We start from the raw sequence: 288,358 nt of genomic DNA, 5'->3' as shown, positions 1-288,358 counted from the left end.
ACACCGGCGGTAGAAAGTGCCCTGAGGCAATTCCGTTCGCATAGGTAGCGCTATACAAGTCACTCATTCATTCATGCTGTAACCTCTAGCAATCAGTCAGTAAGTGGTAATGATATGCTGTAACCTCTGGCAACCAATCGCAATCACTGCCTGATCTGATACAGTAAACTGATTTTAAGTCTTGCTGATATTTATTGTATGCCTCAGAGCAGGTGGTGAGCAAAATTGCATGGGGGGGGCCCAAGAAAAATTTTGCCCAGGGTCCAATCAACATTAAAGACGGCCCTTTATATGGGCACACAAACTCCCTAGGATTTCATATGCAACGTTAGTGAAGGAAAAAAAGACAGGTGAGCTAGCAGCTCCCGACTTTAAAAAATATTATCAGGCAATTTCTATCTCTCGGATAGCAGAGTGGATGCACAATAAGGAAGGGAAAAGTTGGGTAAACTTAGAGATGTCACAAAGTAAAGTTGATTTAGGGAAGATGGTATGGATACCATGGCTATACCGAGATTTAGCTAGTAGCACAAACCCACTCACTAGGAACACTTTTAGGATATGGGACGGACTAGGCAGACAGTAACACTGGAAACACAATGCACCGTTAATTTCTATATTAGGCACACATTATGTTAAGCCAGGGAAAGAGGAACATGTATACTTTACTAGATGGGCAAAGAAGAGGAAATATTATTGGAGGATGTGATGAAAAAGAATAGAATATACACTTACACGGAAATTACACAAAAATGGGGAAATATGCCATTAGATAGATGGAGGTATACACAATTACAGCATTTTACACAATTACTGCCACAACCATTGCGGGGAAAAGGTAATATGAGGCTAACAGAGAAACTACTCTGCTCTCCTTTGTGTTTAAACCAAAGTATATCTAATGCCGCGTACACACGAGCGGACTTTTCAACATCAAAGGTCCGACGGAACAATTCCGGCAGACTATTCGATCGTGTGTGGGCTGCAGCGGACTTTTGATTTGCAAAAGTCTGATAGACTTTAGAAATGGAACATGTTTCAAATTTTTCCACCAGAACTCCGCCGGACCCAGTTCCTACCGAGTAATCCGCTCGTGTGTGTGCTAGTCCGACGGACAAAAACCGATGCGAGGGCAGCTATTGGCTACTGGCTATGAACTTCCTTATTCTAGTCTGGTCGTACGTCATCACATTAGAATCCGTCGGACTTTGGTGTGATTGTGTGTGGCCAAGTCCGTTCATTCGGAAAGTCCGTCAGAACTCTGTCAGAACTCTGTCAGAACTCCGTCGAAAGTCTGTCGGACCTAAGTCTGGTCGTGTGTACGCGGCATTAGATATATAAAATACTGGTAAAAAAAGTAGAGCCTGAATACCCAACTTATATGGGAAAATGGGAGGAAGATATAGGAACCCTCAGAGATGAGGAACACAGAAGGAAGATCTTAAGATTAGCCTGTTTTTCCTCAAGGGACATTAGGACATTGGAGATGTGGTATAAACCATTGGCAAGGGGGTACGTGACCCCACAGAGGGCAGATAGGATCGGAGCAGATGGCCCCCAAACATGTTGGAGGGGTTATGACCCTTCAGGGACCTTTGTGCACCTGTGGTGGGAATGCGTGAAGATACAGCCTTACTGGTAGGGAATTATAGGAACGATTTATCAAATAACAGGAGAATGCATTCAGCTGGACCCCTGGAAATGTCTCTTTCATTACACGAGAGAAATGTTCACTCAGTATAGGAATACCTTAGTCCCACACCTATTAAACGCAGCTAAAGGTCTTATCCCGAGATTATGGAGAACCCAAGGAGCCCCGAACATGAAAGAGTGGGTAGCAAAAGTGGCTTGGTTGAGATTTATTTATTTATTTTTTTTTGAGTTTAAAAGAGTTTTATTGAAAAATAGTTGGCATAACAGAGTTGAAGCTCCCACGCAGGGGAAAGCCATAAAAAAAAGAATAGATAACAAAACATGTTGTACACATGAACAATATGGAGTAAGTTTCTTACTCCGTCATCAGGTATAAAACTAAAGGGGTAACAGCAGGGAGAACCTAGTACCGGGGCGGGTCAGGAGTATAGTTTAACCTGCGCAACTAAAGTGAAAAATAAACTCCTGAAGAAAACCATGGTAGAGATGTGACAGGGAAAAGGAACTAGGAGTACTAGGCGTGCACAAAAGAAAAGACAAATTAAAAAAATAATAAGCATAAATGAACCCCCTCTCCCGGCGGCCTGGTGCCCCGACACCCCGACAGGGATCTCACTGTGTCGGAGCCCCATGGCTCACCTGGGACCGAGGATGAGCTAATGTCAGGTCACATCATACCCCGTTTAGTGTAAACTGAAAACATGACTAACATAAAGACTAATAGGAAGAACCTGGGGGAGTCCCCAAGGGGGTCCTGTTCAAAGGCATAGCTCCCAGCTGGACATGATGTCAGGCCCCAGGGAGAGCCAAGCAAACAAAGGATATTGTTATAAATACATGCCTAAATATAATTGTTAAGCCAGAGCATGTTCAGGAAAGCGTCCCCCACCCCCCCTCAGCCTGGCCTGACCAGGGGGAGGGGGAGGGGAGGGACAAGAAGGAGAAAGAAAGAGAGAGAAAAGGAGAGGGGAAGAGGGGGGGGGAACCACGTTAAACTGAAAGAGCCTGGGTCAAGGAGAGCCGGAGGCGAACAGAAGGGAGAGTAGCTCAAAATATAGAGCAATCACTAGAACAAAACACCGAGACCAAAAACTAAATAAGGATCCCAATGTGACTAGCCCAGGGCTCCCAAACCCTTTTAAATTTACTCGTTTTGTCCAGAATAGTGTAGGAAATTTTTTCTTGAAACATAATCCAGGTAATTTTTTGTTTCAGATTCGGGAAGGAAACCCTAGGGGATTTCCAGGACCTGGTTATAGTCAATTTAGCACCCAATAGGATGAAGTGAATCAAAGATTGAGTATGTTTGGAGATGTGGGGGATTCCTTCATTTAAGAGGGCGAATGTTGGGGATTGGGGAGCTGCTTGGCCGGTGACCTTGCGGATCAGTGCAAACGTCTTATTCCAAAAGTTTCTAATCCTGGGACACTCCCACAAAATGTGAATGAGCGATCCCAGGTGCCCACACCCTCTGAAACATAAGGGGGAGGATTGAGGGTAGAACTTAGCAAGGCGTGTGGGTACAAGGTACCAACGGGTAAGGACTTTGACGTCCGCCTCCACCAGAGATGTGTTGAGGATTCCCTTAAATGCAGTATTGAAATGGGTGTGCCAGGAGTCCAGGTCCCACTCGATTCCTAGGTCGCGTTCCCAGCTCAGCATGTACTGCGCTTTATCCGTTGGTTCGGCAAATGCCGAATAGATCAGCGAAATCCCTCCCCTCATGTCTATGGCTGAAGAACACCAGAGTTCGTAAGGCGAAACTGTGAGGGGAAGGGGGTATTGGGAAGTTAGTTTATGCAGAAAGTGGGATAATTGTTGGAACCGGAACCTTTCTGTAGGAGGCATCTCCAACTTAGAGATGCATTGTTTCAACTTAAGTGGTCCTGCCGGATTAAGATAATGTCCTATTCTATAAAGACCTTTGTCTATCCACCATTGGAATGCTTTGATATTCAGCCCCGGCTGAAATGAGGGGTTATTGAAGATATGTGCGAGAGGTTGCCACCTGGAGGTAAGCGTAGTGGACTTGTAAATCTTATCACAAAGAGCAAGGGAGTGAGAGAGGGTAGGAGACATGACTGGGGGTCTAGATTTTGGAGGGCGCCATAAGAGGTAATCGATAGTAAATTTAGGGATAGCCTGTCTTTCCATCTCTATCCATTCGGGTTTAGGCCCGCTTGAGTAAACATTAGATATCTGGCAGAGTTGAGCTGCTTGGTAATACCACCAAAGATTGGGCAGACCTAGACCGCCTTTTCTTCTGGGTCTAAATAATGTTTTCTTGGGGAGTCTGTGGTTGGATTTGCCCCAGGTAAATTTAATAATTGCCGATTGAAGGTTCTGTATAAGAGACTTAGGTACCGGAATGGGTAGAGAGCGAAAGAGGTATAGTAACCTAGGAAGAAGGGTCATTTTTACAGCGTTAATTTTCCCTATCCAGGATATCTTATGAAGGGACCATTGATCAAGATCATTTTTAAGTTTTTTGATCATGGGTGGGTAATTCTGGTGAAACAACTGGCCAAAGTTAGATGTAAGTTGAATCCCTAGGTATGGGATAGAGGGAGAGCTCCAGGCGAAAGGGAAGTGTTCTTTTAACCTATTCACTACTTCAGGGGTTAAGGAAACATTGAGGGCTGTTGACTTGGCCATATTAACTTGGAGTCCTGAAGCTTGTCCGAATTCTTGGAGGAGTTGAAGGACATGAGGGGTCGAGACTGTGGGGGAGGTAATAAAAAGGAGGACGTCGTCTGCGAACAGAGCGCATTTGTGAATCGTATCGCCACAACGTACTCCCTGAATGTCCGGATGATTCCTGATGGATATAGCTAACGTTTCAATACCAATGGCGAAGAGAAGGGGGGAGAGTGGGCATCCCTGTCTGGTTCCTTTACTGATTAGGAAGGGGTCTGAGAGGTGGCCCTGGAGTCTAACCTGTGCCCGAGGGTGAGAGTAGAGAGCCCCCAGGAGGTGAGTGAAGTGGGGACCAAAACCCCATTTTCGTAGAACGCCAAATAAGTAAGGCCATGTGATAGTGTCGAACGCTTTCTGCAAGTCTATAGAAAGAAGGAAGCCCTCCTGAGGAGGCCCTCCATCCCACCCTGAGTTGAGAAGGGAAATAATATCCACCGCTCTCCTTATCTGGTCCGGTCCCTGTCTTCCGGGAATAAATCCCACTTGGTCCTTATGGATATAGTTGCTAATGAAAGATCCCAGACGGTTGGAGAGAATTTTGGTCATTATTTTCAGATCGTTATTGATTAAGGAGATGGGCCTATAGTTACTAACTAGACTCTGGTCTTTCCCCGGTTTAGGGATAACCGAGATATATGCCAAATTTGTTGCGTGGTCTAGGGGTGAAGCTTGGGACAATGAGTTAAAAAATCGGGCCAGATAAGGAGATAATATGTCGGAAAAGGTCTTATAATAATGTGTTGAAAATCCATCAGGGCCCGGGGCAGACCCCTTCCTAAGGTCTTTAATGACTGCTCTAACTTCTGTTTCCGATATGGGGGCCTCCATGATTGAACGATGAGAATCCGATATCTTTGGGAGAGGGACGCTATCTAGGTAGTTTTCGGTGGACTGAGAGCTAATATGGTTCGGGCTAGAGTAAAGCTTAGCATAGAATTCGTGGAAGGCCTTCAGGATATGTTTGGGGTTTTGTGTAAGAGCACCAGATGGTGATTTGATTTTTGGGAGGGCCTGAGCTCTAAATTTGGGGGAGAGTTTCGCTGCGAGGAGTGGTCCGAATTTATCTGAATTAAGATAAAATCTGCCGCTCACCCATCGGGTATGGTTCTCGGCGCTGGATGTGAGGGCGGTGTTAAGAGCGATCTTGGCAGCATCGAGGCGAGCAAGGGAGGAAGCAGAGGGGTGTTTTTTGTGCTCTTTACATAGGATCTGGAAGTTTTTCTCCAAGTTGACAATGTCTGCTTGTTTTTCCCGTTTAAGGCGGGAGGAGAGCTGAATGAGCTTACCCCTCATAACTGCCTTATGTGCCCCCCACAAAACACTGGGGGAAATGTCCTCAGTGTCATTCGTACGGAAATATTCTTTTAGGTCAATTTCAAGGCTAGTGCGATGTGCCGGGTGAGAAAGCAAGGACTCTTTCAGCCGCCATTGCGGAGGAGTTGATCGAATCAGGCACCCGGAAATCTTCAAGGAGACTATTGCGTGATCAGACCAAGGGACATCAGCTATGGCGGCATGGGAGGTTAGAGGAATATCAGTGGAGTGAATGAAAATGTGGTCTATGCGGGCGTAGGTACTATGGGGCGCAGAAAAGTGCGTATAATCTTGGGCTGAGGGATTCAGCTCCCTCCAGGAGTCTATCATGCCCAAAGCGTGAAAGAGCCTCGCAATGCGAAGACTCTGCTTGGGAGGCCTCTTCAAGAGAGACCTCTTCGAGGAGGACTTGTCTAGCACGTGATCGAAGGCGACATTAGAGTCGCCACCCATAATCACCTTACCCTCCAGGTGAGGGGAAAGGGAGGTCAGCATCGAAGAAAAGAACCTAGTTTGGCCTTTATTAGGGGCGTAATAAGAAATGAGGGAGAAAAGAGACCCATTAACAAGTCCCTTGACAAGAATGTAACGTCCTTCTGTGTCCCTAATCGTATGAGATAGGGTAAAGGATGTGCGTTTAGAAATGAGGATAGCAACCCCTCTTTTCTTATCGTCAGCGTTGGCGAGGTAAAAGGTGGGATAATTATGGTGGAGGAAGGAGGGATTAAAACTTTTCGGGAAGTGTGTTTCCTGTAGAAGAACAATGTCAAAGTTCTTAGAATGGTAGCTATGTAGGGCCTTGCGTCTTTTGATGGGGGAGTTTAGACCTTGGGTGTTGTGGGATGCTACTTTAAGGGATTGTGTATGGGGTATATCATCAGCCATAGACATGAGGTGTAAGGTGCGAGCATGTGCTGGCTTTGGTTACCTGTCCCGAGCGGGTCCTGGTCTCAAGGTTGAGGGCAAGTTCAGTTCTCGTAAACCGGGGAGGTTCAAAACGTCCAGCTCTCCTTGAAGGCATCTGTGGGGGAGAAGACAAATGAGTAGAAAGAAGAAAGGGAAACCAGAAAGGGAAAGAAAAGAGTGAGGAGAAGGGGGGAAGGACCAGGAAGAAAGGAGACCTGGGTTCCCCATGGAAGGGAAAGGCAGGGTGGAGCCTGCTCCGGATCCCTTTGGATTGTAGGGATCGGTAGAAGGGCAACCTATTAGAAGGTTGCATTCCTGGTGCCACCATGGGAAAATAAATCCCCAGGGCTACAACAGGTGGAGTGGCAGGCATACCCGCTCCGGTCGAGCGGCGGTCTGCACCTTTTAAATAACAACATAACATTAACTTCAAAAAATGGTTAACCAAAACAGCAAAAAGTATTTGAAAACAAAAGAGTCCCTAGGGGGAGGCCCCCAGGATTCAGAACGTGACACGTTGAAAAACACACGGTTCTTGGCCGTGCATGCATGTCCCTGATAAATCAAAAAAAAAAAGGGGAAGGGGGGGGGGGGAGAGGGGAGTAGAAAACAGGGAATAAAGGGTTACTGGAAAAATGTCCCGGGTGGACTCAGTGGTTGAGTTGGGGAATCCTGCGCCCAGAGAGGGTCTGGCGAGGGTGGAGAGAAAGGGTCAGACCCCAAGGGGTCGGGAAGGGCGGGAGTTCATCTTGGTGGGACGGCGTCCCTCTGTCTCTTCGGTTGCTGTTTAACCCAGAGGGGGGTCAGAGGGCTGGTCGGCGATGGCCTCTTGAAGGAACTCGGACGGGTCTCCATGTGTTGGGGAGAAAGTTCCTGAGAGATGAGCCCCAAGTGTAGAAGTAAACGTTCGCCATTCTGGAAATTCGTGATGTTATACGATTTCTCCTTGAAGGTAAACTGCAGACGGAAAGGGAAGGCCCATCTATATTTGATCATCTTCTGCGAGAGAATATCCAATAGGGGTTTGAGGGCTCTTCGTTTCTGGATAGTAGTAGGTGATATGTCCGCAAAGATTTGAATTTTTGCGCCGTTGAGGGAGATGTCTCCCCTGTTTCTGGAGCTTTTCATTATTTCCTCTTTAACACTATAATAGTGCGGCTTGACCACAATGTCCCGAGGAAGGCCATCCTGGCGGGGGGGCTGTAAAACACGGTGGGCTCTGTCAAGCTCAAGTCTGCTGTCAGAGATGTCAGGGATGAGATCCTTAATTAGAGCTCGGACAATCGCCTGAGTATCTGTTTGCGATTCTGGAATGCCTCTGATGCGAAAGTTATAACGTCTACTTCTATTCTCTAAATCGTCAATTTTAGAGAGGGCTGTGTCAAGCTGATCTTGTAGGGTCTGAATACAGGCCGTGTTCTGGTCTGTGCGAGCAGCTGCATTATCAACGGTTTGTTCAATGGCATCCATTCTGGCTCCCAGGCTCTGGATGTCAGCTTTAATGGCAGAGGTGATTTGTGCAGCGTTTTGGGCAAGACCGACAGCTAGCATATCAGAGAAGCTGTTCAATAGCTGGGTCATGTCAGGGGGATGATCAGGTAGGATGGGGGAGGTTAGCAGGGAGTCCACAGCACTGTTAGGTGTGCCAGCCAGCGGGGAGAATGGATTCTCTGTTTGCAGTCTGCCCAGGAGTGATTCTGTGGAGGCTGGAGAGGGTAAGGGGTTCTGTTGGTGGATCACAGGCAAAGCTGCGATCGTAGCATAGGTAGCTGTGCTAGTCAGCGTCACGTTCTCACCGCATGTGGGAATGGCGGCCGCCATCTTGGGAGGCTGTGGGGCCTTCGGGCCAAAGTCCAGCTGACGGCTAACGTCCTTCTTGGAGACCTTTCCCGGCATAGGTGTAGGTGCCCGGGGTGTTCCGCTGTACGGGGGAGGTCTCCCCAGAGTTGGCTGCGTACAATAGCGCTCGTGAGGTGCCGCGAAAGACCGGAGCGGTGCGGAGCTCCCGGCTAGTGCGTCGTTCCGGAAGTCCCGCGCATGCGCACTCCTGGTTGAGATTTATAGAGGAAACAATACACACAGCAGATGACTCACTAGATGTATATCGTGCTATATGGGGGAAATGGTTGAAGTTTAAAAAATCTCTTGGATATATGACTATGTTGGATGCCTTATGGGACCAAAAAAAGGTGGGGGGGGGGGGGTGTTGGAAGGGAGAGAGAGGGGTGATTGGGGTGATCATTTATTTTTTTTATTTTGGTGAGGGTATAGGGGATACATGGAACACAAATCAAATGAAATGATTCAAGAATGTAACTGAAACATAGAAATGTGTTATTTACTGTGTATGTGTTTGTGTCTGTGTTTTTTTTTTAAATTACAATAATAAAAGAGAGAATATAAAAAAAAAAAAAAAAGATTTGGAATCATATAATCGATTATTTGTCTACAAGAAACCCATTACCAAATCTTTACCATGTGAGGTGTGCTGGAATTAAAAATGGACATGGAATATTAATAACAACAACCCAAAATTAGAGTACCAGAGTAATAAACAGGTTAACTACCTACCTAGATGTAACCATCATGAAACAAAATAACCAACTGAATACAAAGGTTTATTTTAAACCAATTGATCGCAATAGTTATCTCCTCATGAGCAGTGGCCACCATCCATTACGCTGAGGAATATCCCAAAGGGGCAGTTTATGCATATTAGGAGAAACTGCTTCTCGGATGTGGACTTTTGGTCCCAATCACAAATAATTAAAAATAGGTTTATTGAAAAGGGTCCCCAACAGCTAGATAAGGCGATCCAAGGAGTTAGTTTTAGTATTACAGGAAACTTGCTTAATGGAGAGAACAAAACCTAAGAATGAGAAACATGAATGGGGGTTCATTAGCAACTACCACTCCCAATATAGGGAGGTTGAGACAATAAAATAGACACTGTTGAACAATAAATCGTAATCACATTTATTGAAAAAAGTACAGATAGTAGATCATGCAGCAAAAAAGTTTTGGTGTTTATTGATTTGCATCAAGCTGCCATGATACCTGACCGGCAGGACTCATAAAGAAATCAGTAAATTTCTCATGGATGCTGGCCCCTCTGTAATTGCCCCTTGTATGTGTCCAATCTGCGCCTTCCATCTCATCCATTAAAGAGTCCTCGAAAAGGTATCCATCCCTTTCCGCGGAGACGGCTGCATTTATTTCTGCCAGAGTCCCTATCAAGGCTGCGGGCTGGGCTGCTCTTTGTGCCAGCGCCGCTCACCACAGCCATCTCCACGGCCACCTCCGAGGCCATCCGGCCAGCCTTTCACCTTAGGAGGAAATGAAGAGGTCATGTGACCGAAGGGGGAGGAGTTGGAGGAGACCTCATCTGCCTAGTGTCGTAAAAGGACCTGCAACTGCTAGAAAGGTAAGTGAACTATTACCCGCCTGTATATATGTATATTTTTTTTGTGCATGCCTGCCAATGTGATTTTTTTTTATCATGCCTGTGCCAATGTGTTTTTTTTTTCATGCCTGCCAATGTTGTTTTTTTTTTTATATCATGCCTGCCAATGTGTTTTTTGTATCTTGGCTGATAGTGTTTTTTTTTTCATGCCTGGCAATGCTTTAAACTGATCTTAATAAAAAATAAAAGTGGTCAGTCTCTCTTAGAGATCCCTTTCACACTGGTCATCTCCTGTATTAGATCCGCAGTCTCTGGTCATCTCCTGTATTAGATCCGCAGTCTCTGGTCATCTCCTGTATTAGATCTGCAGTCTCTGGTCATCTCCTGTATTAGATCTGCAGTCTCTGGTCATCTCCTGTATTAAATCCGCAGTCTCTGGTCATCTCCTGTATTAGATCTGCAGTCTCTGGTCATCTCCTGTATTAGATCTGCAGTCTCTGGTCATCTCCTGTATTAAATCCGCAGTCTCTGGTCATCTCCTGTATTAGATCCGCAGTCTCTGGTCATCTCCTGTATTAAATCCGCAGTCTCTGGTCATCTCCTGTAATAGATCCGCAGTCTCTGGTCATCTCCTGTAATAGATCCGCAGTCTCTGGTCATCTCCTGTATTAGATCTGTAGTCTCTGGTCATCTCCTGTATTAGATCCACAGTCTCTGGTCATCTCGTGTATTAGATCCGCAGTCTCTGCTCATCTCCTGTATTAAATCTGCAGTCTCTGGTCATCTCCTGTATTAGATCCGCAGTCTCTGGTCATCTCCTGTAATAGATCCGCAGTCTCTGGTCATCTCCTGTATTAGATCCGCAGTCTCTGGTCATCTCCTGTAATAGATCCACAGTCTCTGGTCATCTCTTATATTAGACTTGCAGTCTCTGATCAACTCTTGTATTAGATTTGCAGTCTCTGGTCATCTTCTGTATTAGATCCGCAGTCTCTGGTCATCTCCTGTAATAGATCCGCAGTCTCTGGTCATCTCCTGTAATAGATCCGCAGTCTCTGGTCATCTCCTGTAATAGATCCGCAGTCTCTGGTCATCTCCTGTAATAGATCCGCAGTCTCTGGTCATCTCCTGTAATAGATCACCAGTCTCTGGTCATCTCCTGTAATAGATCACCAGTCTCTGGTCATCTCTTGTATTAGATTTGCAGTCTGTGGTCATCTCCTGTATTAGATCCACAGTCTGTGGTCATCTCCTGTAATAGATCCGCAGTCTGTGGTCATCTCCTGTAATAGATCCTCAGTCTGTGGTCATCTCCTGTAATGGATCCGCAGTCTCTGGTCATCTCTTGTATTAGATTTGCAGTCTGTGGTCATCTCCTGTAATAGATCCGCAGTCTCTGGTCATCTCCTGTATTAGATCTGCAGTCTCTGGTCATCTCTTGTATATGATGACTGTGAAGGGGAGGAGCCAAAGCAGACACCTGCTGCTGAGTCCTGGCAGAACACCGGATAACAGAAAACGTGAGTTCCGCACCGTGCTCTGCGCTCACCCCCTTATAACCTGGATAGGAGGAGCGATGGGGGCGGCTGCATATAGAACAATCATTCTCTCCATCTTCCTCCTGCAGTATCAGAATGCCTGTGAGAGGTAGAGGAGAAGCAGGAGACTGCAGGAGGAAGATGGAGAGAACGATTGTTCTATATGCAGCCGTCCCCACCCCTCCTCCTTTCCTGCTTATTACTGCTGCCCCCCCCCCCCCGGGCTCTCTACACCACCCATACTCTTTGCCTTCTCGTGCTCTTTGCCACCCCCCCAGTGCAATCCACCTCAACCATGCCCGCTGCCACCCCCCAGTGCGATCCACCTCCCCCATGCCCTCTGCCACCCCCCCAGTGCAATCCACCTCACCCATGCCCTCTGCCACCCCCCAGTGCGCTCCACAACCCCCATGCCCTCTGCCACCACCCCAGTGCTCTCCACCTCCCCCATGCTCTCTGCCACCCCCCAGTGCAATCCACTTCACCCATGCCCTCTGCCACCCCCCCGTGCAATCCACCTCACCCATGCCCTCTGCCACCCCCCCAGTGTGCTCCACCTCCCCATGCCATCTGCCACCCACCCAGTGCAATCCACCTCACCCATGCCCTCTGCCACCCCCCCAGTGTGCTCCACCTCCCCATGCCCTGTGCCACTCCCCAGTGCAATCCACCTCCCCCATGCCCTCTGCCACCCCCCCAGTTTGCTCCACCTCCCCCATGCTCTCTGCCACCCCCCTGTGCAATCCACCTCAACCATGCCCTCGGCCACCCCCCCAGTGCGATCCACCTCCCCCATACCCTCTGCCACCTCCCCAGTGTGCTCCACCTCCCCATGCTCTCCACCGCCCCCACCCTATGTTCTCCACCACCCTCCCTGTGCTCTCCACCTACCCAATGCTCTCTGCCACCCTCCCTGTGCTCGCCACATCCCCCCATGCTCTCCACCACCCTCCCTGTGCCCTCCATCTCCCCCTATGCTCTTTGCTGCCTCCCTGCGCTCTCCACCTCCCCCCATGCTCTCCGCCGCCCTCCCTGCACTCTCCACCTCCCCCCATGCTCTCCACTGCCCCCCCTGTGCTCTCCACCACCCTTGCTGTGCTCTCCACCTCCCCCCATGCTCTCTGCTGCCCCCTTTCCTCTCCACCTCCCCCCATGCTCTCCGCTGCCCCTTGTGCTCTTCTCTTCCTCCCTGTGCTCTTGCCCCACCCCATGTTCTCAAGGTTCTTCCCTGTGCTCTCCATACCCCCATGCTCTTTCCTGGTCCCACCTCACTCCCCCCCCCCCCCACACCTTTGCTGGGTTCCCCCCTCCCCTCTCTCAGGGGATTTGTCAGAGTGGAGAGTGGGGAAGGGGCCAGTTACCATGTCATGGGCTGCTCAATCCAAAATGCCCGGGTCTATTTTTTGTCCCAGTCCGGGCCTGCCTACCCCTAACCTTTACCCCCCTATCAGCTTTATACTTTTTCATTCATAACACAGATTCAATATTTATTTTTTGTATTGCAGCACGGAAGCAAGTTGGGAGGAGGAGGAGCATGCTGCTAGTGTCGACGATGATGAAGGAGTATCATTTGCTTGCACATATCAGGAGGAGTCATCTATGGAGCTCCAGGGTGAGCAGATCGAGGTACAGGAGTCCTCTGCTCATGAGCCGGAAAATGAGGATACCGACGTTTCAACACCTTCCATCAGAAGGCCAAGGCAAACCTCTACTTCCCGCAGGAAGAAAAGCAGCAGGGCAGTAGAACAGGTTGAAGACCAAGACCAGACCAAAAAATGACTACACATAGTGTGAGGGATCACTGAACAAATCGATGCCTAGCGATGCCCTCACACTATGTTTGCCATTAGTTTGGTGCCTCTTCTCAAAGAGGTCTTGCCAAACCAGTACTTTAATATGAGGATTGCAGTGCAACATTGCATCCATTCATTCACTGTGCCACGCCATGTTTCTGTGCCAACACACGACTGTCCTAATACCCAAATAATTCCTCCCATTTCTTCTGCCTCAGACACCATGCCAAACCCTTATCCCTCTAGTTTTGCCGAACCCTCTAGTATGTATGAGACCCCCAGATCACGAATACCATATCCCATTCCTTCACCAGTTGCCTCTGTAATTGTACCCCCAAGTAGAACCACAGATATTAGCAGACAAATGGATATGAGACCACTTGACTCAACATCTTACCATGTCCTGACACAAAACAGACCACCACAGCGATACGAGCAAATAACGTCCCTGCCAAAACAATTCCCTCCTGCAGCAAAACCAATGGAACAGCACAAACCGATAATTCCAAATCATTATCCATATCACAATCGATCTCTTGAATTTCCCTCAAACATGCCTACACCCTATCGACACTATGGACCCCCAAGTGTACCATGGGATACCGAGATATCACCACCTGAGCCATGCAGGAAATATCCCTCAACACAAGGTGAAGCCTTGCAGCAAACACCACCGAGCTCTTTAACAGCGACACTACAACGGCATGATGTAACCAAGCCTAATAAAGCCAAGTTGTTTGAATTTGTAGATGACTATCTACCAATTCCACTACCAACTTCATGTTATGTTTTTGTTAAATTATTTTTTGTAATTTTGATAGTTTGTTCAAAAATGCTATATTTTTTCTAAAGGCTCAGGGAAATAGAGATGGAGAGAAAAAAAGATTAGGGGGAAAGTGGAGATGAAGATGCGAGGGAGGGAGGATGAGAGAGTGGGAGATGACAGGGAGGAGGAGGTGGAGAGATAGAGTTTCAGTTACTAAAGTTTTGAAAGTTAGAATTAAAGTTCAGTGCAGGTAAAGACAGACAGTCAGAAGAATTTAGAGAGTCATAGGAAGTTAGAGAGTCAGAGGAAGTTAGGGAGTTAGAGAGTCAGAGGAAGTTGGAGAGTCAGAGGGAGTTAGTGAGTGAGAGGGAGTTAGTGAGTCAGAGGAAGTTAGAGAGTCAGAGCAAGTAAGAGAGTCAGAGCAAGTTAGAGAGTCAGAGCAAGTTAGAGAGTCAGATTGGAGAGTCAGAGGAAGTTGGAGAGTCAGAGGAAGTTGGAGAGTCAGAGGGAGTTGGAGAGTCAGAGGGAGTTGGAGAGTCAGAGAGAGTAAAAGAGTCAGAGAGAGTAAGAGAGTCAGAGCGAGTAAGAGAGTCAAAGCGAGTAAGAGAGTCAGAGCGAGTAAGAGAGTCAGAGCAAGTAAGAGAGTCAGAGGAAGTTAGAGAGTTAGAGGAAGTTAGAAAGTCAGAGGAAGTTAGAGAGTCAGATTGGAGAGTCAGAGGGAGTTGGAGAGTCAGAGCAAGTTAGAGAGTCAGATTGGAGAGTGAGGGGGAGTTAGAGAGGGAGTTGGAGAGTCAGAGGAAGTTGGAGGAGTTAGATTTTTTTGACAATATTTCCTGCAAAATATGTAATTGCTAAATAATTACAAGTTTTTCTAAAAAAAATAAAAAAATACTTTTTTGGAAGACAATTTTGTTGTGATATCTGTCTACATTCTTTGCATTCTTTACTAGAGCTTACTATGGTGCATAGCATACATTTTCACAAAGTATATCTATGAAATTTACCTTAATGTAACAAGCAACCTTTCCGCTGGCTCCACACTATTCCGAAAGCTGGTGTTCCGATACTCCAAACGTGTACCAAGCAGCTGAAGCAATTCATCGAAACTAAGAATAAAACCACAATACCAATGTAGGTGACAGGATAAAGCACATACTCACAATCAAATTGAATGGTAAGAGGCAAGAGTTCTAGTAAAAGGTGAAAAGAGATAGCAAGTGGGATTGGTGGTGAGTGGGATTGGTGGTAAGTGGGATTGGTGGTCAGTGGGATGCATGCCCTTACATTGGTGGTGAGTGGGATTGATGGTCAGTGGGATGCATGCCCTTACATTGGTCGTCAGTGGAATTGGTGGTCTGTGGGATTGGTGGTGAGTGGGATTGGTGGTCAGTGGGATGCATGCCCTTACATTGGTGGTGAGTGGGATTGGTGGTCAGTGGGATGCATGCCCTTACATTGGTGGTCAGTGGGATTGGTGGTCAGTGGGATGCATGCCCTTACATTGGTGGTCAGTGGGATTGGTGGTCAGTGGGATGCATGCCCTTACATTGTTGGTGAGTGGGATTGGTGGTGAGTGGGATGCATGCCCTTACATTGGTGGTGAGTGGGATTGGTGGTCTTTGGGATTGGTGGTGAGTGGGATTGGTGGTGAGTGGGATGCATGCCCTTACATTGGTGGTGAGTGGGATTGGTGGTCAGTGGGATGCATGCCCTTACATTGGTGGTCAGTGGGATTGGTGGTCAGTGGGATGCATGCCCTTACATTGGTGGTCAGTGGGATTGGTGGTCAGTGGGATGCATGCCCTTACATTGGTGGTGAGTGGGATTGGTGGTCAGTGGGATGCATGCCCTTACATTGGTGGTCAGTGGGATTGGTGGTCAGTGGGATGCATGCCCTTACATTGGTGGTCAGTGGGATTGGTGGTCAGTGGGATGCATGCCCTTACATTGTTGGTGAGTGGGATTGGTGGTGAGTGGGATGCATGCCCTTACATTGGTGGTGAGTGGGATTGGTGGTCTTTGGGATTGGTGGTGAGTGGGATTGGTGGTGAGTGGGATGCATGCCCTTACATTGGTGGTCAGTGGGATGCATGTCAGTGATAGAAAGAAGGAGGGAGGAGGAGAAGGAAAAGAGGTACAGTTACTAACCTATTTGCTGACATCCGGGGAAAAGTTGAAGAACTTCTCCTCATGCTGCCTGAGATCATTATAGAGGATCCTGAACTGGCCTCTCTCTTCCCTATTTTGGATAATTGGATGGACCCAATATCTTCTTGTACTCATCAGTCACTTCCTCCTCCTGCTCCTTTTCCTCCTGGCTTTGTTCATCAGCACTGCAGCAGTAGCAGTAACAACTGCTGCCATGATTAACGGCATATGATGAAACATAATGGCCTAAAATCAAAATCCTCTCTCACCACACACAAAGAAACCACACGCCTCAACGACAATACTCTCCCCACAAAAGAAAACTGGGAGGAGCACAGGAAATTAACACACATTTTTTTCTTGCCTTTTCGATTGGCCTGAGCACAAAACGCACCTGTACCTCATTTACATTCTAAGCGAATTGAATTCGCATTAAATTCGCAATACAATCGCGCTGGTAATAACCAAAAACGCAATGAAAAAATTACCGTCACAATTGCATCGCACAACTGTGAACCGGCACTAATGCCACGGGTCTATTTTGTTGTGGGTGGTCCATTGTTAATGGTGGAATCTATTGTTGCTGGGGGAGGGGGGGGGGCTCTATTGTTGCTGGCTGCAGGGGATCCAATTTAGTGGTTTTCTTCTTATCATTACCAAATGCCATAAAAATTCCATACAGATTACAAAATGATACCTGGTTCTGTATTGTCTAAAAAAGGCAGTACTGGAAGATGAGTAGGAGGTGAAACCAAGGAATGGTGCTGGTAGGTGGGTAGGGGCAGAGAAAAGAGGTGACTCAGAAAGGGAGAGTTCTTGCACCTATTCTCTAAGAAAAAAAGGCCTAGATAAGATGTATCTCTCTGTTTTATTCAAGGGCTCTGGAAGATGGCAGCATTTCAAAATGATTGCATAGAAAAATTATGATTATTTCAAATAAGGTTTTCTGTTTACATTTATATTTATGTTATGGGTATTATAGGAAGAATTTGTACTTTACAGGATCTCTAATGCTGGGGTATTTGTATCTTACTGACCACTAACTCTGGGGCATCCCACTATAAATCTACAAAGGGATGATGGCGCTGTTCTAAAGGATAGTAGGTGCACTACATATGCACTAGGAAGTGTGTGTCCTATACACACCTCTGAGTAAAAGTGTATATGTGTAAACAACACTAAATATAAAGTGCAAAGTGCATGAAAATAATAATAATAATAAAGTGCATCAAATGTAAAGGTGCATCGGCATACAAGGTGAAAAAGTGCAAAGTACTCCTGTGTAAAATTACAAGGAAAAAATTCAATAATAAATTCTCAAAAAAATTAATTATATAAAAACTGATGTGTATATATAATAATAATAAAGTGCAAAAAGTGAAATAGATAAAGCATAAAAATTGATTGATTAGTTGATAAATATAATGTCCAAAATATAAATAAAATGTCCCAAATGTAAATATCCAAAGTGCAATAATGATCAAACAAAAAATGATTTAAAACCATAAGCCAAAAAAACACAGTCCATAAGTGAAAAGCTGTGCGAATGCAACAAGGAAAAAGGTGACTGTTCAGTGCTCCCCTCCCTTGTCCACTTCCCCCTCTTGTATGTGCACTCACCCGAGTGCCTCACCCCTGCTGGGGTAACAGGCGTATAAGCTCCTTATCCCGAAGATAGCATCCCTCTTGTCTGGATAACCCTGGGGTTCGGATGGTTGTAAAACTGTCAGTGGCTTTTCCTCTCCATGAAAAAATTAATCAGCAGTAGGTAATCCACATGTGTAATATAAGATCAGCAGCGGGCTGGATTTCTGTCTTTTTGTTTTTCCTAGGGATGATGTTTTGTGCACCTGGTCCCTCTCCTGCGGGCTCAATTCTTCATCCCACTGCCCACCAACTCTTGAAAAACCTTTGTCATACAGATAATCAACACTGGGGCATGATTCCTCCCACTGTGTTTTTACCTTACATGAACTCCTATGTCGGGGTATTTCATTCTCTCACTAACCGCCAACTTTGGAATATTCAAGTCAAGTCAAGCTTTACTGTCTTTCTACTACACGTGAGGACATATGGTAGAACAAAATTTTGTATCTCACGGGGCCAGGGCGCTACATACTAATTAAACAAAATTATAAGTATACAAAAGTAGAACACAGTGAAAAACTTAAAATAAAAAATGATAAACTATACACATCTGGGAACTGTACATATACTGTGTATTTCTTATGCCGCGTACACACAATCGAAATTTCTGACAACAAATGTTTAATATGAGCTTGTTGTTGGAAATTCCGACCATGTGTAGGCTCCATCAGACATTTGCTGTCCGAATTTCCGACAACAGATGTTTGAGAGCTGGATCTCAAATTTTGCGACAACAAAATCCGTTTTCGAAAATTCTGAACCTGTCTAGACAAATCCAACGCACAAAATTCCATGCATGCTCTGAATCAAGCAGAAGAGCCGCACTGGCTATTGAACTTAATTTTTCTCGGCTTGTCGTACATGTTGTACGTCAGCGCGTTCTTGGCGATCGGAATTTCCGAAAACATTTGTGCGACCGTGTGTATGCAAGACAAGTTTGAGCCAATATCTGTCGGAAAAAAATCTATGGTTTGTTTGTCGGAAATTATGATCTTCTGTACGCGGCATAAGAGTTTGTAAAAGTGTCTAGTGCATATCAAAGAGTAAAAAGGTGGTGAGATGTTCCTGGTCACTATATATAGGTTGTAAAGAAGGTTTCAAAGGGGATTGGAGTTGGGGGCCCTCACAGCCTGAGGGAAAATACTGTTGAGCAGTCTGACAGTATGGGTTTTGATCCTCCGGTACCTTCTACCTGATGGCAAGAGCTAGAAGAGACTGTGGGAGGGATGGGTAGGATCCTTCGTGATACTGGAAGCTTTGCTGGAGCATCGTGTATGGAAAATGTCCAGGATAGAGGAGAGGGACATCAAAAATCTTTTCAGCTGTCTTCACTAGCCGCTGCAGGGTCTTGTGGTCAACAGAACTGCAGTTCCCATACCAGACAATAATGCAGCTGGTCAGCACGCTCTCAATGGTTCACCGATAAGAATGTATTCTTCATCCCATTGACCACTAACTTTAGGACACCTTTGTTCCCACTGACTACTAATACTGGGGCATTCTCCCTTCCACTAATTATAAACATTGAGGCACCTTTCCTCCCACTGACCACCAACTTTGGGGCACCTTTCCTCCCACTGACTACCAACACTGGGAAATTCTCCCCCCCCCCCCACTGACCACTAACACAGGGGCATTTTTCCTCCAAATGACCATGAACTCTGGGGCAGTCTCCCACTGACCACCACTCTTGGACATTCTTTCTTCCACTGCCCAAATCTCTATGGCATTTTTCCTCCCACTGCCCATCAACTTCTTCTTTATACTGGCAATCAACTCTAGGCCACCTTTATTCCCACTGTGATATTGAGGGATGACTAGCTCATTGGTATCTGTTTTCAGTGAGTTCACAGCCAACAGGAACTTCAGTTTAAGGGTGTGGTCGCCCACTTTTATTGAAAGTAACAAAAATGAAAGTTCATACATGCATCAGTTGCCCACACAGGGGTTCTTCTCCCAAAAAATACAACACAAACAAAAATGCCAAGCCACCTGGCTCTCAAGGCTCAGACAGTCGCAGTACAAAGCTGTGCAGGCCCACTCCTGGCCTCTAGGAAGGGGTTCTCCTGACACTCCAGGCTTTCACACTCCTCCAAGACTCACAGCCCCCTCTGGTCCCCAGGACTCTCTCTTCCAGTTGTCTCAGCTATGGTAACCCGGAACCTCTCCCACATGGAGTGCCTTCTCAAGGCTATTGCCTGGGTTCTTAAATGGTAGCACACCTCCCTCCTGGCTGCAGCAACTCCTCGAGCATCAACTCTTCTGAGCTATGCTCAGATCTGCCTTATAATGAGTGTGTGCACCTGGACACACATACAACCTGCAGAACTTCTGGAAAGCCTGGACACAAGACTGAAGACTCCATACCTCCCAATGCTCTTTGAAGTCTTCAAGTTTCCAGCCCCAATCCAGACTTACAAAATCCAGAGAAGACTTAAAGCATAGTTTTCTCTGCTCAAAAATCTTCTGCTATAACTGACTATCATTTCTGGGGCACCTTACTTCCCACTGAATACCAACACTGGGGCATCCTTCCTCTCACTGACCACTTTGGGGCACACTTAACCCCACTGACTACCAACTCTGTGGCACCTTTCTTTCTACTGACTATCACCACTGGGGCACCTTCCTCCCACTGACCACCTACTCTGGGGCACACTTTCCTCCCACTAATGACTAACTCTGTGTCACCTTTCTTCCCTCTGACTACTAACACTGGGGCATTCTTCCTCCCACTATCAACACTGGGACACCTTTTTTTCAAGCACTGGTGTTTTATTCCTCCCACTGACCAATGATATCTACACTGAGGTATTTTTTTTTCTCTCACCATCCACCAACTCTGGGGCATAGTTCCTCCCACTGACTACAAGCACTGAGGCACTTTTCATTTCATTGACTATCAAAGGCTGGGGCCTCTTTCCTCTGACTGACCTGGGTGGCACAGTGGTGTAGTGGTTAGCACTCTCACCTAGCAGTAAGAAGGGTCACTGGTTCAAATCCCAACCACGACACTACCTGCCTGGAGTTTGCATGTTCTCTCTGTGCCTGCATGGGTTTCCTCCGGGTGCTCCGGTTTCCTCCCACACTCCAAAGACATGCAGGTAGGTTAATTGGCTTCTGTCCAAAATTGACCCTAGTATATGAATGGGGATCTTGGATTGTGGGCTCTTTGAGGGTAGGGACTGATGTGAGTGTGCAATGTACAGGGATAGGGAAAATTGTAGACACTCACTGAGGTTGAACTGGATGGACTGGTGTCTTTATTCAACTATGTAACTATGTAACTGTGTGGCATTATTTAAAAAAAGGCCAGCTTTATTAAAGTGGAGGGGGGGGGGACTAGAAGGCTGGAAAGTATTGTTTTTGAGTGAAGGCTGAGCACCTGCTGAGGAGATTGTCACCACTACATAGGGTGACCAGAAATCCAAAACATTACAGTTGTCACCAAAACAGAATGTGAGAAAAAATCTTCCAAAGAGGAAATCCAAGGTCGGAGCTCCTTTCACACACCCATCCTCTACCCCCTGTTGTGTTGTGTTGTTGAGCAGAAATGGATGTCATATTATTATTATTATGCAGGATTTATATTGCGCCAATAGTAGTTTTTTCAGCACTTTTCAACATGAGGGTAGACAGTACAGTTACAATGCAATTCCATACAGGAGGAATCAGAAGGTCCTGCTTGTTAGAGCTTACAATCTAGGAGGAATGGTCAAGTAATACAAAAGTTAATAACTGTGGGGAATGAACTGATGGAGAAAATCAAATTACAGTTGTTAGGTGGAGGCAGCATAGGCTTCTCTAAAGAAAGGGGTTTTCAGGGATCGCCTAAAAGTGAACAGAGTTTGAGCTAGTCGGACAGATTAGGGTAGGGCGTTCCAGACATAGCACCCTGGGGTTTATTCAGGGAGCTCCTCACAAATTTACTTGCCAGGAGCCATTATCTTGGTCGATTGATAGAGATCTATTGATTTCTCCCTAAGTTTGGCCTTATTGCACTTTTTTCTTCTACCACTAGGTGGTACTAGATACGAGATGGCAACCCAATGTCAGGTTATGGGTATATGGGGTATCTCAGCCAATCAGAAGGGGTTTTCTTGAATCCCTTGGCCTGCTGGGAGAACCTATATATTCAAGTGCGGTCAGATGATCTATGTTCTGTGCCACCTGGATGGCTGTCTGGGTGAATGTGTGTTGTAGTCCCCGGGCTGCTAGGCTGGAGATTGGGTTTATCCCGGGGTGGGGGGGGGGGGGGGAATCTGGCTGCCAGGCTGTGTGAGGTACCTATCCAAAGAGGGCAGTGGAGGGTTGGGACTGTGGCTTGCAATCCAACCAAAAGTGATGGTTCCATTGGCCAGTGAACCTGTCAGTTGTCAGAGGTAGAAGGGGAGCTGTCACCACAAAGGAACCAACCACCTTTAGAAGGGACCACAGTGAGTAACTGAAGCAAGTACCGGAACCATATTCTAATCAAAAGGGCATGGTGGAGTTTTGGGAAACTTCAGATGTTGAGTATGAGTCAAGCCAGGGACCTCGCCGGTTAGCAGTGGTAAAACTTGAGAAGTATCTGGAGTGCCAAGCTAAAGACCCAGCAGAGAAGCGCCGGTAACGCTTGAGGGGATACCACCGCAAATCTTGGAGGAGCTCAAGGGATTCAGAGTCAGGGAATCAGAGGATCTAGTGAGAGACCGGGAGCTCAGTGTTGAAGAACTACAAGAGGCAGTTGTGGAGCTGAAAGGACTGTTATGTTTGAGTTAGGAACTGTTAACCACTTCAATACCGGGCCATAGTCAAATGACACCCACAGATGGGATCTCCCATCCTAGGTGGGCGTCATTTGACGTCCTCAGTATTTCACCGCTCCTGCGGGTCCCCGGGGGCCCGCAGCGCGGCGATTGTGGATGAGGTGTGTCCCTCGGACACAGTCCATCCCCGAACTGTGTGATTGGCATCCCCATCCACCCCCCGATACACGTGACCAGCCTAGGGTGCGTACAGAGCGGCGATCGGGATTGCAGCTTGTCACCCTGACACAGCCCAACCCCGATCGCAGTAAATAGCCAATGAAATTGGCTCTTTACCACGTGACCAGCTGTGTCCAATCACAGCCGGTCACAGAATGTAAACAAACCGTGGTAACGAGGAGATTGTGGTAACATCTCGTTACCGCCTAGTGTACACCAACACACTCTGATTACCCCCCCCCCCCCAATAAAGAGGACCTGTCATCACCCATCAAAGTACCTGTCATCACCCATCACAGCCCATCTGAGTACCCGAGTACCTGTCACAGTCCATCTGAGTATTCGATTACCTGAGTACCTGTCAGCCCATCTGAGTACCCGAGTACCTATCAGCCCATCTGACTACCTGAGTACCTGTCACAGCCCATCTGAGTACCTGAGCACCTGTCAGCCCATCTGAGTACCCGTGTACCTGTCATGGCCCATCTGAGTACCCGAGTACCTGTCCCAGCCCATCTGAGTACCCGTCACAACCCATCTGAGTACCCGAGTACCTGTCACAGCCTATCTGAGTACCTGAGTACCTGTCCCAGCCCATCTGAGCCCCCGAATATCTGAGTACCTGTCACAAACCATCTGAGTACCTGTCACAGCCCATCTGAGTACCTGTCACAGCTCATCTGAGTACCTGTCACAGCTCATCTGAGTATCTGTCACAGTCTATATGAGTACCTGTCACAGTTCATCTGAGTACCTGAGTACCTGTCACAGTTCATCTGAGTACCCGAATACCTGTCACAGTCCATCAGAGTACCCGAGTACCTGTCACCAGCCCGTTGGAGTACCCGAGTACCTGTCACCAGCCCGTTGGAGTACCCGAGTACCTGTCACCAGCCCGTCGGAGTAAGGGAGTACCTGTCTCAAGCCCATCAGAGTACCCGAGTACCTATTTGCAGCCAATGCCTTATAGAATACACATTGAGGTGTTTGCTTTCCAAAATGGTGTCATATTGGGGGTAATTCCTTTGTCCTGGTGCTCCAGGACCTTCAAAAGTGTAATAGGTAGGAATGAAATGAGATGTGTAATTTATGCTCCTAGAACGCCTGAAGGTATTACTTCAATGTTGGACCTCTGTATATGGCCAGGCTGTGTAAAAGTCTCACACATGTGGTATCGCAATACTCAGGAGGAGTAGCAGAATGTGTTTTGGGGTGTAATTTTTGCTATATACATGCTATGTGTTATGTAATAGGTCGTTAGGAAATTAAAGGTGTCATTTATGCTCCTAGAACGCCTGACGGTGCTCCCTGCATGTTGGACCTCTCTGTGTGGCCAGCCTGTGTAAAAGTCCCACACATCGCCATACTCGGGAAGAGTTGCAGAATGTATTTTGGGGTGTAATTGGAAGTGCTGTGTATGAGAAATAACTTGTTATTATGACAATTTTGTAAAAAAACAAAACAAAAAAAACATTCTTCTTTTCCTGACAGACTCCATGGCAGCAACGTGTGGGTTAAGTCCCGCCTCCACTACCCTATAGGACACTACTCCCATAAATCTTTGCTCCCTGCCCATGGCCGTGTTCTTTTTTTGTCCTCCTCCGTAGGACCAGACGTTATGGTCTTTCTACCTGAAGATTGCTCCCACACGGTTCCATTGTTGGTTTGGCCGAATTGCGACTGGATGGAATTGTCGCATGACTCCGCTAAGCCCTAGCTACTAGCGGGGTATGGGGTGGGCATTGGATATAAGCGCTGGAGGAAGCCAGAAACCTAGCCACTGGCAGGCAGGCTGCACATTTGGTCGGATAGCCCAGCTAAATAGCAGGTGACCCATTTTGCCCTGAGAAGTCCGGTATGTATTGTGCTTACCTTCGGCCTGGAGACGATCGTGTGGGAGCGGTAAGATTGTTCCTCTTTTCCATGGCAGCAGTTTGTGTTTGTTTTTTGCCGTTTCTCCTTCATTTTCCGTTCGTTTTCTGTGTCTGTGTATGTGGGTATAGGCAGGACGGTCGGATTAGCCTGCGTTCCAGACCGGCGCTCACTTCCGGGTCTTCGTCGGGACGTTCGTTCTGCGCATGCGCGCGTACGGCACAGGATCGAGGCTTGGTTCGCGCGGGTGCGGTGGCGGCGGGATGACGCTATTCGCGCATGCGCTGTAGCGGTACACAGGACGCGGTGATGACGTCATTAAGGCGCCTTATTTAAACTTAGAAAATAGCCTGCAGGCTTTGGGAATGCTTGCAGGTTATTTCGTGACTTCCCCTTGTCCAGGTTTTCTGCTGTGGAGGTAGGTGGCCTTCTGGGAAGAAGGGGGTGGTGGGCGTGTGTGTGTTTGATGCCCTCAGCCTTACTTATATGTCTTTGCAGCATTTATGGAAACCCCTAGAGATATGGACTCACCTCCGCCGGTATGTGGCCAGCCCTCTCATAATAGGTACTGTCTGGGGAGGAAGTAAGGGGGGGGGGGAGTGGTCCGGTATTAGTCAGTGTGTTATCTTTCCTTATCTGTATGTCTCTTCTATCTCTGTCTTAGCCCATCTAGATCAGCACAGCAACGCAGCTCAACGCACAGAGGAAGCGATTCTTCTAAGTCTTACCACCGGCACTCATATTCTAAGTCTAAACATCACGGCTCACCCTCAAGATCTGGGCGCCGTAGCGAGGATCGATCTCGCTCCTCCAGGGCTCATTCCAGCCACTCTGTTATTAGTACTTGCTGGGGATGCAGATCGCAAGTTCCTATTGGGAAATCCCTGTGTGACCTCTGCTTTTCCAAGGCCTCTAGTGAGAGAGGGGGTACGGACCAGCAACTAAGATCCCTTGTGGAAAAAGTGGTGAAAGAATCCCTCAAGGGGATCGGGGCCAATCAGACCCCTGTGCCTCAGTCAGAATCACCTCAGTCACCAGTCAGGGATTCGCATGCTCAAGAGCTCTGGGAGTCCTCTTTAACAAGCCACCATTCAGCTGCTGCTTCAGACAGTGAATCTGAGGAAGATAGCCCCTGTGTGGGGTTTGACTTTGCCTTACTTTCTCCCTTGGTGAAGGCCATCAGAGAGGCTGTGAACTGGGAAGATGAGGTGGCTAATCCTTCCAAACAAAGGAAGTATTTCAAGCAACTTAATAGGGAGCGTCTTAACTTTCCATTCCTGCCTGAACTTGGTGAGGTCATCACGGATGAATGGGGTAAAGTTGAGAAAAAGAATAGTATGCTCTCAAAAGTCCTAAGGTTATATCCCTTTAAGGAGGATGAGGTCAAGTATCTGGAATCCGCTCCACTCGTGGATGCAGCGGTGATGAGATTGGTAAAACATGTGACCCTTCCATTGGAGGATACAGTTTCATTCAAGGATGCCTTAGATAGGCGGATTGATTCCGATTTAAAGAGAGTCTACCTCACTGCTGGTATGGCATGCAAGCCAGCATTGGCTTTAGCGGCAATGTCCAAAGCCATGGAAGTCTGGACGGACGGTGTGGATGATACTCTCAGAAACATTTCGGATGAAGTCGCTAAAAACTCTCCTATCCAGGAGTTGCGGCTTGCTTCGGCTTTTCTGGGGGAGGCTTCGATTGACATCATCCGCCTAGTGTCCCGGGTCATGCTTTCAGCTGTAACCGCCAAACGGGCCCTTTGGCTCCGTCCCTGGCTGGCTGATCCAGCATCTAAACAGGTGTGGTGCCGTATCCCCTTCGAGGGTTCTTCTCTTTTTGGGAATAAATTGGACAATGCCATAACCCGTGCCACTGGTGGTAAGTCGGGGTTTCTTCCCCAGGATAGACGCTTAAAAAGCCAGAGGAGATTTTTTCCCAAAAAGCAGTATCAAGAGCAGGCCAGGGAGGCCCGTAGCTATAAACCAGGTCGGGAATATTCCAGATCATGGAAATCAAGGCAGTCATCCTTCAAGAAATCCGCCAAGAGCAGTGCGTCAGGAGAGAGGGAACCAACCAAATCTTTTTGAGATTGGGCCAGCTCAGATAGGCCAGGTGGGGGCTCGTCTTCTACATTTTCGGCATGTCTGGGCGGCCTCAATCCAGGACCTCTGGACCGTCAGAACGGTCTCTTCAGGCCATTCTTGGACCTTCTGCAGGTCCCCAAGACTAAAGTATGTTCCCACTTCATTTCCAGCCACAGAAGAAAAAAGGCAGATCTTGTTGGCCTATGTGAAATCTTTATTGGCTCAAGGCACTGCCGGACCCGTGCCAGACGATCAACGAGGGAGAGGAATTTATTCCCCTCTTTTTATGGTCCAGAAGAAAAACGGTTCTTGGAGACCAGTTATAGACCTTACACATCTGAATCGATTTATCAAGAAGGAAAGGTTCAAGATGGAAACCTTGTCTACAATACAACAGTCAGTCCAGTCAGGAGACTGGATGATTTCAATAGACCTAAAGGACGCTTACTTTCATGTCCCTGTGGCAGAAGATTTTCAGCAGTTTCTGTGGTTTTCAGTAGGAAAACTACATCTCCAGTTCGTGTGTCTCCCGTTCGGACTTTCAACGTCCCCCCGAGTGTTCTCAAAGGTGTTGTTGGCCGTAGTGGCTCTATTGAGAACCAAGGGAATTCGTCTTTACCACTATTTGGACGATCTTCTGCTGCTGGCCCAGGACAGAGACCGTCTGTTACTGCACAAGGGTCAGGTTATCTCCACTCTTCAGGAGTTCGGTTGGATCCTGAATCTAGAAAAGAGTCAGTTAATTCCCTCCCAGTCTCTGGTGTTCCTAGGCGCACTCTTCAACACAATGAGGGGTACCATCTCTTTACCCGAAGAGAAAGTAGTGGTAATTCGAGACAGAATTCGTCCGGCCCTCTCAGCCTCCCATCTTCCGGCTCTTCAGTGCCTGAGGATTATTGGCACCATGGTGGCCATGATTCCAATGGTGAAGTGGGCCCAATGGAAGATGAGACCGTTCCAAAAGGGGTTTCTTCACCAATGGCTGGGCAACAAGATGCAACCTATCCGGATCACATCTTCAATGAGAACAAAGCTTACGCCTTTCCTCCAACTCCTATTATTCTACAGTTCCTGCGGAGACTCAAAACAGAAGCAGTAGAGGTGATAGCTGTAATACCTTATTGGCCCAACAGGCCATGGTTTCCGCTTCTAATGCTCCTCAGTGTCAGAGATCCGATTCCCTTACCTCTCAGACCCGATCTTCTATCCCAGGGCTCGAAGCTCCATCCCTGTCCAGCCCATCTATGTCTGAGGGTCTGGTTTTTGAGAGGGGAAGGTTAGAGGCTCTGGGTTGCCCAAAGGAGGCCATTCCTACTCTCATGAGTGCAAGGAGGAAAAGTACCAACCAGGTATATGAGAGGATTTGGTCTAGATTCACAAGTCACTTGTCTTCCAGGTCTTGCTCCAGTGGTGATTTGACGGTTCAGGATGTTCTCGGTTTCTTACAGTCCGGACTAGACATTCCCCTGTCTGTCAGCGCTCTTCGTGTGCAAGTCTCGGCAATCTCGGCCTTTTCTGGAGTATCCTGGGCTAAACATCCTTTGGTTCAGTATTAAATAAATTTTTTGTTCAGCATTTTTTGCCCACCCGAGTGTGTTTGGCGAGTTATTTCCCACACGTTGCTGCCATGGAGTCTGTCAGGAAAACGGAAAATTCCTATCAAAATACTTACCGTAATTTTCCTTTCCTGATGGACTCCATGGCAGCAGGAGTTCCCTCCCAAAATGGCTGGAGTAGGCTAGTTATCGAACACGGCCATGGGCAGGGAGCAAAGATTTATGGGAGTAGTGTCCTATAGGGTAGTGGAGGCGGGACTTAACCCACACATTGCTGCCATGGAGTCCATCAGGAAAGGAAAATTACGGTAAGTATTTTGATAGGAATTTTCAGTTTTTTCCCAAGAATTGTGGGAAAAAATTACAACTTCAAAAAACTCCCCATGCCTCTTACTAAATACCTTGGACTGTCTACTTTTCAAAAAGGGGTCATTTGGGGGGTATTTGTACTTTCCTGACATTTCAGAGCCTCAAGAAATTAGATAGGCCGTCAGTGCATCCGGTGTGATCAGATGTGATCAATTTTCAATGATTTGCACCATAGCTTGTAGACTCTATAACTTTCAAAGAGACTAAATAATATCCACTATTTTGGGCTATTTTTACCAAAGAGATGTAGCAGTATAAATTTTGGCCCAAATTTATGAACAAAAATTACTTATTTGCAAAATTTTATCATACAAACTAAAAAAAAGTGTTTTTTTTTTTCAAAAGTTTCGCTCTTTTTTCACTCATGTCACAAAAAATAAAAAACCCAGTGGCGATTAAATACCACCAAAAGAAAGCTCTATTTGTATGAAAAAAATTCTAAAAATTTTGTTTGGGTACAGTGTTGCATGACTGAATAATTGGCATTCAAAGTGTGAGAGCACTGAAAGCTAAAAATTGGTCTGGGAAGGAAGGGTATATAAATGCCCTGTATTGAAGTGGTTAAAGACTGTTGCCATAGGAGACAGAAATCCTGCAAGTGCAGATGTGGCTTCTTCTTCTAATGGTGTCCTGGCCCTAACCCTCTTTCCCCCAAAAATACAAAAGGACTGCCAAAAGAAATAAAAACTCTTTTACATCCAAGAAGTGTCTGGCGCCCAATGACTTTTGCACCCACTATGCCTCACAACCCACCACATACTGAATGATGTCAGCTAGCTTTGACCTGGAAAGTTCTCAGACTGGACAAGGCCAGAGACCTTGCTACACATAGGATGGAAGAGGCTTGAAAAAAATCCAGGAGGCGAGCATGGAAGGAGGCATCAAGGGAGATAGAGAGCAGGAGGTCTTGGGAGAAATGAAGAGAATGATTTGGTTGGTATTTTGAGACTAGGTTACTGATGTAGCTAGGGGCAGAGTTGTGGATGGGTTTGTAGCTGTTAGTGTTTTTAATTTAACTTTTTGGGCAATGGGAAGCCAGTGCAGGGATTGGCAGAGAGGGGTAGCAGACACTGAATGGTTGGTAAGGTGGATGAGTCTGGCAGCATTCATGATTAGACTCAATGGGGAATAGCCTGCACAGAGGTAAGTCTATGAGGAGGAAGTGCAATAGTCGAGTCGAAAGATAATAAGGAAGTGAAAGCTTTGTAGTGTTATTGGTTAGGAAGAGGTGTATTTTGGAGATGTTGCAGAGGTTGAAGCTTTAGACAGTGATTGGATGTGGGTCTGAAAGGAGAGTTCAGAGTCCAGGATTACACCTAGGACCTTTGCATGTGGGGACAGGTTAATAGTTGTGCCATCAATCCTAACAGAAGTCAGGGGAAGATATGCAAGATTTGTGTTCCTCCTGATTTTTCTTCTACATTGTGATGACGGAAAAAGAGACCCAATGTAACCCGTCCCATAGACTTTAATGCAAATATGCCCCCTAGTGACTTCAAATGCAAAGTGGCATCCCATAGACTTCAATGCAAAATCAAGTCCTGTAGACTGCTATGCAAAATAGCATGACATGGACTTCAATGGAAAAACACGTCCCATAGATTCCAATGCAAAACCGCACCCCACAGACTTCAATGCAAAAACACCCCCTAGTGACCGTTGCATCCCATAGACTTAATGCAAAGTCATGTCCTACAGACTTCAATGTAAAGGGGCATCCCATAGACTTCAATGCAAAACTAATTCCCCTGGGGTGACTCCAATTGTTCAGTTATCCCCCGGGGTGACTCCATGTGAAGAAACAGCACTAGCTACCCTGGTCTAACAAAAAAAATTGTCTTAAAGGGAGCAGTGCATATGAATAATATAGGTGAATAAGGATTACATTTACATACAATTGATGTGAACTAAAACAATTAAATAAATTGATGCAATACGCTCACTTAAAGCGGAGTTCCACCCATTTAAAAGTCCACAGCTACAAAAGGTGTAGTGCTGACTTTTAATAAACAGACACTCACCTGTCCCACAGTCTAGAGATGCGGCCGCCCGAAGCCTCGCTCTCTCCCCCTCCTCTCTGCGGCACCAGCATTGCAAGTGTGCTGCGTGTTATCTTCTGGGACCTGTGACGTGTCCCAAAAGATTGCAGGGAGGGAGGGGTGAACTTCTGCTCGGTGCGAGGAGAGGAAGTGAGAGCTGGGTACCTGTGAAAACTAGGTACCCGCTCCCCCCCACAAAAAAATGACATGCCAAATGTGGCATGTGAGGGGGTCACAAGTACGTAAAGCGGAAGTTCCACTTTTGGCTGGAACTCCGCTTTAACACTATACTTACTTATACGTGTTTGCTACAGCAGCTGCTACATAGCACTTTAGATTTAATTTAATTCCCTTTTTGGTGCAAGTGTATATACTTTGGTATATTTAGCATTCAAAATCAATTCCCTTATGCCCCATACACAGGACCAGAGTAGGTCTGACGGACGGGCTTCCCGATGGACTTTCGGCTGAGTTCCGACAGACTTTCCGAACAAACGGACGTGGCCACACACGAACGGACTAAGTCCGCTCGAAAGTCCGTTCATTTTGAATGCGATGATGTAAACAAGACTAAACAAGGAAGACCAGCACACAGACGAACGGTTTTCCCGATTTTAGTCTGTCGGAATTGAGTCCATTGGGTAGATTTGAAACATGTCTTATTTCTAGGTCCGTTGGATTTATTTTTCAAAAAATTATTGGAATAGCCCATACACGATTGGATTGTCCGACGGACTAATCCCTTCGGACCTAGTCTGCTGGAAAGCTTGCTCGTGTGTATGGGGCATTAGACTTCAAACGCCCCATAGTGACTTCAACGCAAAAACGCCAGCCACATCAAAGTAGAACTATAGGCAAAAATAGGATTTTTGTACTCACTGTAAAATCCTTTTCTCTGAAGTTCATTGATGGACACAGCAGTTCTTCTTGACCTCTGGGTTATATTGCCCCTTTAGTAGAGGACTAGGCAGAAAGTGTTAAAAACAGCAACACTTGCACAGTACCGCCCAGGGGTGGTCCTACTGGCTATAACCCCTCACACTGCATCCAGCAGCTCAGATCATCAAAAGCAGTACAAACATAAATAGGAGGGGTGGGTGCCATGTCCCTCAATGAACTTCAGAGAAAAGGATTTTATGGTGAGTACAAAATTCCTATTTTCTCTATCGTTCATTGACGGACACAGCAGCTCTTCTTGAGCTTAGGGACGTCCCCAAACAGTGTCAAAGAATCGAGGGGTGGTAACAGCAGACAATAACTTCACCCATAACAACCAGAGCTCAACGGAGGAGTTGTAACCTTAAACAGCCGCCTGCAAAACCTTGCGGCCGAAGTAAGCACCCAAAGATTGATGTTGGAAAGCCCAAGAGGCACCAATTGCCCTGGTAGAATGTGCCATGACAGGAAAGGGAGACTCCCGCTCCCTTATGGCATAAGCCTGAACCACAATCTGTCTCATCCACCGAGAAATGGTGGCCAGTGAGACTGTCAGTCCCTTCTTTGGACCAGCCACCAATACAAACAGCAAGTCGGACCTCCGAAAGGGAGCCGTAGCAGACAGATACACACGCAGAGCCTGGACCATGTCCAAGGAATGCAAACCAACCTCTTTGGGGTGTGACAGCTAAGGACATAAGGACGGAAGCAAGATGTCCTCATTTAAATGAAAGGCCAAAACCTTTGGAAGAAACAAAGGCTGCGGATGCAGCACCGCCTTATACTTGTGGAGGATCAAGTAGGGAGACTTGCAAGATAAGGCCGCCAACTCAGAAACCCTCCTGGCAGATGTAATGGCCACTAGAAAGACTACTTTCTGAGAGAGTGTCAATAAGGGAATCTCCCTAATGTTTTCAAACGGTGGTTTCTGAAGCACTGAGAGCACCGAATCGGAGGGGCCACATGTCGAACCCCCTGAACAAACGTACTCACCAATGAATAAGTCGCCAAGGGTCGATGAAAAAAGACAGCCAAAGCTTATATCTGCCCCTTAACCACTTTCAGACCGGACCAATTTGCTGGTCAAAGACCAGACCACTTTTTGCGATTCGGCACTGCGTCGCTTTAACTGACAATTGCGCGGTCGTGCGACGTGGCTCCCAAACAAAATTGACGTCCTTTTTTTCCCACAAATAGAGCTTTGGTATTTGATCACCCCTGCGTTTTTTATTTTTTGCACTATAAACAAAAATAGAGCGACAATTTTGAAAAAAACGCATTATTTTTTACTTTTTGTTATAATAAATATCCCCCAAAAATATATAAAAAAACTTTTTTTTCCCTCAATTTAGGCCGATACGTATTCTTCTACATATTTTTGGTAAAAAAAAATCGCAATAAGCGATTATTGATTGGTTTGCGCAAAAGTTATAGCGTTTACAAAATAGGGATAGTTTTATAGCATTTTTATTAATAATTTTTTATTATTTTTTTATTATTTTTTTTTTTACTAGTAATGGCGGCGATCTGCGATTTTTATTGGGACTGCGACATTGTCGGGGACCCATCGGACATTTTTGGGACCATTGTCATTTATACAGTAATCACTGCTATATAAATGCAGTGATTCCTGTGTAAATGACACTGGCAGTGAAAGGGTTAACCAGTGGGTGGCAGTGTAGGGGTTAAGTGTTCCTAGGGGTGTGTTACTAACTGTGGGGGGGTTGGGCTTTCATTTAGTGTACACTGATCTCTGCTCCAATCACATGGAGCAGAGATCAGCGTCACTAGTTGCTAGGCAGAATGGAAAAATGTTGTTTATACATCATTTCCTCCATTCGGCCGCTCCGTGAGACGATCGCGGGGATGCCCGCGGCGATCGAGTCCGCGGGTCCCGCGACCGGACTCACGGGGGTCCCGACCAGCGCGGGAGCGCGCCGCCGCCGGCGCGCTCCCGATGGCAGGGCGGCATCGAATATTGGACGTACATGTACGCCAATATGCCTGCCCGTGCCATTCTGTCGACGTACATCGTCGTGCGCTGGTCGGGAAGTGGTTAAAGAGGGATTTCACTGAAAAAAAAAATTATTAAAAGCCAGCAGCTATAAATACAACAGCTGCTGACTTTTAATAAATGGACACTCACCTGTCCCAGGGTCCAGCGATGTCGGCAGCCGAGGCCGATCAATCGCTCGGCTCTCGGCTGCTGCCGCCACCATTCTAGGTGAGGGAATCAGGAAGTGAAGCGTTGCGGCTTCACTTCCCTACTGTGCATGCGCGAGTCACGCAGCGCAATAGGAATGGTCTGCGCTGTCTCTGGGACCCGTGTGTGTCCCAGCAGATAGCGCGCTGGGGCAGGAAACAGCATAGACTCCCGTGGGAGTCTATGCCCGGAAGTGGGTGCAAATACATGTCTTAGACAGGTATCTGCACCCCCTCCCCCCTGAAAGGTGCCAACTGTGACAATGGAGGGGGGGAGGGTTCCGATGAGCGGAAGTTCCACTTTAGGGTGGAACACCGCTTTAATGATGCTTAATGCAAGTTTCTGATCCACTCCTCACTGCAAAAAACAGCAGGATCCTGGAAACTGAATATGTACGTGGACGCCACCCCATCTCCTCACACATGGAGATGTAGGCCTTCCACGTACGATGATAAATCTTCCGAGAAGATGACTTCCGTGCCCTCAATATAGTGGATATTACAAAATCCGCCAGACCTTGGTCCCTTAGCACCTGGCTTTCAACAGCCATGCCATTAAAGCCAGTGACGGTAAAGCAGGATGAAGTATTGGAATTTGTGACAGAAGGTCCTCTCGCATCGGCAGACGCCAAGGCACATCTGCCACGATTCGCACTATGTTGGCGTACCACGGATGCCGAGGCCAATCTGGGGCAATCGGAATTACCGGAATCCCCTCGGCCTCCACTCTGTGAAGCAGACGTGGTAGAAGTTTGAGTAGGGGAAAGGCATAAATCAGTGGATAATGCCCCCATGGAGCCACCAACGCTTCTGCCGTGTCCAGACCCTTTGACCTGGCCACTAACCTCTGTACCTTCCGATTAAGTCGAGAAGCCAGGAGATCTACATCTGGCATGCCCCACCTTACACAAAGGAGCCAAAATACATCTGGATGTAGCGACCAATTCCCCTTGGTCCAGTATCTGACAACTTAGGTAGTCCGCTTGCCAGTTTTTTTACGTCCGGAATGTACATGGCCAACAGAGCCAGCACGTGCCGCTCTGCCCACTGCAGGATGTGAGCGACCTCCAGTGCTGCAGCCAAGCTCCTTGTTCCTTCTTGATGGTTGACATACGCCACTGCTGTGGCATTGTCCGACTGGATCCTGACCAGACGCCCCTGCAGCCTCTGTGACCATGTGGAGAGGCACCGCCTGATTGCCCTAAGTTCCAGCTCGTTGATCGGGATGCGGGATTCTTCCTGGGTCCACTGACCCTGGACTAACTGTATGCCCCAAACTCCCCCCCAACTGGTCAGGCTGGCGTCCGTTGTGATCACCGTCCAATGAAGAGGAAGGAACGATTTTCCTGATCGAAGAGCCGGCAACCTCAGCCACCAGAGCAGGGAGTACCAGACTAGCTATAAAAAAAGAAAAAGTATATACTGCGCTGTGAGAAAATTATTTTACAACCTAGCAGCCAACACTGCTTTAGACAAAAAGCATCAGTGTAAATGAAAAGAAAAAAGTGCAGCGCTATGTTGCAATAAACAAATGCAGATACATATGAAACATAAATGCATAAAGGTGCTAAATATCAAACATAAGTGTTAAGTGAGTCCACCAAAAGAAGAAAAACAAAAAACAAAGGAAAAGTCTATTGTTAATATTCTGGTGACTATTCCACAAACACTCTCCAAATTGTGCAATTAAAATCAAGTCCAAGTGGAAACCAATCCAATAAACAAGTGTAGAGATCCAGCCACTGATATGACCCTTTAAAAATAGAAAGACAACACCACCACCGTGATTATGGAGGAGGCAAAATAGGCTTGTTGGTTAAATAAACCTAATAAGGATGGCAGGTCTTGTATCTCGTCTCCGGAATACCATCAGACCAGGCTCAAGCGAAGCTGCTGGGGTCCACACCCCAGATGACGACTGTGTAGTCTAAACACATTGGGTGGACCTTTGTGCAGATATTGCTTTTTGCATGTTTATACGCCGATCATGTTCTACTAAAATGTGAGTGTCCAATCTTTTTTATATTAAATATTAGCTTTTTAAATGGTATAACGCTATGCTAGTTTTCTATTTGCATGGTCTTCATGTGTGATACCAAGCTTCTCCCTCCCGTTTGATGTTTTGGAAACCATATGTCATTTGCCACTGATGGTCTGATGCTATTCCGGAGACGAGATACAGGACCTGCCATCCTTATTAGGTTTATTTAACCAGAAAGCCTATTTTGACTTGGATGGCATCAGCCTCGCCAAGTCAACATCATCTGGTAAGCCTCCTCCATAATCACGGTGGTGGTGTTGTCTTTCTATTCTTAAAGGGTCATACCAGTAGCTGGATCTCTACACTTGTTTATTGGATTACGTTTCCACTTGGACTTGATTTTAATTGCACACTTTGGTAGTCCCAGACTAGCTGGCTCACTCAAATTTGACAATCCAGGGACAACAAAGATTTGTCCCATCTTGACAGGATCTCCGTTTGCAAGACTGGAGTGTGGAATTGAGCATATGGTACCGCCTCGAAAGTGGCTACCATGAGACCCATGATTCGCATGCAAAAACACAGCGACGACCACCTGCGGGACACCAACAACTTCACCACAGCTTGAAGAGTCTGCAGCTTGTCTGAAGGAAAAAAACTCTCGCTTCCAAGGAGTCCAGAATCAGGCCCAGGTACTCCAGGCGTTGAGTCTGCACCAACACCGACTTCTGTAGGTTCAGTACCCAACCAAACCCCGAAGAGTTTGCATGGTGATTGCCACATGCTCTGTTAGGTACCTGGTGGTGAGCCTGGCTTGGCAGGAGAAGACCTCTCTTACGTCTATGGTTCAGGGCCCACTGGAATGGAGACAATGGTCCTGTGAGCACAGCGGGGTAGGAGTATCTGAGCAGCTTGGAGCGGCTGGTGCGGAGTGGAGTGAGGATCCTCAGGATAGCTGGAACTGCAGGAGATGGCAGAGATGACAGTGCAACCAGGGGTCGGCGGACACAGGGACAGTGGCAGCAGGACCTGGATGGAACACAGCACACTCGGAGCAGGCAGAGGGATGGTCAGGCAGGCCGGGTCACAATGGATTGGCAGACAAGCAGATACAGCAGACAAAAGTAAGGTCAATGGCAGGCAGAGGTTCAGCAGCAGGAATAAGCAAAGTCCATAAACAGGGTCAGGCAGGCCGGGATCAGGGTTGGAGAGGTCAGCGAGGTCAAAAAGAAGCCGGGTCAGGAATCGCAAGTCAAACAGGCAGGTATCAGGAATCTCAGGTACAGAGCAGCAGACAAAGTGCCACATGAGTGCAGCTGACATCCTTAAATAGGGCCACTGACGCCAAACAGCGCAAACGCGCACGCGTGTGTGCTCACATGCACCCGTCGCGCACGTGCTTGCACCTGAGGTGCGCACACACACTCCTACATCGGCCACCGCTGGATTAGACGGGGCATGTCGTGGCCGACCCAGCGCGTAGCTAGGGCCTGCTCAGAATCCAGCCTGTTACTCAGCCTGGCTGTTGATTGTAGATCAAAAATGCAGAAAAAAATTCCCAGGACCAATGGTCCCACCGGCAGCCAGGTCCTTCTCCTACACTAGGCAAAAAAAAAACAACAAAAAAAACTGAGCTGCTGAATGCAGTGTGAGGGGTTATAGCCAATAGGACCACCCCCTGGGCGGTACTGTGCAATTGTTGCTGTTTTTAACACTTTCTGCCTAGTCCTCTCTTAAAGGGGCGATATAATCCTAAGGTCAAGTGGAGCTGCTGTGTCCATCAAGGAATGTGTCCTACTGTGGAGATTTCCCTTCACTTCCTGTCCCATAGCCAACAGGAAGTGAGAAGAAATCCCTGCAAGTTAAAGGAATTCCTTGGGGACCCCCAGGCCACCAGAACTAGTATCCTCATTGGAAGAATTGCCTTCTATTACTTTTCTGGGGACAACCCAAAATTTGTGATTTTATTTTCAATGATAATGGTAAACAGGGCATATAGAGAATTGTGAATCTCCCTAGCAAGGTCACAGACAGCAATGAAACTAACAAGCATTCCAATTCCGCTTCTCTATATCCAATACTAAAAAATTTTTTAAAAAAGTATTGCCTTTAGTTATACATAAACTGTCCATTTCAGATTTTGGCCAAGTGCATTGTGAACTTTCGGTTTAGTTTTTGGCGTGCACCACAGAAATCCCAAGTCTCCTGCGAGGTGCCGCATTTCTGCGGCGGTTACCGCACACCCGCAAGCACCTCCCAATATCCCGGGAATGATTGGTGTGGTGGGGAACAGCTGTAAACACCGATCTCCCTGCATAGATTTTTAGCTGACAAGTGCTTTTCCTTCTCTTCCTCCTGTGATATCTTACCAAAGCCCCCAACAAATTTAAAATAAATAATAATTGTAAACAAAATTATTTCAATGGGCTGCTCTATGCGCTAGAAATGCAGAAGAAAGTCCGTAAGCCTTTTTCAAAATCACACGGTGCCAAGGCACATCAGCAGATGTATGATGGCGTCATTAACAATTAATGGCATTACTGTGTATTTACTAAAGGGCAGCATGTTTCTGTGGTGTCAAGAAAAGCAATTTTGCATACGTTCCCAACACACAAATGAGAACGCAGGCTAAATGTCTCAGTTACATTGGTGGTCAGTGTAATGGTGCGTACACACGACCGGACTTTTCGATGGACTAGGTCCGACAGACTTTCGACGGAGTTCTGACAGAGTTCTGACGGACTTTCCGAATGAACGGACTTGGCCACACACAATCACACCAAAGTCCGACGGATTCTAACGTGATGACATATGACTGGACTAGAATAAGGAAGTTCATAGCCAGTAGCCAATAGCTGCCCTCGCGTCGGTTTTTGTCCGTCGGACTAGCATACACAAGAGCGTATTTCTCGGTAGGAACTGGGTCCGGCGGAGTTCTGTCAGAAAAATTTGAAACATGTTCCATTTCTAAAGTCTGTCAGACTTTTGCAAATCAAAAGTCCGCTGCAGCCCACACACGATCGAATAGTCTGCCGGAATCATTCCGTCTGACTTTTGATGTTGAAAAGTCCGGTCGTGTGTACGCGGCATTAATCTTCTCATCACATTAGCATAGTTGCCAACATTGTAAAAAAAAAATCGGGCCACTTTTTTGGTAGTAGGCGGAGTTGTGTTATAATGAGGGGGCAGGCATGCGGTTATAGGTGTGGCATAGGAAAAGGATAATATGCGGCGCACGTAGCCCAAAATATAGGCGTGGTTTACGGGAAATAGTGGGCGTGGCTTACATGGGGCGTGGCTCAAAGGGGTGTGGTTAGTGTCTGAGATGAATGGACGGAGAGGGAGAGGGAGAGGGAGAGGGAAAGGGAAAGAGGGGGGAGGGAGGGATGGAGGGACAGCAGCCCCCCGATCCTACACCACAACAGAAATGTGTTTTTCAGAGTTTGACAATCAGCAGATAAAGATACTCCAAATACCTGGTGTTGGCGCTTCAATCATCCCGGCGCCATGATTGTTATGGTGTCAGGATGATTGAAGCGCATTATTTCTATTATTACATTGTAATATGAAATGAAATCATTCAACTCACCATAATGCCGAATCAGTGGGAGCCCTGAGCGCGTCACTAGCCACGTTGCCTTCCACCAGATGCCATCAGGTGCCCCATCAGAGCAGCCTTCCTCACATCTGGTGTCTATCAGAGCAGCCTTCCTCACATCTGGCGTCCATCAGCGGAGCCCCTCCTAACATCTGGTGTCCATCAGCGGAGCCCCTCCTAACATCTGGTGCCCCTCTGACATCCAGACTCACTGGCGCCCCCTCTGACATCCACAGACTGGCCCCCTCTGACATCTCATCCACAGACTGGCCCTCTCTGACATCCCATCCACAGACTGGCCCCCTCTGACATCCCATCCACAGACTGGCCCCCTCTGACATCCACAGACTGGCCCCCTCTGACATCCACAGACTGGCCCCCTCTGACATCCCATCCACAGACTGGCCCCATCTGACATCCCATCCACAGACTGGCCCCCTCTGACATCCCATCCACAGACTGGCCCCCTCTGACATGACATCCACAGACTGGCCCCCCTCTGACATGACATCCCATCCACAGACTGCCCCCCCTCTGACATGACATCCCATCCACAGACTGCCCCCCCTCTGACATGACATCCCATCCACAGACTGCCCCCCCTCTGACATGACATCCCATCCACAGACTGCCCCCCCCTCTGACATGACATCCCATCCACAGACTGCCCCCCGTCTGACATGTCATCCCATCCACAGACTGCCCCCCCCTCTGACATGACATCCCATCCACAGACTGCCCCTTCTCTGACATGACATCCCATCCACAGACTGCCCCCCCTCTGACATGACATCCCATCCACAGACTGCCCCCCCTCTGACATCCCATCCACAAACTGGCCCCCTCTGACATGACATCCCATCCACAGACTGCCCCCCCTCTGACATGACATCCCATTAACAGACTGCCCCCCCCCTGACATGACATCCCATCTACAGACTGGCCCCCCTCTGACATGACATCCCATCCACAGACTGCCCCCTCTGCCATCCCATCCACAGACTGCCCCCTCTGCCATCCCATCCACAGACTGGCCCCCGACATAACGTCCTTCATGTTGCCGCACCTCACGGAGACTAACTTTGAACTGTGGCGCCGCCCACTGCACATTACACACACACTGGCAGCGGGGGTGGGCGGCGCCACAGGTTCTCTATTGAAGACCAGCTTCTGGTCTTCTTAACCACTTTAAGACCGGACCATTTTGCTGGTAAATGACCAGAGGTCTTTTTACACTTTGGCACTGCGCTGCTTTAACTGGTAATTGCGCGGTCATGCAATGTTGTACCCAAACAAAATTTGCGTCCTTTTCTTCCCACAAATAGAGCTTTCTTTTGATGGTATTTGATTGCCTCTGCGATTTTTATTTTTTGCGATATAAACGTAAAAAGACCGCAAATTTTGAAAAAAAATGATATTTTCTACTTTTTGTTATTAGAAAAATCCAATAAACTCAATTTTAATCATACATTTAGGCCAAAATGTATTCAGCCACATGTCTTTGGTAAAAAAAAAGTCAATAATTGTATATTTATTGGTTTGCGCAAAAGTTGTCACATCTACAAACTAAGGTACGTTTTCTGGAATTTACGCAGCTTTTAGTTTACGACTGCCTATCTCAATTCTTGAGGTGCTAAAATGGCAGGGCAGTACAAAACCCCCCCAAATGACCCCATTTTGGAAAGTAGACCCCCTAAGGAAATTGATAAGAGGCATGTTGAGCCCATTGAATATTTTATTTTTTTGCCTCAAGCGATTGAATAATGACAAAAAAAAAATTTTTTTTTTTTTTTTACACAAAGTTGTCACTAAATGATATATTGCTCACACATGCTATGGGCGTATGTGAAATGACACCCCAAAATAAATTCTGCTGCTTCTCCTGAGTACGGGGATACCACATATGTGGGACTTTTTGGGAGCCTAGCCGCGTACGGGGCCCCGAAAACCAAGCACCGCCTTCAGGCTTTCTAAGGGCGTAAATTTTTGAGTTCACTTCTCACTACCTATTACAGTTTTGAAGGCCATAAAATGCCAAGATGGCACAAAACCCCCACAAATGACCCCATTTTAGAAAGTAGACACCCCAAGCTATTTGCTGAGAGGCATGTTGAGTTCATGGAATATTTTATATTTTGCCACAAGTTGCGGGAAAATTACAAACTTTTTTTTTTTTTTTTTTTTTTTCACAAAGTTGTCACTAAATGATATATTGCTCACACATGCCATGGGCATATGTGAAATGACACCCCAAAATAAATTCTGCTGCTTCTCCTGAGTACGGGGATACCACATATGTGGGACTTTTTGGGAGCCTAGCCGCGTACGGGGCCCCGAAAACCAAGCACCGCCTTCAGGCTTTCTAAGGGCGTAAATATTTGACTTCACTCCTCACTACCTATTACAGTTTTGAAGGCCATAAAATGCCAAGATGGCACAAAACCCCCACAAATGACCCCATTTTAGAAAGTAGACACCCCAAGCTATTTGCTGAGAGGCATGTTGAGTCCATGGAATATTTTATATTTTGCCACAAGTTGCGGGAAAATTACAAACTTTTTTTTTTTTTTTTTTTTTTTTCACAAAGTTGTCACTAAATGATATATTGCTCACGCATGCCATGGGCATATGTGAAATGACACCCCAAAATAAATTCTGCTGCTTCTCCTGAGTACGGGGATACCACATATGTGGGACTTTTTGGGAGCCTAGCCGCGTACGGGGCCCCGAAAACCAAGCACCGCCTTCAGGCTTTCTAAGGGCGTTACAGTTTTGAAGGCCATAAAATGCCAAGATGGCACAAACCCCCCCCAAATGACCCCATTTTGGAAAGTAGACACCCCTAAATTTAGGGGTACACTAGTGAGACTAGGTAATAAATGGCGGGTGCCCTGAAACTATAAAAAAATAACTAACCAACCAGCGTCACCTGTAACAGTTATATGGTGATCACTGGTGAAAGGGTTAACTAGGGGGCAATCAGGGGGCTTTATGCGGTAGTATATGGGGGTCCCTGGCGCTATAAAAAGCTGCGGCGAACCTAAATACCTACTTGCCTAACTAGCGTCACCTGTGACACTAATACAGCGATCAGAAAAACGATCGCTTATTAGGCTGGGTTCACACTGGAGCGATGCGGGAACGCCACGAATGCGCGGCGGGTTCCCGCATCGCATGCCTCCCGGCGGCAGTTCACACTGCCCTATGCGAACTGCTGGGAGTGTCAGTGAAATGTTACTGACACCCCCAGATCAGTTCGCATATCGCAGTGCGATCTGAAAACTCGGATCGCATGGTGTGAACACCCATGCGATCCGATTCTGCTGCGGGCCAAAAAAAGGGTCCCGTGCGAATTTGCGGCGGGTGCGGCGGGTGTGGCGGGTGCGGCGAATGGCTGAACTCGAATCGCACAGAGATCGGATGTGATTTGCACTGCAGTGCGGTGCGAATCACATCCGTTCTCAAACCGCTGCAATCTGAACCCAGCCTTAGTGACACTGGCGACGGGGGGTGATCACGGGGTTAAACCTTTATTGGGGGGGTTAGGGGGGTACCTTAGAACTAAAGGGGGCTAACCCTAACTGCCCTAACAGTTATTAGTCACAAATGACACCCGCCGGGTGATCAGGGGGTTAAACCTTTATTAGGTAATAAATGGCGGGTGCCCTGAAACTATAAAAAAATAACTAACCAACCAGCGTCACCTGTAACAGTTATATGGTGATCACTGGTGAAAGGGTTAACTAGGGGGCAATCAGGGGGCTTTATGCGGTAGTATATGGGGGTCCCTGGCGCTATAAAAAGCTGCGGCGAACCTAAATACCTACCTGCCTAACTAGCGTCACCTGTGACACTAATACGGCGATCAGAAAAATGATCGCTTATTAGGCTGGGTTCACACTGGAGCGATGCGGAAACGCCGCGAATCCGCGGCGGGTTCCCGCATCGCATGCCTCCCGGCGGCAGTTCACACTGCCCTATGCGAACTGCTGGGAGTGTCAGTGAAATGTTACTGACACCCCCAGATCAGTTCGCATATCGCAGTGCGATCTGCAAACTCGGATCGCATGGTGTGAACACCCATGCGATCCGATTCTGCTGCGGGCCAAAAAAAGGGTCCCGTGCGAATTTGCGGCGGGTGCGGCGGGTGTGGCGGGTGCGGCGGGTGCGGCGAATGGCTGAACTCGAATCGCACAGAGATCGGATGTGATTTGCACTGCAGTGCGGTGCGAATCACATTCGTTCTCATAAACCGCTGCAATGTGAACCCAGCCTTAGTGACACTGGCGACGGGGGGTGATCACGGGGTTAAACCTTTATTGGGGGGGTTAGGGGGGTACATTAGAACTAAAGGGGGCTAACTCTAACTGCCCTAACAGTTATTACAGTCACAAATGACACCAATGCAAAAAAAAAAAAAAAAATGACATTGGTGTCACTGTGACTGGGGGGCAGGGGTAATTGGGGGGGTGATCGGGGGGTAAAGGGGGGGTGTGAGTGTGCCTGGCATGTTCTACTGTGTGTGTAGAGTGTTGGTGCAACTCACCGATCCGCTCTCCTCCGTGTCGGAACGGAAAATACCGACACGGAGGAGAGAATACATCACTTCCTCTCCTGTGTTTACATTACAGGAGAGGAAGTGATGTCACGGGGGATTTCCATTCGTCGAGAGAGATCGCGAGGGGGTGGCCATGAATGAATGGCCGTCCCCTCATCCCTGATCTCTCCCGAACGAATGCCGACCGCCGCAGGCACCGGGGGGGGGCCCGATCGGGCCCCCCACCCGCGGGCAGGCATGGACTTATATATACGCCAATATGCCTGCCCGTGCCATTCTGCCGACGTATATCGTCGTGCGGCGGTCGGCAAGTGGTTAAAAATGGCGGCCGGCCTCTAGCGGACGGCGGCAAAAAAACTGGAAATTCAATTTCCCGGGACAAACCGAATTTCCCTGGACAAAATTAATTTGAGACAAATGTCCTAATCCCGGGAATGTCCCGGGAAATTCGGGACAGTTGGCAACTATGCATTAGTGATTGGTGTACAATACTTTCATTCACACTAGTGGCCAGTATGAATGTGCCCCTTACATTGGTGGTTGCTGTGAATGCTTCTATTTCATTAGTGGTCAGTGTAAACCCCTATTACATTGGTGGCCAGTGTTGAAACTTCTCTTTATATTGGTAGTTGGTAAAAAAAAAAAAAAAAAATCAGCATTGCCATTAATGACACCCTCCCCAGCAATGCCGGGGCCCCAATAAATATTTTGCCCAGGGCCCAATCAATATTAAAGACAGTCCTAACTGTCCATATTCACAGATATCATTCTACAACACACATTCCGGTCACTACACTGACTGTCCCGGGCACTAAGGCTACTTTCACACTGGGGCGCTTAGTGTGCTGGTGGTAAAGCGGTGCTATATTTAGCGGCGGAGTGGAGTGCTGCCCCATTTTTTTCAATGGGAAGAGGCGCTTTAGGGGTGGTAAGTACACCGCTCCTACAGCGCTAAAAAGATTTGGCTTGCAGGACTTTTTTGACCGTCCTGCAAGCGCACCGCTCCAGTGTGAAAGCCCTCAGGACTTTCACATTGGAGTGCACTGAGCTGTTCTTTCAGGGTGCTTGGCAGGCGCTATTTTTAGCACCTGCAAAGCACCCCAGTGTGAAAGGGGCCTTAAGGTCAAACTGTGTCTCTCCAGTTGCTTTGGAACCACAAGTCCCAGCATTCTCTAGCTGCACACAAGGGACCTGGAGCTCTACAACAACGTTAGAGCGCCACAGCGAGCCTCACAAACCAAACTACGCCGCTTTCCCGCCACGGTACGTCGGGGAAGCCCTGTGAGTGAATGGAACGCACAGTAGGCGGGGTTTCCCGACGTGCAGCCGACGTCCTCGGTGACGCACAGTTCCCGGAAGTGGAGTGCACTCAGTAAATGTGGCGATTGTTGTTGTGGTGAAGAGCCCCAGGTACACCCCTTACACCTCCCGTCTCTGTACCCCGCAGTACGGCCTTTGTGACATTGCAGGTAAGCGCTGTACAGCGAGGTGGGGGAGGGAGGTGTGTGTGTGAAGCCAATGCCGGGGGCTGGGACAGAGCAGGCCTCAGCATTGTGTGGAAACCACAGAACATGTGTAATTAATATGTGCCCCGAATTAAAGGGATGATGTGGCTACCCTACTCCTGGTACCATAGGCTGAGCCAGAGCAATGTGTCACCTGAGGAGGACTGCAAGTGTCAGCGTGTCTTGTTAAGTGAATGGGGTGCCCTGTTCGCACTGCGTGAAAAATGGGCACACCAACACGCGTTCTGACTACGCCGGGTGTGAATGGGGCCTGAAGCCGGGTGCAAATTATAGGTCCTTTTGTTTTCCGTGCCGCCCCGTGGGTTGCACCGAAAAAGAACTGCGCGCTCTGGTTAGTTTGGCGCTCTCCCCCGCTGAGCTGTTCTCACGGAGGGATGCCCCCGCCAGAACGCTCCAATTAGCGCTTTCTGCCATTGGCTGAGAGTGCTGATCCGGAGCCGGTTGGCTGCTGGTTTTCCAGCATGCTCATTCGACAGACGTCAGCCAAACGTCCGGCTTCTATCAGACAGACCGACATACACACGAGCAGACTGTCAGCTGTTATATATTTTATACCGACAAATGTCTCTCGACAGTCTGCCCGTGTGTATGGGGCTAGGTTCACACTATTGCGGGTGCCAGAATGTATGTAAATCGCATGTGTCCTTGCACCCACTGCCAGAACGCACAGCTCTTTTGCAGACGCTCAGGGGTGCTAGTGAATCCTAATGCCACCCAACACATGGGAAATCGTGTTACACCCTATGTTGCAAAAGCATCATGCGGTTCTGTGTGGTCACATTTAAAAAAAAAAAAAAAAAAAAGTCGGACTTTTCTCCCACCTGGAAACACTAGTACAACAACCCTTATTAAAAATGAAATGGGCCGCTGTGCCGGAGGAAACATGGCACACGCTGACCACATCAGTGTCAGCACTATTGTCTGCCATTGGTTTCATCTGCTGTGGTAACCGAAACAGGATTAAAGTCCTATTAAACCCTCTGTTTTTTTTTTTTTTTTAATGTAAACGGTCACCCATTTAGATAGGGATAGAAACAAAAGGAACATATTTTATTTATGTTTACATTAATAAAAAAAAAAAAAAAAAGCGTTATAAGTGATTACATTCCCTCTCTTTTCTGTGGCATAAGAGGGAGGGAGGAGAAACAGCAGTACACTGGTCTTCCCTGTAAATGGCTGTGCATGTCAGGACAAGCCTGATCATTGGAGGAAAGCAGGCTAAGTTTTCAGCACAGCTAGAGAACTGACCATGCTGTGCTCCCATGTCTGGTGTGGTGAGTTAATAGGAAAGCTGAGGGACTGGTAGGAACACCAGGGTTTTCACACAAAGGAAGCAATACAAAAAGAATAGGATACTTTCTCATACAAGTACATGTGGCAGGCTCATATCAGGAATATGAAGTGTTGGATTTACAAATTCTTTAAAGAGTAAGTTCACTTTTACAGAAAAATCCGTAAGGTAAACTTGCACAGGACCCCCTCCCCCTCCGTTTCGTTGACCTGCAGCATGGCGATCTCCCATTCTGAGCCCTTCTATAGCGTTTTTGGAGCATTCTCATTGGTTGGCGCTGACCAATCAGATCCCGCGTAGCCTGTCCTCTCAGTGGGGAAGAAGTTGAGAGAATACCGAGGGTATTTGTAAGGTCCGGGGAGGTGGTGATAGCAGGGATCAAAATGGGATATCACTGTGGTGCGGGGGGTGGGGGTGATGAGGGGGTTCACCTTACCGATTTTTCTGTAAAGGTGAACTTACACTTTAAAGCTGAACTTTACCCATAACAGCTTGATAAAAATAATGTTCTTTAGCCAGGAACATACATTCTACTGTAATATGCTACCAAAATGAGTGTGTACTGTAAATTGCTTCCAGCATTGCTACCATTTTGCTGAAGCCCAGGGCCCCTGAACAGCAGTAAATCATAAGGCGTAACTAAACCCATTGATTTTATAGTTTCACAAAACTGTTTTCTGTTCCTTCCTTCCTGGAATGTTGGGATTGCTAACTGTCATATTTGCTTGTGGCCTCAACCAAACTGTCAAACCATCAAATGGCTGGCGTCATAATTGATCACATGTGCAGCACCATGGCAGTTGCAGATCAAGCAGAAGCAACTTCCTTGGCTGTAAAGGATAGGAGGATTTAATTCCCTTTTAACCACTTCCCGCCCTCTGGCCATCATATGATGTCCTTGACTGTGCTGGTATATCCGAATGCTGCTTGCAGCTACAGGCCTCTTTCAGATATTGGCTTTTTCAGACAGCGATTTACACCATAAGAATGATTATAGCTTCTGTTCCACCGCTTGATAGTTCTTACGGGTGGTGAGAGGGAACTTCCCACACCCCCCTCCCACCGCCCTCTGGTGCTTCTACTGACCCACCGCTTCCATTGGTTAGTCGGAGACAGGATCCGCCGACTCCGGATGTTTACCATAGAGATTTCTGGTGGACCAGATGATATATTCCTATTAAAGGGGATGTTCACATTCCTTGTAATAGGAATAAAAGTGATCAAAACATTTTTTTGTTTAAAAAGTGTTAAACTAAAAGAAAAAAAGTTAAATGAAAAAAAAAATGAAAAATTTAAAGCGCCCCTGTACCTGTGTGCTCACATGCAGAAGTGAACTCGTACGTAAGTCCTGCCTGCATATAAAAATGGTGTTCAAACCACACATGTGAGTTATCGCCGCAAACGTTAGAACAAGATCAAAGATTTTAGACCTCCTTTGTAACTCAAAACATCTAACCAGTAAACATTTTTAAAGCATCGCCTATGGGGATTTTTATTATGTACCAAAGTTTGGCCCCATTCCACAAGTGTGTGCAGTTTTGAAGTGTGACATGTTCGGTATCTATTTGCTCAGCGTAACTTCATCTTTCATATTTTGCCAAACAATTGGGCTAACTTTACTGTTTTGTTTGTTTTTTTTAAAGCACAAAACTGTTATTTTCTTTGTAAAAAAACGCGTTTGAAAAATTGCTACGGAAATACCGTGCGAGATAAAAAGTTGCAACAACTGACATTGTATTCTCTAGGCTCCATGTCTTAATGGACACATGCGGCTCAGGTGCCCCTATAGCACGCTGCTTGCTGTGGTGGCCCTCGACAGGAGGGAGGGACCCGAGAAGAGGAGGATTTGGTTGTTCTTTGCAAAACCAACTGCACAGAGGCAGTATGACATGTTTGTTATTTTAAAACAAAAAAACGAGACTTAATTTCTTTAACTTAACCCTTTTATGTACATAGCAAGGAAAGCTATTAGCTGCATTCTTTTTTTCTGTGGATTTTATCCACGACACCTTTGGCAAGTTCTACAGCGGCTCGAACAGGCGCGATAACGGGTGGCGCTTGCGCATGCCCGGGGGTCCGATCGCATAATACAATGGCAGAATGGGGAACTGCCTTTGTTAACAAGGCGATTCCCCATTCTGACGGGACATGTCAGAGACCTACTGTTCCCAGTAGTGATCTCTGTCATGTCCCTGGCAGCCCATCCCCCTACAGTTAGAACACACTGAGGGAACACACTTAACCCCTTGATTGCCCCCTAGTTTTAACCCCTTCCCTGACAGTGACATTCACACAGTAATCAGTGGCTATATATAGCACTGATCGCTGTATAAATGTCAATGGTCCCAAAAAAAGCATCAAAAGTGTCTGATCTGTCCGCTGATCAGTACTGCTAAAAATTGCAGATCGCCACCATTACTAGTAAATAAAAAAATAAAATAAAAAATGCCATTAATCCCCTATTTTGTAGACGCTATAACTTTTGCGCAAACCAATCAATATACACCTATTTTGATTTATTTATTTTTACCAAAAATATGTAGAAAAATATATATTGGCCTAAACTGATGAATACTTTTTTTATATATTTATTTTGTATATGTATTATAGCAAAAAGTAAAGTTTTTTTTTTTTTTTCAAACTTTTCGCTCTTGGTTTATAGAGCAAAAAATAAAAACTGCAGAGGTGATCAAATACCACCAAAAGAAAGCTCTATTTGTGGGAAAAAAGGACATCAATTTTGGTTGGGTACACCATTGCATGACTGCGCAATTGTAAGTTAAAGCGATGCAGTACTTTATCGCAAAAAATGACCTGGTCATTAAGGGGGCAAATCCTTCCAGGGCTGAAGTGGTCAATTGTGAAGTGGAAGGAAAATTATAAATGAGTTTCAACATTTTTTTACAAATAAATATGTGAAAAGTGCGGTGTGCATTTGTAATCAGTCAATACTTTGTAGAACCACCTTTTGCTGCAATTACAGGTGCAAGTCTTTTTGGGTATGTCTCTAACACAGTGGTTCTCAACTCCTGTCCTCAGGACCCGCTAACAGGCCAGGTTCGCAAGATAACTGAAATAAATCACAGGTGATATAATTTGCTGCTCGGTGATTGCAGTATTCTAATCTGCAGCTCCCCAAGGTAATACTTAAAATCTGGCCTGTTAGTGGGTCCTGAGGACAGGAGATGAGAACCATTGTTCTGCCAGCTTTGCACATCTAGAGAGTTACATTTTCACCCATTCTTCTTTGCAAAATAGCTCAAGATCTATCAGATTGGATGGCGATTATCTGTGAACAGCAATTTTCAAGTCTTGCCACAGATTCTCAATTGAATTTAGGTCTGGACTTTGACTGGGCCATTCTAACGCATGAATATTCTTTGATTTAAACCATTTCATTGTATCTCTGGCTGTATGTTTAGGGTCATTGTCCTGCTGGAAGGTGAACCACTTCACAATTATGTGCCACTTTGTGTTGGGTTATCACAAAAAAAAATCCCAATAAAATAGATTTACGTTTTTGGTTGTAACAGGATAAAATGTGGAAAATTTCAAGGGGTTCGACGACTTTTTCAAGTACTGTACAGTACATCTGGAAAGTATTCAAAGCGCTTCACTTTTTCCATATTTTGCTATGTTACAGCCTTATTCCAAAATGGATTAAATTCATAATTTTCCTCAAAATTCTACAAACAATACCCCATAATGACAATGTGAAAGAAGTTTGTTTGAAATCACAAATTACCTTTTCTTGATGGTGGGAAATGAGCGGTGTGGCCGTAGGAATATACTATTACCAGAGCAGAGCGTTTCAAAGGATACACCCTCCATGCAGTCCAAACCCTGACTGGGTGACAAGTTATTGGCGATATCTGATCTCATATATGGGATCAAATTCGCTGGTAAGCGGCAGTATTGTTGTTGGTGGTGGAAGAACCTTTCTCTCCTTCTTTGTGACACCTTCTCGATGGTGCGGTGTGTCTTATCACCGTGGAGATCACAAGGAAAATTGTTCTCTTTTGAGATGGACTAATTGTTGGCACTAAGTGTTAGCCCCTGTACACACGGTCGGAGATTTCCACAACCAAATCCGTCGGATTTTGCCCGTCGGATTTTGCCCGTCGGATTTTGCCCGTCGGATTTTGCCCGTCGGATCTTGTCCGAAACTGTTGCATACACACGGTCGGACAAAGTTGGCGAAAAATCCGATCTTTCAGAACGTGATGACGTAATTTCGTTACGATGGGACTAGATTCAGGCTAGTAGCCAATAGCTTTGATGTAGGAATTTGATCTGAGCATGCGTCGCACTTGGTCTGATCAAAATTCTCTACACATGATCGGATTAGGTCCGACCGGCCCAGTTGGTCGGGAAATATTTCCAACATGTTGGAAAATTTGGTCCGACGGATATTCCGACGGAATCAGTCCGATGCATACCACACACAGTCGGGACACGGTCTGATAGGACACATTCCGACGGATTCTCCGACCGTGTGTACAAGGGCTTAGAATTTTGCATTTTAGTGGTGTATGAATTTATATTCACAATCAATTTTGCATGATTTGTATTTCACTTTATATATGTGGAAATGGTATTAATGGATTAATTTTTTGTATTCACACGTATTTAATTATATTGTTGTTGGTCATTATAGTGCAGCTTTTTTTTTTTTTATTGTTATTGTGGGTATCTCACATTTAAGTTGCAGCTCTTAAAATTTATTTTCAATATTTTTTTCATTTAGCACTTTGTCAGTATTTCTGTTCTTTAGACAGCGCTGTATCACTATACCCTTTTTCTTACTGTGATAGCCAGCTATAGATGGCGGCAAGTGGCGTACCCTTTATGTATCAGTGTTTGGCTGAGACACAGCAGCGGCTGTCAATCAAAGTCAGTTAGCCAATCAGGAGAGAGAGGGGACAGGGCTGAATGGAAGCTCCGTACCTGAATAGACACTCAGCCTGGGTACCCCCATAGCAAACTGCTTGCTGTGTGGGCACTCGTCAGGAGGGAGGGGCCAGGAGCAGCAAAGAGGGACCCGAGAAGAGGAGGATCTGGGCTGCCCTGTGCAAAACCAACTTCACAGAGGAGGTAAGTATGACATGTTTTTTTATATATACAAAAAAAAAAAAACAAGACTTTACAATCACTTTAAGAATTAGTATGAAGACGCCATGTTGAAGTCTAATTGGGGGGAGTGCAGTGTAGGTGTGAGATGAGAATGAGGAAATGCATCCCCCTGTCCAAAGCAGACCGATGACATCAACTCAGCCTGGGCAAAGTTCTTCTATCGTTTTCAGCCAAGGATGCTGCCTTCTTAGTCTGTTTGATCTTCATCTGCCACGATGACAGCTATGACACAAGTGGTTTGACTGTGTTAGTTGAGATCACAAACAATGTGAAAGTGGCACATGCTGGGAATGTAACTGATTTTTGGAACTGTTAAATCAATGGGTTTAAGTTTTGTATTTCCTCCATTTGAATTAATTTTGTGTCTGAAGCAAACTGCATATACATACCATGTATAATGTTTGTGTATTGTTTTAATAATTTTTCTATAAATCTCTCACAGAAGTCTTTTGTATGTTTATTTGATTTATGCTTTTTTTTGGCAGATTAAAAAAAATGTAAACTGCTTCAGCAACCCAATAGACCAAGAAACCTTGGCAGTTTAAGGTATTCATTTTTCTCTTCTTCTCTTTCTCTCTCTCTCTCTCTCTCGCTTTATTTCTTGCTCTCACTCATTTTGCTCACCTGTGCTCTCACTCTCATGTGCTTCCTTTCTTTCTCGTGTGCTCCCTCTCTCTCTTTCTTTTGTGTATGCATGGGCATTTAGAGGCAATTAAAAAAAAAATGCACGAAGCCCCTAACAGCAGCGTTAACTTCCGAGGTGCATGAGGCCTTCTGCGCTGAGCTTCTACAGAAAATGCTTTTCTTTATCGTACATCGTGGGACACAGAGCCTTAAGTAATTACTTAATGGATTATAGGGCACCTTTAGGTGATGGACACTGGTATACCCAATCCAGGAAGTTCACTCCATATATAACCCCTCCTCCTTCCAGGAGCACATACTTTTTTTGCCAGTGTCTGAGATGTTGGTCACCAGTGAAGATGTGCTCTGAGGAGCTCCAGGAGGGATCCATGCTGGATTTAAATAGCCTCCATAGACCAGATCCCACCAAAGTGCCACTGCGGCCAAAGTGGATGGTACCTGGGGCCTCGTAACCGAAGCACAAGGTTTTGCCTGTAACGCCTCTTTGTAGCACTGGACCCTGGGACCCAGGGCTTAGATCTTGCTACTTTACCTAAAACCTTTCCTGGTGGGGTGCTTTTTCAGGTCCAAGGGAGTGGAACCTCGATATCAAGGGACCCGGTCCTTGAAGACATCAGCAAGTGTAACCCCCCCCCCCCCACGTTAACCCCCCCGCCGGGGGACGAATGTCCCGTGTTATTGTTGCTATATATTGTACTGTTGTTTTTTGCCTACTGCTAACAGGGCTCTGCCTCTCCTCCCCCCTCCCCTGTAGACCTGAAAGCCGCCATGTACAAGTACATTTAAAAAAATGAAACAGGGACGGTTCTAGGGGGGGGGGGGGAGGGGCAGGGCCTAGACACAGCGCAGTGCAACATTTACGAGGATGCACAGCAGGCAATGGTAATAAAAACACAGCTGTGACAGTTTATTTTCAGCTGACGAGGAGGAAGCAAGCAGTCTGCACACAGGGACACAGGAGCTGTGGGGCATGTGAGGGTTGCAACCTGGCATTTCCTGATACAGGAAGGACACTTTTTTTTCCCAGCGCTAGGCTGAACTTTATAGCGACTTTACTGTCATGACCATATTCAGAGATTAAGTGCATTGTATAGTGCCTCTGTTTTTGTACTTAGGACTATGCCTGCCAAAAAAGACACCACAAAGACCAAAAAGGTACTAAAGGTTTCACGTTAGGATCTCGAGTCACATTTCCACAATGTTATCCTCGCCTGAATTACCAAATATGGCAAGCCAGGTTGAGCCATTGGAACAAATTAATGGTGCAACTGCTTCTCACATCTCAACCCCTGTATACGTGACTGAAGATGTCCTTTCCTCCACCCTGCAGGGAAGATTAGCGGCTTTAATAGCATCCTCCATTAAAATGGATAGGAAGTATTCTAGATCCCCCTACCCCACTTCAGACCCTTTGCAAGGGGAACAGTGGGCTCAGGATGAGATGTTGCCCTCAGTCGATCAGGAGGAAAAACAAACTGATAATTCCTCTGCGGAGGAAACAATGGTAGATGAACACTTTTCAGCCTCACAATCTGAGAAATTGCTGATACAATCTCTTACGGAGATGGTTCATTCCACTTTCATGCTACCCTTAACGGAGTCTCCTAAAAGCTTTGGTTTCTTCCTTGGTTTACTTAAAAACCTTCTCAGCCTTTGCATGCGTTTCCTGCACATGCGTTACTAGAGCAGCATATTTTTGCTGAATGGGATCACCCGGATAAGCAATTTCTCCCTCCTAAGAGATTTTTAGTTGTCTATCCCCTAGAGGAGAAATTCACCAAAAAATGGAATGTACCAGCAGTTGACGCTGCGATTTTCAGTGTGAATAAAAGCCTAACTTGTCCTGTAAACAAAGCACAAATGCTTAAGGATCCAACAGATAAAAGTTGGAATCCCTGTTAAAATCAACTGCAGTTGCTGCAATAGGCGTCTGTCAATCCCTAAAGGACCAATTTAGACAGAACCTCTAAAGAGGTTCCTGCACAACAAGCCCGAGAATTGGCTGAACTACCAAAAGCATTATGCTTTGCCATAGATGCCATTAAAGATTCTATTCACCAGGTGTCCCGCCTTACGCTTGTACATATGTGTAGAATCCTGTGGTTAAAAAATTGGTCAGCCGAAGCACCATGTAAAAACCTAACTGGGTTCCCTTTCATGGAGTGGCTATTTGGAGAAGATTTGGACAAATATATCCAAACAATTTCTAGTGGGAAAAGTACTCTTTTGCCAGTCAAAAGAAAGTATAAACTCCCTTCATTTAAACAGGCTCTTTCCCCTACGCCAGGGGCTTCCGCCTCTAGGCATGGACGATGGCCTCCGCTATCAGACTCTAGAGGAAAACCTCAGGGTCAGACCCAGGCTCAAAAGAACTCCTGGGGTCGGAAACCTGCAAAGCAGAATCCTAAAGTGTCATCATGAAGAGGCAATCCCCCTGACCAAGGTGGGGGGAAGACTTCTGCAGTTTTCAAAAGTCTGGCAAGAGGAAATTCAAGACAGATGGGTCATCTCCACGGTAACGCTGGGGTACAAGCTGGATTTTCGTGACTTTCCACCGTCTCGTTTCTTGAGGTCAAGCGTTCCCAAAGATCCAGAGAAAAGACAATCTCTGTTTCAGGCACTAGACCAATTAATATCTCAAGGGATGATCATACAGATCCACACAAAATAGCAAGGTTTGGGGTTTTATTCAAATCTTTTTATGGTTCCAAAACCAAATGGAGATGTTAGACCCATTCTAGAAAAATCTAAATCGGTTCTGAAAATCCTCTTTTGCATGGAGACGATTAGGTCAGTAGTTTCTATCTTTGTAGGAGGAGAACCTCTTGAATCTATCAACACCAGGGATGCATATCTGCATGTTCCTATATTTCCTGCTCACCAAAAGTTTCTGCGGTTCGAGTTAGAACAGCAGCATTTATAGTTTGTAGCCCTGCCCTTCGGGCTAGCCACAGCACCCCGGGTGTTCACAAAAGTGCTGGCCCCACCTCTAGCCAGGTTAAGGGCACAGGGCATAACAGTCGGATTCTAGAGAAATCTTCCTTAATGCCGCTAAAAAAACTGGAGTACTTGGGTCTGATCATAGACATAGCCCAGGAAAAGGTGTTCTTGCCTCGGGCAAAGATCAACTCCATAAGAGAGCTGGTGCGGATGGTCAGGTCATGTATGCAGAAATCATAAAGACTACAGCCAGATCTGCTCTCACAGGGACCAATATTCCATCCTACCTTACAGTCTCTAAACTGAATGGCTCGGCTATTGAAACTAACATTCTGAAGAAACATGGGCTTTCCGGGTCAGTTATCTCTACCCTGATTAATACAAGGAAGCCAGCTTTCAGAACTATATATTATAGGGTCTGGAGGGCTTATGTTTCCTGGTGTGAATCCAAGGGTGGGCACCTTCGGAGATATATCATAGGCAGAATTCTTGCCTTTCTACAATTAGGGGTAGAAATTAAATTTGCCTTGAGTACTATTAAAGACTAAGTCTCAGCTTTATTGGTCTTATTTCAAAGACCACTTGCTACTCCTTCTTTAGTCCGGGGTTTTATGCAAGGGGTGATGCGGCTTAATCTGCCAGTCAAACCTCCCTTGAATACAAACAAACCCAAGAACAAACCAAGCTTAACTTACCACCAGCCCACAGACAACCAAATAACCTGTCTAACAGTATGCGTTAAAAGAAGGGGTTTCGTCTGCACACATTTGCAAATGCATGGGTAAGCCACAGACCCCCATCAAGGCCCCCCGGTATCTGTTGTACCTAACACTAACTTATAAGTGTCCACACAGTGGAGGCACATGCATTCTGATGTATAGGTGAGAGCAGGTGGACTGAAGGGGAGCCATCCCTTAAAGGTGCAGGAGCACACTGAACATCCAGCACAATGGCAACAAAGGTGTCAGTGAGATGCCTGACCAAAAAAAATCTTGTTTTTTTTTCCTCGGTGTATCCTTGGGTTTGTTTGTATCTGTTGTTAGCCCTTAAAGCGTCTTACTGCGATAGCCAGCTATAGGTGTGAGCAAGTGGAATCTTTTTGTAAAACCTCCCTTGAGCCCTTGGGACTTGAACTTAGTTTTATCTGTTTTACAAAACAGCCATTTGAACCAATACAACATATTCCCTTAGTCCTTCTGACAAGGAGGTTGGTATTTTGGTTGCTATATCCTCAGCAAGGAGGGATTCGGAATTGGCTGCTCTTTCTTGTAAAGAGACATATTTGACTTTGCATGAGGAAAGAGTGGAGTTATGCCCTTGACCTGAACCAAGATATTGTCCTGCCATCGTTTTTTCCAAAACCAGGTTCCAGGGAAGAAAAGTCACTACATTGTTGATGTGTCGATTGATTTGGTGAGAGCCGTGAAAATCTATTTAAAGGCAACTGCTCAAATTCGTAAGACTGATGTCTTTATTCTGCCAGAGGGTCCTAAGAAAGGACAGGCAGCGTCGAAATCCACTGTCGCTAAGTGGATTCGGCAAGTGATAATTTAAACATATAATTTAAGGAGTAAGGTTCCCCCTTTTCTAGTTAAGGCACACTCTACCAGGGTGGTTAGTGCTTCTTGGGCTGTGTGCGTCATCAGGCCTCCATGGCTCAGATCTGTAAGGCCGCAACTTGGTCTTCAGTGCATACATTCACAAAATGTTATCAGGTGGATGTAAGGAGGTGTGAGGATATTGCCTTTGGGCGCAGTATGCTGCAGTCATCAGTATATGTCCTCAAGTCTCGGGTGACCCTCCAGGTTGTGTCTCCCTCCCCTCAAGTAGCATTGCTATGGGACGTCCCATCAAGTAATTACTTAACCGCTTGCGGACCAGCCGCCACAGTTTTACTGCGGCAGCTTGGCTCCGGTGCGTGAAATCATGTTATTGTACGTGATCTCGCAAGGTCCAGATAGCAGGTTCCTTCCCCCGCTGCAAGTTCCGTGAGTCCGACCGCGAGTCCTGTGGACTCAATGTCCGCGGGGATACCTGCGATCTTCTCGCGGAGAGGAAGAATGGTGAAATGCTGATGTAAACAAGCATTTCCCCCTTCTGCCTAGTAACACTGACACTGATCACCGCTTCATGTGATTGAGATCGGTGATCAGTGTCGTGTCACACACAGCCCCCCCCCCAGTTATAATCACTCCCTTGGACACACTTAACCCCTACAGCGCCCCTCCTGGTTAACCCCTTCCCCTCCAGTCACATTTACACAGTAATTAATGTATTTTTAATCACATCGATCGCTGTTTAACCACTTGCCGCCCGTCCTATAGGCAATTGACGGTGGCAAAGTGGTTTCATAATCCTGACCGGACGTCATATGACGTGATCAGGATTATGAGCCGCTGCGCGCCCCCGGGGGCGCGCATCGCGGCGATCGTTGTTGCGGGGTGTCAGTCTGACACCCGGCAACTACGATCTCGGTAAAGAGTCTCCGACGGAGACTCTTTACCATGTGATCAGCCGTGTCCAATCACGGCTGATCACAGTGTAAATGGGAAGAGCCGGTGATCGGCTTTCCCTCACTCGTGTCTGTCAGACGCGAATAGAGGAGAGCCGATCGGCTGCTCCTCTGACAGGGGGGGTCTGTGCTGATCGATTATCAGCACAGCCCCCCCGAGGATGCCCACACTGGACCACCAGGGACGCCACCAGACCACCAGGGAAAAGGTAATAAAGGTCATAATCCTCCCTAGACCACCAGGGATGCCAGTCAGCACAATGGGTGCCAATCAGTGCCCATAATGGATGCCAATCAGTGCCCACAATGGGCATCACTGATTGGCATGCATTATTGTTTGGCACTGATTGGCATCCATTACTATAGTATAACACCGATGCCGCCTATGAGTGCCCACCTGTGCCGCCTATGAGTGCCCACCTGTGCCGCCTATGAGTGCCCACCTGTGCCGCCTATGAGTGCCCACCTGTGCCGCCTATCCATGCCCACCTGTGCCGCCTATCCATGCCCACCTGTGCCCATCCGTGCCGCCCATCCATGCCGCCCATCCGTGCCAGCTATCAGTGTCCGTCCGTGTCGCCCATCCGTGCCAGCTATCAGTGTCCGTCCGTGTCGCCCATCCATGCCAGCTATCAGTGTCCGTCCGTGTCGCCGATCCGTGTCGCCCATCCGCGTCGCCCATCCGTTTCGCCCATCCGTGTCACCCATCCGTGCCGCCTATCAGTGCCACTTCATTGGTGCCACATTGGTGCCCATCAGTGCCGCCTTATCAGTGCCCATCAGTGTAGCCCCATCAGTGAAGGAGAAAACGTACTTATTTACAAAGTTTTGAAACTGAAACAAAAAAAACATTTTTTTTTTCAAAATTTTCGGTATTTTTTTATTTGTAGCGCAAAAAATAAAAACCGTAGAGGTGATCAAATACCACTAAAAGAAAGCTCTATTTGTGGGAAAAAAATGATAAAAATTTCATTTGGGTACAGTGTAGCATGACCGCGCAATTGTCATTCAAAGTGCGACAGCGCTGAAAGCTCAAAATTGGTCTGGGCAGGAAGGTGTTTAAGTGCCCTGTATTGAAGTGGTTAAATATGAATGGTCCCAAAATAGCACCAAAAGTGTCCGATGTGTCTGCCATAATGTTGCAGTCATGATAAAAATCGCTGATCGGCGCTATTACTAGTAAAAAAAATTATTAATAAAAATGCCATAAACTATTTCCTATTTTGTAGAAGCTATAACTTTTGTGCAAACCAATTGCGATTTTATTTATTTTTTTACCAAAAATATGTAGAAGAATACGTATTGGCCTAAATTGAGCAAAAAAAAAACATTTATATATATATTTTTGGGGACATTTATTATAGTAAAAGGTAAAAAATAATGTGTTTTTTTTTTTCCCCAAAATTTTCACTCACTTTTTTGTTTATAGCGTAAAAAATAAAAGCCGCATAGGTGATCAAATACCACCAAAAGAAAGCTCTATTTGTGGGGAAAAACGGACATCAATTTTGTTTGGGAGCCACTTCGCACGACTGCGCAATTGTCAGTTAAAACGACGCAGTGCCGAATCGCAAAAAGTGCTCTGGTCAGCCAAATGGTCCAGGCCTGAAGTGGGTAAAGCTGTGTGTCCCATGATGTACGATAAAGAAAATAGGATTTTTATAACTGCTTACTTGTAAAATCCTTTTCTTGGTGTACATCATGGGACACAGAGGTCCCTCCCCATCTTTTTTGGGATTTACGTATATTGTTTTGCTACAAAAACTGATGTGCTCCTGGAAGGAGGAGGGGTTATATAGGGAGTGAACTTCCCGGATTGGGTATATCAGTGTCCATCACCTGAAGGTGGCATATAACCCATTAAGTAATTACTTAAGGCTCCGTGTCCCATGATGTACTCCAAGAAAAGGATTTTACAGGTAAGCGGTTATAAAAATCCTATTTTTGCCTCCCTGTTATTACTTTAGCTCACTGACACAAAACATGTAGGGAAGTCAGAAGTCATAATAATGCCTTAAAGCCAGTTCGCATCATAAATATGCAGTCTGGATGAAAAAATAAGGATGTGTGTGTTCCTGTGCATTCCAGTGCATTTTTGATGCAATTTACAGCGTTCCAGTACAGTTCAGTGCAGGAAAAATGCAGCATATTCCTCTTTTTTTTTTTACTGGAACGTACTGGAACTGCAAGCACTGGTGTGAACTATGCCATTGAAAACCATATAACCTATTTTCCATATGTTTTGATGCAGAAAAAAAAACGCACTGGACTGCATGTGGCCCTTAATCCTTTTTCTGCGTCAGTGCTTCAGTTTTTTTTCAAAGCAAAAGATGTCGGAACTATGCAGTTAAAATTTTCAGAAGGAAACCTCAGCATTGGTAGCATCCACATTTCTGTTATGAATAAATCATTTTTACAGCTTGGTGTTCTTGATGAAAGTCATGGAAAGATGCTGAAATGTTACTTATTGAAGTACATGTTAAGCTAAGACTCATGTAACATTCTGGATCAGGTATAGAAAACTATTTTCTCAATGTTAGTGTGTGTGTGCGCGTGCGCGTGTGCGTGCAGTATACAGAATTTTATATATCGCCAGAGTCGTGTTAATGTGTAGTACAGTAATGTAATAATGACTTATTCTCCACTTGATTATCTTATCTAGTTTTTGGGATCAGTAATTTTCTATCCCATGTTAAAGGTCTCACGCTGGCAGTCGGCTGCCATTGAATTGTGCTAATCATGATCAGTTTCGTTATAACAAACTCCTATTGTGATAGTTGGATGCACCATGTTCTGTTAAACTGTATCTAAACCAATTTATTAAAAGTATATTTCTAGTGAGCACATATGAGGAGCTATTGCAGGATTTAGATTTTTCACTTTCATATTTCCAAAGGCTCTCTTTTCCATATTTTTGCTATCCTGTCCAGGGGTCATTTCACTAACAGTTATGGCATGCGATGTTTGTGTTTTTTTTTTTTTTTATATTGCATGTGATAAGTCAATTCTTTTTTTTATTTTTATTTTTTGATATTTGGTAATGTTTCAAAGAATGATATACATACAGTATTAGATGTACTAGTACCGTGGTTTTCAAACTGCAGCCCAGGGGCCGGTTGTGGCCCTTTATCTGGCCCTTGGGGCACTATTCCACCAACTGAAACCAATGATGGAGCATTCCCCCTACTGACAACATCATTGGACACTATTCTTCTCATTGATAGACAATGTGGCATTATTCCTCCCATTAAAAACAACCATGAGGTACTGATGCTGGGGCATTTTCTACTCGCACTGGCCACCGTCTGCCCCTCCTAAAGCCTGAAGGACAGTAAACCGTCCCTTTGCTTAGAAAGTTTGGAGAACCCTGTACTAGTAGATTTAGATACACAAATTGAAGCCAAATTCTAGCTAACACTTTATAAGCAGTTACAGCAAACTTTTTTTTTTTTTCCTTTTGGGATAAAGGTTTTTCATTAAAAAAGCTGATCATTGTAAGCATCCCTGTTAGTAGTAAATGGTTTGCTTCAACCCTCTAACTGCTACATCTGCAGGACAGCTTGTTCTTTTGAAAAACAGCAGACTTACTGGCCAGATCACCCGTGGAAAATAAAGGAAAGAATGGCTAAAAAAAAATCTAAGAACTGGTAAGCTGTTGTATAATGTTTGCTTTTGGGTTTAATAGCGCTTTAAAGTAAATTCTCAAATAAAAAACAAACAAACACCCCCCCCCCCCCCCCCCCCCCAAAAAAAAATCACATTTGTTATTTCTTCTGGTACAGGCAGTCAATATTTTAGGAATATACAAAATAGCAACGAGGGGAACTCTGCACTGGCCAGTAAGTTAAAAGAAAAAAATATATATCAGTTTCAAATTATAAAAAAAAAAAAATGAAATTCGCACAACAGTCAATAAATGCAAGGCTGCAAGCATCTAAAATAATAAATACTAATGCTATATTGAGATGCATTTATTGACTAGCACAAGGGTGAAACATATTAAAACTATAATTTTGCAGGCATACATGTGAACAATTTATACTTATCCCCTTATTTGGCTGTACTTAGTTTATTGAAGAGTAACTCTTGCAGCTAAAAGTCAGATGTGATAGGTCTTACAGTTGCTGTGCTGTCAATTACCTGAACTTATGCTGTTTTCTTTTTCCCAAGTTTAGCAGAAAGTTGCAAATGCGCTTTATTGTATTAATAACTTATACAAATCACAGCCCTAACAGTCTGTTATTTATCTTTATCTCTGTATTTATTCAAAGTATAAACAAGATGAATCGTCCAAAGGCAACCACTGTGCGTCGACCCAGCTCAGCTGCAAAATCATCAGGTAAGGTATCAATTTTAACCTAAAGAGTTTCTATTCATGTAGCTGTTAGATCTATGACTTGGTTCTGCTGGCTCTGATCTTGTTTATGATTGGGAAAGCTTATCATGGACATATCAGAATCCAGATTAACCGGTTCCCGACCAGCGCACGCCGATGTACGTCTGCAGAATGGCACGGGCAGGCATATTGGCGTACAGGTACGGCCAATCTTCAATGCCGCCCTGCCATCGCGAGCACGCCGGTGCCGGTCGGTACCCACGCGAGTCCGGTCGCAGGTCCCACGGACTCGATCGCTGTGGGCATACCCGCGATCGTTTCACGGAACGGCTAAACGGAGAGATGCCATTGTAAACAGCATTTCCCCATTCTGCCTAGCAACTAGTGACGCTGATCTCTGCTCCATGTGATTGGAGCAGAGATCAGTGTTCACTAAATGAAAGTCCAACCCTCCCCACAGTTAGTAACACACCCCTAGGAACACTTAATCCCTACACTGCCACCCACTGGTTAACCCCTTCACTGCCAGTGTCATTTACACAGGAATCACTGCATTTATATAGCAGTGATCGCTGTATAAATGACAATGGTCCCAAAAATGTGTCAAAAATGTCCGATGTGTCCGCCATAATGTCGCAGTCACAATAAAAAACGCTGATCGCCTCCATTACTAGTAAAAAAAAAAAAAAATAATAATAAAAAATTATTAATAAAAATGCCATAAAACTATCCCTATTTTGTAAACGCTATAACTTTTGTGCAAACCAATCAATAAGCGCTTATTGTGTTTTTTTTTTTACCAAAAATATGTAGAAGAATACGTATCGGCCTAAACTGAGGGAAATTTTTTTTATATATATTTTTGGGGGATATTTATTATAACAAAAAGTAAAAAATAATGTGTTTTTTTTAAATTGTCGCTCTATTTTTGTTTATAGCGCAAAAAATAAAAAACGCAGGGGTGATCAAATACCACCAAAAGAAAGCTCTATTTGTGGGAAAAAAAGGACGTCAATTTTGTTTGGGAGCCACGTCGCACGACTGCGCAATTGTCAGTTAAAGCGACGCAGTGCCGAATCGCAAAAAGTGGTCTGGTCTTTGACCAGCAAAATGGTCTGGTCTGTAAGTGGTTAAGCGCTTAAAGCTGATTACCATGTTTTCTTTAACTTAACCTCCTCCCGCCCACCCTATAGCCGAATGACGGCCTTAGAGCGGGCGGGTTCCTTCGCCTGGCCGTCCCTGGACGGCCTGGTGTTTACTTCCGCAATGCGCGCCACCGGGGGCGCGCATCGCGCAAGTATTGTATTCGCCGTGTCTCCCGGAGACAGGCAAATACAGATCGCCGTGAACGGCCAATCAAAGCGGCCGTTCACAGCGCGATCGCAGCTGCCAATGGGAGATGATCTCATATGTAAACATATGAGATCATCTCCCATTGCCGTGTCTCTCCCTCCTCACACAGAGACAGCGTGTGAGGAGGGAGAGCGATCTGTGTGTCAGCCCCAGTGCCAGTGTCAGCCCCAGTGCCATCTGTCAGCCCCAGTGCCAGTGCCATCTGTCAGCCCAGTGCCACCTGCCAGTGCCACCTGCCAGCGCCACCTGCCAGCGCCAGCCCCAGTGCCGTCCGTCAGCCCCAGTGCCGTCAGTGCCACCTGCCAGTGCCACCTGCCAGTGCCATCCGTCAGCCCCAGTGCCGTCAGTGCCGCCAGTGCCACCTGCCAGTGCCACCTGCCAGCGCCAGTGCCATCCGTCAGCCCCAGTGCCAGTGCCGCCAGTGCCACCTGCCAGTGCCACCTGCCACCACCAGTGCCGCAAGTGCCGCCAGTGCCACTTGCTAGTGCCACCTGCCAGTGCCACCTGCCAGCGCCAGTGCCACCTGCCAGCACCAGTGCCATCCGCCAGCCCCAGTGCCGCCAGCCCCAGTGCCACGTGCCAGTGCCACCTGCCAGCGCCAGTGCCATCCGTCAGCCCCAGTGCCGTCAGCGCCAGTGCCGTCAGCCCCAGTGCCGCCAGTGCCACCTGCCAGCGCCAGTGCCACCTGCCAGCGCCAGTGCCATCTGCCAGCCGCAGTGCCATCTGCCAGCCCCATTTGCCAGAGCAATTAGCCAGAGCAAATAGCCAGCACCATCTGCCAGTGCCAGCCCCAGCCCCATCTGCCAGCCCCATCTGCCAGCCCCATCTGCCAGCCCCATCTGCCAGCCCCATCTGCCAGCCCCATCTGCCAGCCCCATCTGCCAGCCCCATCTGCCTCCAGTGCCATCTGCCTCCAGTGCCATCTGTCAGTGCCACGTGTCGTCAATGCCACGTGGGGTCACTTTGTGGGCATTTCCATTGTCCTGGTGCTCCAGGGCCTTCAAAAATGTAATAGGTGGTTGAGAAATAAGATGTGTAATTTATGCTCCTAGAACGCCTGATGGTGCTATTTCAATATTGGGCCTCTGTATGTGACCAGGCTGTGTAAAAGTCTCACACATTTGGTATCGTTATACTCAGGAGTAGTAGAACGTATTTTGGGGTGTCATTTTTGCTATGTACATGCTATGTGTTGGAAATATCTTATAAATGGACAACTTTGCGTAAAAAAAAATGCGTTTTCATTTTTTTACACATTTTCCCAAAACTTCTGGGAAAAAAATGAACCATTCAAACGACTCATTATGCCTCATAGATTATACGTTGGGGTGTTAGCTTTCCAAAATGGGGTCACTTTGTGGGCATTTCCATTGTCCTGGTGCTCCAGGGCCTTCAAAAATGTAATAGGTGGTTGAGAAATGAAATGTGTAATTTATGCTCCTAGAACGCCTGATGGTGCTATTTCAATATTGGGCCTCTGTATGTGGTCAGGCTGTTTAAAAGTCTCACACATTTGGTATCGTAATACTCAGAAGGAGTAGCAGAACGTATTTTGGGGTGTCATTTGTGGTATACACATGCCATGTGAGAGAAATAACCTATTACATTGAAAATTTTGTGAGAAAAAAAAAAAATCTTCATTTTGCAAAGAATTGTGGGAAAAAGATGACAACATCAAAAACCTCACCATGCATCTTAGTAAATACCTTGGAATGTCTACTTTCAAAAAAGGGGTCATTTGGGGGGTATTTGTACTTTCCTGACTTGTTCGGGTCGCAAGAAATGAGATAGGCCACCAGTACATCATGTGTGATCAATTTTGTGCGATTCGCATCACAGCTTGTAGACTCTCTAACTTTCACAAAGACCAAATAATATCCACTAATTTGGGTTATTTTTACCAAAGATATGTAGCAGTATAAATTGTGGCCAAAATTTATGAAAAAAAAAATTATAATTTGCAAAATTTTATCACAGAAACAAAGAAATATGCGTTTTTTTCAAAATTTTCGGTCTTTTCATTTATAGCGCAAAAAATAAAAACCCCAGAGGTGATCAAATACCACCAAAAGAAAGCTCTATTTGTGGGAAAAAAAGGACACAAAATTCATTTGGGTACAGTGTTGCATGACTGAGTAATTGTCATTCAAAGTGTGAGAGCACCGAAAGCTGAAAATTGGTCTGGTCAGGAAGGGTGTTTAAGTACCCAGTAAGCAAGTGGTTAAAATAGTTCTTGTGGACCAAGCTGGTCCTGACTTCTTATTTCCTTAACCAAGTGCTGCAGCAGCTCTAAGCACTGTATGTACTGCATGTAGCTTTAGCTGTGTTTCGGCTGTGAGACAGAGACAGAGACCCAGAACAATATCGAGTGGGTCTGAGCGGCACTCAGCCATTCATAGGCAGCTATGTTCACATATGTATATATAAATAAGTTGGTTTATTATTACAATCCAAAATTCATACCAAACTCTTGAAAGGAGTGTACTTGTATCTTGGTATCTAGTAGCACTCAACGCATTTCATGGCATTACAGCCACTCATTAGTAGTGTAGTACGACAATATACTGTAAAGAAATATCATTTGTTAATAGTGCCCTCTAAAATAGGGGAGAAAAGTTATTTTCCCAAAAAGTGGCGACAGGTCAGTGACTTACAACTCTGCCTCAAGGCTGGGCCCAACCTCTGCACGGAAACTTGTGGGGATCTCAGGTAAGGTGTCTCCCCTGGGGTTGAGGCGGGAAGACCCTCTATACATATATGTACTTTTTCTATTTTTATTTTATATGTTGATCCTCATTTAAAGTCCCAATTTCCTCCTCTTCTTTCCTGTAAGCATTGCATACTGTGAATGAGTACAAAGCTTCCTCTGATTGGCTGAGGGAAAGAGGTGGGCTGATGACATTGTGACCTCTAAATCAACCAGTCAGAGAAAGCAGTGTATTCATTCACAGAATACAAACCTGCCTATGAATGGTTGAGTGCTGCTCAGACCGTCTCGGTATTGTTCCTGGTGTGAGTTGGGAGGTCTCTAACAGCCAGGACCTAGCGCTGTGTACTATATGTTAGCTGAAGCTACATGCAGTACATACAGTGCTTGGACCTGCTGCAGCACTTTAAGTGAAATAAATCATGGAATCAGCTTTAAGCTATCCATATACTTTGAGATTTCTCTTGTTCATCCTGAATAGCTGAATGAAAGGAAATAAGTAGACCCCTTTTACCCACGCTAAACTGCTAAAGAGGAAGGAGGTGATCAACTATTGACTATAGTATTCACACAGTTGCAGCACCTGCAGCTGCCCTAATACCAGAACAGTGACCACATCTTACAGATTGCAGTTACTGCTGAGCTGAACATTTTCTACCCAGCTCATTTGATCTTTACATTGACTTTGAACTGAGTGGTGACACTTGTGGCTTGAGATTTGGCTGATACAGAAAAAATTGGCCTGTATTTCAGCCATCTTTGACGTAACTCAAGCACACTTGTCTCTGGTCCTAAACAGATGAAGCACCACCCCTCAACTTCCAGCTGTTGCTTTGTGGGGCATTGTCAATATATAAAGCTTTTTATTTATTTATTTTTATTTAAAATAATGCTGCAAAAAAAATAGGAGATGTGCTGGGGTGAACAGTAACTACTGTGCTAGTGGCTGCTGTCAGCCTGTCGTACTCACGCCTTCACTTGGCAATTAGGGTCTGCATATGTTTTCTGCAGACCTGATATACAACCCATCAGCAAACTGAATGAGTGTGCATGGCTGACATACCTGCTGCTAATTGCAAGACAATGGTTTAAGCTGGCCATACACCAATTAAAACCTTGCTAAACTGTTCACATTTTAAGTCCCCGCTCAGCAGAAGAGACATACTAGAAATGGCCTCTCAATCAGTGGTTGCAAACAGTTATCAGTGTATTTTGACAGATGCTGGTGCCACTGTCAGAATATAGTATACACGCCGGAGTTATCCTCCATCCAACACGTTTTGGTGGATTGAAGAATGCAATGGCTAAATAAAAGATAACCGCTTCTGGTCAGCTCTAGTGTTGTCAGTCTGAAACTGGAAGTATAATGGTCGGTTTACACTGAGGCAGCACGACTTGCAGCGTGGCTGCCTCAGGCAACCCACATCCGACTTCAGCGGTGGCTTGCAAAATGACTTCTGTATAGAAGTCAATGCGTCGCCCCCAAAGTAGTACAGGAACCTTTTTCTAAGTCAGAGCGACTTGTGTAGCTCCTATTGGAACGGTTCCATTGTATAGAATGGAGCGCGACTTGCCAGGCGGCTAAGTCACCCGACAAGTCGTCCCTGTGTGAACCGAGTTTAAGTCACACTATACAAAGTCACGCAAGGTTGGTATACCTTCGCCTTTATACATACTGTATGTTAAGGCACAGGAAAATATTATTGCAGGAAGGATTATAAAGAAGAAAAAAACTTAATTCACTCATATTTTTTTTTTTTATGTGAATCCTTTTTTGTTTCTTTTTTTAAATCTAAAACGTAGAACAGAAAGTTTTGCAAAAATACTGTGCTAAAGAATGTAAGTATATGACACCATACATGTGTGCAATCATTAAGGTAATGAAAGCGCAAAAGGGACATATTCCAGCAAAGGTTGCATACAGGTAAAATACTGAAAAAAACAAAACACCACCCTAATTTAACTTTTTTAATTTTAAATTTCTCCTTTAAATAAACTGATCATAGTCATCTTTTTGCTTGCATGATTAGTTGACAGTTCAGTTACATCTTATTGTTGCTATATGTTTTCTTTAGTTTGTAATTTGTATGTATATTCTTTTTCTTTCACTTGCAGGTCATCCGCCTCCAGGAGATTTTATCGCTTTGGGCTCCAAGGGACAAACCAGTGACTCCAAAGCCCCCTCCAATCTTCTTAAGCCAGCTGCTTCTGGCCTGACCTCTGAACGGAAGCGAGAGGCCTCAGCTGCATTAGCCAGCACTTCAGGACTGCCTGGGCTCAGTAAACGGCCCAAACTTTCATCCACTACCCCTTTGACTGCCTTAGGGCGATTGGCTGAGGCAGCTGTAGCTGAGAAGAGAGCGATCTCTCCATCTATCAAAGAGCCATCTGTTGTCCCAATTGAAGGTGCCAATGCTTATTTACTCTAGAACATGTTCTGTATTTGCTTGGGATTGAATATGCAGTGCAGGTCAACAAGTAGTTTGTTAGATTGCACACACACACTGTTTATAAGTATCTTTTGCTCTTTTCATTCCTGGCTCTGAAGCTGTTTATTTTTCTTTTTATAATGTCATGACCTGCAGTATTACTAATAGTTTATGAATCTTCAAAGACATTTTTACCACTATAGTATATATGTGTGCCTTATTTTTTATTTTTTTTTGTCCATTCTTTCAGTTTTTTCAAAGTTTATTTCAATTACTTACTTTGCCTAGTTTTGTGACAGGTCTGCCAAAAGAGTTAAACTTACAGGCTTCTGAGTGATGGTCAGGCCAGGAAAAGTGCAGCCATGGGGCTCTGTCTTGCTGTGATGTGTGCCTTTTCTGACATCCAGGCATCTCTGGTGATGCATGCGCATTACATTGGGCAGGTTCAATAGTTCATGGGATTTCAGAGCAATGTACGTAACTGAAATATACATTCACTGCTCATAACCTTGAACATGAAGTGAGGGAAAGAACGCATAGGGTATTAAACAATTATTTACCTTATGGCCCCGCCTTTCCCTATCGTTGTGGATTTACATTCTAGTGTTGGAGTTGGAGAAATTGTTTCTGCCAGTGACTTGGGAGATTCCCATGATGGATGTCAAGTCGGTCAGGAGAGGGAGGAGTCTTTGGAATGTTGACAGTTCAGGGAACCTGGTTGGTGGAGGAATCCAAACTTCCAATAAATATTTTAGCGCTTAGGTTCATTTAATACTGGACATCTCAGCTTTGGGTGCTTCCATCTAAGGTTCTGTCAGACATTGCTGTGACTGTGGTCTCCATCAACCACCAAGGAGGCGCCAAAGGTTGAGCAGCTAAAAAGAAAGTAGAAACTATTATGACTGTCAGCGTCTGGATCAAGGAGCATGGCCCCTTCACCTGAAGGTTTTTCAGAACCCTTGTCACTGATACAGGATGTGGATCTGTTAGCATTTCAGTTCAAGAGAAAACTGAGCATGTCTGTTGCCAGGTCCAGCGATCCTCAAGATTTCTCTAGTGACCCTGTGGGATCAGTTTTGTCTGATCTATGCTTTTCTTTAACTGATACTACTTCTTCATTTGCTCTGCAGGATCCAATCAGATGGCATTCCATTGATTATTGTGACACCAAACTGGCCCAAGAGGGTTTGGTACCCGGATATACTTCAGTTTGACCTCTTCCGGATCCTGTAGATCTTCTGTTTCAAGATCCAATCTATCATCCTGCTTCTCAATAGCTGGCTTTGATGGCCTGGCTGTTGAAGCTCAGGTTGTGAGGGACAGAAGCTTTTTGGATTTCTTTACCCGGCATTGCTCCATGCTAGAAAATCGACTTCTTGCAAAATATAAAACTTCTAGAAGGCCTACTTTGCATTGTGCGAGCAGAGAAAATGTAGTCCTAGATGATACTCTGTGGAACACATCCTGTCTTCTCCAGTCAGGATTTAGCTCCTCTTAGCCCTTGTACACATGGTCGGACATTCCGACGGAAAATGTCCGATCGGACCGTGTTGTCGGATAATCCGACTGTGTGTGGGCTCCATCGGACTGTTTCCGTCTGAATATCTGACGGACCAAGTTTTAGAGCTGGGCTATAAAATTTTCCGACAACATGATCCGATCTGACTTTGTCCAATCGTTTGTAGAGAATTCCGATTGGACAAAGTGCCACGCATGCTCAGATCAAATTACGAGACCAAAGCTATTGGCTACTAGCCTGAACGTAGTCCCGTCGTAACTAAATTGCGTCAACACGTTCTGAACGATGGGATTTTCCGGCAACTTTGTCCGACCGTGTGTATGCAACACCAGTTTCGGACAAAATCCGTCGGATTTTGTTGTCGGAATGTCTGACCGTGTGTACAAGGGCTCAGACACACTCTGGTGATGCTGTGGGATCTCAGTCTGGTACTTAGGTTTCAAGGGAGGCTTTTAAAAAGCTTTATCTGGCACATTCTTTTAGCTGAGCTCAGTAGAAAGTTTTTTTTTCTTGTCACCATCACTTCCGCTAGACTAGTATATGAGCTGGCAGCATTATCTTGTAAGGAACCTTTCCTGATGTGGCAATAGGATAAGGCTGTCCTGAGTCCTAAAGGTTCCTTTCTGTCCAAGGTGGCCTTCTTTTACCTTAATCATAATGTCATCTGCCGTATTATACTCCAACACACTCTAGAGAGGTCTTTCTTCACTGTGTGGATGCGGTTCGTGCTGCATGAGTTTACCTGTTGGCTACAGACTTAGTGCTAGTTCACACAGGGGTGACCTGTCAGATGACATGTCAGCCTGTCAAGTGCACGCTCCATGCAGTGGAATGGAACCGTTCTAACAAGAGCGACTCAGAAAAAGGTTCCTGTACTACTTGCATTGACTTCAGTACAGAAGTCATTTTGCAAGCCGTGCTGAAGTCGCACTGTACGGGGTGGCTTCAGAGTCAGATGGGAGTCAGGCGACTTTGAAGCCGCTCCTGTGTGAACCGGCACTGACTTTGATTCTCTTTTTATTCTTCCTGAAGGCTCTTGAAAAGGACATCATGCTTCTTAGTCCACATTCACTAGATGGATGTGTCAGGTAATTGTTCAAGCCTGTTCCCTACAGGATAAGGTTCCTTCCTTTCCTGTTAAGGCCAACTCCCCTAGGTTAGTGGGGAGTTTCTTGGGCCATTCAGCATCAAGCATGTGTTCCACAGATTTGTAAGACTGCCACATGGTCCTCTGTTGTCACATTTGCTAAGTTAAAGCAGGTCGATGTTCGAGCCTCTGCTGATGTCAGCTTTGGCTGTAAGGTGCTACAAATAACTGTCTAGTTAGGCTCTTCTACCTTTTATTTGTTTTCTATTTGGGCTTGTTGGTAGTTTGTTTGTTTGCTGTGCTGCCTTCTTTCTCTCTTTTTTTTTTTTGCATTGCCTTTGGACGTCTTAATTCTCTAAGAATTTACCTGTGTCCTTTTATTATACAATCAAATCTTTTTCTTTATTTTTTGGTTTGTTTTACCTGTAAAATCAGCTTCTTTTAGCGTACAGGACACAAACCCTCCCCTCTGTCTATTCTTTTTGATAACGGTCAGTGGATGGGATTATATGGGGTCCTTACAGTTATGTTTGCCAGCATTCAGTAACCCGGAGGTAGCAACATATAACCCAGTCATTTAAGAATATGCTTCGGTCCTGTGCTCCAAGTAACTGATTTTACAGGTAAGTCAAAATCCTTTAATTCTGATTTTCAGTTTCTGTAATTTCATTTTAGGTCACAGTGATAATATGTGCAATCTCAGGGAGCACATGGCATCTCTGGACACATCACTCTTTATGTACAGTATACTCTTCTTACAAATCAGAATTTTCCTTTAGAGTATAATTTTCATACTAGTGCACCAGCAGAGTCGATACTTGCATCTTCAGATACTAGCTTATCCAATACTGGTGTAGATTCTGTATCACACAATGAAAGGGTGCATTGGGCTTACTGGTTCCAGAGCTTTAGCCAAGTTTTTTCATATTCAACCACTTATTGCAGGGCATATGCCCCAGAGGTCTCATTAATAACTGTGCAAACTCCTTGAGAAAAAGATAAATTGTTCCTTTGTCACCCTTAAATCACTTTAATGTACCTGGCCATCCAGATGCTCAAAATCTAGGAAACGCCTGGGATTATACAGGCCAGGGATTTCCAATTCAACCCTCTGAGGCCTCGTTTACACTTACGGTTAAGGGATGTAAAAATAGACAGCTAAACTGCAATTTTATCTCCCACCTTAAGCTAACAGTGTTTCAACGTGATGGTACATATGGCTTGGTAAAAAATACACCCAAACTCGACCCATGCAAGTGGACTGGTGCACCGTAGATATTTTTCAAAGGGCAGTGTAAGCCCTTGTACACACGGTCGGAGATTCCAACGGAATGTGTCCGATTGGACCGTATTGTCGGATAATCCGACTGTGTGTGGTCTCCATCGGGCTGTTTCCGTCGGAATATCCAACTTGTCTATAAAATTTTCCGACAACATGCTCTGATCGGACATACTCCGATCATGTGTAGCCTACTCCGACGGACAAAGTGGCACGCATGCTCAGATCAAATTCCTAGTCCAAAGCTATTGGCTACTAGCCTGAACGTAGTCCCGTCGTAAGGAAATAACGTCATCACGTTATGTACAATCAGATTTTCCGACAACTTTGTCCGACCGTGTGTATGCAACAGTTTTGGACAAAATCCGTCGGACAAAATCCAACGGATTTGGTTGTCAGAATGTCCGACCGTGTGTCCAAGGGCTTAGGGTAAATGATCCCTTTATCATTCACACATACTTGGTCAAAAAGAAATTATTCACATACCTGCTTTAGCCCTGGTTCACACCAGTACGATTTGTCCTGTGATTTGACAGTTCCATTTGCCAACAATGGAACCGTTCAAATCGCTACGTCTCTGAAAAAGGTTCCTGCGCTACTTTTTTCTCATTTCATTGAGACTTGCATAGACTTCTGTTAAATTAAGTTACAAGCCGCAATGAAATGAGATGTGCATATTGCATTGAACTGTAGCTTTGAAATCGTGGTGAAGTAGCACCACAGCCTGAAACATCCCCAGATCTAAACATATGCTGCATGTTTATAGAGACAGATTATGTAAGAGTCCACAACGGTGTATAAAAAAAACCCCCACTATATCAATCAAGAATAACATACAAAAGTCAAAACCACGCCATCATTGTGCTTGGTTCATGCTATCTGAGTTATATTGTAGATGCAGCGCTCAAAGAAAATGTCCATAAAACATTTGATCCTCAAATGTGATTGGAGACCGCACACATGATGGGGTATACTTTGAATGTGGACCCTTGTTACAGGGGTCAAATTAGCAATGGATTTGGTGAAATTCCTTGATCCCAGTACACCATGATCACAGGCAAAGCAGGATGGATACAGGTACCCTGGTCTCCACACTCCGCTCCCAGTATTCACACCGTTAGATCCACACAAGTATTAATCCCATAAAAAATAAAGGAATAAACCTCAGGGTGCAGTAATCCTTAATATGATTGTATTCATAAAAAAGATATTGCACTCACATAATCCAACTTTTAAAAATTGTTGCTGGATACAAACTCTCAGCTCACACTGCCAACAAGATGACTGCCGCCCCCGGCATACACTTGCGTTGCGTCACACAAGCTCCTTTCTGTGCGTTTTGTCATAAAGGGCATGGCTAGATCTGCATTGGAGTGTGCTATATAGGCATGCTTGCTAACAGTGGTAATGTGCTGTATTCCAACCAGAACAAGCCACAATAGGAAACAAAGCCAAGGAAACTAGCCGCAGGCTGGAATCCCGCGCCACAGCATTAATTACACTGCTACAGTGAGCAGAATATAATAAGGTTTAAACCAGCAGCCTGAGTGGCTTTGTTGAATTTGCATGGTTTGTCCACATGAAGCGTTACATGCTGATAGATGTACCCCTTAGGGCCCATTCAAACCTAGTTGGCCCTATGCTGTGTTTTTTAACTTTCGTTATGTCACACCTTAATGTTCAGTATGCTAAGGCAGCCTGTTTATTTTAAATGCACCAATACAGACCAAATCCTACACTGTTTGTTTTTCTTTTGTAATTCAGCACCCTGCATGGTAGTTACTTTGGGTACCAGGAGCATTGCGTTATTATGTTGAGATGCAGCTGAAATTGAGTGTAAACGCAACACGTTAACAGGTGTAATTTGTTTGTTGGATAATTTGTAGGGGTTGCTAATTAGCAAAAAAAAACATTCATCATCAACGTGAATAATAACCCTCTCATTAACAATAATTTACCACTTTTTAACAAATATCATATCTGCAACTACTCATAGTACATTCACCATAATATGTACCTGAAATGAATTTAAACAACAATTCACACATTCATGTGATAACACCCCAGTGACAGCAATTGCTGCAACAACTATAGTGTAAAAGTCCTTGAAACTTAAACTATTCCAAATAAAAGTTCCTCTATAACGTGATGTGATTGTCACACACAAAACGATGACCGATCTTTCGTGTAGAGAGATGTAGCCACAACCTTCCACGTGATCCTTCACCACAGCCTCGATCATCCACACCAAATAAGTGATTGTAATATGATTCAGCCTACCAGATTTTATTGACCACTTTATTGAAAAAGTTGGTCAATAATCGCTTCTGCAGGGTTGTGCCTGCTCACATGCTTTTAACCTGTAGACAATTTCAGCCTTCCTCCTCACAGACAAGTACGGGAAGTGCGGTATATAGAAAACAGATAGAAAGCCTCCATAGCGTAATTCAATTTTATTAAGAAAATTAAAAAAAATACACAGCCAAATGGCTCCTTACTTGAAAAAGTGCCTTTCTCCCGGCACTTTGTTTGTTACTGCAACTTTAAGGTGAGAATGGGCCCTTAGAACAGGGTATGGCCCGGGATGATTTGGGTATTAGCCCCTACCCAAAGGTGGTTTGAAAGCACTACTTGAGCTACCTACTGTACATGGAATCAAGGGAAATTTCAATTACTTTCAGTGGACTGCCTTACTCTTTGTCGGTTGCAGAGTTTCCGAGAATGCATTCGTAATTTTCCTACTATTTAGCTTAGCATCAGGAATTGTTGTTTTTTCAAAATTCATTTTCTGTAAAAGGCCTGATGATCCTTTCTTCCCCTTCTTTCAGTTCCTCCAGCATCTCTGCTAGATGATATTGAGGCTTCTGAGCAAGAAGGCAATGATGACCGGATCGAAGGAGTACTCTGTGGAGCAGTGAAGCAACTTAAAATAAACAGAGCAAAACCAGATCCTACATTGTACTTAAGTTTAATGTACCTTGCAAAAATGAAGCCCAATATATTTGCAACAGAGGGTGTCATAGAGGTGAGGCTTGTCTTTATGTACATGTATATGGATGTTTTTTGCATGTTTGCATATTAGGTACCATTCACACTATGTGCAGTTAGCTATGCCTTTCCTCGTGTATAAATGCAGGTAACTGCAGTGACTAGGGTTGCACCAATACCGGTATCTGTGCCGGTATTAAGCATTTGCACGAATACTTGTGCAAATGCTCCGAAACCTGAAACCGATACCTTTTGTAGTGTGATTTGAGCCCATACAAAATTAATAGCCTCAAATCGCATTTGTTTTAAATCTGCTCAAATTGTACTGCAAAGGTTTCGGTACGCGGCATTGGCGTACTCGCTGGTAAAAACCAGTATTGATGCAACTGTAGAAATGACACATAGAAAACAATAGTTTTTTGTGTGTCATGTTCACACCAGAACATTGTGTTTTTCTGCATTTCAAAGCTGTGCAATTTTGTGTAACACGTTTGCTTAATGTTGCATTGCAACACACAGACATACTTGTAAACGCTCACAAATGCAATGCACCTTTTCCGCACTGCAGTTAGGTGAGAGAAAACATGCCTTTGAAAAATAAAAGGACTTTGTAGAATAACATGTATAAAAATCCATAAACAGGTGGAAAATGCAATTAATTGCATGTGCGTTTTTATGTGCGTTGTAGTGAGAATGGTCCCTTACAGATTCTCTATGGTTTTTGTGAAAGTGTTATATTACCTGAACCTTATTCTGATCAGTGTCAACTTAGACCTGTACTATAGGCTAAAAAAACATTTAATCCAGTCATGTTTCCACAGAAAGAAAGAAAAGGTTTTCAATCTATATACTGTACATTTAGAAGAGATCAGCTTGGTATTATGTTATCTGGGATTATTAATGTTTGATCACCTAACATCCCAAAGTTACATGAATCGGTCATCCATCTTTTCTGCACAATTGCTTACTGATTAATATTTGCAGAGAAAACCTCTTTTTGAATTTGTTCTCTGTTAATATTATTGCATAGTATCTTTGCACTGTAACTGTCCATTTTTCTTATTGTTTTCAATAAAATGTGAAGGGTAACTCCACTTTCGTGGGGTAACAAAAAGGGCAAATAAATAAAATATAGCATATACTATTGCAGCTCAAGTCATAAAAATGACCTTTCCTTTTCAATCTGCAGCTCTGTCATTTTCTGTAAAATGCAATGTGATATGGCTACCTGGAGATGTTCTGTACACGTAATGTTTACAGAATGCTTCCCAGAAACATAATTTCCTGCTTGTGTGATTGGCTCACTGATTTTCCCATTCTATGATTTTCCACTTTCTATGGTACCATTTTTGTAAGTTAGTTCTTGTAATATGCCACTACCTAAAGGTTTTACTGTCAGAATTTTGTGTAATTTGAGGAGTATTCATTGTAAAACTTCGTACAAGCTAGTTTTATTTTTCAGATATAAGTTGAGCTCCAGGCAGAGAGCTTATTACAGGGGTGAAATACGTTTAAACTGTCTTATCTGCCAAAGCATTTTTAATTCTGCTTAGCTAGCCTTGTGATCCATGAATCCCTTCCAGATAGCATAGCTACTACCTTACCTCCTTTACGAGTGGCTTCACACAGCCCCGCTGCTCTTTTGCTAAAGTGCAGCTAGTCTGTGGTTTTTGTGCAGGTTAGCTGCTCTTTCCAATAGACTTCTATGTAGTCCTGCGGGTTTGGTTTTAGAAAACGCACCAAAACTTCTGCATGCTGCATCTTTGGTTCACTTTCTGACACCACACCAAAAGTTCGGGACATTATAGAAGTCTATGGGAAAGTGCAGCTAACCTGCACGAAACCCATTGGTTAGCTGGGCTTTGCCCAAAGTGCAGTGTGACCACACCGAGACAGTGTGACGCTACCCTAAAGGGTAAGCCTTATGGCTTGGCCAATGCTTCACTCCCAGCCTACTGATTGGTCAATGATGGAGTTGCAGCACACTGATAAGCTCTCCTTTTAGATGGTTTAGAGAGAGAGTGATAAACAGGTACTCTTAAATACAACTGCTCACACCTATAGATCTCAACCCCATGGATGAAAAGAACTGGGTAGTTTCTGTCCTGTGTCCCCACATTTCATTCTACGCATGTGCTGTGCAGAGACAGCCTTTTATTGCTTGATCATATATGGCAGTGATGGTGAACCTTGGCACTCCAGATGTTTTGGAACTACATTTCCCATGATGCTCTTGTACTCTGCAGTGTAGTGGAGCATCATGGGAAATGTAATTTCAAAACATCTGGAGTGCCAAGGTTCACCATCACTGATATATGGTATGACAGAGGCCATGATACAGTATCTCACAAAATGAGTACACCCCTCACATTTTTGTAAATATTGTATTATATCTTTTCATGTGACAACATTGAAGAAATTACACTTTGTAAAGTAGTGAGTGTACATCTTATATAACAGTGTAAATTTACTGTCCCCTCAAATACACTCAACACACAGCCATTAATGTCTAAATTGCTGGCAACAAAAGTGAATACACCTCTAAGTGAAAATGTCCAAATTTGGCCCAAAGTGTCAATATTTCTTTATTGTACATCAAGGGGACACAGAGCCACAGTAATTACTGTATGGGTTATATGGCACCTTCAGGTGATGGACATTGGCACACCCTAGACAGGAAGTATATATAACCCCTCCCCTTACCGGGAGTACCTCCGTTTTTTTGTCTTAGGTTTTGGTCACGAATAAAGATGTCCTGTGCTGAGCTTCACTGGAAAAATCGTTGGGGCAAGCCATGCAACCAGATCCATTCAAAGTGTCTTTTCAGGCCGAATTGAATGGTACCCAAGCCTCATGGCAGAAGAAACGAGGTCTTGCCTGTAACGCTTCTCTTTTTAGAACTGGACCAGTGCTTGATTTTTTTCAGCCATATTTCCTGGTGGGGTGCTTTACAGGTCCAGGGATGTGGATCCCCCGATAAAAAAGGGGCCCCGGTCCCTGAAGGTTAGTGAGTGGTGAAAATTGGATCTGTCAGGTTTTACCACATAACCCTGCAGCTGGGTAAGGTAAGGGAAATTGCTAAAGATTTTTTCTATTTCTTGTGGGTTTTCTCCTTTTAAATAAATGTTGTCATGCCTAAAGTCGCCACTGGGGGGCTGTCAAGAGCACGTATCTGATTCCATGCTTGTCAGTTCGTTCTGTGTCCATACAAGCTGCACGCTTCCTCCATCCCAAGTAAGATGTGGGAAGGGTTTTTTTTTTTTCTTTCAAATGTTCCCCACCTGGACAGAGGTACCTCTTCTCTCCAGGAGGCAGAAGGTGCATGGGCCAGTCAGCGATATGCCGAGCCACTCCCGTGTTGGAAAGTTGGACGGAGAGGGTGGGGCTTAGCGCAACGTTGACGTGTCTCAGATGTTCACAAATGCAGGGCTGTGTCTGCTATAAAGTGCACCTTTTTTCAGATGCATTCAGCTGACGGGGGACGACGACGACAGAACAGACGGGGGCATGTCAGTGTTGGTGACACAGGCATTCCCAGGCCACATTTATTTATTTTGCATCAGGCTAAGCATTAATAGCAGCAGCAGTTGCTGGACTATTTGCTCAGCAGTGTACCTCTACATTTTGTGCTGGGCAACATGACCAGAGGGAGAGATTCAAATACCTCAAAAGACAAGAGCACAAAGGGAGTCGCCCTCCGACTCTGAGGACCCTCCCTCTGCAACATCACCCCCCCCCCCCCAAAAAGCCTAGGGAGGCTGGTCAGAGTGAGCCATCGGGGTCATCAGGGGTTCCAATTGCTTCTGACAGTCAGCCCCTGTCTATATTACTGAGGAGCTTTTTTCCTTAGTAATATAGAGAGGAAATTGGAGGAAAGATTAACAGCTTTAATCACATCTTCACAGAGTGGAAGAAAACGCGTTAGGTCCCCTTCTACTACCCAGGATCCTCAAACAGAGGAACAGTCAGAGAGGGAAGATGAATCCCCCTCGGGACTGTGAAGAGAGTGATGACTCTTCTTCCGAGGAATGAAGTGGGGAAGGACCACCTTCAGCTTCACATTCTGAGAAATTGGTGGTGCATTCTCTTACTGAAATGGTCCGCTCTTCAATAAAAGTTTGACTTGTCCGGTTGACAATGCGCAAATGCTTAGGAATCCAATTGATTAAAAATTGTAATTCCTGTTAAAAAACATTTTCTCCTTGGCAGGTTCAGTGGCTCAACCTGTAGTGGCGGCAATTGGGGTATGTCAATCCTTAAGAGACCATTTGAAACAGGTGCTCAAGGTTTTCCCTGATGAGTAGACCCAGGATTTATCAAAGCTGGCAGCGGCTTCGTGTTTTGCAATTGATGCAATCAGAGATTCTATTCTATTCTTCAAACCTTTTGGCTTACGCTTGGGTAGGTAGATATGCGTAGAATCCTGCGGTTGAAAAGTTGGTCAGCTGAAGCGCCATGCAAAAAGCTCCTGGCTGGTTTTCCTTTCCGCTGTGAAAAAGCTGTTTGGGGATGATTTGGACAAATATATCTAAAAGATATCAAGTGGGGAAAGTACCCTCTAGGTTGGGTCCTCAACCTAGAGAAATCTTCTTTAAAGCCCATGAGAAGATTAGAGTACTTGAGTCTGGTTATAGAAACAGCCCAGAAGAGGGTGTTTTTACCCCAGGCAAAGATCAGCGCTATAAAGGAGCTGGTTCAGGTGGTCAGGGCAAAGAAGGGTCCTTCTATTCGCCTGTATGAGGTTGTTGGGGAAGATGGTGTCTTAATTCGAAGCAGTTCCCTATGCTTAGTTTCATTCGAGACTGCTGCAAAATAGTATCCTGTCTGCCTGGAACAGGAGGTCAAGCTCTAGATTTTCCAATGCGGTCGTCCCCAAAAGTGTGCCAGAGCCTCAGTTGGTGAAGGATATCCGAGAATCTGCAGAAGGGGAAATCCTCCTTAGCCATTTACCTGGAAGGTGATAATAACAGATGCCAGCCGTTCGGGTTGGGGAGCAGTCCTGGAAGAGGCATCTGTCCAAGGAAATGGTCCAGAACCGAAAGGACTTTGCCCATCAACATTGTAGGGATTTGGACAGCGCACCTAGCCCTAAAGGCCTGGGCATTCAGGTTGTGGAATTCTGCTGTCAGGATTCAATCTGACAATGCCGTGTCTTATATTAATCACCAAGGGGGCACCAGAAGTGGCCCAGGGAGAGATAAACCATATCCTAACCTGGGCAGAAAAGCATGTGCCGTGCATATCAGCAATCTTCTTTCCGAGGGTAGAGAACTGGCAGGATGACTACTTAAGTCGCCAGCAGTTGTTCCCAGGGGAATGGGGTATCCCGGACATAGATCTGTTTGCGTCCAGGTCCAACAACAAAGTCGACAAATTTATGTCAAGAACAAGGGATCCACTCTCACTGTTTTATACATTCACTCCTATTTTGCTGCTACCTTAACTTCTTCGCAGGATCAAGCAGGAAAGGAAGTCAGTAGTCCCTGTGGCCCAGAAGATCTTGGTATGCAGAAATAGTAAAGATGGCGGGTAGAGGCCCCATGGACCCTACCACCACGTCCAGACCTGCTAAAGCAGGGACCAGTGTTCCATTCTACTTTACAAACGCTAAATTTAACGGCTTGGCAATTGAAACCAACATTCTGAAGAATTGTGGGCTTTCAGGCTCATTGATATCTACCTTGATTAATGCAAGGAAACCAGCTTCCAGAGTCATTTATTATAGAATCTGGAAGGCATGTTTCCTGGTTTGAATCCAGGGGTTGGCATCCCAAAAAGTATGTCGTAGGTAGAATTCTTGCCTTTCTGCAAATGGGGTTAGAGATGAAGCTGGCCTTGAGTACTATCAAGAGCCAGGTCTCTGCCTTATTGGTATTATTTCAACGTCCGCTTGCTTCGCATTCCGAAGCTTTATACAGGGGGTAACGCAGCTTAATACACTGGTTAGAGCACCCCTGAACCCTTGGGACTTGAATTTAGTTCTGTCGACATTACAGAAACAGTCTTTTGAGACAATATGACATATTCTCTTGGTCCTATTGACAAGGAAGCTAGTCTTTCTGGTAGCCTTGTCTTCTGCAAGAAGGGTATCAGAATTAGCGGCTCTTTCTTGAAAAGAACCATATTTAATCATTCAGAAGGATAGAGTAGTATTGCATCCTCATCCTAATTTCTGCCAAAGGTGGTTTCAGGTTTTCATCTAAATCAGGATATTGTTCTACCTTAATTTTTTTCAGAACCTTGTTCAGACTCTTCAGATCCGGTATGGACTTTAAGGGGAACCCCGCGCCAAAATGAAAAAAAAAATGGTACGGTGGTCCCCACAAAAATCCATACCAGGCCCTTATCTGAGCACGCAACCTGACAGGCCACAGGAAAAGAGTGGGGAGGAGAGGCCCCCCCCCTGAACCGTACCAGGCCACATGCGCCCCCCAAAGCACTGTGTCCCCATGTTGATGGGGACAAGGGCCTCATCCCCACTACCCTTGCCCTGTGGTTGTGGTGGTCTGCGGGCGGGGGGCTTATCGGAATCTGGAACCCCTTTAACAAGGGGACCCCCAGATCTTGGCCTCACCCCCTGTGTGAAATGGTAACGGGGTACAAATGTACCCCTACCATTTCACAAAAAAAGTGTGAAAATCCCCTGTTATTAAAATCACTGCTCTCGAAAAACTTTTTTTTGCATTGATACATTTCCCCTGGGGCAGGACCCAGGGTCTCAAACACTTTTTATGACAATACCTTACATATAAGCCTTAAAGATTAGCATTTTTTATTTCTCCCATAGACTTTTAAAGGGTGTAACGCAAACTTTCGAATTTGGCGCGAGCACCCCAAATTGCTATTCGGCGAACATCGGGCTCATCCCTACTTTACATTGTAGAAAGTGTAATTTCTTCAGTGTTGTCACATGAAAAGATATAATAAAATATTTACAAAAATGTGAGGGGTGTGCTCACTTTTGTGAGATACTGTATATGCAGTATGTGTTTCTGCTTTAATGTGTGTAAGTATATTTTAGTGACGAAATTGAGTGGGATTTGGGATTCTGTGCTAAATTTCACCTATCCTTTTAAAAAATAAATTGGTTGTAAATCCTTACATGTACCCCATGTACCCCAGTGATGCACAGAGATGAAACAAATCCTCCTACATACATTGCACCTGTTTATCTGCAGTCTTTTCTCTTTACATATTCAAAGTCCAGAATTTATAAAGCTTGTTGGAGCTTTTAAAAAAGGGGGTGGAAAGCTATAATTACTCTCTGCAGAGCTCAGTGAGAACAGCTCTGACAGCTGATTGGAGAGAAGAAACACACCCCCTTTGCACAGCACACAGGAACAGAGCTGAGGCTGTCAATCAGCTGGAGCTCCCTCACCTGTTATCTTTTTTTCTTTTTTTTTTTTCAGGTGTTAGAAGTGATTCATGCTGATAGCAAGGAACAAAGCATCAAACAGAAATTACACTTATTATGCAGGCCATACACGGTCGAATTTCGAACGAATTTTCTTTTCAAAATCAGAAAATTCGTTTTTTTTGTGATCCGATGATGCCACCATTGATTTTCGAAATTCGGCCGACCAAGCCTTCAATTTCACCTCATGTTGCTACAGAAAAGAATTTTCTTGGCTGGGAATCTTCTTTTCTCTCCGTACATTTTCTTTTATCTCCGTACATTTTCTTTTATCTCCGTACATTTTCTTACGTTTCTCGCACGATTCTCCCATCATTGATTAGAAAATCGTTCGTTTTTCTAAAAATTTCCAACATGTCCGATTCCTCAAATTTTATTTCTGCACGAAAATCGGCTGTTGCTGCAGCCCACTAATGGTGCGAAATTCATACGAAAATTCTTAGATACGATTTTCGAAAGAAAATTCTTTCGAAATTCGAACCGTGTATGGCCGGCATTAGTGTTGTTAATTGAGACAAGTACACATTTTAGAAGAATATACTTTGTTCATATTTCATGTCTGAGATTTACAACCGCTTTAAGTGATTTTTTTTTTATCATTCATACAATACTGATTTTTCATTTTTGCTCTATTTGCCTAGAGCTCAGTTGGTTATCTCTAATATCCTTTTGTATGATCAGCTTCTTGATTTTGGTATTGATATATGCTTTTGTTTCAGGCTTTGTGCAGCTTGCTACGAAGAGATGCCACAATAAATTTCAAAGCCAAAGGCAACAGCTTGGTGTCCGTTCTGGCCTGCAATCTTCTAATGGCAGCCTACGAAGAAGATGAAAACTGGCCGGAAATATTTGTAAAGGTTGGAAAGATGCAAAATTAAAGATAGCCCTGAAATAGATGTTTATATTTTTGTTTTCTTCTATATTAATAGGTTTTAATGTAATGTCTGTGCAGTCTTTTCACAAATTCTTGAACTGTTTTTTTTTCTCAAGGTTTCCATCTTGGAATAGGAGACTGGCTTATCCAAATATCTTACCTATGGTTTTCTGTTAAGAGGAATGGTACTCAACCTCCTTAATGATGGAGGAGTAACGTAACAAGAAATACACTGAGGGGAAAGGTGGAAGGAGGTACAACCCTTCCGGAAGATGGGGGAGGTGGATAAATCCATTTCTCCGGAATCAGATCCTGAGGCAGGCCAGAGTCTGGTTTTATCTTAGACTCAAGGCTTTTGTGCGGTTCTTCAAAGAAGGGGTACAGACTAATCTGAAGTTACCACTTTCTGTATCCAATGTTCCAAAGGTTACATGACTGAAAACTTAGAATTCCCAGTCTTCCTCGGTACAGCCTCACTTGTGTTATATGTGGCCAGAGTTTCCCTGAAAAGCCGTTTGCTCCACTTAAATAATTTGATTAGCATTATCCCATGTTAAGTAAGTCTACCAAAAAATTTAATATTCCTGCGGTAGATAAGGCAGATTCCTATCTCAACAAGACCTTCTTGGGATCGGTGGACAAGGTACTTGTATTCAGGTATACTTTGGATAGGCGTCTGGAGACTCTAAAACCTTCTTTGCTCTAGTAGGGATGGCCTTACAACATGCTGTTGCAGCTGTAGTGTGAGTCAGGCCCTCAAGGTCTGGGCTTGTCAGATGATGAGTTATAGAGGCCACAGGGATACAGAGTCAAGCATATACCTGAAGGAATTTCCCTGTACCCTTAAAAGAGAAGTAATGTTTTTTTTAAATTTTAGATTCATACTTACCTAGGTGGATGCAGCATCAGACCGATGCTGCAGCTGTCGCCCGCCATCTCTGCACTGAGAACTGAGGCACCGAACACCACCAATGGGTCGGTTTTAACAGATCCAGAGAGGAGAGCTGCTGCCTGTCAGTCAGCGTCTCTCCTCTCTGATCCTCCACGCTTATTGGAGCAATGAGCTGTGGAGGGGCGGGGAGTGGCCGTTTTAGCGGCTCGCTGAGACTGCCATCAATCAAGGCACTTGGCGGATCCAGATGTGGGAAGTAGTGATGAGGCGCTGTTTTGACTGATGGCAGTGACGTCAGCGGAGAGTGGACTTCAACGGTCACAAAACTAATTGACCCAGAGGAGCCCAGCCTAAAAAGTTCAGACCGGACTTCTTTAATTTCTTGGTGTGATGTCATAAAAGACTTCATCCAACAACTTTCTCATCTGGGTGTCTGTACAGAGGCATATGATCTTATGGCAAAAGTGTTGGTCAGTGGTGCGGCTTTGGAAGAAGCAGGTTGAATGATTACCTATTCAAGGGAAGCATTTATTTGAACTGGCTTAGATGATTACATGCAAGGTATCTGTGCCCCTGGTTCAAAAACCTACCACCTTTTCTATTTTCAAAAGTGTTATTTTCGCCAATCAGAAGCCTCATGACCCAAGCCCCAATTTTAGTTCTGCAAGAAGACCTGAACTCAGAAACCACCTAAGCCAGGAGACAAGTCTTCCTTGCAATGAAGGGTACCCCACTTACTCAGTTAGAGGGTTGTTTTCTGGCATTCATGGACATTTGACAGGAGATTTCGGACACTTGGGTCCATGGTAAAGTGGCTCGGGGTTGGAATTTCAGAGCCTTCCCCATCTGTGTTTTATGCTTTAATTTTTTCTTTGAATCCACAAAGGATGACAGTCTTTTTCAAGCTCTGGATCACTTGCTGTCACAAGGAGTGATTGCTCCGGTCAAGGAAAATAAAAAGTTTCATGGTTTTTACTTGAAGCTCTTCACAGTTCAAAGCTGATTGATGATATTTGTCCGATTCTGGATCTGAAGGGACCCAAATGCAAAAGCTCATTCTGGAATCTGGTTGGTAATTGCCTCCCTTCAGAAGACATTTTTCTGGCATCAGTGGATAACAACGGTGCTTATCTGCATATCACGATTTTTAAATGTCACTAAAGTTTCTTCCAATTTGTGGTGTAGGGTAGACAATTTCAGTTTTTGGCACTGCTGTGAGGTCTGTCCACTCACCCAGAGTGTTCACGAGAGTACTCCGGTTTTGGGGCTCCTACAGGCTCAAGGCATTTCCATTATAGGTTATCTGGGTGATTGTTTCTGTGAGGGCAGTACACCCTGCTTCTGGAATTCATTGTGAATCAAATGGTGTGGACTCTGGTAAAGTTTGGATGGATCCTGAGATTTCAAAAGTCAGCCTTAGTCTCGACTCGGGGGTTGAAATATTTTTAGATATGAGTTTGAGCATAGTCTATTTGAGAGTGATCCTTTCTCAGGATAAATGTCTTACTCTGCAAACTCGGGTGGAGCTGCACACTCTGTGAGATGACTCAATCCATTTTTACGCAAGGGTTTCTTTTGCCCAGTTTTACTCCAGGCTCCTCCAGTTAAATACATAGGACAAAAGAATGTAGTTTCTGGACTCCCCAATGTATACCCCAAGATGAGACTGTATCTGGATTGGTGGAGTTCTTTGCGAATGCTTGAGATAGGAAAATTGTTCCTCCTTCTGAGCTGGAAGGTCCTCATGACGAATGCTAGCCTGGTGGGGTGGAGTCAAGTGTTGGACATCTTTCAGTTTAGGGAACTTGGTTGCCACAGGAGAGGTTGTTTAATTTCCAAAACCAGTGACTCCTGAATATTTGCTTTTGATGCTCTGGTGATGCCCAATTTATGCCTTTCAGCCTTTACAACTAATATTTCATCTACTTTTCTGGATTTGGGTGGAAGACATTCCTGTGATTCTGATCGCCCCAGTCTGGCCCAGGAGAACGTGGTACTCCAACATTGTAAACCTGTTGTTGGATGAACCATGGACCTCTCCAGATTAATCTAACCTCCTTTTTATAAGGTTTGATCTTCCATCCTCCTTTACAGTCATTGGCTTTAACAGCATGGCTGTTTAAGCCGGGATCTTAAGAGGCAGGGGGATATCTGGTTTGGTCAGTCCTACTCTGCTGAAAGCTAAAAAGGTGACTTTAGGGAGATTTACCACAAGGCAAGTCTTATTTTTGCCTTGTGCGCGGCTCCAACTTTTTAAATATGTCGTGGACCTTATCCTGATGTTTCTTTAATCTCGGATCGACCAGGGATCGGCCTTGAGTGCGAACAAAGGTCAGATTTCAGCTTTGGGGGTCCCTTTTTTGAAGACCCATTGCTTTGCATTCGTTGGTGTGCACCTGTGTACAAGGAGTCATGTGGTGTTCCACCGGCTAAGACTCTGTTGACTTGGTGGGACCTCAACGTAGTACTCCTATATTGCAGAAATCACAGTTTGAACCCATCCAGGGTATTCCCTTGGTCCTTGTAACATGGAAGGTTATTTTTCTGGTTGACATTCCTTTGTCTTGCAGAGTTTCAGAACTGGCTGCTCTTTCCTGTAAGGAATGGTTCCTGGTTCTCCACCGCGACATGGGGATTTTATGACCTCAGCCGTCCTTTTTTACCTAAGGTGGTCTCTTCGTTCTATCTTAGCCAGGAACCTGTGTTGCCTTCTTTCTGTCTTAAACCTCACTCCTCATGTGGTTCCTGCAGTCAAGAATTTACCTGATAACAGCTGCTGCAATTTGTCAGTCTGATTATTTTTTGTACTTCCCAAAGGAAGGGTCACATTGCTTCCAAATCTTCCATTTCTTGATAGATCCATCATCTTCTCTCTCAAACCTATAATCTAATGTGCAAAGTTCTTCCATTCTCAGTGATGGCTCATTTCTACCAGGCATGTTGATGCTTCCTGGGATATTTAACATCAGGCTCAGGTTTGTAAGGCTGCTAACTGGTCATCAGTTCAAAGTTTTACCAAGTGGACGTTCAGAGTTGAGCAGATGCCGCCTTTGTCGGAGGGTCCTGCAGGCAGCTGTGTGAGGCTATAACTTGTTCTAGTTGGGTTATTTTGGGCCTTTTGGCTTGTTGTCCTCCCCTCCTATTCATTGTTTTGGGACATTCCTATCGTAATGGATATGAAGATACCCAGTGTTCTTGGATGTCTGATAAAGAAATGGGATTTTTGGTTTACCTGTTAAATCCTTTTCTTGGAGTATATCCCAAAACACAAGGATCCCAGCCCTCTTCTTTTGTTGTTCCATGGCTTGTTCCAAAACTAGGCTGTGTGGCTGTGAGGGATTTTACATGAACAAGCATTCCTGTGTTTTTATGTTTGTTTTTTTAAAGGATTTTACATGTAAGCCATAATGCTGATTCTTTGATTTTAATGAAGGTGTTTATACATAGATGTGTGATTTACATGTACTGTTTTTCTTTAGGTGTACATAGAAGACTCTTTAGGAGAGAGGATATGGGTGGACAGCCCTCACTGCAAGACTTTTGTGGAGAACATCCAGACTGCATTCTGCACTAAAATGCCCCCCAAAAGCATGGCAGTGCTCGGAGAAGCTGGCCGAGTTGCTGGAGACCTCAGTGCTGGTATTGCTGCTTGTAACTATACTGTTAATACAAACTATAGCTTCACTTTTTGAAGTTGAAATTTTTAAGACTAGAACGTCACCTGTGCTTTATTTTACAGTGCATTAATGCACACTATGTTCAAGCTGATTTCCAGATTTCACTTAAAGAGGAGGTCTGCCCACCTCTGCAACAATTAAAAGCCAGCAGTTAAAAATATATTGCAGCTGCTGACTTTTAATAATAGGACACTTCCCTTTCCTGGAGTGCAGCGATGTCGGCACCGCAGCTGATGTTTCCATCAGCTGTCAGGTGCTGCCGTCACCATTGCTGATAAGGGAACCTGGCAGTGTAGCCTTACGGCTTCACGTTGGGTCCCTACTGTGCAGGCGCGATGCACTGCTGCACTCTCCTACTGGCAAAGAAGGAAGAGGGAGCCAAACTGTGGTGTAATTTGCCATGGCCCAGACTCCTGAAAGGTGCCAAATGTGGCACTGGAGGGGGGGAGGAGACAAATGAGCAAAAGTTCCACTTTTTGGTGGAACTCTGCTTTAACTTTAGTTTGTTTGGACCAAGCTGGTCCAAACTTACTATTTCCTTCACTTACAGTTGCAGTGGCTGGGAGCACTGTATAAACTGTATAGCCTCAGCCACACACAAAAGTATTCTATGAATTAATACAAGTCTTCCTCTGATTGGCTAAGGTGGAGTTTATGATGTCATCAGCCCTCCTCTCTGCCTCAGCCTATCAGAGGAAGCTTTTTATTAATTAGTAAAATACAAAGTTTTCACTGAATGGCCAAGCAGCGCTCAGCTCAACTATTTGTTCTGGGAGTGGGACGGGAAGGTCTTGTACCGTTTCCAGAACACAGTGCTGTGTACTGTAGCCACATTAAGTTTGTGCTACACTCCCAGCCACTGCAACTGAAGTAAATAGTTTGTTTGGACCAAGCTCGTTCAAACAAACTATTTAAAGTTAAAGCGTTTGTTACTCCAACATTTCATATTCTTGATATGTACCTGCTGTACTTCTATGAAAAAGTCTCCTGTTCACCTAGCCTCCTATTGCCTCCTATTCAAAACCGAGTACACTGTAGTCAATTCTCTAACTATGCTTCAAACTCAACCTGTTCTCCAATGATTAGACCCTGACACACCCCTCCTGCATAGCCTTTCACTCTGAAGATCAGTTTACGGCTGTTTCTCTTCCCCCAGGTCTTATACAGCTGAGAACATAGGGAATGTGATCATATGAAAGGGGGGGGGGAAAAATACATTTATCTTCTACTTTTTTTTATATCCATACACAGATATTTTGCCTTTCATTTCTATTTTAAACTGAATGTGTTTTTCTTACAAGGTGATGGTTTACAATCCCTTTAAATTAATCCTGAAGATCATTGTTAAGACAGCCCATTCATTTTTGCCAATGCACATCAACATACAAATAAAAAAAATGCACATGGCCCTTCTTACAGTGTACCACACAGTATGTGCTATGGCAGGTTGTGCAATAACTGTTACTGTACATTGAATGGCACTGCAATGCATTGCATTTGACCACGTTTCTTGCTGCAGTGTGAGTCTAAATGGCTCCTTGATGTCTTTTATTTTTATTCATACAATTCATAATCCAACAACTGAAATAAAAATGTTTATTGCATTGTTACACCAGGCAACAGTCCTCACCCATCCTTGACAGAGGAGGAGGATAGTCAAAGTGAGCTGCTTATCGCTGAGGAAAAGCTAAGCCCTGAGGAGGAGGGACAGTTAATGCCACGGTATTTTATCTGTTCCTTAGCAATTTTATTCTCCGTATATGTTAAAATTCAAGTGTTTATTAGGCTACTTTGTGCTTTTCATAGTTTAAGACTGCTCCTTTAAAGACCATATGCTGTATCCATTACAGTTCTTATTACTTAGCCAACTACTTCAGTGTCAAGCAAGTCAACTAATAAATTTGTTTCTTTTTAAAGGGTTAGTTCACCTTTACATTAAAAAATGCAGGTAAGGGGTGTTTGTAGATGAAAGGAAACCCTGCAGCTCCTGAATAAAGTTGAATCATGCCCTTGCTATAGGTGTTAGTCCATTTATTTACCTTTTGAAGCCTGACTGGAATACTCCCAGGACTTTGCTAAGTGAGGCCTAGTCATATCTGCTCACTTCCACTGTCAGTGAGCGCTTTCTCTGACTCAAACCCCCTCACATGTTGTTTTTTTCTCCCCTGATACTGATACATTAGGTCTGAGTTCATCTTTTGAGAGCTCACTCCTGTGATGGTGATGGTGAAGGTGAGCAGTAACATCTAGCCCTCACCTAGCAATATCTTAGGAGTATTCCATGCAGGCTTCAGCAGGTACGTAAATGTCCTAAACCTATAACAAGGGCATTATTCAATTTTAGTCACATCTGCCCAGTTTTGTTTTAATCTACATGCACCCGTTATCTGCATAGGCAGTTTTTTTGGTAAATGTGAACTAACCCTTTGACCCAGCCTTTCTCAACCTTTTAAACCCCAGAGGAAATTTTTGGGTCTCGAGGAACCCTTACCAAAACAAATTTATCAGGGGTCAATAGGAACAATGCCCTTTATGCAGGTGGCCAATAGGAAGAATGTCCCACTTAAAGTGGTGCTCAAAATGCCACTCTTAAAGCGATGTATAGTCTTTTTTATAAATTTATATAAGAAGGCTTACCTGTAGGTAAAAAAAAATCTCCTAAACCTTTACGGTTTAGGAGATATTACCCTGACTGCAGCGGCGCATGCGCACAAGGAATTCTCGGCTGAAAGTCGGGCAGACGCCGGACCCTGCCAGAAAGAAATCTGACGCGCGCATGCGTGGGAGTGACGATATCGCGGCTTCGGCCACTCACAGCGCCGTAGCCTCGATACTCAGAAGACACGCCGAGGGAACATGTCAGCTCCCTTGGCGTGGATCGGGCTCGATGTCGGGGCCTCGTTCTAAGGTAGGTATTTCATAATGAGCTAGTATGCCGTGCATACTAGCTCATTATGACTTTTCCCTTGCAGGTCAAAAAATAAACCATCAGCGGGTTTACTCCCGCTTTAAAGACAGCTAAAAAGGTATTTGGTGTCATGCTGCTGGTTTTGCTAGGTGATGCTGATCTTTGAACTCTGTAGGCACCATCAAAAAGGTGGCTCATCACTCATCAGCCACAGCTCAAGGAACCCCTAGCAACCTCTTTAGGAACCCCAGGGTTTCACAGAACCCTGGTTGAGAATGGCTGCTTTAACCTATTATAGTCCACTGTTTGCAAGTCTGTGTTCTGATAATTCACCAGGGTAGGCAGTTAAGGGAAAGTGTATATCCACCAGCATATACTGGATATGCATGCTAATATTAGTTATGTATTTGCTATCAGTAGGCAGTTATCAACAGCAATGGTAAGTGAAAGGGCCCAAAGAATGAACTTTGCCACTCTTGTAGAAGTGCTGCGTGTTACCGTCTGCTTTGATGCTTCTCAATATATCATGACATTCCTTAGAATATAAATGACACATCCAGCACAGGAGTGGGATGCACTCACAGTGCCTTAGCTGTGTGTAGACCTGCATTAAAAGTTCTGTAATCTCACCTCTGAAGTCCTTGAGGGCTACAGAAAAATAGTGATATAACCCTCTAGCACAAGGTTTTTGAACCTATTTACCTTAGAGAAACCCTTGGCAAAAAGTTTGAGATCTTGGGGAACTTCTGAAATAATGCTCAGATTCACAGCTCATGGCAATATGGTGCATATACCGTCCAAGTTTCTGAGATGGGAAAGAGGGACACATGTGAGCAAAAACTATGTAGGCAAAAGACAGACCCATGCCGCACCCCACTGCCAATTCAAAAAAATGGGATGAAGGATATGTTTACATTATTTACGTTTTTTTGGGGTGGAACATGTAATATGTTCTGGCATCTACACCTGCTCCCAATGATCCCCTCCTCCCAATGACTGTGGACGGGGGATGTTTTCCCTGCACCCTCTGTTATAAATTGAAAACGTCACAGCCTTGCAGGTTCCATCTGCATGGCCTCATCATTCATTTACAGTTTCCTGTGAATGAACATACTACAAGTACTGTTAGGTGAGGGATTTTGCTGTTCATTGATCATCCTGCTCTTAAGTAACTACCTGTATCAGAAGTATGAACAGGCAGCTATCCTGAGATTCTGGCATTGCACCAATGATCTACTAATTGTGGGTGCAATGTTCTGCAGACTCTTTTAGAAAAAAAATAGTAAATGTAACTAAAAAAGTTTTTTTTTGCAGCAGCAGCAATTTAAGAATTAGATGTAAAGTTTAGCACTGTAAAACACTTTTTGAAAGATAAGTAATGCATTTTTATTCAGGTATCATATATACAGTAATGGCCAAAAACATTGGCACCCCTGTGTTTCTGTCAGATAATGCACCACTTTTCCCAGAAAATAGTTGCAATTACAAATGTTTAGGCATTCTCATGTTTATTTATTTTCTCATGTTTATTTCTTTTGTTTGTATTGGTATGACCAAGGCTTTTTTCTTAGAGAATAGGTGCAGGAACTCCCCCTTTCTGAGTCACCTCTTTTCTCTGCCCCTACCCACCTATGAGCACCATTCCTTGGTTTCATCCCCTACTCCTCTCCCAGTACTGCCTTTTGTATAGAATACAGAACCAAGTATCATTTTGTAATTTGTATGGAATTTTTATGAAATTTGGTAATGACGACAAGAAAAGCAACAAAATTCCCCCCAAGCAACAATAGGCTCTTGGCATCAACAACAGATTGCTCACAGCCAGCATCAATAGACTTTATGGCAGTCAACAACAATAGACCCCTCCCTCAACAGTAGATCTCTCCGAGCAACAACTGACCCCGAGCAGTATAAGACCCCCCCACCAGAAACAATAGACCCCTAGTGCTGGAGGTGCCGGAACTGCGTTCCTCCGCGTTCCCGCTGAAAAAAAGCCCTGGGTATGAAAGTGGAGAAACAAAAAGCCAAACCTGACACAAAACTCCAGAAATGAACTGGACAAAATTATTTGCATCTTCTAAAACTTGTAAGAAATAATTGCATTCCAATTGTGGGATGCTCCTGTAGTTTGTAATTACAGGTGTTGATGATATAGAAATTACAACCAACTGGTAACCAAAATGGTTAAAATGGTTAAAATTGACTCAACCTTTCTGTTGTGTTCTGTGACACACAGAGTATGGAGAAGAGACAGAGCAGCAAAGAATTTTCTGAGGATTTGAGAACAAAATTGTGGAAAAGCATGGAAATCTTTAGGGCTGGTTCACACCAAAAAAGGCACTCCAGATCCGTTTTGGATGTGTTTCTGCATGCGCGTTTTTTGATGTGTTCTGGTGTGTATTTGATGCGTTTTCAGATGTTTTTTTTTTCACTGTATTGGGTCTGGTGCGTTTTGATGCATTCCAGTGCATTAATTTGCGTTTTGATGCGTTTTACTGCATTCCAGTGCAGTTTTACTTTTTTTTTTCCTGGAACTGGAATGCCCTGGAACTGACTGCACTGAGTGTGAACTATGCCATTGGAAACCATATAACCTACTTTCCATGCATTTTTGATGCAGAAAAAAATACAGTGTGTGCTGTGATCTCTCAGGAGATCTGAATGTTCCTGTGTCCACTGCGCAACATTTGCAAGAACTTTACAGCCCATGGCACTGTAGCTATGCTCCCGTGGACAAAAGAGAAAAATTGATCAATGATTGCAACGAAGAATTGTTTGAATGGTGGATAAAGAACTTCGATCAACTTCCAGACACATTCAAGCTGACCTTCAGGCACAGGGTAAAATTGTGTCTACTCGCACGATACGTTTCCATCTGAATGAAAAGGGATGCTATGGTAGGAGACCCCACTGCTGGGACAGAAACATAAATAAGCCGGATTGGAGTTTGCTAAAACTTACCTGAGGGAGCCAAAATGCTTTTGGGAGAATGTGCTGTGGACAGACGAAACAAGATTACAGCTTTTTGGAAAAGCCCATTCTACTGTTTTCAGGAAAAGAAATGAGGCCTTTAAAAGAAAAGTAAAGGAAATGTTTGTTTTTTCTGATTAATACTTACCTAGGTGGATGCAGCATTAGTCGGATGCTGTATCTGTCCCCTGACGCATCTTCACTGAGAACCGAGCGATCTAACACCGCCGGTCACTTGGTTTTCACAGCTCCTTAAGTAGAGAGCTGCAGACTATCAGCCACAGCTCTCTGCTCTTCTCCCTCCTCGCTCATTGGAGCGCTGAGCTGTCGGAGGGGACAGAGCAGCCGTCCCAGGCTCTCGGCAGCTTTCTGAGAGGCCGAGCTGGGTGTCAGTCCAGGCATCTGGCAGATCCAGACTCAGATCCAGACTCCCAGTCAGTTCAATGTTCTCAGTCTGTTCTCTGCTGAAAACAGGTCACAGGAGTGCAAAACTAATTGTGATCCATAGAAGTATAGCCAAACGAGCTTTGGCTATACTTCTCCTTCAAAGAAAATAATACAGGCCCTACAGTCAAACATGGTGGAGGTTCAATGATGTTTTGGGGTTGCTATGCTACTCCAGGCACTGGATGTCTTGACCATGTCCATGGCATTAATCTGAAGACTACCAAAGAATTCTGGGCTGCAATGTAGGGTCCAGTGTCAAAAAGTTGAGTCTCTTTCAGAGGTTGTGGGTCTAAAAGCAGGACAATGACCCAATTTTGAAGTTTTTTGTGGAATGTGTCAGATTTGGCTTTTTGTTTCTCCACTTTTTTTGTATCATACCAATACAAACAAAATAAATATGAGAATGCCTCCTCAATGTGAAACTTGTGCTTTCTTTTTCTGTGCAAATTTGAGATGAGCAGTGTACAAGGGTTTAGCAGGGCAGAGCACAGGGGGTCTGTAAGGCACATTACAGTAATGGGCTTCCTTTACACGCAGAACAGTGCAAGCTTCTGTGGGTTCTGTCCTGGCACACTGTTCTCCGATGGCCCTCCTCTAACATCCATACCAGTTACCTGGGATGGACAGGAGGGGCAGAAGGGGCCGGCAGGGAACAGCAGAGACAGTGGCTGCTTCCCTGCACTGCTTTGCATGCGGGGGGAATTTACCTAGTGTCAACTTAGTGGAGATGCAATCTGTCAGCTGACTGTGATTAATGGGTAGATCACTGGACAACCTCTGGCGACTCCTAGCAGAACCCTGGTTGAGAAACACTGCTCTAGTAATGTTCTAGTGCTCTGATGGAAATCTCTCTGCACTCTTTGTAAAACAATGCATTGAAAAAGTATTCATACCCCTTGACATTTTTCACATTTTGTCATGTTACAACCAAAAATGTAAATGTATTTTATTGGGATTTTATGTGATAGACCAACACAAAGTGGTACATAATTGTGAAGTGGAAAGAAAATAAGTGGTTTTCAAAAATGTTTACAAATAAATATATGAAATATGCGACGTACATTTGTATTCAGCCCCCTTTACTCTGATACCCTTAACTAAATTCTAGTGAAACCAATTGCCTTCAGAAGTCACCTAACTAGTAAATAGAGTCCACCTCTGTGTAATTTAATCTTAGTATAAATACAGCCATTTTGTGAAGCCCCCAAAGGTTTGTTAGCAATCCTTATTGAACAAACAGCGTGATGAAGGCCAAGGCCAAGGACACACCAGACAGGTCAGGGATAAAGCTGTGAAGAAGTTTAAAGCAGGGTAAGGTTATAAAAAAATAAATAAAAAATCTTTATCGTGACACAGAGCCACAGTAACTATATGGGTTATATAGGTCACCTTTAGGTGATTGACACTGGCACACCCTAGACAGGAAGTTTAACTCCCTATATAACCCCTCCCCTTACCGGGATTACCGCAGTTGTTTTGCCAGTGTCTAAGGTGTTGGTCACAAGTAAAGATGTGCTGAGCTCCGCTGGGGTAATCCTTGCTGGGGCAAGCTATGCAGCCTGATTCATTCAAAGTGTACCCAGCCAAAGGTCAAATTGAATGGTACCTGTGCCTCGTGTCGGAAGAAACAAGGTTTTGCCTGTAACACTTCTCTTTTTAGAGAACTGGACCACGGCATCCAGTGCTTTGGTTCTTTCAGCCATATAGTTTCCTGGTGCTTTATAGGTCCAAGGGTGTAGAACCCCCAATAAAAAGGGGCCCTCAGTCCTTGAAGGTTTTCTAATGGAGCCTGCCATGAGGAGTGAAGATTGGGTCTGTTGGTTTACCACAGAACCCTGCAGCAGGATAAGGTAAGTGGAGAGTCCTAAGGAATTTTTTAATTCTTATGGGTTTTCTCCCTTAACTAAATGTTGACATGCCTAAAGTCGCAAACTGGGGACTGTCAAGAGCACGTACTTGTTCCATGCTTGTCAGTCTCGCTCTGTGTCAGTAGAAGCTGCAGGCTTCCTCCAGTCCCAAGCCTCGGGTACGATGTTGGAAGGGGGGTTTTCTTTTTAAACACCCCCCACCTGGACAAAAGTTTCTCTTCTATCTCCAGGAGGCAGAGGGAGCATGAAACAGTCAGCCGTATGCTGCGCCTCTCCTGCTTCCACCACCATGGTTCTCCCATCAGCTCTCCTCCACCCCACCCTCGCCCCACATGGCAATCTGGTCAGATCAGAGGCCTGCTTGCGGACTGGAAAAAAAGTAAGGGGGGGTGGCGCTGTAGGAAGTCAGAGGGTGGGGGGGCAGGGCTTAGCGCAGCATTGACGTGCCTCAATGTCTACATCGCGAGGCTGTGTAGGCTATAAATGCAACTTTTGCAGGTGCATTCAGCTGATGGAGGGACACAGACCAGATGGGGGCATGTGAGTGTTGGTGACACAGGCATTCCCGAGGCACGTTTACTTAGCATCAGGCTGAGCATTAATAGCGGCAGTTGCTGGACTATTTGCTCAGCAGTAGGTGCATTTTTTGGGCAGTACCTCTGCATTTGTGCTTTGCATTATGGTTGGCAGAAGAGGAGGTACAAATACCCCAAAAAACAAGGTCTCAAAGGGATCTCCCTCAGGCTCTGAGGACCTTGGTCTTGCCTCTGCGACACAACCTCCCCCTGAAAGGCCGGTGGGACTGTCTAGAGTGAGTTATCGGGTTCGTCAGGGGTTGCAACCGTTTCCAACTTTTCAGCCCGTCTATATTACTGAGGAGGTTTTCTCCTCAGCCATGATGGGATTGGAAGAAAGGTTAACGGCTTTAATCGCATCTTCCCAGAATGGGAGAAAACGCATTAGGTCCCCTTCTACCACCCAGGACCCTCAAACAGAGGAACAGTGGAAGGGGGAAGATGAATCCCGGTCAGGGGACCATGAAGAGGCTGATGACTCCTTCCGAGGGATTAAGTGGGGAAGGACCTTCTTCAGCCTCACAATCTGAGAAATTGCTGGTGCAATCTCTTATTGAAATGGTCCACTCCACATTTAAGCTACCCTTAACTGAGTCGACTGAAAAGCTCACTTCTTGTTTGGGTTCACTAAAGCCTTCTCAAGCTTTGTGTGCTTTTCCTGTCCATTCATTGCTGGAAAAATTATAAGATGAAACAATCAGCGCCACAAGTAAAAAATATTGAGATGTTTAAATAAGCTAACCTAATAATGTACACAGCTGATAAACATTCCAAGTGGTACACCACACTAATTTCAAAATAGATAGTAAATGTAGCGCTATGTGTAAAAATATATATAAATATAAAGTGCAAATCTCTAAAATAAATAAATCCTAGATATAAATGAATAGTCCATAAAAGGAAAAAATGAAGAAATAAAACATGAAAAACTCTTCTTGTGATCAGTGTATCAATTCCACCACAGTGATTGTTCGTCCTCAAAAGGAGTGCACGCCACCACCAGTAAAAATGCACGCTCACCGCCCAGATGAGTCAAAACTCATATGTGGATCTCCACACAAGCTCTTTGCTCTCACTTCCTCTTCCCAATCAATGGTGGGTAATCCAGATGGCTTTTTTCTTAATGGTAACTCAGCTCATTAACATCCAATGAAACAAGTCGCCTCCCAGCTTTGCTACAATTGACACTGCTATATCCTCTGTGAACAAAAGTTTGACTTGTTCCGATTGACAATGCACAAATGCTTAGGGATCCAACCAATAAAAAATTGGAACTCCTGTTAAAAATAATTTTCTCATTGGCAGGTTCAGTAGCTCAACCTGCAGTGGCGGCAGTTGGGGTATGTCAATCCTTGAGAGACCACTTGAAACGGGTGCTCAAGGTTTTCCCTAAGCAGCAGGTCCACGATTTAGCAAACCTGCCAGGGGCTTCGTGTTTTGCAATTGACGCGATCCGAGATTCTATTCTTCAGACCTCTCACCTTACGTCTGGGTTGGTGCATATGCGTAGAATCTTATGGTTGAAAAGTTGGTCAGCCAAAGAGCCATGCAAAAAGCTCCTAGCTGGTTTTCCTTTCTGCGGTGAAAGGCTATTTGGGGATGATTTGGACAAATATATCCAAAAGATATCAAGTGGGGAAAGTACCCTTTTGCCAGGTGAGAAAAAGAGTAAACGCCCCTCATTTAAACAGGCTCTTTCTCCAGTGCCAGGGGCATCAGCCTCCAGGCAGTAGCGACGGCCTCCACCGTCAGGTTCAAGAGGTAAACCTCAGGGTCAACCCCAGGGGCAAAAGAAGTCCTGGGGGAGGAAACCTACAAGACAGAACACTAAAGCCTCTTTATGAAGGGGCGCCCCCACTCGCTCGATTGGCGGGAAGACTTCTGCAGTTCTCAAGGGTCTGGCAGGAAGAGTTTTGAGACAGATGGGTGGTCTCCACAATAGCTCTTGGTTACAAACTAGAGTTCCGAGAATTCCCATCTCCTCGTTTCCTCAGGTCAGATGTCCCCAAAGATCCAGAGAAAAAGAAGCCTTTCCTTCAAGCATTAGACCGACTTTTGTCTCAAAAAGTGATCATGGCAGTCCCCATGAAAGAGCAGGGGTTGGGGTTTTATACAAACATTTTCACGGTGTCTGGTCATAAATAGAGCCCAGAAGAGGGTGTTTTTACCCCAGGCAAAGATCAGCGCCATAAAGGAGCTGGTTTAGGTGCTCAGAGCAAAGAAGGGTCCTTCTATTTGCCTTTGCATGAGGTTGTTGGGAAAGATGGTGGCTTCATTCGAAGTGGTTCCCTATGCTCAGTTTCATTCGAGACTGCTGAAAACAGTATCCTATCTGCTTGGAACAAGAAGGTCCAAGCGCTAGATTTTCCAATGCGTCTGTCGCCAAAGGTGCGTCAGAGACTCAGTTGGAGGAGGATATCCAAGAATCTGCAGAAGGGGAAATCCTTATTACCTGGAAGGTGGTAACAACAGATGCCAGCCTGTCAGGTTGGGGAGCAGTCCTGGAAGACACGACTACAGTCCAAGCAAAATGGTCCAGGACCGAAAGGACCTTGCCCATCAAAATTCTAGAGATTCGGGCAACGCACCTAGCCCCAAGGGCCTGGACATTCAGGTTGCGGAATTGTCCTGTCAGAATTCAGTCCGACAATGCCACAGCAGTGGCTTATATCAATCACCAAGGGGACACCAGAAGTCATGCAGCCCAGGGAGAGGTAATCCATATCCTAGCCTGGACAGAAAAGCATGTGCTGTGCATATCAGTAGTCTTCATTCCAGGGATAGAGAATCGGCAGGCAGACTACTTGAGTCACCAGAAGTTGTTCCTGGGGGAATGGTCCCTTCACCCCCGACATCTTCCTGGCTATATGCCAAAGATAGGGGAATCCCGGATGTAGATCTGTTTGTGTTCAGGTTCAACAGCAAAGTCGACAATTTTGTGTCAAGAACAAGAGATGCACTTGCATGCGGAACAGATGCATTGGTGACCCCATAGGATCAGTTCTCACTGATTTATACATTTCCTCCTATTCTGCTGCTACCGCAGCTTCTTCAAGCATGAAAGGAAGTCAGTGGTGCTTGTGGCCCAGAAGATCTTGGTATGCAGAGATCGTAAAGATGGCGGTAGGGGACCCATGGACCCTACCACCACATCCAGAACTGCTTTCGCAGGGACTAGTATTCCATCCTACCTTACAAACGCTATATTTAACAGTTTGGCTATTTAAACTCACGTTCTGAAGAATCGTGGGCTTTTGGGCTCAGTGATATCTACCTTGATTAATGCAAGGAAACCACCTTCCAGAGTCATTTATTATAGAGTCTGGAAGGCATATCTTTCCTGGTGTGAATCTAGGGGTTGGCACCCCAGAAAGTATTTCATAGGTAGAATCCTTGCCTTTCTGCAAAAGGGGTTAGAGATGAAGCTGGCCTTGAGTACTATCAAACCCCAGGTCTTGGCCTTATTAGTATTGTTTCAATGACCACTTGCTTTGCATTCTTTGGTCTGTAGCTTTGTACAGGGGTTAACTCGGCTTAATCCACTGGTTAGGTCACCTCTGAACCCTTGGGACTTGAATTTAGTTCTGTCGGCATTACAGAAACAGCCCTTTGAGCCGATATAACATATTCCCTTGGTCCTTTTGACAAGGAAGCTAGTTTTTTTGGTAGCCATATCTTCTGAAAGAAGTGTATCAGAATTGGCTGCTATTTCTTGCAAAGAGCCATATTTAATTATTCACAACAAGGATAGAGTAGTATTGCATCCTCATCCTAGCTTTCTGCCGAAGGTAGATTCAGGTTTTCACCTAAACCAGGACATTGTTCTTCCTTCATTTTTTCCAGAACCTTGTTCTATGGAAGAAAAGTCACTACATTGTCTGGATGTGAGAGCAATCAAAATCTATTTGGAGGCGACCGATCAGATTCCGAAAATTGATGTTTTGTTTGTGTTTCCTGAAGCTCCTAGAAAAGGACAGGCAGCGTTGAAATCTACTATTTCTAAGTGGATTTGGCAAGTAATTATTTAAGCTTATAGTTTGAAGAGGAAAGTTAAACCTTTTCAAATCAAAGCGCACTCCACCAGGACTGTTAGTGCTTCGTGTGCCAAGCCTTCATCACCAAGCCTCCATGGCTCAGATCTGCAAAGCCGCAACTTGGTCTTCAGTCCATACATTCACCAGATTCTTTCAGGAGGATGTAAGCAGGCATGAGGATATCGCCTTTGGGCACAGTGTGCTGCAGGCAGCAGTAGAAGTCCTCAGGTCTGATGGCACCCTACTTTTGTTTGTGTCTCCCTCCCCTCAGATAGCATTGCTCTGGGACATCCCAGTTATTACTGTGGCTCTGTGTCCTGTGATGTACGATAAAGAAAATAGGATTTTTATAACAGCTTGCCTGTAAAATCCTTTTCTTGTAGTACATCACGGGACACAGAGGTCCCTCCCCTCTTTCTGGTTACACGTGTATTGCTTTGCTACAAAACTGAGGTACTCCTGGTAAGGGGAGGGGTTATATAGGGAGTTAAATTTCCTGTCTAGAGTGTGCCAGTGTCCCATCACCTAAAGGTGGCCTATATAACCCATACAGTTATTACTGTGGCACTGTGTGCCGTGATGTAAGGATTTTACAGGTAAGCTGTTATAAAAATCCTATTATCCCATGCTTTGAACATCTCAAGGAGCACTGTTCAATCCATCTGAAAATTGAAAGAGTATGGCACATCTGTGGAAAACTAACACTGCACATCACCCAAAACAAACCATCCCCACCATGAAACATGGTGGAGGCAGCATCATGTTGTGAGGATGCTTTTCTATAGTGGGGACAGGGAAGCTGATCAGAGTTGATGGGAAGATGGATGCAGCCAAATACAGGGCAATCTTAAAAGAAAACCTGTTATGCCCTGTACACACAGTCGGTCTTTCCGATGGAAAATGCAATCGGATTATGTTGTCGGACAATCCAACCTTGTGTGGGCTCCATCTGACTTTTTCCGTTGGATTTTCTGACGCATAAAGTTTGAGAACAGGATCTAAAATCTTCCGACAACAAAATTTAATCGCATAAATTCCGATCGTGTGTAGACAATTCCGAGGGACAACGTGCCCCCGCATGCTCAGAATAAACTGAGACTAAAGCTATTGGCTACTGGCCCGTTTATAGACCCGACTTACGTGTTTGACGTCACCTCGTTCAGAACGATTGGATTTTCCAACAACTTTGTGCGACCGTGTGTATGCATGACAAGTTTGGGCCAAAATCCATCGGAAAAAATCAGACGGATTTTGTGGTCGGAATGTCCGACCGTGTGTACAGGGCATTAGAGTCTGCAAAAGACTTGAGACTGGGGCAGGGGTTCATCTTCCAGCAGGACAACAACCCTAAAGATACAGCCAGAGCTACAATGGAATGGTTTAGATCAAAGCATATTCATGTGTTAGAATGGCCCAGTCAAAGTCCAGACCTAAATCCAATTGAGAATTTGTCACAAGACTTGAAAATGTTGCTGTTCACAAATGCTCTCTATCCAATCTGACAGAACTTGAGGTATTTTGTAAAGAATGGGCAAAAATGTCACACTCTATGTAGCGCCCACCAATTTAGGTGGGTGCTATTAGTTTAAAAGATAGGCTAAATTGCCAGTGCCTTACTGTATTTGTACAGGCCTGGAGGTTTGTTTGGGTTAGGGAGGAGATATAGGTTAGAAGGGAGTGTGACCACCTGTTCATCACCCTGGGAGAACACTCCTTTGCTCTCCAGAGGAATCTTCTGGAAAGGAGGCGGGTCAGGCTCCGAAGGACAGGCAGAGTGTATGGGCCCTTGTCCAATAATTAATTTGCTTCGTCAGGAGCGGGGTTCATACATATACTCTGGGGTCACATGTTCCCGGGGAAGTGGAAGATGGGAAAAGGACTAATCCACACAGGCAGAAAGTTGTGACGTTAAGGCCGAGGGCTGGAAGGCCTGGAAGTTCAGAGATTCCAGCGCTGGAAAGCCATACAGATCTTCGCCGGAAGGTGATGGAGGTTCAGAGACTCCAGATCTGGAAGGTTTCCACCATGTTCCGAAGCAAGAAGTAGCTGCAAACCGACCGGAGTTAACCAGGGTTGGCCTGGACCTTTCCTGAGCTGGCCTGGGAGGAAAAGGGCAGGAGAAGGCAGGTGAGGCCTGGGACTGCTAGCGTTTCAATACTACATGCTTTTCAGAGGGGCATGCATGTCAGCTCACTAAAGGAGATGGACTATTCACTCGCATACATCTCAATCCAGAGGCAACTCCTATTCTGTGCATCACTAAGGTGATAGTACCTGCTGGAATCTAGAATAAAGCTGAAGTTTGTACATCTCAATCCAGAGACAATGTATATCTGTGCATCACTGAGGTGATAGTACCTGGCGGAATCTGGAATAAAGTTAGGGCCGGTTCACACTGGGGGCGATGCGAGGCGACACTACTTGCCTCGCCGCGACCTGCCGCGACCTCAGCGGCGACTTGCAAATGACTTCTGTATAGAAGTCAATGCAAGTCGCCCCGAGGTCGCCCAAAAGTAGTACAGGAACCTTTTTTCTAAGACGGAGCGACTCGAGTCGCTCCTCTTAGAACGGTTCCAATGTACAGAACGGGGGCGACTTGTCAGATCGCGGCACGGCAAGTCGTGTCGCCTCGTGTCGCCCCCTGTGTGAACCGGCCCTTAATGTTTTGAACTGTTCTACATGTGACTGTGCTTTACTACAGCGGGGGTGGAAGAAACGGGGGTTAAACCAGCCGTACTGTATGAACTACTAGCAGCTCCCAAGGGAGTAGTGCACTTCATTTAGATGTGCAAAGCTGGTAGAGACTTACCCAAAAAGACTTGCAGCTGTAATTGCAGTGAATGGTGGTTCCACAAAGTATTGACTCAGGGGAGCTAAATACAAATGCACACCACACTTTTCAAATATTTATTTGTAAAAAAAATCTGAAAACCATTTATCATTTTCCTTTCACATCACAATTATGTGCCACTTTGTGTTGGTCTATCACACAGAATCCCAATAAAATTAATTTATGTCTTTGGCTGCAACATGACAAAATTTGGAAAATGTCAAGGGGTATGAATACTTTTTCAAGGCACTGTACTTGTGTCATGAAATAAGGAATAATTATTTTAGAGCAGGGTGGGAGCTACCTCCTGATTGATCAAATTCCTTAAGTACTTCTACTATTCAGTAAAGAGCCAGGTAACTCCTATAGTTTTACAGATGCTGTTCAATAGATGTTGCTAGTTAGAGATGACAAATGCTATGAGTAATTACAAAGCTGAAAGATATGACTGGAATATGCAGTGTATATATAATAGCCTATGCTTGCCTGTGCTAGGTATGAAGAATTGGCTGATGGAGTGGAAGAATATGTCCTAGATATGCTGAGGGATCAACTTAATCGAAGACAGCCCATGGATAATGTTTCCAGGAATCTACTGCGCTTGCTGACTGCCACTTGTGGTTACAAGGAGGTGCGACTTATGGCAGTGCAGAGGTTGGAGATGTGGCTGCAGAACCCAAAGGTAGGATCGCGTTGTATGCAGACTATAATCCCACTATGTGTTCCATACCGCTGCTTTCAAATACAGCTTTCTGTGCTTTTGTGACATGCCTGGTATATGACAAAAACTGACTTGTTTATCTTTGCATCTGTGTAGTCTTATGTTGAAGTGTCTTTAGCCTCGTACACATGATTGTAATTTCTGACAACAAAACCGTGGAATTTAGTTTGAAGGGTGTTGGCTCCAACTTGTCTTGCATACACATGGTCACACAAATGTTGGCCAACAATTACGAATGTAGTGACGTACAAGACGTACGTGATATTTCCATTATGAATGCTAGTTTTACAAGACTGAGCACTTCTGGCTCGTCCATCATTCCGAGCATGTGTGTTTGTACTTTGGATTTTTGTCCACACTTGTGTACACAAGATAGGAAAGTCTGACAACACACATTTGCTGGCGGAAAATTTGAGAACGCGTTAGCCAACATTTGTTGGTGGTCCGACAACAATTGTCCAGTGGAGCATACACACGGTTAGATTTACCGCCAACAAGCTCACATCCAACATTTCCCGTCGGAAAATCCGATCGTGTGTCCGGGGCTTTACTGTTCATTTGTAAGCTTTGCTCAAGTTTCTATTTTTTTTTTTCCTTCCCTTTTTCTCCTTAGCTAACTCGTCCAGCTCAGGATCTGCTTATGTCAGTCTGTATGAACTGCAACACGCACGGGTCTGAAGACATGGAAGTCATTTCTAATTTAATTAAAATTCGACTCAAGCCCAAAGTTCTCCTTAACCATTATATGCTAGCTGTGAGGTAAGCTGGGCCCAGAGTGCAGTATTACACTTGGCATTAACTGCAATACCTATACTTTATGGATTGTAAACCATTGCTCATATTATTGAGCTTGTTGGGGTCGTCTTCCAATAGCAAAAGAATGTGAACTTAAAGCATGGTTATACACTGAAAGAAATTAACACTACTCGGTGTGTAGATGGGACCCTGGAAACACTGAATGCAGTGACAAAGACAGGATCATAATGGAAATGAGCCACACTGCCAAAATCAATTAGAAGAAAAGGAATATTGGCGGAGTAAAAAAAAACAAATTAAGTAAAAAATGCAATAACCCTTTAAGTATAGACCTATTCCCAAGATATGGCCTTTATGTCACTGCAAAATTACCTTGCATGGACCAAAATTTCACTTTTGTATGTACGGTATAATCCGTTTTTTGTTTTTTCAGTACAAAAGGATAATTGGTGGGATACACGAGTTACTTGTTACAAAAGTGTAATGACATGATGAGGATAAAAGCAGGCATTGCATAGAAATATCCATAATGTCAAACTGCGATTGAGTCGCGTGTTTTCTCAGTACCTGTCACATACGGTATACTGTATTTCTCTTTCACCATTACAACCTTGTCTGTGAATAAATCTGTGTTCAGGAAGCTCTTATATTCTTAAGCGCTTACATCGTATGGTATCTCGGATGACGTTTCCATAATTGTATCTATCCTTGTATTATAGTACCTCCAAATATAGGCGAGGAAAGGAGCACAGGGAATAAGAAAATAAAGCGAAAAAGTGAAAGAATGTAGAAATATAATACGACTAAAGGGGTAAAGAGAAATGTAACAAGGGTAAGCAGTAGTAAAAAGCAGTAGTGCCTCTCTCAGATTACTCGCAGATTCCATGAGAATGCTCTTCAATCCTGCCAAGAAGCTGCATCAAGAAAATTATAAGTTAGAAAACTCTGCAGGGGACCTGAAGTAGACTCATTTAAATCATGCAACGGGATATGGTCCAGATCTATTCTCCTTCCTCAAAATCATGTCTTCCATTGATTTAATCTTGTTCATCTAACATACCCACTCCACTATTGATACTATAGTTTCTGCACATTTTTAGTACTATTAGTATTACAGTGCATCCTGAAAGTATTCACAGTGCTTTTTTCCACATTTTGTTATGTTACAGCCTTATTCCAAAATTGATTAAATTCATTATTTTTCTCAAAATTCTACAAACAATCCCCCATAATGACAATGTGAAAGAAGTTTGTTGAAATCTTTGCAAATTTATTAAAAATAAAAACAATCAGATTGGGGGCTCTTAGTAGGGGAATACTGCCTATGAAACTTAACGCTCAGGAATGGTGTGCCCGCTGCGGACAAAGCAGACATTTGGAACTTCTACTCAGGTAATTTTACCTACTCTACCTGTCCTTTTCTTCCTACCTCCCTTCCCTTCTTCATACCTCTCCTAATATACCCCCCCACCCCGCTGCGTACGCAGTTGTTCTTTCTGTCTACCCTATGCTGTCCTTCCTTTCTCTCCTCCTCTTCCTCTTTTCTTACGTCCCAACCTCTCCCTGGCCTGAATGTCGTGGAACCTGATATACCGGAGCTGGTAGATGGTGGGCTGTGATCCCTTCTTTAATCCCGGGGCTTCCGGGCGAGAATTTCCGAGGTTGGCACGTGGAGACGTTCTGGCCGACCCTCTGTGGTGATGCCGGATTCCCGGGATACGCTAGCGGTGGAGGGCGGCTAGCTGGCGGCTGTTGGGACCCCCCCCCCTCTACCCTAGTGACGAGATGGCGTCCGCACTTAAGAGAATTTTTATTTTTATACCAGAGTAGTCCCAACGCCTACTAGGCTGTTTTCACCCTTGTAACTATACGGTTTCACCAGCCTACCCTCTATATGTATGCCTACGACATTCTTCCATTCTCTACGACTTAGTGACCTCTCTCTTTATGTATGTCTATTTGTTCAACTTACATGCTGTTAAACTGACCCTAGAGAGGCTTCTCTGAGGCTGATGGGTATTGCACTTAAATGTGATGTTGAGCTTGTCTTTTATTTCATGTTTCTATTTCTGTTATATTGCAATAAATACTGATTATACAAAAAAAAAAAAAAAATCACACATACATAAGCAGGGTGGATTTGATTTAAATCAAGTTGATTTAAGTCACTAGTGTAAAGGCTTGATTTAAATCATAATTTTAAAAAAGCAACTGATATCTCTGTCCCGCAGCGGCTCCTCCGCTGACCCGCTGTTGACTCACCGACAGTCCCATTCACTTTAACGAGATGGTTGGTGATGCGGCAGTGACACAACAAAGTGAGGGACAGCAGGTGAGTGAAGGCCCGCTAACAGGCGCTGCCATGATCTGATATGGCAAGTGTGCTTTAAATGTAAGGACTCATTCTTGCTGGTAGTTAGAATCTTTAATATTTGCAAACAAAATGAAGATTTCCTATATATAATAATAAGCTGTCAGGTTAGTAAAATGTTATCGGGACCGATTTTAGGTTAGTAGGTTAATCACACATATTTGCTTGCCCTTTCTCCTCTCACTTAGAGCGTGGTACAGATGCATTTCTCTTCAAACAATCATACAGTTTGTAGTGTACAAAGATTTGCAAAACAATGGGATAAAGGAAAATTCCTGAACTTGGTTTTATCTCATGGTTACTGTAAAATCGTGTGAATGAATCAATGCAGTTCATGTTATCTCCGCTTGCGGAGTTTGGATTCATTAAATGAGCAATGATTTTATCAAAAATGTAAATATTGCTGAATATACAGCCTCATGCTACATAAATAAGCTCCATTTCATGCTGAATAAACAAAATGAGTAATGTGTCAAAACCACTTAGGACCTAGCCTCTTTCTGAGATTTGGTGTTTACAAGTTAAAAACCGATTTCTTTTTGCTAGTAAATTACTTAGAGCCCCCAAACATTTATATATATATATATATATATATATATATATATATATATATATATATATATATATATATATATATATATATATAAATTTCTAACATCCTAGAGTCTTACAAGCTCACCTTTTTGGGAAAAAATTCACCTTTTTTAATTAAAAAAATGACAACAGTAAAATTAGCCCAATTTTTTTTATATTGTGAAAGATGATACGCCAAGTAAATTGATACCCAACATGTCACACTTCAAAGTTGCACCCGCTTGTGGAATGACGACAAACCTTTACCCTTAAAAATCTCCATGGGCGGCGTTTTAAAAATTCTGCAGGTTGCATGCTTTGAATTATAGAGGAGGTTCAGGGCTAGTATTATTGCTCTCGCTCTAACGATCATGGCGATACCTCACAGGTGTGATTTGAACACTTATGCGTTCACTTCTGCACGCAAGCTCGGCAATTTTTACACTGTTCTTTAAAAAAAAATTGTCACTTTTATTCCTATTACAAGGAATGTAAACATCCCTTGTAATAGAAAAAAGGCATGACAGTACCTCTTAAATATGAGACCTGGGGTCAAAAAGACCTCAGATCTCACATTTACACTAAAATGCAATAAAAAATCAAAATAAAAAAAATGTCCCTTTAAGAGCTATGGACGGAAGTGAAGTTTCCAGCCTGCAATGATGTGGAGACTGGTGGGGGCCATCTTCCCCTCATTCGTTTTCCATGCCAAGCCAGGAAGAGGACGCAATCCCCTCTGCTGCTGCCGGCAGCTCCGGTAAGCGGTGGAGGGCACCGGAGAGTGGTGGGAGGGGAGGGGCCCCCTCTCCCACTGCTGATAAAAGTGATCTCGCTGTGAATCTGCTGCAATGTCCACTTTTATCTTGAAGTGGAAGAAGAGGATACCGGGGTTATGGTAGCTAGCTGCTGCCATAACAACAGTATTCCTCTTCAAAGTAACAATGGTGGGCGGTCCGAAATGGGTTAAATAGAAAACTGTCCTTGGATAGATTTTCACTCCAAAAGCATTTTATTAAAATCAATTTTATCCACCCTGTACATAAATATTCATAGCTTTTGCCATGACACTCAAAATTGAGCTGAGGGCCATCCTGTTTCCACTGAACATCTTTGAGATGTTTCTACAGCTTGATAGGAGTCCACTTGTGGTAAATTCAGTTGATTGGACATGATTTGGAAAGGCACACACCTGACTATATAAGGTCCCACAGTTAACAGTGCATGTCAGAGCACGAACCAAGCCATGATGTCAAAGGAATTGACTGTAGACCTCAGAGACTGGATTGTATTGGGGCACAGATCTGGAGAAGAGTACAGAAAAATGTCTGCAGCATTGAAGGTCCCAATGAGCGCAGTGGCCTCCATAAATGGATGAAGTTTGGAACCACCAGGACTCTTCCTAGAGCAGGCCCCCCCAGCCAAACTAAGTGATCAGGGGAGAAGGGCCTTAGAGAGGTGACCAACAACCTGAGTGGCCAGACGGGAAGTCATTCCTCAGTAAAAGGCACATGACAGCCCACCTGGGGTTTGCCACCTGATGGACTCTCAGACCATGAGAAACTAAATTTTCTACTCTAATAAAACAAAGATTTAATGCTTTAGCCTGAGTGGCAAGCCTTATGTCTGGAGGAAGCCAGGTACCGCTCGTCCCCTAGCCAATACCATCCCTCCACTGAAGCATGGTGGTGGCAGCATCGTGCTGTGAGGATGTTTTTCAGCATCAGAAACTGGGAGACTAGTCTGGATCGAGGGAAAGATGAATGCAGCACAGAGACATCCTTGATGAAAACCTGCTCCAGAGCGCTCTGGATCTCAGAGTGGGACGAAGGTTCATCTGCCAACGACCCTAAGCAGACAGCCAAGATAACAAGGGAGTGACTATGTGACAACTCTGTAAATTTCCTTGAGTGGCCCAGCCAGAGCCCAGACTAAACCAATTAACCGATTCAGCCCCGAAAGATTCTACCCCCTTCCTGACCAGAGCACTTTTTGCGATTCGGCACTGCGTCGATTTAACGGACAATTGTACGGTCGTGCGACTTTGCACCCAAACAAAATTGGCATTTTTTTTCCCACATTTTTTGCGCTATAAACAAAAAAAGTGCAAAAAACACTTAAAGTGGAAGTAAACTCCCCTATCGCTTTCAGCCAAGGAAGCTGCCATCTTTGCCTCTGTTTAATCTTCAACTGCTATGTTGCTGCACGTATGATTCGTTATGACACCAGCCATTGGATGGTTTGATAGTTTGGCTGACAGCACAGCCAATGTGCAGTTAGCATTCCCGGCATGCCTTTTTTTTTTAACTGTTTAAATCCATGGGTTTACTTCCACGTTAAGGACTGAGCCTCTTTCTGAGATATGCTGTTTACAAGTTAAAAATCTTTTTTTTTTTTGCTAGAAAATTACTTACAACCCCCAAACATTATTATATAAGAATATTTTATACGAGGTGGAGAGTTTCTCCAGATAAAGGCAGAGCAAGCTTTCCGGTAGGCTGGGACAAAGGCTGTGGGGAGGTGGATAGGGATGGTTTGCATTAGATAAAGTAATCTTGACAGAATGATAATTTTAATCAATGCAGGATGGCCGAACCACAAGTCGTTCAGGCCCATCCACTCCTTGAGGTGGTTTTAAACTGTGGTAAGGGCTATGTGAAAATTAGACAGGGGTCTGACAGTCGGGTGGTAATTCTAATTCCAAAATATGTGATTGCCTCCTCCCACCGAAATGGAAAGGCCTCTTGACAGTGAAGCACTTCCTGAATAGGAAGAGTTATATTCAGGGCATATGATTTTGAATGGTTAATCTTGAGGTTGGAAAGACTGCCAAAGTGCTCAAGATCTTTCAGCAAATTGGGCAGGGAGGCGTGAGCGATTGCACGGATAGTAGAATGTCGTCTGCAAAAGCTGCAACCTTGAATTCCCTATCACCGACAGTCAGACCCCTGATGTCAGGATTGTTTTTTATTCTGTTGAGGAGGGGCACCAGTGTCAGAATGTAAATTAGAGGGGATAGGGGACACCCCTGGCGTGTACCATTACTGATGGAGAAGGCATTTGACAGGTGGCCGTTAACTCTTACCTTAGTGGAAGGGTTTGAATATAGGGCCAAAACATGCGGGAGCATACGAGGTGCAAGGCCCACTGCTACGAGCACTCTCCCGCATTTAATCCAAGGCCACTCTGTCAAATGCCTTCTCAGCATCAAGGGAGAGGAAAAATCCTTGTGATATAGATGATGTGAGCCAGTGGTGGAGATTTAGGGTGCGGATAGTGTTGTCCCTGGCCTCCCTACCCACGTTCAATAGAGATATGGGTCTATAGCTTGAAACTTGAGCAGGATCTTTACCTTCCTTTGGAATTATGGCTATGTGTGCCACCAACATTCCATCTGGTAACACCTGGGGATCAGAGAATGCATTAAAGGTGGAGAGAAGTTTGGGGGCTAGGGTGGCTAAGAATGAGAATGAGTAAAGCCGCCCGGTCCTGGGCCCTTGCCACTTTTCATTTGTTTGATTGCCAGTTCAAGTTCACCTATAGTAAGGGGGAGTCTCCATATCCTTGGCTTGTTGGGTGATATCTGTTTCAGGTTTATTGTGAGAGAAATTCTCTAATGCGTTCAACGCGTGTGGTTAACAGACGCTCGTGATTAGAATTGGATGATTAGGTGATTAGAATGTAGGTTATATAATTTGGAGTAAAAACTCTCCAATTCCTTTGCAATGTCCTCGTTCTTGGACAAGAGTGTTTCATGAGTATTTTGCAAGTGGTGAATAGTGTATGAGGTTTTGGGGGCTTGGATCGTACGGGCTAAAAGGCGTCCTAGCTCCTCCAGGAGGAGTGAGCCTGAGTGTAGTAATTCTTTTAGGGTGGACTGTTTGTGCATTTGTGAGCTGTTTCTAAGTTTTTGATTTTTAAGATCAAAGAGGTAATGGTTTCTTGGTGTATCTTTTTGGCTTTCACAGCTCATGCGATAAGTTTGCTGCAGATCACACATTTATGTGTTTCCCAAAGGCATACAGGAGAGATATCTGGAGTGGTGGTTTCCCTAAAGTAAAAGTGTATGCGGGACATCAATAGTCTATTGTTGTTGAGTAGGGAGGGGTTCATTCTCCACGTTTTGGATCTAGCGCAAGTCTCTGGGTAGGAAAGGGCTATCGTGATGGTCAGAAAGGAACATTGGTTCCTATAGTTGTCTGTTGGAGGAGGGGTAAGTCTGATTGGGAGAGAAAGAAATAGTCTATTCTACAATATTTACTGCGTGGGGCTGAATAAAAGGTATAATCCTTATCGGAGGGGTTCTTTTTTTACTTTTAATAAATTTGTGAAGATTTCAAACAAACCTCCTTCACGTTGTCATTGTGGGGCATTGTTTGTAGAATTTTGATGAAAATAATGAATTTAATCCATTTTGGAATAAGGCTGACTTAACAAAATGTGGAAAAAGTGAAGCGATGTGAATACTCTCCGGATGCACGGTATATATTTTTTTTTACTTTTATTAACTGAATCAAGATATATCTGCTGGCAGTGAATAAAATCTGGGTTTGTTCAGGCAATAAGCTACTTCTCTTTTCAATGCTCTTCTGAGAGCAGTGTCGTGTCCCTATAGATGGTTTGAATTTCAGACAATTACTGCTGAATGGGCCAAAATTCCAGCTATGGGGGGTCCCTGCAAGCACCTAACAACCGACTCTTTTCTATAACATACATTTGGGTATACCTTGAAAAAACACTTTTTCTTTACTTTTTCTTTAATGTTTTAACTGTTACTGGTACCTTTTTTCCCCTTTCCTTATTGTAGGGAGCTTTTGAATGCACACAAAGATAACCTTGGCACAGTGGTCAAGTTTGTGATTTTTAATGAGCTTTCCAATGCTAGGAATCCCAACAACATGCAGATTCTGTATACTGTATTACAGCACAGCTCTGAGCTGGCACCAAAGGTAACTTCCTTATTAGTCAAATTTAACAGAATTTGGGAGTAAACAACTCGCAGCATGAAATGTCTTTTGCTTTCTTTAGTTCCTTGCTATGGTGTTCCAAGACTTGCTTATCAATAAAGAGGATTATCTGCGAGCATCGCGAGCATTACTACGGGAGATCATCAAACAGACCAAACATGAAATAAACTTCCAGGCCTTTTGTCTGGGTTTAATGCAGGAGAGGAAGGAGGCACAATACACAGACATGGAGTTTAAGGTATTGTGTTTACCCTGTAACTTCTTATGTTATTAAATAAGACTAATGTTTAACAGTCCTTATTTGCTGTTTGATCATTTTTTAACATAAAAGATTCATGAAGTCTTGAAAGGGCTTTTGCTCTTTAATTCAGAAAAAGAAAACCCCCTTGTTCAGAAGCCAAATGACCAGAAGTGCTATGTCAGATCAGCAGTTTCTGTGTTTTATGTGCAAATGTGTAGCTGCCCAAGGACCTAGAATTGCTCAGCTATGTCCTTTGTGACACATTGGGACTCTGACTAGAGCTGTGCATACTTAAAAAAATCTAAAACGCAACAAATTGTTCCAATTGGATGGCCTTATAGTTGCAGAAACTAGCTAGTGAATGAGAATGCTTAGTGACTACCATTACTATTTGGCCTGAAAGTCCCAATCGGGTTTTCTGCTGTCATTCTTGAAAAGAACAGGTCACAGCTAGGATTACACACTTTGTAATATTTAGTGTTATTTTCTTATACTCAAAGAATAGGAATTATCTATATAATGTGTCTAAGGCTTCATTTACTCTAGTGTGTTTTTTCCTACACCTGCCACCATGCTGCAGTCTAGAACATTGGAAATACCGTAACATTATTCTCTATGACTTTTGGCCAATCCAGGACATTGCAACATGGTGCAGTGATATTTTTGACAATGTGCAGGTGCATCTTTTTGTGCAGCACACTGCATTTTTGAACTCATAGAATTCATTAGGAGCTTTTTGGTATGGCAGAGTTTTGGGTTTAAAGGATAAGGTCACCTTTTGGAACATGTTATATGTAGCATGTGCCAGTCCCTGTAACCCCCCCTTCTCGATCCCCACCTCAGTGTGAAAGCAGGCCGGGGATCCTGTCCCTGCACCCACCGTCACTATTCCTAAACAGTGCAGCCATGTGGAACTCTGCCCACACAGTTTCTTGTGAGTGAATATACTACAACTACCATCAGCCACCGCAGCTGAAGGCTTGTTATTCTGAAGGAACTGATGGGCACCGATGAGAGCCCTAGTTCATTTAGAAGCCTGCAGCTTTGTAACTGGCAGCCCATATGTAGGTACAGGCTGAAAGCTGTAGGGCTTGTCTACAGAAACCTGGCATTGTACCACTGATCCACTGATCACAGGAGCAATGTTTTCCAGGCTCCTGCAGTAAAAAAGAAAAAAACGCACACTCTTTATTCTGCAAAATTATGTACAGTTATATTTTTTTCTTAAATGGTGAGCTTATCCTTTAACAACCATTCTCCTACTCCTACAAAAAAGCAGGAAGCTTGAAAATGCATGCAAAAAAGTATGTAAAAACATGCTACAAAAATGCACCAAAAATACAGAATTATTTAGCAGGACTAGTGTGAATGTAGGCTAAGGAGTCTGAGGGGTTCTGCCCTGCAAAGTTTTATGGATAACATCCACTAACAGAGGCCATAGTTGAAATGGTTTTCAATAAGGATGAGCTCAGGCTTGTTCGTAAACCACACGTGCAGAGCCCGCCAGGAAGTCGGCATTGCACTGTGCTAATCACAGGCAGTGAGACATTTCCTGATCTCTGCAGCTGCACATTGTCTCACTGCTTGTGATTAGCTCTTTGCAGTGCCGACTTCCTGACGGGCTCTGCACGTGTGGTTTGCGAACACGTCTGAGCTCATCCTTAGTTTTCAATAGGCATCCATGAACTTAATGCATTTCCCAGATTTGTTAGAGTACCTTAGTGAACAAACTGCATCATGAAGGTCAAGGAACACATGAGACAGACAACTGAAAACCTATCAAGATGTGTCTATCCACCTAAACTGAGAAGACAACTATTGGTCTTGCACTCCACAAATCTGGCTTTTATGGAAGAGTGGGAAGAAGAAAGTCATTGTTGAAAGAAAGCCATAAGAAGTCCTGTTTGCAGTTTGCGAGAAGCCATGTGGGGGACACAGCAAACATGTGGGACAAGGTGCTCCGGTCAAATGAAACCTAAATTTAAAATTTTGGCCTAAGAGCAAAATGCGATGTGTGGCGGAAAACTAACACTGCGCATCACCCTGAACACATCATCCCCACCGTGAAACATGGTAGAGGCAGCATCATGTTGTGAGGATGCTTTTCTTTAGCAGGGACAGGGAAGCTGATCAGAGTTAAAGGGAAGATGGATGGAGCATGTGTTAGACTGGCCCAGTCAAAGTCCAGACCTAAATCAAATTGTGGGCTTTGCTCACCTCTACGTGTGGACCACTGAACTAACAGATGGTCAACACTTAGAAGTGAGCGAAGCGATTGCTGTGGAGGTGGAGGGAAAGTCACTCTTGCATTGAAAATTTTCTCACGTGGAATCTCTGCCTGCTGGGACTGTTAATTCATCTGTTCTTGTTTTTCGGATTTATAAGGACTTTATATCACATCTGTTATGTTTTATTGAGCCCTGATATGTGCTGCACTCCTCTGTATACTATTACCTGTTTGATTATGTGAAAGATCTTTTAGAGTTCAGCTGCATTTTATTATTCATTTTTACTCTCTTGTGCTGATTGTATTTACTTATATCTCTCTTCCACAAGGTGCCTCAGGTTTCTAATTTCCAGGGCTTGCGTCCTCAAGGAATGGGTTCCTCCTTTCCCTGTAAGGGCTCATTCCACCAAATCTGTAGATCTTTCTCCAGCCTTTCAGCATCAAGCATCTATTATGCAGGTTTGCAAGGCCACCACCTGTTCTTCCATTCATACTTTTTCAAAGTTTTACTAGGTGTAGGTGGATGTTCTGGCCTCTGATGTGAGCTTTGACAACAATGGTCCTTCAAGGTGTTTAAGGTCCCTGCTTTTGTGGGTGTTTTTTGTTTCTATTTGCTATGTTGCCCACACCTCACTATGCTTGGGTATATCTCAAGCTTTAACTTGCTACCCTATACTGTATGGTTAAGATAATGGGAATTTTGACTTACAAGTACATTTCATATCGTGGCGTGCACATTACGGGACACAGGTCTCTCCCCTCTATTCTGTGTTTCTTCTTGTGTGCTACAAAACTGAGTGGGTAGGGCTATATAAAGGTGCACTGAAGGTGTTCCCAGCACAGATTTGCAAGTGTCCAAACACCTGAAAGTGATGGCATACAGCCTACGGTCTATGATTTGCTATACTGTACTGTACTCCAAGATATGAAAATTCTAATTTTTGCAGCCTTCTTTTAAAGACTATGAAAACAACGGATATTCTGTTTTGACACTGTCTGGCAGGAGCAAGCCAAGTCTGGCCGGAGTTCTTATTCCTACATGTTAACTTGGCTAGAGAAAGGAAGAACTTGTGGGAAACTTAGGAAAAGTAGTTGTCTTTTTGGACTGTTTAAATAGCTCTCCTCTTTTCTGTTTTCAGGAACGGTTTGTTATACATATCACTGACCTGCTTGCAGTGTCTATGATGTTGGGGATTACAGTTCAAGTGAAGGAAGCAGGGGTTGCTTGGGACAAGGGAGAGAAAAAGAGTAAGATCCCTTTATCTTTTAAAGACAGTTTGCTATATTTAGTGCTTAATATAATGTCATTATATTGTATTGTTTCTCAGGTTTTGACCTGTATAGTTTTAACTACTATTTTATTTTTCTACTATCTATTTGCCGTCTCATAGGTTTAGAGGTACTGCGCTCCTTTCAGAACCAGATTGCTGCCATCCAGCGGGATGCAGTGTGGTGGCTTCATACAGTGGTACCAACCATCAGCAAGCTGCCACCTAAAGAATATGTGCACTGGTATATTCTTCAACGTTTTTCCTTTTCATAATTTGTTTGTATTCACATGCACTGTGCATTTTAACTTGCTCGAAAATTTGACTACTCCAGAAGAGTCTATTCCCTAGCACAGCATTCTCCCTCCTTGCATCTCATAGCCGCTTTCTCTTTGCTGGCCCAGCTCCTTCACCTTTTCTTCACCTGCCAGGGGAGGCGCAAAGGGGAATACCATAGAGTATCATGAAGGGTGTCAGCTCAGAGTCTGCTGGGGACTGTACAGGTGTATGATATTGACTAAACGTTAATGGGCAGACTAGAGGTGGAAAGGTGACATAGAAACCTTCAGAACTATATAGGTTTTAATTAATAACACTACCCTCTAACTTTATAGTGTGACCAGAATTTTATATTCAAACTGCGCATTAATCACTTAAAGTGGTAGTTAACCGTAGCAGTTAAAAAGAAAAAAAAAGTTGTAAGGCAATTTTTCAACGTGCTAGTATGCATCGCATACTAGCCCATTATGAAATACTTGCCTTAGCTAAAAGCCCTCCAGCGGCCTGTTGTCACTGCTGACAGGGCTTCCATCTTTCCCCAGTCTTCCTTGGGGGCACCAGCTGTATGAGTAGCTGGAGCCGTGCTGACGTCACCCCGCGCATGCACGGTATGTGAGACCTTCAGAGTGCATGCGCTTATGACGTCATCGGCTGCATCCAGTGTGAATATCTTTTAAATGGTGCACGTTTAGGAACTATTCATTTTACATATAGTATAGGCTTACCTGTAGGTAAAAATTACAAAGCTGACTTTACTACGATTTTAATGTATTTTTCAGTCACTTGATAAATACATTAACCGCTTCAGCCCTGGAAGATTTTAAGCCCCTTTCAAAACACTTTTTGCGATTCGGCACTGCATCGCTTTAACTGACAATTGCGCGGTCACGCAACGCACCCAGACATTTCCCCCCCCCCCACAAATAGAGCTTTCTTTTAGTGGTATTTGATCACCTCTGCAGTTTTTATTTTTTGCGCTATAAAAAACAAAAGAAAAGACAATTTTGAAAAAAAAAAAAAGCAATACTTTTTCTATAATAATTATCCCCCAAAAGTATATAAAAGAAAAATGTTTTTCTCAGTTTAGGCTGCTATGTATTCTACATATTTTTGGTATACAAAATTGCAGTAAGCGTATATCGATTGGTTTGCGCAAAAGTTATAGCATCTGCAAAATAGGGGATAGTTTCATGGCATTTTATTATTTTTTTTTATTTATTAGTAATGGCGCCGATCTGCGATTTGTATCATGACTGCGACATTATGGCGGACACTTTTATCACTATTTTGGGACCATTGTCAATTATATAGCAATCAGTGCTATAAAAATGCACTTATTACTGTGTAAATGACACTGGCAGGGAAGGGGTTAAACACTAGGGGGCGGTCAAGGGGTTAAGTGTGTCCTAGGGAGGTGTTCTAACTGGTCCCGATAACATGGAGCAATGATCTCTGTCATGTCACAAGACAGAACGGGGAAATGCCTTGTTTACATAGGCACTTCCCCGTTCTGTGTCTCTGTGACACGATCGCTGGGAGACCGGCGGACATTGAGTCTGCTGGGCACGGTCACGCAGTACACGGCAGGCGTGCGCGCCCGCTAGCCCCGTGGTTCAAAGGGGACGTACAGGTATGCCCATTTGCCCACCGCTGCCATTGTGCCGACGTATATTCCCGGCAAATGGTTGTAAGTTCTTACATATACCCAGTAAAGTGACTGGGCTCAGGTGATACACAGAAATTAACCACTTCCCGCCTGGCCTATAGCAAAATGATGGCTGGGAGGTGGTTCAGTTATCCTGACTGGGCGTCATATGACGTCCTTCAGGATAATAGCCTTCGTGCGATGGTGGGGGCGCGCATCTTGGCGATCGGTGGTGCGGTGTGTCAGTCTAACACACTGCTACACCGATCTTGGTGAAGACAGAGGCTCTTTACCACGTGATCAGCCGTGTCCAATCACGGCTGATCACCATGTCAACAGGAAAAGCCGTTGATTGGCTTTTCCTTACTCGCGTCTGACAGGTGTGAGTAGAGGAGAGCCTGACGGGGGGTCAATCAGCGCAGCTCCCCCTCAGATGCCCACACTGGACCACCAGGACCACCAGGAAAGGGGCCAACATGTGGATGGCCATGTATGTACCCCATGGCCATCCACGTGTAAATTATGCCCAATCTGTGACAATCAGTGCCCACAAATGGACGGCCTCTCTCCAGATAGCGTCTGCGCTGCAGCTGTCTTTTGGCTATAGCGTGGGCGCGAAGTGGTTAAAATATTCACAATAGAAGGGCCCGCTTTGAATTTTATCTGCTGCGAGACCCTGTGAGTGCCTAACTTTTTGGATGTGTGTCTGTCTCTCTCTATCTCTCTATCTAACTATCTATCAGTAAGGCCCCTTTCACACATGTGGACCGTTCATTTCAGCAGTTCATTCATATTTTTCCCAAAGAAAAAACAGGTGATGTTTTCATCAGTTTTTCATCAGTTTTTACATTCTTCAGTAGTCCCAGAGCCTTTTTTTCATGCAAAATGGACCGTTTAACCCTTTTTCATCCGATCCACTATTTTAATCAAAGAAAAATAGGGCTTTGATCCGTTCCAAAAAATGGATGTTGATGGAAGCAAATGCAAACGTATAATCATCCATTTAAATTATTTTTTCCATAGAGATGCATTGATGTCTGTTTTTATCAGTCAACGGATAGATGCAAAACGGACAAACAGTCCGCATGTGTGAAAAGGGGTCTTAAGCAACACAACTAGGTTAATTTCCTGCCTCAGCTTATAGTGGGACAGTAAGCCCTGGTTCACATTGCAGCATTTTGACATGTCAAAGCGCATGCCAAATCGGCGGCTATTGCCGGCAATGGCACCATCTGAATTTGTGCGACGCCAACTTTGTGGCGCCGCACCGATTCCCAAGTTCAGCTGAACTCGCATGATTTCATTTCCACTGTCAGTGTGAACCTGGGCTAAAGGAGTATCGGCAGACTAGTCAGGCTATCTCTCTACTCTGTTGATAGCAGGTTTCTTTGTCAGCACATGTGTTTGGAGTGCTCTTGATAGGGCACACAGCAGAGTGCTGCTGTACAGGGAATTTCAAGAAGCTGAAATTAAAGTGTTTACACTATTTGCATTTGAAAAATACATGGTGTTTATTTTTCTTTTTCAATAAACTCAAAAATACTTTTTTTGTTTCAGATTTTGGCTTTAAATGTGTGATTTATAGTATTTAAAGTACATGCATTTGTTTTACTTTTTTTTGTCCTCTTTTTATCATTCCACAGTTTGCACAAAGTCCTGTTTACCGAACAGCCAGAAACATACTACAAGTGGGACAACTGGCCACCAGAAAGTGACCGCAAGTATGACTACTCATATAGATATCCATTAAATAATAGAACGCAAGCTGTTGTGGCTTTAAATATTGGCATGGGAGATTGTGACTGGATCACTATGGGTCAAAGACTAATGTAACTCCATTAATTTTCTTTTTAACTACGTCAACTTTTTGGACATACCATAAACTTGTGCTTGTGTTCTTCAGCCAGCTCCCTCCAGCACTCTCCCTCTGTGGTTCCTGAGCTCTCCCACTCTAACCGAGAGCCTGGGCCCATGTCCGAGGGCATTTATTTCTCGACCTCTCTAGTGAATGAAGCTGGGCTAGATGGCGATTTTGTCACTTCCGGTTACAGAGCTATCTTTATATGTGCTCGTTTAGATGCCATGGGTCTAATAGACCTCCATTGTCTCCATAAAGAGTACCTGTCACCTGCCCAATGAATATTAGTGGGGGGTTGTTAACCCCTTGTGATAGCAATAAAGTTAAATAAAAAATGAATAAAGTTAATAATAAAATGTATTAAAAACAATAACCAAAAAACATTTTTTAACGTAACCCCTATTGCCCTGCACACACCCACAAATGCAAACATGTTCTCAGGGTGCGCAAATGTGAACTGCTATTGCACCAAATATGTGAGATATTGCAGCAAACGTCAGAGTGAGAGTAGTAATTCAAATGCCATGGCTCACTGTTGTCCATACTTTGGTACTTAAAAATATCAATAGAGGATGCTTTAATTTTTTTTTTTTTTACAGTTTACCTGTTTAGAGTTAGAGGAGCTAGAATTGGGCTTTTTTATTCTTTATTTTACTTTTTATTTTTTTTTTATACTTTTTGTTGGTCACTTTTATTCCTATTATAAGGAATGTAAACATCCCTTGTAATAGAAATAGTGCATGGCAGGTGCTCTTTATGGAGAGATGTGAGGTTTATAAGACCCCACATCTCTCCTCCAGGCAGGAAAGGCTGAGATAAAATTTTTTTTTTAACTTTCTCAGCCTTTCCAGTTGTGTCCCTGGCATTGTTTACTTCCGCCAGCCCGGACGTGACGTCATAGTGCCGCGCCCAGGCCTCTGAGGGTCATAGAGATGACTGGGGACCATCTTGTTATGAGAAATCTCTATGCTCAACTTCCGTCAGCGACCGATTTGTTCTCCCACTCGCCGGTTGCACAGGTGAGCCAGTAGAAACACCTGAGGGAGGCAGGAAGGGGGGAACGTACCCTCCCGCCCCCTGTAAGAACGATCAAGCGGCTGAACTGCAGCTATGATTGTTCTTGTGCTATCTGTGCTCCCGCTAGGGAGATTCACCCTCTCAATTTGTCGTGTTTACAGTTATCATTGAAAGTGAAAGTAAAAGCAAATCCCAAATTTTGGGTTGTTCCAGAGAAAAGCAATAGCAGGGAAATCTTCCATTGGGGACACTAGTTCTGGTGACCTGGGGGGTCCCCAAGGAATTCCCTTAATTTGCAGAAATTTCCTCACTTGCTGTTTGGCTATGGGACAGGAAGTGAATTGAAATCTCTGGAATAGGACACAGATGGCAGAAAAAAAAAATCTGACAGGGGTTATGACCCTCCCTTATTCTATCCATTATGAATAAATCTTTTTTTGCCTATACTTGTACTTTAAGACTTGACATGTTTGGAACCTATATACGCACTGCAACTCATTCTTTTATATTTTACAAAAATGTTTGTATGGTATTGTGTCTATTTTTACTGAAAATATGCGTTTGATAAAACAGTTTTACAAATAGCATATGATGTAAAAAAAATTGACACTATATTTTTATTCTGCAGTGTCCCTGATTTCAGAAAACCTACAATGTTACTTTTAGATTGTAAGCTCTAAAGAGCAGTTTTTCATATTCCTATACATTTATGCTATTGCTCTTTTATGCTACTAGCTTACTCAGTATCTTTCTCTTCAACAAGTTTTTTTCTTCGCCTGTGCTCGGAAGTGCCCCTTCTGGAAGATACATTAATGCGTATCCTTGTCATTGGCCTCTCTCGTGAACTTCCTCTCGGCCCAGCAGATGCCATGGAGCTTGCTGACCACCTGGTAAAAAGGGCAGCAGCTGTCCAAGCCGATGGTAAGTAGTCTGCATTGCAAGTGTTTCAGGACCTGGGGCAGTGTGATGGTGACCTCTTACACATCAAAATAGATTAGAAATGGTATATGAATGGCATGGACATTCTTTTGTGGATATTGTGAGTTTATTTTTGTTTGGGTTTAAAGACCAACTCTACTTTCTGAAAATGTTGGTATTTTGGTATGAGTATTTCACGGAAATACTCACCTGGTTACAGCTGGGAAAGTTTTGCTTTCTCAGGGAAAAATGGCAAAACCCCTCTCTTTTCCTAGCTCTTCTAAACCTAGAGCACCTTCACATTATTCCCTGGCTTTAACTTTAAAATCAAAGTTCTGCCCTTTCTTTAAGCACAGAGTTTGGCCCAAAAAGGCCATCAAGCCCATTACTAAAGCCCTTCTCAAAATGAAGGGGTGACTGGTCCTGTAATCTTGTGATTTTTGCCTCCATGTAATATTCTTTGTGACCTTCCGATCCTCTTTTTCCTTCTCACTTCTGTTTGGAACAAGCAGTGCATGTTCATTGCAGTCATGTGTGTTGCTCACATAGACCATCTTGGGAGCAAACAAAATAGCGTGGCTACGTTCTTGCATACAGTGGGACAATGGAGAACAAACGTAGCCACCCTCTAACCAGAATTTGGATCACAACAACAAAAACAAAGGAATTTGGAGATTGGGGGGAGGCTGAGAGCGACAGTTGTTTTTTAAAGTTAAAAATGCATACTTAAATAAAATTCTTTCTTTTTAAACCAGAATTTTATGTCTGATTTCTTGTTTGTCAAATTAGCTGAAAGTTAGCACTTTCTTAATTCTTTATAGATTTGGAGGTCCTCCGAATTGAAAGGATTCAGCTGCTTGATGCCGTATTAAATCTTTGCACATATCACCATCCTGAAAACATTCAGCTTCCTCCAGGGTAAGTCGTGTATTTTTTTTTTTTTTTTACCATCATACTACACTAACTGAACCTAGACTGCACTTGCAGAATAACAGGCGATCCAGCATATTTGTAGCCCACTGCCAGTAAAATAAATAAAGCTTCAAGCAGAAAAAAATAATTCTACATATATGGTATATTTCTGGAATCTATGTCCATTCTCCTATGTTTTATACCTTAAAACATTTTTGCAACTACGGAGAAATAAACATTGTTGTACCAAAATATAGTATGCTCCTGTCTACCTGTTTGACATGACAACACAGTTAAGAAAGAGAGGGAGAGTGAATAATAGGATGCTGGATAATAGTGTAGCGCACTACTCCCTTGGGAGCTGCTGGTTAGTTCATACAGTACTGCTAACATACCTCCGTTCTTCCACCCCGCATGATTCACAACAGACACAGTCAATAAAGGTTGAACAAATAAACTTTTATTCGTCTTGCTGCAATCCAGGTGTGATGGTGATAGTGGGAAATATGAGCTGCCTCCTTCTTCTGAGTAGCTAAGACCCTTTCCCTTAACAAACTGACCGATGCCCCTCTGAAGAAGCACCTTGGTAATTGGATGCTGGAAGTCCCAGGCCTCAGCTGCCCATCTTGCCTCCTGCGATCCTCCCCAAGCCAGTTCAGAAAAGTCCAGATAACACCCCGGTCTACTCCATCCTCTTTGCAGCTACTTCCCGCTTCTTGTGAATAGAACCATCCCAGCTGGGATGCCTGGTTTACTTCCCCAGGGTTTCTTGGATGACTCGTGTGCTTGAACCATCCAGTACTGGGACCTCTGAAACCCCAGGCCTTCAGGTTTTGGTTCCTGCTCTCCAGCACTGGGGCCTCTAAAACCCCAGGCCTTCAAGCCTGCGCCTTAGAGTCACATTTTGGCTGCTTCTCTGGACTCAGTTTCTTCCCATCCTCTCCAGGAAACATGTGATCTCAGTATATATATCAGTCCCGCCCCTGCCAATACAAATTAATGATTGGGCCAGGGCCATATACACTGCCTGCACTCCAGTCCCCAGACCACCTTCTTTCCAGAATATTTCTTAAAGCGGGAGTCCGCCGGGAGCATTTTTTTTTTTTTAAAAAGCCAGCAGCTACAAATACTGCAGCTGCTGACTTTTAAAATAGTGACACTTACCTGTCCAGCGCGCCCGCGATGTCGGCACCCGAAGCCGATCTCTAGATCGTCTCTCGAGTGCTGCCGCCGCCATCTTGGGTACGGGAATCAGGAAGTGGAGCCTTTCGGCTTCATTTCCGGGTTCCCTACTGCGCATGCGCGAGTCGCGCTGCGCAATAAGGATGGACCCGCTGCCTCTGGGATCTGTGTGTTTCCCAGCAGGCAGTGGGGGACTTTCGGAAAGGGGCGTAATCTACGCCCCTTTCCGCAGAGAGCTATCCCGGAAGTGGGTGCAGATACCTGTACTGTACAGGTACCTGCACCCCCCTCCCCCCTGAAAGGTGCCAATTGTGGCGCCGGAGGGGGGGGGGAGGATTCCGATGAGCGGAAGGTCCACTTTAAGGGAAGCAAGGAAGATTTTTTCCAGGGCAGAGTACAGGTGGTCAAACCCCCCTCTATTCTATTACTCCTCCCAAACCAAATTAACAACCAGGCCTAAACAAAAGGGTAAGGCACTGGCAATTTTACCTAACTCTTACCTGTTAGCACCCACCTAAAGGTGGTGGGTGCTACATTAGTACAATAGTAGAGACATTATGGTTTTGAATTTTTCTTTCTGGGCCAGTCACTTGAAGCACAGCATAGTTAAAGTTGAACTCCAGGCACATTTATAATACAGAAATTAATGCAGCTTTGTATTCATTAATACATCCTTAAATGTATGGTTTATTGCACGTAGTGTAAGGACCTGAATTTGATTTGATAGCTTCCTGCCATCTCAGTACAGCTGAGCTCAGACCAGGTAAGGGAAAAACAGCTCAAGGAATCCGTTCTACTACAGCGCTAGGAGCCTTGTGGTTTTAAGAGAGAGCAGAGTGATAGAGAAGCTCATGAATCTGTTGCTTCTTCTTTTACTGTCCAGTCACAGGAAAGGAGTGGGGAGGAGACCCGTAGGTTTTAATGAACTGCAGCAGTGGAAAATCAGGTCTCTTGCCCTGCCAGACAGGATGGACAAAAATCCAATCCAATCCAATTCTATTCTCAAGTAAAGCAGCTCCCTTTAGACGCATTTCATCTGTATATTTAGTTTGCCTGGAGTTCGGTGTGTGTGTATGTATGTATGTATATTATATGTATGTACAGTGCTTTGCAAATGTATTCATCCCCTTGGCATTTTTTGTGTTTTGTTGCCTCTAAACCTGGAATTAACATGGATTGTTTGAGGATTTGCATCATTTAATCTACAGAACATGCCCACAACTTTGAAGATTTTTATTTTTTTTAATTGTGAAGCAAACGGCAAATAGGACAAAATAACAGAAAAAGTCAATGTGCATAACTATTCACCCCCCTAAAGTCAATACTTTGTAGAGCCACCTTTTGCGGCTATCACAGCTCCAAGTTTCTTTGGATAAGTCTATATGAGCTTGCCACATCTTACCACTGGGATTTTTGCCCATTCCTCCTTGCAAAACTGCTACAACTCCTTCAAGTTGGATGGTTCACGCTTGTGAACAGCAATCTTTGTCTGACCACAGATTTTCTATTGGATTGAGGTCTGGGCTTTGATTAGGCCATTCCAACACATTTACATGTTTTCCTTTAAACCACACAAGTGTTGCTTTAGCAGTGTGTTTGGGGTCATTGTCCTGCTGGAAGGTGAACCTCCATCCTAGCCTCAAATCACACACAGAGTGGTACAGGTTTTGCTCAAGAATATCCCTGTATTTAGCGCCATCCATCTTTCCCTCAACCCTGACCAGTTTCCCTGTCCCGACTGCTGAAAAACATCCCCGCAGCATGATGGTGCCACTACCATGTTTAACTGTGGGAATGGTGTTCTTTTGGTGATGTGATGTGTTGGGTTTGCGCCAGACATAGCGTTTTCTTTAATGGCCAAAAAGTTCTATTTTAGTCTCATCAGACCAGAGCACCTTCCTCCATACATTTTGGGAGTCTTCCACATGCCTTTTTGCAAACTCAAAACGCGCCATTTTGGTTTTTGCTGAAAGTAATGGTTTTCTTCTGGCCACTCTGCGATAAAACCCAACTCTGAGGAGCGTATAGGTTTTTGTCGTCCTATGTACAGATACTCCAGTCTCTGCTGTAGAACTCTGCAGGTCCTCCAGGGTTACCTTCCATCTCTGTGCTGCCTCTCTGATTAATGCCCTCCTTGCCTGGTCTGTGAATTTTGGTGTGCGGCTGTCTCATGGCAGGTTTGCTGTTGTGCCATATTCTTTTCATTTGGTTATGATAGATTTGATGGTGCTCCTAGCGAACATCAAAGATTTGGATATTTTTTTTTAAACCTATCCCTGACTTGTACTTTTCAACAACATTGTCCTTTACTTGTTTGGAGAGTTCCTTGGTCTTCATGGCAGTGTTTGGTTAGTCGTTCCTCTTGCTTAGGTGTTGCGGCCTCTGGGGCCTTTCAAAAAGGTGTGTATATGTAATTACAGATCATGTGACACTTAGATTGCACACAGGTGGACATCAGTTCACTAATTATGTGACTTCTGAAGTTAATTGGTTGCACCAGAGCTTTTTATGGGCTTCATAACAAAGGGGGGATGAATACATACGCACATGCCAATTATGAGTTTATTTCTGAAAACTAGTTTTATGCATATATTTTTCTAATTTGACTTCACCAACTTAGACTATTGTGTTCTGATCTATCACATATAATTCAGATTAAACAAAGCATTGAACTAAAGGCTGCAATGTAACAAAACAAGTAAAAAGCCAAAGGGGGGTGGATACTTTTGCAAGGCACAGTATGTGTGTGTGTGTGTGTATATATATATATATATATATATATATATATATATATATATATATATATATATATATATATTCACTGAGTAACTTTCCTTTTGGAGAACAGGTATCAGCCTCCTAATCTTGCCATTTCGACACTGTACTGGAAAGCATGGCCTCTCCTCCTCGTCGTAGCTGCTTTTAACCCAGAGAATATTGGTAGGTATTTTTATTTTGTTGTAAGGGTTGTATTGATAAACTAAAGGCAAGATAGAAATGAAGTAATATGTTTTATGTTTTGCCAGGGTTAGCTGCATGGGAAGAATATCCAACATTAAAGATGCTTATGGAAATGGTCATGACAAAGTAAGTTCTGGGTTTATATAAGGAAGGTTAAAAACTATTGTGATTATGCTCATTGTGACATTGCTGTACCTCATACAAGGTGAACCTGTCTCTGAGTCAAGCATTTACATGTTCTGAACAAGCAGTAAAAGTACATTAGAACAAGTCTTCATTTATCTCTCTATCTATAAGCATTGTAAAGCAATACATTTTTGAAGTTCATAACACAGATACTGTACTTTGTTTTTCTAGAGCAGATCTTAGCAGCTTGTCAGTCCTCTAATGTAAATATAGGGGTTTTAAAGCTGTTAGAATCACACTGAAATCCATCTCTAGATTCTTATTGTGATCTTTCACATTTAGACTAGGTTCATAACTGTGGTGCTGCTGCGGGACCCACACAAATACCAGCAGCCACAATCACCCACACAGAGAAATGTGGGAACCCACGGACGGGTGCCATTAATCCTACTGGCACGCCGCCCGCACTGGAAATCGCAACTGTACTGGGAACGTAAGTTACCGTGGAGGCTTTTGTTTTAAAAAATAATGCAGGGACACTTCTTTCCTGCGTGTTGTAGGACATGGCAGTCCATTAAAATTAATAGACTCTCATATCCGTGCAAACCTCGCCCCGCACAGCCACACAGGTGTGAACCTAGCCTAAAGCAGTCCTTCCATGGCAAATATAAGGCCCCTTTTACACTGAGGCAGTTTTCCGGGAATTTTAGCAATAAAAATAGCACCTGTAAACTGCTTCTAATGCCTCCCCAGTGTGAAAGCCTAAGTGCTTTCACACTGAGGCAGTGCGCTTGCGGGACCGGAAAAAAGTCCTGCAAGAAGCATCTTTGAGGCGTTGTGGAAGCGCTGTATACAGTGCTCTTACACCACCCCTGCCTATTGGAATGAATAGGTAGCGCTTCCTAAGCACCTGAAAAGCAATGCAATACGGGCCCTTTTAACCCCTTCTTCAGCTGCTAGCAGGGGTTAAAAGCGCCCCACTAGTAGCCAAAAGTGCTGCTTAAACAACGGTAAAGTGTCGCTAAGACTAGCAGTGCTTTACTGCTGACGGACCCGCTGCCCCAGTGTGAAAGCAGCCTAAAGTCTTTTTTTTATGCCTGCCTCCTGGAAGAGCTGTAAGCTTGAAATCTTATGAGAATACATTTAGCCCATTGCAAGAGTATTTTTGAGCTTAAGAGACACAGGGGGTTATTTACTAAAGGCAAATCCACTTTGCACTGCAAGTGCACTTGGAAGTAAAGTTGCTGTAGATCCAGGGGGGGGGGGGGACATGCAAGGAAAATAAAAAACAGCATTTTAGCTTGCACATGATCGGGTGATAATCAGCAGAGCTTCCCCTCATTTCAGATCTACCCCTTATATTTAGAGCGACTGCACTTCTAAGTGCACTTGCAGTGCAAAGTGGATTTGCCTTTCATAAATAACCACCATAGTGATATTACCCATACTTTCTGAAAAGTTGAAGGCTGGGAATGCTTATAAATGGCATTATAAAGCCATTTGTGGTTGGGCCAGGGGGCTAGCAAAAGCACACCTTCCATTTGTCATGGAAGGTATGCTTTAAAAGCAACTAGAAATAGATGGTTTGTTTAAAAGCTCTTTTACTGCTTGTTAGAATATGTAAATTATGCCCATTGTCTGGGCACTTTAAAGGGCCGTTCTCTCAGCTCCACGACAATTAAGTGACAATTAGTAGCCCCATATTACAGATGATACTTTAGTTTTTGCGTTAACTGGATGGAGGGTCTAAGGCAGGCTTTCTCAACCTTTTCAACACAGAGGAACCCTTGAAATAGTTCTCTGGTCTCTGGAAACCCCTGCTAAAAATTAAAAATCTACAACTCATGATACATTAGTATGATGGTCAGTGGGAAGAATGGTCCTTACACTTGTGGTCATTGGGAAGAATTACCTCCTTACAGATATCTAAAATGATCAATGGTGTGAATGAGAACTTATCTGAGAGGCTGAAATTGCCCAATGTTGAAGGGACCCCTAGCAACCTCTGGAAGAACCCTAGGGCACGGAGAATCACTGGTGTAAGGGAACATTAGGCTTAGGGTCAGTCTACATTTCATGTGTTTAGAGATTCACACCAAAGGACAAAAAAAATCCTAACAAATGACACTTGTATTAAAGGTACACCACTTGGCTCAAACATAAAAATGTTTAGCTGCTGGGGGGCTATAACTTTCATATTGGCGGCCATTTTTTTTTTTAGTTAAGCTGGCCATGTTCGACTTTAATTTTGACAAATTCCTGTTGAATTGGCCAGAGATCAAGCCATGGTTTATCCCTGTTAGCATCACCCAGCTCCGCAAAAGGTGAAAAATGATTGGCCAAACATACTGTAGCCTGTGTCAGATGCAGTCACTGCTAGGGTACTCTGAAGAAGAGAAAATTAAATCTGTATGAGTAGTTTAAGATTTTTCTTCTTAAGGCCTAGTTCACACCTATGCATGTTGCATATTCCAGGTGCATTTTGCATTTTTTAAATACACGTTTTTGATCCACTGAAGTCTATGGAACCAAAAATGCAACCTGCTGGTCCCTGGCCCTTTCCATAAAATGCAAAGATGTTAACGTGACCCATAGGAAACCATGTTAAATGGACTGTAGTGTGTTTCAGCAAAACTTAAAACACTAGGCCTAAAAGAGAAGTATGGCCAAAGTTTTTTGGCTGTTGCCTCTATTAATGGTCACAGTAGTACCTTTGTTCTCCTGTGTTCCAGAGTCAGCTTATTGCCTGCTATCTGACAATGGGTCCGAGCTGCACCAGTCTCGGAAAGGTTCCCGACAGTGTTACTGAGATCCACCTGGTTGCTTGATTGACAGCTGGCTCCAGCTTTTAGCATGTGGCTAAAAGCTGGAGCCAGTCAAGTCCTCCCCTCTATAGCATGGTGCCCAGTGAGCACACCAGGAGCAGCGCAGAGAGATCAGTGACTGACACTCATGTGATTGCTCAGTTCTTGGTCTTAGAGCCGGTGTGGGACAGCTACATTGTCACACCAATGCTGCAGCATGCAGGTAAGTGCATCGTTTTTTTTTTTTGTTTTTTTTTTTTTTTATATACAGTATATCCCAAACTTCCATTTTAATGTAAACTGTCAGTATCCTTATTTCTCTTATTTTCACCGACCGACACAGCTCCTCTCTTAGCCATTGGTTGTTATGCCCACCACTAGGAGAATACTAGGCATTAGTTGTTATGCAACACTCAGAACTCTTTAGTTTCACCCAGGGGGCAGTCCCTTGGGCAACATCCCTCCAGCCTGCCATGCAGTCATCAGTTTGTATTTTGTCTAGTGAAGGAGAAGGACCTAGGAACCCTGTGGGCCCATCGGTCCGTGCTTTTTTCTGCAGAAGCGTGACTTTTTTCACAAGATGATAGATCTTGCGATCTGCTATCAACAGTCGGCTGGGTGACAGGCTGGATAATCTTATCCTTGTAGGCTCCCCAGTCCGGCCATCGAGCGTCTCAATCGGAAGGTGCCGAGATTCGTGTCCAGGACAAAAGATCCGTGGGCCGACGCGTCAGATGCGCTGGTGGCTCTGTGGGATCAGTACCAGCTGATCTACGCCTTTCCTCCACTGAAACTGTTGCCACATCTGCTCCGCAGAGTGGAAGTTGAGGGGATCCCAGTGATTCTGGTCGCCCCAGATTGGCCTCAGCGTCCTTGGTACGCAGAACTAGTGCGCCTGGTGGCGGACGCCCCATGGGGACTGCCGTTACGAGAGGACCTTCTGTCTCAAGGTCCGATTCTCCATCCTGCTTTACCACCATCGCTGGCTTTAATGGCATGGCTATTGAGAGCCAGGTGTTGGGATCACCGAGTCCTACAGAACGCAGTTCCTCAACTATGTTGAGGGCACAGAAGTCATCTTCTCTGAAGATATATCATTGTACCTGGCAGGCTTACATCTCCATGTGTGAGGAGAAAGGATGGCATCCACGCTCCTTTTCTATATCCAAGATCCTGCCGTTTCTTCAGCAAGGAGAAAACCAGTAATTGGCATTAAGCACCATTAAAGGGGTTGTAAAGGTAAAGGTTTTTTCACCTTAATGCATTCTATGCATTAAGGTGAAAAAACATCTGACACTGCCTGCGCCTCCAGCCCCCCCGTTTTACTTACCTGACCCCTCGAAAATCCCGCGCTCACCCCCGCCGTCCTCTTCACCGCTCAGCCTGCCCGCTGATTGGCTGGAGTGGATGGATGGAAAGCAGTGCAGCCATTGGCTCACACTGCTGTCAATCACAAGCACTGACGTAGAGCGCCGGGGGGCGGGGCCGTGTGATACAGCGAGCGGCTATAGCCGCCGGCTGTATCACGGGAGCGTGCACGCAGGTGCTTCTCGCCATGCGAGGGAGCTCGCATGAACGTGAGAAGTACCTGCGGGAGGAAGCCGAGACAGCCGCCGAGGGACCCCAGAAGAGCAGGTTCGGGGCCACTCTGTGCAAAACGAGCTGCACAGTGGAGGTAAGTATACAGTGCCTTGCGAAAGTATTCGGCCCTCTTGAACTTTTCAACCTTTTGCCACATTTCAGGCTTCAAACATAAAGATATAACATTTTATTTTTTGTGAAGAATCACCAACAAGTGGGACACAATTTTGAAGTGGATTGAAATCTATTGGATATTTTAAACTTTTTTAGCAAATAAAAAACTGAAAAGTGGTGCGTGCAAAATTATTCGGCCCCCTTTACTTTCAGTGCAGCAAACTCACTCCAGAAGTTCAGCGAGGATCTCTGAATGATCCAATGTTGTCCTAAATGACTGATGGTGATAAATAGAATCCACCTGTGTGTAATCAAGTCTCTGTATAAATGTACCTGCTCTGTGATAGTCTCAGGGTTCTGTTGAAAGCGCAGAGAGCATCATGAAGACCAAGGAACACACCAGGCAGGTCCGTAATACTGTTGTGGAGAAGTTTAAAGCCGGATTTGGATACAAAAAGATTTCCCAAGCTTTAAACATCCCAAGGAGCACTGTGCAAGCGATCATTTTGAAATGGAAGGAGTATCAGACCACTGCAAATCTACCAAGACCTGGCCGTCCCTCTAAATTTTCAGCTCAGACAAGGAGAAGACTGATCAGAGATGCAGCCAAGAGGCCCATGATCACTCTGGATGAACTGCAGAGAACTACGGCTGAGGTGGGAGAGTCTGTCCATAGGACAACAATGCGCAAATCTGGCCTTTATGGAAGAGTGGCAAGAAGAAAGCCATTTCTCAAAGATATCCATAAAAAGTCTTGTCTAAAGTTTGCCAGAAGCCACCTGGGAGACACACCAAACATGTGGAAGAAGGTGCTCTGGTCAGATAAAACCAAAATCAAACTTTTTGCCCACAATGCAAAACGATATGTTTGGCGTAAAAGCAACACAGCTCATCACCCTCAACACACCATCCCCACTGTCAAACATGGTGGTGGCAGCATCATGGTTTGGGCCTGCTTTTCTTCAGCAGGGACAGGGAAGATGGTTAACATTGAGGGGAAGATGGATGCAGCCAAATACAGGACCATTCTGGATGAAAACCTGTTGGAATCTGCAAAAGACCTGAAACTGGGACAGAGATTTATCTTCCAACAAGACAATGATCCCAAACATACAGCAAAATCTACAAAGGAATGGTTCACAAATAAACGTATCCAGGTGTTAGAATGGCCAAGTCAAAGTCCAGACTTGAATCCATTCGAAAATCTTTGGAAAGAGCTGAAACTGCTGTTCACAAACGCTCTCCATCCAAACCTCACTGAGCTCGAGCTGTTTTGCAAGGAAGAATGGGCAAGTATTTCCATCTCTCGATGTGCAAAACTGATAGAGACATACCCCAAGCGACTTGCAGCTGTAATCGTAGCAAAAGGTGGCTCTACAAAGTATTAACTCAAGGGGGCCGAATAATTTTGCACGCCCCACTTTTCATTTTTTTATTAGTTAAAAAAGTTTAAAAAATCCAATAGATTTCATTCCACTTCACAATTGTTGGTGATTCTTCACAAAAAATAAAAATTTTATATCTTTATGTTTGAAGCCTGAAATGTGGCAAAAGGTTGTAAAGTTCAAGGGGGCCGAATACTTTCGCAAGGCACTGTAACATGTTTGTTATTTAAAAAAAAAAAAAAAAAATTTACTTTACAATCCCTTTAAGGGACAAATATAAGCCTTGGCTGTCTTTTTTCAGTGACCGCTGGCGTCTCACTCATAAGTGAGTACCTTTGTTCAGGGGGTGCGACATGTAGTCCTTCCGGTGCGTCCACCGTTACCCCTGTGGGATCTGAACCTGGCGTTATCAGCTCCTCAAAAACCTCAGTTTGAAAATATCTAGGAGATTCCCCTGTTGACTCTGTCCCAGTAAGTGGTCTTTCTAGTGGCCATCACATCGGCCAGGAGGGTTTCGGAACTGGCGGCCTTGTCCTGCAAGTCGCCTTATCTGGTTATCCACAAGAATAAGGTGGTGGTGCATCCGCAACCGTTATTTCTGCCGAAAGTGGTCTCGGCTTTTCATATCAATGAGGAAATTGTGTTACCATCTCTGTGTCCTAAGCCGAAACACCCTAAGGAAGTGGCCCTTTACGCTCTGGACGTAGTTCGGGCTCTTAAGGTATATTTGTCTGCCACTGCTCCCTTTCGGAAGTCAGACTCACTGTTTGTTTCGGTAGCTGGTCCAATGAAAGGCATGGCGGTCTCGTCGGCCACCATTTCCAGGTGGATCAGACAGATTGTAGTGCAAGCCTACGCCTTGAAGGGGCAGGTGCCCCCCTTTCCGGTTACGGCCCACTCCACAAGGGCAATCAGAACATCTTGGGCCTTCTGACACCAAGCGTCTGTCACTCAGGTGTGTAAAGCGGCGACCTGGTCGTCTGCCCACACGTTTACCAAGTTCTACAAGGTAGAGGTCAGTGCATCGGCTGATGCCTGTTTTGGCTGCAAAGTTTTGCAGGCGGCCGTATAGTTGCAATTGAATATGCAATATATTTTTAGTTTTTCGATAAAAAAGCAGTACCGCTAGGTTAATGCGCTGTTGCATTACATTCTTCAGTTTTTGGTGCAGTTGTGGGTAGTCACGCCTGTTGAGGGTACCCTGGTTTTGTGGTGGTTTTCTCCATGCACTGTTGTTTTTTTTGTGGTAAAGTTTCACTAGTTCCCACTTGCCATGGTGGATGAAGGTTCTATGCTGTTTTCCCACCCCTCGTTTGGCACTGTTTGAGGACGTCCCAATGGCGAGGAAGAAGAGAGGAGCTGTGTCGGTCGGTGAATATAAGAGCAAATAGGATTTTTTGTACTCACCGTAAAATCCTTTTCTCTGTAATTCACAGACCGACACAGCACCCACCCCTCCCTTTTCTCTTTACGTTATACTGCTTGTTGACGTACTGATGACTGCATGGTAGGGTGGAGGGTTGTTGCCCAAGGGACCACCCCCTGGGCAGAACAAAAGAGTTCTGGGTGTTGGATAACAACTAATGCCTAGTATTCTCCTAGTGATGAGCCTAACAACCAATGGCTAAGAGAGGAGCTGTGTCGGTCGGTGAATTACAGAGGAAAGGATTTTATGGTGAGTGCAAAAAATCCTTCTTTTTTTTTTTTTTTTTTTTTTAACAGCCTTTGAAAATACGGTTGATCTGTTCTCAGGCTCCAGTAGCAGCCTCTGTAGTTTTCTGAAAATATGTTTGTACCGGACAGTTATATGACAGGAGGGTGTGTTGCCCAAAATCCTGCTGACGCAGTTATGTAGGTTAAAGAAGACCTTCAGTCATTTTATCAAATTTCCATCTATTAAATCTTCTGACCTTGTTGTTTTAACTTTGGGTAGTAAAACATTTTTTTTACTGCCAGTAAATACCTTATACAGCCCACTTCCTGTTTCTTGTCTGGTCATTAGCCTAGGCCAGTGATGGTGAACCTTGGCACCTCAGATGTTTTGGAACTACATTTCCCATGATGCTCAACTACACTGCAGAGTGTATGAGCATCATGGGAAATGTAGTTCCAAAACATCTGGGTTGCCAAGGTTCTCCATCACTGGCCTAAGCTTATGACATCATACACTGTACTCTCTCGCACTTTTATGAGAGTTTGCCAGGAAGAGAGGGGGGATAAATCATAAGAGGGCAAATAAGAGCTGCAGAGCTGGAGGTGTGCCTGTGTAACTCCAGTAAGTAAACTGGCAGCAGCTTCAGCTGCCCACAGTTAAAATAGCTGCAGCCAGACTTGGTGGAGGGAGATTTCTGCAGCATATTTGGCAAATACAGAATCACATTACAGTGGTACCTTGGATTAGGAGAATAATTTGTTCCAGAAGAAGGGTTGTGTTCCAAAGCATTGGTATATCAAAGCGAGTTTCACCATAGGAAACAATGGAAACTCAGATAATTTGTTGTGACTGCTATTGTATGCAGCACCTCATGTGGCCAGAGGGGGGGGGGAGACTCGGAAACACTTGGAGACTGCTCGGATGCACTCTCAGACACTCTAGAACCATGTTTTTCTTAATGTGCCTGGGTCACCTGCGCCCCCGCACCTCTGCCCAAATGCGGTTACTGCACACTCCAGAGGCTTGAATTCTGTTCGTCTTGCAAAACGACGCTCGCAAACTGAGTCCGGATTTTAAAAAAATAACTCTAATTGCGAAACACTCAAACCATGAGGTATTACTGTATATATAAAATAATATGCAAAGTGTTTGGAGGGAAGCTTCATTCAGAATGGCAAAGATGTTTTTATTATAAATTATGTGAGCAGACTGCAGTTCCTCTTTAATTGTAACTCTCATCCCTGGTACCTGAGCTAGCTGCTGTCCGTTAGCTTTGCTGTTTTGATTCACACAAAGGTTTCCTTTAATTCACAGTTATTTCTCTCCTGTGCTCTCTAACCCTTTAAAGGAAGTAGACCATTATGTTTCTGGAAACATTGTAGACGTATCATATATATATATATATATATATATATATATATATATATATATATTTTTTTTTTTTTCACATGTTTATCACTACTGATCACAAAAATATAATATCTTTTTCTACTTTCCTCAGTAATTTCTCATATCCACCATGTACAGTGACGGATGAAGAGACTAGGACAGAAATTATCAACAGAGAGCTACAAATTTCCCAGCGTGAGAAGCAGGAAATTCTGGCATTTGAGAGTCACCTGGCCGCAGCTTCCACCAAGCAAACCATTACAGAGAGTAACAGCCTGCTGTTATCTCAGCTGACGAGCTTGGATCCACAGTATGTCTATACATTGCAAAGGGATTTTCACTGCATTTACTGGCTGACCTATAGTTTATATTCCACCTATATTTTCCTCATCTTTGCGTTAGTATAGTCCGCTTTTTGTTTTTGAGTTAGACATATTGCTCACTGACTGTCCCAACACCAGTACAAGGAAACATTTTACTGAACCAAATAAAAGGTGAAAAGCAGACTAAACTATTTACTGATTTATGTTCATTCCATGTTTTAGGGGTCCTCCTCGACGTCCTCCGCCTAATGCCATAGAACAAATAAAATCATTAAATCAGTCATTACGGTTAGGACATCTGCTTTGTCGCAGCCGAAATCCTGACTTTTTGCTCAATATCATCCAGAGACAGGTATGTTTACTTATAGTGCTTAGCTCAAAATAACTTTTGACATCCATATTGAATGAATTACCAAATGAGTGTGTAATTTCTGCAAATTGAACATTTTGTAATCAACAAAGCATAAATAGTTGTATTATGCAAATTGTTATCAAGGTATATAAGCAATTCAAGTATAATTCTTTGAGATATTGGTACATCTGTTTGCTAAACTGCACACAGCTAAATATGTTTAATGAGATTGTCGGTCACATGACTTTTTAATGGTTCCCAGGAACTGTAGCGCTTCAGTAATACCGTACTAATATTCAGTTAGTGATTTCAGGTCCTGAGGTCACCCTTGGCCTCTCCCCCTCCTACCCTGCTTGCATCACTATTGATCGGTGAAACTAGAGGTGGCAGGGAATAGCGCCAAGCATGACTTAAAAAAATGAATATATTTAGTGTTAAAACTCACTGGATTTCAAGGGGGTATTGGGCAGCTCTGCAGGCTTAGCAACTATACATTCAGATGTTCTTAGGTTTAAAGGAAGTAGGAGGTTCATTTTAAGCCACCTTTCAACTTGTAAAATGCATTGCCTCCTCTGGGAACTGTTTATTTTTTTTAATGTTCTGGTTTTTATTACATTTTTCAGCATGTTTTCCCCAAAATCTCTTTAATTACAAATCACAAATTATACAGCCAATATAAACCATTATTCTACTAATGATAAATACAACTACTAACATATGTTATCAATTTATAAGTTCTATTTTCCAAGAGATCATTCCATATGATGGTGGTACACCTAGATTCAGTCACAAGAGGAAAAAAAATGAAGGGAAAGAAAGAAGAAATAAAAATAACTCGGAAAGATACCCCCCCCACCCACAGACCAACATCTCCTTTCATTCTTAGCAAATAGTGCATTTCATTCGCCCATTCCCCCATTCCCCCAAATTAGGTAGGGAAGAACTGCCCCAATGAACCTGTACTCTATTTTCTGAATGTTAAAGTCTGCTATTACTTTTATTAGCTTAGAAAGCCTCTTCTGTGACACTCTCTGTTTTGGTTTTATTTAGTTGCTGGGGCCTAATTTATCTCTGATTTCATACCTAAGATCCATCACCTGCCCAGTGAGATTGCCTTTACTGCCACTGAGGCAGTCTCATTGGACTGTGGATTGGTAGTTGGCAGGACTCTGCTCACTAGTCCCTGCTAATGAGGGAAACCATGTCCAATAAATGTAGAAAAGAGTGTAATGCTGTGTCCTTCAATGAGAAAAGGATTGCATGGTGACTACAGGAGAATCATTTATTTTTTAGGCATCCTCTCAATCAATGCCCTGGTTGGCAGACCTGGTCCAGTCCAGTGAGGGGTCTTTGGATGTGTTACCTGTGCCGTGTCTGTGTGAGTTTCTTTTGCATGATGCTGCTGATGAATCAGGAACAGGTGAAGATGATGAGGAAAATGAGAGCAAGGAACAAAAAGCTAAAAAACACCAGGTATGTTTTGCTTTTTTGTGCCACTTAATTTGGTCAAACTGGAAGTCCATGTAAAATCTAAAATTCCTGGATCTAAAGACACCAGTGATCTAACACTAACCTCTCTATTCCTGTAAAGAAAATAATAAGTATACATACCCTTTTGGAAGCCGATCTGACCTGTCCGGATCCCACGCTGAGCTGTCAGCCACAGCTTTACTGTGTAGGCAGGTGCAGAGGAGACGGAGGACAACAGCAGCCCCATAGTAACTTTATGGGTGATGTCACTTTCCATTCATTTCAGAGCCGTTGTCGTCCGTGTCCTCTGCAGAGCTTCCGCCGCTGGAGATCTGGTCGGAGTGAGTCAGAACGGCTTCCAAAAAGGTATTTAAACTCATTTATTCTTTACAGGGATAGAGAGGTTTAGTGTTAGATCCCTGGTGTCTATAGATGCAGGGATTTTAGATTTTGCATGGACTTCCACTGTAATCTTGGTGGAATGTGATATCACTCTAACAAAACACAATAAATATTTGTACTAACTACCATGCACAATGTTCACAGATTTTTTTTCATTCATTATATATTTTATTGGTATTAAAGCTGAAAGCAAGTTTACATGTTAGGAACAAATCAGGGCTCTATGATTAGCACAGTTGTCAGTCTAATATTATGAACATGCTTACAGGAGGGGAGAGCTGAGATGTGTCCTAAAGTTTCTTTTGCTGCTCCTTTGTCTATTCATGGGCCGGGTGGGTCCTGGACCAGGATTTAATACACTTAGTAGTAATAAACTGTTACCATTTTTAGTTTAACACTTTAAGCACAATAGAATAACCATTTCCCAGTAAACTATTAAAATTCCTATGCCAACATTTGTAGCTTTCAAGGCTGCTGGCTCCTGCTCTCTAATTTCTGCTTCCTGGTCCTTCCTGCCTTCACAGGAGAGTGTTGACAGTGTTCAGCATGGTCTCCAGTTTGTCTGTTAGCTTGGAGGAGGAGGTTTAATCAGGGGAGTGGCTTGCTATCGTAGGCTATGGGGCTGTGTGTTTCAGTTGGTGCACACAGTGTAGGAAGACAGCTCTAACTCTGCATCTAAAAGTGGCTCTAAAGAATGCTGCATTAGAAAGTTGAAATGAGTTTGTATATTTAGTGAATTGTCTTAATATGAAACTAGTTATAAACAAAAATCATTAGAGCCAGGTGTACAAATTGCACACATAATATGCATTATTTTGTTTAAATTATACAGTTGTGCACATAAGTTTACATACCCTGGTAGAACTTATGATTTCTTAGGCCATTTTTCAGAGAATATGAATAACACACAACTGTAATAGCTAATGACAAAGATTGGTACTGGTAATGAAGCATTTTAATTTCAGGCTACAGAATTTTTTGCATTTACCTCTTATCAAAAACAGCAATCTTTTGCATGCACTGGATGAAAAATATGTTATTGTATTTTTGATGTATGTCTTAGGCCCTGTTAACACTGGCATTAAAAGCAGGCATTTGAGGTACATTTTTTTTAACGATTCTCAAACGCCTAGTAAAGCAGTCTGTAACTGATCATATGGACAGCACACGGAGCTGTTCAAATTATTAAAAATGAAGCTACATGTCGAGTTTGGAAGGCGTTAAAGCATCTCAACACCTTCCATTCAAGTCAATAGTAACATGACATAAAATATTTGTGTTTCTAACTCTCCTTTAATGCACGTCAAATGTGCACAAGGCATTTTGTGAGTGTTTTAATGTGCATTAAAAGCACGTTGAATGCCTCCAAAAATACACATTAACGCTATATGCGTGTTTGTTCAGCGTCAGTATTTTTAGCAATTGTGAACAAGGCCTTAGTACATTCTGAGGCATTTCTTTACCAGACCAGGAAAAATGTTGCTTAAAGCGGAATTCCACCCTGAAATTTTTTTTCTCCTCTAAACCTAAAAAAAAACATTTGGAAGAAAACATTTTTTTTATGCTTGCCAGAATCGCCCTGTTGCTATGTAGTTGCTAATCTGCCACTTCCTGGTCCGCCGAGCTCCTCGTCCCTTCCTCCCTCGCCTGTGCTCCATGGCCGGTGAATTACGCATGTGCGAGATTGAGAGGTGCATGCTGGTTACTCAACATGCACCTCTCCAAAACTAATCCAGGAAGAGATTTCGATTGGGCTTCACATACCTACAATCATGATGGCAACAGCCACAACAGGCGGCAGCAAGTATTCAGTAAGAAATTTATATTTTTGATAAATACATAATGAACATTGTATACTAGTTTTTGAATTGTATTAGTAATAATGATAGGATCAATTAAAATGTATTTATTTTTTTTCGCCGGAACTTTGCTTTAAGTTGAAGTTCTCACCTCCATGATCCTGGCTGAGTGCCTGATAGTAGATTGATTTTCCATGATTCTTTAAATTTGAAAAACAACGGTCAAAATAGCTGTGATAAATAACATACACAAGTATAAATGTTTGCATGTTTTTGTTCATACGTGCACATGCATATATCCTGGTTCCTTTCCTAATGATGGAATGCACTGTGCAGTAGCAATTGTATTTGCATGTAAGCTTACTGCCCCTAGTCTTCACGGGATTGCAAGCTCCATAATAAAGGTTTTACTCAGGTTTCTACAAATTCCTTGTTACTCATTATTGTAATAAACGGTTGTGCCTTTTTACAATCTGTGTAGTGCAAACACGATTTTCAGCCATGCAGTAGTGCAATCACAGATTTACTGTGCAGCAGAGCTGTGATGCTTTGTACAAAACATTGTAACAGGTTTCACTTAAAACAGTGTATTTAATCTTAAATGTGTGTTGTTCCATAGCTTCCAGATTTCATAACTCATTGTCCAGCAGATATTCGTTTTCAATTTTTAATCTGGTTTGCTAGGGGATAGTCCAGGCAATTTTTTAAACACAATTCTGATTTCCTGCAGAGGCAGCAAAAACAGAGGCAACTTCTCAGCCGGCTTCAAGATTTGCTTCTAGGCCCAAAAGCAGATGAGCAAACAACCTGTGAGGTTTTGGACTATTTTCTTCGACGTCTCAGCTCACCTCAGGTTTCTTCTCGAGTCTTGGCCATGAAGGTGAGTGTGGTTTACATTGTTTTCATTCTGTGTTACAAAACCATTAACATATAGTTGACCACATTGAAAATTGTCTAGATCAGCTCACATGTATATTTTTGGTTCCCCAGGGCCTCTCCATGGTGCTGACAGTGGGGGCTCTGCAAGATGGAGAAGAAAAGGACCAGCCTATGGATGAAGACTCTGCAGACTCTGAGCTGATTCCTGGATACCAGTGGCTACTTAAAGATTTGCCAAAACTTCCACTGTTTGATAGTGTTAAGGGGACTACTGCTGCGGCATTACAGCAGGTGTGCAACCAAAGTGAATGGTATACATTCTCTGTTTCTTTTTTCAGTTAGGTGTTACTTGGAGTCACCAGGCCTTGATGCAAAGGCTTAAAGCAGAACTAAACCCTCCTATCCTTTGCAGTCAAGGAAGCTATCTCTTAAGCCTCTGTTTGATCTGCAGTTGCCATGGTGCGGCATATGTGATCAGTTATGATGCCAATCATATGATGGCTTGACAGTTCAGTTGCGGGTGCATGCAACTTTGACAGTTATCATTCACACATGCCTTGAATATAACTGTTTTGGGAAAAAAATTTATACGTTTAGTTCTGCTTTAACATATACCAACACCCGTGGGTTCTGAAACTTTTGATGGACCTCTTGTTTTTCAAAATGGGTTAAAGTTTGCTCTTTTCCAGGAAAACTTTTAGAGGCTCAAATATCAGAGGAGGCAGGTGTCAAATATCCAATCCATGTGCTGTCATTGTCTAGGTCCCCTGTTGTAATAATTCCTTCAGGATGAGTTGAAGGCTTGTCAGTTATAACTGCCTTTGTGTTATTTTGTTGTCTAAAGTCTTTTATTTTGTTCTTTCCCCAGGCTATTCATATGGAGACTGATTTACGGACCATTAGTGCCTATCTAGTTTACCTTTCCCAGCATGCACCAGTAGAAGATCAGGCACTACACAATGAACTTGTCCTGGTGAGTGCCAAGGAGATTTCCAGTGATATTTGTGACTTCAACATTGTTATCCTGTGGATACTAACTATGAACTGGTTGGTGACAATAAATGTTTCTTGTATTTTTAAATGAATATTTAGGAAGGTTTTATTGAAAATAGGGCTTTTCTTGATGTAATACATTTTACTGTCACAAAGGGACAGAGGAGGCGTCATTGTCTTGGAGCTTACACAGGGCTACTGTTAACCGCTTTCCATCCGCCCTATAGCAGTTTTACTGCGGCAGGCTGGCAGTTATGTACCGCATCATGTTTATATACATGATCCCACAGTTCCTGGTAGGCAGGTACTGGGTACCCTGTCTGCCAGCACCCGCTGATCTTCAGGCAAAGAGACAGAACTGCGATCTGCCTATGTAAACAAGGCAGATCGCCGTTCTGACGAGGAGGGAAGGGATGGGGTTTGTGTCCCTGCAAAGTAGCAAATAAATTCCATCTCTTCTAGTTAAAGTAACACAGTTCACATAAAGACTGGTGAGACACACACGTAACCTTTTGATCGCCCCTGAAAACCCCTTCCCATCCAGTGTCATTAGTTTGTAGACGCTATAACTTTTGAGCAAACCGGTACATACAGGTGTTTTTAATCTCTGTGGTACCAAATTATCAAGTACGTCATAGATCTGCAATGCCTAGGCATTGCTCTTTTTCGTGTTGCTTTGGGTTACTGTATTTTGCACGATAAGCTCTCTTGCTTTGAAAAGGACATTAAGAAACCAACCTCCTTTTATGGACTGTGCTCTAACCAGTGACACTGAGGTTTACCATTTTTATCAACAGAATGCAAATATACTTGACTTATATGCAGGTCTATTTTTCTATATCTGATATGTATATTTTACATTTCTGAAGTGTTTAGATTTCTATGTAGTCTGTTGTGGGTACACATGTAATAGGTTTAGATTTTGTTTTTTAGGATGTGGCCCGTCTAACAGTGGAACGCTCTACCATAATGAGTCATCTCTTCTCCAAGCTGTCCTACTGCACTGAGTCTAACGCTGTCCTCTCTGCGTTGCTTTCCATCTTCTCACGCTATGTCAGACGAATGCGGAAGAGCAAAGAGGGTGATGAGGTGTACAGCTGGGTATGATTGTTGTCATGTGTTTTTCGTTTGTTTGATGTATACATAGTTTAAATTCAACCATTGATAATGTAGTGCAAAAATATATCACAACAAAGCTGACCATTTCTTTATTGTACATCGTAGGACACAGAAAAGTTATTAGTCATTACTACATGAGTTATGCCTCCATCCTCAGGTGAATGGTCACTGGCCAAAAAAGGGTTTGGAATTACTCCTCCCAGCTTAACTAAGCTTCAGTTTTGTGCTAGTGTCTGAAGGTGATGGGATGTTTTCCTGAGTGTCTGAATATCTCTTTTTTGAGACTTTGTTCAAGTATTTCTAGGCCTGTTCCTAGGCTGTAACAGTGTTTAAAAGGGGCATGGCCTGGGTCCAGGGCTTTCTCAGACACAGAAGGCCAAAGTAGGCTTCCTGGTGTATATGTCGCACTGACCTTAAGTTACTGCTACCTGAAACTTCTTCCCTTAAGTCCCAGGTTTTGGGTCTTTGTGGCTGCCAAGAAAATACATTCTTTTGTAGTGAACCCTTGCTTGTAGGATATGATTTATGCTGATGAGCTCACCCAGGAAAGGTTTTTTTTTTCTCCACCAAAATGGTTTGCTCACCATTAGCCACAAAGAGAGAATTCTACAGGAAAGGGGGTTGTTTGTTTACTCAGTTATTTTCTATTTGAGTGGGTCCCGGGAATTATATTCTTTAAAGATGCCACAGATTAGAGGTTGACAACCCTCTTCAAGGCATCATTCTCTATGGTGGGGCCAGCTCTGAAGCCTGCTTGTGGCTGCTTTAGGAGTGCGCCAGGCCCTTAAGGTCTGGGCAAACAAATGTTCCAGCAAATCTGATCTGGAAGTTCCTGCCATTTGGCAACTACTGGCTGATTATCAGAGAGCCCTGAGCTTCTCGCTAGATGCCTAGGATGATTCCATGTGGATCATGTGGCTTACGTGTTGGTGGAACTTACATTCCAGTACATTGTTGGAAGTACATTAGGAGGTTGCCCTTTGAGGACCACACTTAGAATCTTACATGCAGAAGGTGACTGTTGGGAAAGAGCATCCTGTTACCTCTTAAAAGGAGAGCAAAGGGTACAGATTGGAAGCCAGTAACCCCTTTAGAGTCCAAAAGGAGTTCTTTTCATAAGCAACCAGCCTTGGACTCCAAATAAAAGCCCACATCCCAGTTTCATAAGTACTGGAACCCCAAGCCCACCAGTCCTGGAGGCAAATCTGCCTCTTGGTAAATGATTCCACTTCCTTGGGTGAATTAACGACCTAGGGGTATTCGCAGCAATTTGGACTCATGACTGGGTCCGCAGCATAGTGTCCATAGGATTCAAGCTGGAGTTTCTCTGCTTTCTCCCTTCAGGTTTATGTGCTCAAGGGTGCATTCAGATCCATGAAAAAGAGTGGCTTTCTTGTAGCCATGAACAGTCTACAGTCCCAAGGGGAGTCATTGCATCTGTGCTGGTAGAGGAAAGTTCTTACCACATTTACTCTAACCTGTTTCATGGTTCCCAGGTCAAACAAAGACATCCAGCCTATTTTAGACCTCAAGGGTCTCTACGGGTTCCTGAAAAATTAAAGAATTCAGGAGGGAGTCCTGGTCAGTGATTGCTTCACTTTATGAAGGGGGACTTTGTGGCATCAGTTGACATCATGGATACCTGCCTGCCTACACATTCCAATTTTCTGAGCTCACCAATAATTTCACTGCTTTGCAGTAGATCATCTCCTCTGCCAGCTTCTTGCAATAATTTTCAGCCTTTCTGTGGCTCTTAGGTTGTTACTAAGGTGTTTGCTTTAGTTCTGGGGTTGTTCAGAACCTGAGGAGTTCTCTTTGTGGGATACCTGGATGACTTCCTCCTACAAGAATAATCGCATCAAAGACTGATGCTCAAAATCCAAATGATGGTACAAGCCCCGGAGAGGTTTAGCTTGGTGCTAAATATTCAAAAGTCAGCATTGGTTTTGACCCAACACCCTGGAATACTTGGGTTTAATCTTGGATACTTCTTAGGCATTGATACTGCCTCTGCAAGAGAAGTGCCTGTTTCTTAAGGACCTTTGAAGGTCCTTGATCTGGACATATTTGAGTGAGCTGAGGAAGATTGTAGTTGCCTTTGAGGCAGTCCCCTGTGCAGTTTCACTCCAGAGTTCTGCAGCTTAATATCCCAGTGGTATGGGATAAATGTCGGGAGTCCTTCTGTCAACCAGTGCATCTTACTCCCAAGACCAGTGCAGCTCTGGAAAGGTGAATATCAACACAGATGCTGAATGCAGGGAAATCCTTCAGATGAAGTGGAAGATCTTGACAACAGACACCGGTAGGTGTTTTGGAGAACATCTTGGTTCAGGGAACATGGTTGTCAAGGGAGTGGCATTTGCTAATCAACATCCTGGACCTTATGGCTATTACCTTTAAGCAACCGTTCCTGGTTCTTCACCAGTATATGGTGGTGTTCCTCCATCCTCCTCCTTGCCTAAGGTGGTTTCTTTGTTTCTCCTGAATGAGGACATTGTGTTTTTATCCTTTTTGTCCTACTCCTAAGCATCCAAAAGAGAAGGTCATAAACACTTTGGTTGTTATACAGGCTCTTAGCATTTTATCAGAATTCTGCTGCTTTTGCTTCAACAGTTTGATTCCCTGTTTGTTCTCCCTGAAGAACCTCATAAGGGTCAGGTTTCTTCTAAATCCCACTTTTTTCAGGTGGATTTATCAGTTCTATTCTCGGGCCTATAAAAATTGAGGATAAGGTTCCTCCTTTCCCAGTTGAGGCCCATTCCACTGGAAGTGTCAGTGCTTTCTGGGCCATTCAGAACCAGGCTTCAGTTCTAGTTTGTAAAGCTGCTACCTGGTCTTCTCTACATGTTTACAAAGTTTTTTTCAGGTTGCTGATGCCAATTTTGGGCAAAGGGCGTTACAGCCGGCTTTGTAAGGGATTTGGGCTGGTTGGCCTTTGTACTCTATTTCCCACCCCTCAGATTCATTGCTTTGGGACATCCCGTCTAGTAATGACTATTAACTCCTCAGTGTCCTGTGATGTACAATAAACAAATTAGGTTTCTCTGTTTATTTGTAAAATCATTTTCTTGGAGTACATCACAGGACATGGAGATCCCTCTCCTCTGTCTTGTGTTCTTCATTGCTTGCTGCAAAACCGAGGCTTAGCTGAGCTGGGAGAGGTTATGCCTGGTGGGGATTCATTTTTATTTTCTGGCCAGTGTCCACCTGAAGATGGCAGCATAACCCACACAGTAATCACTATCAACTCCTCTGTGTCCTGTGATGTGCTTCAAAAAAAAAAAAAGATTTTTACAGGCAAACCAAAAATCCTAATTTTTACAGTAAAAAAAAGGCCCTTGTTTTTTTTTTCTCCCTACATATTTAAACAACACAGTGGTTAGACTTCTACGTACACATCCTTCAAGAAAAAATTACATTTACCCACTTCTTCTTTTGGAGAGGAATGATTAAATACAGTTCACCAGTCTCAATCTAGCTTGTACTTGGAGCATTAGTAAAGTAACTTAAAATACACTATACTTTTTTTAAAGGTTAAATAACCCAGTCACTTATATACAGTTACAGTAAAACTTAACTCCATGTAAAAAAAAATCCATTGAAGTGGAGCTTTCCTAAGTCTGCAAGGGTTAAATGATCAGATCTTCTATGGGCAAAAGGAGAAAGCAACAATACCTAACTTCTCCTTTGTTTCCTGGGAGCCAGCACTTTTCTCCTGATGGGCTGGGTTTTGGGCAGACCCTCGCTTGTTTACATTGCAGGCCTGCCTTCACGTTTATTGTACCTGATGGAATTAGAGTGCCTGTGATTGTCAGAGTGGATCCCCACTGCAAGCGTTCGGTTTTCCCCCCCTAGGGTGCAGCTCACTTTTTTAGTGACTCATGCATTCAAAAGCTGCTCCTCGGTTTCATCCTGGGCTACTGCAAGTATTCGAACTGTCGTGTGTCAAATACCTGTTACAACTCTGGGTTGTATGTCCTGTAGTAATGTAAGAGCTGGCGGGAGGAGCCATGGTGTGTAGTAGGGGAGCAGCTATTCTATATGTAAATTTGTTGGTAAACATGTAGCTGCGTTTCAATACACAGGCCACAGAAAAGGAAGAATATTCCCTCTCCTCTTACAGGAATGCAACTGTAAACAAGTGACGATGTGGTGACAAGTCTACCTTAAAGTGATACGTTTTGGTTATTTTTTTGTTTAAAAATAACAAACCTGTCATACTGACCTGCTTAGAGCAGCCCAGATCCTCCTCTTTTCGGGTCCCTCGCCGCCACTCCTGGTTCCTCCCTCCTGCTGAGTGCCCCCACAGCAAGCAGCTTGCTATGGGGACACCCAAGCTGAGCCGTTGCTCTTTTTCTCTATTCAGACACAAAGCTGTGGCCCAGACCCACCTCCTCTCTCCTTATTGGCTCACTTACTTTGACTGCAGCCAGGAGCCAATGGCACCTGCTGCTGGGTCTCAGCCAAACAATAGGGAGAGACCTGTTCAGCCGAGGCTTTTTTGCAACATCGCTGGATCCAGATGGGGCTCAGGTAAGTATTAGGGCGGTTGAGGGGGGCTGCTGCACACAGAAGGTTTTTTTAAGCAGCTTTCCATGGGGCCACCCATACAGGCACCCGCTGCTGCGTCCTTTGACAGACATCAGGACTCTGCCCCGTCCCCCGCTCTCCTGTGTCACTGGATTTGATTGACAGCAGCTGAAGCCAATGACTCTGCTGCTTTCAATCTGTCCAATGAGGAGAGAGACAGCAGCTGGAGCTGTCCAGTGCTTATCACTGGATCAGGTAAGAAAAAGGGGGGTTCTGGGGGCAGCTGCAGCAGCATAGAATGCATTAAGGTGAAAAACCATTAGACTTTACAATCACTTTAATGAATAGAATGCATTAATATGATAATCCACCTGTCTTCAGTACTACTTTAAGCCTTTTAGTTTAATAAGTGATTATACAGCTTTTTTTTTCCCATCCATTGTTCTTCCCCCTTAAAAGTGTTTTTTTTGCTTTCAGTCTTAGGGGGGGCATTATTCATAAAGTGAATGATGTGTCTACTATTGTGGTGTTTTTACAGTTGCCATTTAGAGATAGGCTTTGACATGTTTGAAATCCCACACGCCCAGCTAATCACAGGCAGTGAGACGTTTACCAGTCCGCAGCTTCACAGATCGGGAAATGTCTCACTGCCTGTGATTAGCCGTGTGCAGTGTTGACTTCCTTGGGGGGATCGGGCATGTGGGATTTTGAACATGCCCGAGCCCATCTCTATTGGCATTACAGAGGTAATGGGGCTAGATTGCAAAAAACACACACATACTGGTTCAAATGTTGAATAGAAAATGATCTCTAAAATAAAAAGCACATGACATCTAAGATTGGTTCAGCTATTGCTAACCTAACAATCGGGACCAAGAGCACAGTCCTATTTCTCAGTAAAACATGTATTCCTCCCAGATACAGTGGGGATAATTGCTCATGGCCCTTTGTGTTTTTTTTTGTTTACAGTCTGAGTCTCAGGATCAAGTTTTCTTGCGTTGGGTTACTGGAGAGACTGCAACGATGCACATCCTGGTCGTTCATGCCATGGTCATTCTTCTGACGCTTGGACCTCCTCGAGGTAGAATTTGCCAATATAGTGCAACTAATGGCTCCTATATGAAAATATAAAAAAGTACCAAATCCAGTAACTTGCTTTTCCTTCTTCTTTTGCTGCCTTCTTTTATGGCTCATGCTTCCCATCACTGGAAGCAGGAGCTTACAATGGGATAGTTTCAGCAACCCAGAAAGCCGTGGGCAATACTAGATGTAGTTGGGCGCTGATTGATAAGCTACAGACTTGTGAATCGGCAGTTACAATGCTGACAGCTACAGCCACTTTAACATTTTTGGAAAAAAATCCCACTGGTAGTACAAACAGGCTCTGAATTAAGGAGCCCTGCATTATCATTGTCACATCACAAAGGAGCTGCATTTGGTGGATTTCACTGGCAGCTCAACAGGTGCAAATTTGCAGGGGGACGAAGAGAAAATTATAACTAAGTGCTGCAGCACATTCTTATTAATGTGGGACCATAGTTTATTTTTTTCAGAATTGCTGTGGCCACATAGAACTAAAGAAATCTTTCAAAAAGAAATTTATGGGGAAAAGATCAAAGGAATTCGTACATGGGACATCATAACCATGATTTGCCTTTAGGTCACCCCACAGAATGATGGACTGTCTTGATACCAGGTTTATATAAAAATTACAAATATTTATTATTGAGTATAAAAAACTTTTTTAGAAAAGGAGAAAGTTTGTACATACATAGAAAAATACATATTATGGCTATAACATAGACAACATTTGTTACGACAGTATTTTGTGTCCAATACGGTCTTTGGTTTCTCTACTAGTTTCGCGACTATTCTGTCGCTTCTTCAGGAGACCTTGTTTGTCTACAACGAAATTTATCACAAATTACTTGACAAAAAACAACAACGATTATTTAGAGATATTAGATGTATTTTTTACAATAGGTTAGAAAAAGGAGTAGTATAAACACGAAGCATGCAGCTCACCACCATGCAACTATTGAAATCTTTCAATTTCCTGACAGGTCACAATGATTTTTTTTTATTGCTGGACATCTGGTTTCCTGAGAAGAAGCCTCTTCCAACAGCATTTTTGGTGGACACGTCAGAAGAAGCCCTACTGCTCCCTGATTGGCTGAAACTCCGAATGATTCGTTCTGAGGTTCCTCGTCTTGTCGATGCTGGTAGGTTGCTTCCTTTTCTGGCAGTATAATACATTATTTGGTTAGACCAGAGCTTTACATTTTATCTTGTGTGATGGTATGATACCCAATAAATTACATCTGGAATGTTGTCAAACCATTAATTTCTACAAAAATCTTTCAAAAGGATTGTGTGAGACTTTAAAATAAAAAAAACAGAAATGCCTCCACCATCCAGCGATTAAGCAGTTACAGCTCTCACTGGCCATCGACATCGTCTCCCCCTGCTACTACCGAGTGCTGAGTTTTTAGCCTCTTGATTGGTCGGATGGGGAATGACATTATCCCCCACATGCTCATGGGAGTTATTGTTGGGATTACATGCTGAGCTGCAAATGCGTAGCTCAGTTTGAGTTATTAGAAGAGTTATAACAAGCTGGAGGGTAAGTGTTTACAATTGCAGAAGAGACATTGCATGTTTCTTCTGCTAGAAAAAGCTGCCTGCTCCCAGTTTTTTAAAGCAATAGTAAACTGTTATAAATTTGTACCTACAGGTAAGCGTATACCTGTAGGTACTGTGACTATATTCTAAACTAGCGCCATTTAGAAGATATTCACTGCAGCTGCTGACATCACTAAAACATGTGCAGTAGCCTTTCATTTAGGGCACACTGAGTGTGTACATATGTGGGAGTGATGTCATCCTGACCTGGTATTTCAAGCCCAGGAGAATGTGAACCTGGATAGAAAACTGCATGAAGATGGAAGTGCCAGCAGTGGTGACAGGGCTCAATTTAAAAGGTAAGTCTGTCATAATGTGCTAGTATGCACTGCAATACTAGCACATAATGTCATAAACCTGCATGGGCCCAAAGAAAAAAAAATGGTAGTTTGCTGCCAGTTTAATAGTAAAATTTAGTTTCACTTTAAAAGTTTGAAGTTTAAAAAAAAAAAAAACATTTATACTCACCTAGGTGAATGTAGCATCGATCCAATGCTGTATCTGTCTCCCACCAGCTCTTTACTGAGAACTGTGCGATCAAACATCACTGATCGCTTTGTTTCCCCCCCCCCTGCTCTGAGCAGACAGTCACTGGCTCTCTGCTCTCTCCTTTCTGCTTCCGTGCTCACTGGAGCACCGGGCTGTGGAGGGGGTTGGATGTACTGGCTCAGGCTCTTAGTGGGTTGCTGAAAGACTGAGACAGTTGCCAATCCAGGCTTCTGGGCAGATACCGAACAATATGGTCAGGATCTTTAGAGAGCCTGGGCCAGCTCTGTGACATCAGCTAACAGCAGGCTTCATCCTATTGTCAGCTGAAAACGGATCACAGGAGTGCAGAACGAACTGCACTCATGTGATCCATAGGAGAAGTATGGCTAAAAAAGCTTTGGAGGTGCTGTGTCAGCACAGACATTCCCGAAAGGGGAGAGGGCCATGCTGTGCAAGGAGGGAGGACACTGTGCTGTGGAATTGATTCTTTTGGAGTAGTCACATTTTCTAGCAAGTTTAAAAGCCCTTTGCAATTAATAAGAAATAATTTATGGAAAGGAAAACCACTGGAAGTAAACGCTTAATACTTGATTTTTCTGTGCTTTTACAGGCAATTTCAACCTGGTGATATGAAACATACTTTTGTTTATGATGCTTTTATTTTCAGCACTACAAGATTTAGAGCCCCAGCAGCTCCTGCTCTTCGTTCAGTCTTTTGGCATCCCAGTGTCCAGTATGAGTAAATTACTACAGTACCTAGACCAGGCTGTTTCCCATGAACCGCAGTCCTTGGAACAAAATATTATGGATAAAAGTGAGTATTGGATTCTCAATATTTATTTTAGGGCTGGGAAAATTAAAGATGAATTCCTTGATTAATCGTTAATTTTTTTGATCGATCATACAATACTTTTGTTCGGTACTCACCTCTCTGCCGGCTTCAGGGAGTTCCGTCAGAGATTCGGTGATGTCACTGACATCGACTTCACCAGACTCCTCCCCCATTCCCCAAGTGCCTCCGTCTGATAACGAGGGGAAGGGGGGAGGAGTCCGGTGACGTCAATGTCCGTGACGTCACCGGACAGCCTGGACAGTGATGGCAAGTATGGATGTGGTTAACTGGGATCATTCAGTGAGCTAAGTGTAGGCAAATTTGATAACCTCCGTTTTTAACATTAACATTAACATTGTTGTAAAAAAAAAAAAAAAAATGGAAACACTGGTATGTCTGCTTGACTGGCTAAAATGATGCTTACTTGCCTACTAGAAAGTGACTGACAGTTAATATACTAGATAAGTTTTATAATTAAAGTTAAACTAACTTTCTACGTTTTTCTTAAAGTTTAATTAAAAAAAATTACTTACGTCAGTGCTACAGTTTGAATTTAAAAGGTATTTGTGTGAACTGTGAAGTTAAGTCATGGATTGTGGAAACTAATTAGTGTCTGGTGATTGTATATAGTGTATACCACATTTACCACTGACTAATGCAGAGTTGCAATGCAAGAAGATCAGCTAAAAGTAGTTGGATCTGTATGTGCATTATAATTAATTGAAATTAAACGATTAATCTATTTAAAAAAAATCGATTAATCGAATACAAGAATTTTAATCAGTAACAGCCCTTATTTTCTTTCCACTTTTGTGTGTAGTATTTTGTAATGGTCAGTGTCATGTAAGGACGTCCAGATATTCAATGGCTAGCAAGTATGTCTGTCTTGTTATTACTTGAAGTTTTTTTTTTTTCTATTTTGGCAGATTACATGGCACATCTAGTGGAGGTTCAGCATGAAAGAGGTGCTACAGGAGGACAAACATTTCATAGTCTGCTGACAGCCTCTATACCACCCACACGAGGTAAACTTCACTATAACCAAAGCTTGCCCTCAATAAAAACCATGTACTCTTGTTAACATAGAGCTGAAAGCAGGTATTAAAAAAAAAAAATGTAATTTATTATTTTAATCGTTCAGTACAGTACATCGGCAAAGTATTTATAGACCCTGGGTTGTGGGCTCTGAACTTCAGATGATTGAACACTAGCAAAGATTTCAAACACGATCCCTGGGCGTCACCCATATAACCCTTACCCCACCCTATGAGCCCTCAGTTTTTTACTAGTGTCTTAAGGTGATTGACCTCTCTTCCTTCACAGAGAAATCATTCTTAGCTTAAACCAAATTTTTTGTTTTTTTATTTATTATTCGATCTTCAAATTCTTCTGTCAACTCAACACTGCCTCCTAATACCACAAATAGGAGTTGTGCATTCATATTGGTGCAACCTTGGTAAAATCTTGGGAGCCGTACCTGGAACCCATGCTGTAAGGACAGCCTGTAATGTTGCTTCAGGCACTTGATCCTACCTCACCTTAGCACTTGGTGCAAAGCGTCTAGTCAGCCACAGGGTGCTATATAGAGCCACACTATGAACCCTTCTTTATACCCTGAAGACATCCGTTGCACCAGACAAAATGCACGTAGGGCGAGGCAAGTGGCATATGATGTGGTACACCCGCTGTTGGTCTCTGGTGTGGTGTGTTTTACTTGTTTTTCTCTAACTTCTGCTGGCTTTGGATAACCAGTGAATGACCGGGGAGCAGGTGGAGTCAGTGGTATCCTGAGTTGTGGCCCCCCCAATTGGATTTTTCCTGTGCTATTGATCTCTTACCATTTGGAGATCATTACTGTCTTGTGAGGGAACTGGCACACTTGTCTGTGAGACGATTTGGGATACATGTGGATGCATGTTTTCATTATTTCACATTTGGAGATTTATATATTTTATCATTTACAGTATTTGATGCACATTGTTTATTATGGTTTAATACGAATTAACTTTTTTTTTTTCAAACACATATTTTTGTATTGCGTAAGCAACGATAAAGCACTACTCTGTGACACACAGATCTTTCCCTGGTGTCCTGAAGAAAAGAGATTGCTGTTCCTAACTAGTTTATTAAAAATGAGACTGTTCCTTACAGGTGGAATGGGTTTATATCTTGTGGCTTCACATTTTGGACTGCTCTGTATCAATGTTATATTATTCACCTGGTCCTTTAAATTTACAGACAGTACTGATGTGATTAAAAGGAAGCCAAGCAGTGAAACACCCCAAGGACAGGTACGGCCGAGGGGTCTCACCCAGATCCCAGTGCTTGGTCCAGAGGATGACTTAGCTGGAATGTTCCTGCAGGTAAAATGCTCCTTCATTATAACAATTATTTTATTGCTGTTTAGGTTTTAATTAAAGTAGATGGCATCTGCTTTTTAATGCTGTTGGATTCTCCCTGGGTATATAATATTGTAATTTAGGTTCCTAAAATACTTAAATTCCAGTAACAGCGGTCAGCACATTAGCTCAGTTTGTAGATCCTCCAGCTTGCAGCTCTGGGGCCTCTGGCACTTTCTGTTGTGACAGACAAATGGCCTGTCACTAAGGCTAGCAACAGACCTATAGATTTCTCTTTTTCAGCCCGCGGGCTGAATGAGAGCAATCTAATAGATCCAATTATCCCTTCTAAACGGCTTTGATGGAGGAAACTCCCCTGTCTGACACCCAGAATCTGCAGCTGATAAAATACCCAAGCACTAACTGCATCTGATTTAATTCAGTCACTGATGGACCAACAATTTTCCACACAGCAACTTTTGTTTATCGAGCTGGATGGTGCTGACAGGGCTACCCACGGGTTGAAGCAAAGATTTAGTTACTGATGGTTGAGCGTGAGAGCTTTTTTCAGCAGCGAAGGGGTCACTAAATAGGTTTGAAACTGACTGGAGATAGGTTGGTTTTGCACAGAAGAGCGAGTATTCTCCAATTTGTCATTGTTCTCTCCTGTGTCTCTCCTGTGAGCTTAGTTTCTGCAGGGTCAGCCTGTGTGTGGAGCACATCTATGCCAGTTTAACCCGGGAAAGCTCATCAGATCATTACGCACAACTTGTGTGGATGCAAGGCTAAATGGAGATACCATCGTATCTTAAGGAACTGTTGAGATTGCAAAATCTATCTCGTTCCCTTCGTTCTACTCAATTAAATCTTCAAATTCCAAAAACTAGATTAACGACAATGGGAGATAGGGCTTTTTGTGCTGCTGTCCCACGTCTGTGGAATGCTTTGCCTGACAGTCTCAGGGTTTGTCAATCAACTGAACGTTTTAAAAAGGGATTAAAGACTGTTCTTTTAAGTAAATTTTTTAATTGATGTTCTATATTTTTATTGTAACCATGTAGCACTTTGGGATCTTTTGATGTAAGGTGCATTATAAATAACATTTATTATTATTATTATTATTATTATTACCATGTTAGTCCAACAACAACAAATAGTCAGTACACAAACTGTAGATCCAGGTCTCATATCAGCAAGCAATTACAAAAACATTTGGCCTGGCAGCCCTCTTTACCAAGATAACATACAGAGACATCTTTTCACGTCACCTTGATATAGATTCTAATCAGGTGCTTTGACGAGATTGATGTCTGGTGGAAAGAGAGCCGAGTTGCTGTTTTGCAGAGAGAGAGAGAGATTGTGCTTGAATAGGCAAAAAGCCTGTAACGCTCAACATGGCCAACTGCATAGCTAGAATACTTAGTATTATTTGTGTTGATGTGGTGCTGACAAACCCCTGTGAGGATAAACCATGTGTGAAGATGCCTTTTTGACGAATAAGTGGGCAGAAGCTTTAAACATACTTTCTTTCTTGTACATCACGGGACAAAGAGCAGCTATAGTAATTACTATCTGGGTTATACGCCATCTCTAGGTGAATGAACACTGGCACACCCAAAAGACAGGAAGTCCCTCCTCTATATAACCCCTCCTATACAGGATGTACCTCAGTGTCTATAAGGTGGTGGTAACTGATGTGATACATGTGCTCTTGGAGCATACTTGGAGGTCTGGATGGTTCTATTAAGAATCATGGACTTCAATAGGATCCGTTAGAAAAAGCTGTCAGCCACAATGGCTGGTGCACGAGCCTCATTGGAAGGAGAGAAGATTCCTCAAGGTTTTCCTGTAATGCACCCTTTACGGCGCTGCCTAATGGAACCCTGCGCAGTGTTTGTTCTGACCAAGGTGCTTTCCTGCAGGGTGCTATACAGGTCCAGGGGAGTGGACCCTCGATTAAGGGGGGACCCAGTCTCTGAAGGTCTTTTATGACAAAGCTCGTCGTAATGGTTGAAGATTAGACTCCTGTTATGTTAAGAGTCCTGCAGCAGGAATGGTAAGTCTGCATTTGTTTGCAGTTTCTCTTTAAAAAAAATAAAAAAATAAAATAGAGTTCTGACTGTGACCGCTGGGAGCCGTGTGCTGTTTAATCATGCTATGTACTCTCACTCATGTGGGCTGCTGTTTCTCCTCCAGCCACTAGAGGGCGCAGATTCTGTCAGTATGGCCTATTTTTATATACGGCAGGAAGGGCAGCCATGGCAATAGGTTCAGTAGGCCTCTGGAGACATAGCAGCAGCCCATGGATACTAACAGTGTGAGTACTTACTAAGGGAGAACTGTGTGAAGACAAGTCGTGATTATATGCTGCATATTTACTGGTTATCCGGGGGGACTGTACAACTGTAAGTTGATACATCCCTGGATGGTTATCAGTTCATCTTAAAGTTTTGTTGACTGCTCTGTAGTCAGGTGCAACGTAGTATACATGCTTGCAAACTTGTTGCTTAAATTCATGTTTAAATATATGCATTTGGAAAAACATGAGCATGGGTACATTTTAAGGCGTTGTATCTCCAGTATAGTGCATATGTGCTTGGCTAAATCCTGCAGAACTAGTATGGGGCCAACTTCAGTTAAGCAGGTGCTTGCTAGCAAACTGACTGAAATGCACAGTTGCTGAAGATAATTTTTTTTTTTTACATATTTGCATAAATATACATGGTTATACATGTCTGCATAAAGATACATGATCATGGTTGCACAAAGATGCATGGTTATTCATGTTTGCATAAATATACATGGTTATACATAATTGCATAAAGTTGCATGTTTGTACATGTTTGTATAAATAGACATGGTTATTCATGGTCGCATAAAGATACATGTTTGCTTGGATATACATGGTCGCATAACGATGCGCATTTATACGTTTGCTTAACATCTATACATGTTTGCTCTCAGGTTCAAGGATCTATCGGTGTCCATATCTCCCAGTGGACAGTTGTGTCGGGTGCATCTGAATCACTGTGGTGTTTGGCATTGTAGCGTTTCCTGGCGCATTAATTTTTCGTCAGACTGCGGCTGCATCACCTTGATCATGCCTGATCTCAGTTGATCGAAGCCTAAGCAGGATCAAGCCTGGTTAGTATATAGATGGGAGACTGCTCGAGAATACGGATGTTGTGCACTTTCCCCACCTGGGTGAGGGAGGCATCTGAGGCTGCTGGGTTTTGAGAGTATCTCAGGCAAGAAAATCTTAGGGCAGTCTCTGAGGTGGTTTGTTCCATCTTTAGCCGGCAGAAACCTGATAGGTTAATAATGCACCTCTTGGGACTGTCTAAGTCTGTCACAGAGCCGTCAGTGTTTTGCCTTGCATATGCTCTTGGGGCAGTTAAGAGCTCATTATTTTGAGACAATTAAATGGTAACATTACCAAAACCAAATAGGGACACAAGGTCTATCTTAAGATCCCAAGCTGCTGAATATCCTTCTGTTTCAGACAGGCTAGACTGTTTAGTGATGAGCTCTCTGCAAGAGGTAGATTTTGGGGTTCATAATCATCTGTAAACGCACATCTTCGTGTGGCGCTTTGTTTTCAGGCTCATCAAAGATTTCTGTAATTGTAGTGGAAAGCCTTTTTTTGTGAATCTTCCCTTTTTGGGTTGGCCACAGCGCTGGAGGGTTCTCAAAGCATCTAGCCCCAGTGCTTGGCTTGCTGAAAACACCTCAATGCTCTTTACCTCAATAATCTTTGCTCACGAAGCAGTCAATTCCAGGGGGTCCTTTCATATATTTCTACAGGAGGAAGCTGTGTTTAGGTCAAAGCACGTTCTCTACATACAGCCCTACTCCAGGTCTTAGTAGATGTTCATTCTCTGTCTGGAACTTGAAGATCCAGGCATTGCCGGAAGCCTAATGCCAGTCTCTCTAAGTTGACTTGAGGCTGGCTACAGTTCAGTGGGCTTGGTCTCCACAGGAGAGAATACTGTCCAATAGCTTGGAATTTTTGGCCAGTATGCCTTGCTCTGGATTATAGGAGAAACTTGTTGTAGGTTCAGTCCGAAAATGCCTCTGCAGGTATATATAGGCATTTTCGGTAGTCCCCGTCCCCCCCCCCCCTCCCCCCCGGTGCGACCACCCTTGCCCCTGTGGGATCTGGGCCCGGTGCTGTCGGCGCTTCAGAAACTGCCATTTGAGAACATCATGGAAATTCCCCTGTTGACTCTTTCTAAAAAAGAGGTCTTCCTAGTTGCCATTACATCGGCCAGGAGGGTTTTGGAACTGGCGGCCTTGTCTTGCAAGTCGCCCTGTCTGGTTATCCACAAGGATAAGGTGGTGTTGGTCCGCAACCTTCTTTTCTACCGAAGGTGGTTTCAGCTTTTCACATCAATGAAGACATTGTTTTACCATCTCTGTGTCCTAAACCGGCACATCCTAGAGATGTGGCCCTTCATTCCCTGGACGTGGTCCGGGCTCTAAGGGTATATTTGTCTGCCACGGCTCCCTTTCGGAAATTGCACTCTCTGTTCATTTTGGTAGCTGGTCTGAAAAAAGGGATGCTGGTCTCGTTGGCCACCATTTCCAGGTGGATCAGACAGATTGTGGTCCAGGCCTACGCCTTGAAGGGGCAAGTGCCCCCCTTTCCTGTCATGGCCCATTCCACCAGGGCAGTTGGAACCTTTTTGGGCTTTCTGACACCAAGTGTCCGTTGCTCAAGTGTGTAAGGCAGTTTACACTTTTACAAAATTCTACAAAGTGGATGTAAGCGCATCATCTGATGCCTGCTTTGGCCGCAAAGTTTTGCAAGCGTGTAATGTTGCAATTCTGCACTCTTTCTTCTGTTAAAAAAACAGTTCATTTTGAGTATTAATGCACTGTTGCATTTGTTGACCACAAGTTCTGATGAAGTTAGTTAAGATGGTGACTCCCCTGTTAGGGAGCAACGATGGTTGTGGGTGAAGTTATATTGCTGTTCCCACCCCTCGTAATGACTGCTTGGGGACGTCCCTACGGTCAAGATTACTGGAGCTGTGTCCATCAATGAACGAAAGAGAAAATAGGATTTTTGTACTCACCGTAAAATCCTTTTCTCTGACGTTCATTGACGGACACAGCACCCTCCCCTCCTATTGGTTTACGTTATACTGCTTGTTGATGTACTGAGCTTCAGGAATCAGGCTGAGGGGTTATTACCAGAGGGACCGCCCCCTGGGAGGAACTGTAAAGTTCTGTTGTTTTTTTCACATGTATTACATGTTCTGCCTAGTCCTCTCCTGAAAGATTACTGGAGCTGTGTCCGTCAATGAACTTCAGAGAAAAGAATTTTACGGTGAGTACAAAAATCCTATTTTCTCTTTCGTTCATGGCACCCGCAGAAATATGTGGGTGGGAGATTTTCTTTTTCTTTTTCTTTCTCTTTCTCCAATCGGTAGAAGAAAGGAGTTTGGCCTTAGGTACCGTTAAGGGTCAGAATTCATCTTTGTCTATTTTTTTTCCAGGGGCAGTTGTTTCTCACTCCTTGTTTTATACCTCATACAGCATGCAACTTGGACAGTCCTGCCTGTCAGGCCATTCTTGTGTCATTGGAACTTGAATTGATCTTGACTGTCCTTGCAGAGGCCACTTTTAGAACCAATTGGGGGATTCTGTTGGTCCTTTTATCTCAGAAGGTGGTTTCTTAGGTTGCTATCACTGCACGAAGTGGAGTGTCAGAGTTGGCCCTTTCATGCAAGGAGCCATTCTTGGTCTCACATTATAAGATGATGTTGTGTCCTCATCCATTTTTATTGCCTAAAGTGGTTTCTAGTTTTTTCACTTGAATCGGGACAGTGTCTTGCCTTTTATTTTTCTCCTAATCCACAGTCGGCAGGAGAAAGATTGCTACCTACTCTAGAGGTAGTTCAGACGCTCAGGGTACTTGAGTTGTCGGCACAAGTCAGGAATCCTGATGTGCTGACTGAAGAGCAGGAAGGGTAGGCGGCACCCAGGTCAAATATTTAGCAGTGGATCTGCCAGTTTATCAATGATGCCTATGTTTTAAATGGCAAAAAACGTTGTCTATACATCTACAGGGTTTTTACCAGGTCGATGTCAGTCACGTAAAAGATACTGCCTTTGGCCTCAGCGTATTACAAATAGCAGAGTAGGTCCTTCTTTGGTGGCAGCTTCTATGAGGGTATCCCTCTCCCCTCCGGGGCATTGCTTTGGGACATCCCAGATCGTAATTTCTATAGCTGCTCTGTGTCCCATGATGTATGATAAAAAAAATAGGATTTTTACTACATCTTACCGGTAAAATACTTTTCTTGGCGTACATCACGGGACACAGAGGCCCCTCCCCTCTTTTGGGAATTGCTTGCTACAAAACTGAGGTACTTCTTGTATAGTAGGGGTTTTATAGAGGGGGGACTTTCTGTTTTTTGGGTGTGCCAGTGTCCATTCACCTATAGGTGGCATATAACCCAGATAGTAATTACTATAGCTGCTCTGTGTCCAGTGATGTACTCCAAGAAAGTGATTTTACAGGTAAACTGTAGGAAAAATTCTATTTTTTTTGTGAGTGGACCAAGTTCATGGACAGCTTAAATTTGGAGCTACAGCTCACATTTAAAAGAGTTTGCATTATCTTCCCATGTATGCTTGAGTTTTCTGGATCTACTATGTTTTGGCTAGTTAATCAGCTGCCTTCCAAAATTGCCCCTTTTCTGTGCTTTAGTGTGGAAGAGACTTAGATTGTGGACATTGATGCGAATGGTTATATGTACGGTCTTTTAGCTTCATTTTGGATAGCGTAATGAGGGATTATAGAGGCTCTGACAAATTTAAACTGCTGTCCCTATCATGGAGGTTTTCTCCTACCACCTGTCAGGATTGGAAATATCTCCATCAGAGACCAAGACAAATAAAATCTTTTTATATACCATTAACATTCATAAAAGGCAAAATACAATTGATTAAAAATCATTATAGTTTGATGACATCCATCCATGTAATCAGTTCTTAAATTCTCAACACACAGGTGGTAACTCTTACTACAAGACAGGGTATTCCTTTATGTTGCATTTTCAGAATAACCATTTGTCAGATACATTAAAATACTATATTTTTTTCCACTGTAATGCTGGAATCTTGATGGTCTGTTCTCTTCCAGTTATTCCCATTAAATCCAGACCCGCGATGGCAGAACACAAACCCGAGACCAATATCTTTAGCCTTACAGCAAGCACTGGGCCATGAGTTGGCTCGCATCCGACAGGGAAACACTCAGTTGACTGGAATTGCAGTGCGGCTACTCCAGGCAATTGCAGCTCTACTTAGCTCACCTCACAGCGGAGCTCTGGTGTTGGCTATGCACAGGAACCATTTCATATCTTGCCCACTCATGAGACAGCTCTATCAGTACCAGGTAAGAACGTCAGCAAAAAAATGTTTGACATTTTGAAAAATGTTGTTATATTTCTTTAAGCCTTTCTCACTTTACACCTCCAACCTTTTGTAATCAATACATTCATACTGCATTGTATCACTGCCTCCTTGGACCCATCCACCTTCTAGCAATCTTTGGTGCCTGGGTTTACCACGCCCATCAAATCAGAGAACAACAGTGGTCTGCACATGGGGATTATGCCAAATTGTTTATTCATATATGGTAAACAGCTTAACCACTTTCAGACCGGACCATTTTGCTAGGTTAAGACCAGACCACTTTTTGTGATTCAGCACTGCGTCGCTTTAATGGACAATTGCGTGGTCGTGCGACGTGGCTCCCAAACAAATTTGACGTCCTTTTTTTTTCTCCACAAATAGAGATTTCTTTTGGTGGTATTTGATCACCTCTGTGGTTTTTATTTTTTGTGCTATAAACAAAAAAATAGCGACAATTTTGAAAAAAAACACATTATTTTTTACTTTTTTGCTATAATAAATATCCCCCAAAAATATATAAAAAAAACATAATTTTTTTTCCTCAGTTTAGGCTGATACGTATTCTTCTACATATTTTTGGTAAAAAAATCGCAATAAGCGATTATTGATTGGTTTGCGCAAAATTGATAGCGTTTACAAAATAGGGGATAGTTTTTATCTAATTTTTATTAGTAATTTATTTTTTTTACTAGTAATGGCGGCGATCAGCGATGTTTATTGTGACTGCAACATTATGGGGGACACATCGGACATTTTTGGGACCATTGTCATTTATGCAGCAATCAGTGCTATACAAATGCACGGATTCCTGTGTAAATGACACTGGCAGTGAAGGGGTTAACCAGGGGGTGGCAGTGTAGGGGTTAAGTGTGTCCTAGGGGCGTGCTACTAACTGTGGGGGGGCTGGGCTGTGTGCTAGTGAACACTGATCTCTGCTACAATCACAGGGAGCAGAGATCAGTGTCACCTGTTGCTAGGCAGAATGGGGAGATGCTGTTTACATTGGCATCTCCCCGTTCAGCCTCCCCTTGAGACGATCGCATGTATCCCCACGGCGATCAAGTCCGCGGGGATACATTTACACCTGTACGCCAGTTTGCCTGCATGTGCCATTCTGCTGACGTACATCGTCGTGCGCCGGTTGGGAACTGGTTAAAGTGATATTAAACCCAAAAGCAAACATTAATTATATCGCAGTTTACTAATTCTTGAATGTGATGGCTGCATTAGCTTTTTTAGGCTTTTCTTGCCCTTGTTTTCAACTGGTAATTCAGCCATTAGATCTGTTGTTTTTAATTTACACATGTATTCGTTAACAGTGTCGAGATAAACAATTTGCCACTGACATGGGTTAAACAAAAAAATAAAAAAAACTGGCAGATCTCACTTCAGCACAAGAAATGTTGATGCAGGGATCTTTCCCAATCCGACATTGTATTCTGATAAGGGAACACTCCCCCCCCCCCCCCCCCCCAAAATAAACTGATTAGTGTTTTCAGCCATTAGTTTTCCAGCATGACCATTTGACAGAAGCCTGTCATTAGACCAGCTTCTGTTGAAACAGCTGTACACACATCAAAGGATTTTCGGTCTGTGTATACCAGACTTTAGCTGGAGCTTGCCTACAGATTGTTGGTGTATCCAAATCTGCTAGTACATCTAACTTGCCCCCTCCCTCTCCAGACTGACAATGCTGCTGTGCTGCTTCATCCAGAGTAGGGTCATGGTAATACAGGCAGGGCCATCTCTAAGGCAGGGCAAAAGGGGCAGCTGCCCTGGGCCCTGTCATTGTTGTGGGGCCCAAAGCAGCTGCCTCATACTTAAGGTTTAAATTCCCTTCTTTTAGTCCTGTGCTGTGTCCCAATATCTCAGTGTGAAGTGCTGCTACTAATGCTGCCCAGCTCTGCCCTATTGTTGTGTACTTATTACTCACCTGCAGACCCTGTGTTTACATGTAAATAACCTCCATTAATATGTAAATAGTGGCAGCATTCATATGTATATCATCACCTCCGAGGTCAAATCCACCATAACCTATACTGAATGCCGCCCACTGGGGAGGTAAAGGGGCATGCTTGAAAGTCCTGCCTACAACTGTGGTCATTAAGCCTAACATTTGCCTGTTCTGCAAAGGCAAGCAAATTGTTGGGAGGGTAGTGTGGGGTGTGCAGAGGTAGGCAGAGAAGGAATTACAGTTTGGAATGCACAGGTGAGCAAGGAAGGGATGTATGGAGGTAAGGAAGGTGGGACCAAAGATGAGCAGAGGAGGCAGGTAGAGTTAAAGGGGTGGAGGGTTGGAGTGGGGACGATGGGGGAGGTTTGGGGTGCAGAGGTTAGCAGGGGTTTAAGGATGCAAAGGTGTACTGACAGGGTGGATAAAGATGTAGGTAGCGTGTAGGGCAGCCCATTCATTTCAATGGGCTGCTCTATGCACTAGAAATGCAGAAGAAAGTCCCTAACTCTTTTTCAAAATCACACTCTCAGCAGATGTGTGATGGTGTCATTAACAATTGATGGCATTGCTGTGTATCTGCTAAAGGGCAGCATGTTTCTGTGGTGCCAGAAAAGCAATTTTGCATGCGTTTGCGTTTCCAACACACACAAATGAGAACGCAGTCTAAATGTCTCAGTTACATTGGTGGTCAGTGTAGATCTTATCATTACATTGGTGCTTGGTGTAGAATACTTTCATTCACACTAGTGGCCAGTGTGAATGTGCCCCTTATATTGGTGGTCAGTGTAAATCCGTCCTTACATTGGTGGTTACTGTGAATGCTTCTATTACATTAGTGGTCAGTGTAAACCCCTATTACATTGATGGCCAGTGTTGAAACTCCTCTTTATATTGGTAGTCGGTAAAAAAAAAAATCAGTATTGCCATTGATCACACCCTCCCCTCCCCCCAGCACTGCCAGGGCCCCAAGAAATATTTTGCCCAGGGCCCAATCAATATTAAAGATGACCCTGAATACAGGAGGTGTGTTAATGGCTAGTTTACCAGGTAAAAACCGAGGGGAAAAAGCCAAGAAGAAAACTAATGCAGCTACCACATTTTATGATTGCTAAACTGTAATATCTTACATTTTTGGTTTTGGGTTTGATACCACTTTAAAGCAGATATAAAAGACACACGTTTTAGTGTAATCATTAATAAAAATGTATTTTTTAAATATATGCAGTGTCAATACCTGAATATGACCTGATATGAGTACTTCCTGTATAGCAAAGTTGGCATGTGAGATGCAGAAACAGCACAAGAAGCCAATCAGTTCATGTGCTGACAAGAAACCTGCTGATAGGAAGAGAGAGTGTGATGGAGAGAAAAGCTCAACACTGTGCTGCTTCTCCTTTCACTGTCCAGTCACAAGCTTGGTATGTGTCCAGGACAACCTGAGCCTGAGGGAGTTTGTTAAATGATAAATACCATCAAACTAAGGACATCTCGTGGCAGACAAAAGTACAGTGAGGGAAATCTCTGTATTGAAGCTGACTATTGCAGCAAAATCAGTTTTTGTTATTTGCTCTTATAATGGGCTCTTCCTTTTTTAAGTTGTTTTTGGCTGTGGTTCTGCTTCAAACACCTTGCTGCCCTCCAGTGTATACAAAGTATACACTTTGTAAATAAGCTATATATTGCTCCTATATGCAGTTTTTGTAAATGAACCCCAAAGTGTTTTACATGATGGAATATTACATATACATATGGGTATCCAATGTTTAGCTGCTTATTAACCGTTTCCCGACCAACGCACGCTGATGTACATAGGCAGAATGGCATGGGCAGGCAAATGGGCGTACCTGTATGTCCCTTTAAATTTGCCGCCCTGCCATCGTGAGCACGCCGGCGCGCTCGCGTGCTGGTCGGGACCCCTGTGATTCCGGTTGCGGGTCCCGCGATCGTCTCACGGGGTGGCTGAACGAGGAAATACCATTGTAAACAGCATCTCCCTGTTCTGCCTAGCAACTAGTGACGCTGATCTCTGCTCCATGGTGATTAGAGCAGAGATCAGTGTTCACTAAATTAAAGCCCAGCTCCCAACAGTTAGTAACACACCCCTAGGAACACTTAACCCCTACACTGCCACCCACTTGTTAACCCCTGCTAGTGTCATTTACACAGGAATCACTGCATTTATATAGCAGTGATTGCTGTATAAATGACAATGGTCCCAAAAATGTGTCAAAAATGTCCGATGTGTCCGCCATAATGTCGTAGTCACAATAAAATCACTGATTGCCGCCATTACTAGTAAAAAAAAAAATTCTTAATAAAAATGCCATAAAACTATCCCCTATTTTGTAAATGCTATAACTTTTGCGCAAACCAATCAATATTCGCTTATTGCGATTTTTTTTTTTTTTTACCAAAAATATGTAGAATAGTACATATCGGCCTAAACTGAGGGAAAAAAATGTTTTTTTTATATATTTTGGGGGATATTTATTATAACAAAAAGTAAAAAATAATGTGTTTTTTTCAAAATTGTCATTCTATTTTTGTTTATAGCGCAAAAAATAAAAACCGTAGGGATGATCAAATACCACCAAAAGAAAGCTCTATTTGTGGGAAAAAAAGGACGTCAATTTTGTTTGGGAGCCACGTCGCACGACCGCGCAATTGTCAGTTAAAGCGACGCAGTGCTGAATCGCAAAAAGTGGTCTGGTCTTTGACCAGCAAAATGGTCCGGGGCTGAAGTGGTTAAGGATTATCTAATATCTGAGAGTGAGAGGTTGTATTCAGCATATTGCATTCATCAGCCATTAAATCCACTCTATGCTGGCTGATTCAGTTGTCATGTATGAATGGTTTTACCGTCTGCCATTCAGTAAAATTCTGATTAGATGCTCTATATATCCAGCTTTAGGAGAGACCAATGTTTATTTGATTTATTCACTTTTGTGGCTAATGCATGTGCAAATAGTATTGGTGTTTTCTATTCAGAGAGGGTATGATTGAACCTCTTGTCTGGGCTCAGCACACTTTAACCCCTTGACTATGTATAAGGACATTTTTTTGGTATATTTTATTAGCATTGTTATCCATAGAATAGGATCTCCCAGGAGAATATTGACAATTGTCAGGTTTTTCTTTTTCCACAAGTATATCAGGTTTTTAATATTGTTATGGTGAGGGAGAGTGTACTATGAAAGGTCATGCGATTATTTATACAGTATATTGATTTTTTTTTTCTTCATACTGTTTAGAATGTGGTTATTCCTCTTGTCTTTTGTTTTTTATTAATGTATCTAGCCAAGTACCAAAGTCAACTTATATTGCAGCTTTCCAGCTGTTGGATGTGCTGGCGAAGTTGCTTTTCATTTTTCAGGCATATTTCTCCTTAATTTTCATCTGTTGATTTTGTAAATATTACACTTTTTTAGGGATTTCTAGTAGGTATGCACCAACACCATTTTTTTTTACGAGTACCAATACTTTTTTTTTTTTTAGTACTTGTTATTAATTGCTAGTACCTACCGCATCATTTTTTTTTTTTACACTTTAGCTGTCAGAAATGGTAAAAAGCATTGAAAGATTATTTACAAAGGAAATATTTTTTTTCTTTCATTTTGCACTTTTTTTCAATGTGAAACGTGTACAGTATCTCACAAAAATGAGTACACCCCTCACATTTTTGTAAGTATTTTATTATATTTTTTCATGTGACAACACTGAAGAAATTACACTTTGCTACAATGTAAAGCAGTGCTGGTATAGCCTGTGTAACCATGTAAATTTGCTGTCCCCTCAAAATAACTCAACACACAGCCATTAACCTCTTTGCGTCCGCGCTATAGCCGAATGATGGCCACAGCGCGGACCTGAATTTCCAGGTGGCCGCATATTTGCGCGGTGTGATCACGATTCACTTAGACTCAGGTGGTCACAGTAAGGGGCTGATCCCTTACCAGGTAATGGGCCAGAATTTCCATGAGCCCGTCATATGACGGCCTCACCATTTGCGCGCTGTGATCACAAGTCACTGAGACTTGGGTGATCCAAGTAAGGGGCCGACCCCTTACCATGTAAGGGGCCGACCCCTTACCACGTCAGCCAATGACAGCTGATCACATGATGTAAACAAAAGCTCGGTAATCTTTTTTTTTTTTTTTTTTCTCCTCACACTGGAAAAAAAGGTGATCACCGGCTTGTGTGCAAGGAACATCAGTCTCGAAGTGTAAGAGGCAATTCTGCCTCTCTGTGCCCACCAGTCCCCCCTGCCAGTGCCCACAGTGCCCACCAATGTCACCGATCAATGCCCACCAGTGGTGCCAATCAGGGCCACCCAGCAGTGCTGCCTATCAGTGTAACCAACCAGTGACGATCAGTGCCCATTATTGCCACCTATCAGTGCCCATCACTGCTGCCTATCGGTGTCCATCAGTTCTGCCTTATCAGCGTACATGTTTTGATGTTGATTTTTCAAAGCAGCAGTGTTCTGTCACAATAGCAAACCTGTGAGATCAGCAGGCTTGCCGCTACTTTTAAAATTCAACATCTAAACAGGCAGATGTATTTTTAACTACTGAATTTCACTATATAAGCTCAGTTTACTGTTAACAGTAAGTGTGAAATGCAAGATTCCTGTGGGTGTAACAAGATGTGTTGCGGCCTCATTGCCCATTAACGCAGCCTCACTGTGCCCGCAGCCTCACTGTGCCCGCAGCCTCTCTATGCTTGTAAACGCACCCGACTGTGTCCCGCAGCCTCACTGTGCCTGTGCTCGCAGCTTCTCTGTACCCGTGAACGTAGCCTCTCTGTGCCTGCAGCCTCACTGTGCCCCATCAATGCAGCTTGACTGTGACCCATCAATGCAGCTTGACTGTGACCCATCAATGCAGCTTGACTGTGACCCATCAATGCAGCTTGACTGTGACCCATCAATGCAGCTTGACTGTGGCCCATCAATAGAGACTCACCTGGACTCCCCTGGATGGATTACACACACAGCGGGACATCCCCGGAGCTGGCTGGGTCTGTGTTCAGCACGTGGTGTAGAGATGAGAGCGAGGGGAGTGCTGCCGCCACACCTTAGCTCAAAGCGTCGCCAGGGCAGTCCGGTCCTGCCACACGCTTTGCTGTGTCCTCTGGCTGACAGTTTCCTGGCTAATCACTTCAGCCAAGAAACGGTCAGCCTGGTCCACCCCACTCCTCACTCGCCCTGCATTAAATTCCACTCGCAAATTGTGAGCAGGCGAGTGGAATTTTTGAGGCCTGTGCTAAATATTTGTTCAAGTTGAAGGTTATTTATAGTTAAGTGTGCAAAATGTTGGAAAATATCAAAGCCCAGCATTTTGCACAAAAGTCACATAATCTGTACTAAATAATTTTTCTGAAAATTAGTTGATTGATATTGATATTTGGCACAAGAGAGGTGTGAAGTATTGCATAAAACTCTGCCAGTATCGCAGAGCTGCCCCTTTGATTTCAATAGGAAGCAGCAGTGGAGGAGCGGCAAGTTCACCGCTCCAAAGAAGCTGCTGGTAGGACTTTTTCTGATGCCCTGCCAGAGTGAGGGCTTTCACACTGGAGTGAATGGAGCAGCTGTTTTAGAGAGTTTTGCAGGCGCTATTTTTAACACTGGCACCTGGAAACTGCTCCAGTGTGAAAGGGGTCTTAATACAAAATGCAATGTGCCATGCAAGACTTTGCATTCCTCTACAACCCCCCAGTCATAGTTTATCGTGCTCTTTGTTTGTGATAAGACTGTAGAGAGTATAGGACAGAGGACAGTACTGGATTTCCTGCAGTATCAACAGGTATTTGCACATATCAAACAGACATAACAAAATATTTTAATGGTACAGTGATGTACTAAACTGAGGCTGGGTTCAACCTTGTGCGATGTGGGAACCAGCGTGTTTCCTGTGTGGGTTCCTGGATCACTGCTGGTTCACAGACGCGACCCGCTTCAGGTGTCGATGTAAAGATAATGACACCCCCAGATCGGTTTACAAATCGTAGTGCAAACAGTGAAACGGTGCAGGATTCCAATGCGGATCGAAAAAGGGTCCTGCGCCATTTTGGTGCGAATGTGATTTCAGCCATACAGTTTGTAAGGGTGATGTTGCATCGCACAGACATCGCATGTGATCTACACATGCGGTGCGAATCACATCACGTGTTAACCCAGATCAAAGGAATCTGCACAAATCTTGAACTGCATTAATATTGTTATCCACTAGGGGGCATAAAGAAAAAAAATCTGTTTGCAAAAAACATGAGATCTTATGCTTGCTTGCGAAGCAGCCTCTAATAAAGAATTATACTTTTCTGTTCTGTCTACAGCGTTGTGTACCTCAGGATACTGCTTTTTCATCACTCTTCTTCAAAGTGCTTATGCAGATGTTGCAGTGGCTGGACAACCCAGGTGTTGAGGAAGGTCCACTGCAAGCACAACTCAAATCCTTTGCTGCACAGTACTCATCAAAGCATCGGATCAGTGACGGTAAGGCAGTCTTTAACATTGTTTAGAGCTGTCTGCAAGATAAAGTTTAATAGTAGCGAAACTGTGGTTGGGTATTTACTAATTGGTTGAAGTGTTCCTGGTCTTTATTGAGCGCACATTGTAATATATTCCTTTCCTTGATTGTCACTGTATTCAGAGTAATAAGGAATGGAATGTTTTCTAGATACTGACATCTTTTTGTGTAATTTTTCTTCCACAGTACGTAGTGGGTTTTTGCACTTGGCAGAAGCTTTGGCCTTCCGGCAGGAGCCAGATGTGATCAATTCCACTCTATGTGCCATTATTACAACTCTGAAATCTGGGGATAAATGCAACGTGGAACCTGAGCTCATCAGCAAGGGTGAGCAATTGTAATATCTGTACTGTGATTGTGTCAAGTTGCAATTATTCATCTGCCTGTTATATGTGAAGAAAAGTATCTTTGTAGAAAAAGTAAGGATAGGATCTTCATCTTCTGTTCTAAGCTGAACGTTGTTTGCACAGCTACCTGGACCCAGAGAGCTGTGTACAGTGTACAACTTTGCTCAAGCCTCATTCTTCAGTCAAGTACTTCTGCCTACTGCTCTCTTGGTTTGGCTTTCTTCTTTTCAGGCAGCACCATTCACCATATGACTCAGAAACCCATGCCCATCTCCCTCTGACCTGTACCTCTGTTTCAACCCGCAGCCCTAATCTCCCTCTTTGCCTTTCCTATAGCTTCAATAGGTTTGTCTTTTGCTCTAACTTGGTTTCTTTGCTCTCCTCTTCTGGGACTGGCTAATTACAGTTTGTGCTGCCCAAGCACCCCCACCCCTCCCCTCTCTACATAAACTTTAATGTAGCTGTTGTAAGAGTAGTGAAGGGTAATGGTATAGCGAGTCACTTAAGTCAGCGGTCCCCAACCTTTTTGGCATCGGGGACCAGCTATGTAAAAGACAATTGATTGTGCTGTGGGTGCATTTTTTGTTTTACTGCAATTTGTCAGGACAATGGCTGGCGTTAGTGCTCAGTCATCCCTACACCATGGTTGATATATCAGGGGGATTGAAGCACATTATTTCTATTATTACATTGTAGTAATAAATTAAATAGTTCAACTCTAAGCCATAATTCAGAATCAGTGGGAGCCCCCAAACGTGTCACATTGCCTGCCACCAGATGGGAATTGTTACTTGCCATGTTCCCTGCTACTAGATGCGGATTGTCACTTGCCACATTGTCTGCCACCAGATGTGGATTGTCACTTGCCAGATCGCCTGCCACCAGATGTGGATTGTCACTTGCCACGTCGCCTGCCACCAGATGCGGATTGTCACCTGCCACGTCACTTTCCACGCTGCCTGCCAGTGCCACCAGATGTGGATTGTCACTTGCCTTGCTGCCTGCCAGTGCCACCAGATGTGGATTGTCGCTTGCCAAGCTCCCTGCCAGTGCCACCAGATGTGAATTGTCACTGCATTGGTTGCAGCACTGGTTCATTTAGCACAGAGGCAGGCCTCTGTGCAGTGATGGGTTCTGAGTGAAGGCAGGAGAGTGGTGATGTGGGCAGGCGGTGAGAGATGTCATCTTTCTGCTCCCCGCCGCACCTCCGACATTGAAGAGGCTAACAGAACACCAACTGTGAGGGTGGAAGAGTGGTGATACGGGGCGGGCTGGAGAGAGATGTCATCTCTGCTTGCCTGCCTGCTCACTTCTTTCATCCGCCTGCTTGCTTCTCTCATCCACCCGGCTCTCATACCGCCCTGCTGCCTCTCTCTCATGCCTGCCTCTCCCGGCCCTTTCATGCTGGCCACAGAGCGGCCACGGCCCGGTAGTTGGGGACCCCTGACTTAGGTGACAGCTCTTAGTCTGATGACACCTTATCTAAGGTGGTGAGGCTCAGCAACAGACTCAGGGATTTTGGATATCTGCACAAGGGAGGATTTCATAGGTAAATAACAGCCATTAAATGTGTTAAATGCACATATCTTTAAGGGAAGTAATCTGTAGTTTGACATCCCTAATCCAGAGCCCCTACAGAATGTGCATGTGAATTACTTTTTTTTTTTTTTTCCACATGAAGTTTTTATTAAGAATAAAGTATTAATACACAATTTTTATACAAACAGAAGGTGATTGGACATCACAAACGTATACAGAATTGGTGTAACCTTACTTTTAAGAACATGGCGAAAAAGATAAAATAACCAAAATTTCAAGAATCCCCACAGTCACCAGGGGTCTGCAAGTAGATATAAACAGGGCAGTCATCCTCATCACAGTCTATGAGGTGTGGGCTTATTGTAGAGGTAATTCTTGGTTTACCTGTATATATCTGTCTATATCTTAGTAAGTAAGGGTTGGCTCCTTAAAGTGGGGTGAGGTTGAGTGTGTGTGTGTGTGTGTGTGTGTGGGTGGGGGGGGGGTTGGGGTTGTCTTGGCCATTTAGTTTGGTGTAGAAAGTAGGGGTAACGGTCAACCACCAGGGCTAATGCATAAATGAAGATGTGTATGTGAGATGGCATCGTCCGGGCAGGTGGGGCAAGAGCAGAATGGGGGGGGGGGGGTGACGGAGGAAGTGGGGGGCAGGGGTAAAAGGCAGGAAAAGAGGGGAAGGGGAGGAAAAAAAGGATCAAGGAGGAGGGAAAGAAAAAAAGGGGGGGGGCAGAGGAGATGGAGCTCCGAGGGATCACCTCCTCAGTCTCCACAGGTTGCGCCATGTATGTAGGGGCTCGTGAGAGGATCCTTGTTAGGAGAGGTCCCCTCCCAGGACCGACCTTTGAGTGAAAGTGAAGGGTTTTGTGCTCCATATTAGAAGAGTATTCGTCTAGAAAGTGCCAATTGGGGTGTCTCAATTAGCTATTGGAGGATTTGGAACTTTTTAAGCCCATCAAGGAAGCATAGTCAACAACTTTGTGTCGAGAACGAGGGATCTGCTAGCATGCAGAACAGACGCATTAGTCTTCCCATGGGATCAGTTTTCACTGATCTATGCGTTTCCTCCAGTTCTGTTACTTCCGCGTCTTCTCCGCAGCATCAAGCAGGAATGAAAGGAGGTGATTCTGGTGGCCCAGAAGATCTTGGTTTTCTGAGATCATAAAGATGGCAGTAGGAGTCCCTTGGTTTGGCTATTGAAACCCACATTCTAAAGGATCGTGGGTTATCTCCTTTAGTAGTTTCTACTTTGAATAATGCCAGGAAGCCGGCTTCCAGAATCATTTACTATAGAGTCTGGAAGGCATATGTTTCTTGGTGTGGATCCAGGGGTTGGCACCCCAGGAAGTATGTCATAGGTAGCTGCAAATGGGATTAGAAATGACGCTGGCCTTGAGTACTATCAAGGGTCAGATCTCAGCCTTGTCAGTGTTTTTTCAACAGCCTCTTGCTTCCCACTCTCTGGTGTGTAGCTTTATTCAGTTGGTAACATGGGTTAATCCCCCTATCAAGGCACCTCTGAATCCTTGGGATTTAAATTTGATTTTATCGGCTTTGCAGAATCAGCCTTTTGAGCCTTTATGGGAAATTCCCTTGGTTCTTTTGACAAGAAAGATAATCTTTTTGTTTGCCATTTCTTCTGCTAGAAGAGTATCGGAAACTAGCGGCTCTGTCTTTTAAAGAGCCATATTTGATTATGCATAAGGATAAGGTGGTTTTGCGTCCTCATCCTGAATTCCTACCAAAAGCGGTGACAGGTTTTCATTTAAACCAAGATATTATTCTTCCTTCTTTCTTCCCAGAGCCTCAATCTATGGAAGAGAAGGCACTACATTCCCTTGATGTAGTAAGAGTGAAGAGTCTTTAATGGCGACCGTTCGGGTTCGCAAAACAGATGTTTTCTTTGTACTGCCAGAAGGTCCAAAAAGGGACAGGCAGCCTCAAAATCTACTATTTCCAAATTGTTTTGTCAAGTGATTGTTCAAGGTTACGGCTTAAAGAAGAAAATTCCTCCATGTTAAAGCACACTCAACCAGGACGATTAGTGCCTCTTGGGTGGTGCATCATCAGGCCTCTATGACTCAGATCTGTAAGGCCGCAACTTGGTCTTAAGTTCATACATTTACCAGATTTGATCAAATCGATGTTAAAGGTCATGAGGATATTGCCTTTCGGCGCAGTGTAATGCAGGCTGCAGTATGAGTCCTATGGCCTCCTTTTGCCTTACTTTTTCGTTGTGTCTCCCTCCCTTCAGTTGCCATTGCTATGGGACATCCCACATAGTAACTACTATGGCTCTGTGTCCCCTGATGTATGAAAAGAAAGCAGTATTTTTAAAACAGCTTTCCTGTAAAATCCTTTTCTTTGATGTACATCAGGGGACACAGAGGTCCCTCCCTTCTTGGTATACACTTGTTTTGCTTGGCTACAAAACTGAGGACTCCCAGTAGTGGGAGGGGTTATATAGGGAGTACAGTTCTTGCCTTAGGGCTTGCCAGTGTCCATCACCTATCAGTGGCCCTATAACCCACATAATAAGTACTATGGCACTGTGTCCCCTGATGTACATCAAAGAAAAGGATTTTACAGGTAATCTGTTTTAAAAATCCAGTTTTTTTGTAGCCACAGCCAGTTTTTTGCCTTTAAGCCATTTTCTAGTAGTTCGGTGGCCATTTTCTTGGCGCCCTCAGACGTATTTACTGAGGCGGCCGGCAGCCATTTTCTAGTAGCCTCAGGTAGTTTTGGCTCTAGAGCTGGGTGCTTGTTTTCTTCCAGAACTGTGCGCTTTACACACACTTTGATGTCCCCATATGCATCAAGCATCAGAGGTTTCTCCAATTTGCGGTCGGGGACGGACACAACAAATTTGTAACTCTCCCTTTTGGCCTGGCGTCGGCACCGAGGGTCTTCACCAAGATGCTAGCCCCAATTTTGGCTTTGCTAAGGCAGCGAGGGATCGCAATCCTGGGTTACCTGGACGGCCTCCTTCTGAGAGCAGCTTCCGCCTCAGAATTAAGGGAGGATGTGGCAATCACCATGCAAACTCTTTGGGAGTTTGGTTGGGTTCTGAACCTACATAAGTCGGTGTTGGTGCCGACTCAACGCCTGGAGTACCTGGGCCTGCTTCTGGACTCCTCGGAGGTAAGAGTCTTTCTACCTTCGGACAAGCTGCAGGCTCTTCAAGCTGCGGTGAAGTTGTTGGTGTCCCACAGTTGGCCGCCGCTGCATTTTTGCATGTGAGTCCTGGGTCTCATGGTAGCCACTTTTGAGGCAGTACCGTATGCTCAATTCCACACTTGAGTCTTGCAAAAGGAGATCCTGTCAAGTTGGGACAAATCTCTGTTGTACCTGGATTGTCAAATTCGAGTGAGCCAGCTAGTCAGGGACTCCCTGCTCTGGTGGCTGAGGTCACTGGCTCGTCTGTCCGGGAAGTCGTTCCTTCCTCTTCATTGGATGGTGATCACAATGGATGCCAGCCTGACCTGTTGGGGGGAAGTTTGGGAACGTACAGTCAACTCAGGGTCGGTGGACCCAGGAAACATCCCGCCTGCCGATCAACGCGCTGGAACTACGGGCAATCAGGCGGTGGCTCTCCACATGGTCACAGAGGCTGCAGGGGCGTCTGGTCAGGATCCAGTTGGACAACGTCATGGCGGTGGCGTATGTCAACCATCAAGGAGGGACAAGGAGCTTGGCTGCAGCACTGGAGGCTGCAGCCAAGGATCCCTAGGCGGACGTGCCACGCGTTGGTGGCTCCATGGGGGCATTATTGACTGATTTATGCCTTTCCCCCACTCAAGCTTCTACTACGTCTGCTTCGCAGAGTGCAGGCCGAGGGGATTCCGGTAATTCTGATTGCCCCAGATTGGCCTCGGTGTCTGTGGTACGCCGACATAGTTCGAATGGTGGCGGATGTTCCTTGGCGACTGCCGATGCGAGAAGACCTTCTGTCGCAAGGTCCAATACTTCATCCTGCTTTACCGTCATGGCTGTTGAAAGCCAGGTGCTAAGGGACCGAGGTCTGTTGGATTCGGTAATATCCACTATGTTGAGGGCACGGAAGTCATCTTCTCTGAAGATTTATCATCGTACGTGGAAGGCCTACATCTCCATGTGTGAAGAGATGGGGTGGCGTCCACGTACGTATTCAGTTTCCAGGATCCTGCTGTTTTTGCAATGAGAAGTGGATCAGAAACCTGCATTAACCACCATTTCACTGTCCCTTGGTGACTCATTCATTGGTGAGTACGTTTGTTCAGGGAGTTTGACATGTGGCCCCTCCGGTTCGTCTACCGCAACCTCAGTGGAATTTGAATCTGGTGCTCTCGGTGCTTCAGAAACCTCCGTTTGAAAACATTAGGGAGATTCCCTTATTGACACTCTCTCAGAAAGTAGTTTTTCTAGTGGCCATTACATCTGCCATAAGGGTTTCTGCTTTGGCGGCCTTGTCTTGCAAGTCTCCCTAATTGATCCTCCACAAAGTTAAGGCGGTGCTGCATCCGCAGCCTTTGTTTCTTCCAAAGGTTGTTTCGGCCTTTCATCTAAATGAGGACATCGTGCTTCTGTCCTTATCTCCTCGCCCGTCACACCCCAAAGAGGTGGCTTTGCATTCCTTGGACGTGGTCCGGGCTCTGTGGGTGTATCTGTCTGCTACAGCTGCTTTTTGGAGGTCGGACTCGCTGTTTGTATCGGTGGCTGGTCTGAAGAAGGGACTGGCGGTCTCATTGGCCACCATTTCTCGGTGGATCAGACAGATTGTGGTTCAGACTTATGCCATAAGGGGACAAGCGCCTCCCTTTTCTTGTCACGGCACATTCTACCAGGGCAATTGGTGCCTCTTGGGCTTTCTGACATCAAGCGTCTGTTTCCCAGGTGTGTAAGGCAGCGACCTTGTCGTGCGTTCACACTTTCACAAAATTTTACAAGGTTTATGTGAGCACATCTTTGGATGCTTGCTTCGGCCACAAGTTTTTGTAAGCTGCTGTTTAAGGTTGAAACTCCTCTGTTGAGGAGCTCTGATTATGGGTGGAGTTATTGTTGTTTGCTGTTCCCACCCCTCGTTTCTTTGACACTGCTTGGGGACGTCCCTAAGGTCAAGAAGAGCTGCTGTGTTCATCAATGAACGATAGAGAAAATAGGATTTTTGTATTCTCCGTAAAATCCTTTTCTCTGAAGCTCATTGACGGACACAGCACCCACCCCTCCTATTTATGTTAGTACTGCTTTTGACGAACTGAGCTGCTGGATGCAGTGTAAGGGGTTATAGCCAGTAGGACCCCTAGGCGGTACTGTGCATGTGTTGCTGTTTTTTACACTTTCTGCCTAGTCCTCTCCTAACGGGGCGATATAACCCTAAGGTCAAGAAGAATCTTTCAGGCTGGGTTCACACTGTTTCGATTGGATGCGCGTTTCAATTTCATCCATCCAGTTCACACAGCATGAGACTATGACTGGCTCTCTATGGTGCCGGTTCACACATCTCCGCCTTCCACTCTGGTGCAAATTGCCCAAGAGTCCTGTGCATCTTTTGGTTCCCTTCAAGTCCAAATTCAGGCTGAAATCGGACCTGAAACAGTGAATGGGGACGCGCTGGACTCCTGCTGTAAGCCGGAGAGTGTTGCAGTATGAACCCAGCCTAAAACTTACCCACATGCAGAGATGTTTTCAGACAAACGGATTCAGTTTAATGTGGAAGAAGGAGGGGTTTTCTCACCTAAGCACCCACTTCGCTTGCCTGACCTAAGGCCAAATGGATTCCAGGAGGTAAATGCTACATGAATCATCTTCCCTAGATGCTCACAGCTAGAATTTCTAGGGGTTTTTTTTCAAAGTGATTTCTCAACAAAATAAAGCCTATTGTTGGGGATAGGTTTGGATGAGTGAATTTGGTTTGAATATTAAAAATGAATTAAAACATTATTTTCAGTTTATGGTGCTCAGATACGGTTAAGCTATGGTTTAAGGTTTGCAATGTTTTGTTCCTATGGAATGGCCACCCTCCCAGGATAGTGCTTGAAATCTTGCGACTCCCAACCCACATGGCTGGCTTGACATTTCCTAATATTTACTTCTTCTATTTGGCTTCTCAATGAATTGATATCTATTACTGGTTGCATCCAATTTCTGCCAGCGCTTTAATGACCATGGAGGCGCCGATTACCCCTTCCGAGACTCTCCATTATATTATCTATAGAGGCTGTGTCCCAGCCTGCCCAGGGACGTCACTTCTACATTCCTCTCTATGCTTTTTTAATTCCATTGTGCCCAAAGTTTCCACTGATTCATGGCTGGCATCCCCCAATAACCCTTTTGTGGTTTAACCCTAGCCTTCCAGAATTATACTCTTTACCTGACCCACAAAGGTGGTCTGCCAAAGGGGTTAAGTATTTATGCCACCTCTTTACTGCACAGAGTTTTAAAACATTCTATCAATTGAGTGTGAACTTTGATCTGCCACGTGTTTACTTATTTTACTACTATCAACTCTGCCATGTTGTATGTGCACAATTTGCTTCCCTAAATAACCCTATCCAGGTACCTCCTTTGTAGAAATTGAGGTCATTGGACCCACTCTACTCTGCCTTCATGACTGAGTCTAATCCAAGATTCTGAACTGCTGAAGGGAAATGGACATCCCTAGACATATCCCTTATGGAAGCGGATGGGACCAGGTTTAGTGATGCCTATAAAACCTCTTTTATTTTATATTAATTTCTTCCAAAGACCGTATTATTCAACTTAAGATTTTCCACCAATCCCACCTCACACCTGCCAGACTACATAAATTTGGCTTATCTCCCTTCGCTGAATGCTTCAGAGGCTGTGGCCAGGTTGTTGACTTTATGCACTGTTTCTGGACCTACCCTGTTGTTCACGACTTTTGGGTGGACATAAACTCCTTTATTGCCTCTGAATTCCAAGAACAGCCTTTTGGGCATCTTTGGCAATCTGACAATCCCCTCTCATGCCAAGAGTCTGCTTCACATCCTATAATTCTGTATAGACTCACTTTTGAACTACGAAAAAGAGTCAAGAAATGTAATAAAATTTGGGGCAAGTGGATAAGCGAGTTCCTTGACACTGACTCCATATGTCACTATATTAAGCTCTGACTGTCTGTTATTTACCACTTTCTGGCAGTTATTGTGTTCCCTGATGTCGTACCAATTGTGAGACTGCATATTCTTTACAACTGATAAATGATTACAAGAGACATGTGAGATAGGTGAACAAAGATTGTTTATTATTACTAGTAACTGATTTATTTATGGTGTTTTTTTTTTTTTTTTTTTTTTTTTGGACCAGGCACCGTTGTTTTTCTTTTGCTGTGTCTCTATGTCTTTAAAACTCAAACATATCTTTAAAAGAAAAAAGGTTTGCAGTGTTTTACTGAGAAAGCCTTTGTGCTCTATGCTCAGACCAAGCATCCATGTAGGTCTATCCTAGCCAGAAATCACCCTTTCATTTTCCGAATTTTATGCTACAACCCTTTCTGTGGCATTAGGGATGATTATGAATCCAAGATATATTATACTTACAGAAAACTTATTTTATTGTAATTTCTCTATATTTTCATGTAATGTAATTTCTGTGTTTTTAATGTTATTCTCTTTTAATCCCCCAGTTCTTCAAGGTCTGATTGAAGCAAAATCTCCTTACCTTGAAGAGTTCCTGACTATCCTGCTCTCAGTCACTGTAGAAACCACATCACGGTTTACTGCCACAGGTCCGGCTGCTGTTGTAAGTTCTTTACTACTGCAGGACAGAGAAGAGACACCAGTGAAGAAAGAGAGCTGCAGGTTGTTTTTTTTTTTTATTATGGTGTTAAGCACTTCAGTTGAAGTATTCCATAGGTGGTGTTGCACTCACCATTCGCTGTAAAGCCAAACTATAGGCAAATGGCTAAATTACGGTAATATATTAAAAACAAGGCTGTGGCCTGTTTTACCTGTGTGAGTGTGTACCTGTGTTAAGACATTCCTGGGACCGCTTATTCCTTTGAGAGCATAGCTATTTCCCTGATATCTGGTTTCACCACTGCAGTCAGAACATTTGATCCTGGTCATAGACCTGCTCCCCTTACTTATGTGGTCCTTGTCCTTTGTACACCTGACTTAAAGCTATCTTTGTTTTATTGACAGCAGTGTGTAATGCAGTAGTGCTGCTTCCTCCCTTACTTTTTTAATATCAGTCTTGCGTATTTGTCTATAATATTGTTTAAAAGCGAAGGAATGTCAAGTAGCCCAAATCTCATGAGAAGATGGTCCTGCATTCTGCTGCAAAGTCTTTTCTTAGATTTGTGTTTATCATTCCCTGGGATCTCGTTGGCAGGATGTGATCTCACCTTCTGCTATATGGAATCCAGGGGAAAGGTATGTAGATTATCCATTTTTTTTTTCTTACCAGTCTTTCTTTTTACGTTAATGTGACATTTTAGAAAGGGTAAGGGAGCACAACATAGAAGGTGGAGCTTGCACATAGTGAATGGTCCACCTTAAATTGTTTTGTATGTTGCTCCTATAAGTGCCATCTCCTCTACTGAGGTAGAGCTGCAACCTGACCACACATCTGTAGACTTCTTATCCATAGATGTCTTTATTGTTTATAGAGAACACAGCTATATCTGTAAATTGTCAGAATCCTACAAACATTGCATATAGTGTTTAAACTCTTGTACCAGCATACAGGCATTATATTGTTTTTTAAAGCTCTAGGTGACTTGGGGAAGAGCACTCTTTTACCTATTAAAAAGAAGGCAAAAGGGTTACATATCAGAAGCCAGAAATGCCTTCAGAGTCCAAGAGGAGTTCCATTCCTAAGCAACCAGCCTCAAGGGCCTTTGTGGCCACTTGGACTCAGGAGTTATCAGAGGACTGGGTCTGCAGTGTGGTGTACAGAGAATACAAGCTGACGTTTCTCACCCTTTTGCCTTGAGGTTTAGTTTGGCGATGGTACCGCATACTCATGAACGGCAAAATCTTGCAAAACATTCCCTAATAATGAACAGAATAGAATGTGTAGTCTTTTACAATTATGTCCCTCCTAAAATCCTTGCCCTGCAACCAGCTCAAGCTGCTATTTCTGTATGCCAAACTGCACCTAACGGGAGTAGAACAATGAGCACTCAACATGACCCTGTATTTCAGCACGATGCTGTTGCAGAGCAATTATAGAAATTGCTTTCTGCTCTACTATTTATTTTTATTTTTTGTGAAATGCCCTAGAACATGCCACAAAACAAATTTCCAAAATGGCTATAATTTCCGAGCACATGCTCCGAATTTTATGGCTAAAAACTTAGTAGTCTGATCCAGCTTTTGGTGAGTATAGGGCCATGCGTTTTGGACCCTCTTGACTAACTGTCACAATACTATCTCTGTGATGATACTTATTTGGTTCATTATTACACCCCACAGAGTTACTTCACACGCATCTACCCCTGATGAGGCGAGCATTGTCTTGTGAAACACGTTGGGTTACTTTTCATGCCTTTGTACTTTGCAATCTACATTTTATACCATGATACGTCTAATGAAATTTTTTTTACTATATGTGTCATTTCAGTGGCTTGGCTATGATTCATGTTGTTTACGTTTGCATGACAATTTTAACAAATTTTGAGACTGCATTTACTCTTGTTGGCTAACCTCATTCACCTCATTTGAATGAGGTTCAAACGAAAAAAACAAAACAGAAAAAAAATATCTCCTAAAGCGTGTATGTTTAGGAGATATTCATTTTACCTACAGATAAGCTTATAATACGCTTACCTGTAGGTGAAAATGTACAAAAATGGGTATACAACCACTTTAAGGTATAAAATTTTAATTTCCTGTGTTTTGACATTAAAATGAATTTTACATTTTATCTATACCCTGTAGTCTGTTGTCTTGAATTCCTCCTGAAAAATATCAGTGTGCTTCCTGGTATGCAAGGATTTCTATGCACCCTTGTTCCTACAGCTTGATAGTTGTATATTTAGAGTATGATATCTAAGGCACTCTGCTTCTGACCACTAGTTTCAGGAGAATTCTAGTGTGATTTGGTGATGTCAGTACTGTTCTGCCCACTCTTTGACATAAGAATTTTTGCATTTATCATTACAGCACTGAAGCATCTCGTGCTAATCCTTCTTCTGGTCTCCTCATTGACTGGCTAGATTTGTTAGATCCAGAAGTCATAAGCAGCTGTCCAGATCTACAGCAGAAGTTGTTATTCTCATGGAACAAGGTATGTGGCAGTTTCACAAATAGAAACTATTGATGAAGAGATAGTATTGGAGTATGGTATGATGGACAAATAAATGCTTTATTGTAAAAACTTAAACATTTCCAGTCCAAGCCAATTTGGACATTCCTTTCCTACATGTAAAAAGGCTTTTTTTTCTAGAAAACTTCATAGAATCCCCAAACATTATTTTTTCATTTTTTTTCAGAGGTCCTAGAGAAGAAAATGGTGGTTGTTGGATCAATATTTGCATAGCGTTTTTTCAAATGCAAACTTTAAACCAAAAATAATACACTTTAAGGAATTTTAATGCTCACAACACAATATAATTCCAATTTGTTTGGTAAAATATAAAAAAAGATGTTATGCCGACTACATACATCTCAAATAGGCCACATTTTTAAATTGAATATGTCAGGTTCTAAGGTTTTAAGTACAAAAATCCAGTTTTTCTTAATTCATTGAGACACAAAGCAGGTCTCTGGATATTGTCCCACCCTTTAAGATAAAGACTGGAAAAAAAGGAAATTTCTTTTGCTTAAACTGTATCTTTAAACAAAAATACAGAATAAGAATCAACTTATTGCCATTTGAAATAGTAGGCTTTGTCCAATTTCTTCGCTAGATATTTATAGAAGGCCACATACCCTCCTAAGAGTAGTGCATACAGTATACCTTAAGGTCTGCTGTGTCTCCCAATAAACTAAACATAAAAAATATCTTCATAGATTCTCTTGGAGCTATTTGCATTTCTAAACCTATCTTGTGAAGTACCGACGAGGGCTTTTAGGCAATACCCCTGGGAAATGTATACAAATAACCTTCAAAATGATAAAGAACTTCCCACTGATGTAATTTTTACATTACTTGATTGTAAGTAAATACTTGGTGTCGACTTTTATATTTTAGTAATAGGAGGAGCCTAGCAGTCTGACTCGGCCCCAGACTTTTATATATCTTGATAACTCCCAACTATGCGAACCCTTGGAAATAATCCTTGGCTTTGATCCAGTTAGTTTTACTAAACCTGCAACAGTAAAATCAGTCTGTATATGCAGTGAAGCATTCTTGTAATACTCACCGTGGAACCTAAGGGGTTAATCATCTGCATGGTGTTAAAAGGCTGTTTGATCCTGTCTCCTGATCCTCTCCTCCTTCCACTGTCCCTGGAATAACTCCCGCTATTTAAAGAGCTAGGGGATAAAGCTGCACATGCTCAGTTTGGTGTGTATTGCTAGAGTTTTTTTTTCTTGGGAGACTGCATGTGATCAGCACAGGGCCAATCAGCACTGTCCAGACAGAAGGTCAGGAGTCCTGCATTATCATAGGACAATTGTGGAAGAATGAAAACTCCTCCTACAAGCTTTATCCAGACACTGACAGAAGTCACAAGACTGCTCTAACTGCTCATGAGAAAATGTATTTAGCAGTTTGTATTTACGAAGATAATTGTTTCTTTAATCGTACACCAGGGGACACAGAGCCATAGTAATTACTATGTGAGTTATAGTCCACCTTCAGGTGCTGGACACTGGCACGCACTAAACAGGAAGTTGCCTCCCTATATATCCCCTACCACTACTGGGAGTGTCTCAGTTTTTTTGCCGTTGTCTAAGGTGTTGGTCATGAGTTAAGATGTGCTGTCCTGAGTTCCTCTGGAGCAATCCTTGCTGAGGCTAACTATGCAGCCGGATTCATTCAAAGTGTCTTTTAGGCCGAATTGAATGATACCCGGGCCTTGTATCTGAGAAAACAAGGTTTTTGCTGTAACGCTTCTCTTCGTAGAGAGCTGGACCCCGGGATCCAGTACTTTTGGTATTAATGCCATAAAGTTTTAGTGGCGGGTGATTTTTACAGGTCCAGGATAGTGTGTTCCCCCAGGGTCCCCGGTTCCTGAAGGTTTGTTAACGGAACCCATCGTGAAGAGTGAAGATTGGGTCTGTTGCTTTTACTATAGAAAGCCCTTCGGCGGGAAAGGTAAGTGGAGTTTTTCTTATGAAATGTCTCCTTTAAAGTATATGTTGTCATGCCTAAGTGTCACCACTGGGGGCTGTATGGCGCGCGTACCTTCTCATGCTTTGCTCAGTTACGCTATGTCACAGAAGCAGCAGACTTGTTTCCTCTGGCTAGCAGGCAGACCTCCAGTAAGTTTGGGGCATTTTGCTTCCTCCAGACACCCCCACCTGAGCTGAACTCTTCCCCTCTTCAAGAGGCGGAGTATAAGGGAGAACTAAAAAATGATCGGCAATGCCGTCTTATTTCAATACCCCTACACGGCGACAGCTTCCAGGTCTCCTCCACGCCATCCCTCCCTCACTCAGCCAATCCCATCAGATCAGAGGCCTGTGCTTGTGCGGGAAAACTTTTTTTTTATAAAGAAGGGGGGGCACAGTGCGACAGTGGGGGAGGGTCTTAGAGTGGCGTTGGCGTCCTCCAACGCGGAAGTGCGTTTTTTAAAAGAAAAGAAAGAAAAAACTCAATTTATGCTGGCTGCAAAATTGTCGGAGAGCCGTAAGAGCAAAGAAGAGCATGAAAGAGGACACATTTACTATTTGCATCAGGCTGAGCATTAATAGCAGCGGCAGTAGCTGGAATATGGACTATTGCACAAGCAGTGGCTGCAATTTCTTCTGGTAGTACCTCTGCTTTGTGCATCGGGCTGTGGTCAGAAGGGGGGGGTTGAAACACCCCCAAAAAAGAGCTAAAAGGGTCTCCCTCAAGCTCTGGAAAGCCCACTCATCTCTACAAATGGCACCTTCCCCTGAGAGTGGGTGGCTGGTCAGAGTGAGCATCAGGGCCATGAAATGTCTGCAACTGTTTTTAACACTGCAGCCCCTGTTTATTTTATAATAATAAAAAAAAAAGCTTAGTGACTTTAATCGCATCCCAGTGTGGGTCAAAATGCGACAGGTTCTCTGCCAGTACCCAGGACCCTCTGGAAAAGCGTTTTTGTATCTGAGGGGATCACCCAGATAAGCATTTTTTTTTCCCTCCTAAAACAGTTTTACACTTTATCCTATGGTGGAGGAAATTCACTAAGTAGGGTATACCAGGAATTAACGCTGCTATATCATCTGTGAATAAGAGTTCGACTTGTCCGGCAGATAATACTCAAATGTTAGCGATCCAACTAATAAAAAGGTGGAAATTCCTATTGAAAAAAAAAAACTTTTTTTTTATCTGGCAGCTTGAGTGTCTCAGCCTGCGCTGACAGTAATTGCTTAATCATTGAGAGACCAGTTTAAACAGGTGTTCAAGGTTATCCTGCTGAGCAGGCCCAGGAGGCAGCTTTATGTTTGCAATAGTTGCTATGAGAAAATCTATCCTTCAGGCCTTGTGCCCTTCGCTAAGCACCTTGTAAGAAGCTCCTGGCTAGTCTTCCTTTTTGTGGTGAAACAGCTATTTGGGGATGTTTTGGATAATACATCCAAAGTAATTCTAGTGGAAAGCATCCCTTTTGCCATTTACGAAAAGGAAAATGTATTTTCATTTTAAAGCACCTTCTCCTGGCAGTCACGGCGGCTTCCACCGTCAGGTTCAATGGAATAGGTTGAATTCTTCTGCAGTTCTCAAAGATCTGGCAGGAAGAGTGTCGAGATGAATGGGGGACTTCCTCAATAGCTCAAAGGTACAAACTGGAGTTCCAAAAGTTCCCGTGTCCTTGTTTTCTCAGATCAAACGTTTCTATGGATCCAGAGAAAAAGAAAAGAGTGATCACGGGGGTCCCCATGTAAGAACAGGGGTTGGGGTTTGATTCAAACCTATTTTTTTTCATGGTGCCAAATCCGAATGAACATTCTGGCTCTCAAAAATCGAAATTCAATTCCCGCGGTCCCTGAAGGTGAGTCTGCTAGGACCCAAAGGAGAATTGGGCTGGCCAGACAGATGGCCACCGGCAACGGGCCTGAATATTACCACTCTTTTTTTCGTATGAAGTCAATCCAAATCAGCTATCTCCATCCTACAAGGAGGAGAACTTCCAGCGTCAATTGACATCAAAGATGCATACCTCCATATGCCTATTTCCTTGATCACTAGTAATATCTACTTTTCAAGGTGGAAAATCTTCATTTTCAGTGTGTAGCTCTGCTTTCCGGTCCAGTTACTGCACCTTGAGTGTTTACAAAGGTTCTGGTCCCTCTTCTAGCCAGATTAAGGGCCCAAGGTATAACGATTATGGTTTACCTAGTCGATCTGTTATTGGTAGACCAGTCAGTAGCCCGCTTAGACCAAAGTATGGTCACCACATTACAGTACCTTGAATATCTCGGTCAGATTCTCAACCTAGGAGAAATCTTTAAAACCATGAAAAAGGCTAAAATACTTGGGTCCGATCATAGGTACACCCAGAAAAGGGTATTCTTACCCCTGGCAAAGATCAGCGCCATAAAGGAAATGATTTAGGTGGTCGAAACAAGATGAATTTCTTCTATTCAACTTTGCATGAGGTTGTTGGGAAAGATGGTGGCTTCATTCAAGGCAGTTCCTTATGCTCAGTTTCATTTGAGACTGCTGCAATACAGTATCCTATTGGCTTGGAACAAAGGATTCAAGCTCTACATTCCCAGTGTGTCTGACTCCAAAGCCTACGGCCACATCAGCGCCCGATCTCGCCTGATCTTGGAGGCTAAGCAGGGTCGGGTCTTGTTAGTACACAGATGAGAGACCACCTGAAAATATCAGGCACAGAAAACATTAAAAAGGGTGCAGAATTTTTTCAGAGGGGACGGGGCCTAACACAGGTGCTGTGAAACGTCCACAAGGACGCACAGCAGGCTAATAATAGATAAATACAGCTGTGGCAGTCTCTCCTCTGCTGATGAGAAGGAAACAAGCTGCCTGTATACAGGGACACACGAGCTGTGGGACACACATGGGTTGCAAAACTGGCATTCCAGACACAGGAAGGACACTCTTTTTCCAGCACTAGGCTGAAGTTTATAGCAGCTTTAAAAGTCATGACTATTTTCAGCTATTTAGTGCAATTTGTTTAGAGCCTCTGTTTTTGTACTTGGGACTATGCCTGCCACAAGAGTAAAGATTTCACCCCCAGGCATTGGGATTTCCAGCTGTATTTCCATGCTGTCATCCTCGCCTGAATTACCAATTATGGCAAAAGGGTGAGCCATTGGAGCAAATTGATGGTGCAGCTGCCTCTTACATCTCAGCACCTGTATACGTGATTAAAGATACCCTTTCCTCCTCCCTCCAGGGTCTGGAAGAAAGATTAGCAGCTTTAAACGCATCCTCCATTCAAATGGATAGGAAGCTTACTAGGTCCCCCTCCCCGCGTCAGCTTTGCAAGGGGAACAGTGAGCACACAATGAGGTTTTACCCTCAGTCGATCGGGAAGGGAAATAATCTGATGATTCTTCTGCAGAGGAAACGACAGTAGATGAACCTTTTTCAGCTTCTGAATCTGAAAAATTGCTGATACGATCTCTTACAGAAATGGTTTGTTCCACTTTCATGCTGGCTCTAACAGAGTCTCATGAAAGCTTGGCTTCTTCCTTAGGTTCTTTAAAACCTTCCCATCCTTTGCATGCGTTTCCTGCATATGCATTACTTGAACAGCTTATTTTTGTGGAATGGGATGAACCGGATAAACATTTTCTCCCTCCTAAGAGGTTTTCATTTCCCTATCCTCTGGAGGAGAAATTCCTCAAAAAATAGGAAAGTACCAGCAATTGACGTGATTTTCAATGGGAATAATAACTTAACTTGTCCTGTAGACGATGCACAGATGCTTAAGGATCCAACAGATAAGAAGTTGGAATCCCTGCTAAAATCTGCTATTTGCATAGCAGGTGCCGTCACTCAGCCCGCAGTCGCCGCGATAGACGTCCGCCAATCCCTAAAGGTCCAATTTAAACAGGTGCTTAGAGAGCTTCCTACACAGCAAGCTTGGGATTTGGCTGAACTAACTACGCATTATGTTTTGTCATAGATGCCATTAAAGACTCTATACGCCAGGCATTCCACCTTATGCTTGTACATATGCGCAGAATCCTGTGGTTGGAAAAATTGGTCAGCTGAAATGCCATATAAAAACCTCCTAACTGGGTTCCCCTTTCATGGGGAGCGACGGTTTGGAGAAGACTTGAATAAATATATCAAGACAATTTTTGTTGGGAAAAGTACTTTTTTACCAGTCAAAAGAAAATATAAAGCCCTTCATTTGAACGGGCTCTTTCCCCTGCGCCAAGGGCTTCTGCCTCTAGGCAGTTGCAACGGCCTCCACCGACAGACTAGAGGAAAACCTCAGGGTCAGACCCAGGCTCAAAAGAAGCCCTGGGGTAGGAAATCTGCAAAACAGAATCCTAAAGCCTCATCGTGAAGAAGCAACCCGCCTCACAAAGACTTCTGCAATTTTCAGAAGTGTGGGAAAAAGGACATTCAGGACAGAAGGGTTCTCTCCACGGTAACGTTGGGGTACAAGCTGGAATTTCGGGACTTTCCACCGTCTCGTTTTCAAAGATCCAGAGAAAAAACAATCTCTGTTTTAGGCACTAGACCAATAAATATCTCAAGGGGTGATCATACAGATACCCAGAAAAGAGTAAGGTCTGGAGTTTTATTAAAATCTTTTCATGGTACCTAACCCAAATGGAGACGTCAGACTCATTCTAGATCTAAGAAAGCTAAATCAATTCCTGAAGATCCGCTCCTTTCGCATGGAGACAATCAGGTCAGTAGTTTCTATCCTTCTAGGAAGAGAACTTTTGGTGTCAATCGACATCAGGGATGCATGTCTGCATGTCCTTATATTTCCTGCTCATCAAAAGTTTCTGCGATTTGAGTTAAAGCAGCAGCATTTCCAATTTGTAGCCCTGCCCTTCGGGCAAGCCACAGCACTTTGGTTGTTCACTGGTCCCACCTCTAGCCAGGTTAAGGGCTAAGGGCATAACAGTTGTAGCGTACCTAGACGATCTATTACTTATAGATCAATCGTTGACTTGTTTGGAGCAAAGCATGTGCACTACAACCAACTATCTGAAAAGTTTGGGTTGGACTCTCAACCTAGAGAAATCTTCCTTAATACCGCTAAGAACGCTGGAGTTCTTTGGTCTGATCATAGACACATCCCAGGAAAGGGTGTTCTTGCCTCAAGAAAAAATCAATTCCATAAGAGAGCTGGTATGGAAGGTCAGGTCAAATGGCAATCCCTCCATTCGCCTCTGCATGAGGTTGCTAGGAACCATGGTAGCTTCATTCGAAGCAGTTCCCTATGCCCAGTTCCATTCAAGACTGTTGCAAAACAGTATCCCGTCTGCTTGGAACAAAACAATTCAAGCTTTAGACTTACCAATGCGGCTGTCCCCAAGAGTGGCCCAAAGCCTCACTTGGTGGTCATTAACCCAGAATCCGCTGAAAGGAAAATCCTTCAGATGATTCATATGGAAAGTGGTAACGATGGATGCCAGCCTTTCAGCCTGGGGAGCAGTACCAGAAAAGATAACTGTCCAAAGACTGGTCAAGAACCAAAAGAATCTTGCCCATCAATATCCTAGAGATTCAGGCAGTACATCTGGCTCTAAAGGCCTGGACTTTCAGGTTACGGGATTGTCCTGTCAGGATTCAATCTGACAATGCCACAGCTGTGGCCTATATCAATCACCAAGAGGGCACCAAAAGTCTCAGCACTGAGAGAGGTGAACCATATTCTAACCTGGGCAGAAAAGACTGTTCCTTGCCTTTCTGCAATCTTCATTCCGGGAGTAGAGAATTGGCAGGCGGACTACTTAAGTCACCAGCAGTTATTCCCAGGGGAATTGTCTCTTCACCCCTACATATTTCGGGCTTTTTGTCAAAGATGAGGGACTCCGGACCTTCTAGCATCCAGGTTCATCACGAAGTTGGTCAACTTTATGGCCAGAACAAGGGATCCATTTGCATGCGGAACGGATGCATTAGTGACCCCATCAGGGTTTACTTCCTCTTTAAGTAATTAAGGCTCTGTGTCCCATGATGTACGATAAAGAAAATAGGATTTTTATTACTGCTTACCTGTAAAATCCTTTTCTTGGAGTACATTATGGGACACAGAGGTCCCTCCCCTCCTTTTTGGTATACAAGTATATTGCTTTGCTACCAAAACTGATGTGCTCCAGGAAGGAGGAGGGTTATATAAGGACTAAACTTCCTTTGATTGGGTTTACCAGTGTCAACACCTGAAGGTGGCCCATAACCCATTAAGTAATTACTTAAGGATTTGTGTCCCATGATGTACTCCAAGAAAAGGATCTTACCGGTAAGCTGTAATAAATATCCTAGTTTAACGGTCTGGCTATTGAGACCCACACTCTGAAGAATCGTGGGCTGTCAGGTTCAGAAGTTTCTACCTTGGTTAATGTAAGGGAGCCGGCCTCCATAAGTATATATTATGAAGTCTGGGAAACATGTCTCCTGCTGTGAAACCAGGAGTTGCACCCCAGGAAATAGGTCAAAGGTAGAATCGTTGACTTTCTGCAGATGAGGTGAGAAATAAAGCTGGCCTTGAGTGCTTTCTGAGGAAAGGTCTCGGCCTTATCTGTATTATTTCAAGGACCACTTGCTTTGCATTCTTTGGTTCGTAACTTTATTCAGGGGGTAACACGGCTTAATCTCCGGTTAGATAACCCCTGAACCCTTGGGACTTGAATTTAGTTTTGTCGGCATTACAAAACATATTCCCTTGGTCCTTTTTTGACAAGGAAACTATTTTTTCTGGTAACCATATCTGCTGCAAGAAGGGTATCAGAATTGGCTGCTCTTTCTTGTAAATAGCCATATTTTTATTGTTCACAAGGATAAGGTGGTATTGCGTCCTCATCCTCTCATCCTAACTTTTTACCGAAGGTAATATCAGGTTTTTATCTAAACCAGGATATTGTTCTACCTTAATTTTTCCAGAACCCTGTTCTATGGAAGGAAGATCACTACATTCTTTTGATGTGGTGGGAGCAGTCAAAGTCTATTTAAAGGCGACTGCTCAGATTCGGAAAACAGATGTTTTGTTCATATTGCCTGAAGGTCCTAAAAGAGGACAGGCAGCATGGGTGGATGTAAAAAGACATGAGTTTTTATAACGGCTTACCTGTACAATTATTTTCTTTTCTTCTCACATGTATTGCTTTGCTACAAAACTGAGATGCTCCCAGTATGGGAGGGGTTATATAGGAAGGCAACTTCCTGTTTGGCAATGGCTGGTGTTTTTGGTCAGCATGTGGTGATGCACCATGGGAGGAAATTTCACTACACAATGGGAGTCTTTCAGGTAGCGTTTCACTGGAAATGTGGGCAGATCATTTTCTCTGAAAGGAAAAACTTCTAGGTAATGACTTGTCTTACATGACAGGCCTGTAAGTAAAAGCCCCATCATAAGAGGATGGAAAATGTCTACTAGCACAGCAGCCATCATCACAATAAAATTATTAAATATAAGTACCATCCTTTGTGCCTTATTAGGTATAAGTAAAACTAACGAAACTTTTTTAAATGAGGATTCAGGAAAGGGCACGAATAGGCTTCATATGTGGTTCCATTGCAAATTTCAGCTGTTGGTATTGATATTGCGCACATACTGTTTATGTTCTGTTTCCCCAGGTCAAAGGTTCAACTGGGCCCCAATCACTTTCTTTCCGACCCTATCTTCTGGCTCTTCTAACTCATCAATCAAATTGGAGCACATTGCACCAGTGCATTGGTATTTTACTAAGCAAACATCGAGAACAGAGGTGAATGTCCTTTCATTTATGGTCTTTTTATTTGAATTCAGGTTATCTTATACTTGTTTTCTGCTTATACTTAAAGTATCAGTTCACCCTTTTAAATAAAATTTTAAATGTACATCTTTTTCCAGGTAAAAAAAAATGTGCATTTTTTATTTTATTTAGGCGAGTCTGGAAAGCAGCAGATCTTGGGTGACATACAGGACTACTGCAGACTTCTCAGTGTATCTGTTTGCTTGTACAGCCAGGCAGATACACACTGAAAGGAAGAATGAATGAACTACCAGAATGCTCAACAGTGCCCTGGTAGTTCATTGAAACTACAAGCCAACAGCAAAGGCTGTCAGGACTTGTAGTTTTCCATTCACAGGGACAGGTGGAGCCATTATTTTAAAACAGTGCCACCAATGGTTTCAACTGATGGATCATGTTACATGTTCCCCCTTAAATGTAACATGGTCTAAGAAGTCAACTTATCTTTTAGTGTTGTAAACACCAAGTTTGTGCTGGGAACTAGTTGCATTTGTGCACTTCAATTGTACCAAAAGCTGGTAAAAATCACAACTGGTAAAATTCTAAAATTGATTTCCCTGTGGAAACTACTGCATGTTGGTTAAATCTCTGTTTAACGATGACTTGGCTAAAGTGCTGGACTGCAAGAAGTGGTATATCCACATGGCCTTTAAGTGACATTTCCTCTTAGGAATGGCTCTGGATGCTATCGCCAAGGAAGTTTCTGGGGTAACAGCACTCCTCTTCCATAGTAGAAGAAGCTGAACAAGCAGATTACTAAGTCATCTCCATCTGTCCTTGCCAAGAAAGGTTTCTTTAGCTTTAGCTCAATCTCTGCTTTTACATTGCAGCTTCCATCTGGCATTCCAAAACTGCAAAATCTACTAACTCTTCTTGCCATTTTTCTAAGTGAGGCGTTGTCCGTTAACCTTTTCAGCCTCCAGTATACCTTGCATTCCCATTGCCTGTGTGCAAGTGGTGATGTCTAACCTCCCTGAATTCCCACAGTGGCCTACTACAAAACAGAGGCATGCTGGCAGTAGAGCTTGTACTTTGGTCTGCCCTACAGTTTGTACAATTTTCTGTGAAATTAATTATTATTATTTTTTTTATTGGATGTTGTGTTCCGGCTTTGTTTACGGTAGATTGGCTACCAGGCTCCAGGAATTTTTCTACTACTGGATTGCTTCCTGTGCTCAGCATACTTAGAACCGCTGTTATTCCAATGTCAGAGATTTGAGCATCATTTTAAATAATTATCTGTTGCCTGACTGACGATCAATCAAAAAGAAGACTTTTGGCTAAAAACAAGAAAATAGGCTCCAACGTGATCAGATGCATAACAAAAATTACCATTGCAGTATAGAAAATAAAGTAATTTTGAAATTTTTTGTTGGTAGGTTTGATCCCTCCGCTTCATTAGACTTCTTGTGGGCATGTGTTCACATTCCTCGTATATGGCAAGGGAGAGACCAGCGCACACCACAGGTATAGTGTTATCTTGCTGCTGTTTCTTCCCAACCCTCCCTATGATTTGTATTAGAAGCATTTTGCTCTTGTTTTTAATCCAGAAAGGGCGTGAGGAGTTTGTACTGCATTTGAAACCATCAGAGCTCATCTGTCTTGTGGATCTTATTATCGCAGAGGCTGAAACTAGGAGTCAGGGGCCCGACGAGGCCTCCTTTCCACTGATCCAGTCTCGTCTGCCCTTACTAATTAACTGTTGCCATGGGAATCAAGAAAGCATCAGAAAAGTGACGGAGCATTTAACCAACTGTGTAAAACGCTGGGGAAACAGGTGAGGCTTTTAAATATACCAGAAAGTTCTGCAAAATATTGCTGCTTTCTGTACCTGTGTGGTGTTATGCTGTTCAGTTTGACTTTGTTTGCTGTCACTGCAAGCTTTACTTATATGCAACATGGCTTTATTTGGATTGTCGAGTTAAACAAACACATTTGTTGCCTGATCCTCTCAATAGATTTTTAGACTTTAAGTGCATGATCTAAAAGGTCAGTATAAATCCTCTAATGCAGCGCTTATCTCTCTAGCTCTTTGGGGAAGCACTGCCGAGACTTTCTTCTGCAGTTGTATCTGCAGCTTCCTGAAATGATCAATCCTGTTCCAGAAATCTTACTGACCAGCGAGGGAGCCACAGACAGTAATACCTGTAAGGTAAGGGATCCCGTTTCTATCTCCCCCACTGAACTGCAATATCAAGCAAACGTCATACACACTTCTAGTTGGGTAGTACATACGGTGACAGCTTGAAAGGAGGGTCATTTGATTTGTTCACTGGTTATTTAAAGTAATAACTGAATATAGCTGTGCATTTGTTGGAAGTTTGTACTATATCGATCTACCTGTAACTACTATAAATACCATAAAATGGGTCAGAAAATATTTGGTTTGGTTAGGTTGGCGTTTTTGCCAGTATGAGAAAAATGCTTAAAACATATCTAAATACAAGAACTAAAATGTATTATAATGCAGCTTACCCAATGACTAGAAGCCTTGTACACCTGCTCTACTCTAACGGCCAATAAGAGTCATGGGAGTGCTCAACAGAGGCTCCCATTTGCTTTCACGCTTGATGAATATTATGCAAAACCAGCACACAGCAGTGAGTTCAAATATTTATTAAAGTGTATATTTACCTTTTCACAAAAGGTGAACTAACACCATTCACCTTCCCTTTCTCCCAGTCCCTTCTGCACTTATCTCTATGGGTGATTAGCTGTCACTGCCTATGCAGCTATCCAGGGATCACCCTTCTTTCCTCCTTGTTCTCCCTCAGCAAAAGTGGAAGTTAGAGGGTTGAGATAAAAACACATTTAACACACGGGTGCTTGCAATGATCAGCTTTAATTTATATACTTATAAAGCAGTGTTAAACCCATGGGCGGGACCTTCACATCTTCAGGTACAATGCAGGACCTGGTTTGTGTGTGATCACGCCAAAAGATCTGTAACCTCTCAAACTCCAAAGAGAAGCACCTACAGGAAAATGGCTGTACCACAAAGGGAAATCCTGCTGGAGTAAGGACTGAGGTTAAGTATTTTCACCTTATTCCTCTCCCCCCACACATAATGAGCATGTAACAGTTTCAGCGGTATTTGGGGGTGCACTGCAAAGTGAATTTCTCTTATATTCACCGACCGACACAGCTCCTCTCTGTAACAAAATGGGTTGTCAGCCCTATCACTGGAAGTTACTAGGCAAAGTTGTAACACAACACTTCAGAACTTTTAGTTCCGCCCAGGGGGCGGTCCCTAGGCTACAACCCCCACAGCCTGCCCTAACAGACTCAGTTTTATTTTTCCTAGTGAAGGAGATGCACCTAGGAAGCCTGGGGCCCATAGGTCCGTGTTTTTTTGATGCAGAAGCTTGGCTTTTTGCGCAAGATGAATGATCCTGTGATCTTCTATCAACAGCTGGCTGGGTGACAGGCTAGTTAACTTATCCTTGTAGTCTCCCCAGTCCAGCCATCGAGCGTGTGCAGGTCGCAGCTACGGCTCGGCAGACCACAACATACCTCAGCTCCAGAGGTGGTCGGTGAGCTTTATGCTCCGGGGCATACATATAACCGGGCTACTGATGTCTGCGTCAGTATGCCGGGCCAGTAGTCTTCCCTGTACAGATCAGGAGTTAACTACCATGGGATGTCCCCCAGCTCTTCAGGACTGATAAGTACAGCTCTCCCTGTCTCGGCAGGGCGGAGCAGCTGGGCATTCCCTGGGAGGTCGATTCGGGGACCCCCCTCACCCCCTCTCTTCTCTCCTCGGTCCCTAACGTCCCTCCTTCCCCCCCTCACTGGGGGGGGGGGCAATGATGCTGAGCGGTGCATGCGTGTGCCCTGGGCTCTCACCTGGGGGTTTAGCTGTACTGGGGTGCCTGGGTCCTGTAGCTTAGTCCCTCTGGATGTCTGTGTGGTCTGCCCCTGTGTTGGTGCAGCGCTGTGTCTGCCACATGTTTTCTCTAGCCTCTCATAGCGCTGATCGGTGGCCATTTTAAGTATGGGCAAGGGTTAGACATGCTTCTGGCTTCAAGCGGCCATTTTCCTAGTGATTCTCTATTAGAACACAGGCGGGCATTTTCTTGTAGCCGGACTGCATTTTTTTGTGCTCTAGCAGCAGTCCCTGTGCCCTCAGCTTCCTGTTTGGTCATCACAGAGCGCTGGGAGGTTTATCCTGTGATTCTGGACACGTGTGTCAGATCGTTCACCGATCGTGCGACCGGCCACCGACGCAGTTTTGCTATCTCTGCATCTGGAAGCGCTGGGGTTCGACTGGCACTGCTGTAATACCGCGCAGAACTGCTCAGGGTGGTGAGTCCAGCGGGTTAGAGACCCTCAGTGGCAGCAGGAGGGTGGGACTGTCACTGTCCTAAGTCCCCTTCAGGTTGCAGACAGGTTAGGGTCAGCATGGCTTCAGAAACTGGTGTTTCTTCCCCCGAAATCCAGGCAATTGCAACCGAATCACCTGCAGACTGCGCGGTCCCTATGGTCCTGCTGAGGCCAGTGACCCCCTGCTCTGTCTTGTCAGATGACGCTGACCAGGACCGTTCGGACAGTGAGGATAAGTAACCACGTTCCCGGTTATGGAGACTCCTGTATTCAAGGATCCCACGGACAGGAAGGCCGAGGCGGTGGCTCGTTCCTTGTTTACGGTTGTGGGGTCAGCCGTGCAAACTGTACTGGCTGTTGAACCTAAAGAAGTCGGTGATTGTGCCGACCCAGCGTCTGGAGTACCTAGGTTTGCTGTTGGACTCCAGGGAAGCGAGAGTTTTTCTCCCTTCAGACAAATTGCAGACTCTCAGGTCCACGGTGAAACTGCTAATGGACCACAGTTGGTCGTAGCTCCGGTTTTGTATGCGAGTACTGGGGCTCATGGTAGCCTCCTTCGAGGCAGTACCTTACGCCCAGTTCCACACCAGAGTACTGCAGAAGGAGATCTTGTTAAAATGGAACAAGTCTCAGTTGTCACTGGATCGACAGATCCAGGTGAGCCTATCAGTCAGGGACTCTCTGATCTGGTGGTTGAGGTCCCTGGTGATTCTGTCCAGAAAATCGTTCCTTCCTCTGAAGTGGACGGTGGTCGCGACGGACGCCAGTCTATTTGGCTGGGGTGGAGTGATGGGGGTTCAGTCGACTCAGGGCCTCTGGTCGATGGTAGAATCCGAGTTGCCGATCAATATGCTTGACTTGAGAGCGATCAGGCTGTGTCTCCACACATGGTCGACGGGGCTTCAAGGGCGTCCGATGAGGATACAGTTGGACAACGCCACGGCGGTGGAATACATAAATCACCAAGGGGGAACAAGAAGCGCAGCCGCTGCTCGGGAGGTCGCTCACATACTTCGGTGGGCAGAGCGACAAGTTCCGGCCCTGTCGGCCATTTACATCCCGGGTGTGGAAAACTGGCAGGCGGACTATCTGAGTCAGCAGATGCTGGACCCAGGAGAATGGGCATTGCATCCAGAGACATTCAGGCTGCTGTGCCTAAAGTGGGGAACACTGGATGTGGATCTATTGGCCTCCCGTCTCAATCGGAAGGTGCCAAGATTCGTGTCCAGGACAAGAGATCCGTGGGCAGACGCGTCAGATGCGCTGGTGGCCCCGTGGGATCAGTATCAGCTAAGCTATGCCTTTCCTCCACTGAAATGGTTGCCACATCTGCTTCGCAGAGTGGAAGCTGAGGGGATCCCAGTGATACTGGTTGCCCCAGATTGGCCTCGGCGTCCCTGGTACGCAGATCTGGTGCGTCTGGTGGCAGACGCTCCCTGGCGACTGCCGTGGCGAGAGGACCTTCTGTCTCAAGGTCCGATTTTTTTCACCCTGCTTTACCATCACTGGCTTTAATGGCATGGCTGTTGAGAGCCAGGTGTTGAGGAACCGGGGTCTGTCGGACTCGGTGATTCCAACTATGTTGAGGGCACGGACATCTTCTAGGAAGATATACCATCTTACCTGGAAGGCTTACATCTCCATGTGTGAGGAGAATGGTTGGCATCCGCGTTCCTTTTCCATAGCAAGGATTCTGCTGTTTCTCCAGCGAGGAGTAGACCAGAGATTGACATTGAGCACCATCAAGGGGCAGATCTCAGCCCTGGCTGTCTTTTTTTTTTTTTCAACGACCCCTGGCATCGCACTCCTTAGTGTGGGTACCTTCGTTCAGGGGGGTACGACATGTAGTCCCTTCGGTGAGCCCACTATTAACCCAATGGGATTTGAACCTGATGTTGTCGGCATTTCAAAAACCGCCATTTGAAAATATCAGGGAGATTCCCCTGTTGACTCCTTCCCTGAAAGTGGTCTTTCTAGTGGCCATTAACTCGGCCAGGAGGGTTTCGGAATTGGCAGGCTTGTCTTGCAAGTCGCCCTATCTGGTTATCCACAGGGATAAGGTTGTGTTGCGTCCACAACCATCTTTTCTACCGAAGGTGGTCTCGGCTTTTCATATCAATGAGGACATTGTATTACCATCGTTGTGTCCTAAGCCGAAGCACCCCAAAGAGGTGGACCTTCATGCTCTTGACGTGGTTAGGGCCCTGAAGGTGTATTTGTCTGCCACGGCTCCCTTTCGGAAGTCAGACTCGCTGTTTGTTTCGGTGGCTGGTCCAAAGAAGGGTATGGCGGTCTCATCGGCCACCATTTCCAGGTGGATCGGACAGATTGTAGTACAAGCCTACGCCTTGAAGGGGCAGGTGCCCCCCTTTCTGGTCACGGCCCACTCTACAAGGGCAATCGGAACGTCTTGGGCCTTCCGACACCAAGAGTCAGTCGCTCAGGTGTGTAAGGCGGCGACCTGGTCGTCTGTCCATACGTTTACCAAGTTTTACAAGGTAGACGTCAGTGCATCGGCTGATGCCTGTTTTGGCTGCAAAGTTTTGCAGGCGGCCGTGTAGTTGCAATTGGATATGCAAACGTCATTTTTCCTGGTTTTTCGATAAAAACGCAGTACTGTTGTGTTTATGCACGGTTGCATTACTTCCGCAATGTTGCGGTCTTGGGGATCATTCCTGTTGAGGATACCTGGTTATATGGTGGTGTTTTTCCACACACTGCTGTTTTTTTGTGGGTTTAGTTTCACTAGTTCCCGCTTGCCATGGTGGATGAAGTTTTTATGCTGTTTTTCCCACCCTTAGTTTGGCACTGCTTGGGGACATCCAATTTTGTTACAGAGAGGAGCTGTGTCGGTCGGTGAATATAAGAGAAAATAGTATTTTTTGTACTCACCGCAAAATCCTTTTCTCTGTAATTCACCGACCGACAACGCACCTGCCCCTCCTTTTTCTCTTTACATTATACTGCTTGTTGACGTACTGAGTCTGCTAGGGCAGGCTGGGGGGGTTGTAGCCTAGGGACCGCCCCCTGGCCGGAACTAAAAGTTCTGAAGTGTTGTGTTACAACTTTGCCTAGTAATCTCCAGTGATGGGGCCGACAACCCATTTTGTTACAGAGAGGAGCTGTGTCGGTTGGTGAATTACAGAGAAAGGGATTTTACGGTGAGTACAATAATCCTATTTTTTTCAACTGAGAGGTGTTCAGCTTAAAGCAGAGTTCCACCCAAAAGTGGCACTTCCGCTTATCTGATTCCTCCCCCCCCCCCCCTCCAGTGCCACATTTGGCACCTTCCGGAGGGGGGTACCTGTAACAGGTACCCTGTCTCCACTTTCATCGGAGGTACGTCAGAAGTCCGTCCCCCTAATACTGTAAGAGAAGGATTTGCGTATGTGCAGTAGGGACCCGATGGTGAAACGCAAGGCTTCACTGCCAGGGCCTCTTACCGGCAATGGCAGCGGCAGCACCTAACAGCATAGACGGCGGCAGCATCAGCTGCAGTGCCGACATTGCTGGAATCCAGGAAAGGTAAGTGTCCTAATATTAAAAGTCAGCAGCTACAGTATGTGTAGCTGCTGACTTTTAATTTTTGGAGGGGGGGGGGGCACTGATTTAAAAGCATCCCTTTAATTCATTAGACCCCTTTCACACTGGGGCTACAGCGCTAAAAATAGCACCTGCAAAGCACCGTGAAAGAGCCGCTCCTCACACTCCAGAGCGGTGCGCTGACAGGAGGGTAAAAAAAAGTCCTGCTAGCAGCATTTTTGGAGCAATGAAAGAGCAGTGTGTATACGCTCATGCCCATTGAAGTGAATGCAGCAGCGCTTTGCGGTGGTTTTAACCGTTTCTTGGCTGCTAGCAGGTGGGTTAAAACCGCCTCACTAGCGGCGGAATAACGCTGCTAAAACTATGATAAATCAGCAGTTTTACCGCCGGCGCCCCCACCGCCCCAGTGTGAAAGGGGCCTATATGTGTTCTATAAAAAAATAAGTCAGTACAACTGATTATATAACACTAATATAAGTGCCTGGAATTTATCTCTTATATTGGCACCTCATAAACCCTTAATCATGAGAGCTGGAAGAGGGCAGAATTGTGAGCCTATTGCATTGCACATCTCTGCTGTTCTAACAAAGACCACTTACAAGAGGGGATATGAGGCATATAACTAAGCAGCAAGGAGTGAGGTGTTTACTCGATTTTGTTACCTAAAAGAAAAGTATGGCCAAAGCATTTCTGTTCATACTTCTCTCGTGGGCCACAGGAGCACACAGTTTTGTGCTCCTGTGCCCCAGAGTGAGCTGATAGTGAGCCACTGCTAGTTATCAGCTGACAGAGCAGAGACACTCCTGGCTCTGGAAGGATCTTTGCAGTATTGTTGGAATCCACTGCCTATTTGACAGCTGTCTCCTCATTTCAACATGTGGCTGAGAGGCAGAACCAGCTGCACCGACCCCCTTCTCAGCGGGGATCCTGGAAGGGCAGAGAGGAGAGTGCTGACTGATAGTCACTGCTTTCCACTCCTAGCAGACTGAGAGCAGAGTGATCATCAATCATGTGATTGTTCAGTTCTTGGTCTTGGAGCTGACGTTAGAGATGCTTCTGAATGTGGGTGAATATGGATCAAACAAATGATCTTGCAAGCTACCTAATAAAATCTTCCCTATCTCTCGGTGATAAACTGACAGCTGCTAGCACTAATAACGCCCCATACGCTGACTATGGATGTTTGATTTTTTCATAAACCCATAACTGCAATGGAGAAAAGGTGGTATGTATGAGTAGCTGAGCAAAACTGAAAATTTCCTCTCAGGTAAAACAGTTCAATTTAGAGCTGCACGATTCTGGCCAAAATGAGAATCACAATTTTTTTGCTTAGAATAAAAAGATCACAATTCTCTCACAATTCTCGCAATGTAAAATCATTCACATTATACAAAAAAAATGGGCTAACTTTACTGGAAATTTTTTTATTTTTTATTTATTAAAGTATTTTTTTTTTTTTTATTGCATTTGAAAGACCACTGCACAAACACAGTGTGACATAAAACATTGCAACAACCACTGTCTACTTAAAAAAAATATATATATGTATGTTTGGGGGTTCGAAGTAATTTTCTAGCAAAAAAAATTTAAACCAACAAATGTCAGAAAAAGGTTTTAAACTTTTATAGACAAAGTCTATTCCATTGACAAATTGTTACAATATTTATACTTAACTTCAACTGATAAAGAATTTTTTGATTCTTGGCAGACTGCCATTTTTCTCTTCCTCTCTTTTGAAGGCTGTGGCTTCAGAAGAGCAGAGAGAATTCTTTGCATAGAAAGAGTTGTGAAACACTTTAGCCAAGATCGCGATAACTATTCTTGATGATTAATTGTGCAGCTCTAGTTCAAACGCCAACAAAAACAAATTCAGCCTTCACATCTATCATAAGGACTGGTGAGCTGCAATACTAAGCCTACTTTCACACTGGGGAGTTGGCAGTAAAGCGCCGTTATTTTTAGTGGCACTTTACCATAGTTTTTGCTGCGATTTTCAACCGCTAGCCCTTAAACCCCACTAACGGCTGAAAAAGGGTTAAAAGCACCCACACTTCAGCGGAGCAGCCCATTGATTTCAATGGACAGGGGGCGCTATAGGAGCGGTGTATACACAGCAGGACTTTTTTTAGCGTCCTGCCAGCACACCACTCCAGTGTGAAAGCACTCAGGGCTTTCACATTGAAGTGAGGGGAGAGGCTCTTTACAGGCGCTACTTTTAGCGCTATAGCGCCTGTAAAGCGCCTCAGTATGAAAGCAGCCTAACCATTTTTTCTTGAGTTTTGATACATTTTAAATATATGCTTTTGACTGTAAATTCTTTTGAAAGAGTTTGTAGTACTGAGACTTCTCAGTATGTTGCAGCTGGTCCTTTGCACTGCAGATAAACAATACAGCTGGGGCCAGAATTACCTATCCTGTGATTTGTACAATAAAGGAATAGTACAATAAAAGAGCATCCCCCCGATCGATCCTGACAGTACTGACGCAAGCAGTAAAGCCAGACTGGCTGCTAGTGCTACCCCTTCTTCTCCACCTCTAGATTTCTTTCATTGCTCTCTCATCCTTCTGCCTGCTGGTGATATTCTATAGCATGTGTTCCTTTTGCTTTACGCTGGTCATACACTAGTATGTTTTCATACAAACCTTTGTACAACAATTCTTAGTATATTCGGTGACTTGATGAATGTCATTCAACAGTACTTCAAAATGTCATTTGCTTTTAACATTCATTTATGAAATGTGTGGAATTTCCCAAAGAAAATCACATCCTTTTATTTCCAAATTTATTGCATCAGATGGATGGCCTAATACACCGCTTCATTACCCTGCTCGCTGAAACGAATGATTTGAAGGATAGTCGAATGTCCGAAGCCAATTTGGCTTGTCGCAAGCTTGCTGTAGCACATCCCATCCTTCTACTCAGGTACACACTTTACTGGATAGAATTTAGTTACTGTGGAGTGGACCAGGCAAGAATGGCACTGGATAGTCTGTGGGCAGTGAAATTCAGTGAAAGCCTGCTGCTAAATTATACCTACTACCTAAATTATTACTGTATTTATTGGCGTATAATACTTTTCCACCATGAAAATCGGGTGCAAATAGCATGTGTGTGTTATACGCCAATACTTCAATTTTAGCTGCCTTGGAGGGGACGGGGGGGGGGGGGGGGGGGGAGTGGGAAGAGCGCCGTCATATTACATACAGTTAGAATCTCCTGTTTACTTGGCAGCCTCTGTAATAAAACTCCGGTCTCCTGGGCCACCATTGGACCACTGTTCTGTCTATCATAGGAGATTATCACTGTATGTAATCTGACGGCGCTCGTCCCACCCCCCTCCCTGTCCACTCTAGGCTGCAGATGGACATCGATCAGGCTGAACTGATGGCAGTGGTGAGGATGCTGCATTGATGGCACTTGTGAGGCTGCAGATGGGAACTATACATACAGTTGTGTTCATAAGTTTACATACCCTGGCAGAATTCACAATCTCTTGGCCATTTTTGGAAAATTAAAATCTTTTTTTTTTATTTATTTTTTACACGAATTTGTCTATTTATAAGATATTTCTAACACATAGCATGTATATAGCAAAAATTACACCCCAAAACACATTCTGCTGCTCCTCCTGAGTATTGCGATACCACATGTGTGAGACTTTTACACAGCCTGGCCATATACAGAGGTCCAACATGGAAGTGGTACCTTCTAGGAGCATAAATGACACATCTCATTTTGTTCCTACCTATCACACTTTTATAGGTCCTGGAGCACCAGGACAATGGAATTACCCACAAATTGACCCCATTTTGGAAAGCAAACACCCCAATGTGTATTCTATGAGGCATGGGCTGCAAATACGTACTCTGGTACTCTGACGGGCTGGTGACAGGTACTCTGGTACTCTGACGGGCTGGTGACAGGTACTCGGTTACTCTGACGGGCTGGTGACAGGTACTCGGTTACTCTGACGTGCTGGTGACAGGTACTCGGTTACTCTGACGGGCTGGTGACAGGTACTCGGTTACTCTGACGGGCTGGTGACAGGTACTCGGGTACTCAGATGGGCTGGGACAGGTACTCAGGGACTCGGGTACTCAGATGGGCTGTGATGGGTGATGACAGGTACTTTGATGGGTGGTGACAGGTCCTCTTTATTGGGGGGGGTAATCAGTGTGTGATTGGTGTACACTAGGCGGTAACGAGATGTTACCGCAATCTCTTCCTCGCACACGATCAGTGTGTGAGGAGGAGAACCTGGTAACATCTCGTTACCGCGGTTTGTTTTCATTCTGTGACTGGCTGTGATTGGACACAGCCGGTTACGTGGTAAAGAGCCAATTTCATTGGCTCTTTACTGCGATCGGGGTTGGGCTGTGTCAGGGTGACAAGCCGCATCCCCGATCGCCGCTCTGCACAGTACATGTGGCCGGCTGTGATTGGACACGGCCGGTCACATGTATGGGTGGGGGTGGATGGGGCTGGCAGCCACACAGATCGGGGATGGGCTGTATCCGAGGGACACACCTCATCCACGATCGCCGCGCTGCGGGCCCCCCGGGGGCCCGCAGGAGCTGCGAAATACAGAGGCCGTCATATGACGTCCACCCAGGATGGGAGATCCCATCTGTGGCCGTCATATGACTATGGCCGGGTGTGTGCGCGCGCCCAGTGTTGTACATCCTCTGAAGCAGTTTGCAGGGTATTGATGGTTGAATTTAGCTAATCGTGCTGGAACTAAATGCCATCTAGTAAGGACTTTGTAATTAGTCTCAAGGGCTACAATATTAGAAGTAGCTGATTTGGTTGCTTGCTAGATTTGAGCCCAATCTTGTTTATCTAAATGGAGGTGGAGAGAATTCTCCCATGTTTTCTGTGTAGGATGGAGGGGAGGAAGTTGTATATGAAATTAATTGGGCATATAAATCTGAAATCAGTCCTCTTCTGTGTGGGTCTGATATACAGCTTTGTTCAAAAATAGAAAATTTATGAGGTGTAGTGGCTGTTGGTTTGTATGGGGTCAGAAAATTATTAATTTTAAGCTATCTGAAGGTTTCTGTTTGTGGTATATTATGTCGCTCACATAAATTTGAGAAAGGTATTATATTTGAGGATTGAAAGAATTAGTGGATTCGTAGCAGACCTGCTTTAGTCCATGCTGAAACAGATTTTGGGGAGGACCAGGCCGGATAGAAGGAAGGATTATGAAGGAAAGAGAGTACAGGGTTTTGTTTAGATTGGAAACCAAATCGAGTTTTTAACCTCTCCCATATGGAGAGACTGTTTAGCGTAGGGATTAGTGATAGATTTCCATTGAGTGGGGGTAAGGCAGAGGAGATTAGCAGTGGAAAGAGGATCACAGGGATAGTTGTGTTAACATCGGGGGATAGTTAGACATATAAAGATCACTTGGATTAGCTGTGATATTACTACCTAAATAGGAGTCATTGACCAGGTAAATGGGAGAGAGCTATGTAGTTGTAATTGAAGTTCAGGCGATAATGATACATTTAGTGCCTTGGATTTTTGTGCATTAACTTTGAGGCCAGATAGGTGTCCAAATTCGGCCAGGATTTTAACCACTTAAGGACCGTCTCATGTAAATATACGTCCTTTTTTTGAAAAGGGATATCTCTGTAACGGCAGCAGCTGCTGCCACAACCGAGGTATCCCTCTTTACAGGAGGCGGCCCTGTGTACGATAACGGTGGTCTCCGCGGCGGGTTCGCCGCGAGATCACTGTTATCGGCGGCGGGAGAGGTGCCACCCCCCTTCCGCCGCTTACCGGAGTCGTCGGTATCGGCGGAGGCGTTCGGGTCCTGTCGATGGCCGGGTATGGAGATGAGTGAGGCTAAGATGGCCCCCACTCGTCTCTATACCATAGGAGGGCGGAAGCGACGTCAAAACGTGACTTCCGCCCATACCTTTTAAAGGTATATTTTTTCCATGTCATTTTTTAAAATTACTTTTTTTTTTTATTGCATTTAAGCCCAAATATGAGATCTGATGACTTTTTGACCCCAGATCTCATATTTAAGAGGACCTGTCATGCTTTTTTTTTCTATTACAAGGGATGTTTACATTCCTTGTAATAGGAATAAAAGTGATCCATTAATAATAATTTTTTTTTAAAGTGTAAAAATAAATAAAATCAAGTAAAATAAAATTTAAACCCATCCCCCCCCAATTCCGACAAGCTCGCGCACATAAGCGAACGCATACGTGAGTAGCGCCGCATATGAAAGTGGCGGGCAAACCACACATGTGAGGTATCGCCGCGATCGGTAGAGCGAGAGCAATAATTCTAGCTCTAGAACTCCTCTGTAATGCAAAACGTGCAACCTGTAGAATTTTTTTAAATGTCACATATGGAGATTTTTGAGGGTAAAAGTTTGACGCCATTCCACGAGCGGGCGCAATTTTGAAGCGTGACATGTTGGGTATCAATTTACTCGGCGTAACATTATCTTTCACAATATAAAATTGGGCTAATTTTACTGTTGTCTTATTTTTTTATTCAAAAAAGTGATTTTTTTCCAAAAAAAGTGTGCTTGTAAGATCGCTGCGCAAATACGGTGTGAAAAAAAGTATTGCAATGACCGCCATTTTATTCTCTAGGGTGTTAGGAAAAAAAACAAATATAATGTTTGGGGGTTCTAAGTAATTTTCTAGCAAAAAAACTGTTCTAAACATGTAAACGCCAAATCTGAAAAAGAGGCCTGGTCCTTAAGTGGTTAAGAAGAATCGGTGCTGATAAAAGGGGATTAGTGAGGTAAATTAGGGCATTGTCTGCGAATAGACATATTTTATGATTGCTTCCAAGTTCCAAAACTCTGATATCAGTATTAGATCAGATACTTTGGGCTAGGGGTTCTATTAAAGCGAAAATGAGTGGGGATAAGGGACATCCCTGACGTGTTCATCTTTCAATAGTAAAAAAGTCTGAGCGGAATCCAGAATGAGATATAAAGGCCTTTGGATCTTGATATAGGGCAGAAATGCATCTTATGCCGCGTACACACGTAGCGGACTATCCGACGGACTTAGTCTGGCGGACTTCCCGCCAGACTGTCCGTCAGACTTTCCGAACGGGCTACTTGCCCACACACGGCACTTTTTCAGCGGACTAATACGGTGTACTAAGTCCGCCGTACTATCCGCCCTACTTTTGAAATGAACGGACTCGCCCACACACGCGGAGGAAAGTCCGCTCATTTTGAGCGCGTCTCCAGGTAGGTGGGGCCCGCGAAGGAGACGTCGCTGGCCCCGCCACCTGGTATGGACTTAAAGGGATACCCCAACGCCGAAAAAAATCGGCGTGGGGGTCCCCCCCAGGTCCACATCAGACCCTTGTCCCAGCACGCTACCCGGCCGGCCAGGAAAGGGGGGCCGAGCGAGCGGTCCCCCCTCCTGAGCCGTACCAGGCCGCGTGCCGTCAACATGGGGGGTGCCTTGGGGAAGGGGGGCCGCACGGCCCCCCCACCCCAAACCACCTTGTCCCCATGTTGATGAGGACAAGGGCCTCTTCCCGACAACCCTGGCCGTTGGTTGTCGGGGTCTGCGGGCAGGGGGCTTATTGGAATCCGGGAGCCCCCTTTAATAAGGGGGCCCCCGGATACCGGCCCCCCACCCTATGTGAATGAGTATGGGGTACAATGTACCCCTACCCATTCACCTGTAAAATAAAGTACAAAAAAAAACACAACACACAAGATAAAATAGTTTATTGCACAGCTCCGGGGGTCTTCCGTCTTCGGGGGTCTTCTCGCCGGACTCCTCCACTATCTTCTTCTAGCTCTTTTACTAGCGGAGGAGCCCGGCTTTCTTCCTCGCCGCCGGCCTTTTCTTCCGACTTCGGGGGTCTTGTCCCCCTCTTCGGTGCTTCTACCGGGCCACCGCGCCTTCTTATAGCTCTTTTACAGGCGGTGGCCCAGTTTTCTGTCGTTGTCGCCGCCGCCTTCCGTTCTTCTTCTCCTCCTTCTCCTGGAGATGTTGACTCGACGCTCTCTCCGGCCGCAATGCTAGGGAAGCGCTGCACGGTGACTTATATAGGGACAAGGGGCGGGGTCATCGGTTGATGTCACATGGGTTGATGCCACATGGCGACAGTCCCAGCATCCTCCGGGACTGTGACATCGTAAGGGGGCGGGGTCACCAAGTGACATCAACCCATGTGACATCAACCGATGACCCCGCCCCTTGTCCCTATATAAGTCGCTGTGCAGCGCGTCCCTGGCATTGCGGCCGGAGAGGGCGTCGAGGCAACATCTCCAGGAGAAGAAGAATGGAAGGCGGCGGCGACGACGACAGAAGACTGGGCCACCGCCTGTAAAAGAGCTATAAGAAGGCGCGGTGGCCCGGTAGAAGAACCGAAGAGGGGGACAAGACCCCCGAAGTCGGAAGAAGAGGCCGGCGGCGAGGAAGAAAGCCGGGCTCCTCCGCTAGTAAAAAAGCTAGAAGAAGATAGCGGAGGAGTCCGGCGAGAAGACCCCCGAAGACGGAAGACCCCCGGAGCTGTGCAATAAACTATTTTATCTTGTGTGTTGTGTTTTTTTTTGTACTTTATTTTACAGGTGAATAGGTAGGGGTACATTGTACCCCATACTCATTCACATAGGGTGGGGGGCCGGTATCCGGGGGCCCCCTTATTAAAGGGGGCTCCCGGATTCCGATAAGCCCCCCGCCCGCAGACCCCGACAACCAACGGCCAGGGTTGTCAGGATGAGGCCCTTGTCCTCATCAACATGGGGACAAGGTGCTTTGGGGTGGGGGGGCCGCGTGGCCCCCCTTCCCCAAGGCACCCCCCATGTTGAGGGCACGCGGCCTGGTACGGCTCAGGAGGGAGGGGGCGCTCGCTCGGCCCCCCTTTCCTGGCCGGCCGGGTAGCGTGCTCGGACAAGGGTCTGATGTGTACCTGGGGGTTCCCCTTTAAGTCCATACCAGGTGACGGGGCCAGCGACGTATCCTTCGCGGGCCCCGCCTACCTGGAGACCCGCTCGAATGAGCGGACTTTTCTCCGGGCGGGAAAAGTCCGTTCATTTCAAAAGTACGGCGGACTGGCACACACACGGCCGGATTGTCCGCCGAAATGCGAGCCCGGCGGGAAGATTGGAGTGCAAAACTACTTTCTAAGTCCGCCGTACTTTCGGATCAAAAAAGTATGCCGGAGGCTACACATGGGGGGATTGTCCGAGGGACTTGAGTTTGCCGGACTTTTCCACCCGATTGTTTGATTGTGTGTACGCGGCATTAGAAAGTGTGTACCAAATCCCCATTTATGGAGAATTGAATTTAAATAGGGCCAGGACAAGGAATCGAATGCCTTTTTAATATCTAGTGAAAGGAAGCAAGTTGGGCTGTTTCAAGTATGGGCTATGTGGGCTAATATTGCAGCTCGACGTATGTTATATACTACTTGTCTGGAAGGAATAAATCCAGTTTGGTCTTGTTGTATTAATGTGCGTATAATATTATATATATAATATATAATTAAGTATTGATATTGGTCTATAATTGGACCAAGAAGTATCGTCTGCATTTGGTTTTGGTATCATAGATATTGAGGCCATGAGGGATTCTGGACGGAAGGCGTGACCAATAAGGGAATTGAAGGCATCAACCCTAAGCGGTGACAATAAATTAGCAAGTCTTTTATAAGTGGCTGAAAAACCATCAATACCTGGGCGTTTGCGTAGTTTTAATGATTTTATTGCGGTTTGTATTTCTAGTTCGGTAATAGGTTTATCTAGAGATTCTTGTTGAGAATTAGAAAATTAAAGTAAGTTAATTGAGGATAGGAGGTTTTTTTTTTTTTATAAGATCTTTTTTATTGAGTTTTTCATAAGCATACAGACTGCCCCATGCGGGCCAAACATTACCCACGCAGGGGCACATTCCTGCTGCGGCAACATGCCACAGCAAGGCACATCCTATAACAAACAACAATCTACCTCTGAGGCAGCAACACAACTTAACCATACCTATCTAAACCCCAATATGGGGAGAGGGTAGCTCAGGAGATTCTGTGCACAAAGGTAAAATTACAGGATAATATGACATAAGAGTATTTGGGTCAGTCTATCCGCATACTAACATCCCATTGTTAATCTAGGAATTGTCTACTGCAGCAGTTGCCGTAGTGTCATCGTCTAACCAGCAGGATCACACCTTCTCAAATTTGTGCGGGCAACCCCTGCCTGAGTAGGTGGCTTTATAAAGGGGCAAAGTCTGTGGGGTGTGTAGTGAGCTCTGTGTATAATTTTGTATTGGACCAGTTTGTCTCTGGCTGAGATCAGAGGGGAGAATGGAAAATCCCAAATCTCCCTCCAGTCGTCCTCATCCAGTCCCGGTATGTCCTCCACCCATTTCCTGCGGAGGGAGGACAGCTCGGGGAGAGCAGCAACCAGCAGAGGCCCATATATCTGAGGCATGGGTTTCTCCAAGCCTTTCACCCTAAGGCTGCATTCACGCCTGAGCGTAGCTTTTCAAGCGTTTTTTGCTGAGTTTTTTACCGCGATTTGCGGTGTTTTTTACAGCGTTTTGTCGCAAATTTGTGCAGGGCAAAAGGTCACCAATGTTAAAAGAAGAAAAACGCCCAAATCAGCCCGATTCGCGCGACAAAAAAGGGTCCGGAACTTGTTTGAGCTTCAGGCGTAGGGCTTCAGGCGACTTGGAGTGGAGATGTGAACCATCTCCATTGAGAATTATGGATTTTTTCCCCTCCAGCGTTTTGTAGCTTCAGGCGTCAAGCTACAAAACGCTCAGGTGTGAATGGGGTCTCAGGGTGGATTCAAGCTCAGAATATTCCAGGACAACTGGTTGACCCAAAAACTGACATCTATAAGCATGCGCGATTTGGAGATATCTGAAATGGGCCTGTGCCAGTATATTAAATTTGGTACGCATCACAGGAAAGGGAGTGAGTTCCCCGTCGGTGACAACATGCTCAAGAGTCAGTACTTTGTATTTAGCCCAGGCCTGTGGATCCAGGATGGTACTGAACTGTGAAAGGTTAGGGTTCAGCCACAGGGGGGTGTGAGGAGACCAGGAGTTTGGTAGGGGTGCCCTCAGTGCCTCCACCCTCCACGCCCTCATGGTGGTGCTCATAGAGGGGGTGAGGCAGTGAGGTGTTTTTGGCCCCCTGAATATCAACCCCTTCAAGGCCTCCAGAGACCCCACTATAGCCGTCTCCAGCACCGTTGCAGAGTTGGTCAGATCGGGCTGCAAGAGGATAGGGGGTTATTTAGTCTAGTTTGATCAAAGTCATGGGAATCCTTATAAAGTTCAGTTAGTCTCTTTTGGAATTCATGCAGAATTTTAATTGGGTTACTAGTATAGTTATCTTTTGTCAATTTCAATCTTGTTGGTTTCAGACTGTAAGTTTTCCTTCGTAATACAAGGGCTAGAAAAGTATCAGGTTTATTAGCCTAAATATAGAAAGTGTGTTTAGATTTTCGGAGAATCTTTTCCGCTGATTCCGTCAGAAGTAGATCAAGTTCTAAACGCGTTTTGTCATATTGTAACTTTGTTGACGGGGATGGATCAGATTGGAATTTCTCCGTAGCATCATAGAATGTGTTTTCTAACTTCTTGTGAAGCTGTCTCTTTTGTTTATGGAAGTGAGATGCTTTACCTATACAAACACCTCTGTTACACGATTTAACAACTTCGTGCCTGCGCTATAGCCAAAAGATGGCTACAGCGCAGACGCCAACTGCCGGGAGGACATCCCTGGACATCTTCCTTTTTACTTACCCTCTGCGCGCCGCCACGGGCGTGTATCGGGAAGTTCTGTGTTGGCCATGTCCCTTGGACAAAAAAAGGCGGTTTTGGAGGGAAGAATATTCTTCCCTGAGGTATTCCAATTCATCAGCATGGTTAGATATTGTGGTATCACGTTCATCAGTTCTCTGTTCTAGAATGGAGGTGCGCCGTCCTACCTCACAAATTTCTCTAGTTCATTTTTCTGCAATAGTGTCTGATGTATTCTGAAGGAATATATGTAGGACCCTCTGAAATTGGCTATTTAGTTTAGAATTAGGTGAAGCCTGTTGTAGGAAATAAGAAATAATCACTGTATCTTATTCTGACTCTGTGTGGAAGCAGGAGACTGCAGCAGTTTCTGTGAGTGAGTTTGTGAGGAGAGCGGTACTGCCATTTTTCAAAAATGGATTTAGTCAGAGAATCTTGTGCTTTCCCTGCCTTCAGTTTAGCTTTTCTTCTGCTCTACATCATCTCAAAAGATGCCCAGGGGTATTAGAAAGGTACCTGTAACAAATTTAGGTAGGTTTTCAGTCAAACCTGGGTTATCGGCCATTCGTGTCTCGGGAACGGAGCGCTCAGGCAGACATGCCAGGCAAAAAAATTGCTTAATGTGTGCCTTAATGTTTTTAAAAAGCTGTGTAAATTAGCAAAGTGCAGGGGGAGGAGTTCTTCTCTGAATGAAAGTGTAACAGTGGTGTACTCAAAATGATAAAAAAAGTTTTTAAATAAAAAAAAAAAAAAACCGAAGAAATACAAATCAATGGAAATAATTTATAGAACTCGGGAGTACGAGGCATACATTTACGTCTGGGGGGGGCCTTTTCCTTTTTTTTTTTTTTTTTTTTTTTTACTTCGCCATTTGGGAAATACATCAAACATCTTTGTGCATATGCCCTAAATGGTCATAATAGCTGCAGTTTGAATGAAAGCACAGCTGCATGTCATAGACGTGGAAGGGGGACAGTGCTCCTGCAGCATTTAAGGAATATTAAGGAAGGCCCCAGAATGAGCAGAAACTGGCAGGATTAAAAGGCATTTAATAAACACTTACAACAAGAGAGCTCTTTACAAGTGCTTAGCTTGATGTTTATGGCCTCGTTCACACAGGCATACCTATCCATACATCTGTCCGAAGGGTTGTCTACACCCACATGGAACCACAGGTGTTCCATGCAGACAGCTTACTCAAGTAATAAAAAGGCTGCAGGGATCTCCAAGCCCATCCTGGAGTGTACATCCTTGCTTCAGATCTGCATGAATGTGTTTGGAGATCTGTGCGGCTGGCTGCACGGATTTGCAAGTAACACCTGTGCATCCCATGCAGGGCGAAGAGGACTCTTCGTACGAGTGTATGGATAGGTATGCCTATGTGAATGAGACCTAAAATTGACCATATTATTAGTTAGCACTGATTATGCTGAATTCAGTACTGCTTAGTGGAGATTGTCTAATCTGACAGTTCTTAGGCCGGGTTCACACCGCTGCGATGCGGGAACGCCGCGAATCCGCGGCGTTTTCCCGCATCGCATTACTCCCGCCGGCAGTTCACACTGCCCTATGCGGACGGCTGGGAGTGTCAATGATATGTTAATGACACTCCCAGATCCGTCCGCATATCGCAGTGCGATCTGCCGACTCGCACAGGAATCGGATCGCATGGTGTGAACCCCCATGCGATCCGATTCTGTTGCGGACCAAAAAAAGGGTCCCGTGCGAGTTTGCTGCGGGACCGATGCGAATTCAGCCATACTATCTGTATGGCTGAACTCGCATCGCTACGGAGATCGGATGTGATTTGCGGTGCGAATCACATCCGGATCTCCCCCCGCAGCAGTGTGAACCCAGCCTTAGTGAAGCTCAGAAGATATTAATTTACAGCACAACTAAAGGCAAAACTTTTATTTTTCTTTTGAACAGAATGAGAGTGTTTTAACCCCTGTCATTTTTATTTAACATCTGATTTCCATTGGGGATTTTTTTTGCTTCCTGTCCTTTAACCACTTAAGCCCCGGACCAACTGTCAGCGTAAGGACCAGAGGCCTTTAAAATTTCGCACTGCACTGCTTTAACTGGTAATTGCGCGGTCATGCAATGTTGTACCCAAACAAAATTTGCGTCCTTTTCTTCCCACAAATAGAGCTTTCTTTTGATGGTAATTGATTTGCCTCTGCGATTTTTATTTTTTGCGATATAAATGGGAAAAGACCGAAAATTTCGAGAAAAAAATATATTTTCTACTTTTTGTTATAAGAAAAATCGAATAAACTCAATTTTAGTCATACATTTAGGCCAAAATGTATTCAGCCACATGTCTTTAGTAAAAAAAAATGTCAATAAGCGTATATTTATTGGTTTGTGCAAAAGTTATAGCGTCTACAAACTAGAGTACATTTTCTGGAATTTACACAGCTTTTAATTTATGACTGCCTTTCTCATTTTCTTGCTAAAATGGCAGGGCATGTTGAGCCCATTGAATATTTTTATTTTTTTTTTGTCCCAAGGGATTTAATAATGACAAAAAAATAAAAATAAATAAAATGTTTACAAAAATTTTTCACTAAATGATATATTGCTCACACATGCCATTGGTATATGTGGAATTGCACCCCAAAATATATTCTGCTACTTCTCCTGAGTACGGGGATACCACATGTGTGGGACTTTTTGGGAGCCTAGCCGCGTATGGGACCCCGAAAAGCAATCACCACCTTCAGGATTTCTAAGGGTGAAAATTTTTGATTTCACTCCTCACTACCTATCACAGTTTCGAAGGCCATAAAATGCCAAAATAACACAAACCCCCGCCCCCAATGACCCCATTTTGGAAAGTAGACACCCCAAGCTTTTTGCTGAGAGGCATGTTGAGTCCATGGAATATTTTTTATTTTTTTTGTCCCAAGGGATTTAATAATGACAAAAAATTTAAATTATTATAATTTTTTTTTTTTTACAAAAAGTTGTCACTAAATGATATATTGCTCACACATGCCATGGTTATATGTGGAACTTCACCCCAAAATACATTTTTCTGCTTATCCTGAGTACAGGGATACCACATGTGTGGGACTTTTTGGGAGCCTAGCTGCGTACGGGGCCCTGAAAACCAATCACCACCTTCAGGATTTCTAAGGGCGCAAATTTTTGATTTCACTCAGCCTACAGTTTTGAAGGCCATAAAATGCCAAAAATAGCACAAACCCCCCCCCCCCCCCCCCAAATGACCCCATTTTGGAAAGTAGACACCCCAAGCTATTTGCTGAGAGTCATGCTGAGTATTTTACAGCTCTCATTTTTAAAAAAAAAATGAATAAAGTAAAGAAAAAAATACTTTTTTTTTTTTTTCTTTTTCCAAATTTCAAAACTTTGTGACAAAAAGTGAGATCTGCAAAATACTCACCATACCTCTCAGCAAATAGCTTGGGGTGTCTACTTTCCAAAATGGGGTCATTTGGGAGGGGGTTTGTGCCATGTGGGCATTCCATGGCCTCCGAAACTGTGATTGGCAGTGAGGAGTGAAATAAAAAATGTACACCCTTAGAAAGCATGAAGGCGGTGCTTGGTTTTTGGGGTCCCATACGCAGTTGGCTCCCAGAAAGTCCCACACATGTGGTATCCCCATACTCAGGAGAAGCAACAGAGTGTATTTAGGGGTGTAATACCACATATGCCCATGGCATGTTTGAGCAATATATCATTTAGTGACAACTTTGTGCAAAAAATAAAATAAAATTATTTTTCCCACAACGTGTGTCAAAATATAAAAAAATTCCATGGACTCGATATGCCTCTCAGCAAGAATAATACCAAGATGATACCTAAATCCGCAGGCATCATTCTGGTATAACCATTCAAAGTCCAGCAACATACCAGTACGTTGCTGGTCCTTGTTGGACATATATTGTAATCTTTTTTTTCATGCAGCCTGTTGGCTGAACGAAAAAGAGATTGATCGGTGGGTATGCCCACCATTAGAATACCTCCCTTCATCCACCCACTTCTAATGATGGGCATACATGCACCATTTATATATGCCGAAGCATGGGGGCATCCTCCCACAAAAAAGTTATGGCACATACACATGGTTGAACTTTTCCACGGGCAAGCCCTCCGTTGGAATTTCGACCGTATGTACGCGGTATTAGGAGCAAAATCGCTCCTCCGCCCCTGCTGCCCCCATGCTTCGGCATATATGCTGTTTTTATTAACCGTAGTGGTGAAATCACCTCCTACAGCGTTGGAGTGGCGGCTTTATGTATTGTGGGAGAAAACGCTGTTGCTGTCAAGATAAATAAATCCACGCTGCAACTGAATGGCATACCTGCTAAGCAAATTATGGTTAACATTAAAACAAAGTAACATTACAGTATAACAGTAAAACCTTACCATACCTGCAAAGCAAATGCCAAAAAAATACAGTAAAAAATGAAACATTTTTTAACACAACCTGTGCCTGAAATATATATATATATATATATATATATATATATATATATATATGCCGAAGCATGGGGGCATCCTCCCGCAAAAAAGTTATGCTGCGTACACACGGTCAAACTTTTCCACGGGCAAGCCCTCCGTCGGAATTTCGACCGTATGTACGCTGCATTAGAAGCAAAATCGCTCCTCCGCCCCTGCTGCCCCCATGCTTCGGCATATATGCTCTTTTTTTTAATTTTTTTAACTGTGGTGGTGAACTCACCTCCTACAGCACTGGAGTCACGGCTTTATGTATCGTGGGTGCAAACGCTATTGCTGTCAAGATAAATAAATCCGCGCTGCAGCTGAATGGCGCACCTGAAAACAAAAAAAATGGTTAACAATAAAACACAGTAAACAGTAATGTATAAAAAAAATTACATACCTGGAAAGCAAGCATGATAAAACATAATAAAATATTGCAGAGTAGAATACAGTAAAAAAGAGTAACAAGAGAGAGAGAATAATAAAACGACAACTATTTTTTGTTTTTATATTTTATATATTTTTTTATTTTATTTTTTATTTTACTTTTTTTTTTTTTTTTTTTTCTGTAAACGGTTTGTGTGTCCTAGCCTGTGAAATGCTGTACCCTACGCTAAAACTTCACTAGTGTGTGGTAGCGTTCAAAACAATTGCCAGGACAGCATGGACAATAACAACGGGTGTCACGCCTATATCCGCCCTTGGTACAGACACGACATCTTCTTTGGGGGGTTCGTTGGGTAGGGGTACTCGGAAGGACTTAAGGAAAATGCCTCTCATGCAGCCGGCTTACTACTCTGGGATTTTTAATTTCTGCTAAACAAATAAAAAAGGCCGAAAATTTTGAAAAAAAAACATTTTTTTTGTTTCAGTTACAAAACTTTGTAAATAAGTACGTTTTCTCCTTCACTGATGGGCACTGACGGGGCCGCAGTGACTGGCACTGATGGGCACCAATGATGTGGCATCAATGAAGTGGCACTGATAGGCGACACAGATAGACACTGATAGGTGGCACAAATAGGCACTGATAGGTGGTCTAGGGGGGCATACCTGGTTCTGGGCATCCCTGGTAGTCTGGTGACGTCCCTGGTAGTCCAGTGAGGGCATCCTCGGGGGGGCTGTGCTGATAATCTATCAGCACAGACCCCCCCCCCATCAGAGGAGCAGCCGATCGGCTCTCCTCTACTCGCGTCTGACAGACGCGAGTGAGGAAAAGCCAATCACTGGCTCTTCCTAGTTGCACTGTGATCAGCCGTGATCACATGGTAAAGAGTCTCCGTCAGAGACTCTTTACCGAGATCGTAGTTGCGGCGTGTCAGACTGACACACTGCAACAATGATCGCCGCGATGCGCGCCCCCGGGGCGTGCCACCTTCATTTTGCTATATGGCGGGTGGCAAGTGGTTAAGCATAAGCGCATTGTCCACTGGGTAAAAAAAAAATAAAAAAAAACTTTCCATCTTTTAGTGAATCTTTCTTCCATAGGATAGAGCTTTGCGAGTCTCTTTGAAAGAGAAAAAATGCTTATCCAGATTATCCCATACGGTATAAATAAGCTTTTTTAGTAATACGTGGACGGGAAACGAATGCAAAGGCTGTAAAGGCTTCAAAGAACCCAAAGAAGAGATCGGCCCTTCGGCTAACTCTGTTAGGGGTAGCATGCAAGTAGAGCGCACCATCTTTGCAAGCCTCTGTACTTCAGATTGTAAAGTAGGGATCCTTGGAAACTTCAAGTATTGTTTCCTCCGCAGAGAAATAATCGCATGTCTTTCGTCCCCGATCATCTGAGGGCAATACCCCATCCTGTCCCCATAATTCTCTTGGACCCTCCACTGACTGTAAAGAGTCTAAGGTGGGGGAAGGGGATCTAGGACGTTTCCTATACACTGGATGGAGGATGCGATTAAAGCCGCTAATCTTCCTTCTAAGCCTTGCAAGCAGAGGAAAATGCATCTTCCGTCATCTCTACAGGGGCTGAAGTGTGTGAAGCAGTTGCACCACCGCTAGCTTCCAATGACTCACCCTGGCTTGCCATGTCTGATCTCTCCGAAGAGGAAGACAGTATGGAGGCATAACTGGGATTCCCAGCGCCTGGGGGTGACACCTTAGGTACCTTTATGGTAGGTCTGGAAGAGACAGTGCAAAGCATAAGCAGAGGTACACACAAAATAACAGTTCTTTTGCTACTAAGTAACAATATTTTTTCCTGTCTGGAAATGCCTGTTTACACCCTTACGTGCCCAGCGCTCTGGTGTCTTAGTGTGACAGACTGCCTCTCTTCAGTTAAAGTCTTTCTGAAATGAGAGTGTCTGTGATATAAAGCCTCAGGTGCAACCTGATTGGCATCCTCAGCTATGCGGCGAGTGCTCTGTGTGTGTGTGTGTGTGTGTGTGTGTGTGTGTGTGTGTGTGTACGTTGCATCCATACACAGCGGCACGTGACCTTGCGGACATGCCCCTCTGCGTTCTCAGACCCTGCTAGGGACCCGAATGGCCAACACAAAGTAAGGTGAACATACTATACACCTCTACAAGGGGGGAGGGGAAGGGGAGGGGGGTTCTGTCAGCAGATTTATAGTTTTTTAAAACCACAGAAGCATAGGGCGTTTCCCAATGTTACTAGGTGGAAGTGCTGGGTTGTAATTAACCCCTTCCTGCAGAGCGTACGCCCGGGGGTTATACCGGGAGGATGCCCGCACCGGCAAGCATCATCCCCGTAGCATTTTTCACAGCGGGCGATTGGCTATCCAGCCATAACAACCGATGCGGCTAAAAGGCGCTCGGCTGTTATGCCGGAGGAGCGAGAGGGGACGTACCCCCCTCCCGCCGCTGTTACCGGTGCTCCCTCTCAATCTGGAGCACCGATTCACGATCCGATGCCTCCGGCTGCTGGGCAGGGACTGGAATGAAGCCGGAAGCGACGTCATGACGTCACTTCCCGTTTACTCGGCTGCCAATGGCGCCGGTTTAAAAAAAAAATATACAGTATTCAGAATCGCCGTTTTCGGTGATCTGAATACATTGAAGTGTAAAGGAGGGATCGGGGGTCTTTTAGACCCCCGATCCCTCCATAAAGAGTACCTGTCACCACCTATTACTGTCACAAGGGATGTTTACATTCCTTGTGACAGCAATAAAAGTGATCAAAATTTTTAATTTTTTTTTAAAAACAAATTTATTCATTTTAAAATAAAAAGAAAACATTTTTTTAAAGCGCCTGCCGTCCCCGCGAGCTTGCGAAGCAAAGAAAATGCATACGCGCCCGCATATGTAAACGGTGTTCAAATCCACACATGTGAGGTGTCGCCGCGATCGTCAGAGCGAGAGCAATAATTCTAGGGGTTCCGCTCCTTTGGGCCTTGTATAGCACCCCTCAGGACAACTTTAGGAAATGTAGCAAGACCAAAAGCGTCCTGGTTCCTAAGGTCCAGCTCTCAAAGAGAAGCATTACAGGCTAAACCTCGTTCTTGCATCGAGGTCCAGGTACCAACCTATGGCCTCAGTGGCGAGGATGGATCTGATTGTGGAGGTTTCTTTAAATCCAGCATGGATCCCTCCTGGAGTTCCACAGAGCACATCTTCACTCGTGACCAACATCTTAGACACTGGCGAAAATACTGAGTGCTCCTGGAAGGAGGAGGGGTTATATAGGGGAGTCGACTTCCTGTATTGGTTATACCAGTGTCAACACCTGAAGGTAGGCCTATAACCCACCAAGTAATTACTTGAGACTGTGTCCTATGATATACGATAAAGAAATAGGATTTTTGTACTCACCGTAAGATACTTTTCTCTGATGTTCATTGACAGACACAGTACCCACCCCTCCTAATTAAGCTTGTAATGCTTTTTGATGAACTGAGCTGCTGGAAGCAGAGTGAGGGAAAAAATCAGCAGAAAATCTGATAGTGTGTATGGGGCTTTAGGGTTGTCCCAATACCACTTTTTTAAGACTGAGTACAAGTACCAATACTGTTTTTCGAATACTTACCAATACTTTTTTTTTTTTTATGTCATGTGGCAGTTTGACTGGTGGGCACTGATAGGTGAAACTGACTGATGGCTGGAACTGATAGATGGTACTGATAGGCAGCACTAACGGGCACTGATAGGTGGCACCAACGGCTGGCACTGACTGATGGGTACTGATAGATTGTACTGACTGATGGGCACTGATAGCCAGCACTTTTGGGCACTGATAGGTGGCACTGCATTGATTGCAAATTGCATAATAACATGAATGATGAGAGGCATGGAAGGATTTTGCAATGCTATATAGAATATAGCATTGCATAAATCCTTCCTTAGCTCTCATCATTCATGTCATTTTGCAGCCGAGTGCAGGGTGTACCAAGATGGGCGTCGTGATGTTTACCCCACCACCACCCGTACTCGCACAAATTCTCTGTATCGCTACCGATACTAGTATCGGTATCGGGACAACCCTAATACCAATACAGACAATGCAAAAGTCTGTTGCAAACCCTTATCCAAATAAATCAAAAGGAGTGGGGAAGGGAAAGCTACCAACTTTCCTAGAGTCCTACTCTGCCTTAAAGCAGTTGTATACCCTCACATGTAAAGGAAAAAAAAGCATACTAGCTCATTATGAAATACCTTAGAACGAAGTCCCTGTATCTCAGCCCGGTCCACAACGAGGGAGCTGACATTTTGCCCTCTGGGTTTCTTCAGGATTCACGGGAGTCTTCTTCCCGGCAAAGTCTGTCAGCGTCTGCCGGACCTTCAGCCGGGCATTCACAGCGCATGCGCCGCTGATGTCAGCGGCTGCATGCAAAGTGAATATCTCCTAAATCGTACAGGTTTAGAAGTTATTCATTTTACCTACAGGTAAGCCTTAATTTTAATTTTTACCTTCAGGTAAGCCTATAGTAAGGGTATACAAACGCTTTAATCCATCTATGCTTCTCTGCCCCCCCCCCCCATCTCCTTTACCCACAATTCCCTCTATCACACTCATCTCTCCCTCTCCTCTCTCGCCCCCCCGTCTCTCTCTCCCCCTGTCTCTCTCTCCCTCCCCTTCTCCCTCTCCCCTCCCTCTCTTCCTCCGTCCCACCCTCCACCCTCCCTCTCTTCCTCCGTCCCACCCTCCCTCTCTTCCTCCGTCTCTTCCTCCGTCCCCCCCTCCCTCTCTTCCTCCGTCCCCCCCTCCCTCTCTTCCTCCGTCCCCCCCTCCACCCTCCCTCTCTTCCTCCGTCCCCCCCTCCACCCTCCCTCTCTTCCTCCGTCCCCCCCTCCACCCTCCCTCTCTTCCTCCGTCCCCCCCTCCACCCTCCCTCTCTTCCTCCGTCCCCCCTCCCTCTCTTCCTCCCCTCCCTCTCTTCCTCCGTCCCCCCTCCCTCTCTTCCTCCCCTCCCTCTCTTCCTCCGTCCCCCCCCTCCACCCTCTTCCTCCGTCCCCCCCCTCCACCCTCTTCCTCCGTCCCCCCCTCCACCCTCCCTCTCTTCCTCCGTCCCCCCCTCCACCCTCCCTCTCTTCCTCCGTCCCCCCTGTTCCTACTAACATTTCATCCAGTGTTTTATGGTCCCATTGCTTGTATTCAGATTTCATGGAGCAAGTCTTCTTCCATTTTTTAAGGATAGTTCATATAGAAGTTGCACATATCGCTCTGTGGTTCACTTGCATTTGTGTTCTGTTGCTCCTCTTCCATCTTCATGTTTATGACAACACTTGGACTGTGCACAGGTGACTTCTGAGAAATGTCCTCTCTGCTTATGCTAGTCTGTGATGCTGGATTTGATTCCTCTGTCTTGTACAAGCATGCGTTGAAACTGCCAAATAAAGCTTTGATCAGGGAATAAATGATCAAAATGAGCAGAATCACTGCCTGGATTACAGTCAGCGGAATCCAACCTCTCCGCAGGACACAGAAAAGAAACTGCCACATTAGGCTGCAGATTGGAGCTACCATGGACAATCTCACTGCGGCTTCATGTATACTTCTGTCCTGTTTAGTTGGAAGATGCACATAATATAGGTTGTTTGTGTCTATAAAATGTTTTAGTAACATGTAAAGTAAACCACAGGGTACCACCAATGGGGAAATGTTACTATATGCCATAACAACTGTGATGACACACAGTATATTGGCATACATCTCTCCATATGTAAAATCGCTAGCCTGAGTCTGCATTTTGCGTAGTCTCTCTGGGGTAGATTTTGCAGAAGCCATGCGTGCGATATACCATAGGAATTCTGGAATTCGCACCAAGTACATTGCATTGCCAATAAAAGTGGCAATGATCACATAATGGATAACAACGGCTCCTCGGCTAGGCCAAAATAGACATTCCAGTCTGGCGGCGTTATTAGAATCTTGCAGTTCTGAAAACAACCACTGGAAGAATGCATATAAGCTGTTGAGGCCCAGTGATGGTGATATGAGGACTATAAAAATAAGGTAGGAGAACGTTTTGTACATCATCATTCTGTTCTCCGCAGATTTATACCAATGTGCCTCATATGGAGTGGAAAAATAAACCACGGTATCAAGAATTGCAGAAAATATCCACAGCGACACAGCTGGGAAATATTTGAGAGCCCTATTCAAAAAAGAGAGCGGTTTTGTTATTTGCCACTTCTCCAGATTAGTGACAATCATTTCTGGAGTTGTCAGGTATAATAGCAGGGCAAAAAGCAATCCGTTAATACACAGGAATCGCGCCCACCACTTCCAGCCACAAACAGACATGTTTTTCCATAATATGTCTTCTGGGTAGTGTGCATGAGACACAGACCAGCGGGAGATTTTCAGCTGGTCACTTACACTTGATTGGGGTCTTCTGTGATATAAAATGGCATTAAAGTCTTTAAGAATCAAGTTGGCCATTGAGTCCTTCGAAAATGTCACATAGGCTAAACCCATATGTGACTGGCAGGTGTCCTTTAGTTCATTTTGATATATATCCGTGCACAGATGAATTCTCTCCACTTTACAGGAAGGATAGGCTTCATTGAAGTGCATCATGATAGTTTCCTCATCTGCATTATGTGGTAGTCCATGAATAAAAACAATGTGTTTTACCTCATCCTCATCCTGATAGTGTATGGAGGATGAGTGGTTTCTTATGAAGCCTAACATACAAGCCAATAGAATGATACCAATTACAAAATGGGGCCACAAGAATTCATCTCGATCTCGTATATTTGCCATTGTTGTCTTTATAAAAAGTCCTTTTCCCGTGGATGCAGTCCCTGTCATGTTGAGAGGTATCAGCACACATGGAGCGATGATACTGGCAACAGCGAGAAAGTAAATTAGGTGTCTTTGAAAGGACAAATAATGTTGGGCATCCTGACCACATCGCTTATAGACATCGCTATATTGCAAGTGTAAGAAATCCATGATCCATGAGAAAAAGCTCTGGTCTTGATGAGGTTCCTTGTTGATACCATGGGGAATCTGGTATGTGCTGTTCAGAGAGCTGTCATCATACACCCAGGCCAATCGGCCAAAGTTCCACACCTTTCGAATCTGTGAGAAAGCCAGCAGTAAGACAAAGAAAATGCTGACTGATAGCATCGCCACGGCAACAATTCCTGGAAATCCCATATGATCCAGCTGCGAGCTGTTTATGCGGTTAAAAGAACATTGCGTAATGTTCCCTCTCAGCCAATTGTGGTTATCAATTAAGAGATCCAAATATTCCTGAAGCAGCATGATTACTGTTTCCGGTCTCTTTCAGAGGTAAACTGATCAAACACAGCTGAAAGTTGAGATACAACTGCCTCCTGTCACTTCCAGACGTTAACTGATCATTCTTTGCTGGAAGCCCAGCTTATATGTTGGCCCTGCACTGTGATGTCATAAGTCAGTTTACTAAGACCAGAGCAATCAATCCTCATATAGCTATTCAATAGGCTAGAATGGATTGGTTACTCTGTACTCGGCTGATACTGTCTGTTCTAATTTTAGTAACTCCTTGTTTATCTTGAAGTGGAACTAAACCATTTTTTTTATTATAAGTAAGCTCAAGTTAGAAATAAAAGCGGCTCTTCACCCTAAAGGGGAAGTTCCGCTAATCTGATCCCTCCCCCCCTCCGGTGCCACAATCGGCACCTTTCAGGGGGGAGGGGGGGTGCAGTTACCTGGATAATCGAGGTATCTGCACCCACTTCCGGGCAGACCGCCGCAGACGCCCCGCCTCCCTCCCCCCGTTGTGTTCTGGGAAACATACAGTTCCCAGGACACAGCGGGGGACCAGAAGAGACGCGCAGCGCGACTCGCGCATGCGCAGTAGGGAACCGGACAGTGAAGCCGTTATGCTTCACTTCCCGATTCCCTGACAGAAGATGGCGGCGGGGGCAACGCCAAGACGAGCGATCGTTTGACATCTGCCGCCGACATCGCTGGACCCTGGGACAGGTAAGTGTGATTTTATTAAAAGTCAGCAGCTGCCATATTAGTAGCTGCTGGCTTTTAATATTTTTTTTTTTTAGGTGCAGAACCACTCTCAATGTTTGTAGTTTTATTGTTAACTGAAAGAATCCAGCATGCACTCGTTTGAACACTCTGGCTCATATTTTTAGGTGATGACCTGCTGTCATATATTTTTAGGTGAGGGAAGCAGATCTAAACCCTCATATCCTACAGCCAAGGAAGCAACCACCTTAGCCTCTGATCTGCAGTTGCCACTTGCCATGAGATAGTTAGCATTCACAGCATGGCTTGGATGTAACTGTTTATGGAAACCTTTAAATTGATGGGTTTAGTTCAACTTTAACAATAAGAGACTAAGAGACTGACCCTGCTGCTGGGCACATTGTAACATTAACCAATTATAATATAAGATTAGACAGTGGAAACTAGGAGATCACTACACAAAGGTCATTTAGATGTGTGTTCCTACAATGTGACCTTTTACTGAGATCTGGAGCATTACTCCTTGCTGTTAAATTTAGAGCTTGCTCCCTTCAGGTGGGGTGGAATCTATACAGTACGTACCCAGGTCAAGTGGATTGATGGAGCCAGTGTGCTGGACAGTGGTTGTGCTGAATTATTCAAGTTGTAGATTTTAAATGTTTTTCAATTGTCCTCTACATTACTGTAACCACCAAGCTGGGCTCTGTGCTCAACTGCGTGCTCTGTAAACATAATTTTGTCTATTAAAGTGTCTATTTATCATTGGATGAATGTCCCAAGCTTTCATCCAAGCTGCACAAGTTTTTCATATGTCTTCTATAATACTGTTCTTTCTTATGATCATCATCTCCATCTTGTGGCCAAAATGCAATATATTTTATTATAGAATTAATGCTGCATGTTGGATATTGGAATGAATAAATAATATGCAATATTCCTATGTAACCATAGATAATAATAGTATTAGATATAATTGCTTTTAACTTGTGTTATTTGCCCAACTAATGTTTTATAAATAGTCCCCTCAGTGGTGCACCGAAATGAAAAATCAGGATGCACTGGAAAACCAAAAATAAAATGGACAGTTTAAAAAAAAAAAAAAATAAATAAAAAAATAAATATATATATATATATATATAAAATAATCATCTTTTTCATTAATTTCATTTTTCATTTTCAAAACATTTTTGCAATAAAAAAAAAAGCGCATCCCTTTAAATTCTATGTATGTTTTCACACTTGTCCGTTGCGCTTCCCTTGTGGTGTAATGGAATCCACCATTGAAAACGCAGGAAAAATGCATTTAAAATGCACCTGCGTTTCTTTGAGTCACATGGCGATGAAAATCGGGTTAAAATCACATGCGTTTTTTTGGTGTTTTTTCGGCGACTGATATATCGGTACATCCCTACCCTCAGTTACTCCTCATTCCGATACTGAATACCAGTCATGTGCAGCACCATGGTAACTGCATATGTAAATAATGTCTCCGTCCACAGCAGGAAGGAGGGTTTTTAGCTAGACTTTGATCTATGTTGAAGATGTTCAAAAAGAATGAAGAGATCGAATGAAGAATCACAATTGATCAGAGACACACACTGCTGCAATGATTCTGTGCACCTGTTTTGTGCCTTTTATTATATACCCATTGCAATTAGCATGTGGACTTAGAGTGAGTGTGACTCACCTGTAATAAATAAAGTGTATCATATAAATAAGATAAATGCACATTATGTATGAGATTTATTTTTATTTATTACAGGTACTTATGTAGCGCTGTCAGTTTACACAGCACTTTACATTTATATTATGCATTCACATCAGCCCTTGCCCTCAAGGAGTTTACAATCTAAGGTTCCAACTAATATTCATACATAGGGGTGCAATGGATTGTCACCGATCCGTGATCTGAACAGGTCACCCCGCTCGGATCGGCCCATGCCGCGATCCGTGGAGCGCTCCGCGGTCTCGGCCTTAGGAAAGGCCGCCTCTTCGGCCTAGCTCCGAAGTTGTGGCCATCTTTCTACACCCAGGCTGTTTAAACTGATCGCTTCAACGGAGCGATCACTTGTAAACAAACCGGCGTCATGTCATGACGCCGCTTCCTCTCTCCCCTCTCTGTACTAACCTGTACAGTGGAGGGGAGAGATCCTGAGATGGAAGCAGCCATCCCTCTATACCCTGCAGTACCCAGCAATACCCTGCCAATACTCTGCAGTACCCTAATACTCTAGCGATACCCTGCCAATACTCTGCGATACCCTAATACTCTAGCAGTACTCTGCAATACCCCAGTACTCTGCAGTACCCCAGTACTCTGCAGTACCCCAGTACTCTGCAGTACCCCAGTACTCTGCAGTACCCCAGTACTCTGCAATACCCCAGTACTCTGCAATACCCTGCCAATACTCTAGCGATACCCTGCCAATACTCTAGCGATACCCTGCCAATACTCTAGCGATACCCTGCCAATACTCTAGCAATACAGCGATACCCTGCCAATACTCTAGCAATACAGCGATACCCTGCCAATACTCTGCGATACCCTGCCTGCCAATACTCTGCGATGCCCAGCCTTACTCAGCCGTGCCCAGCCATACTCAGCCAATAATACAGTGGGGGAGATTGTGGATATTACAGTGGGGACTATATGGTGGTGGAATTTTCACAGGTTTTTGCAAATTAAATTATTATTTGCTGATCCAAAAAATGATCCGATCCGTGACTCTGATCCGAGGAACGATCCGATCGGTGAGTTTTTTGATCCGCTGCACCCCTATTCATACATACACATGCTAGGGCCAATTAACATACCAGCCTATCTTTGGAGTGTGGGAGGAAACTGGAGTACCCAAAGGAAACCCACACAAGCACAGATAATATGCAAACTCTGTGTAGGTAGTGTCATGATTGGAATTTGAACCGATTTACCCCAGTGCTGCTGGACAGAAGTGCTGATCACTGATGCGTGTTTGATGTACTTGTTAGCCAAGGACTGAACGCATAACGTGATGGATCTTATGAGGCTCATGAGTGCCTGTACTAAAAGTTTAGGGCTGATTTCACTTTTCCTACCATGCTACATGTTAGGCCCATATGTAGGATGTAACATGTTTCCAAGCTGCCCTTCCCCTAGTCTGGCAGGATCATGAAGTTCTTCTCCCCGTTCCCACAGGTGCATCATTCACAAAGATCTGTGAATGAATAATCTACAAGTCCTGTATGCCACCATGGCATAGGTACTTGTAGTGATCAATGGAACAAAAATGTATCAGTCACTGAGCTTGTAGTCAATTCACGGTTCCTGCATCCCTGTAACTGAAGTGGCTGCAGAAAGAGTCTGGAGGAACCAGTGGATCGCACTCACAATCCACCAATCACGGTTGCTATGCTTTGTAGGCTCCTATTCAAAAGAAAAAAAGAGCACATTTTTTGTTCTTGCGAGTATAGGTTAATTTGTTATTTATTTGCAAAAGGTGGACTTAAAGAGGGAGTCCACCCAAAAAAAAAATTAAAAGCCAGCAGCTATAAATACTACAGTTGCTGACTTTTAATAAATGGATAATCACCTGTCCCAGGGTCCAGCGATGTTGGCAGCCGAGGCCGATCGATCGCTTGGCTCTCAGCTGCTGCCGCTGCCATTCTTGTGAGGGAATCAGGAAGTGAAGCGTTGCGGCTTCACTTCTTGGTTCCCTACTGCGCGTGCGCGAGTCTCACAGCGCAATGGGAATGGTCCCCGCTGTCTCTGGGACCCGTGTGTGTCCCTGCAGACAGTGCGGTGGGACAGGAAGAGGCATAAACTATGCCCGGAAGTGGGTGCAAATACCTGTCTTAGACAAGTATCTGCACCCCTCTCCCTCCTGAAAGGTGCCAACACCTGTCTTAGACAGGTATCTGCACCCCTCTTCCTCCTGAAAGGTGCCAACTGTGGCACCGGGGGGGGGGGGGGGGGGGTGTTCCGATGGGTGGAAGTTCCACTTTAGGGTGGAACTCCGCTTTAACTTATATAAACTATTATATAACTTATATTAACTATAGTCAGCTATAGAAGGATAGAATCTTGGCCGGTTCAACAGGGAACAGCTGAGATTTGATTACTCTATCGGGCAGGCTTGTTGTACTAGTCAATTCACCGATCGACTTCACCGCAACCAACCTGTTAGGCTTTTGTTTTTTTTTCTTTAATTCTATAGCTGCCGGTGGCTATAGCTGCCTACAGTTTTCATTGTGTTCTTCTGGAGTTTAACCACTTGCCGCCCGCCCTATAGGGAATTGACGGTGGCAAAGTGGTTTCATAATCCTGACCGGACGTCATATGACGTGAACAGGATTATGAGCCGCTGCGCGCCCCCGGGGGCGCGCATCGCGGCGATCGTTGTTGCGGGGTGTCAGTCTGACACCCGGCAACTGCGATCTCGGTAAAGAGTCTCCGACGGAGACTCTTTACCATGTGATCAGCCGTGTCCAATCACGGCTGATCACAGTGTAAATGGGAAGAGCTGGTGATCGGCTTTCCCTCACTCGCGTCTGTCAGACGCGAGTAGAGGAGAGCCGATCGGCTGCTCCTCTGACAGGGGGGGGGGGGGTCTGTGCTGATCGATTATCAGCACAGCCCCCCCCCCCCCGAGGATGCCCACACTGGACCACCAGGGACGCCACTAGACCACCAGGGAAAAAGTAATAAAGGCCATAATCCTCCCTAGACCACCAGGGATGCCTGTCAGCACAATGGGTGCCAATCAGTGCCCATAATGGATGCCAATCAGTGCCCACAATGGGCATCACTGATTGGAATGCATTATTGTTTGGCACTGATTGGCATCCATTACTATAACACCGATGCCGCCTATGAGTGCCCACCTGTGCCGCCTATGAGTGCCCACCTGTGCCGCCTATGAGTGCCCACCTGTGCCGCCTATGAGTGCCCACCTGTGCCGCCTATGAGTGCCCACCTGTGCCGCCTATGAGTGCCCACCTGTGCCGCCTATGAGTGCCCACCTGTGCCGCCTATGAGTGCCCACCTGTGCCGCCTATCCGTGCCCACCTGTGCCGCCTATCCGTGCCCACCTGTGCCGCCTATCCATGCCCACCTGTGCCGCCTATCCATGCCCATCCGTACCGCCCATCCATGCCGCCCATCCGTGCCAGCTATCAGTGCCAATTTGTGCCACCTATCAGTGTCCGTCCGTGTTGCCCATCCGTGTCGCCCATCCGTGTCGCCCATCAGTGCCGCCTATCAGTGCCACTTCATTGGTGCCACATTGGTGCCCATCAGTGCCGCCTTATCAGTGCCCATCAGTGTAGCCCCATCAGTGCCCATCAGTGAAGGAGAAAACGTACTTATTTACAAAGTTTTGAAACTGAAACAAAAAAAAAACATTTTTTTTTTCAAAATTTTCGGTATTTTTTTATTTGTAGCGCAAAAAATAAAAACCGTAGAGGGGATCAAATACCACCAAAAGAAAGCTCTATTTGTGAGAAAAAAATGATAAAAATTTCATTTGGGTACAGTGTAGCATGACCGCGCAATTGTCATTCAAAGTGCATCAGCGCTGAAAGCTCAAAATTGGTCTGGGCAGGAAGGTGTTTAAGTGCCCTGTATTGAAGTGGTTAAGGCTTCCAGCTGGCAGAACACAATAGCACTGGGAGAATCAAGCAATTTTTTTCCTGCAACCTGTCGTTGCCAGGCAGAAAATTGCTTAATGTGTGCCTTAATGTTTTTAAATAGCTGTGTAAATTAGCAAAGTGCAGAGGAGTTCTTCCCTGAATAAAAGTATAATAGTGGTGTACTCAAAATTATAAAAAAAATAGTTTTTAAATAAAAAAAAAAAGAAAAACAAATCAATGGAAATCATTTATAGAACTTGGGAGTATGAGGCATACGTTTACGTTTGTGGGGGGGGGGGGGGGCTTTTCCTCTTTTTAAATGTAGTTTCCCATGAAACTTCGCCATTTGGGAAATACCTCTAACATCTTTGTGCATGTACCCTAAATGGTCATAATATCTGCAGTTTGAATGAAAGCACAGCTGTCTGTCATTGACGTGGAAGGGGGACAGTGCTCCTGCAGCATTTGGTTACCCTATTAAGGAAGGCCCCAGAATAAGCAGAAACTGGCAGGACCAAAAGGCATTTAATAAACACTTACAACAAGAGAGCTCTTTACAAGTGCTTAGCTTGATGTTTATGGCCTCGTTCACACAGGCATACCTATCCATACATCTGTGCGAAGGGTTGTCTACACCCACATGGAACCACAGGTGTTCCATGCAGACAGCTTACTCAGGTAAATGACTTGTTGCAGGGATCTTCAAGCCCATCCTGGAGTGTACATCCTTGCTTCAGATCTGCATGAATGTGTTTGGAGATCCGTGCGGCTGGCTGCACGGATTTGCAAGTAACACCTGTGCATCCCATGCAGGGCGAAGAGGACTCTTCATACGAGTGTATGGATAGGTATGCCCATGTGAATGATAAAACAGACCATAGTATTAGCACTGCTTATGCTGAATTCAGTACTGCTTAGTGGAGATTGTCTAATCTGACAGTTCCTAGTGAAGCTCAGGAGAAGATATTAATTACAGCACAACTAAAGGCAAAACCTTTATTTTTATTTTGAACAGAATGAGAGGGTTTTAACCCCTACCATTTTTATTTAACATCTGATTTCCATTGGGGATTTCTTTTGCATTCTGTCCTTTAACCAGTACAGTATGTGAGTGGAAATCCTTCCCAAGTGAGGGAACTCCTGGTTGTCACCAAAGCTTGTGTCACCATTGGCAGACTTTCCCTCATTGTGTTCTGGTGACAACCCAGAATTTGTCATTTTCTTTCACTGTCGCTGATAATGGTACATGAGACAAATAGAGAGGACGAATCCCTCTTATGAGTTTGCAGACGGCAATAAAAACCTGCCAGATTTTCTAATCCTTCTGGGGCTAGTTCACATCTGTGCAATGTGTTGTCTGCTTTCTAATGCTGCAATGTGTCAAAATAATATGGGCAGTTGATGCAATGGCAGAGCATGAAAACATGGAAGTGTTGATAATGCAAGTAAAAACACGTGTGTGAAACCAGCCTCCATACTTGTTAATTGTTATGGAATTTTTTTGTGTGTGATGTTTAGCTGAAAGCCTTTACTTAAAGTGGAATTCCAGGCTTGATCTAACTAATTTTAGCCCTCCTCCCTCCCCCCTCCTTCACTGTTATTCTGAATACCTTTTAGAAGGAAGATGCTTATACTTACCTATTCTCAGAGCGCTCCAGTCTAGTCATGTGATTGGCTCCCAGGGAGTGGCTTCAGTGTAGAGGAGGGACAGCTGACAACAGATGCCCCATAATAAGCCTGTGTATGACATCATTGGCAAAGCAGTATGGTGCCAGCCAATAGGAAGATCACATGACTAGACTGAACCAGCCTTAGAATTTGCAAGTATACCTATCTTCCCTTAATAATGTAGTTAGAAGGGGGATGGGAGCCATTTAAAGCTTTGTTAGATCTAGGCTGGAGTTCCTCTTTACGTTTAAATATCTCCTAGAAGACCACACTAGAAAATGAAAACTTTGGTCAATAGGAAATGCATGTATAAATTCTGTATAATAATAATAAATCTATTTATAGACCCACAGCTGAATAAAAAAAAAATTGCTCTAGAGCTTAAAGCAGAACTAAAGTCCACAGTACTTTGTCTCCAACGTCCTTTAGGGGTCCCTCACTGGCACCAGCCCAGAGGCAGGTAGAGGCGCCTCCAATGGTCAGACTTCTCCTGACAAGCACCCCCTGCACAGCTCTTCACTGGAAAGATCAGTGAATTTCTCTTTCTGCAACCGCACTTCTCCAAGCCCCTTATGCAGCTGAGAACAGAGATGATGTGATCACTTAATAAAAAATAAAGACATTTATAAAAAATTTTTTTAATATGTATACATTTAAAAAAAAATTAGTGTAATGAACGTTTTGCCATTCATTTCTATTTTAAAGTGATTGTAAAGGTTTATGTAAAAAAAAATAACAAACATGTTATACTTACCACCTCTGTGCAGTAGGTTTTGCACAGCGCAGCCCAGATCCTCCTCTTCTTAGGTCTCTCTTCGCTGCTTCTGTCCTCTCCCTCCTATCAAGTACCCCTTCAACCAGCAGCTCTCTGTGGTGGCACCCGAGCTGAGTCAGAGCTCCGTGTTTCCATTCAGACACAGCGCCCCGACTGGGCTCGTCCCTTCTCTCCCCTTCTCTCCCCTGATTGGCTGACTAATTTTGATTGACAGTCACGGGAGCCAATGGTGCCACTGCTGTGTCTCAGCCAGTCAGGAGGAGTGTGGCGGACATGAGCCTTTACAACTCATTTAAACTGCATGGCCTGTTTTTCAAGGTGAAGGTTCACATATACTTCAAAGCTAGGACTACACAGTAGTTTTGTAGTCATTGTGTTAGAATACTAGAAGTATGTGTTGACTGGAAAAAAAATATGGAACAAATCGCTCCCTATAGAGTAAGCTACACAAGTAGTATATAGTAATGATCAATCTCACATGAGAGCTCCAATCATGGATTGCTACAAGATGTTGCTGCATTCTACTTGTGTAAAAATAGTTTTTAGTTTTGATCATAAAGAATAACTACTTAATTAGTTTCTGTTCACATCTGTATGTCAGGGGAACATGCACAGAATTGCATGTGTGTTTTTATGGTAGGTACGCTGCAGTGCCATACAATACTTTCCTAATGGCACCCCAACGCATCTTGCTAGCGGAAGTGTTTTAGTGCACCATGATGCACAGCAAATTATTGCCATGCTTTTTGGCAGGATGCTTTTAAAAAAAAAAAAAAAAGTCTATACACTTCCTCTGTCCGTTTTCTGGGCATTGGGCAGCCAATGAATGTCCTACCCAAAATAAAGCATGTCAAGCGCATGCGCAAAACGCAAAATTTGGTGCATCTTTGCACAAATATTGCATTATTGCATGTATGCGAATCAAGAATTAACACAACATACCACAATAAGGATCCTTATTTTCAAAATAGTGACTAGTTTTCCAGTTGGGGTCCAATGAGATTTGAAAATTACAATCGCATAATTAAAATATCATTATCCTTAACAAAGCTTTATGAATTCAGCCTAATGTATATTAAACATTGTATGTTCTCCATATTGAAGGGGATTGCTTGTTTCTGAATGTTGTAACTGGGGGGGGGGGACACACCACAACTATGGGGCATAAACCCTGCCTATAGAAGTTATATAAATTGATTTAAATTTTCCGTTCCAGACACTTGCCGATGATAGCAGCTTTGCTCCATGGTCGTGTGCATTTGAATTTCCATGAATTTCGTCAACAAAATCATCTTACATTCTTTACGCATGTTTTGGGTATTCTGGAGCTCCTGCAGCCCCAGGTATTCCATAGTGAGCATCAGGAAGCCCTCTGGGACTGCCTTCTATCCTTCATCAAACTTCTACAGGTAAAAAAAAAAAAAAAAAGATACCCACTGCTCAGGGACAGATGTGAATAACTCGGTTAAAGTTTTATTTTTATAAGCTCCAGCTTCCCTATGTAACAATATAGCATGAAAGTGTTTGTTAAGAGAAAACATTTTCTGCTGTAGTTCCCGTTGATATATAACACTAAGCTCCCAGTGGATGTCATTTATAAAAATATGCTGTGTAATGGCTTACTTCAGAGCGCCATTTGGTGCTCAGCTGACTGCCCCCCTGGTCTCCTCTCCCGGTGTGACTGCTGCAGGGGGAGGTGCTGGGAAACCCCTCCGCTGATGTCAGCTGAAACGAGGAGAGGAGGAGACCGGCGGGCAGTCACAAGAGCGCCGAATTGTACTCTGAAGTAAGTTGTTATATGGCATATTTTTATAAATGACATGCACTGGGGAGCTTAGTATTATATATCAGCGGGAACTATGGAAGAAAAATGCTTTTATATTGAGAACAGGTTAGGCGGATGGGGGAGCTGACAGGCAGAGGGGGGAGGAACACAGAGGGAGACACAGGAGCAAGCTGCGGATGAAGGAGGCACGTACTCTGACCACGGTGTCTCATCAGCCCTGATTATCATGGTCAGTTTACAGGGGGGAAGACAGAAACTGGCAGGATCAACCAGGTATTTCAGGTGATACGGGGAGTGGGTCAAATTACACAGCACAAGCACTGTTCTCTATAACATGCGTTAAACAAACAGCATCAATATTTTTTGGGGGGTGTTAACAAACGCTTTAATGTACTTATTTTGCAAAAATAGCTTTCCATTAATTCTACACCTCACTCTCTTAATAGCTGTTCAATTACTTCTACCAGTCATGACACAGGAAGGAGTTAACCAGCTGATCACATTGGCACACATCCTGCATCATTCACTCTCAGCTAGTCAACGCCTTCCTAAAGTCTATCCAGGAAGTAAGGCAGACATAATCGAGCAGTGTGTTTAAACAGCTATGAAGAGAGTGAGGTAAGCGTATGTAGAATTCATGGAAAGCTGTTTTATTAAAAAAGTACATTAAAGTGGTTGTTATGCCACTCTCTCTCATCTTTATATCATCCCCTCTCAGATAAAAAGCTGTATCCTAGTGAATGTGCTTTATTTAAAAAAAAAAAAAAAAAAAGATAGCGCCAGCAATAGTGTGGGCAAGATTCCCCAATAAGGTCAGCTGGAGAGGAGGAGAGAGCCTGGAATAACGTGATCGCTGGGAGACGCTGTTAAAACAGGTAGAAATCGGCTTTATTTTTATAAAGATCAGGCACTAGGATACAGCTTTTTATCTGACAGAGCGGATGATATAAGGGTCAGATAGTTTTGATGCAGCCGGTAAAGGAGCAGAGCGACTTAGTGAGAGCTGACAGGCAGGGAGGGGAGGAGGACAGAGGGAGACACAAAAGAGCTGCAGATAGCAGCGGATGACGGAGACACGTACGCTGACCAACTGTGCTGTATAACATGCTTTAAGGGAGCAAGATCCATTTTTTTGGGGGGGTGTGTTAACAAACACTTTAATGCTATACTGGTACATAGGAGAGCTGGAATTTAGGGGAGAAAAAAAAGTTTAACTTGGCCTTTAAAGCAGAAGATAAGTCGTTAAATAAAACGATTGCTGTAGTTGAGGATTTTGGCAGAAAGGGCTGCTTTTATTTTGTGGACACTGCCTGCACACGCACATTGCACTGTACTCATTTAGCTCAGTGCTAGAAAAGATGGCAACACCTGAGGTTATCAGAGAAGATCGTGAGTCTGCGATAATATGGTTCATATAATATAGTGTGCTATAGATTTATACAAACGTTGCTCCTATAGTAGAGCCTGTGGTGATCCCGGGTGCACAATACATAAAGGGCCCATGCTTCTATCTGGCATTGAATTAAGCCTTACTCCACACGAATTAAGCATTACAATTTCAGAGCCATCCCTGGCAACTGGGGTTTTTACATTCGACTTTTAAATGCTGGAAGTTAGCTCAAAGTCGAGCAAAAACTTTCAGTGTACACTTTGGATTTAGGAGTTTCTCAGGTGAACAGAAGTCATTTTAGGGTTATCCATTGTATACAAGGTATCTCTACTTGATATAATTGACAGAATTGCATTATTAGGACTTTGTTCATCCCACATACACTGAGCTGCGTTGATCAACACAGGCTTAATGTGAGAACATTAAGAACAACTGTTCTATAGATGCCTTTTTCACACAAGACAAGCATACAAATTTAGCATGTCTGCATATCTAATCAAAGCAATGCACAGCCCAATTCTCTGTGTCATAACATGTGGTTGTGCATAGAGTTAAATGAGATGTTCATCTAAGTTTAAAAATTGTAAAGAACTTAAAATATATTTTATAGCACATTTCTATCTTGGGAGCTTGAAAACGCTGAAACAAATTTATTTATATGTTTACAGCTGTAGGTCATCTTAGCCTAACTGCTGTTCTGCTTGTATTTAGAATTACAGAAAATATTCCAGGCAGCTGGCTTCCTTCATCAGTAAATTTGTGCAGTTCATCCACAAGTACATCACATGTGATGCTCAGGCAGCTGTGTCCTTCCTACAGAAGCATTCTGATCCCCTACAGTAAGTGATTTAAATAATCTATAGTGTCCTGGTAGCATATGTAATTACTTTTACTGTGAGCTATTTGTGTCAGAAGTTTGCAGCAGAAATGTGAGTGGTTCCCTAAAAACTAGAGTGTGCAATATCATTGTGTTTTAGTTGTTTTTTAATAAACGTGACCCCTTGGTTTAGGAATAGTCATAGCATTCAAACTGTTTTCCTTTGTTATACCTGAGAGTTCATTGGGTACAGCGTCACTATTCCTTTCATTATGGATTTAAAGATTCTTTAAAGTCAAACTTGAGGTAGATTTAAAAAAAAAAAAAAAAAAAAATGGATGCAGTTTTGTGTTAGTTAATCCTTATTTTTTATTTTTTTAGTTCAAATAATGTAAGTAGATTAGACATGGTCTTACAGTCCCTGTAAAGCAGGGCTCACCCAGGGGCTGGGAGAAGCAGTACAAAGACTCAGCCAGTCATGCTGTAGTACAGCTAACATGCTGATTAGAAATAGTGTGACAGATAGATAGATGAACTCATCTGTGTGCTGCTTCTGCTTTGATTGTCCAGTCTCAGGCTAGGGTGAGGAAAGAGAACCCGTAAATGTTACTTAACTGCAGCAAAGAAATTGTGTAAATGTCAGAACCAGATGGGCAGAAATACAAATCCCATGGGTGTTAAAACAACTCCCGTATTTTATTCCGTGTATTTAACTTTTTGCTTGTTAAAAAATAAGTTCACCTTTCATAACATGTTATACCCATGTCCAGGGTGCAACGTGTTACTAAATGAGTTTTAAATGAACTTGCACGCTGCTATATTATAAACTGGAAGTGAATAAATATAATGTCGTGTGTAATAAACTGTGTGTGTTTGTGTGGAGCTGCTGCTACCACTCCAAGTGTATCCACATACTTATAAATTTAACAATAATATATTATAAATGTTCCTTTTAAAAAACAAAAAAACCTTAGCCACCAATCCTACAAATTACAAAAAGTGATACTTCTCACTATAAAGATCACAAGTTCCTGTTTGTAAAACGTATATGCAGTATAAAGATTAAAACATTCAGCAGAAGTCTGAAATGATGTGAAAACTCTTATATCAATCAATCTACAAAGGTCCAAATAATGAGTGTTCTGTGTAATATAGTGCAAAAAGACACTACTCTTCATAATTCTCCTTAAAACATCCCATCCAGTGTCTAAATAATATAAGTGTTCTTTCCATGAAAAAAAAATATATATTTTCCAGAAAATGCTTGAATGCTTCAGTGTCCAGGGATGGTCGTTATGTTACAAAATTTTGGTAAAGCTAAAGGGGATTGTAGGGGTTTGTACTGTATAGTCTTTGACCAGCTTTGGACTAAGCATAGCCAAGGACAATTTTACAGATGAAGTTTCCATTCAATTACATTTTTTTTTTAACAGAGTATTAATATGATATTGTATGCAAATTATCAAAGATTATTTTCTATTGTCTCTACCAGGCTTTGAAATATAAAGTACATTTCAATTCTCAGGGAACCCCTGCTAAAATGCGTTAATTAGGGGTTAGCAATACACCTTAAATCAATGGTCATTAGAAAGCATGCAGCTCTTACAGTGGTCCAAATGCCACCTTTGTAGACGGCAAAGAAGATCATTTATGTTATGCCATTGGCTCTGCTAAGTGGCCCTATACATGATTCTATGTAGACACCAGTCAAACATATAAATTTAGGAACTGCAAGATTGCATGGAACCCTGGCTGAGAATGGCTGGTCTATCAAGTACCATGTGCTGTAAGCAGCATTTTGATTTGACAACATTTCTCAGTAATGAACAGGTGCAGAGTTTCTGTTGATCGTCAGCTTTTAAATTTAAAATGTTACAGTTGTCATTCATCACATTTTGTGAATGTGTTCTTAATGCTAACCAAGTCTTCTGTAACATGGAACCACAAATGTCTAGTCACAGACTTTCCATTGTCCTCTTATCCAGTCTTCCTCATGATGCACAATGCAGAAGACAAGCTAAAGTCTAGGAATCTGGCAGAGTAAAAAGCACAGATGATAGATGGATAAAAGTCTTCCCTGGTGCCCAGACTATGGTGTTTGAGTCTGTGTGCTCCACCATTATTGTTAATCACAGAGGATGTTTTAGTTTTTATAACTTTGTAGTCATTGCACAAAATAAGATATACCTACACACACTGATCTGATCAAACACTGGTGCATGTTTATAATAGGAATTGTAAATGTTTTCTCTATGTTCATCTCTCTCCTCTCAATTCATTTCCAGTGCTTTGTCATCAGAGAACAATGATCTAACAATGCTCAAATCCCTCCTAGCTGGTCTAAGCCTGCCCAGCAGGGGTGGGACTTTGGAGAAGAGCCAGGATGAAGAGAAGGAAGGTGTGTTTTATATTATATTATGACATAGTATTTTGTTCCCATCAACTATACAGTGCTATGCTTGGAAAGTGAGCCAGGTGAAATAGCATCTCTATGGAACAACTAAAATCACTTTGAGAACCACCAAATGCTATTGATAAAATGTGCAAGATTTCTGAGATTAGAAAATCTATCTAGTTTTATTCAAATTTAAAATTTTCAGTGATTAATTGCAGCCAAACTGAGTAAGATTTTTAGAATGCCCTGTCTTTGCAACCTCATTTCCTTAACTAAACCTATCTGCACACATTTTCCGAATACGTAGGAATAGTTTTAATTTCACTTAAAACTAAACTGCATGAATTTGAGAAAATTTTAATGGGGTGCAGGGATAAGGTGTAAATAAAATGCATACCTTATTCCTGGCTTCACCAGGCTTTTTCCTTCCAAGCAACTAGTCCAGTGCTGATGCCTCTCCAAGGAGCTTAGGGTCCTGGTTGCAAGTTCACCTGCTCACATAAAGTGCAGAATTAATAGCCCCGCATTGTATGTGATGACACCACAGGGATCGGCCACAGCCCTTCCAAAGCTTGAGGACAGCACTGAGACCTGCCAGAACAAGGGATAGAATAAGAGCCCATTCACACAGGGGCAACTCCTGATCCGACTTCAGGTCGCCCCTAGTCGCCTCAGGTCGCCTCAGGTCGGACAACATTTAAAAAGCAATGTAAGTGAATGAGAGCCGTCTTAATGCACACTACTGAAGTCGCTCCGACTTCAGAAAAGGTTCCTGTACTACTTCTATCCGACTTGTAGGCGACCGGTACCCATTGATTTCAATAGAGGTCACCTCCAAGTCGGATCTCCGTCTATACGGAGGCGACTTTGACAGAATTATCAGCTCTCAAGAGGGAACTCCACGGCAAATTTCTGAAAAAAATTTGGCATGGGTTCCCCCTCCGAGAGCATACCAGGCCCTTAGGTCTGGTATGGATTCCAAGGGGAACCCCCTACGCCGAAAAAACGGCGTGGGGGTCCCCCCCAGATCCACACCAGACCCTTATCCGAGCACGCTACCCGGCCGGCCAGGAAAGGGGGTGGGGACGAGCGGGCGCCCCCCCCCCTCCTGAGCCGTACCAGGCCGCGTGCCCTCAACATGGGGGGTGCCTTGGGGGAGGGGGGGCGTGCGGCCCCCCCACCCCAAAGCACCTTGTCCCCATGTCGATGAGGACAAGGGCCTCTTCCCGACAACCCTGGCCGTTGGTTGTCGGGGTCTGCGGGTGGGGGGCTTATCGGAATCCGGGAGCCCCCTTTAATAAGGGGGCCCCCGGATACCGGCCCCCCACCCTATGTGAATGAGTATGGGGTACAATGTACCCCTACCCATTCACCTGTGGAAAAAAAGTACAAAAAAAAAACACAACACAGGGAAAAAATATTTTATTGCACAGCTCCGGGGGTCTTCCGTCTTCGGGGGTCTTCTCGCCGGACTCCTCCGCTATCTTCTTGTAGCTCTTTTGCTAGCGGAGGAGTCCGGCTTTCTTCCTCCCCGCCGCCGGCCTCTTCTCCCGACTTCCGGGGTCTTGTCCCCCTCTTCGGTTCTTCTGCCGGGCCACCGCGCCTTCTTATAGCTCTTTTAGAGGCGGTGGCCCGGTCTTCTGTCACCGCCGCCGCCTTCCGTTCTTCTTCTTCTTCTTCTTCTTCTCCAGGAGATGTTGACACGACGCTCTCTCCGGCCACAATGCCAGGGACGTGCTCCGCTGCCACTTATATAGGGACAATGGGGCGGTGTCACATGGGTTGATGTCACATGGGTTGGTCACATGGGTTGATGTCACATGGTGACCCCCGCCCCCTTACCATGTGACATCAACCCATGTGACCAACCCATGTGACATCAACCCATGTGACACCGCCCCATTGTCCCTATATAAGTGGCAGCGGAGCGCGTCCCTGGCATTGTGGCCGGAGAGAGCGTCGTGTCAACATCTCCTGGAGGAGAAGAAGAAGAAGAAGAAGAACGGAAGGGGGCGGCGGCGGCGGCGACAGAAGACCGGGCCACCGCCTGCAAAAGAGCTATAAGAAGGCGCGGTGGCCCGGCAGAAGAACCGAAGAGGGGGACAAGACCCCCGAAGTCGGGAGAAGAGGCCGGCGGCGGGGAGGAAGAAAGCCGGACTCCTCCGCTAGCAAAAGAGCTACAAGAAGATAGCGGAGGAGTCCGGCGAGAAGACCCCCGAAGACGGAAGACCCCCGGAGCTGTGCAATAAAATATTTTTTCCCTGTGTTGTGTTTTTTTTTTGTACTTTTTTTCCACAGGTGAATGGGTAGGGGTACATTGTACCCCATACTCATTCACATAGGGTGGGGGGCCGGTATCCGGGGGCTCCCTTATTAAAGGGGGCTCCCGGATTCCGATAAGCCCCCCGCCCGCAGACCCCGACAACCAACGGCCAGGGTTGTCGGGAAGAGGCCCTTGTCCTCATCGACATGGGGACAAGGTGCTTTGGGGTGGGGGGCCGCACGCCCCCCTCCCCCAAAGCACCCCCCCATGTTGAGGGCACGCGGCCTGGTACGGCTCAGGAGGGGGGGGGCCGCCCGCTCGTCCCCACCCCCTTTCCTGGCCGGCCGGGTAGCGTGCTCGGATAAGGGTCTGGTGTGGATCTGAGGGGGACTCCCACGCCGTTTTTTCGGCGTAGGGGGTTCCCCTTGGAATCCATACCAGACCTAAGGGCCTGGTATGCTCTCGGAGGGGGAACCCACGCCAATTTTTTTTCAGAAATTTGCCGTGGAGTTCCCCCTTGAGCTCATTCTCTGCTTGGCCTCGGCAAAAGTCGCCTGGCCGGGGGCGACTTGTAAGTCGTCCCAAGTCGCGCTTGAAGTCATCACAAGTCGTTTTGAAGTCGTCCCAAGTCGCGCTGTGATCTTAACTCAAGTCGTGTCCAAGTTGCCTGACTCAAGTCGCCTACAAGTCGTGTTGCCCCTGTGTGAATGGGCTCTAAGTAATGCATCTTATTCCTGCATCTCTAAATGAAATGGGGCACGTCAAGGGTGGAGTTTGTCCAGTTCCCAGAGTTCAGTTTGATGACCCTTTTACACTGCCCCTCCAGTCAGGTCTGTCTGTTAGTTTTTCAGGCGGACCTGATCGGTGTGTCCATTCATCCCTATTGACAGGTGAGTGAAAGCTGATTTGTGTCCATTTAAACCTTCCTACCTCCAGGTTTGATTCGGTCCATAAAAAAAAAAAACAGTCCATGTCCACTCTGCAGAAACAAAGCCAACGTGAATGTGCCGTCTGCCAGCTCTGCTCTGCAGGGGATCTGTGAGCTGATCCCCTGCTGATCGGAACGAAATCCACCCCGTGTGAAAGGGGCCTAAGGTCTGATTCACACCTATGCACATTGCATTTGATGCATTTTCCCAGTGCAAATGATGTTTTTTTGTCATGCTATTGACACATTTTTTTAATGCGTTTTTTATGCGTTTTACACTTTTGGGAGGTATCTATTGTCATGTATGAGAAACCAGCAAAAACACATAAATAAATACAAGCACTGCGTTTTCCATGCATTTCTTCTTTTTCATTGAGGTATATTGGAATCAAAATCATTCCTGACCCTTTCTATATAATGCACTGGATCAAACCGCACATAAGTGAATGTAACCCATAGGAAATCATTTTAAATGGACTGAAATGGAGTGATTTTCTGCAAAACTGAAAAAATGCTTAGTTGTGAACCAGGCCTTAGTCAGACTGCCCTATCTGTAGCTAGCATTTTCCTGAAGGAGAGAGGTAAACAAAGGTAGTTTTCATCTAAATTTTTTATAACAGGTTTGCTTTCAAATCTGTTTATTTAGCCACATACAGTGCCTTGAAAAAAACGTGAATGCATTTTATAGGGATTTTATGTGATAGACCAACACAAAGTGGCACATAATTGTGAAGAAGGAAAACGCTAAATGGTTTTCAATTTTTTGTACAAATAAATATCCAAATAGTGTGGCGTGCATTTGTATTCAGCCCCCTTTACTCTGATATCCCTAACTAAAATATAATGGAACCAATTGCCTTCAGAAGTTACCTAATTTGTAAATAGAGTCCACCTGTCTGTCATTTAATCTCAGTATAAATACAGCTGTTCTGTGAAGCCCTCAGAGTTTTGTTGGAGAACCTTACTGAACAAACCGCATCATGAAGGCCAAGGAACACACCAGACAGGTCAGGGATAAAGTTGTGGAGAAGTTTAAAGCAGGGTTAGGTTATATAAAAAAAAATATCCCAAGCTTTGAACATCTCACGGAGCACTGTTCAATCCATCATCTGAAAATGGAAAAAGTATGGCACAACTGCAAACCTACCAAGACATGGCTGTCCACCTAAACTGACAGGCCAGGCAAGGAGAGCATTAATCAGAGATGAAAGAAACCAAGAAGACCCATGGTAACTCTGGTGGAGCTGCAGAGATCCACAGCTCAGGGGGCATAATCTGTCCACAGGATAACTATTAGTCGTGTACTCCACAAATCTGGCCTTTATGGAAGAGTGGCAAGAAGTTGTTGAAAGAAAGCCATAGTGCAGTTTGTGGGAAGCCATGTGGGGGACACAACAAACATGTGGCTGAAGGTGCTTTGGTCAGATGAGAGCAAAATTGAACTTTTTGGACTAAAAGCAAAACAATGTGTGTGGCGGAAAGCTAACACTGCACATCATACTGAACACAACTTCAGCAGGGTCAGGGAAGCTGGTCAGAGTTGATGGGAAAATGGATGGAGCCAAATACAACTCAAAAGAAAATTGTCTGCAAATGACTTGAGCCTGGGGCAAAGATTCACCTTCCAGCAGGACAGCGACCTAGACCTAAATCCATTTGGGAATATGTGGTAAGAATTGCTGTTCACAGACACACTCTATTCAACCTGACAGAGCTTGAGCTATTTTGCAAAGAAGAATGGGCAACAGGTTTACTGTCTAAATGTGCAAAGCTGATAGATACATCCCCAAAAAGACTTGCAGCTGTAATTGTAGAACCACCTTTCACTGCAAAGTATTGACTTGAGGGGGTTGACTACAAATGCACGCTACAGTTTTCACATATTTAATTGTAAAAAATAAAACATTTATAATTTTCCTTTCACTTCACAATTATGTGCCACTTTTTGTTGGTCTAACACATAAAATCCCAATAAAATATATTTACATTTTTGATTGTAACATGACTAAATGTGGATAATTTAAACGGGTATGAATACTTTTTCAAGGCACTGTATCTGTGGTCTAATTAAATATCGTTTTGGTAATATGCAGCATTATCAGTGATTTTGTATCCTGAAACATCACAAGAATTCAACTGATCCATTCACTAGGAAGCAGTGAATTATCTGAGCCAGAAAATAAAGGGTTATACTTCACTTTTGGATTAAAAGTGATGGAGTTCAATCACTCTCTTGTATGTGTGGGTGTCTATTATGATTTACAATAAAGGTTAAGTTACTGTATTTATTGGCATATAACACGCACCCCAAGTTTAGGACATAGTTTTAAGGAAAAAAAATTACATTTAAATGCCCACGAATTCAACCTTATCGGTGTCCATCTGCAGCCTTGTCCAGTGTCCATTTGCAGCCTTGTCCAGTGTCCATTTGCAGCCTTGTCCAGTGTCCATTTGCAGCCTTGTCCAGTGTCCATTTGCAGCCTTGTCCAGTGTCCATTTGCAGCCTTGTCCAGTGTCCATTTGCAGCCTTGTCCAGTGTCCATTTGCAGCCTTGTCCAGTGTCCATTTGCAGCCTTGTCCAGTGTCCATTTGCAGCCTTGTCCAGTGTCCATTTGCAGCCTTGTCCAGTGTCCATTTGCAGCCTTGTCCAGTGTCCATTTGCAGCCTTGTCCAGTGTCCATTTGCAACCTTGTCGGTTTCACTGCAGTTTAAATATGGTGCCGCCGAGATACACAGAGCCAGTCCTGTCTATCTCGGCTCCTATGGAAAGTCCGGCCCTATGATGGACATAACACAGGTCCAATGGCAGGACTGGGCATGACTGAGCAGAGCCGAGCACCGCCGAAATACATATAGCCAAGTGTACTCTGCTAAGCTTGGCTCCTCTCGGCTCTGCTCACAGTCACGCCCAGTCCTTGTGTTTATGTCCATGATAGAGTGGGACTGGGCGTTACTGTGAGCCGAGCCGAGCCTAGCCAAGTACACTCGGCTATGTGTATTTGGATGTGCTCGCTCCTCCGCTCACAATCAGCAAGGGATCTGCATACCCCGTGAAATATGGTATTTAAATGGCCTTTTGGTGTGTAGGAAAGCACACCCTCCTCTAGTTTTAGTTAATTTTTGCCACAGTTGAGTGTTATATCACAGTATTTTGTATATATGTAAGTTCCTAGTTTCAATGATTTCCTGTTCACTTTGTGAGGTTTTTCCTGGTTTCTTACTGGTTTTACATAATGATCAGTGATGAAGGGCATTTGTCTGCTTTAGAACTGTTTCTCTCTTCATACAAGTCTATTTGAAAGCGAACAGTTTTTTTTATTGAGATAGATTTTTTGAAAATAGGTTAGGGAATAACGAAGTATGTATACAAAGTCACTTGAATGTTAAAGACGAGGCATACATTAAATCTATCTGACAGTGTTTTAGTGTCCATTAACATAAAAAACAAAGAAGAAGAGGTTACAATTAGTAGAAATATGGTGAATGCATACAAAACCCAGAAGTAAAAAGCAGTAAGTATCAACTAAGCAAGTCATGGTGTTAGCCAAGGGGAAGAGGCCCGGGCATATTCAAAGATGGGTAACCTGGTGTATGTCGCTAAGCATGGATACCTGTAGTGAATGTCAAAAAGAAAATAGGGGAAGAAATTGAGAGAGAGAAACTTAATCTCCAGTCTTCCAGCTGGAGCCAAGTCCATCCTCTTCTATATAAACAAAACCCTGGATCCTGGAACGAGTGGATAAAGGAGGTCAACTTGTACCTGTTATGAATTCAAAGTTTCTCAAACAGATGCTGCAAATGCCCATAAAAGTCATTTGAGACCGGCCTTGGGAGATTCTAGAAGCAGAAGTAAAACTTCTGTGCATGGACTAAGGGCCACCTCACAGAGTTATGCCCCGTACACACGATCGGAAATTCAGCTAGCAAAAGACCGATGAGAGCTTTTGATCGGAAAATGCAACCGTGTGTATGCTCCATCAGACTTTTGCTGGGCGAATTCCAGCCAGCAAAAGATTAGCAACATTCCTACACATGCTCGGAAACATTGAACTTCACTTTCTCGGCTCCTCATTTTATTGTAGGTCACTGCGTTCTTGACGGTCGAACGTTCAGCGAACTTAGTGTGACCGTGTGTATGCAATCCAAGCTTGAGCGGAATTCCGTTGGAAAAACCATCCAAGATTTTTCTGACGGAAAATCCGCTTGTGTGTACGCAGCATTAGGCACTGCAACAGGAGGACCACAGTACAAAAGTCTTAATGAACAGAGTAAGATAGTGAATGACTCACTCCACCGGCATCATTCCATAACCAAATATCATTTTTGGTTAGGCTTTGCCTTTGATGACTACTTTGTTATTTATGTAAATAGTTGATCCCCTCTTAAGAGTATGTCGGGGCCTACACAGTACATTTATGTCCTCTTATGTTGTAAGTGTTACCTAACAATTGTAGATTTGGTTTTCCATTATGAATGTTATAGTATAAATATTATTTTCCCATGTTTTGACAGATGAGTCTACTACAGGATCACTTCCCCTAGTCAGTGCCTCAATGTTTACACCTCTCACTGCTGCTGAAATGGGGCCATTCCTTAAGAGGATCTCCCGCAGTCATACAGTAGAAGGTATGTTCTTGTTTTTCTGCCTGAAAGGTTCTGCAGGAAATGGGCTCTCTTCACTTGAAGAGAGCGCTGTTCATTGGATTACAGCCCATAGTTCGTTAACTTCAACAGAAGAGCTGAAGCCCTTTTAAACTCTGTTTTATACATGCTGGTAGCTCTGCTTGTGATGTTAGTCTCGTTCATATAGCACTTTTTGTAATTATGTTCTGGATCTTAAACTGACACCACACTCGTTGAAAGCATATCATCTCTCTAGACCAGACGTAGATAAATTATTTTCAGCACTTTATATATATATATATATATATATATATATATATATATATAAAATGCCACCCTATATCTTTATATATATATAAAAAAAAAAACACCAGTTATCACAGGTAAAACAGAACAAAAATTCTCAGATTTTTTTCGTATCTCCACTCATATACGGTCATCTACAGGGTATGACCACTAAATATGTACCACATTTGGTGCAGTATATGTCAGTCTTTTCAACAACCTAAGTAACTTAACTGTCACATGAACTTTCATTTTCAGAAATGGATTAACCAGTGGCTTCATTATGAGCCATCAGTTTTAATTTTTTTCTCTCCTTCTACTCACCTGTATTGTTGGAAATGTTTTTTTTACAGAATTTAATAGCCCAAGGTGACATGTATGCACACAAATGAACAGGTCAAAGCGGTGACTGCTCCACTTTCTACTCCTGTCTACTGTGCTACTTCTATGGAGGATCTTTTAGAATCCTTTTAACATGTTTTATTTTTTTCCTTCTGTATACTGTGTATATGTATACACCAATATAGTAAAAACATCTGCAAAACATAAATGTAAAAACTCATAAACTTTAATGAATGTTTAAAATTAAAATCACCTGAAATATTGTATAACCCCATTCCAAAAAGGTGGGAATCTGTAAAATCTACAAACAGAACAAGATGATTTTCAAATCTTATAAACCCATTATTTTATTCACAATAGAAAACATACCAAATGTTTAACCACTTCCTGCCTGCCATATAGCAATATGACGTCCAGAAAGTGGTTCTGTTATCCTGCTTGAACTTCATATGACGTGATCGCTTTTGTGGTGTGTCAGTCTGATACATCGCAGTTCTGATCTAGTTAAAGAGTCTCTGATGGAGACTCTTTACCACGTGATCAGCTGTGTCCAGTCACAGCTGATCACAATTTAAACAGGAAGAGCCGTGTATCGGCTTTTCCTCACTCGCGTTTGACAGGGATGATGACCACTGATGACCACCAGGTATGTCACCCATGGCCACCAGGGATGCCAATGTATACCCACATTATGCCAATCAGTGCCCATCAGCAATAGCGCCAGTGCCTCCATAGCAGTGATGCCCATCAGTGCCAGCTATCAGCGTCCATTAGTGCCACTTATCAGTGCCCATCTGTGCCCATCAGTGAATGAGTAAACATACTCATTTACTAAATTTTATGACTGAAACAAAGAAAAACCTTTTTTTTCAAAATTTTCAGTCTTATATTATTTGTTTAGCAAAAAATAAAAACCCCAGAGTTGATCAAATGCCACCAAAAGAAAGCTCTATGTGTTGGTACAAAATTATAAAAATGCTGTTTGGGTACAGTGTAGCATGACTGTGCAATTGTCATTTAAACAGCGACAGCTGAAAATTGGCTTGGGCTGGATGAGGGGAAGTATCTGGTATTGAAGTGGTTAAACTGAAACAAAATTGTATTTTAAGACAAATATAAGGTCATTTTGAAATTGATGGCAGCAACACATCTAAAAAAAAGTTGGGACAGGGCCATGTTTAGTAGTATACCCTCTTCTTTTAACAACACTCTGTAAACTTTTGGGAACTGAGGAGACCGGTTGCTGGAGTTTACGGAGAGGAATGTTGTCACTTTCTTGCCTGATATAGAATTAGAACTGCTCCACAGTCCTGGGTCCTCTTTGTCATATTTTTCGGTTCACGATGTGCCAAATATTTTCAATTGGTGAAAGGTCTGGCTGCAGGCAGGCCATTTAAGACCTGAACTCTTCTACTATGAAGTCATGCTGTTGTCATAGATGCAATATACGGTTTAGCATTGTCCTGCTGAAATATGAAAGGCCTTCTCTGAAAAAGATGTCGTCTGGATGGGAGGATATGCTGCTCTAAAACCCGGATATATCTTTCAGCTTTGATGGTGCCTTTCCATATGTGAAAGCTGCCCATTCCATATGCAGCAGCGCACCCCATACCATCAGAGATGCAGGCTTTTGAACTGACCACGGAAAGGTTTCTCTCCTCTTTAGTCTGGAGAACGCAATGCCCATGGTAGCTAAAAACAATGTCAAATTTTGATTCGTCTGACCTTAAAACAGTTTTCCACTTTGCAACAAACCATTTTAAATGAGCTTTGGCCCAGAGAAGACCACAGCATTTTTCGTTCATGTTCAGACATGGCTTCTTTGCATGATAGAGCTTTAACTTGCATGTTTGAATGGCATAGAAATCTGTTTTCAGACTGATGTTTGGAAGTATTCCTCAGCCCATGCAGTGATGTCCATCACATAAACATGTTATCTGTTTTTAATGCCCATCTGAGGGCCCAAAAATCATCCAGTATTGCGTTTCGCCTTGTCCCTTACACACACAGATTTCTGCAGATTCTCAGAATCTTTTGATGATGATATGTACTGTAGATGATGATGTATTTAAAGTCTTGTCAATTTTACTTTGTGAAAAATTATTCTGAAATTGTTTGACAGTTTTTAGGCAGATTGGTGAGCCTCTGTCTATCTTTTCTTCTAAGATGCTCTCACTCTCTCTAAGATGCTCTTTTTATAACCAGTCATGTTACTGACTGGTTGCCAATCGAATTAGTTGCAAAATGTTCTTCCAGCTCTTCCTTGTTAGTACCACTTATGCACCGTACACACATTCCGATTCTCGGATGATAAAAATCGTTTTTGGATAGATCGTTCGATAATCCGATCGTTGGTACACAGCTTTTGACAGCCAATCATGACAGTCTGTCCAACCAAATCCGAAGGGACAAACAAGAAAACTTTGCTCGGATGACAGCCCATTGTAAGACAATTCTGTAATCAGTACAGTATGCGTCCGCTAAAAGTTGATAGACAAACACCACGCATGATCGGAAACACGAAAATAAACCAGAATGAGATGGGAGAATGTAAACAATGTTCGTACCATGAAAATGCACCTATATACGAACAGAAACTCGCCTGTAGCCAATCATAATATTCCTCGAGAATCAATCAACAGATAATGATATTGTAGTTAATTATTCATCATGATATTTCTTGAAAAAAAGGATATAATTATATTTATTATGTAATTTATTCAATGCACTGTAATAATTGTTACTCAAAAAATAAACGTAATGTAAAGAAACGTTCCGGAGAGCAAATACTCCAGTGCACTATGAATGGATAGCTGAAAGGCGTGGCAGACACAGGGTCACACGTATTTGATATCATTTCCGAAAAAATAGCTATGCACACCGGAAGGTTTGAGACGTGTTGCGGTCAATTTAAAGAAAACTCTATTGAAATTATAATTGTAGTTTCCTTTTCTAGAATCTCGTGGAGCCCAATAGGTGAAACATTTTTGATAATTTTACCCATTCCCCCATTACATGCCCATGTGTCTTTTCAGAAGAGCAAAATGAACTGTCATTTTAACTAGTGTAAATGGATGTAAACTTGAGTGCAGAACTGCCTATACTTCAGTATGTGTAAAACAAAATGCCCGAAGGGTATAGAAAAAAAACACTTCCTTCAGATAGCTTGATTAAAATGCTTTCATAATTGACTGAATATTCTGCATACTTAGTTTTCATTTTTGCCAGTAGCCAGTTTTATATTAGGATGTAGAAGCCTCATTATGGATCAGAACTGGCTTGTTTATATTCTTGTTTCCTGTGACACAGACCACCACGAAGGCAAGTTCAGTAATATGTGATTTCTCATTGTTGCCCATGGGCAATAAATATCTTCTGATGATCCAAAACCTTAAGATATCAGCAGCAGTCTCTATTTATTAAAAAAAAAAAACTATAGAAAGAGCCAAATATAATTAAAGAAACCCCGGGAGAGATGTGAAAAGTCACATCTTAGATTTGTTTGAGGCGCATGTCAGCTCTTTTCCTTTTTCTTATATATGTCTGTTACAACGCTGTTAATTTTGTTATGTGTCCATCCCAGAGCTTTGTCTGCAATCCGATCAGTTCTTGAAAGCCCAAGAATTGCCTGGGGCCTAGAACAACATGCAGAGCTGGCAGCTGGGCTCCTTCTCTCGGGGTCCATGGTAACCTGTCATCACACTTCATTTTCTCTGCAAAATGAATTGCTTGATTGAAAGACATTGTTTTATCTCAGCCTCATGATTGTGTCATGCTGACCCAGCTTCTCTCCAGACTCAGCCTGTGATGGATTTAAGTTGATGTCTGCTGGACTTGTTTCCTTTTCTTCCAGATATCCTGCAGGTCCTGAGCGACATAGATGAAATGTCAGTGCGTAGGCCTGAAATCCTCTCTTTCTTTGCTGTAAGTATGCCAAGACTGCATCTGTTAACGGTGATCCACTGGTTGCTAGCTTTATAGACTAAAACCAATCCTCAGGTTTCATAAACTTAAGTTCTAAAAGGTTGAGTGCTTGCATTGCCCGCACAGGTCAGTATAACTGGATATTAAAGTGGAGTTCCACCCTAAAAAAACTGTCATTTATGTGTAAAAATAAAAAATTTGGAGAAATTATATTTTCTTTTACTCCTCTAAATGCCTGTTGCTAGGGGGTCCCTCGTAGTCTGCCTCCTTCAGCGCCTGGGCTCTTGACGTCACTTCCCTCGGCGCAGGACGGGAGATCAGCTCTGCCCTCTCCCTCTTGTCATTCATCTGGGACGCGTTACAGGACCCAGATGATTGTGCTGCCAATCACGGCGTGCGGTGCCACTCGCGCATGAGCAGTGGGTGCCTGGCTGTGAAGTCACAGCCAGGTGCCCACACTTAAAATGCCGACGCTGCAGAGAGGAGGGGGAGACGAGCGGGGCCTCGTTCCCCCGCATCGCTGGGCCCTGGGACAGGTAAGTGTTATTAAAAGTTATCAGCTGCAGTATTTGTAGCTGCTGACTTTTTTTTAAATTTTTTTTTATTAAGTGGAACACTGCTTTAACTACAGCCAGACCACCCACCACACATATACTGCGGCAGGGGGGCCCAGCTGCGCAAAACAGCGTACCCATATGTTGTTCGCGACTTTCGGGTGTGGGGTGCACACGTATGCGCCACTGGTGACACGCGCCAGTGTATCCAGTCACAGCGGGAGCAGTTTAGCGTGTCCAGTGGCCGTGATTGTTTGGAGGAGAGACAGAACAGCAGTCTGCCTATGTAAACAAGGCGGATCGTCGTTCTGTCAGACAGGAAGAGAGAGATCTTGTGTTTCTGCTAATCAGGAACACAGATGTCTCTCTCCCTTACGTCAGTCCATCATCAGTTAGAAAGCATTCCCTAGGAACACATAACCCTTTGATTGCCCCTGATGTTAACCAGTTCCCTGCCAGTGTCATTCATACAGTGACAGTGCATATTTTTAGCACTGATCACTGTATTGGTGTCACTGGTCCCCAAAAAGTGTCTGATTTGTCAGCTGCAATGTCGCAGTCCTGATAAAAATTTCTGATTGCCGCCTTTAGTAGTAAAAATAAAAAATGCCATAAATATATCCCATAGTTTGTAGACGAGATAACTTTTGCGCAAACCAATCATTATACGCTAATTGGGATTTTTTTTTTACCAAAAATATGTAGCAGAATACATATTGGCCTAAATTGATGAAGAAATTCTATTTCTTACATACTTTTATTGGGTATAGCAGAAAGTAAATAATATTGTTTTTTTTTTTTCAAAATTTGTCAGTCTTTTTTTGTTTATAGCGCAAACAATTCAAGCCGCAGAGGTGATCAAATACCACCAAAAGAAAGCTCTATTTATTGGAAAAAAATTACATCCATTTTCTTTCTTTCAATGTCGCACGACCGCACAATTGTCAGTTAAAGTAACACAAAAAATAGCCTGGTCATTAAGGGGGTAAAACCAACTGGGGCTGAAGTGGTTAAAGGGATTTTTGCATTTGATATGGAAAAGCTGATGGCAACTAGGACCAATCTTCATATCAGCTCACAGTGGTCTTTTATCATTCAGCCTCCTTGTGTCAAAACAGCATCTTACCTTTGGGTTAAACTGGATGGACTTGTCTTCTTTTTTTTTTAACCAGATTAAGATGTTACTAAACCCAGGACCCTGCATTCACTATATCTGGTCTCCCACAGCACACACAACATGGACGTGCAATTATTTTAGTAAATATAAACTGAGAATTACCTTTTCTCATCAGCAGTATATAGCAGTCTTGTGACTTCTATCAGTGTCTGCATAAAGCTTGTAGGAGGAGGTTTCTACTCAAGGGCTGCAACTAACGATTATTTTCCTAATCAATTAGTTGGCCGATTATTGTTTAGATTAATCAGATAATAACCTTAAAAGTGTTGTGGATAATTTAGTTAATAGGTAAAGTATAAAAATAAAAAAAAAGCCAATTTATTCTTAATTAGCTATATGCAGTGGTAAATATAAATAACCAACTATATGGTAAGGGAGCAAAATCTCTAATCCAATCAGAGAATAACAGAAGAGATATACTGTACTATAAGAGGCTAATTCTTGTAAATATCATCAGACTTTCTTTAGTCCCTGAAAAAGCACCTGAAATTCTAGTCGTGGATGGCATTATCAAATCTGCTGAGACAGCAGTGCCTTAGATAATCTCACACTCCAGATTTACAGTTTTCAGGCTACAGGCAAGGAAAGTTCACTATCATTCCAGAAGAATTGACACAAATTTAACCGCTTCAGCCCTGGAAGATGTTACCCCCTTCCTGACCAGAGCACTTTTTGCGATTCGGCATTGTAGCAATTTAACTGACAATTGCGTGGTCAAGCGACGTTGCACCAAAACCAAATTGATGTCCTTTTTTTTCCCCCTCAAATAGAGCTTTATTTTGGTGGTATTTGATCACCTCTGATTTTCTTTTTTTTGCTCTATAAACAAAAAAGTGACATTTTTGAAAGGAACGCCATATTTTTTACTTTTTGCTATAATAGCCTCCAAAAATATATTTAAAAAAGTTTTTTTCCTCAGTTTAGGCCGATATGTATTCTACATATTTTTGGTAAAAAGAAAAAACAATAAGCGTATATTGATTGCTTTGAGCAAAAGTTATAGCATCTACAATATAGGGGATAGTTTTTTTTTTTGTTCACTTTTTTTTTTTTTTTTTACTAGTAATGGTGGCGATCTGCATTTTATTTTTTTCTATTGGGACTGCGACATTATGGCTGACATGTGGGACAATTTTGACACATTTTAGGGACCATTGGCATTTATACAGCGATCAGTGCTATAAAAATGCATTGAATACTGCAGAAATGTCAGGGAAGGGGTTAACACCAGGGGCCGATCAAGGAGTTAATTGTGTTCCCTAGTGTGTGTTCTAACTGAAGGGTGGGAGGGGACTGTGTAGGGGAGATGACAGATCGCTGTTCATACTCTGTATAAACAGACAATTTGTCTGTTCTCCCCTCAGAGAACCGGTTTACACACACAGATCCCGGTGTGCCCCGAGTGCTCGCAACCGCTGGGCACTCGCATCGGCTCCATGGGCGAGCAACCCTAGTTGCCAAATCAGTGAGCAATGTAACGTGACGGCGATTCACCCAGCCGTGCCATGGTCAGCAAGCGGTTAAAGTACTGCTTAAAGCATAGTTCCACCCAAAAGTGGAACTTCAGTTAATTTGTCTCCTCTGCCTCTCCGGTGCCACAATTGGCACCTTACGGGGGGAGGGGGAGGGGGGACAGGATACCTGTCATTGACAGGTATCCTGTTCCCACTTCCAAGAGTCCGTGCCGCGGCCAGTGGCAATACCGTGGGGCTCCCTCCTCCTCTCCCTGTTGCTGTGCCAGTAGGAGAGAGGAGCGGGGCCTCGCGCATGCGCAGTAGGGTACCCGGCGTGAAACCATAAGGCTACACTGCCTGGTACCCTTACCCGCAATGGCAGCGACAGCATCCGGCAGCTGATAGAAACATCAGCTGCAGTGCCGACATCGCTGGACTCCAGGACAGGTAAGTGTCCTATTGTTAAAAGCCATTAGCGCCAGTATGTATAGCTGTTGGCTTTTATTTATTTGGGTGGAACACCGCTTTAAGAGCCATTAACCTTTCTAGATCTTGTTGCTTTTATTGTTCACTTTTTGAGTTCAAATCCACCTTACATCTTGAGTGAGTTTTAAGGTGGGGTTGCACTTTAAAACTTCAGCTTTCGGCAGCTTTTTAATATTTAACATAAAATGTTTTTTGTTTGGCGATACTTTCATATTTGACTTTCTAGTGTGAATTTGATACTGTTAGAGGAACTGCCTTTGAAGTGAGCAGCCTGTAATTGTTTAAACCTCCCTTTATTGGCCCTGGACTCTGGGCCTCACATTCACACTGCAGGGAATACATCCATCTTGTGGAGTCCTTGTAGAATGTAACAAGGGAACAGTGTGAGGAGCTGCATGTCTGTGATCCTGTGAACTCAGTGTGGGGGAGAATCAATGATGCACACAGTGAACTCTTCTGATTGAAGATGTAGTGAGGGCAATGCGCTTGTTCCTCTTTGTTTTCACAGAGCGATTTTCAGAGGCTCATGAGCTCCACAGAGGAATCATGTCGCAATCTGGCCTTCACCCTGGCCCTGCGCTCCATTCAATGTAATCCCAGGTGAGTGAGACAGATCTGCTTTGTTATAGATGTGTTTAGTTCAACATTCAGGTTGTCACTGGTCTCTTATATAGTGGAAGATTGTTTTTAAATTGTGTGCATCTTCTATTGCTAAATAATCCACAGTTGTGCTTTTTAAATCTGAATGTTTTTTGGGGCTACAGCTTCAATCACATAACTTGCCTATAAAGAATGTGTCTCATGTCCTCTTGATTGCACATTAGTATAAAAACTTTTTCTTCAGTAATGGTAGGTCCTCTTTATAGTGCTGAACTTTAGAACTGTATGGGTTAATTCAAGGGTTGACAAATTTGCTTTGAATTTAGGAGCCAGTTAAAAAAGTTAGGAGCCAGTTTGTTTTTTTCAGCTCCCGGGGTAAGGCCACTCATTTTCACCCCCTCTCCCTAACTCGCAATGGAGCACCCAGTCAATAACTCCATTGAAACGCTGTTACATCAGGGGTATGGGCTGACCAGAAAGAGTAAGGCTGGCAACAGATGGAACTGGCTGGCACTGGCAGGTTGCACTGGTTGCCACTGGAAGGCACGTGGAACTGCCAGATGGCATTGGCAGGTGACACTGGTTGGAACTGGCAGCTGACACTGGTTTGGAACTGGCAGGTGACACTGGTTTGGAACTGGCAGGTGACACTGGTTTGGAACTGGCAGGTGACACTGGTTTGGAAGTGGCAGGTGACACTGGTTGGCGATGGCAGGTGGCCCTGGTTGGCGATGGCACTAGTTGTCACTGGCAGATGGCACTGATTGGCGGTGGCACTGCTTGATGTTGGCAGGTGGCACTGGTTGGCGGTGGCACTAGTTGGCACTGATTGGTGGTGGCACTGGCAGGTGGCACTGATTGGTAGCGGCACTGGTTGGCATTGGCAGGTGGCACTGGTTGGTGGTGGCACTGGTTGGCATTGGCAGGTGGCACTGGTTGGTGGTGGCACTGGTAGGTGGTGGCAGGTAGCACTGGTTGGCGGTGGCACTGATTGGCAGTGGCACTGGCAGGTGGCACTGATTGGCGGTGGCAGATGGCACTGATTGACGGTGACACTCGGCACTGGCAGGTGGCACTGATTGGCACTGGCAGGTGGCACTGGTAGGTGGCACTGGGTGGGGGCAGGTGGCAGTGGGTGGTGGTTGCAGGTGGTATTGATTGGCAGTGGCACTGGTTGGCGGTGGCAGATGGCACTGGTTGCCGCTGGCAGGTGGCACTGATTGGTAATGGCACTGGCAGGTGGCACTGATTGGCGGTGGCAGGTGGTATTAATTGGAGGTGGTATTAATTGGAGGTGGCAGGTGGCACTGACTGAAGGCGGCACTGATTGGCACTGGCAGGTGGCACTGATTGGCACTGGCAGGTGGCACTGATTGGCACTGGCAGGTGGCACTGATTGGCACTGGCAGGTGGCACTGATTGGCACTGGCAGGTGGCACTGATTGGCGGTGGCACTGGTTGGTGGCAGGTGGCATTGGTTGATGGTGGCAGGTGGTATTTGGCGGTGGCACTAGCAGGTGGCACTGATTGGGGGTGACACTGGCAGGTGGCACTGGTTGGCGCTGGCAGGTGGCACTGGTTGGCGCTGGCACTGATTGGCGGTGGCAGGTGGCACTGGTTGGTGGTTGCAGGTGGTATTGATTGGAGGTGGCACTGGTTGGCACTAGCAGGTGGCACTAATTGGTGGCAGGTGGCACAGATTGGCGGTGGCAGGTGGCACAGATTGGCGGTGGCAGGTGGCACTGACACTGGCAGGTGGCACTGATTGGCGGTGGCACTGGTTGGCACTGGCAGGTTTCACACAGAGCCTTTTGTTACTGAAATGTAACAGAGGAGCTGTCAGAATTGAGCTTAATGTCGGAATGGGCGGGACCCAGCCGGGGTGTGAAACTAACAAGTAACAGAGAGGCGGATATGTCAGATTTCAGCCTGATGTCGGGGTGGGCGGGACTCGGCCGGGGTGGGCGGGGCCCGGCCGAGGTGGGCGGGACTCAGCAGCTATCAAACACCAGCCAACGATTGGGCTGCTTAAGAAAAGGGGCGGGCCACATACACGTAGCGGCCCGCCCAGATCCCATTGGCTGGTGTTTGATAGCTGCTGGGTCCCGCCCCCACCCCAACCGGGTCCCGCCCACCCCGACATCAGGCTGACAGATCCTCCTCTCTCCATTGCTTGTCAATTTCACACACTCAGCAGTGTGGAGGAGGGAGGAGGACGGCAGTCAGTGTTAATGCTGCTGCATGACTGGGGCATCAATAGTGAGTGGGCTGGTGGCAGCTTAGGCGCCAGGTCACGATTTCTGGTCGCATTGGCGACCTGGCGCCTGGGGTTTGTCGAGCCCTGGGTTAATTGCCTCTGTTCTAAGGCCTGGTTTACACTATTGCAGCTGTACAAGCCACATTTGTGTGGGCACAGCAACTCATTCATCTGAATGGGCTGCTGTACCCGTGTTTCATGCAGGAAATAGGTTCCTGTTCCATTTTTAAAATGCAGCAGCAGGGAAATCGCATGGGGCTTTTGCAGTGTGTGATTTCTCGCACCTACAAATGCAACGCCTTTTTTAGATGAGTTGGGGTGCCATTAGAAATGAATGGCAGCCTTGTGCATTTTTAAGAATTGGTGCAATTTGGCTTGCGGTGGTTACAGTTGCGGGAACAGGTGCGATACCTGCAGTTGTGTAAAACAGTCCCAGCATAGCAGTGCATTATAGAAGTTCCGATGGCCGCCCGCCCCTTTCTGTCCTCCCCTCTATTCATAAAAGTCATTGCATTGTATTCACTATATTCAATACACACTGTGAATGTAGGAGAGGCAGGTAAATGACACGCTCCTCTGGTTCATTCAGAAAACAAGCTGCATTTAGTAAAAACAATACAAGGACTTGTATGAATGGAGAAGAAGACAGAAAGGGAGGGCAACCGCTGGGACTTTCTACAATGTAGTGCAGTGCAAAGGTGGTGTCACCGCTCTGTTCCTGCTGCGAGCCCTTAGGCTTGTCTGTGCCTTCTAGTGTATCCACATAGGCCAAAAGGTGATGGATAAAAGGCGTGATTCATCATATGGCAAGAACCTCTGGTAGAGAAACTGCTGGAAGTGACATAGGGTTGTGAGTCCCCACCACACATCGCACTAGTCCTGCATAGATTGACTCGCACAAAAATCGATAATATGAATAGCTAAAGGTATTTTCACAGTTTTTATAAAAAAAAATGTAAAACAACTTCTCATTACCCAGTACCTGAAATATAACTTGTTAGAGTCTGCAGCTTGGGCTCACATCTTTTTTAGAGTATTTCTAAACCAGAGAACAGAGTTTTCTGTATGGCAGCTTACCAGTCTGATGTGTTGGCTGTAGAAGTAGATTTCTTTTTTAAGACTTTTTCCCCGCATTTCCAGCTGGTAATCCTGCCAGTAGCACATTTCCTGACTTAGGGTGACAACGTTCACTCACATTATTTATAGAGGAGCCATGTTCACACCCTAGGGCAGGACTACAGAATACCTCTAAACGTTGTTAGGGTTTACTTACACTTTTTAGGACAAAGTAACAAAGTCACCTTACCAAGCCCTTAACTGGGTCATGCTAAAGAAGTATGTCCACACTATTCCACATGTACCAAACTTTTGGAAGGATGGGGACTTTTGTTTAAAATGCACAACTGTTACTGATTTATCTTTGTGGCTTTTTCAGCATTGCTGCAGACTTTCTCCCTACCTTTATGTACTGCCTTGGCAGTAGAGACTCCGAAGTGGTACAAACGGCACTGAATAACCTGGCGGGGTACATACTACTATGCCAAGGTAAGAGCTGCAGAAACTGCTAAACACCCACTGTTATCATCCATGTTATTTTACACACAAAATGGAAGGAGATCAGTCCAAGGACCAACTATACATGGTGACAGCAGTCTTATTGCTGGCTCAGCGGACCTTTTCACTGTCTCATGTGAGAGTCAGTAGTTTACACATAGAAGGCTCTCAGATGGGTTAATCCACCAATCCTTTCTATTTGTGCTTATGTGGCAAAATCGGAAGGAAAGGGAGCTTTTGTTTGACACTGTAAATACAGTATATTGTCTTCTAATGATTTTAGTTTGTGTGCAACTATGTTATATTAAATTGATGATGGAAGCCCTATTTAAAGTGTTTGTGTTTCAGTTACAGTCATACTGCGAAGCAGAGGAGGGTGGGTGAGGTAGACACCGTACCTGGTTCTGGCAGATTTAATTTACATTTTGCAAGCATCATAAAGTCCTACTTAAGTTGTGTGTGCCTTTGTCTGTTATGTAAGGCTCAAGTATTAATAGCCACCTACAAACAATGCTGTACATGCCATTAGTGGCGGCTCGCGTGCGCATGCGTGCGGGAGTGACGTCATTGCTGCTCCAGCGCTGTGAGTGGCCAGAGCAGCAATACCCAGAAGATGGATGCTCCGGACTACAGGGGACAGCGGTGACATCGCTGGCTCCTGTGTCAGATAAGTGACACATAATGGGCTACTATGCGATGCATAGTAGCCCATCATGCTTTACCTTTACAGGTTTACTTCCTCTTTAATGTTACCCTTTCTACATACTTTTAAAACTTCAGCTATTTACTTCCTATTTAATTAACTGGCATTACCTATCTGTCATATAGGCATTTACTATCTTTTACAAGTCTACAGTTATAATGTAAACAGGCCTATGCAGTTTTGGATTAAGTGTTGAGGGGTTAGAACGTCTGTAGAGTAGATTCCCCACCTTTATTTGTTCTGGTGATCGCTGTCGCAGGTACTGAATCAAAAAATTTGAGTTATCACTAGAATAGAAAGAGAGTTGCAATTTTCCAATGGGGGCTCTTGTTTCTGTTTCTTGGCTCTGTGACAACAGTTCAAAAAGGGATTTCTATCATTTTGAAGACATTTTCTATTATTTCATGTTGTGTCAATAAGAAATTGACTACTTCCCTACCGGGCCAATTCTGGCATTTCTTTCCGACTTGTAAAATTCATCATTTCTTTTTGCTAGAAAATTACTTAGAACCCCCAAACATAATTTTTATTTTTTAAGCAAAGGCCCTGGAGAATAAAATGGTAGGTGTTGCAATTTTTTTATGTCGCACCGTATGTGAGCAACAATATTTCAAATTTTCTTGAAAAAAGTACACTTTAATGAATTTTAATACAAAAAAACTGAATATATAACCCAATTTTTTTGGTACAATATAAAAGATGATGTGCTGAGTAAATAGCCAACTTTTTGCACTTTAAAATTGCACAAGCTCGTGGAATGGTGCCAAACTATGGTACTTAAAAATATCCATTGGCAACTTTTTAATATTTTTTACAGGTTACCAGTTTAGAGCTACAGAGGAGGTTCAGTGCTAGAATTATTGCTCTCGCTATAACGAGATACCTCATATGTGTGATGCGAACACCGTTTACATATATGGGCGTGACCTACATATGCGTTTTACATCTCCATGCGAGGGGACAGGGGTGCTGTAAGACCTCACATCTCTCCTCTACCCAGGAAAGCATGAGAGAAAAAAAAATATCGATCTCTGCTTTACAGGAAAAAAATATGTCATGACGTCGCTTCCAGGCTTCAAGGACAATAAAGAGGGCCAGGGACCATCTGGCCATCTCTATGGTCCTTGCCTGTAAATGCTATCCAGCAGCTGATCAGTTTTTGTAATTGTAAAAGGAAATTGCTGGCTGGAAAAAAAAAAGATAGAGATTATCCCGGTATAACACTTCAACCTAAGGTCGGGACGCGGTTAAAGGAAATCTCTTCATTGGGACACTCATGGGAAAAAAATTGAGGTTTCTGAGGAATTTTTAGATTTTCTTATGAAATATCTCCTTTAAAAAAGTAAATGTTGTCATGCCTAAGAGTCTCCACTGGGGGCTGTATAGAGCATGTACCTTGTCATGCTTTCCTTAAAGCGGGAGTCCGCCGGGAGACTTTTTTTTAAAAGCCAGCAGCTACAAATACTGCTGCTGCTGACTTTTAAAATAGTGACACTTACCTGTCCAGCGCGCCCGCGATGTCGGCACCCGAAGCTCGCTCGTCTCTCGGGTGCTGCCGCCGCCATCTTGGGTATGGGAATCAGGAAGTGGAGCCTTTCGGCTTCATTTCCCGGTTCCCTACTGCGCATGCGCGAGTCGCGCTGCGCAATAAGAATGGACCCGCTGCCTCTGGGATCTGTGTGTTTCCCAGCAGGCAGCGGGGGACTTTCGGAAAGGGGCGTAATGTACGCCCCTTTCCGCAGAGAGCTATCCTGGAAGTGGGTGCAGATACCTGTACTGTACAGGTACCTGCACCCCCCTCCCCCCTGAAAGGTGCCAATTGTGGCGCCGGAGGGGGGGAGGGTTCCGATGAGCAGAAGGTCCACTTTAGGGTGGACCTCCGCTTTAAGGATCAGGTTGTGTCAGCAGAAGCAGCAGGCTTTCCTCCGGCGAACAGCTCACCCGGATAAGCATTTTTTTCTCCTCCTAAAAAGTTTTTTCACACTTTATCCTATAGGGGAAAAAATTCACTAAAGGTGAGGATACCAACAATTGATGCTGCTATATCCTCTGTGACTAAAAGTTTGACTTGTCCGGCAAACAATGCTCAAATGCTTAGGGATCCAATGGATAAAAATTTGGAATTCCTATTCATTTTTCTCTGCCAGGTTGAGTCTTTCAGCCTGCGCTGACAGTAATTGATCAATCCTTAAGAGACTAGTTAAACAGGTGTGCAAGGTTATTCTGTTCAGCAGGTGCAGAATCTACTAGCAGCTTTATGTTTGCAATAGTCGCTAAGAGCCATGCAAGAAGCTCCTGGCTAGTCTTCCTTTTTGTAGTGAAATGGCTGTTTGGATGTATTACCCAAATCATCCCCAAAGAAATTCTAGTGGAAAAAGTAACCCTTTGTCATTTAAAAAAAGGAGTAAACGTATTTCATTTAAACAAGCTCCTTCTCCAGTACCAGGGGCATCAGCCTCCAGGCAGTCATGATGGCCTCCGCCATCAAGTTCAGGAGGTAATCCTCAGGGTCAACCCCAGGGACAAAAGAAGTCTTGGGGAAGAAAATCTACAAAATACTAAAGCCTCCTTATGAGGAGGCGCTCCACTCGCTCGAGTAGGCAGAATACTTCTGCAGTTCTCAAGGGTCTGGCAGGAAGTGTGTTAATACAGATGGGGGACTTCCTCAATAGCTCCAGGGTACAAACTGGAGTTCCAAGAGGTCTCGTTTTTTTTCAGATCAAACGTTCCTAAGGATCCAGAGAAAAAGTAGTCTTTCTTTCAAGCATTGGACCATCTTTTGGCAAAAAAGTGATCAATGTGGTCCCCATGAAAGAGCAGGGGTTGGGGTTTTGTTCAAACCTTTTTTCAAGGTGCCAAAACTGAATGGAGTTTTCAAACCCATTGTGGATCTCAAAGATCTAAACCAGTTCCTGAATATCCGCTCTTTTTTTGCTTGGAGTCAATCCAATCAGTTGTGTCTATCCTACAAGGAGGAGAGGTTCTGGCGTCAATCGACTTCAAGGATGCATACCTCTATGTGCCTATTTCCCCGCTCACCAGTAATATCTACTTTTCAAGGTAGAAGATTTTCATTTTCAGTTTGTAGCTCTGCTTTTTGGACTAGCTATTGCACCTTGAGTGTTTACAAAGCTTCTGGCCCCTCCTCTAGCCAGATTAAGGGCCCAAGGTATAACAATTCTAGTTTACCTAGATGATCTGCTCTTGATAGATCAGTCAGTAGCCTGCTTAGGCCAAAGTATGGTCACCCATTCAAATACCTAGGTTGGATTCTCAAACCTAGAGAAATCTTCCTTAAAACCACGAAGGAGGCTAGAATACTTGGGTCTGATCATAGACCCAGAAAAGGGTATTCTTGCCCCAGACAAAGATCAGCGCCAAAAAGGATCTGATTCAGGTGGTCGAAGCAAAGAAGAATCCTTCTATTCAGCTTTGCATGATGTTGTTGGAAAAGTTAGTGGCTTCATTCGAGGCCGTTCCTTATGCTCAGTTTCATTCGAGGCTGCTGTAAAACAGTATCCTATCGGCTTGGAACAAGAAGGTCCAAGCTTTATATTTCCCAATGTTTCTGACTCCAAAGGTGTGCCGGAGCCTCAGTTTATGGTTAATTACCACAGCACTGAAAAGGGGAAAATTCTTTTTACAGTTACCTGGGAAGTGGTAACCACATATGCCAACCTTTTTTTAAGTTGGGGAGCAGTCCTGGAAGAGGCAATTGTCCAAGAAAGTGGTCCAGGTCAGAAATGACCTTGCCCATTAACATTTTAGAGATTCAGGCAGAGCACTTGGCCCTGAGGGCCTGAATGTTCAGTTTACAGAATTGTCCTGTCAGGATCCAATCCGACAATGCCACAGCAATGGCCTATGTCAATCAAGGGGGCACTAGAAGTTGTGCGGCAAAGAGAGAGGTGAATCATATCCTATCTTGGGCAGAAAGCAATGTACTTTGCCTATCAGAAGTCTTCATTCTAGGAATAGAAAATTGGCAGGCGAACTACTTGAGTTGCCAGCAGTTGTTCCCAGGAGAATGGTTACTTTGCCCTGATATCTTCCTGTCAATATGTCAAAGATGGGGGATCCCAGATGTAGATCTGTTTTGCGTCCAGGTTCAACAAAGAAATTGACAACTTTGTGTCAAGAACAAAGGATCCACTAGCATGTGGAACATATGCCTTGATGTTCCCGTGGAATCAGTTTTCACAGATTTATGCATTTCCCTCCTTTTCTGCTTGCATCAACGACTTCTTCGCAGGATCAAGCAGGAAGGGAAGTCATGATTCTTGTGGCCCCCAGAGTGGCACATGAGATCTTGGTATGCAGAGATCATTAGGATGGCAGTAGGGGTCCCATGGACCCTACCACCACGTCCAGACCTTCTCTCGCAAGGTCCGGTATTCCATCCTACCTTACAAACGCTAAATTGAGACCCTTATTCTGAAGAAACGTGGGATGTCAAGTTCAGCCGGCTTCCAGAATCACATATTATAGAGTCTGGAAGGCATATGATTCCTGGGATGAATCCAGGAGTTGGCACTCCAGGAAGTATGTCCTAGGTAGAATCCTTGAATTTCTGCAGATGGGGTTAGAAATGAAGCTGGCCTTGAGTACTTTCAAAGTTGTTTTAATGACCACTTGCTTCGCATTCTTTGGTTCATAGTTTTTTTCAGGGGGCAACATGGCCTAATCCCCCAGTTAGGTCACCCCTGAACACTTGGGACTTGAATTCAGTTCTGTAGGCATTACAAAAACAGCCTTTTTGAGCTGATACAAAATATTCCCTTGGTCCTTTTAACAAGGAAACTAGTTTTTCTGGTAACCATATCTTCTGCAAGAAGGGTATCAGAGTTGGCTGCTCTTTCTTGTAAAGAGCCATCTTATTATTCACAAGGATGAGGTAATATTGTGTCCTCATCCTAACTTTCTACCAAAGGTCGTGTCAGGTTTTTTTAAATCTAAACCAGGATATTGTTCTACCGTCATTTTCCAGAACCCTATCCTATGGAAGAATAATCACTACATTCTCTTGATGTGGTGAGAGCAGTCAAGGTCTACTTAAAGGCGACTGCTCATATTCGAAAAACTGATGTTTTGTGTGTTTTGCCTGAAGGTCCTAAAAGAGGACAAGCAGCATCGAAATCTACTATTTATAAATTGATTCGACAAGTAATCATTCTAGCTTATGGTTTGAGGAGGTAGATTCCACCCTCTCAGATCAAAGAGCACTCCTTTAGGGCTGTTAGTGCTTCGTGGGCAGTGCATCACCAAGCCTATATGGCTCAAATCTGCAAGGCCGCAACTTGGTCTTTAGTCTTTACATTTACCAGATTCTATCAGGTGGATGTAAAAAGACACAAGGATGTCGCCTTTGGCAGCAGTATAAGTCCTCTGATCTCATGTTGCCCTACTTTGGTTGTGTCTCCCTCCCCTCAGTTGGCAATGCTCTGGGACAGCCCACATAGTAATTACTATGGCTCTGTGTCCCGTGATGTATGATTAAGAAAATAGGATTTTTTATAACAGCTTACCTGTAAATTCCTTTTCTTTGAAGTACATCACGGGACACAAGGGTCCCTCCCCTCTTTCTGGTATACACGTGTATTGCTTTGCTTCAAAAACTGAGGTACTCCCAGTAGTGGGAAGGGTTTAAATAGGGAGGCAACTTCCTGTTTAGGGTGTGCCAGTGTCCATCACCTGAAGGTGGCCTATAACCCACATAGTAATTACTATGGCTCTGTGTCCCGTGATGTACTTCAAGGAAAAGGATTTTACAAGTAAGCTGTTATAAAAATCCTATTACCATTCCCTGCACTTTTCAAAATTAAAAAATTGGGCTTTAGATGCACTTTAAGTTACTCAATGAGATAAGCAGAATGTCAGTGGAACAGGACACTCGCTTGGGTTGTGTGATCACAAACTTAACAAAGATTATGTATCTCCATCTTGACCATCTCAACTTTGGGGCATCAGTTGAGATTGTAGTGTTATCATGTGGATATGGTGCACCCCAGCTGTATTTGGCCTTTACTTCTCTGAGTGCTGTGGTGATGCACACTATATTACCAAAGTATTGGGGCACTTGCCTTTACATGCACATTAACTTTATTCTCCCAATAAAATTTTTTATTCAAGTGAAGTAACATAACAGGCAAAATAAATCACATTATGCAATTTCAATAAACAAATATTGCGTGACAAATATACATGTCTATTCCGGTTACATTAACATAAACATGGACTCAAGATCTGAAGCACATTAACTTTAATGGCATCCCAGTCTTAGTCCATAGGGTTCATTCACTCACCCTCACTTACCCTCTGCAGTTATAACAGCTTCAACTCTTCTGGGAAGGCTGTTCGCAAGGTTTAGGAGTGTGTCTATGGGAATGCTTGACCATTCTTCTAGATGTGCATTTGTGAGGTCAGGCACTGATGTGGAGGAACAGGCCTGGCTCGCAGTCCCTGCTCTAATTTATCCCAAAGGTGTACTATCGGTTGAGGTCAGAACAGTCAAGTTCCTCTATCCCAGTCTCGCTCATCCATGTATTTATGGACCTTGCTTTGTGCACTGCTCGAAATAATTTGGAGGTGGGGATTAAGATGTGGGGATGTTTTTCAGGGGTTAGGCCCCTTAGTTCCAGTGAAGGGAAATCTTAACCACTTCAGCTCCGGACCAATAAACACCTTAAGGACCAGAGGTCTTTTTCCAATTTCGCACTGCGCTGCTTTAACTGGTAATTGCGCGGTCATGCAATATTGCACCCAAACGAAATTTGCGTCCTTTTCTTCCCACAAATAGAGCTTTCTTTTGATGGTATTTGATTGCCTCTGCGATTTTTATTTTTTGCGATATAAATGGAAAAAGAGCGAGAATTTTGAAAAAAAAAGATATTTTCTTCTTTTTGTTATAAGAAAAATCGAATAAACTAAATTTTAGTCATACATTGAGGGCAAAATTTATTCAGCCACATGTCTTTAGTAAAAAAAAATGTCAATAGGCGTATATTTTTTGGTTTGCGCAAAAGTTATAGCGTCTACAAACTAGAGTACATTTTCTGGAATTTACACAGCTTTTAATTTATGACTGCCTATCTCATTTCTTGAGGTGCTAAAATGGCAGGGCAGTACAAACCCCCCCCAAATGACCCCATTTTGGAAAGTAGACACCCAAAGGAAATTGCTGATGGGTATGTTGAGCCCATTGAATATTTATTTTTTTTGTCCTAAGGGATTGAATAATGACAAAAAAGAAAAAAATTTTTTACAAAAAGTTGTCACTAAATGATATATTGCTCACACATGCCATGGTTATATGTGGAATTGCACCCCAAAATATATTCCGCTACTTCTCCCGAGTATGGGGATACCACATGTGTGGGATTTTTTGGGAGTCTAGTCGCGAACGGCACCCCGAAAACCAATCACCACCTTCAGGATTTCTAAGGGTGCAAATTTTTGATTTATCTCCTTACTACCTATCACAGTTTCGAAGGCCATAAAATAACACAAAACCCCCCAAAATGACCCCATTTTGGAAAGTAGACACCCCAAGCTATTTACTGAGAGGCATGTTGAGTCCATGGAATATTTTATATTTTGCCAAAAGTTGCGGGAATATTACAAACTTTTTTTTTTTTTGCACAAAGTTGTCACTAAATGATATATTGCTCACACATGCTATGGGCAGAAGTCAAATTACACCCCAAAATAAATTCTGCTGCTTCTCCCGAGTACGGGGATACCACATGTGGGGGACTTTTTGGGAGCCTAGCCACGTACAGGACCCCGAAAACCAAGCACTGCCTTCCAGATTTAAATATAAAATGCTACCAAAAAAACTGTTAGCGATCGCAGGGATCAGGCCTGACTCTGCGATCGCTGCAGTTATGTGTTTAGTGTTTTGTAAGTGACAGTGATCGATCGATACTGCACTTGGGTGGGCTGGGCAGAGGGGCAAAACGCAGGTGCTAGCAGGTATCTGGGCTGATCCCGCTAACAATGCGTTTTTTTGGAACCCTGAACTGCTGGGGATGCTAGTATAGATCTGATCAGATCAGATATTGATCTGTACAGATTCTATACCACTACGGGAGGTGTATGCTTTGCGCGTGGGTGTTAGCGGTACTGGCACTAACCTAGCGCTGCCTGGGGCGACGCAGACCCTGACCCTAAAACCTAATTGATATCACCCGCCGGGTGATCAGGGGGTTAAACCTTTATTGGGTAATAAATGGTGGGTGCCCTGATGCTATAAAAAGCAAACTAACCAGAGTCACCCGTAACACTTATACGGTGATCAGTGGTGAAAGGGTTAACTAGGGGCAATCAGGGGGTTCAAATTTTTATTAGGTAGTATATGGGGGTCCCTGGCGCTATATAAAAACCTGACGGGGAACCTAAATAACTAACTGGCTAACCAGCGTCACCAGTGACACTTATACTGTGATCGCTGGTGAAAGGGTTAACTAGGGGCAATCAGGGGGTTAAAACCATTATTGGGTAGTATATCGGGGTACCTAGCGCTATAAAAACCTGGCGGTGAACCTAAAAAAATAACTAGCTACCTAGCGACAGTAGCGACACTGATGCAGCGATCAGAAAAATGATCGCTTAGTGACACTGGCAAAAGGGGGTGAAAGGGTTAACTAGGGGCAATCAGGATGTTAAAACCATTATTGGGTAGTATATCGGGGTACCTAGCGATATAAAAACCTGGCGGTGAACCTAAAAAAATAACTAGCTACCTAGCGACAGTAGCGACACTAATGCAGCGATCAGAAAAATTATTGCTTAGTGACAGTGGCAAAAGGGGGTGAAAGGGTTAACTAGGGGCAATCAGGATGTTAAAACCATTATTGGGTAGTATATCGGGGTACCTAGCGCTATAAAAACCTGGCGGTGAACCTAAAAAAATAACTAGCTACCTAGTGACAGTAGCGACACTGATGCAGCGATCAGAAAAATGATCGCTTAGTGACAGTGGCAAAAGGGGGTGAAAGGGTTAACTAGGGGCAATCAGGATGTTAAAACCATTATTGGGTAGTATATCGGGGTACCTAGCGATATAAAAACCTGGCGGTGAACCTAAAAAAATAACTAGCTACCTAGCGACACTAGCGACACTGATGCAGCGATCAGAAAAATTATCGCTTAGTGACACTGGCAAAAGGGGGTGAAAGGGTTAACTCTAGGGGCAATCAGGGGGTTAAATCTTTATTGGGGGGTGATAGGGGGCTACCCTGGACCTAACACTAACTGCCCTGACAGTTTTTACTTTTACAACTGACACTGAATGCATTGATCAGTAAAGAAATGATCAATGCAATCAGTGACACTGTGACTGGGGGGGGGAGGGGGGGCGGGGGGCGATCAGGGGGGTTTGTGTACCTATGTGTACCTATGTGTCAGTGTAGTGTTTTGGTGCACTTACTTTTAGTCTTCTCCTCGTAGTCCGGTCAAAAAGACCGCCCCGAGGAGAATGACATCACTTCCTCCTTCCTGTGTAAACAATACACAGTGGGAGGAAGTTCGTCATTGGCCAGGAGCGATCGAGAGGGGGTGGCCAGAAACCAACGGCCATCCCCTCATCACGGATCGCTCCCGGAGGGAAACGGACCACCGTATCCAGCGGGAGGGGGTCCGATCGGACCCCCCACCCGCTGGAAGGCAGGCACGTACATCTACGTGCTTGTGCCTGCCTGTGCCATTCTGATGACGTATAATGGCAATACGGCGGTCCTTAAGTGGTTAAGGCGTCAGCATACCAAGACATTTTGGACAATTTCATGCTCCTAAATTTGTGGGAACAGTTTGGAGATGTCCCCTTTCTGTTCCAACATGACTGTGCACCAGTAAAAAAAGTAAGATCCACTTGGATCTTCCACCTGTCATTTCACATCTACATCTAGCCGCCTGAGTATTGTAATTTTGCAGTTCAAATCATTGCCATATTTCTGTCCTATTTTTATTTTTTATTTTGTTTAGCAGTATTCCTGTAATGTTATCATAACTCTTATAACTCTTGTACTGCATCTCCTTGCAGAGCACGCGGCTGTACTTCTACACAGAGCTTTCCTAGTGGGAATTTATGGGCAGATGGACACCAGCCCTCAGATCTCTGAAGCTTTGAAGGTCCTTCACATGGAGGCTATAGTTCGAGAGAATCGCGAGTGACGAAAATGGATTTTTTTTTACATTTCAGAGAGAAAAAAGTGAACTTGTAGAAATGTTAACTTCGATATTGTTGTTGTTTCAACTCATTATTTTTTATTAAAACAAACCATTGACCTAAACTTCTTATTCTTTTCCCCTTCTGTCTGAAGATCAGAATGCAGCTAACACAACTTTCCCACAACCAAGACTGGAAAAATAAACAGGAAACACAATAATTCCTTAGTTTGTATAGTGCAAAGAGGCATTGAAATAGAAAGAAATCCCAGGATGGTTACAAGAAAGGGATTCTTGTGTTACCATAGAAAATAGAAAAAAATGTAGACCTCAGGTTATCCTTGTGGTGATTTCCTGGCTTCAACCTGACCATAGTCTAGCAGGAAATTTGTGAATTGGGTTTGATATTTTTTAGCTCAGCTCCAAAGCCTGTCCAATATGCTTTTTTTTTCCTATTACAGCCAATTGAGCAGAGATGCAACTGTGCAAGGTGCAGGCTCTGACGTTTTCAAACATGATTCCAGACCCTAGAAGTTTCTGGTGTCCAGGGCATAACCCCTTTGTACTATTACATCACAAATAATATATCTAGCATAAAAGTCCTGTGGTAAGTATACCAACAGAGCTGTCTCATGATGCCAATACTCACAAGCACACACAAACATGGTGCAGGTACTGTGGAGGGCAGGGGCTGTAACGCCATGGGCGAAGTTCTGGCTAGAAAAAATTATATTATCTTTCCACCTTCTAAGATTGTGACTCAGCTATAAATGCTATACATGCCCCTTAAAAGGTAAACACGCAATTATTTCATAGTAGATATTAAAAGCTATTTATTATTGTTTTGTTTTGTCTTTTTATTTGTCTGCATCACCAGAAAGAGAATATAATGTTGCATATAATTTCAGGCCTATACCATGAATTTACCCCCAGCTCAGAAAACTTTCATAGTAAGTTCGAATAAAGACAATAGTCCATCCAGTTAAACCTGTGTCAGTGTCTATATTTCCCATATCCCTGTATGTCGTGTTCCTTAACCACTTATGGACCGGGCCTATTTCTTTATCGTACATCAGGGGACACAGAGCCTCAAGTAATTACTTAATGGGTTATGGGCCACCTTCAGTCTTCCACTGCGGCCACAGGATGGTACCTGGGCCTCGCATAGAAGAACAAGGTTTTGCCTGTAACTCTTCTCTTTGAGGGCTGGACCCTAGGAACCAGGACTCTTTTTGGCCTTGCTACATTACCTAAAGTTGTCCTGAGGGGTGCTATACAGGTCCAAAGGAGTGGAACCCCTATGAAAGGGACCCGGTCTTTGAAGGTTTAACTATGCTGTCCGCCGTGATGGGTGAAATCTGGATCTGTTTGTTTTCAGCAGTATCCTGCAACAAGGAAAAGGTAAGAGAAGAGCTTAGAAACTGCAAAGTCCACCTGTGCCTTTTCTTCCATATGGTACATTGTAATGCCTTAAAGTCTCCTCTAGAGGGAGTAAGAATACACTTACCCTTTCAATCTGTGCTACAATAATATGTGTCTTGGCAGCTGGAGGAGGTTTTTTATTTCCTCCTCCCCCCAACTGGGGAAAGCTGAGTGGCTGAGGGTACATGTACTGTGGTATATTATACCTTGTAAACACAGTTTTGGGTAATCTATGCTCATTGCAGTGTGACAAGCACTAAAAACGCTAATTCACAAACCGCCAAGTACATCCCACCCCCCCTCCCTCTAGAGGGGTGCGGGCGTTTTTTTCCTACATAAACATTTTATGTTTACTTGCCTATGCAGGGTCAGCCTCTCTCAAAGAGGAGACAGAAACGCCGCATGGTGGCTGCAGCCTCCTCTCCTCCTTCTGGTCTGTGTCGGATCCAAATGCTGTGGTCCGTGCGGGCTGAGGTTTTTACTTCTGAAAAGAGGAGGCGGGCAGGTTGAGGGAAGGGGCGTGGCTAAAGTGGGCAGTGCCGTGTGTGGACTCTGCGTCCTTGTGAAAGCACATGGCGCACAGGCAATCAGGTTTACACCTGAGAGGGCTTAAAAGCTTGATGCTCTTGTAATCTAAATGTGCAGAGCAGTTGAAGCAAGAGCTGCTACAGGAGTGCTGGAGCACATGAGGGGTGTACACAGGCATTTCCAGTACAGGAAAATACATTTTTGTTTAGCATCAGATTAATCTATGCTGACATTGTTTTTTCTTTCTATTGCTCAGCAAATAGAACATTTCTTAGAGTGCCTCTGCTTTTGTGCTTAGCCCTATGGCTTCCAAGGTTACTACTAAGGCACCAAAAGTTCCACCCCCAGACGCTGGGAACTCCAGTCAAGCCTTCACACTGTCATCCTCTCCGGAGATACCAGATATGGCAAGCCAGGGTGAGTTTTTGGAACCGATTGGTGGTGCAACTGCTTCTCACACTTCAGCCCCTGTATACGTCACTGAAGATGCATTATTCTCTGCCCTGCAGGGCTTAGAAGGGAGATTATCTGCTTTAATCGCATCCTCCATCCAAGAAGATAGGAAGCGTGCTAGAACCCCTTCCCCCACCCCAAACCCCTTACCAAGGGAACAGTGGGGACAGGATGAGGTATTACCCTCAGACGATCGAGAGGAAAAACAAGCCAATTATTCCTCTGCAGAGGAAACAACAGTTGATCTTTCAGCTTCACAATCTGAGGTACAAATCCTTATGGAAATGGTTTGCTCCACTTTCACATTACCCCTAACAGTTAGCTGAAAGTCCGATTTCTTCCTTGGGTTGTTTGAAACCTTTACAGCCTTTGCATGCGTTTCCTGTCCATTCATCACTAGAAAAGCTTATTTATGTTGAATGGGATCATCCGGATAAGCATTTTTTTTCCTCCAAAGAGATTCTCAGTTCTCTATCCCATGGAGGAAAAATTCACCAAAAATGGAAGGTTCCAGCAGTTGACGCTGCGATTTCCAGTGTGAATAAGAGTTTAACATTTATCCAGTAGACAATGCGCAAATGCTTAAAGATCTAACAGATAAGAAGTTGCAATTCCTGTTAAAATACTCTTTTTTTCCTTGGCAGGGACCGTTACTCAGCCTGCAGTTGCAGCAATAGGCATCTGTCAGTCCTTAAAGGACTAGTTCAGAGACTCTTAAAGAGGTCCCTGCACAACAGGCCCGTGAGTTGGCCGAATTACCAAAGGCATTATGTTTTGCTATAGATGCTATGAAAGATTCTATTCACCAGGCATCCCACCTTGCGCTTTTGCTAATACACAAGCGTAGAACCCTTTGGTTAAAAAATTGGTCAGCCAAAGCACCTTGCAAAAAGCTTCTGACTAGTTTCCCTTTGCATGGAAAGCGACTGTTTGGTGATGATTTGGATAAATGCATCCAGACGATTTCTAGTGGAAAGAGTACACTCTTGCCAGTCAAAAGAAAGTATAAACGTCCTTCATTTAAACAGACTTTTTCTGCTGCACCAGGGGCATCTGCAGTGGCGACAGCCTCCGCTGTCACTCTAGAGGAAAACCCCAGTGTCAGGCCCAGGCACAAAAGAAGACCTGGGGCCGCAAAGCAGAATACTAAAGCCTAATCCTGAGGAGGCGTGCCCCCCCTCACCAGAGTGAAATACTCAGAAGTCTGGCAAAGGGAAATTCAGGACAGATGGGTTCTCTCCATGGTGTCTCTAGGATACAAACTAGAATTTCTGGAGTTTCCACCGTGTTGTTTTCTGAGATCAAATGTTCCCAAAGATCCAGGGAAAAGGCAATCCCTGTTTCAAGCTTTAGTCTGATTATTGGCTCAGGGGGTAATCATACAGATCCCCACACAAGAGCAAGGTTTGGGGTTTTATTCAAACCTGTTTACGGTACCAAAACCAAATGCGGATGTCAGACCCATTCTAGATCTAAGGAATCTAAATCCGTTCCTGAAGATCCGCTCCTTTCGCATGGAGTCCATCAAGTCAGTCGTTTCCATCCTACAAGGAAGAGAACTTCTGGCATCCATCGACATCAGAGATGCGTATCTGCATGTCCCTATATTTCCTGCTCACCAGGGGTTTCTGCAGTTCGAAGTAGAACAGCAGCACTTTCAGTTTGTAGCCTTGCCCTTCAGGCTAGCTACAGCACCCCGGTTGTTCACAAAAGCGCTGGCCCCACCTCTAGCCAGGCTAAGGGCACAGGACATAACAGTCTTGGTGTACCTAGATGATCTATTGTTAATAGACCAGTCAATGGCTCGCTTGGAGCAAAGTGTACGCATTACAACCAGTTACCTGGAAAGGCTGGGTTGGATGCACAACCTAGAGAAGTCTTCCTTAAAACCGCTAAGAAAGCTGGAGTATTTGGGCCTGATCATAGACACAGCCCAGAAAAGGGGGTTCTTGCCTCCGGCAAAGATCAGTTCTATATGAGAGCTGGTGCAGATGGTCAGGTCAAAAATAAATCCCTCAATTCGCCTTTCTTTGCATGAGGTTGTTAGGAAAGATGGTGGCTTCATTTGAAGCAGTTCTCTATGCCCAGTTCCATTCAAGACTGTTTCAAAACAGTATCCTATCTGCTTGGAACAAAACGATCCAATCTTTAGATTTGCTAATGCGGCTGTCCCCAAGAGTGTCCCAAAGCCTCAGTTGGTGGTTACTAACCCAGAATCTGCTGAAAGGAAAATCCTTCAGACCAATTATCTGGAAAGTGGTAACAACAGATGCCAGCCTTCCAGGCTGGGGAGCAGTACTAGAGAAGACGACAGTACAGGGACAGTGGTCAAGAACCGATAGAGCCTTGCCCATCAGCATCCTAGACAATTAGGCTCTGAAAATCTGGACTTCCAGGTTAAAGAATTGTCCTGTCAGGATCAAATTCCGACAATGCCATGGCTGTGGCCTATATCAATCACCAAGGGGGCACCAAGAGTCTCTGAGCTCAGACACAGGTGAACCATATTCTAACTTGGGCAGAAAAGAATGTTTGGTGCCTATCGGCAGTCTCCATCCTGGGAGTAGAGAATTGGCAGGTGGACTACTTAAGTCGCCAGCAGTTATTCCCGAGGGAATGGTCTCTTCACCCTGACGTTTTTCCGGCTGTTTGCCAAAGATGGGGGACTCCGGACGTAGATCTTCTAGCACCCAGATTTAACATGAAGTTAGTCAACTTTGGACAAGGGATCCACTCGCATGCGGAACAGATGCTCTGGTAACCCAGTGGGATCAGTTCTCACTGATCTGTGCATTCCCCCTATTCATTTGCTGCCACAACTTCTTTGCTGGATCAAGCTGGAAAGAAAGCCGGTAATTCTGGTTGCCCCAGCATGGCCCAGAAAGTCATGGTACACAGATATCATAAAGATGGCAGTGAAGGGTCCATGGCCCTTCCCACTAAGACCAGACCTGCTCTCACAGGGGCCGATATTCCATCCTACTTTACGAATGCTAAATTTAACGGCCGGCTATTGAAACCCACATTCTGAAGAAACGTGAGCTTTCCGGGTCAGTTATCTCTACTTTTGATTAATGCAAGGAAACTAGCTTCCAGAACTATATATTATAGAGTTTGGAAGGCTTATGTTTCCTGGTGTGAATCCAAGGGTTGGCACCCTGGGAGATATATCATAGGCAGAATTCTTGCCTTTCTACAATTAGGCATAGAGATGAAGTTGGCCCTGAGTACTAATAAGGGCCAAGTCTTGATTTTATTTCAAAGACCGCTTGCTACGAATGATGTAGTTCAGGGTTTTATGCAAGGGGTGACGCGGATTAATCTGCCAGTTAAATCCCAGTTGAGCCCTTGGAACTTAAATTTAGTTTTATCAGTGTTACAAAAACAGCCATTTGAACAAGATACAGAATATTTTCTTAGTCCTTCTGACTAGGAAGCTGGTATTTTTGGTTGCTATATCCTCAGTAAGGAGGGTTTCGGAATTGAATGATCTTTCTTGTAAAGAGCCATATTTGATTATTCGAGTGTTGTTACACCCTCGTCCAGGCTTTTTGCCAAAAGTAGTTTCTGGTTTTCACCTGAGCCAAGATATTGTCCTGCCATCGTTTTTTCAAAAGCCAGGGAAGAAAAGTCACTAAATTGTCTTGATGTGGTGAGAGCAATGAAAATCTCATTAAAAGCAAATGCTCAGATTCATAAGACTGATGTCTTATTTATTCTGCCAGAGAGTCCTAAGAAAGGACAGGCATCGTCAAAATCCACTGTCGCTAAGTGGATTCAACAAGTTATAATTCCAACGTATGATTTAACCACTTCCCGACCAGCGCACGACGATGTACGTCGACAGAATGGCACGGGCAGGCATATTGGTGTACAGGTACGTCCAATATTCGATGCCGCCCTGCCATCGGGAGCGCGCCGCCGGCGGCGCGCTCCCGCGCTGGTCGGGACCCCCGTGAGTCCGGTCGCGGGACCCGCGGACTCGATCGCCGCGGGCATCCCCGCGATCGTCTCACGGAGCGGCCGAATAGAGCAAATGCTGTGTAAACAACATTTGTCTATTCTGCCTAGCAACTAGTGACGCTGATCTCTGCTCCATGTGATTGGAGCAGAGATCAGTGTACACTAAATGAAAGCCCAACCCCCCCACAGTTAGTAACACTCCCCTAGGAACACTTAACCCCTACACTGCCACCCACTGGTTAACCCTTTCACTGCCAGTGTCATTTACACAGGAATCACTGCATTTATATAGCAGTGATTACTGTATAAATGACAATGGTCCCAAAAATGTGTCAAAAATGTCCGATGGGTCCCCCACAATGTCGCAGTCACAATAAAATCGCTGATCGCCGCCATTACTAGTAAAAAAAAAAAAGAATAAAAAATTATTAATAAAAATGCTATAAAACTATCCCTATTTTGTAAACGCTATAACTTTTGCGCAAACCAATCAATAATCGCTTGCGATTTTTTTTACCAAAAATATGTAGAAGAATATGTATCGGCCTAAACTGAGGGAAAAAAATGTTTTTTTAATATATTTTTGGGGGATATTTATTATAACAAAAAGTAAAAAAGAATGCGTTTTTTTCAAAATTGTCGCTCTATTTTTGTTTATAGCGCAAAAAATAAAAACCGCAGGGGTGATCAAATACCACCAAAAGAAAGCTCTATTTTTGGGAAAAAAAGGACGTCAATTTTGTTTGGGAGTCACGTCGCACGACCGCGCAATTGTCAGTTAAAGCGACGCAGTGCCGAATCGCAAAAAGTGGTCTGGTCTTTGACCAGCAAATTGGTCCGGTCTGAAAGTGGTTAAGGGATAAAATTCCACCGTTTCAAGTTAAGGCGCACTCTACCTGGGTGGTTAGTGCTTCTTGGGCAGTGCGTCACCAGGCCTCCATGGCTCAAATCTGCAAGGCCGCAACTTGGTCTTCAGTGCATACATTCATAAAATTTTATCAAGTGGATGTAAGGAGGAATGAGGATATCGCCTTCAGGCACAGTGTGCTGCAGGCAGCAGTATATCTCCTCAGGTCTGGGGGTTCCCTACGGGTTGTGTCTCCCTCCCCTCACGTAGCATTGCTATGGGATGTCCCATTAAGTAATTACTTAAGGCTCTGTGTCTCATGATGGATAATAAAGAAAATAGGATTTTTATAACCGCTTACCTGTAAAAATCCTTTTCTTGGAGTACATCATGGGACACAGTGGTTTCATGGTGTTTAATTGTATTGGTTGGCTACAAAAACTGAGGTACTCCTGGAAGGAGGAGGGGGTTATATAGGGAGTCAACTTCCTGTATTGGGTATATACCAGTGCCAACACCTGAAGGTGGCCCATAAAGCACTGTGTCCCATGATGTACTCCAAGAAAAGGATTTTACAGGTAAGCTGTTATAAACAACAAGTTTGAAAAAAATAGGATTTTTATAAGTTAAAATAATTATTTTTTTTACTAGAAAATTACATGGAACCCCCAAATGTTTACCTATTTACCTTCTATTTTTATTTTTATACTGTTCTTTTAAAAAAAATCACTTTTATTCCTATTACAAGGAATGTCAACATCCCTTGCAATGGAAAAAAAAAGCATGACAGGACCTCTTAAATATGAGATCTGGGGTCCAAAAACCTCAGATCTCATATTTACACAAAAAAAAAAACTAAAATATCATTTGAAAAAAAAAATGTCCCTTTTAAGAGCTATGGGTGTGGACGTGACATTTTGACGTCGCTTCTACCCTGCAATGATATGTAGACGGATGGGGGCCATCTTCCCCTCACTTGTCTCCATGCCAAGCTAGGTAGCAGATGTGATCGCCCCTGCCGGCGGCTCTGGTAAGCGATGGAGGGCACCGAAGAGCGGCTGGGGGGGGGCCTTTCCCACCGCCGATGAAAGTAATCTTGCAGCGAATCTGTTGCAGAGACAACTTTTATCTTGAAGCAGACTGCCCACTGAAGAAGAGGATAGCAGGATTAAGACAGCTAGCTGCTGCCATAACAACGATATTCTTCTACAAAGTAGAGACGGAAAACAGCAGCAAGCGGTCCGTAAGTGGTTAAGATGCACATCTGAGAGTCTCTTAAAACTATCAATAACTCCCTACAGCCACCACCAATTGTGGAAGAGAGTTCCACATCCATATGGCCCTGACAGTGAAAAACACCCTTCGCAGTTTAAGGTTAAACCGCCATGGAGGTATTTGTAAATCGCTATCATGTCCCCTCTCAATCGTCTTTTCTCCAGCGAGAATAAACTTAGTGTTTGCAGTCTTTCCTCCTAATTGAGGTCTCCAGTCCCCTTAGGCCTCATGTACACTGCTGTTGGTAAACGGACGTTCAGAGGCAGTTGGCTGCTTTTTTCAGCTGCCCCTGAACTCATCCAACGTTATCTTATGTGTACATAATTTTGTGTATCCTGCAAAAACTGAGATTGAGCTATTTATCCCGTTCTCTATATCCTTTTTGAATAAATTGTATAGAATCGGTCCCAAGACAGAACCCTGGAGCACCCCACATACTACTCCAAACTAGTCTGAGTACACATTATTTGTCACTACCCTTAGGATATGCCCCTGAAAACAGTTTTTAACCCAAGAACAAACTTTATGGTCCACACCTGCAAACCTCAGCTTGTAGATTAAGAGCTTATGGGGAACTGTATTGAATGCATTTGCAAAATCCAGGTACACTAAATCAACGGTCCTTCTCCCGTCTAGATGGCAGCTCATTTCCTCGTAGAATGTTCACAGATTGGTCTGGCAAGAACGACCTTTCATAAACCCATGCTGATGACTACTTAAGATATTTTTTTCTCCGTAAATTCTTGGATGCAGTCCCTTTTCACCCCCTCCAATAATTTACCAACGATTAATGTTAGGCTAACTGGCCTGTGGTTCCCAGGGTTTTATCTCTGTCCTTTTTTGAATATTGGTACAACATTGGCTTTTCTCCAGTCAGCTGGTACCAATCCTGTCAGTATGCTGTCCGCAAAGATTAGGAACAATGGGGGTTATTTATGAAAGGCAAATCCACTTTGCACTGCAAGTGCACTTGAAAGTGCACTGGCTCTAAATCTAAGGGGTAGATCTGAAATGAGTGGAAGCTCTGCTGATTTTATCATCCAATCATGTGCAAGCTAAAATGCTGTTTTTTATTTTCCTTGCATGTCCCCCTTGGATCTACAGCGACTTTACTTCCAAGTGCAGAATAAAAAGGTTATGGCGCTAAACCCTATCGGTGATGTGATAGGTTAACCTATCAAAACCTGGTGTTTAATTTTTTTATATAAAAAGAAAAAACTGTTGGCAGTAGCGTGCAAACAATAATTTTATCCTAATTGAAAAATGTGTGTGTGGTTAATGTGGAATCAACATTCGTGTTCCATCATAATTATAATCAAAGTGGATATTAAGTTATCTTATACGTATCAGCCTACTATGGGTGGGTACTAAAAACATGTAAACATTCATTTAGATGTGCAAAATGGTGAAAATGTTGTTTGCATTCAACAATGTGCTAGTTCAGAACAGACTGTGCAAACATGTGCAAAATATGTGCAAAAAACAACTAAGGATCAGAACAACCAGGGATCAGAAATATATTCAACCAATAATCGCATGAAGACGCAAAAATATGTGCAAAAAAAGGAAACAACTAAGGATCAGAACAACCAGGGATCAGAAATATATTCAACCAATAATCGCATGAGGACGCATCTATGTCCAATGTAAGTCCAAAATTAATGTTTGGCTTAATGATACTGCCTCTTCAGATTATTGTTGTAATTGATGCATAAAGTCAATAGGGAATATTTGATTCACTCGTGCAAATGGTGCGGGTTTTCAATTAGAGAACTTCATCCCCGGTGCGCCACTCAGTGCTATAGTATGTGAATGCTCTCACCAGAGTTAATGCCCCTTATGGGGCTGGATGGACCTTCACAATGTAAGCCACTGTGCCGCTCTCTGGCTGCTGCTGGTGCGCTGGGTGAAGCTTCGTTATTCCGTCCGTATGGTATCCAACGTTAATTATGTATGAGGAAAGACATATCCATAGTGTAATACATTCTTAACCAGATCGTTCGTTTATTAGTATTAAAAACTACTCACATTTGACATTAAAAGCATATGCGTATGGAAAAACTCAGCCGTTCGCCTCAAACGAGTGCACACAACGTGGCCACGCCCTACGCGTTTCGTCACTACGACGTCCTCTGGAGCGGACGTCGTGACGAAACGCGTAGGGCGTGGCCACGTTGTGTGCACTCGTTTGAGGCGAACGGCTGAGTTTTTCCATACGCATATGCTTTTAATACACTTTTCATTTCCCTCTCCTCCCTATTAAGGAAGTGAGGGCTTCAGGCACAGGCAGCTCTAACCCAGTATATTCTCTTTCCTTTCTCCACTTTTTATTTATTAACTTTTTTATCTATCACATTGGAGATCTAGTTTTGTTTTGGTTTTTCCATAGCGCGACTTTATTTATTTATTTACTTCCAAGTGCACTTGCAGTGCAAAGTGGATTTTTCTTTGGTAAATAACCCCCAATGGTCTGTCTATAACCTCGCTATCCTAACAAATCTCTACCCCAAAAAATAATTTACACCTATATTGACATATATTACCATATGGACATATGATCTCCAGTAATATTATGCACATCAAAGTTAATTCTAAAATGATAATAAATTAATAAATGATACCAATCCCTTAATCATATAAAAAAATTGATATACTCCTCATCAGTAGTGATATATAGCAATAAATGAACATTAACAGCTGAAAATAAAATGTAAAAATAAATAATTTGGTTAAATCAAAATAAAAAACTTGATATTAGTGAATAAATTGATAAAGATAATAAATAACTTAAACACTTTGAGTCCCAACGTGATAAATTAAATTAATAAATGAATTTATGTGCTCAATAAAGTGCTCCAGAAAAAAAAAAAAAAGAGTGCAACAGTCCGTTTAAATTAATAAAGAAGTGATTCTGTCAGTAGATTTCAGTGCACCAAAAGATCTTCCTTCACCACCGATGTGGTGATCATATGGTAATATATGTCAATATAGGTGTAAATTATTTTTTGGGGTAGAGATTTGTTAGGATAGCGCAGTTATATTTTTTGTTTTATATTGATCCTTGATGTGTATCGCATCATAATAATTGCGGCTTTAAATAATTAGAGTATCTTTGGGTGTTGTTTCTAGGTAAGCGCAGTATTTTTCCTGTTTTTATCTGTCTATAACCTCACTGAGTTCTCTGAGGACTCTCAGGTGCAAGCCATCTGGTCCTGGTAATTTATTTGTATTTTATCTAGTCTTTCCTTCACTCTGGCCTCTGTTAGCCACAAGGGTACATCCTGTGATGAGTCACAGAAGGTGGTATTTAGTACAGTTGCCTTCTCTGTGTCATCTGTAACCATCCTCCCTTCCTTGTCCTTTATGTGGGCAATATTCTCTGATTTTGCCTTTTTACTGTTAATGTATGTAAAAAATTTCTTGGGATTTTTTTTACTCTACGCTATGAGTCTCGTAATCGTTTTTGGCCACCCTTATTGCATTCTTGCACCTCTTATTGTATTTTTTATAGTGTTTGAATGCTGAAAATGACCCCTCCCCTTTATATTGTTTAATGGCCAGTTTTTTCTCTTTAATGGGGCTTTTAACATTACGGTAAAGCCACCCAGGTTTAACCTTCACTCTTCTATATTTATTGCCCATTGGAATGCACTGTGATACCTTTGTTTAATATGCTCCTAAAACATTCCCATTCTTTTCAGTGTTCAATGTTCACAGAACTTGGTCCCAATTAAAGAGGAAGTAAACCCTTCCAAACAACTTGGACCTATAGGTAAGCCTAGATTAAGGCTTACCTGTAGGTCCAAGCAATATCTCCTAAACCTATATGGTTTAGGAGATATTTGCCCGAAAATGGGCACCGCTGTCTACGGCGCATGCGCCGTAGACAGCGGCGCGCATGCGCACTAAATGCGGCAAATCCAAGAATGGATTTGCCAAATTTGTCGACTCCCGTGTGCATGCGCGGGAGTGACGTCATCGCGGCTTCGCCGTATGACAGCGGCGGAGCTGCGAGGCGCGACTCCCGTGCGCATGCGCGGGAGTGACGTCATCGCGGTTGCGCCGCTGTGATTCGTCGGAGCTGCGAGACGCCACAAGCAACATGGATGCGGCGGACTACAGGGGACAGCGGCGACTTCGCTGGCTCCTGTGTCAGGTAAGTGACACATAATGAGCTACTATGCGATGCATAGTAGTCCATTATGCTTTACCTTTGCAGGGAAAAAAAGAGGAAGTAAACCCATCAGGGTTTACTTCCTCTTTAATGTCGTGTAGTAATGATCGCAGTTCAGAAAAATTGTCTCGTTTGAAATTTTGTGTTCTTGTGCTACCCTCGTGCCTCCTTTTTCTATGTCTTATGTTAAATGTGATCATCCTATGATCGCTAAATCCTATGTTGTCCCGTATTACCACATCTGAGATCAGACTTGGATAATTTGTAATTAATAAATCTAGCAGGGCAATCTTCCTTGTTGGGAAATCTACCAATGACATGAAGTTGTCTTGTAAGACATTCATGAAATGACTGGCCTTTAATGAGTGAGCTGTCCCCTCTGCCCAGTCAATATCGGGATAATTGTAGTCCCCCATTATGATGACATTTCTTTATCTCGCTGCCGTTTCCAACTGTGATAGTAGGCTCCGCTCTTCCTCCTTTAGGTTGGGTGGCCTATAACATACCCCCAGTATTAATTTCCCACTTCTTCTCTTTGAAGTTCTATCCATACTGATTCCACCTCCCCCTTATCCCATTTACAATGTCGCTCCTCTCTGACACCCTTACATCATTTTTTTTACATATAGATATCCCCCCCCCCCTCTACCTTCCCTGTATTATAGATACAAGGAATATCCCTGTGCATTGGCCAGCCAATCATGTGAGCTGTCAAACCAAGATTCAGTTATTCCCACAAAGTCTAAGTCTTCCTCATGAAATAGGATCTCCAGTTTGTTAGCTAGGCTCCTATCATTTGTGTATACTCCTTTCAATGTTGTACAGGTGTATAATAACCTCCCCTTAGTTTTCCTCTGGCTTTGTTTATGAATTGTCCTTGCATTCAGAGATGTTACGGGGTGTATTATCCCTGATCACTATAATCCTCTGTGCTTTGGTCACCTCCAGCTATTGCTTCCTCTGGCCCCATCCAATACCTAGTTTAAAAGCTCCTCCAACTTTGTGGCCATCTTTCTTCCCAATAGGGCTGTACCATCTCCATTAAGGTGCAGCCTGTCCTTACTAAAGAGTCAGTAGCCGACTGAGAAGTAAGCCCAGTTCCTCAGGAACTCAAACCCCTCTTCCTACACCAATTCCTCAGCCACTTGTTCAGTTCCCTAAGCTCCGGCTGCATTTCTGTTGTAACTTGAGGTACAGATAGTATTTCCGAGAAAACTACCTTGGAGGTCCTTTTCTTGCGTTCCAAAAAAACAGTACAATGCTGTTTGATCCAATGGTGAATCCACTCTTCATTTGAAGTACTATTGCAGCTCCTATATAAGAAACATCAAGTACACACAATCTAATGTCATGTGCACTTTCTGTTTGATTCTAACTGGAAAACTTTTATTTGTTCTGTTTTAAAACGGAAGTCCACACAAAAATAGAACTTCCGCTTTTCGGAACCCTCCCCCTCTACGGTGTTACATTTGGCACCTTTCAGGCTGGGGGGGGAGGTAAAGATACAGGTATTTGCACCCACTTCTAGGCATAGATCACCGCGGTGACCTAAGCCACTTCCCCCCCCCCCCTCTCTCTGTCTGCTGGGGGAGACACGGGTTCCAGAGACAGCAGGGACCATTCAGATTGCACAGCACAACTCTCGCATGTGCCGTAAGGAACCAGGAAGTGAAGCCGTAAGGCTCCACTTCCTGATTCCTTTACCGATGATGGCAGCGGCAGCATCCGAGGGACGGTTCGGCCTCGGGTGCCGACATCGCAGGCGCCCTGGACAGGTAAGTGTCCTTATTTTAAAAGTCAGCAGCTGCAGTATTTGTAGCTGTTGACTTAAAAAAAAAAAAATTGGTGGACCTCCACTTTAAGTATAAGAATAACGAGGAAACTAGAAACCTAGTTTCTTCTCGTGTTTCAATGCTAAGGCTAGGTTCACACTAATGCAGGTTGCAGTTGATTCATTTTTTGACATGTTTTTAAAGTGTTTTGTGTTTTTGGGAGGTATCTGTTGTCATGCAGGAGAAACCTGCAAAAATGAATAAAAAACGCAAGCATTGCGTTTCTAATGCATTTCCGCTACGTTTCCATTGAAGTCTATTGAACTAAAAAAGCAACCTGCTGTGGCCAAAAGAGTCTGTGATCCTTTCTAAAAAAAAAAAAAAAAAAACACACAGATGTGAACGTGACCCATAGGAAATCATGTTAAATGGATTGTAGTGCACTTCTGCAAAACTAACCTAACCTAGCCAAAAACTTTTTGCACAGTCCATAAACAAAACGTGAAAACGTGGCTATGGCTAGCCAGAAAAGCCTTTACAGGTTAATACGTTTAGAGTTAAAGAAGAGGTCTGGTGCTAGAATTATTGCTCTCTGACCCCTCAAAAGCATCTTATCAAATCAAGATCAGTTCGATCAGATGGTTTACAAGCCGGTAAACAACAAACCAAAATCAGAAGTAACAAACGCCTCGTCGTTTCTGGCTTTATTCATTACAGAGAAAGGGAAGGTATGGATGTACCTTCCCTTCCTCTGCAGCTGGCCACACAGGATGCAGCAGTCCCAGGCTCCAGAGAGCATGGAAACTGTCCCCTTCTGTGCCCTGTAAAAAAAACCTTTCTTCCATTCCCTGTGGTGCAGCTGCTGCTATGATCCTGATATAACCCTTTTCCAGGTGAGGATGAGCAGTCAATGTTCAGCCAACAATTTTCCACCTAGATACTTAAAGTTTTCTGTTCAATGAATTTCATTGAAGTTTAACAGAATTAGGCAAGAATATTCAGAGGCATTGCCCCATTGCAGCGGGCAAGAAGAAAAGATTAAGAAAAACAGAGGTAGATAAAGGTGACAATAGATTGATGAGCCCAGTGGTGCCGACAGGGCCACCCACAGCACAATTCATCAGGAATCGGATGATATTCAAAGCTAATGGTTAGTTTAAGTATGAATAATTTCCAGACTTTTTTACTTCAGCTTTTCATTGTGAAAAGGAGCTTCTTACACTCTGCTAATGACCCAGAAACAACCTGCCAAATGAGATCTCGTTACAGACTGTGATGGTATAGAAACAGCTCAGCTTAGTGAAGCCACACAATGGCAACTAGTGTTTGATGATTTGTTTAGGCTTTGGCTGCCTTGAGATCACATTCAATATGACAAGCAGTGAAATTTGTGTTCTTGTGTCTGGGAGAAAGTCAATAAAGTTTAAGCATATCTGCATTGTATAACCAATGCAATTATTTGTGTCTGATAATGCAAGTAAATAAAACTATTCCTGACAACAGGTAAAATTAATGAACTGCTTAAAAAGGTACAAACGTGAAATAGTCCACTCAAATTTACCTTAATTATGAGTTCTTTATATTCCATATTCTTGCTTGAGCTGGTAGGTGGTAAATGGCAAATTATATCTCAGTGATATGATGGACAGCTCCATTCAGAAGACAAGCATCTTCGTAGCCACCTGGATTTAGGTATTGGGGGCAGCCAGTTGCAGAAGATGAACACTTGGTGAAAATTAAAACCATTCATTAGATAGGTATGTCTAAGACTGGCCATATATTATACAATTTTCTTGTACAATTTCCCTTTAGATTTACCAAAAGCATATATATATATAATATGAGGTCAAATGTAAACACTTTTTATTTGTGTGCAATCAGTCAGGGCCTTGCACTAAATACAGTGCATCCGGAAAGTATTCAGAGCACTTCTTTTTCCTTTTAACTTTTTCCACATTTTGTTATGTTAAAGGCTTATTCCAAAATGGATTAAATTCATTATTTTCCTCAAAATTCTACAAACAATACTCCATAACGACTACGTGAAAGAAGTGTTTGAAATCTTTGCAAATTTATTAAAAATAAAAATAACATGTACATAAGTATTCACACCCTTTGCCATGACACTCAAAATTGAGCTCAGGTTCCTCCTGTTTCCACTGATCACCCTTGAGATGTTTCCACAACTTGATTGGAGTCCGCCTGTGGTAAATTCAGGTGATTGGACATGATTTGGAAAAGCACACACCTGTCTATATAAGGTCCCACAGCTAACAGTGCATGTCAGAGCACAAACCAAGCCATGAAATCCAAGGAATTTTCTGTAGACCTCAGAGACAGGATTGTATCGAGGCAAAGATTTGGGAAAGGTACAGAAAAAATTCTGCAACATTGAAGGTCTCAATGAGCACAGTGGCCTCCATCATCCATAATGTAAGAAGATAGAACCACCAGGACTCTTCCTAGAGCGAGTCGTCTGGTCAAACTAAGCAATCGTGGGAGAAGAGCCTTAGGGAGGAGACCAA

General features: G+C 44.0%; 1 protein-coding gene and 1 pseudogene across 2 annotated transcripts; one reads left to right on the top strand and one right to left on the bottom strand.

Annotated features, from left to right (window-relative positions):
* The first annotated feature begins 45,359 nt into the window (after nt 1-45,359).
* On the top strand, nt 45,360-271,524 carry INTS1 (integrator complex subunit 1). 2 transcript variants are annotated; one of them, XM_077449121.1, is made up of 50 exons: nt 45,360-45,496; nt 52,463-52,523; nt 61,629-61,721; nt 62,346-62,413; nt 68,586-68,876; nt 75,613-75,809; nt 83,906-84,043; nt 88,432-88,591; nt 90,246-90,351; nt 104,757-104,943; nt 105,596-105,741; nt 113,487-113,628; nt 113,708-113,884; nt 117,254-117,362; nt 117,506-117,626; nt 120,950-121,027; nt 122,945-123,102; nt 123,921-124,017; nt 128,042-128,133; nt 128,220-128,280; nt 137,320-137,517; nt 137,753-137,882; nt 139,176-139,355; nt 142,284-142,433; nt 142,544-142,723; nt 143,301-143,405; nt 144,359-144,526; nt 150,044-150,155; nt 151,138-151,296; nt 152,913-153,059; nt 154,004-154,102; nt 155,316-155,440; nt 162,570-162,824; nt 171,132-171,291; nt 171,512-171,652; nt 180,830-181,004; nt 183,312-183,435; nt 193,018-193,148; nt 194,555-194,642; nt 194,726-194,952; nt 195,204-195,327; nt 203,837-203,964; nt 234,914-235,106; nt 237,585-237,712; nt 239,976-240,088; nt 247,789-247,902; nt 252,380-252,450; nt 256,630-256,721; nt 260,414-260,523; nt 271,275-271,524. In XM_077449121.1, exons 3-50 carry the CDS (start codon nt 61,696-61,698, stop codon nt 271,403-271,405), a joined length of 6,612 nt encoding a protein of 2,203 aa, XP_077305247.1. In that variant the 5' UTR covers nt 45,360-45,496; nt 52,463-52,523; nt 61,629-61,695; the 3' UTR covers nt 271,406-271,524. The 2 variants fall into 2 exon arrangements, with proteins under 2 accessions (XP_077305247.1, XP_077305248.1); XM_077449122.1 differs by lacking the exon at nt 61,629-61,721.
* LOC143925514 (mechanosensitive cation channel TMEM63A pseudogene) lies at nt 222,782-225,219 on the bottom strand (annotated as a pseudogene).
* Nucleotides 271,525-288,358: the final 16,834 nt, after the last annotated feature.

Source organism: Lithobates pipiens, unplaced genomic scaffold (genome assembly GCF_037356315.1).
Source record: "Lithobates pipiens isolate NorthernLeopardFrog02 unplaced genomic scaffold, aLitPip1_a1.2 Scaffold_22, whole genome shotgun sequence".
NCBI lineage: Eukaryota > Metazoa > Chordata > Amphibia > Anura > Ranidae > Lithobates > Lithobates pipiens.
The sequence above is the reverse complement of the archived record's forward strand: the minus strand, read 5'-3'. Positions and strand labels throughout refer to the sequence as shown.

What these genes read in the sequence shown, in the direction of transcription:
- INTS1 (XM_077449121.1), top strand. Translation starts at nt 61,696, where the DNA reads ATGGCTAAAAAAAAATCTAAGAACTG. An exon ending in CTCAGCTGCAAAATCATCAG is followed by an intron (nt 62,414 to 68,585) that starts GTAAGGTATCAA and finishes TTTCACTTGCAG; the next exon opens with GTCATCCGCCTCCAGGAGAT. An exon ending in GTGAAGAAAGAGAGCTGCAG is followed by an intron (nt 181,005 to 183,311) that starts GTTGTTTTTTTT and finishes TTATCATTACAG; the next exon opens with CACTGAAGCATCTCGTGCTA.